The 209320-nt window shown below is 46.4% G+C and overlaps 6 protein-coding genes across 16 annotated transcripts; 4 read left to right on the top strand and 2 right to left on the bottom strand.

The window, feature by feature from the left end:
• Positions 1 to 41673: 41673 nt before the first annotated feature.
• Positions 41674 to 78376, bottom strand: MFSD11 (major facilitator superfamily domain containing 11). 3 transcript variants are annotated; one of them, XM_084647075.1, is made up of 14 exons: positions 78050 to 78376; positions 70229 to 70399; positions 68129 to 68184; positions 67136 to 67243; positions 66584 to 66663; positions 66377 to 66473; positions 65864 to 65922; positions 61399 to 61543; positions 59960 to 60000; positions 58737 to 58802; positions 52649 to 52774; positions 50831 to 51005; positions 49252 to 49387; positions 41674 to 47798 (listed from the first exon to the last, which is right to left on the bottom strand). In XM_084647075.1, exons 1-14 carry the CDS (start codon positions 78074 to 78076, stop codon positions 47634 to 47636), a joined length of 1452 nt encoding a protein of 483 aa, XP_084503201.1. In that variant the 5' UTR covers positions 78077 to 78376; the 3' UTR covers positions 41674 to 47633. The 3 variants fall into 3 exon arrangements, with proteins under 3 accessions (XP_084503201.1, XP_084503199.1, XP_084503200.1); XM_084647073.1 differs by lacking the exon at positions 78050 to 78376 and adding an exon at positions 75146 to 76099; XM_084647074.1 differs by lacking the exon at positions 78050 to 78376 and adding an exon at positions 70761 to 70829.
• A 130-nt stretch (positions 78377 to 78506) lies between these two features.
• On the top strand, positions 78507 to 82021 carry SRSF2 (serine and arginine rich splicing factor 2). Of its 2 annotated transcripts, XR_014713991.1 has the most exons (4): positions 78507 to 79143; positions 79555 to 79865; positions 80957 to 81068; positions 81587 to 82021. XR_014713991.1 is itself a non-coding variant. In XM_084647080.1 (3 exons), exons 1-2 carry the CDS (start codon positions 78782 to 78784, stop codon positions 79856 to 79858), a joined length of 666 nt encoding a protein of 221 aa, XP_084503206.1. In that variant the 5' UTR covers positions 78507 to 78781; the 3' UTR covers positions 79859 to 79865; positions 80957 to 82021. The 2 variants fall into 2 exon arrangements, 1 of the variants encoding a protein (XP_084503206.1); XM_084647080.1 differs by having other exon boundaries at positions 80957 to 82021.
• A 972-nt stretch (positions 82022 to 82993) lies between these two features.
• Positions 82994 to 90516, bottom strand: METTL23 (methyltransferase 23, arginine). Of its 2 annotated transcripts, none has more exons than XM_084647079.1 (5): positions 90400 to 90516; positions 86618 to 86722; positions 85559 to 85796; positions 84101 to 84185; positions 82994 to 83518 (listed from the first exon to the last, which is right to left on the bottom strand). In XM_084647079.1, exons 2-5 carry the CDS (start codon positions 86699 to 86701, stop codon positions 83350 to 83352), a joined length of 576 nt encoding a protein of 191 aa, XP_084503205.1. In that variant the 5' UTR covers positions 86702 to 86722; positions 90400 to 90516; the 3' UTR covers positions 82994 to 83349. The 2 variants fall into 2 exon arrangements, with proteins under 2 accessions (XP_084503205.1, XP_084503204.1); XM_084647078.1 differs by lacking the exon at positions 90400 to 90516 and adding an exon at positions 88514 to 88776.
• A 142-nt stretch (positions 90517 to 90658) lies between these two features.
• On the top strand, positions 90659 to 111011 carry JMJD6 (jumonji domain containing 6, arginine demethylase and lysine hydroxylase). 2 transcript variants are annotated; one of them, XM_084647076.1, is made up of 8 exons: positions 90659 to 90921; positions 93946 to 94334; positions 96245 to 96531; positions 97805 to 97940; positions 99296 to 99434; positions 101190 to 101309; positions 106579 to 106706; positions 108509 to 111011. In XM_084647076.1, exons 1-8 carry the CDS (start codon positions 90793 to 90795, stop codon positions 108543 to 108545), a joined length of 1365 nt encoding a protein of 454 aa, XP_084503202.1. In that variant the 5' UTR covers positions 90659 to 90792; the 3' UTR covers positions 108546 to 111011. The 2 variants fall into 2 exon arrangements, with proteins under 2 accessions (XP_084503202.1, XP_084503203.1); XM_084647077.1 differs by lacking the exon at positions 101190 to 101309.
• Positions 111012 to 119199: 8188 nt separating this feature from the next.
• MXRA7 (matrix remodeling associated 7) lies at positions 119200 to 168613 on the top strand. Of its 6 annotated transcripts, none has more exons than XM_084647236.1 (5): positions 119200 to 120025; positions 142353 to 142413; positions 149393 to 149489; positions 154304 to 154384; positions 163071 to 164849. In XM_084647236.1, exons 1-4 carry the CDS (start codon positions 119525 to 119527, stop codon positions 154335 to 154337), a joined length of 693 nt encoding a protein of 230 aa, XP_084503362.1. In that variant the 5' UTR covers positions 119200 to 119524; the 3' UTR covers positions 154338 to 154384; positions 163071 to 164849. The 6 variants fall into 6 exon arrangements, with proteins under 6 accessions (XP_084503362.1, XP_084503358.1, XP_084503360.1 ...); XM_084647235.1 differs by having other exon boundaries at positions 119211 to 120025; positions 149390 to 149489; XM_084647232.1 differs by lacking the exons at positions 154304 to 154384; positions 163071 to 164849 and adding an exon at positions 168349 to 168613.
• Positions 168614 to 199020: 30407 nt separating this feature from the next.
• Positions 199021 to 200862, top strand: LOC311531209 (uncharacterized protein). The gene is made up of 2 exons (XM_084648412.1): positions 199021 to 199730; positions 200322 to 200862. The coding sequence occupies exons 1-2, from the start codon at positions 199148 to 199150 to the stop codon at positions 200843 to 200845; spliced, it is 1107 nt and encodes a 368-aa protein (XP_084504538.1). The 5' UTR covers positions 199021 to 199147; the 3' UTR covers positions 200846 to 200862.
• Positions 200863 to 209320: the final 8458 nt, after the last annotated feature.

Here is a 209320-nt window from a genome sequence, read left to right as displayed (position 1 = left end):
GGCAGGGGCAGCATCGGAAATGGCTCTCAGAGCCAACCATCAGTCCCTCTGGTGAGCAGCTACTGGAGAAGGATGGGGATCATGGCTGGGTGGATTTGAGGGGTGGGGCTGTTGAGAGGCAGGGTGGTGGGGAGAATGCTACGTGGCCAGGTCCAGGGCCCAAGGGGCAGTTCAGCCTATCTGGGTGTGAACAGGGCCTGCTGATCCCAGAGGAGAAAGTCATGTTAGATGCTGAGGCTGGCTCTGGACATTTACCCTTCTTAGCTCTGGTCTACACTAGGACTTTAGGTCGAATTTAGCAGCGTTAAATCGATGTAAACCTGCACCCATCCACACGATGAAGCCCTTTAGTTCGACTTAAAGGGGTCTTAAAATCGATTTCCGTACTCCACCCCTGACAAGTGGATTAGCGCTTAAATCGGCCTTGCCGGGTCGAATTTGGAGTGCTGTGGACACAATTTGACAGTATTGGCCTCCGGGAGCTATCCCAGAGTGCTCCATTGTGACCGCTCTGGACAGCACTCTCAACTCAGATGCACTGGCCAGGTAGACAGGAAAAGAACTGCGAACTTTTGAATCTCATTTCCTGTTTGGCCAGCGTGGCAAGCTGCAGGTGACCATGCAGAGCTCATCAGCACAGGTGACCATGATGGAGTCCCAGAATCGCAAAAGAGCTCCAGCATGGACCGAACGGGAGGTACGGGATTTGATCACTGTATGGGGAGAGGAATCCGTGCTATCAGAACTCCGTTCCAGTTTTCGAAATGCCAAAACCTTGTCAAAATCTCCCAGGGCATGAAGGACAGAGGCCATAACAGGGATCCGAAGCAGTGCCGCGTGAAACTTAAGGAGCTGAGGCAAGCCTACCAGAAAACTAGAGGGGTGAACAGCCGTTCCGGGTCAGAGCCCCAAACATGCCGCTTCTATGATGAGCTGCATGCCATTTTAGGGGGTTCATTCACCACTACCCCAGCCGTGTTGTTTGAGTCCTTCAATGGAGATGGAGGCAACACGGGAGCAGGTTTTGGGGACAAAGAAGATGATGATGAGGTTGTAGATAGCTCACAGCAAGCAAGCGGAGAAACCGGTTTTCCCGACAGCCAGGAACTGTTTCTCACCCTGGACCTGGAGCCAGTACCCCCCGAACCCACCCAAGGCTGCCTCCTGGACCCGGCAGGCGGAGAAGGGACCTCCAGTGAGTGTACCTTTTAAAATACCATACATGGTTTAAAAGCAAGCATGTGAAAGGATTAATTTGCCCTGGCATTCGCGGCTCTCCTGAATGTACTCCAAAAGCCTTTGCAAAAGGTTTCTGGGGAGGGCAGCCTTATTGCGTCCTTCATGGTAGGACACTTTACCACTCCAGGCCAGTAACACGTACTCGGGAATCATTGTACAACGAAGCATTGCAGTGTATGTTTGCTGGCGTTCAAACAACATCCGTTCTTTATCTCTCTGTGTTATTCTCAGGAGAGTGAGATATCATTCGTGGTCTCCTGGTTGAAATAGGGTGCTTTTCTTCAGGGGACATTCAGAGGAGCCCGTTCCTGCTGAGCTGTTTGCCTGTGGCTGAACAGAAATGTTCCCTGCTGTTAGCCACGGGGAGGTGGGAGGGTTAAGGGGGTAGCCACGCGGTGGGGGGAGGCAAAATGCGACCTTGTAACAAAAGCACATGTGCTATGTATGTAATGTTAACAGCAAGGTTTACCCTGAAAGACTGTAGCCACTGTTTTATAAAATGTGTCTTTTTAAATACCGCTGTCCCTTTTTTTTTCTCCACCAGCTGCATGTCTTTCAATGATCACAGGATCTTCTCCTTCCCAGAGGCTAGTGAAGATTAGAAAGAAAAAAAAACGCACTCGAGATGAAATGTTCTCCGAGCTCATGCTGTCCTCCCACACTGACAGAGCACAGACAAATGCGTGGAGGCAAATAATGTCAGAGTGCAGGAAAGCACAAAATGACCGGGAGGAGAGGTGGCGGGCTGAAGAGAGTAAGTGGCGGGCTGAAGACAGGACTGAAGTTCAAATGTGGCGGCAGCATGATGAGAGGAGGCAGGATTCAGTGCTGAGGCTGCTGGTGGACCAAACCAGTATGCTCCAGTGTATGGCTGAGCTGCAGCAAAGGCAGCTGGAGCACAGACTGCCACTACAGCCCCTGTGTAACCAAACGCCCTCCTCCCCAAGTTCCATAGCCTCCACACCCAGCCGCCCAAGAACGCAGTGGGGGGGCCACTGGCCAACCAGCCACTCCACCACAGAGGATTGCCCAAAAAAAAGAAGGCTGGCATTCAATAAATTTTAAAGTTGTAAACTTTTAAAGTGCTGTGTGGCATTTTCCTTCCCTCCTCCACCACCCCTCCTGGGATACCTTGGTAGTCATCCCCCTATTTGTGTGATGAATGAATAAAGAATGCATGAATGTGAAGCAACAATGACTTTATTGCCTCTGCAAGCAATGATTAAAGGGAGGAGGGGAAGGTGGTTAGCTTGCAGGGAAGTAGAGTGAACCAAGGGGCGGGGGGGTTCATCAAGGAGAAACAAAGAGAACTTTCACACCGTAGCCTTGCCAGTCATGAAACTTGTTTTCAAAGCTTCTCTGATGCGTACCGCACCCTACTGTGCTCTTCTAACCACCCTGGTGTCTGGCTGCGCATAACCAGCAGCCAGGCGATTTGCCTCAATCTCCCACCCCACCATAAACGTCTCCCCCTTACTCTCACAGATATTGTGGAGCACACAGCAAGCAGTAATAACAGTGGGAATATTGGTTTCGCTGAGGTCTAAGCGAGTCAGTAAACTGCGCCAGCGCGCCTTTAAACGTCCAAATGCACATTCTACCACCATTCTGCACTTGCTCAGCCTGTAGTGGAACAGCTCCTGACCACTGTCCAGGCTGCCTGTGTACGGCTTCATGAGCCATGGCATTAAGGGGTAGGCTGGGTCCCCAAGGATACATATAGGCATTTCAACATCCCCAACAGTTATTTTCTGGTCTGGGAATAAAGTCCCTTCCTGCAGCTTTTGAAACAGACCAGAGTTCCTGAAGATGCGAGCGTCATGTACCTTTCCCGGCCATCCCACGTTGATGTTGCTGAATCGTCCCTTGTGATCGACCAGGGCTTGCAGCACTATTGAAAAGTACCCCTTGTGGTTTACGTACTCGGCGGCTTGGTGCTCCGGTGCCAAGATAGGGATATGGGTTCCGTCTATGGCCCCACCACAGTTAGGGAATCCCATTGCAGTAAAGCCATCCACTATGACCTACGCATTTCCCAGGGTCACTGCCCTTGATATCAGCAGATCTTTGATTGCGTGGGCTACTTGCATCACAGCAGCCCCAACAGTAGATTTGCCCACTCCAAATTGATTCCCAACTGACCGGTAGCTGTCTGGCGTTGCAAGCTTCCACAGGGCTATCACCACTCGCTTCTCAACTGTGAGGGCTGCTCTCATCTTGGTATTCATGCGCTTCAGGGCAGGGGAAAGCAAGTCACAAAGTTCCATGAAAGTGCCCTTACGCATGCGAAAGTTTCGCAGCCTTGACTTGACCAGGTCATTCTCTTTAGTCCTGCAGTCAGACCTATTGAACTGTCTTATGGTGAGCAGGCAGGCGATACGGATTGCTAGCATTCATACTGTACCATCTTCTGCTGGGCAGGCAAGAGATGAGGATGGCTAGCAGTCATATTGCACCATCTTCTGCCGAGCAGCCATGAGATGTGGATGGCATGCAGTCCTTCTGCACCGTCTGCTGCCAGCCAAAGATGTAAAAGATAGATGGAGTGGATCAAAACAAGAAATAGTCCAGATTTGTTTTGTACTCATTTGCTTACCCCTCCCCCCGTCCATGCCCTGGACAGCTGTAGCTGTGCCGGCTGAAGTCTGCAGCTTTGATCCGGCCTGACTGCAGAGACAGCCATAGAGCGAGGCCATGAGTGCTGCGTTCGCTCCCGGCTTGGAGGCTGCACAGGCCCCCTCCTTGGTTTTCTCCGCTTTCCTGTGGTTCTAGGACTGAGGAGTATGGTAGCTTCCAGGAAGCCTGAGGGGGCTGGGCTACGGTGACTTTCTCACTCCAGGGGAGGAACACACAGGGGAGGAAGGCTCCTGGAGCATCTTTTTTGATGTTGAAATGTGCAATCTTCAATGCTTTTAGCGCTGGCATTGCCCTTTCATGTGCGATTGGGAAGGATGCTCACCTACTGTGTGCTATAAGCATGAGCCTCTGTCTCCTTGGAAACGGAGCTGCAGTAACTGGCAAGGGGGGGGGTGTTATTTCCCTTTAGAAGACATGTGAAGATGAGTTCTGAGTCCCTCCGTGTTCATCTTCCCGCTTGATATCCCTCAGCAGGCAGACAGAGACCAGGAAGCGCTCCCAGCCTTGATGTGCCAGGCAATGAATGGCACCAGCAGTGAAAATGACTTTTCTTACATGTTTCAGAGTAGCAGCCGTGTTAGTCTGTATACGCAAAAAGAAAAGGAGTACTTGTGGCACCTTAGAGACGAACAAATTTATTTGAGCAAATATATGCTCAAATAAATTTGTTCCTCTCTAAGGTGCCACAAGTACTCCTTTTCTTTTTTCTTACATGGTGGATCCTCAGGGCAAGAGTTTACTGTAGGGACTAGAAATGGGCCCAAACCAAAGAGCTGGATGTGAACAAATATCTCCTGACCATAGGGACTCTCCATTCCAAATCCAAACTTCTCAGACGCCCTTGCAATATGCTAGTAGTCCCTTTCATGACCAGTGAATCTGGGACAGGATTTAAGCAGACGCAGGGTGATGACCTGAGGCAAGACAGAGGTGAGAGGTGAAGCCAGAGGATCAAAAGACTTTGCCTAGGGAAAGCATACAGGGAGAAAAGAAGGGAGCTGAGAACAGAGGCCAGGAAAGGTGGGAGAGGCTAAAAGAGAAGCCACTAAAGGACATGGTGATGGTAGCCAGTAAGACAGGAGGCGAATCCGAAGAGCAAGCTGTGGAAGACGGCATGGAGGAGGAAGGAGGGATTGAATGTCCCAAAGGCAGTGGGAAGATAGTCCCCTATCGTCTGATGGCTTAGGGCAGTGAGCACCCTCCTTGGAAGCTACCAGGGTGACATGAAACCAGTGAACCATGCTGAAGACTGTGAAGTAAAAATGTCACTCCCTATTCTGTTCCTCGTGGGATAATAAAGGCTGATGAAATGCAGCAATATTTTTATGTTAGGATAGTGCAGGGGGATTTGTCACAAGGGCATCCTGCTGCCACCCCAGCTACTGCATGTTAGTAGTACCATTAACATTCATGAAGGCTTTTCCTCTTGATGCAAAGGACTCAACCTGCCAAAAAATAAATGTGTGAGGGCGCCCTTTAAAATGTGTGAGAAGGACATCCAATAAGGGACACGACATTAAAGAGCGGAGAGGAACATTTTTCTATCCTGGGCAGATTTGCCTTTGATCTCCACTTCCTCGTTCAACAGTCCTGACAATTAATTTCCCTTGATAAAAGCTAAATGAGGGGGCAGGTGGGCTTGTGTCTGAAATGAGCAGTGGCTTTCTCAACACAGGATGTGCGGGAGACAGCAGGGGTGAAAGGGTTTCTCAGAGACACAGCATGATCTTCCGACCTGTACCCTGCAATATCTTTCAGGAAACTGCCCCCACTAGCTCTGCCTCTGTTGCCACCACTGTTCTGAAGAGATGGGGTGGGAAGACCCTCCTGCACTGATGCAAGGAAAGAGGCTTTGAATGTACCCAATACGGCCCTGTCCACACTACAACCTTTAAAATCATAGAATCATAGAATAACAGAGTTGGAAGGGACCTCTGGAGGCCATCTAGTCCAACCCCCTGCCCAGAGCAGGACCAATCCCAACTAAATCATCCCAGCCAGGGCTTTGCCAAGCATGACCTTAAAAACTTCTAAGGAAGGGGTTAGCCAAATTGGTAACCAGTTAGTGGCAAGATGGGCGCTAAATGTGGTTGTGTCTGCACATAGCTAATAAATACCCTGCTAGGAACTGTGCCACCTAACCATGACCCCCGTCTGGCAAATCATCAACTTTCAGTGTGGGCTTCAGTCCATCCCTGTTCAGCAAAACACTGGAGCATATGCTAAATTTTAAGCTAGAACTGGTCAGAGAGGTTTTTTTTTTTTTTAAACCGTTTTCCATTGGAAAATGCTGTTTTTGTCTAAGCCAGTTTCTTTCCTGAAATCATATCTATTCTGATGAAATTTCCCACAAAAGTTAAAAAGTTGAAACAAATTTTATTTTGAAATGAAATTGTTCGGAAACAAAATTTTCAGAATGGATTTTTTTTTTTTAAATTTGTTTTGTGGGAAGTTTTGCCAATGTTTAGATTTGTTCTGATTTGGACCAAAAACAAATTCCAAAACATACTGTGAAATGGAAATTCAAGGTTTCAACCAACTCTGCTTGAAACACGTGCTGCCAGTCAGCCCAAAGTTGTGCTTAATGTTTAGTACATGCTTAAGCACTTTGCTGAGTTGAGGTCCGGGCCTAGGCTGGCAAATGGTGGTTGCCTTGAAGCAGATCATAGCCTGGCTTTTTTGCAGTGTGGATGGCATCTACCTATCTTAGAGTTTTACACTGAAGCCCATCACAGTAGTATCTGAACGCCTTCCACATAAAATGCATAGGAGTAGTGAAGCCTCTAGTAGACTTCCTGGAGTCTGTGGCTCTCCTTCCTTCTCGGGGTCAAACCTCTGGGGTGGGCTTTTTGGGGAGGTGGGAGTTTGGTGATAAAAGGGGTGTTGAAACTGTGAGTGTCACTTATGGTGGAAAGACTTTTTCAAAGAGGACTCCCAGGCCTATGTACCTGCCTGTGTGAGCTCTCCTTCCTCACAGTTGTCTGTGCAGTGGGACGTTTCAGGGCACATTGTCCCATCTGCTTGGAGGTATCACTCTTGTGTGCATGTCCTCCGAGCACTCCATCCCCTACTGAAGCATTGCAGTCCAGCGGCCCAGCTTCTCCCAGAATGCACTGATACAAATACAGTGAGGCAGGGATGAATCTACACACACAGTGGCAACGTGTGTGCAGAAAAACTGGGGCACGGGCACAGCTCAGCTGTGTTGGTTGTAACCGAGTCGGAAGAGAGTATCACAACCGAAAAGTGCTTGTAAGCTGAACCAGAGCCTTCGTCCCAGTCCCTCCAGTTTGTCCCTCTGCTAATGACCAGGGTAATTTCACCAGGGTAAATCAACGCAGTCACAATTTACACCAGTGCCACGTGTCTACGCTAAGGGCAGCAAAGCCCAACTGCACCGTGCAGCTATGCCAGTAGCACAGACAAGGCTGGAGGGACCTGACTCCATCAAGTTTTCTCTCTGACAGACTCTGACGCCCCCTCCCTCACCATGTTACGCTGTTTTGTTTGTTTAAAGAATGCCAGGGAAAATTCAACTGAGCCAGGCCATCTCTGCCTGCAGCATGTTTCAGACATTTCAATTACAGAGCCTTCCTCAGAAGGAAGGCCAGAAACCTGAGCTCCTGAGATGCTGCCAGCTAGGAGGACAAAGGCCAGTAGTGCTGCTGTACATGGACACTGTGCCCAGCCCTCATCTATCATTTACAAACCATCTGCACGTGTGCCGAGCTTTGCCTACAAAGAGGAGGGGAGTAGTAGATAACATCCTCCCATCAGTAGGTGTTAACCGAACAGCGTTACTGTAGCATGGCATTGATCAGGAAATGGCTTGTAGCCATGTTTAATGAGCATGTTGTCTACCCAGTGATGAGCTATAGCATTTTGTTTATCCAGAGAAAAGTCACCTCAAGTTGTTTATATGGAGATGGGTCATCACGGCATCTGTGATAGGGTTATTACAGAAGCTGCGGCTTCTAAGGAGATGGATCATTATAGCCTCTGGTTTATAAGGGTATGGGTTATTAATTATAGTGTGTGGTTTGTATAGAGTACAGCTTGCTATATCATCGGTGATTTATAATGACATGGGGCGGAATCCTCACCCCACTGAAATCAGTGGAAGCTTTGTCATTGATTTAAATAGGATCCAGATTTCACTCGTAGTTTATTATTGTGTAACGTCCCCAGATGGGTCACGTATGGGCACTGAACCTGGGACCTCAAAGCGTGGGCCACCTTTGCTTGAGCTGAAGGACCACATCCACTCACAAACTACTACATACTCTAACGACCAGAGAGAGAGACCGAGCCACATAGAGTGCCTGCCCGGTGCGTGGAGTACACTTGTAGCATTCTGATAGGCTATGTCTACACTACGAGCAAGGGGTTTGATTCTCTGCTTGCGCTGAGCTCTACTTGAGCTGGCGTGAGTGTAAACAGCAGAGTAGCCATAGTAGCACGGCGAGGTACAGCAGAGGCTCAGCGGGGCCATGCTGAGCACATACCCACAGCCAGGCCTCTGCCGCCACCACTCCTCGTGCTGCCGCCGCTGCATCCTGCTAGCGTGAGCAGGGGAATCCCACCCCTTGCTGGTAATGTAGACGCAGCCATAGTAGGAAGTTGATAGTCTTTGGAGTATTCTGTTGGTGGGGATTAAAAGCTGATGTAAGGAGCTGCACACAAGAAGTCATTTGCATTGCACCATAACAACAAAACCAATCCCAGGACCATGTTCTTGAGTGCCATCTACTGGCACTTTACCTGGTAACTATTCACATACAGGGTAACCGACCTCTCTTTTTACAGAGCCCTCTTGTAACGGTCACCATTAAAGAGAAACCACAGATTAGCAGCTAGATCAGACAGACTGACGTGGGGTAATCTAGCCCGGGGTTTATATGGTTACCGGCTCTTGTAGCTTGTGGTTGATAACTGTCGGATGTTACTGCGTGTAGTTTATGAGTAAATAATTTGCACACGACACTTCACAAGTGACCGTGGGCGGTGCAGGGCTCAGACTAAACACATGTGTAGTGTAGGCCAGTTCTGTTTTGTGGCACTGTTGTCCTTCTGGATGGCAGAAAACGATGCCTCCACCGTCATTCTGGCCTCTCCTTATTGCGACGTTCCAGCTGCCACTGTACAACTGCCCCTCTAACAGCACAGCAGGGACAGAGTTTCTGTCATGGCCATTGTTAATTTACACCTGTGAATGCCGCCTCCAGGGGGCACTGGGGTCAGCCTCCCTTCTCCCTGTTCCCAGACAAGTCCCCAGCTGTTTGCTGGCATTGTTACCCCAAGAGGGGGCCCTTCATTTAGGGCTGCAATCCAGAGATGTGCTGGGCACACAGGCAACTCCCACAGATGCTCATCAGCTCTCAGGATGTGGGATGTAGCCCTTAAAATCCAGCTCTGTCCAGTCAGAAAGGGCCTGCTCTGGGACTGAGCCTGGCACTGCAGGTCTCTTGCTCTCCGCAGCATTTACTTCATAGTACATAGTTTGTAGGCCTGGTTGAAAATTTTCTAACAGAACAGTTTTCTGTCAGCAAATGCTGAGTCAACTAAACCAAAATGTTTCGCAGGAATGTATCAATTTTGTCAACATTTTGGGCAAAAGATTATCAAAATGTTTCATTTTAATGCAGTTGAAGTGCTTCATTTTGCCCTTTACAATATGATCATCAAAACAATCAAGTTAAAACAGAGGAAAGTTGTTTTGATATTTCCTAAAGAATTTGGGGGGGAGTTTTGACTTTTCGTTCCCATGTGGGACAAAAGGAAATTTCAAACTGTCGGGCTTTCTCACTGAATGGGAATGCTGAGTTCTGGCCAGCTCTGATTTTTGGTGTTAAGGACACGTCTGTTCTTCCTGCTTACTGCTGCCAGGTGCTGAAAGGTGGTTTATTCCTGTGCAGCTTGCTGGAGGTTCTCTCCCACAGAAAAGATGCTTCTGTGGGTTAGCAGCATAGGTGCTGGAACTAGGGATGCTGGGGGAGCTACCGTACCCCCTGGCTTGAAGTGGCTTCCATTACACAAGGTTTACCTTTTGGTTCGATGGCTCTCAGCACTCCCACTATAAAAATGGTTCCAGCATCCTTGGTTAGCAGCACCCACTGCTAAGCAGCCCTGTCACAGATACTGTCTAATGTGACACACACTGATCTGGTTCTACTGAGGCAAGAAAGCATGGCATGGAAGAGAGGCGTGCTCAGATATTTGCTGTATTTGCCCACGCACCCATTGAGAGGATCCAGGCTTTGTCATTTTCACTGCCATCTAATTATCGATCCATAAAGATACTTATTTCTGCCTTTGCAATCCGCTTTCCTTGTGGTCCGGGCAATGGGTGTAGGGTTGCTGCAGGGCTGGCTTTTCTACTGCTTTGCTGGTTGCAGTGTGTTGGGGGTGTTTTTTTGTTGTTGGGGTGGAGGGCTGTTTTCCCACCTGTAAGCGGCACACATGCATGGTGGCGACAGCAGACGCACAGCCATCTTCTAACTATGGTGCGCCGGTCACATGGCTGGGAGCGCTGCTGGCCCAGTACCCAGGTCCTGCTCTGTGTGCTAGGCCTTCAACATGACGAAACAGTGGCAGCTCAGGCTCCTACTCCTCCCAGTGCCAGGGATCAAAAAGCAAGATGGATGAACCTGAGGCTCGCCAGCAGGGAGGGGAAAGGAGAGAGGACTATGGTGGGGGAGGCAGGAGCTCCTGGGAGAGGATGGTACTGGGGCTCCCTCTTGGGCTGAGGTTCTTTGGATGGGATGAGTGTAGAGGCTCATGGGCCAGGGATTTTGAGGCCTGGGTGGGGGAGGTGCCTGAGAGGGGAAAGGAAGTTCAGGCTGTGGGGGCGTGGCTAGACTCTGTTTTTTCTGCGTCTCGGAGATGGCAACCCTAAATGTGGGAGGAGCATCAGAGGTGGTGACTTGACCAAGGTCACCCAGAAGATCAGAGGCAGAGCTAGGAATTGACCCCAGGAGCCTAACTCAGGCTAGTGCCCTAGCCACACTTCACACTAGGTTGGCTAGTGGTTTGATTCCATTGATTTCAGTGGCACTCCTGAAAAGCAGAATCAAGTCAGAGGTGTAGACAGGGCCAAAGTAGGAAAAACACCCCACTCCAACCCCCCAAAAAACTAGGGAAATTTCCCAGAAATTTTTTGTAATGTTTAAGGTTACTCCCTGTAGAAGACAGGTCAGTGGGCATTTGCATACATATTAGACCTGCACAAAGCCCCAGATTCAGCCAAGCACTTACACATGTGTTTAACTTTAAGCATGTAAGAAGTTTATTTGTCTAAGGTATGTCTCTGGCCCCCATCACTGGAGTATCTGAGCGCCTTACGCTCTTTAACATTTATACTCCTCACCCCGGGGAGGGAGGGGTGCAGTAGCAGCTAGAGCTGAGCAAATGATTGACCCTTTGGTGTGGTGGCTGAACTAAAATAAAAAATTTTTCAGACTGAAACTGAAATTTTGGGGGTTTCTCTTGACAAAATGAAAATCAAAAGCAGTCTGTTCACGTCGAATCAGAGCGCTATTTTCTAAATGATGTGTCAAATCAAAACGTTTTGACATTTCCCAAATTTTTGTTTTTCAGGATGTTTTTTTCCAGCTCCCGCAAAATGCATTTTTCAGCAAATTTACTATTTGCTGAAAAAAATCTGCCCACATCTTCTAGTACCCAGTATTACACTGTGGTGGTCAGAGAAACTAAATGACTTTACCAAGATCACACAGGAAGTCTGTGGAAGATCAGGAAATTTAAGCCACGTCTCCTAAATCCGAGGCCAGAACTCCAACCACGGTGAATTCAATGGGATTCAAGCATACACTTAAGTGCTTTGCTGAGCTGGAGCCCAAGCAACCAGAGAGAACTGCAGCAATGAAGAGAAAAACATATGGGAATGGGGAGCCGACTTCAAACTTATAAATGAGCTTTTTCCTTTCTCCAGGACGCTGGCTCCTGTTGAGCCAACCATCAAACCAAAAGGGTTGCATCCAACTGTGGGGCGGGGCAGGGGGGAAACATATCCTATTAAAAATTATAAAAACCACCTTGACAGAGCCTTTTAATGTAATTAAAAACCATATTTACAAGCATGCCAAACGTTTACTAATTTATACAGCCACTTTATTCTGTAAAAATAGAGGTAGTTCAGGCAAATGCCAGTTTTTTAAGAAATAATTTGATAGGAAATGAGTTACTAAATTAAACCATTTTATACCCACCCTTTATTGTGGGGGGGGAGATGTGGGGGGGTGTTTTTGTCATTTTTTCTTTCACTTGTGTTAACTCAGTCATTGCCATTCAGCCCCCTCTTGTCCACTTAGGCTCAGTGGTGATTTCTGTTACAGACCGACTACACCCTGCTTGGGCTCAGCTAGCCAGAGTGCTCCAGCCCGGGTGCCGATCACCTGAATTGCCCAGAAGACGTACCTCTAGAAAGGAGAAACTGGAAGTGTATTACAGTTAGCTGATTTGCCCAAAGTCAGCCAGCCAGTCAGGAGCAGATCTGTGAATGAACCATTTCAGAGTTAGGCTGGGGTAGGGAGCCAACAGGAATTAAACCCAGGTTGGTTCCATAACTACCTGCCAAATGTACCAGGCCTGTCCTGATTTCCCTTGGAACTCAGACTGGGACTGCAGCGCTGGAGTGAAAGGGCCAGCAGAGAAAACCTGCCCACCGAAGCCACATGAGTGTCGCACGTGGCACTCATGGGCACTGGCTGGCCAGCTCATCAAAGAGGGCAAAGATTAAGTGGGCCATGGAGAGGGAACGCTCCCTCCCCGCAAAATGGGCCCTCCTGGTTAGGTCGGAAGCATGGAGCTGGGGTGTCTTGCTGAGGTGACTGTTCTGAAGCGAGAGGAAGTACTTCAGACTCCATGGCTTCCATTCCGACTCCTTGATTTTGTTTAGTGAAAGGAACGTAGGCCCGGCTCACCACCTCCCACAGGAGAGGCTGCATCACCCCCTCTCTGCCTATTCCAACTCCCCCACCTACCCCGCCTTCACTCTGACCACTGAAATGGGCACAAATATATGCAGAGATCAAAATAAGAAATCAGCAGGAGACTGAGCAGCCCCATTTCCTATTCAAGGATCTATTTCCAATAGATGGGGGCCAGCTCCTCAGATGGTGTAAATCAAGGTATCTCTATTGAAATCAGTCTGGCCCTACAACACTAGCCTATTATTCTGCAACAGAACTTACTATGAAAAATAAGTCAACCTACAAATGTCCATTGCTACGGAGTATAAAATAGTTAAAAACACTAGACCCAGCTGCTCAGCTGGTGTAGATCAGCCTAGCTCCATTGCACACACATACCTAAATCTGCAGCATTGTAGAACCTGCTCTTTTGTTAACAGTGAACAGAATCGATCATTCCAGTTCTGTACACACAAATGTGTCCTCCTGCTCCGCCTCATGTCACCCCACAAGGCAACTGAGAGCTCTGATGTGACATAAGGTCCTTATGGACTCCATCCCTCCTGAAATCTTTACTGAACACTTAGGGCCAGATCCCGCAAACACTGGGGAAGAGTGGGGTGTGCGTGTGTGGGGGGGGTCATCCTGTTGAATTCATTTCTCCTCCCTCGGTGGACAAACTCAGCTGCCTCTGGTGCGATCTCACCTCGCAGTGGTGATCAGCACACTGTGCATTCTGCATCTCCCCACTGTTAAGCTTGGCTGCTAGCAGGCTTTCCCTGCACTAGTAGCCCAGGGCATATGTACAATGAGGCTTACAAGTTCTCAAAACCCGCAGGTGGGACCAGACTTCCCAAAGACCTCGCTTGATTTTTGGCATCTCAGTGAAATGGCCAGGTTTTCACAAGCGCTCCGCACGTAGCAGTTTCTGTTCTCATTTGCAGCTGCTGGTGGCTGAGCTCTATTGGAAATCTAACCTGTTGAATGGATAAAATGCAGTGCTGCCAGGCAGCAGCAGCATCTTGCTTGAGACAGCAGATGTGCCACCCGGATCCCAACCCCTCCAAAGTGTGGCAAAATTCCGGTTTAAATTTAAATTTGAATTTAAATCCAAATTTTGCATCTCCCCTTTATACACTGGCTTCCATAGACCATCAAATCAGGGTCTCAGTCTTTATCTTCAAGGCACTCAATGGCCTGGGCTCACAATACTTAGAAGATCGGCTAAAGCTCTGGGATGAAGACCATGGTCAACACCTTCACTCGGGTTCAAAGGAACTTTCTAGAAGAAGGGTAAAGTTCAACTGTGCAGCAGTCAGAACTTTCCTGGGGGATAGTCTGAGACTGTGGCATGAACTCCACCCGGAACGAAGGGCCAGCCCAAGTCACACTAGCTCCATTCCAAGTGTAAGGCACATTTCTTAGACCTCCCCTACTGCCAGGGCCCCACAGCTGAACCCAGACCCAGCTCCTTGCCCTCAGCCGAGTCAGCTAATGAACGTGGCCTCCTGAAAAATCCAGCAGGCACATTCTTAAACCCTTGTCTACTCGGATTGTAAACTCTTCAGAGCCAGCTCTGTCCCTTACTACATCCATGAACAGCACCTAACACAAGGGGCCCTCTAGCCTAATTGGTGGCCCCATTGGTACAGTAATGCAATCAATTAGGATGCACAGTGACTGCAGGGCCAGCATGAGCTGCAAATCTCTGCTTTTGTATGTGCAAAGCCCCTGGACTTTAAGGATTAAAGTGGAAGGATGCTGTGTTCAGAACCGGTTCATAAATCAGCTAATAAAATCCTGCTCTTCCCATCCAGCAGCGGCAGAACTGTTATAAATAAAATGGAATGTAAGCAGTCTACATCTGCCGCCTCCTTCTGCAGATGGCACACAAAGCTACTCCTGGCCAAGGGTGCCTCTTACTCACCCTTCTGTGTGCTAGAGTGTACGGCACTCCATTCTATGTGGGCACATAAACCACCCGGTGCTTGTTTTTCATCCGAGTTTTGTGTAGATGTTTCTCAGCCCACCAGATCCACTGGCACCTTCAAAGGGGAGACGCAGACTTCTCAGCAAGGCCAATAACCCAAGACAGTACGTGTCCTCATTCAAGGGGGAGATGGAGACGGTGAGGAGGAAATGAGGCTCTTGTGCATACCGCTAGCTTATTACCGACTCTTAAGTGTGGCTGGCTTGTCGGGCCTTTGATAGCAGATGGGGAATCTGATTGCATTTGCTGATAATGGATTAAGAGGCTTATCTTTGATCTCAGCTTTCTCCTGGTTAGCCGATTTCCTGAGGGGCTCTGCAGTGAGGTGTTAGATTACATTTATTAAGATTAACTCAATGGGCACGACTTCTGCAAAAGTCCCTTTCTCCTGATGCACGCTTAGGATTGGGGTGGGGCAGGGGTGGGAATTACCCATGTGAATAGAGCCAGAACCCCACATTCTTGGGCACCGTTTAAGGGACATTCTTCACAGTAACTGCTCCCTCCCTACTGAGGATGAGCAGAGCTCTAGGGGGAAATTATCAATCATGTGGTTTTCTTACCAGCCAGTCCCCTGTCTGAATTGCTCAATGTCCTAGAGAACTTTGCCAAGAGTCAGAAGCGCAACCAGAATTTTCCTAGGAGGGGACCCAGGGAGAAGTCTCCTCCCCAGTAGAGCACCTGTCCCTGGATGCCCCGCAGGCATGGCTCGGCTTGGTGCATGGCTTGCTGAGGGCAGACCCAGCCATGGACAGGCTTATGGGTCTGCAGCCAGGGAAGGAAAGTGCTGGGACTTGCTGAGCCCAGGCCGCCACAGCCAGGGCAGGGCACAGCCTGGAGAGTGCAGAGGCAGGCATCATGTGGTACGACAGGCCCTAGCACCCCACTCCCCATGGAAACCCCAGGATCTGGATTGCTACCCCACTCCTTGCTGCTGCCCTGCCCAGGGCAGGAGACTTGGGGAAGTGCTGAGGCCTCCCAGCCCAGCCCACAGCGTCAGGATTCTGGCAGGGACTCCAGCCTGCTACCTTCTGTACAGGTGGCGGGTCCCCAGTCACAGGGCTGCCCTGCACTGTTGTCTCAGGCATGTCTGGGAGGGGAGGCTGCAGCTGCAGGGTCTCCACTCAGAGCCAGACAGGGTGGGGGTGGGGGGTATGTGTCGGGGGGCTGTGCCCCCTGCCTTCTCCCTTCCCGTTGTGCCCCACCAAGAGTATTTGACAGCATTTTCAAACGTAGGTGCCTAAAGTTAGGCAGAGAGGAGCCAAAGTCCTATGTACTTCCAAGGAGACATTGACTTCTAGTGCCTAAAGGCAAGATTTCTAAAACACATTTAGGTGCATAAATCCCATGGGAGTTAGATGCCTAAATACCTTTAAACAGTCTGGCCCAAAGTCGCTTTTGAAAATGGAACTTGGGTGCATAAGTCACTGAGGCGCTTTGGAAACTGTGACCCCTAAATAACAGCTGCTGGCCTTTCTGAGGTGCTGAGCACCCTTGGCTCCCCCTGAAATCAGCGGGGAGCTGCCAGGCGCTCTGCCCCCTGGGAAATCAGCCCAGTGTTCTTTAGGGGCGGAGCTTTAGCCCTCTGAATTTGAAAATGTTGCTCACTGTCTGCAGCAGTGCTCTCTCTAACTCCAGGGGCTTTGTGCCAGACGACCTATCCTAGGACCTAAGCACAGCTCGACGTCTCCAGAGAGCGGTCGCAAAAACAGCAACCATGGGAAATGGTCACGGGCCCCCAGGTGTGTCTCTGCGAATACTCTGCTGTGTGCTCACAAGATGATGCTCTCTTACCATAAGAGGTACCCTTGAATCTACCGCTTTATAGGGAGATGAGACACGCACAGATCAGCCCTTTCAGCCCAGAGGAAGCTGGGAGGAGAAAGAAAACTCAGACTTCAGAGTCTCCCTTATTTTCCTGCTCCAGCAGGAGCACTAATGCATGAACAGGGGTAAATCACCATGGTCAAATCCCTCCTGACATATGACACCCCAAATCTCTCCAGATCTTTCACAATAAGAAGCATATACATTGCTTTAAGCCTTCTTCCCAGCTGCCTCCTTGGTACAGCACCCCCTAGAGGCTCCCACAAACCCTGGGGAAACCATCAGTTCTTAATAACCTTACATCCGGGGAGCAGACAGTTCCTTAAGAATTAAACTTGGTAGTAGAGTTCTCAGCACATCTGTTTACAGCCAGAATATCCCAGTTATAGTCCCTCCAGAGTCCTAAATGCTACCCTGCTAGCATGCTGTGGGTAACCCATGTCAGACTGGAGCAGCTCCCCATAAAGGTGAAAGCTAAACCAGAACAAGAGTCACAGACAGCTGCAACTACATATTAATTATAATTAATACTTTTCTCCAAAGCAGCAATAAGTGCACCATGAGGATTTTAGCAATATCCCCATCTTGCAGATGGGGAAACTGAGGCAGAGAGGGATACAGTGACTCACTTAAGGCTAGAGAGGGAGTCAGGATAAGCACTTGAGAGTTCCAGGCTCAGACCACCAGACCTGTATCTCTTGTGCCACTCAATCACCCTGAAAGTGCTAGCTTTGCTGCTTTTTATTTCAGCCCTGGTTTTAAAAGGTAGCAGTGTCCCTTAGCTATTTACTAAGCATTACAAAAAAGGAGGAGCCAGAAGAGGGGTGGGGAGGAGAGAGAGAAAGTGATGGGTGAGGGAGGAAAGAAGCAGAGGAGGGGGAGGAGTGAGATAGGAAAGCTAGGATGATAAATGTGCAATGAACTTTTGAGTCCAGATGGAGTTTTTAGAGGCACCTCTCAGCAATGCTGTTTTTTGCCGCTAGGGAACTAAACTGCCCTGTTTGTATTTGTGTCTCTCTCAAACCTTCCAAAGGCTTTTGGCACAAACAAAATGGTACAGCTGCCTCAAAGGGCTGTGCAGCTCGTGGGCCAGGTGCTTGTCCTTGGAAACATTGGGCAGGGATTTCGGGCCAGATTCTGTGCTGCGCCTCTCAAGGTGCACTCACTTTTCCCACTGCTCCTTCCCAAGGAAAACAGTCAAGACCTAACAAAAACACAGGTCCCCCCCAATGTGGGTTATAACATCTCTGACTAGCCAGCAATTTCCATCACCTATAGGCTCCCATAGTGACTTTGGGTTTTCTTTGATGATCTACAAATTCCTCTTTCTCTTCATCTGATGAAACAGCACATCTGGAGACTTTAGTTCTGCATAGAAACTGAAATCCTTCCTGAGTGATTACCAGTTGAAGTGTATGTCCATCTTCTGCCTCAATACGGTATGGGGCTAAAATATTTTTATAATTCCTTTTATTTCAGTAACACCTAGAAGCCTCAGCCAGGCACTTCATTGTCCTGAGCACTCAGGAAATGCTTCCCCAAAGATCTTATAATTTAACTAACTAAATAAGTAATTTGTAAGACTCTCTCAGGCCCTCAAGTCTGGTGCCTGTGCTGTATAAATATATACAGTCCCAGGAGGAACCAGCTCTGATTAACATAATATTTATTAAAAGCAATAGCAGAGTTCCGCGGTGCTAGAGTGAATGAATGTTTGATGATGAGTGCTGAATGAATGTTTGATGATGCACCAAGTGTGGGGGCAAATTGGTGTTCCGATTGCTTTGTGCCTCTTCATCCATGTAGCTTGATGGGGCTGTTTTACTTCACTGGCAAATGTTTCCTTCAGTTCCTATCTGCTTTGGCTTTGTACCAGCCCGGGCTTTGCTTTGAGCTTTGCACTCATGATCTGGGAATTGGTCCTGCTTTGAGCAGGGGGTTGGACTAGATGACCTTCTGGGGTCCCTTCCAACCCTGATATTCTATGATTCTATGATCTATCCAGATACTTATAAGGGCCGCATCACCATAATATTCATGATCTCCCTAAAGCCCCCGTGGATCACTTGAACTTGGAGAGGCAGAGTGGCTAATGGATTAGAGCATTGTCTGGGAAGTGAGGAGACCTGGGTTTTGTTCGTTGTTCTGCTGCTGGGTGGCTTCTGGCAAACCATGTCACTGCTCTATGCATCATTTGCAAGATGGAGATGATAAAGATGCTTCCCTCCTTTGTGAAGCGCTTTGATTTCTCCGGATCAAAAGAGCCACACATTATTACTGAACAACGAGGTTATAGTGCCAATGAAGGTGATTCTGATGCCATCACACACCACCATGCAGCTTTGTTCTCAAAGAGTTTTCTCCCCACTGTATATTCTCTGGAGCTGGTTGGGGAAAAAATTGAATTTCAAAACTTTTGGCAAAAACATTCATCAAAATGTCAATTGTTGGTAGGAAAAAGTGACAAACTCCTGAAAATCTCCTTCCTCTGCCCCTCTTAAAATGTCTCTTTCCCACATCCCAACAGGGGGTCTTCACTTTAAACCTGAAGGGCTGAATTACTGCTGTTGCATACAGGTGCAATGTCAAAGATGTCATTAGAGTCGCTCTTGCTTATGGTGACCTTGGCTCAAAGAGGTTAATGATCTCAATGGGAAACTACACTCTGGGTCTAGGACATTCTGTTGGGCCAGGGCTGCTGTCTCTGCATGAGATCCTTCCTCAGAACATCATGACAGGCCTCTCATTGCTTGGGATATTCTGTTCATTTCAAAACTAATTTCCCCACCTCAAATAATTCCCTGCCTATGGAGCCTGGGACTCAGGTACCAAAGCATTTGAAAATTCAGCTATTTTCTGTCTGGAGGGAGGAGGGGGGTTGGAGGGTGGGAAGTGGGGGAAGGTGTTTCCTACTGGTTAAAGCAGGAGACTACAAATCAGGAGTTCTGAGCTCTGTTCTTATCTCTATCACTCCCTCACTTTGTGACTCTGAGCAAGTCATTTAACCTCTCTCTGTCTTTCATCAAGGGACAAAATCCTTCTGCCTCTATTTCCCAACCTGTAGAACAGGGATAGTTGTACAGTAAAACCTCAGAATTACGAACACCAGAGTTACGAACGGACCAGTCAACCACAAACCTCTTTTGGAACTGGAAGTACACAATCAGGCAGCTGAGACCCCCAAAAAAGCAATTATTGTACAGTACTGTGTTAAACGTAAACCACTAAAAAATAAGGGGAAAATTAAAAAAAAAAAATTGACCAGGTAGGGAAATTGTTTCTGTGCTTGCTTCAGTTAAATGAAGATGGTTAAAAGCAGCATTTTCCTTCAGCATAGTAAAGTTTCAAAGTTGTATTAAGTCAATAGTCAGTTGTAAACTTTTGAAAGAACAACCATAACGTTTTATTCACTTATGAATATTTCTGAGTTACGAACCTCTATTCCCGAGGTATTCATAACTCTGAGGTTCTACTGTACCTACCTCCTAGGGGAATTGTGAAGTTTCATTTAATAATAAGTAACTCTTTTATACAAAACTTTTTATCTATAGATCTTAAATCACTTTACAAAGGACAAGGAGGTAAGTATCATTATTCCTATTATATAAGTAGGGAAATTGAGACCCGGAGCAGTGAAGTGACTTGCCCAGTAGGCCAGTGTCAGCTGGGAATAGAACCTGGTCTCTTGAGTTGCAGGTCAATGTTCTATCCACTAGATCGTGCTCCCCTCCCCCCCCCATCAGTGCTTGTACAGTGCTTTGAGATCATCAGATAGCGCTTCTGTGATGGGAACTTTAGCACCATTTGGAGAATTCCAATCTGCCATGTACATCCAGGGCATTGCATTTAGCAGCTTGCAGAGCTAAGCTACTATGAGAAGCAGATAGCTTTATGCCTGTCATGGCATTTCAAAGTGAGCTGTTAAGTCATATGATATGAGCAGCCTTGGGCAGGAATCCAGCCTAGACAAGCTGTCTGGCTGCACCAGGGTATCTCCTGTTAATAAACAGCAATGGCTTGTGGGAAAGGCTTCTTATTAGCACTGGAGACAGAGAGTGGCCGCCATTGTCGGAAACAATGAGAGAGAATGAGGAACGAAAGGACTAGACACGGACATATCTTTGGAGAGTCCCGGAGTCCCTGCATGGGTCTGGGGAGAAGGCTGGGGGGGCTTGGAGATGGCTTAGCCCCTGTCCCCATGGGCACTAATGAAACTAATAAACACAAATACAGTTCCAGCCTGCAGCAAAAGAGGGGAGCTCAGCTGTCTAGCCAGGTGCCTAGCTCAGGGAGCTCAGCTAAGGTAGGGGGCTATGGGGCCTGTGCCATCACCAATCAGATTAGAAGGAGAAAGGGGCATCTCTAGGTCCTCTCATTTTCACTCCAGGGAGCATTTCCCAGGTCGGTAATGCAATTGGCGCTGTCCGTGCCCAGGTGCGTTACGGCAGCTCCTGACTTGGAGAACAGCACAAATCCCACCCAGTGACTCTCCATGCTGGGGGAGAACAGCTGAGTCTCTCAACCTGCTAGAAACTCTCCACCGGGGCCCAGCCCGCATTTGCTGCTGCATGCCAGTGTCTGCATTTGAAGGGTGGATGCAGTGGGGCTGGCGGAGTGGGGCAGAACTGTCTATGTCAGGCGATGGTAGGCATTTTAGGAGCTGACAGGCCAAAGCTAGACAATGTGACGGGGAGGGGGTTTTTCCCGCTGTTTGCCAGAACTTTGGACTCTAGTGATCAGGCCCCCTGAGGCGGACTGTCCAATCACACAAACTCACTGCTAGCCTTGGAACAAAAAGGCAGGCAGAAAGCAGTCCACAGTGATACTCTCCTCACTGCCAGCATGCAGGGAGGGATGGAAAAAGACTGTGAGGCCTACCACATACATCTCAAGCACACAGAGGAGTGTGTTTTATTTCTTGGCGCCTTCCCTTCCCCAGCTGCATGAAAGCTCAGGCTGGGGAGGGACCTTGGCAAGAGCACACTTGGGGAGACGCCCAAGACTCGATTTTGATCAGAATGCTATTGAGGTGAAAAAAAAATCATTCTGTAACATGTGGTGTTCCCTTACCTCTGTGCCTGAAAACATCTGGTTGCAAAGACAGTGTGAAAGTATCTGGTCCCTTCTCTTGGTGCCCCCCAGGAGCCAACAGTGGCTCAGACTGAAATATGGCAGCAGTGGAGTTCCCACCAGCAAAGGGATCAGTGAATGCCATTCCACTGACTCCATAACAGAGTGCCACTAGCCCACACCAGGGCTGTGTCCGGTCCCACATGTCTGATATTTAATCTCGTCTGTCCCCAGGCACTTACACCATGCCCATTATATATTGGCCTTGGTACTTGTTATATAACCTACTGGCCCTAATTGTCTGAAACCCAGATCCTTAGAACTGCATCCACACTAGGTGCCTACTGGGCACATTGCTTGCTCATTGGGGATGTGATTTTTACACTTTATCATCTAAAGATCAGAATTAAAATGTATCCAGCTTCTAACTGTATTTAGAAATATTAAAAAGCGGGCCTGGCTGCTCAGGAATGGACATCTGTGCCCATTAGGGAAGCAGCTTATACCATACATGCAGGTAAAAAATTTGCTGTTGCACATCAATTCACAGGCCAAACCAATTGTGTCTGTCCTGCCTCCATTTCAAACACCAACGTTTCAACCTCCCCTTCATTTCCAGCATCAGGTTTCCATTTGGTACAATGGAATGGGGGCTGTCCTGTGGATTCTCTGTGGGAAAGGCATGGATTTTGGGGTCTTGGGTGAGGGAGATGGGGGTTCTCAGGCCTGGCAAGGAAAAGGGGACTCTTGTGACCCCCAGCCTGTGGAGTCTCAGTTCCTGTGGCCTGTTGGGGATGTAGATTCTCAGCTCCTGTGACCTGTCAGGGATTCTTGGGCTCTGTGGCCACAGATCCTTGGACTCTAATTCCTCTTGGAGATGGGGGTGAATTCTCAGGTTCCGTGGCCAATAAACTGCCATCTTCCCATTACCACAAGCGATTGCCCTGTTCTCCTATCTCCACAGATGGGTGTTCTAATATCTCTGTCATAAGCCCCTAATGCTCCCACCCACAAAAAACAAAACAAAGCAAAAAACACTTGGGGCCAATGAGCATTTGGGAAGAAGAACAATTAACTAGGATATAAGAACGGCCATACTGGGTCAGACCAATTGTCCACCTAGCCCAGTATCCTGTCTTCCAACAGGGACCAGTGCCAGATGCTTCAGAGGGAATGAACAAAGCAGGGTAATTATTGAGCGATCCGTCCCTTGTCACCTAGTCCCAGCATCTGGTAGTCAGAGGTTTAGAGACACCCAGAGCAAGGGGTTGCATCACTGACCCTGTTGGCAATAGTCATTGATGGACCTGTCCTCCACGAGCTTTTCTAATTCTTTTCCGAACCCAGTTATACTTTTGGCCTTCACAACATCTTCTGGCAAACAGTTCCAGAGGCTGGGTGGGTAGGGGTGTGTGTGATGAAATACTTCTTTATTACTTGTGTGATACAGGAGGACCAGGGAGCAGTGGTAGAGTGCTAGAGGGGAAATATATAAGCCCAAGGCTAATTAAGGCATGGTTCCCTGTAGACTAGGAAGGGTGGCTACAGGTTAATTAGAGCACCTGCAGTCAATTAAGGCCCTGTCAGGAACCTAATAAAACCCCCCTGCTTCAGGCAGTCAGGGAGGAAAGAGGACTGGAGCTTGGAGGTGTGCTGCAAGACTTCAAAGATCAGAAGTGAGGGAGACTCCCTCCCCAGTGTCTAAGGATTGAAGGTACCCTACCCTAGGGGGAAGAGGGTAAGAACCTGCAGGAGTTGAGAGGGGCTGGGGCTCAGAGTGAGAGCAAACCCAAACCTCTCCCCTGCTTCCCTCCTCTACCACCTTCCTGGGCCACTAGTGGGGACCTTGGTGGGCAAGGGGTGGCATCTTAGCCTCCCTACCAAGAAAAGTGCAGGATCCACCATACTAACATTGGCCATCTTGTCATTTATTGAGTGCCCTCCATATGCTTGGGGCTGTGTAGTATAGAGAAGAAGGCAAGGTGGCTGCTCAAGAGTGTCTGTATAAAGCTACCATCCACTTGGCTTGTCAGTGGGGTTTGAACCCAGGATGTTCAAAAAGTGTAAGCCTCTACTGATCCCTGCTGGTCTTAAAAATCTATAGATCTATTGCTTGAGCTAACTGGTATTCTCTTCCTTAAATGGGCCAGTAGAGAGAGAGAGACACTGTGCTAGGGTGAGTTTTGCCTGCAAGGATGTGGTGGTTGATCCTTTCTTGGAGCTTGTCTGTATGCGCATGTGGTACTGCTTTAACTATACCAGTACAGTTGGGGTGGTACACCACCCCTAGTGTGAACACTGTTATAGTGGTATAAAAGGTATTGGTATAGCAAGCAGCTCCCAACCAAGATACATACATTTGCAATAACTGCCAAAGGTCATGCAAATCTTGGATTGGACTAGTCAGTCACGTGAGACATTGCAAACCATCTGTCATAGGCTGCAATTCCCACTGTCTTTTGCAGACTAAAGATGCCAATAAAGAAAAATGATGACTTCTGTATGGGAAGAGGAATAAGCTGTACTGGCATAAGGCACCTCTCTAACAGTATATCTGTCCATGCTAGGGGTTGTACTGCAATAACTACGTTGGTTAGAAAATCACACCCTTACCTAGCACAGTTATATCAGTACAAAATCTGTGTATAGACCGGGCCTTAGAAGGTGGGGCTAAACATGAATCTGAATGGGTTTGAGCCCTGAAGGACTCTGAAATCATTTTGTAACAGCCTATTTACTCCTTATGTTGCTGGTCCTTGGGCTGCCACTCAGCTTCCCATTGGGATGTCATGCTTACAGGGCTAGTAGCGTCTCTGCCCCCTTTCTGCTTTCTCTGAGTGCACCCATAGTAGGTTTTGAGCCTCTTCTCCTTACCTGTCTGGGGTGGAATCTCAGACCAAGGCCTGATGGTGCTGCACCATGTACCTGCCATCCTGCAGATCCAATGGCATTTGGGGCATTTGCCTTTCCTGCCCTTTGGGAGCCTGTGACCAGTGAGATTGACTATCCACTTTCTTGAGAAGGTACATTCATTAAGCACTTGGAACAAAATATCAGAGAAAGTGGTTTTACGTTGTAGGAAAGCAGCCTACTCACATATTTAGCCTTCGCTACAAACTATATTAAATGGGCTTTCCTCTAAAGTGAGGGGAACAGCACAGAAAGACATTCTCTCCCGTCAACTCCAAACCTCCTGTCTGTGACAATGTCTCTCAAAATGGCTTCTCCCCAGCGTGGTCCACCCTATTCAAACTGATTTCAGAATCATTAAGCCTGCTTACTCTGGCATTGGCTCTCAATGACCCATCTGTCTCAGGTAGCTGTAATCACTGGTCTTGTGTCTGTATCTCTCCTGTGGGGGGAAGGTGTTGAAACAGCCTGCCTCCCTAACATACCACTCCTCTCATTCTGAGGCAGCTCAACAATCTTTAGCAAGCTCCCCTCCATTCATCACTGGTGTCTTGGCAATGCCCAGGGCTCGCCCTCTGGGCAGCAGCGTAGCATGTCGTCTGTTTGTATTCTGGATGTGTCCTTGCTTCTGCTTTCAAATCCCAGAAGAAGGGGGCGTCTGGCACAGAATTCACAAGTCACCCTGAGCGACAAAGTTTTGCTATTAAAACTGGGATCCAAACTTAAACACCACTTAGCCTTGCCAATCTCCTATGTTGAGGCTTCACCCTGGAGCCTGGCAGGACAGGCTCGTTAATTCAAATGGCTGCAATTATCTCTGTACTACGTAAGAGGGGAGGCTAATGTAACCCAGCAGCTTTATCAACCCTACAGAGTATTAACCTCAGTCAGTGAGGGCTGCCACAAAGAAACACCAAGCTGGGGAGAACAGGACTGTGCCAGTCTCGGCTAATCCCTCCTTACAGACTGCCACTCACAGAGCAGCTGGAACAGAACTTGAATTGGTCTGCGGAAAAGGACCTGGGGTTACAGTGGACGAGAAGCTGGATATGAGTCAGCAGTGTGCCCTTCTTCCCAAGAAGGCCAATGGCATTTTGGGATGTATAGGTAGGGGCATAGCGAGCAGATCGAGGGACGTGATCGTTCCCCTCTATTCGACATTGGTGAGGCCTCATCTGGAGTACTATGTCCAGTTTTGGGCCCCACACTACAAGAAGGATGTGGATAAATTGGAGAGAGTCCAGCGAAGGGCAACAAAAATGATTAGGGGTCTGGAACACATGACTTATGAGGAGAGGCTGAGGGAGCTGGGATTGTTTAGTCTGCAGAAAAGAATGAGGGGGGATTTGATAGCTGCTTTCAACTACCTGAAAGGGGGTTCCAAAGAGGATGGCTCTAGACTGTGCTCAATGGTAGCAGATGACAGAACGAGGAGTAATGGTCTCAAGTTGCAGTGGGGGAGGAGTAGATTGGATATTAGGAAAAACTTTTTCACTAAGAGGGTGGTGAAACACTGGAATGCGTTACCTAGGGAGGTGGTAGAATCTCCTTCCTTAGAGGTTTTTAAGGTCAGGCTTGACAAAGCCCTGGCTGGGATGATTTAACTGGGAATTGGTCCTGCTTCGAGCAGGGGGTTGGACTAGATGACCTTCAGGGGTCCCTTCCAACCCTGATATTCTATGAGTGGTATCAGGATAATTTAGAGGATGAGAAGCACAGCTGTTCATGGAGCATGTTGCATTCTGAGACATTAATTCAAATTGCAGCAGAGTGATTAGATATGGCAAAAGCCACCTCTCTCTTCCTGAGTCCTATGCTCTGAGATGGCACTTTTCATCAGTAGACCTCAAAGCACTTCACAAAGAAGGACTGTATCATCATATGCCTTTTACAGATAGGGAAACTGAGGCACAAAGACGTGACCTGCTCAAGATCACCCAGCAAACTAGTGGCAGAGTGAGGAACAGAATTCAGGTCTCCTATGTGCTATGCACTAGTCCACTCTGCCTCTCCTTGGTATTAAAGGCCCATTCCAAAGGCCACTAAATGAAGACTTTCCATTGACTTCAGTAGGCACAGATGGGAACCAATGCAGAGATTTCCCCTGTTACCTTGGTGCAGGGGTGTCTGACGTGGTTTGTAGAGTTGCTGAGCACTTGAAACTCCCATGGACTGAGTCAGTGGGAGTGGTGGGTGCTTATCCCCCTGAGCACCAGCTCAATAATGAGTGCCCCCTAGCACAGATGCAACAAACAGCAATGCTGCTTTAGGGTATGATCCAAAGCCCGCAGAAATCAATGGGAGCCTTTTCACTGATTGCAGGGGCTTAAAGGAGTGGAAAAAGGCATTGGAGTCTTATGCATTTGCACTGTGGGAAAAGCCACTGGGAGGCAGTAGGTCAGATTCCCCAGATGCTGTTAATGGCTGTAGCTGACTATACACACAATCAAAACAAATAAATAACCATACTGTCCAATTTGTCTGTATTCTCTGCAGAGTTTGTTAGTGGGAACCCAAATATACAAATCAAACTTGCAGCTTCAGCCGTGGGCCTTATCGTCATCTCTCCATTGTACAGCATCACACACACTAACTATCCTTAACTAGTAACAATCATCATTACTAACAACCTATATAAGTATCTGGGAACATACAAATTGCCAGGCTGGATCAGAGCCAAGGTCCATCAAGACCAATATGCTGTCTCAGGCAGTGGCCAGATCCAGACGTCTGAGAGGAAGGGGCAAGAAACTTCATAGTAGGCACATGTGGGACAATCTGCCCTCCATTACAGGTTCCACTGTGGTCTCATAGAGTTAGAGGCTGGGTTTAAACCCTGGAGCACAAGGTTTAATATCCCTTCCAACGTTTTTGTTGTCATTAATTATGATAACTCTGGATATATGGTTGGTTGTTTTCTAAGTTCTGTGCAGGCAGCAGCTAATAACTAACATTCTGTACTTCTTACCACCTCTTGGTGGGGTAGCCCATTTTGGTTGGATGTATTCCTGGAGGTTTCCTCCCATGACACAATCTCTAATTACAGATTAATTTTAAATTCCTGGAGACTCCAGGACAATCCTGGAGGCTTGGCAACCACACCTCTTGGTGCACTGAAAAACTGGCTTACTAAACCAAGTGTAACCTAAGCTCCACACCAATGCCTCTGCAAATAAAGTTGCCAAGGAGGAGAAAAATATCAAATAGAACATGGTTGAGTTCCAGCAAAAGATTTTTTTAAGTTGCATTTCAGGAATATGCTGGTTGATAACCTCCCTGAGTCACAAGGGAGCCTTCTTGTCAGAGCTGACCTGAGTTGGATTTAATTGAAAGTGTGCTGTTGGCAGTGGGAGTGAGATAGTTGAAAGGGCACTTTCATGGCATAGTTTAATACAAAGAGCAGCTAGAAATGACATGCGAGACCTTGTAGTCTTGAATGGGAGGACAGACACTCCAGTGAGTGAAGAGCACCCTCTACAGGCCAATCCAGGTAAAGCAGCCAACGGTGGGAGCCAACATTTTCAAAAAGAAAAGGAGTACTTGTGGCACCTTAGAGACTGACCAATTTATTTGAGCAAAAGCTTCCGATGAAGTGAGCTGTAGCTCACGGAAGCTTATGCTCAAATAAATTGGTTAGTCTCTAAGGTGCCACAAGTCCTCCTTTGCTTTTTTTACAAATACAGACTAACAGGGCTGTTACTCTGAAACATTTTCAAAAGTAATTTTGGAGGCATCAGTTTACCTTGAGACGCGGTGCTGCGTGCCCAGAACTCCAAATGAATAGGAACAGCAAGCGCAAAATGTGCCTGTTAGATTTTATTCAGTTAAATTAAGCCCGAGCCACTATTCAGCAGTCAGCTTTCTAAAACATTGAGCTCTCTTCAGTTTAAAATGCACAAAGGCAACTACCCTATGAACAAACTCTGCAAACAAACCCCCACAGGTGCTGGAACTAGGAGTGCTGCTGCACCCCTGGCTTGAAGCAGCTTCCATCACATAGAGGGTTTTCAGTTTGGTTCAATGGCTCTCAGCACCCTCACTATACAAATTGTTCCAGCGCCCTTGCAAACTCCACGTTCAAGGGGCTCTGTCAGGGCTGCTAGGCCAAAAGTCTGAACTCCAAGCTGTGCTTTAGACTTGGGGACCCAGTTCAGGGTATTTGTCCAGTCTGCATTCCCAAGATACCAGCCCCTCTAATAGCTTCCATGGAGTTGGCAACTTTTTTCTTGGTCCCCCGTCTCCCAGTGTGGAACCCCCTCTCTGAAGAGATCTTGGTTCATTCAGAACCAAATGCAAAACCTCTCTCTCCATACCCTATCTCCACCCCCATCTGCAGTGATAACCCTAATATCCACCAAAAATTACCCATCGCTACCCTGCAGCGAGCCGCAAACCACACAGTGACCTACTGAACCACTCAGCTACCACAGTGATTAGAATGGCATAGATACACAAGTAGACAGGGCACTTGGTACAGGCTTGAACCCTTGCCTTCTGCCTCAGTTTACCACCTTCTACAGTGGATGCAATAACACTGACCTAGTGCCACAAGGGGAAGTAATAAGACTTCACTGTGCTTTCAGTGCCCTGGATAGAAAGTGCTATCTGCATACAGAACACTATTATTGTGAAGCATCATGATCCAGAAGCCTGAGCACGGGGTTAGGCAGCAAGTAGTTGTGAGTTCTAATCCTCATTCTGCTAGCGATCTTGGGAAAGTCACTTCACCTTCTCTCCCAGATTGTCCCAGTCTGTAAAATGGGGTCATATTTCCCTACCTCAGAAGGGTGTTCTGAAGATGAGTCAGCAAATGCCTGTGCACAGTGCTTTGTAGAAAGCACAATAAGCTGTTAGAGCTATATTAACCCTTTAATTCCAATAGAGGAAAACATGTTCATCAGGCACTTCAGTCATTCCCCAGGAAATTATCCCTCTTACTCTTTATGTTTCTAAAAATAGTCAGCGGTTTGCAGGAGAATATTGCATTCCTGGCCACCACACCATACTTTTAGTTGGTTGTAATTTATCTGGCTATGACCAACTTCTTTCTATTTTGACATATTCTAGCTAATCCCATAATGCTCCAACCTTGTCAATTTTTGAAACAGCGTCTAATCTTTCATGGTACACTGTTATCCTCCACTCATGTCAAAATAAGACGAAGAGGAGAGAAAAACCCACCCCAGCACATCCCATGAGTTTAAAAGGTAACAATCATTTTTTACTGCATACAGCCCCTGTCCTGCAACAAGCTCCCTGCAGAGAAACCCTTGTACCCACACAGCGGCCTGCTGAAGAAAAGGGGTTTCAGGCAGGCACAGTGGGCCATACACACACAGAGCTCTTTGGAGAATCAGGTCCTATCTTTGCATTATGCCAAATTGTTTCCACCTGCCATCTCTTTATTTTAATACAGTGCATTAGAATTTAGTAACTGACCTGTTTTAATAGGAAAAATAATCTTCTGCTTTATTATATTTGTGTGCCACTAGCAGAGGCCCCAGTTGTGCTAGGCATTGTACATTCCATATGGATTTTAAATAAGCACGTTTAACCCGCATTTACCTGCCAGACTGGAGTGAGCCCTGAGCTGTTCTGGTCTATTGAGCACAGAATGCTTGCAGCCGCCTGCATCCAGAAATCTCCGATTCAGAGACAGCTGCTCTACTCTCTTCAGGGGAGTGCTCTGGCCATGGAATTGGAGCTGGCCTCGTTCCAGTACTGCACTACGGATGTCGCAAGAGGGGCTTATGTAACAGGTGGGGAGCACTCCTATCTTTGATGAATTTAAATCCATTTTCCTTTACTGCCATGATACTTTTTCATCATATTTGCTGTTTGCCCCAGCTAGTAGTGCTGAACCAAAGGCTTTGCGCCCTCGTGAATCCAAGTTTGTCTTTCCCTTTGATCCTGAAGTGAAGCCAGAATTGGAGATGGGAAAAGCCTGAAAGTTTGGATCAGAACACAGACTTCTTTAGAGCACAGATGAAAGATTTGGGTTTGACCCATGAGAGCAGCTTTGCAAAACTACCCTAGCTATTCATTCATCAGCCCAAGCATCAGAATCGATTTCACCCTGCTGACTGGTGGTGGTGGTCTTTCAACAGTCCTAGCGGCTGATCCACAGAAGAGGCTAATGAGTTTGCTGCAGCTACCAGTTAGGGACCTTAGGGCATGATCCAAAGTCAGGTGGAGTCATGCCATTACCTTCAATGAGCGTTGGACCAGGCCTATAGTCCTTTAGGTCAAGTAGTAGAGACTTGGAAAAGAATGGGATAGAGCAAGCTAGAAGTTTAAGGGTCACCTACAAATAAAACCTAAACACTGAGAGAACCACTGACATAGGAGATGAAGCCCCAGCTAACCAGGCTTCGGCTCAGGCAGCACAGAAGGACTGTCAAAATAAGCTTTTAAAGAAAAATGGTGTTCCACAAAAATGACTGGGCTGGTTTTGGGTTCACTTAAGCCTCCCCTGAGCACATCATCCTGGGTTGTCACAAAGCTGGCCAGATGCGGGACTGTATCAGTTCAGAGAGACTCAGGTAAAATGGAATTTTCTTTGCAACTACGTGTGCGTTTTTCAAATTTCCCTTTTGCACTGTTCCATAAGTGGGGAATTAAAAAGAGGAAAACTAAAACCACTCAGTAGATGGACTTGCCTATTTGTAAATGTTTTTCCAAAGGGCAGTGGCTAACAGATGAGATCCTTGCAACAGGGATAGTTCAAGAAAAACTGGTGTTCCCTGCAAAGCCATCTGATTGGATTCCCAGGCAGCAAGCCCCAGGAGTTTGATTGCCAGTTCCGTTCTTCCCCCGCCCCACCCTTCTGTTCTATACCCACAGCACAGACTAACCTTTTAGGCACAGATCTCATAAGGCAGCAGTTCTCAAACTGTGGGGTCGGGACCCCAAAGTGGGTTGCAGCCCTGTTTTAATGGGGTCACTAGGGCTGGCGTTAGCCTTGCTGGGGGCTGAGGCTGAAGCCCAAACCTCATTGCCCAGGGCCAAAACCTGAGGGTTTCAAGTTATAGGCCCCCTGCCTGGGGCCGAAGCCCTTGGGGATTCAGCTTTGTCCGACCCCCCACCCTGGGCAGTGGGCTTAGGCTTTGGTCCCCCCTCTTGGGGTCATGTAGTAGTTTTTGTTGACAGAGTGTCACAGTACAATGAAGTTTCAGAACCCCTGTCATAAAGTATTCTAGCTTGGCAGATTCCTGCACCTTCCTGAGCCCCACGGACTTCTGTGCAGCAGAAGCCAGGCTGTCTCCCTGTTTGGTGCCTGTGCACCATTCATGATGGCACCAGGGGTGTACACAATGTAGGGGGCTGTGGTAAAACGCTGCCTCAGAGTCAGCAAGGAGAAGTGCACATCTTTTTTTATGCATCCCAGGAAAAGATGGTATGTATGATCCTGTGGTTAAATGTCTCAGAACAATGTAACAGCTGATTAAAATGAAACTTCTATTTAGAATCAAGACTATGTAACAACTAAGATGATGTATCAGCCTAGATTATATCAAGGAAGAGGCGACAGTTTAGGCACTATCCCTTTAGGCAAGAATGGGGTGCAACCTCATGCTCAGGCTGACCCTAAAAACCTCTGACTCCTAGAAGCCAGGAGGAAAGACAGGCATGGATTTCTCCAGAGTTCCCCTATTCTATACACTCCCGGCTGCTTGGAGACCAGATACTGGGCTAGTCGGCCCATTGGTCTGACTTTTCTTATGTTTTTAAGAATATATCGGGAAGCTTTTGCAGACATGTGAAGCCTCCTTGCCTAAATCCCTCGAGTTGCTCAGTGGGTCGATCCAGAGCAGCTCTGCTGCCTATCACTGACATGCTGTAATTCCCCGCGCGCGCCTCCCCCCCAAAAAAAATTTAAGAGCAGGAGTCTACTGGCTAGGAGGGATGTGAGGCATCAAAATAGGAGTGTGTGAAAGGTGCTTGTCTGGCTAGACTGCTGGAAAAAAGCACTCTTTGCACACTACAGCGCTAGCTATAGTAATTGCCCTCTCTCTAGCAAAGTTTGACAGGCAGCTTCACTAATGAGTGGTGTTATATGAAGTGTCTGAGAATTCCGCACCACTTGGGTGAGTTATCTGGGTAGCACATTTGGAACCTCAGGCTTCTATATTGCACCAGTTGAAGCCATCATGTCCTCCCAATACCTATGATGGAGGCTTATTTGTTCACTGCCGACTCTTAAAAGCATTTTATTGTCTTGTAATCTTTTAAATCTGATTTTTCTTTGTATGAAATGAAACTCAGCCTGCAGCCCCCTCAGGGTCATAGATCTAAAATAAAATCACAGTGATACAAGCAAGGAGCCTTAAGGGAGGAGTTAAGGACTAATCGTGCAGAGTGCTGAGTGCCTTGTGAGTGGGACTGAGTGCCCTCAGCTGCCACTGATGTTAATGAGAATAGGGAGCGCTTTCAGCACTGTACAACAAATGCTCAGTACCTTCCAGAATTAGGTTCTCATAAAGTATGATTATTATTATTCACAGGCTTTGCTGGGTTTAACTAGTGCTATTGCTGTTAAACTTCAGTGTGTTCACTCTGCAATAATATACACTGTAATCCAATGGTAACACTTGTATGTTTCAGTTTTACTTCCAGGATTTCGCTCCTGTAGTATTCTTTTAAAACTTTAAACTATGGGATAATTTGTCATTCCCATTGGTGGATTTAATACTGACTGATGTCCTAAGTCCAATGTGATCTAACAAGGTAATGACAAGTGTCAGCTTCCCACCACACACAGGCTGTTGGCTCCAACTACAGATGAGGAATTGCAACTCACTGCTGTTTCACTGTGGGGGAATAGAGACCAATTTTGTTATGCTTCAAGTTTGAGGCACTGACACCCACATAGAGGCAGACACCTGAAAGTTAAACATGAGCAGACTGACGTGTAGTCCCCAGCCTATATTAAATTGGGCCTACTGACATTGTGATACAGTACTTGTTTCTGTCATTTCTTTTTGCTGCTGCTGTTATAAAATGCATACTGTGAAAAGCAGCAGTCTATAAATTCAGGATCAGACAATGTGGAAATTTTATCATGGGGGGGAAAATATTTAAGAGTCCACTGCTATCCTCTTGCTGCTTTTCTCTATCACTCATTCCTGGTTGAGTGGGGAATGTACGTGTGTTTTAAAGAAATAACAGAGCTGCAGCCCACAGTTTCAGAAACTTCAACCCCCAATTCTTAGGTGGGGTCTCAAACTTCTACCATTAAGACAAATGCATTCAGTCCATTGCTGATGAAGCACGTTGCATACATGGGAGGATTCCGTCTATGCTATGTATTCAGAGCACTGTCACATCACAGCCATCAAACTTCCAGGCAGGAAGGCACCCATAAATTCCCTTTGGAGCCCTTCATTTCTTTGTAATTGACTAAAGGGGCAAAAAGGGACCTGTGATGGAAATTGAAAATTGGGCATGTGCCCGTGACATATGAAGAAAGCCTGATATTTCTTCCCCTGGGTGTTTTTTGGGTTGGTTTGCTCTGACTCTTTGGTGACTGGAGACTTAGTGAAGTGAAAGCATCACACAAGAGTGAGAGTTGAGCAACTGAGAGTAAGGGATTTTTAGACACATTGTTTAAAATGCTTTGGGCCAGACATAGCTGACAAGCAGACTGTTCCCAGATCTGTCACTGATTTACTGTGTGACCTTAAGAAAGTCACTTCACTGTTCTGGCCTTGTCTTCACTGGGAAAAGAAGCGTGTTTTTTACCATCTTTTTTTTTTTCCTAGTGTGGATTCACCTATTTTTCCCTCCCACTCTTGGACAGTCTAAATAGACAACAGACCCACGAAGTTCCTACCACAATGGGCCCTGATCTCAGTTGGGGTCTCTCGGTGCTACTGTAATGCCATTCTGTTTATGTACATATGTGGCCAACATCACTATAGCATGAGCACCTCACAATCATTAATGAATTGTATCCTCAGAGGACCTCTGTGAGGTAGGGAACTATCCCCAGCTGTAAAAATGAAGCTCAAAGTACATTGAGCAACTTGGCTCAGATCATAGTCATAGAAGATTAGGGTTGGAAGAGACCTCAGGAGGTCATCTAGTCCAATCCCCTGCTCAAAGCAGGACCAACACCAACTAAATCATCCCAGCCAAGGCTTTGTCAAACCAAGCCTTAAAAAGCTCTAAGGATGGAGATTCCACCACCTCCCTAGGTAATCCATTCCAGTGCTTCACCACCCTCCCAGTGAAATAGTTTTTCCTAATATCCATCCTAGACCTCTCACACTGCAACTTGAGACCATTGCTCCTTGTTCTATCATCTGCCACCACTGAACAGCCTAGCTCCATCCTCTTTGGAACCCATCTTCCGGTAGTTGAAGGTTGCTATCAAATCCCCCCTCACTCCTCTCTTCTGCAGATTAAATAAGCCTAGTTCTCTCAGCCTCTCCTGGTAAGTCATGTGCCCCAGCCGCTAATCATTTTCGTTACCCTCCGCTGGACTCTCTCCAATTTGTCCACATCCTTTCTGTAGTGGGGGGCCCAAAACTGGATGCAATACTCCAGATGTGGCCTCACCAGTGCCAAATAGAGGGGAATAATCACTTCCCTCGATCTGCTGGCAATGCTCCTACTAATGCACCCCAATATGCCGTTGGAACTTCTTGGCAACAAGGGCACACTGTTGACTCATATCCAGCTTCTCGTCCACTGTAATTCCCAGGTCCTTTTTTGCAGAACTGCCACTTAGCCAGTTGGTCCCAGCCTGCAGCAGTGCATGGGATTCTTCCTTCCTAAGTGCATGACTCTGCACTTGTCCTTGTTGAACCTCATCAGATTTCTTTTGGCCCAGTCCTCCCATTTGTCTAGATCACTCTGGACCCTATCCCTACCTTCCAGCATATCTACCTTTCCCCACAGCTTAATGTCATCTGTGAACTTGCTGAGGGTGCAATCCATACCATCATCCAGATCCTTAATGAAGCTGTTGAAAAAAACTGGCCCAGGACTGACCCCTGGGGCACTCCACTTGATACCAGCTGCCAACTAGACATCAAGCCGTGGATTACTACCCATTGAGCCTGACTATCTAGCCAGCTTTCTATCCACCTTATAGTCCACTCATCCAATCCATACTTTTTTAACTTGCTGCAAGAATATGGTGGGAGACCATATCAAAAGCTTTGCTAAAGTCAAGATATATCACATCCACCACTTTCCCCATATCCTCAGAGCTAGTTCTCTCATCATAGAAGGCAATCAGGTTGGTCAGGCATGACTTGCCCTTGGTGAATCCATGTTGACTGTTCCTGATCACTTTCCTCTCCTCCAAGTGCTTCAAAATGGATTCCTTGAGGACCTGCTCTATCATTTTTCCAGGGACTGAGGTGAGGCTGATTGGACTGTAGTTCCCTGGATTCTCCTTCTTCCCTTTTTTAAAGATGGGCACTATATTTGCCTTTTTCCAATCATCCAGGACCTCCCCCAATTGCCACAAGTTTTCAAAGATAATGGCCAATGGCTCTGCAATCACAACAGCCAACTCCCTCAGCACCCTCGGATGCATTAGATCTGGCCCCATGGACTTGTGCATGTCCAGCTTTTCTAAATAGTCCTTAACCTGTTCTTTCACCACTGAAGGCCACTCATACTGCCCAGTGCATCAGTCTGGGAGCTGACCTTGTCTGTGAAGACCGAGGCAAAAAAAGCATTGAGTACTTCTGCATTTTCCACATCATCTGTCACTAGGTTGCCTCCCCCATTCAGTAAGGGTCCCACACTTTCTCTGACCTTCTTCTTGTTGCTAACATCCCTGTAGAAACCCTTCTTGTTACCCTTCACATCCCTTGCTAGCTGCAACTCCAATTGTGCTTTGGCTTTCCTTATTACACCTCTGCATGCTTGAGCAATATTTTTATACTCCTCCCTAGTTATCTGTCCAAGTTTCCACTTCTTTAAGCTTCCTTTTTGTGTTTTAAGCTCGCTGAAGATTTCTCTGTTAAGCCAAGCTGGTCACCTGCCATATTTGCTATTCTTTCTGCACATTGGGATGGTTTCTTCCTGCATCCTCAATAAGACTTCTTTAAAATTATAGCCAGCTCTCCTGGACTCCTTCCCCCCTCATATTAGCCTCCCAAGGGATCCTGCCCATCAGTTCCCTGAGGGAGTCAAAATCTGCTTTTCTGAATTCCAGGGTCCATATTCTGCTACTCTCCTTTCTTCCTTTTATCAGGATCCTGAACTTGACCATTTCATGGTCACTGCTGTCCAGGTTGCCACCCACTTCTTCTTCCCCTACCAATTCTTCCCTGTTTGCGAGCAGCAGGTCAAGAGGAGCATGGCCCCTAGTTGTTTCCTCCAGCACATGCACCAGGAAGTTGTTCCCAACACTCTCCAAAAACTTCCTGGATTGTCTGTGTCCTGCTGTATTGCTCTCCCAGCAGATGTCAGGGTGATTGAAGTCCCCCATGAGAACCATGCCCTGTGATCTAGAAACTTCTGCTAGTTGTCCAAAGAGCCTCATCTACCTCATCCTCCTGGTCTGGTGGTCTGTAGCAGACACCCAGCATGACATCACCCTTGTTGCTCTTGCCTCTAAACTTAACCTGAAGACTCTCAACAGGCTTTTCTCCAGTTTCACATTGAAGCTCTGAGCAATCATACTGCTCTCTTACTTACAGTGCAACTCCTCCACCTTTCCTCCTCCTCCTCCTGTCCTTCCTGAACAGTTTATACCCATCCATGACAGTGCTCCAGTCATGTGAGTTACCCCACCAAGTCTCTGTTATTCCAATCACATCCTAGTTCCTTGGCTATGCCAGAACATCCAATTGTTCCTGCTTGTTTCCCAGGCTTCTTGCGTTCGTGTATGGGCACCTAAGATAATTAGCTGATTGCCCTCATTTCTCAGTATGAATCAGGAGACCTCCCCTGTTGCAACCTCCTTCTTGTTTCCTCCCAGTACCCCACTTACCTCTGGGCTTAAGTCACCATTCCCCGGCGAACCTAGCTTAAAGCCCTCCTCACTATGTTAGCTAGCCTGCCTGCGAAGATGGCTCTTCCCTCTCTTCGTTAGGTGGATCCCATCTCTTCCTAGCAATCCTTCTTCCTGGAACAACATCCTTGGTCAAAGAATCCAAAGCCCTCTCTCCGACATCACCTGCATAACCATGCATTTACCTCCACAATTTGATGGTCCCTACCTGAGCCTTTTCCTTCAACAGGGAGGATGGACAAGAACACAACTTGCACCTCAAACTCCTTTATCCTTCTTCCCAGAGCCATGTAGTCTGCCGTGATCCAGTCAGTCATTCTTGGCAGTATCAGTGGTGCCCATGTGGAGAAGTAGGAAGGGATAGCGGTTCAAGGGCTTAATCAGTCTTGGCAGACACTCCGTCACATCCTGAATTCTAGCTCCAGACAAGCAGCACGCTTCTCGAGTCTCCCAGTCTGGACGGCAGACGGATGATTCCATCCCACTTAGGAAGGAGTCTCGGACCACCACCACCATCTCCTCTTGGGAGTGGTAGTTGTGGAACCCCCATCCCTAGGAGAATGTATCCCATACCTTCCAGTTGTTGGGGTCTCCTTCTGATTCCTTCCCTCAGATAACTCTTCCAAACCATTCTCCACCATAATACCTGTGCAGAGAGCCTGAAAACAGTTTACCTCTATCTGCATTGGAGGTACGTGGCTTCTCCCTTTTCTTCTGGAGATCACATGCTGCCAATTTTCTTCCCCGTTCTGCACTGCCCTCTCTGATTCTTCAGCATGCTGTGCCTGCAGTACCAAACGCTGACTTCTATCCAGAAAGTCTTCATTCTCTCTGAATCAACTCTGAAACAGAGTTGCTACTTGGTTCTCTAGTCCTTAAACCTTCTCTTCCAATATGGAGACCAGCTTGCCCTCCATACAGACGAAGTTGCTTCTATCCTCTGGGAGAAAGAGGAACATGGCACATCCTGTGCAGGTCACAACAGCTGATTGCCCACTATCCATAATGTCTTCCTTCTCAGAGCCTCTTCAGATATCGTATTTACTGCTCACAGAAGCCTGAACGGCAAAAGCACTCTGGGGGAACTCCCCGCAGGCGAACTCCCAGGCAAACCTTTTTGTCTGTCCTCTGTTCGCTGTTCACTTGATTTGCAACTGGCTGCTTTTTTATAAGGCTGCTAGCTTCAAAAGCAGTTGGCCCGGATCAAAGCCTTCCCTCCAATCAACCACTCAAGGCCTACCTGGAGGAAAGCACTCCCAATTCAGTTTTCAAACAAACAACCTCAGGGCCAAACAGTCCTTGCAACTAGCTCCAGTCAAACAAATGGTCACAGCAGAACACAAAGGAAGTCTGTAGCTGAGCCAGAAATGGAACCTATATCTCCCACAGCCCTATCCACTAACCATCCTTCTTCTGTGGCAATCTCCACTGGGACCTGTTGATGCTACTGTGACATGAATAAATAATTCCCACTCTAACTAATTACCACTCCAAAGATAATCAGCCCCTGTTGGCTGAAGTAGCCATACGTGGGCCCAAAGAGCAAAAGCTAGGTCCCCGTGTGACAGTGCAGACAGCCCTATAAGGCCCAGAGCCAGCAATTAAATCTGCTTCTAAAATAGCTGCTTATATTAAAAAGGAGGAAAATCAGTAGATTAGAAACTTCATTCACTGCTACCAGAATACACTTAGGTCCCAGTGAAGCACATTTCTATTGAATGTACATTTGAATGACTTGCCTGTGAGTGTCCCGCCTGCAGTGGGGGGAGAAAACACATTTCAGCTTTCCCTGGTACAATCATTTAGCACTGGAACAGTTAACAGAGCTGTATATCCCATTCCCTCTCCTGCAATCATGAAATAAATAATGTATAACTATGAGGCTCTTTCAAACAGGTTATTTATGTATTTTTTTCTTTAAAAAGATTAATATTAGAAACAAACCCATGTAGGGCAGCCATTACCATAAGATGAATGGCCCTGACAATAAGCAGAGACCATTACACTTGCTGTGCTTGCTTAATTGGAGCTAATGTCAATAAGTGACCTAAACAAATGGCTATTTTCCTTTAATATGACAGAATGAGTAATTTTTCATTTGAGTCACAAACCTTCTTTCTATATTTTTTCCCTCATGCCATAAATGTGAAGTGAGAACTCCAAAATGTCCTGAGACACACATGGCTTTTTGGAAAGAAAACAAATCTGAGTCTATTTTGTTACTTTTTACTTTTTGTAAAGAATTGGAATTAACTGTTTTGAATACAGAGATTCAAGGAAGGAACTTAAATATGAAACAGCAGAACTACTAACTGGTATGTAACCCATTGCTTAAACCAGCATCTTTCCAGATGACTGGAGAGTAACTAATCTACTGCTGATTTTTTTAAAAAGGGCTCCTCAGGTGATTCTGGTAAGCCCAATTTCAGTACCAGGCAAATTGGCTGAAATTATAGTAAAGAACAGAATTATCAGACACACAGATCAACATGAGATGATAAAGGCAGGATATGATGTCTGTGAATGGGCAACAGGGGATGGATCATTGGATGATTACCTGTTCTGTTCATTTCCTCTGATGCACCTGGCATTGGCCATTGTCAGAAGACAGGATACTGGGCTAGATGGACTACTGATCTAATGCAGTTTGGCCTTTATGTTATTATAAAATCATGAATGATGTAGACAAAATGAATGAATAGGGTAGTGTATGTAATTCACATAACACAAGAACTATAGATCACCTAATTAATTTAATAGGCAGCAGATTTTAAATAAACATAAGGTATGTTGATAGAAGAGAGGTCCATTAGTGGCTGTTAGCCAAGATAGTCATGAATACAACGGACGCACACGGCCCAGGTTTCCCTAAACCTCCAAACACCAGAAGCTGGGACTGGATGACAGGGAATGGCTCAACTGTTTATTCCTTCTGCAGCATTTGGCATTGGCCACTGTCAGAAGATAGAACACTAGGCTAGATGGACTTTAGTGTGACCTAGTATGGCTGTTCTTATCTCCTCAGAAATCAGAATATTGAAAGGATCCAATCCTCGCACTAGTAGGAACACACTGAATTTTGTGGATGTGAGATATGCAGCATCCTCAGAGGAAAATGCAGCAGAGCAGCTTCCTCTGTGCTGGTCCTTCTGCATGCAGGTGCTTCCTACCCACACTGCAGTTTTCAGATTTTTGTCCATCTGCCCTCACTCATCATCCACAGTTTTGGCATCTGACAGCCAACTGAATTGTTACTCGAGTTGCTACTTTTCTAGTTTACTAGAACCACCACCTTTCAGTTCTTCATCACCTGAAGAAAACTGTTTGGTCCAAATGGTACATTCTAGCCAACTAGCTATCAGATTGAACAAAAATCTCTCCTCACTTGCGTCTAATCTGACTCTTAAATAGGTTCCAAAGATGGAGCCCATTAAACTGACTGATTTTACAAGAGACAAGGTGGGTGAGATAATCTTTTCTTGGATCAACTTCTGTTGGTGAGAGAGACAAGCTTTCAAGCTTGTCTCTCACCAACAGAAGTTGATCCAAGAAAAGATATTACCTCACCCACTTTGTCTCTCTAATATCCTGAGACCAACAAGGCGCTAGCTACATTGATTTTATAAGGGCATATCATAGGGACATGTGAAAGGAGTTGTGAAGGGAATATCAGAACTTGAGAACTATGTTTATGGGTGGTAGATAAATCCCATGCTATAAAACTGGATGGAACCAAATCTTCCTTTCACTGATTGGGTCTAGTCTTCATAAAATGGGCTTGCAAATGGAGTGAGATGAGAAAACTAATCAGGGAGTGGAAGTCAGATCTGTATTTCCACAGACATCTCAATATTCTACTCTCTCTATGCCATGATGACTAGCACGAAGTGAAATCCTTCCTGACTGAAATGGAGTGCTGGTGTTCCAGGACACATTCATTTTCTAAAGCAAGCCAATATAGTTGATGCAAAGACTTTCCGAGATCAATCAGCCCACATATTTTGACTTAACTTCACAAAGCCTCTGGCATGAGTGCACAGCTTAAAACAGTGACAACAACAATTCCGACAACTTAATAAGCAAATTAGCAAAAATACAGGCCATGATTCACTTTTATTTGTGTGGCTGTAACCACAAAAGAAATATAGTAAGGAGTCTGTTTTTACTCAAAACACTTGCATACGATCAGTGTTTTCATTGTAACAGTCATCACATGGCTCCACTTTCAGTTAATGTGACCTCAATTATAACCAAAGACACCATTTTTAATGTAAAAAAGGCTTAAAACTATTTTAATAAGACTTCTGCATGACATCAAAATGTAAACAAAACAGAAAAGATGGCTTGGAGGAGGGCTTGTCAATACTGAAATAATAATTTAGCAGAACAGAAATTGAATTAATGCCAACAACTAATTCCCTAAACATCCTTTTCATTGAACCCAGACCACCTCTCCCCTCACATGCTCTTTCTGACACACTCTCTCTCTGCTTCCAAATGTCCTTTCCATTGCACTCCTATAGCTCTGAGCATATTTCTTTCACTGCTTGCTCATTAGCACTTTACATAGTGCTATACAGTTTCTAAAGTGACATTAGTTGAGTGTGCTAATGGAAATTGTAAAAAACAGGAGTCTCAGCTACTGAACCAAACAGGTGACGTGTCATTGTGGAGTGTCTTGTAAAACAGAAATCTCTTAGACCTGGTCTACACTAAAAAGAGGTCGACCCAGCTATGCCACTCAGGGGTGTAGATTTTTCACACCTCTGAGCAATGTAGTTAAGCCAAGCTAGCCACCGGTGTACACAGCGCTAGGTTAACAGAAGAATTCTTCCACTGACTTAGCTGCTGCTTGTTGGGGACGTGGATTACCTACACCAATGCAAGGGGTTCTCCCACTGGTGCAGGTAGTGTCTATGCTGAAGCACTACAGCTGCAACACTGCAGCCCGGCCACTTTAGCACTTCTAGTGTGGACTAGCCCTTAAACGTTCCTTACTGTGTTTTCTCTAAAAAAGAAAAGGAGGACTTGTGGCACCTTAGAGGCTAACAAATTTATTTGAGCATAAGCTTTCGTGTGCTACAGCTCACTTCATCGGATGCATCAAATAAATTTGTTAGTCTCTAAGGTGCCACAAGTACTCCTTTTCTTTTTGCGGATACAGACTAACATGGCTGCTACTCTGAAACCTGTGTTTTCTTTGAAATTCTACTAGGGCTGACATTTTACCACCATGTCACCTACAAAAGGTTAGAAGACCTGTTGAAAAATACACTGGAAGCTGGTCTCTGCTACTCCTTCCACCATTGCTAGCACTGGAACAGCTGCAAGAACTCCAGAAGAATCAGCATAGACACAGCCTTATAAGACTCATCTTTGCTAGAAAATTAGGTCATGTTAAACATGATTTTGCATTCATTGTAGAGAGAAAAATCAAGATTAGCATTCTGACAGCTGATCACAGCTAAAGCTATGGTTCGAGCTGGGTATACCCATCTCCATCTGGCATGATGTTAAACAAAATGGTCCCTGTCTATATTGACTGCAAAGTTGTGTTTAACATTGTGCTACTTAACACAACTCTTCAAACATGACCTAATTTTCTAGTGAAGACAAACTCATCGGGTAATTTCTGTGAGAATAGTTCGCAACATTCAAACAGAGTAGTAGCCATGGAGCACTACAACTTTTGGGTCCCGATCTTCAGCTGATAGAAACTGGTATAGCTTCACTGAAGTCAATTGGAGGTTTGCCAATTTATACCAGCTGAGCATTTGGCCCTGGTTTTGTAAAATAAACCACTATGAGAGTTTCCCTTCTCATCCCTACCTACTAGTGTAGATTATACTCAAAATTAAAACCATACAAATTAGAACATATAAATTAGTGAAGAACAAGGAATATAGACATCCAGACTGCAAAACATCTTTCCATACATTTTGCTGTTTTCATAAGAATCTAAACTTTTGAGAACTGCAAAATGAAGAGAAATGTACATATACCCTTATGCTTTTTCTGATGAATATAGGCCTATTTTTTAAAAAAAATCAAGGGGGCGGGGGGTTGCATTCAAAAGTCAGGAATATCAGTTTTTACTTCCTCTTTCTTCCTAAAGGATTTTGCCATTTGTTTAGAGGACTCACAAAGTAACATCACAGGAAGTTGAAACCATTACAGCATTAAGAGTAAAGGGTACAACAAACAAACAAATATATGTCTTTGCAGCTAACCAAGTTCTATTTACAGTTCTGCTTCTGGAGATAATTTTCCCAATATAAACCAATGCACTAGTGATTTTGAAGCATGCAAACCAGACTACAAGAAATTCACAGAAAGCCTGGCCCTGATCAAATTCACATTGAAAAAAATGGAAAGACCACAACTGAATTCAGTGGGCAGTGATTCAAATGCCAAGAGAAATGTGACTTTACCCCATTCATCTCAATTGGCCCTTACTGCCAGTGCTTAGATATGGTGATAGGAGCTTTAGAAATGCTTACAGAGATGGGAGCATAATTAGATGTCAACATTACTAACCTTTTTACTGCTGATCATTGTATCCAAAACAGCTGACTAATGTGCTTTATCCTGTGCAGCTGAATGTATTTTTCATGTCCTGACATTCCACAGGAATAAGTCTGCGAGTTTAGATGTAGTTACATGATTGCCTGGATAATTGAGGGTTTTTTCTACTTTTCTTAAAAATTCAAATTAAAACATGATAAAGAGAGAGACAAGCTTCCAAGCTACACAGAGCTCTTCCTCAGGTCAGGCTCTGTGTATCTCGAAAGCTTGTCTCTTTCACCAACAGAAGTTGGTCCAATAAATAAATAAAAGATATTACTTCACCTACCTTGTGTCTCTAATATCATGGGACCAACAGGGCTACAACAGTAGTGCATATATTTATAGGGTATGCAGTTTTAAAATGTTTGACATTCATAATGTGGCTTGAAGAATTTTGTAAATTTCTTATCAAATTTGGCTCAAAAAAGAAAACTTAGTTCACTTTAATAACCTAATAAGTAATTCTGAGCCTTCCTTGTGTCTTACATTATCTGGTTTTGAGTCAAATCAGATAGAATAGAAAAAGACAAATGCTCTGGATGTTCACAGGTGCTGAGAACCCCCAACTCTAATTGTCAGCAGTGAGAGGTCGGTACTCAGCACCTCTGAAAATCAGATCCAAAATACTTGCTGAAATTGTGAAAATTTAGAGGTGAAAATCTTTCCCTACAGATTTTACTAAAGCACTCTGCATACTTCTGTTATCCCAGATGAACAACACTGCACACAGACATCCATTAATAAAGCACCATTTTTAAAAGCAATCTCATCGTAAGTATTACCTTCTAAAATGAAATTGTATTATTTTTAATGCATTTGCAAGGCACTCATCACCATAAGCACCAATTTGTTCACCCATGTATTACCAAACAGAATGCTCCTTGTGATCTTTTAGCAATTAAAATCTTCTCTCACTGGTGTGTGGAGAACAGACTCCAAGAATAGTATGAAGCTTGATTTTTTTTCTCTCTTCATTAAAGTTCTTTATGCCTTTTGGTACTTTGAAGAAAATATAAAAAAAGAATGCAGTAGGAAAATACCTAATCACTGAAGGATTTCCTAGTGTCTTTACTTTTCCCCCCCTCATGAATGGTATATAAAAAATATTATATTTGAAAAAAGAAAAGGAGTACTTGTGGCATCTTAGAGACTAACAAATTTGTTAATCTCTAAGGTGCCACAAGTACTCCTTTTCTTTTTGCAAATACAGACTACCACAGCTGCTACTTTGAAACCTGTCATTATATTTGAAATTACTGAATAAAAGAAGTGGATGGGAGGCACTAATGTGCAGCCAGCTACATCATATACATTGATTCAATTTGATTCCATGCCCTGAATTTCCCCTTTAGTTTGACTGACAACGTAGAATTGTTATATTAACCCTTTCTCCCCTTTCATTTTCTTCTCCATCTCACTCCCTTTTACACTTTATTCAGTGAAACTCCTGCTGACCAATAAGGTTTCCTTGAGTTTCCCTCACCTATCCTCTTCCCAGCTAAGTATCTGGGGTTTCAATAATTCTCTCACTAACACCTTTCTGACCTCACAGCAGAAACCTGGAATGAACCCAAAGCCAATACCCCTAAATTTGTGTACAGTGCCATTTTACTATGCACAGGCTTGGTTGTGCCTAGGGTGACCAGATGCAATGGACAAAATATCGGGACATAGGGGGGAAGCAAAAAAAAAAAAAAAGTGGCCGGAGCGGCCAAAGCCACAACATCGGGACAAATGGCGTCCCGACCGTGCATCTGTCGGGATGTGGGACAAAGAACTAAAAATCGGGACATCTAGTCACCCTAGTTGTGCCACATGAGGATTTCACGTGATGCACCACTTTGAGACTGGCACGGAGATACAGAAAGACACAGGGTTCCCCTAATTCAATACCAAATTTATCCTCCATGCTCACTAAGTAGTTATGACATAGTATGAGAAACTGAAACATCATTTAATTCTTTCTTAATCATCTTTAAATACAAGAAGTCAACATACCAACTGTGCTCATCAAAAGGTTTGCAGTCTAACAAAGGATGGTACCTCACTAAAAATCGAACTAAGAACGTTTCTAATAAAGTGTTTTAAAAAGTTTCCACCTTGGTGTTCAGATCTATTCTCAATTGCTTCAGATCAATTTGTTTACTAGTCAAAACCTAACTGCCAGCACTGAAAGTTCAACTAGGTAAACAAAATCTAGGTGTGTTGTATCTGCTGCCTACATTATCACCAATTACAGTATAACAATTCTGCATCCAAAATTTAGCTGCCAAGTTTTTTTGATGATGCAGAATAAATTATTGCATGTTCTTCCTATGTTCTATTGAGTGACAAACATATTTTATTAATCAGCTATTCATATATTACTTAGATGATGTACATGGAGCAGATACTGTATGTACAGTAACAAGAGACAATTTTTACAGTCCTCTTTCCCCTCTAACCAGGCTTTAAAGTGGTAAATGGGAAAGCGTGCCCATCACAAGATGCCATTACTAACATGTACATCTAACTAATGTAAGCCCTGATCTTGTAAATACTTGTACACCTGAGTAACTTTAACCATGAGTAATGCCAGTGAACCCAATGTTTGCAGGCTGAGAGCCGTGTCTTTATGACTCCTTGTATAGCATTTCCTGGAGAACATTCTGGCAGCCAACCTAATCTATAGCCTGATCCTGAGAGGTGCTGAGCACTCACAATACCTGTTGATATAAATGGGGATTCAGTTGCTCCACACTTCTCAGGTTCAGGCCCTTAATCATCTTGGACTTTACTTAGCCTTCTGATAAGCTTCAATAAAGAAAATCTTGTCCAAATGTATCTAATATACTTTACATCAGCCCATAATACTTACGATCTCTCTTTTTTTAAAAACTGATCCTAGATAAAATTTTAAGCTATAAAATAGGGTATCAACAATGTTATATACTTAGGAACCAAGGGATGGAGGGGCACAGCATCACAAAATGTTCCCCTTAAAACACCTCTATTGCCACAGAAGTCCATGGGTTAGATTGGCTTCTCGGATATGTAGACATGCTGCAGCACACTGTATCCTCATACACAGAAAGAATTTTTACAAGATAAGAGTCTGCAGAGCTTGGATCTAAGTAAAAATAAAACTATTTGAGAGGAATGAAACTAGAATTTCTATAGTACCTGATCACAAAGAGAGAAATAGGCACTCAGCAAAGGGATGTATCCGAATAAAATTGTTCAATGCACAGATCCCATTTTCCTTCCATTTTCTAATATGTGATTTCTGCACATCAATGTCAATTAAAATAAGAAAGAAAGCCTTTTAATTTTGGCATTTTGTTTTTCTATGTTTCATTATGACTGTTCCTGTCAGTTACACTGAAAGGGCTTTAACAGAGGCTTCCTTCATCCCGGCCTCTCTAATGTGATCTTTTCACCTTCTCAAGTCATTTCAATAAATATGTTTCTGTGCATCTCCTCACATCAGGCTGATGGAACACCTGAATCAAATGCTCCTGTAGTCAGAGCCACGGGCGACAAAAGCTGCTGCTTCCCACTCCACAGTAAAGAAGGAGATTGTTCCAAAGAACCCAACCACTGCCATGATCAGGAGCTGCCACTGAAGAAGAAGGTAGTTGCTGTAGAAAAATGCAATTGCAGCACAGATGGACTGAAAGAAAAAACACAAAACACAAGCTATCACTTCAGGTATGCAGTCTAGCTGTTCTATGTAAAGATTATCATTACTGACATGCATACAGAAAGATATTTAGCCTTTAATTCTCTTAGAAATATACTCCTTTATCAGATATTAAATGTAAAAAGGCTTCACTATATTTATTTTGGTCTGATACACAGAAAATTCAGTTTTAACTTCTGTCATTTAAGTTCACTGGATGAATTGAACACCGCACACAAGGGTGTTTATAGTATCCTATATGCAATTCTCTGTTACTGAAACCACTGTGTCTCATGCACAACACATCCAAGGAATAAGTACAGAATATAAAACAATAACCTGAATAATCTTTTCCCAGTATTACAGCACTTTATTACAGAACCAGAGGCATGCATGTATGACATAACTGCAAATTTCTACCAAGTGTAGCTCTTAAATGCACTCTACCCTTGTTAAGGATTCAACCTACAATACTCATTAGCTCCCAGCTAGATTAAAGAACTTTTATAATTAGGCTGACCCATCATCACGTTAAATACTTAATTATCTTGGATAATGTTATCAAAACAGAATGGTGCATCGGGAAATCACTGGAAATAATAAAGTCCTTACAAACACAGCAGCTGTGATCTAGTGGATTAGGCACATGGCTGGGAGTCAGAACACCTGGGCTCTGTTTATTTCACACAATTTATTGTGTGACCCTGGGCAAATCTTGTCACCTCTTCATGCCTCAGTTTTCTGATCATCACAATCCAGGATCTGGGAAAGCTCAAAACCACAAAGGTTTCCACCTGGGCTTCATGTCTGCTATTTATCAACCCATTCAGAATAGGAGAAAGCAATCATTTATGAGAAGGGCTTCTAATTTAGTCCACAACTGACATAATTATAAATAGTTTCGGGGTGATGGCTTAAGACATGTGAAATGACCATTTCAATTCTTCTTATGCCCAGGTTCCCCTCACCAAGTACTGGGCACAACCGGTAACTCTAAGTGACATGTGGTACAAACTTTAAAAAACTTGGAAACCAACATTTAACCAATACATTTGCTGTTACCTACTACCCAATCTCCAAAGACTTCTTCCAGTAAATAAATATTTAAACCAAAAATCAGAATCTGCATATCTGAACATGCCTTTAGACATTAAAGCAGAACCCACCATTATCGATAGCTCACACTCAAAAACCTGAGAGTGTCTGATTGCTCAATACATTAACACAGCACTTTTATATTGTTCTCCTGAACCAAGGGCTACTACTTTAACCAGTTTTTGCATAAAAGACAGAACAGGCTCCCATCCTTTCTGGGAAGGATAGTATTAAATTTATTGAGCTCACTAAAAAAATCTGCCTTATTTCAGTAGAATACTAATTATTCATATACCCAAAAGACATCTTCACATACACAGTGACTTTGCTATTTGACGCAATATAATACCTGGACAAATTTGAAGACAGCGAAGGCAGGTGCACTGTCTTCTGAATAAAGGAACCCCAAAATACTGAGGAGTTGGGTGTTAAAGCAGCTGTCTCCTAGTCCCAACAGAAAGCTGCATAAAATTGCCAACTCTTTGCTGCAGGGAAAAATGAAACCAACTTTAATAGGGATATTCAGCTACTGGCTAGTGCTAGTACCCATAGAGATTCTCAATATAAACAACCTGTTTTGTCAGACTTGTCTTGGAAATAAAAGTAGAAAATTGAATTCAGGTTTGAATTTTGATGGAAAACTACTGATGTGGGTGGTAGATATATTTCCTTACAGGATTTTTGTACTCTGAAATTCTAAATTTTCTGCCAGTGCTACAGCCAGTCAATCCTACACTGAATTGGAGCTGCTAAAACAACTACCTCACTTTGGGACTCCTCTTCTGTTAATGGGCAAGCATATCTGGATCTTAATGCCTGCAGCCACCAGATATGGAGAGCATGAAAACTGTATGAATATGGGAGGCTTAAAAAGCACCTTTCAAATTGCAGAAAATTTCAGATATAATGCTTAACACAAGTCCATTAATATGTTCACAATTTCTTACGTTGGCAAATTAGCAGTTACTTGTATTTAAACATGGGATTGCTGCCTTCCAACTCATTCTCCTTCATATGTGTGTGTGGAGGAAGCAAGATGGTAGAACAATGTGGGCACAGAAACAGAGTGATCCCTGCAATATCCTGACCACAGAGATTAGAATTCTTCTTGGCCCTTACGGGGGTCATGCATGCACAAGGCAAGAAAGCTTCTGATGCCCACTCCCCAAACTGAGCACCCATGTAATGGACAGGCAGAATCTGGCCACAAGTTAATGGAGTGGACCTGGACAATGAGTATTCAATTGGCTTTAGAAATTGCTGTCATAGTGTGTGGTATAGTTGTGCCCTCTGGTATATTAGAATAACGGAAATCACTGGCATCTACGATAACTAAAGTAATTTCTCAGACCATCAGTAATAATGTTCACAAACAATGCAGTTAATATGAACTGACACCATTCTGACCTGCCATTTAACCGCCTACATTTTGGTATGAATTGCTATAACATCTGAAGCTACTGAGAATGGAGAACTGTGGATGGAAACGTTCTCTAGGATCTTGATCACTAGTCAATGAAAAGAGCTTGAAGCTGTCTTTCCAACAGAAGAACAAGCTGCTTCTTTCCAAGGTTGTTAAAAAGAGGACAGCGATAAACTCTTTTCCACATCCAGCCAGGATAGGACAAGAAGTAATCTGCTTAATCTGCAGCAAGGAAGATTTAAATTAGGTATCAGGAAAAACTTTCTTTTTACTGTATAAGGATAGTCAACCTCTGGAACAGGTTACCAAGGGAGGTTGTGTAATCCTTGTCACTGGAGGTTTTTAAAAACAGGGAAGACTAACACCTGTCAGGGATGGTCATGGTATATTTAATCCTGCCTCAGTGCAGGAGGATGGACTAGAAGACCTCTTAAGGCCCATACCACAGCCTTACATTTCTATGCTTTCAAATTACGCTGATCAAGAGAAACAGAACACTTTGTACCTTGGATTCATATAAGCACTATTATCTGTTCCTTTGAAGGAAGCAATGGGGGCATCATTTGGTATGTTGTAAAAAATTAAATAAAAGGCTAAAAAATGGACCACAATGCCAAGCATCACAACTGGGTTCCTGCCAAAGCGATTATCTTTGTTCACTAAGCCAAAGAATCCTCCACCTATAGGAGGGGAAAAGAATACATAATTATTAGGATTAATGACAAAAAGAAAGAAACATGTTTAAAAAGTTTCCATTTAATTGTATATGTACAGTGTAAAGAAAGAATCCAAACTTCAGATATGGCAGCACATGTTGAAAATGTACATTAGAAATTTATCTATGATAGACCCTGAAGGAGGGACTGGCAGAGCTGAGATCAACCAAATGGTACCTTGGTTCCACGGGGGGAGGGATGCAACTTGACAGGTAACAGAGGTGAGTTCTCTGGGCTGTCAGAGCCATCAGTGAAAGGTGGGCAGGAGCTTTGTGGAACAGTACTGAAAGGGCTAATTGTATTGTTGCAGCTGCTCTGCCAGTACTTACTATCTTCAGAGGGATTGCAATGGTGAAGGACAGTAGGTCTCAAACTGTGAGTCAGGACCCCAATGTGGGTTGTGACACCATTTTAATGGGGTCGCCAGGGTTGGCATTAGACTTGCTGAGCCAGAGCCTGAGCTCTACTGCCCAGGGCCACAGCCCAAGACCTGAGCTGTGGGTGGTGGGGCTCAGGTTACAGCGCCCTGACCTGGGGCTGAAAGCCTTGGGCTTTGGCTTTGGTCCCCCTGCATGGGGTCATGCAGTAATTTTTGTTATCGGAAGGGGGTTGCAGTGCAATGAAGTTTGAGAACCCTTGCTGGAGGGTAATAGTGGTGGATGATACTGTGCTTAGCCTCATTCAGAGCAAGTGCAATTACAACCATGTTGTGAATGCCTGTGTGGATTCAGGGTGTTTCACAAGTTGGGGGATTTCAATGGTGTTAGCTACACCAAAATGCTCTAGTGTAAGCAAAGGGTAGGAGATTTTGATTTAGTCAACTGAGATTTGTATTCAGTCATTTTAATTGAGTACTAAGTTTACCTTTGATATATGTTTAGTCTTTCACCTCTAAGCATACAACCTTAGCTTATTATAAAAAAGAAGGTTTAGACTTAGCAATACAAAAATCGGTTCCAGAGTAGCAGCTGTTAGTCTGTATTTGCAAAAAGAAAAGGAGTACTTGTGGCACCTTAGAGACTAACAAATGTATTTGAGCATAAGCTTTCGTGAGCTACAGCATTCGATGAAGTGAGCTGTAGCTCACGAAAGCTTATGCTCAAATACATTTGTTAGTCTCTAAGGTGCCACAAGTCCTCCTTTTCTTTTTGCCAATACAAAAATGTAAATCAGATGCAGCTAACCATAAAAGCATGATGTACAAATGCTAAAAATTGCCTATTAACACTATAGACTGGATTCACTATTGTTGTCGTCTTACATAGTCATTTATACCAATGCAAAGTGGGTGGAAAATGCTAAGACTCTTATCTGGTAATATTCCACATCCTTCTCTGCATTCAGTTTGTACTAGTGTAAATGATTACATAAGATGCAGCACAATAATGAATCACAGAATCATAGGGTTAGAAGGGACCGCAACGGTCATCTAGTCTAACCCCGCCAAGTATTGTAGCAGATCTTAGTTGTACTTTACTTCTTGCATATGCAACTTTTGCTGCAAGTCTGACATGTGTAGTGCACTGTACATTTGTGTAGAAACAACCTTTTCAATAATCTCAACAACTTCATTTTTTAAACTTAAACTTTAATTTCTTTAGACTCACCTAAAATTTCTCCAACGCCAATAAAAATACCAGAGAGTCCAATAAGACTTTTCTCTTCAGTGCCAAATCTATTCACAGCACCAATACAGGTTCCATATACTCCAGAAAAGAATGTTAATTCCAGACCTTTAAGGAAAGGCAGACAAAAGTTGACAGCTGTAGTATTATGCATTATTTCAGACACCATTATGCAAAAGTTCCTTTTGTCTAACCATTGTCTCTCACAAATACATGGTTAAAAGACGAAGATTGTAGATGCAATCACATTAGTTTAGGAGTATTCCAAGACATATAATTATATGACTTTCATAAGTCAGAATACATAAACTATTTTAGAAAAACCCACACACCATGACATGTGAAGTTAGTGTCATATCTGCACCTGGGGTGAAATTCTGGCTCCATTGAAGTCAATGGAAGAAGTTACATTGACTTCAATGGGAGTAAGATTTTACCATGGGTCTTTGACCTCCCACCACTTAATAAATGTATGACAATATAACCACACACCTATTCTGTATCACTACTTTCAGATATTGTGGAACAATATATAACTGGAAGTTGGTTATAAGATTATACAATGGGGATGTCAAACCTATAGCCCCAGTGACACACCTAGAATGATCATTTAATATTATATTAAGTAGGCCTGCTGCCAGCAGCAGCCAAAACATTGCTTCAGTCATTTACATACACTTCAAAAAAGCACATTACAAAATTTGGAACCCTGTGAGAACCTTAAGACTTGTAGTGGCTTTCACAGAAACAGGTACTGCAACATGGGCTGCACTAATGCTATGTTTCTGAGGTCACTACAACACAGAAAGACATTGGTCATTTCTGGCTAGATCTCGGCTTGGGCAACTCTTTTCTGACTTGTTAAATTCTGCACAAATATTCACCTATACCATGAAGCATCACTGTTGTGGTGACCATATACCACTTTGTTTATTTTGTGTATTATATCCATTCATAATATTTATCGTATACTCTTCATCTTCAAAGCCCTGGCTGGGATGATTTAACTGGGAATTGGTCCTGCTTTGAGCAGGGGGTTGGACTAGATGACCTTCTGGGGTCCCTTCCAACCCTGATATTCTATGATTCTATGATCTTCAAAGTGCTTTACAAAAAATCCCTAATCCTCATAACACCCCTAACATGAAGTAAGTAACCATTATTATCCCCATTTTACAGAGGGAAAAACTAGCCCAAAAATGCTAAGTGACTTACTCAAGGCCACATATCAGTCAGAAGTAGAGTTAATAATAGAGCTTCTGACTACTAGTCTCATGCTCTAACCACTAGACAAACTGCCCTTGGATTGTTAATACTTTCCTACACAAATTTTGTTCGTTTCATAAACTTTATATATTTCACAGCTAAAAAAAATACCTAAGGTGCTCTATAAATAGCTGTGTTTAATTAATACACTTCCCCTAACGTTCTAATAAGATGTGGTATTTTTCATGCCTTGTCCTAACCTGTGATGTACTGTTATTGCGGAATGTTGACCAGCTGCTGTGTTCCATCCCAGAGGTAGGTCTATTTTAGTGATGAGCAATGTGATCCCTATAGACAATATGTATTTCAGTTTTCAAACTGTTTTGGGAATTCTTGCAGATGAAAAGTGCCACAGAATTATTATAAATATCATTTCAGGGAAACAGTCAAATAATCAAGTCTTTAAAGCCTGACTTCAATGCAGGAAAAAATTCTTCTTTTTTTTGGTCCAGTGATGGCATTTGTGAAAAAGAGCCCTTGTCCAAAGACTTATAAAGGAAATGACAGATTCCAGGTTAAGCTCCTAATATGTACTACTACTTTCAATACACTTATAATTAACTAAAACTTAATAAAAGTAAAACTAAACTCTAAGATAAGACCAATGTTTTGCTTGGTACTTCTCTACCCTGGTACTGTCATTAACATGAGGGAAGGTAACATGGCTGAGTCCCAACTAGGGTGACCACAGAACCATGAGTCATGCAATAAGACTTTTCAATATATAGAGTCCATTTTATAAATGTCAACTCTTCCATAGCAAGTATATTTACAACAGTGCAAAGAGATTTGCTTAAACCAACACAAAGCCAGGCCAAAAATGAACTCTTAAGTAAACCTCTTTGGCCTTTGCTACTGCAGAAAATATAGTACACCATATAAAGATCTAGTAATAGTAGGTGATTTTACATGGCATGTGAGCAGTAAAGCCTCACAAAACTTTGAACAGTTTCAATAACAGACCACAACAATTCAGAATCATTATCTGCTTTTGGAGCTCTTACAATGAATTGTACCAAATCCCTTTACAATACAGATGGTAATGGTGAATTTGAGCCACCAGATGGCAGCAACATATTTCAAGCTAGACTAAGTTTCTGACATGGTTACTTTAAGAGCCCAATGCAGCTTGAATTACACAAAACTCCCATTAAGAACAGGAGTACTTGTGGCACCTTAGAGACTAACAAATTTATTTGAGCATAAGCTTTCGTGGGCTACAGCCCACTTCATCGGATGCATAGAATGGAACATATAGTAAGAAAATATATATATACACACAGAGAACATCAAAAAGTGGAGTAAGAGGCTAATTAATTAAGATGAGCTATTATCAGCAGGAGAAAAAAACTTTTGTAGTGATAATCAAGATGGCCCATTTAGACAGTTGATAAGAAGGTGTGAGGATACTTAACATGGGGAAATAAATTCAATATGTGTAATGACCCAGCCACTCCCAGTCTCTATTCAAACCCAAGTTAATGGTATCTAGTTTGAATATTAATTCAAGTTCAGCAGTTTCTCATTGGAGTCTGTTTTTGAAGCTTTTCTGTTGCAAAATTGCCACCTTTAAGTCTGTTACAGAGTGGCCAGAGAGGTTGAAGTGTTCTCCTACCGGTTTTCGAATGTTATGAGTCCTGATGTCAGATTTGTGTCCATTTATGCTTTTGCGTAGAGAAAAAATTCTACGCAAAAGAATAAATGGACACAAATCTGACATCAGGAATCGTAACATTCAAAAACCGGTAGGAGAACACTTCATCCTCTCTGGCCACTCAGTAACAGACTTAAAGGTAGCAATTTTGCAACAGAAAAGCTTCAAAAACAGACTCCAATGAGAAACTGCTGAGCTTGAATTAATATGTTCCATTCTATTGCATCCGATGAAGTGGGCTGTAGCCCACGAAAGCTTATGCTCAAATAAATTTGTTAGTCTCTAAAGTGCCATAAGTACTCCTGTTCCTTTTGCAGATACAGACTAACATGGCTGCTACTCTTGAAACCTGATAAAACTCCCATTGATTTCTTCTATCAACTCAGCACTTTCTACACTAGGGATTAAGCTGACTTATCTACGTTGCTCAGGGGTGTGGACATGTGTCTAGTCAACTGACCACCAACTGGTCTTAAAACAGGGCACCTGTCCTGGCCCCTAGAGGAAGGTGGTCACCAGATGAAAGCTCAACTGTCTGAGAACATGAGAGACAAAGCTCAGAGAATCAGAGACTAGAAGTATATAAAGAGAGAGAGTGAGCAAAAAGTTGCTTGGATAGAGCTATAGGAGACCTGGTAGAGAGAGCTGAGTTCTGCAGAGAGCTGGAACAGAATTGTTGGTGAGACCTGACCTAACTGGGAGCCTCTGATGAGCAGAAGGCTTGGCCAGTGACCCCTATCCAGCCTGGTGAGAAGAAGCTGGGCCTCGAAGCAAGAGGTTGGGCTCTCAGCATGGGTAGGACTTAGGCAGGGAGTCCTGAGGTGTGGAACATAGTGAGGAGCTCTCTTGTGGGCAACCTGACTTGAGGACTGTGGTAAAGTTCATGAGACTGGGCACTCAGATGGACGGCCTGGAGAGTAGAGCAAAAAGGAAATGGGAACACCGTGCCACATTGACTCTCAGGTGGGTGATCTGGAGGCACTGTCCCTGAAGAGAGGACTGGAAAAATTGTTGTATCTTAGTATTTTTACTGTGAGTTTGTCAAGAACAGTTTTGTTGCAAGGGCTTTAGGGGAATTACTGCACTGGTATATATGAACAAATTATGCCCAGAGGCAGGTTTTGTATCAAACACTAAAGGTATATCTGCACTACGGAGACTATACTGGCATGGGTATGCCAGCATAGCCCTGTAGTGTAGATCCAGCCTTCAACAACAGTTTGGGTTTTCCTGTCAGCATAGGAATACCACTTCCCTGAATAAAGTTGGCTATGTCAATGGAAGCCCTCTTCCATCGACATAGCTGTGACTATATTTTGTCAGCATAACTAAGTCAGTAAGGGATGTAGTTTTTTCACACCTGTGACTGACACAGGCATGCAGCTATAACTTTACAGTGTAGACCAAGCCTGAGAGTCTGTCATGGGCAAACAAACAGGAAACTGAGGCAGGTGCAAGGAGAAAGTGGTGTCTCCCAGGGATCTGTACTTGGACCAGTATTATTCAACATATTCATAAATGATCTGGAAAAAGGCATAAACAGTGAGGTGGCAAAATTTGCAGATGATATCAAACTACTCAGGACAATTAAGTCCAAAGCAGACTGCGAAAAGCTACCAAAGGGTCTCACAAAACAGTGTGACTTGGCAACAAAATGGCAGATGAAATTCAATGTTCATAAATGCAAAGTAATGCATTGGAAAACATAACCCCAACTATACATATAAAATGATGGGGTGTAAATTAGCTGTAACCAATCAAGAGAGAGATCTTGGCTTCATATGGATAGTTCTCTGAAAACACTCACTCAATGTTCAGTGGCAGTCAAAAAAGTGAACAGAATGTTAAGAATCATTAAGAAAGGGATAGATAATAAGACAGAAAATATCATATTGCCTCTATATAAATCCATGGTACGCCCACATCTTGAAAACTGTGTGCAGATATGTTCGTCCCATCTCAAAAAAGATATATTGGAATTGGAAAAGGTTCAGAAAAGGACAACAAAAATGACTAGGGGTATGAAACAGCTTCCGTATGAGGAGAAATGAATAAGACCGGGACTTTTCAGCTTGGAAAAGAGACAACTAAGGGGGGATATGATAGAGGTCTATAAAACCATGACTGCTGTAGAGAAAGTAAATAAGGAAGTGTTATTCACTCCTTCTCATAACACAAGAACTAGGGGTCACCAAATGAAATAGGCAGCAGGTTAAAACAAACAAAAGGAAGTATTTCTTCACACAATGCACAGTTAACCTGTGGAACTCTTTGTCAGAGAACGTTCTGAAGGCCAAGACTATAACAGGGTTCAAAAAATTAAATAAATTCATGGAGGACAGGTCCATCAATGGCTGATGGGCAGGCATGGTGCCCCTAGCCTCTGTTTGCCAGAAGCTGGGAATGGGCAACAGGGGATGGATCACTTGATGATTACCTGCTCTGTTCATTCCCTGTGGGGCACTTGGCATTGGCCACTGTCAGAAGACAGGATACTGGGCTAGATGGACCTTGTCCTTTGGTCTGACCCAGTATGGCCATTCTTATGTTTTTATTGTGTAGAGACCTGCCTTAGGAGGGCACTCCACGTGGAGGCTGCCCTACTACAGAGTCAAATCAGTGATTGCAATGTAGGAAGTCTTTGCAACATTTTCCTAATGCACACATGGTTTTAGGACAAGGGCTCTTACAAAAGTCTCCTACACTTCATTGCAAGTCTGATGGAGCTGATATTAAAGACCTCATCTACAAAAATGAGTTTAATTACCATTATTAGACTTTACTGCAGTTTAATTGTGTTCTAACATGATTTAATCTGGCCAGTATGAACAAGGACAAACTGTGTAATAAAGCAGACTCATAAACCATGCCCTAGCCAAGATATAAATTGGCTGACCTTAAACTGGGTTTAACAACTCTTATTAAATCCCATAATTTTGGCAGGGTTGGGTACAAAAAAATTAATCTATAGAAGAGCATTTTTCAGAAACAGAGTACAAAAATACTACAAAATGGTAATAAACTCCAATACATTAAAGTAATATATACTGGGATACAGGAATATGATCCTGATTGAGGGGTACTCATTTAGTGTCCCATAAAATGCCCTGGCACTAGCAAATGATTGTGTCCTTTTGCCTGTTTCATTACCTGTATAAGCTGTTGTAACACTAAGGAGCAAAATCTCTTTGGTGAAGTACAGTTTAATAGATCTCTCTGCAAAGAAAAAATATAAATGAATAAAATTCACTGACATTAAGGGTGCATTTATTTTCTTTTGCTGTTTACCAAAGGCACAAATATGTTAAAGCGATGCAAATCATGTACTGATTTTTTCTCTCTTTGATTAAATAAGGCTGCTACAAAGGGGGCCTTTAACTTAAAAGGCCAATCTGAAAGGGTTTTATTGTGGGGGGGCAGGGTAGAGAGGGAAATCAACCAAATACATTTTCCAGTGACTAAAGGCTGAGTGGTTTTATGTACTGTACTCTTGTAATCTCAATTCAGAATATTTTTATTTTACAGTAATTGAGTTTTTCTAAATGTGTTTGGGCCAAATTCTGCCTTCAGATATCAACAGTTAAGTGCCACTACTTACAAGCTCCAGTGGGAGCTGCACACATGTATCCGAATGAAGAATTTTTATTTTTTAAATTGTTGAACTTTATTGTAAATGTTGATGTAAATTCATACAAAAGGTAACTTATACTTCATCTTGCTCTTTCTTTAATGGGAAACATTTTTACTTTCATAGAGTGGCTTTTCCTTTTTTCCTCCCCTCATCCCCATGATCTCTCCCTCTCACATCCTGTCCTCCCTTTCTAGTGTTAACCCTCTTTTTCACCTCCCTAGACTTGTTTCACTTCTGTCCTGAGACTGTCAAATATCCTTTGCTTCCCTCTCAACTCAGTAACTCGCACAATTGTTCAACAGTCCTCTTTAATCTCCACAGAATGAGATCTTTGCTCTTTCCACTGAGCCTTGAACCAGGAGGTGCCTAGAGCCTTCAAAACACAAATGCAGCCTACTCTTTGCCTCAGTGTCATATCACTTTAAAGCAGGCACCACCACTGAAGACTCTAAAGATCCTGGACTGATCTGGGATATGAAGGATCTGGGCTACATGATACATTGGCTGAATGAAGAACAGAGGAGGGAACTGTGAGGGTTGTTTAGCTGAGTGATAAACAAAGAAGATTAAGTGTCTCAGGATTAAGGAAGGGGAGACTGCAGGTCTATTGCCCTGCATTATTAAAGCCAAATTTCTGTTTAAAATTATTTATATATGGTTGTGTACAAATAGGATCATTTGACAGTTCATAGATCTGTTGTAATATTTTTGAGAAATGGTTCTAAAGTGCAATAATACTTACTAAATGCATCCACTGCCCTCGTCGCTTTGCTTTGGATAGACCTGTGTAAATATTTTCTTAAGATCAGAAAGATGAACCAGAGATAACCATGCTTTTACCATTATGATGGAAAATAGACAAATTCATATTTTTGTTTTCTGTACATTTTCCTGCCCATAATTAGCAATTTCAACACACTATGTTTAATAAAACATTTTTGTGAAATAATCCTCTAGTTGAAAAAGATATCTACCTTTAGTGGGGGTGTATGTCATTCACAGAGTATCCTCTTTTATAGCACTATGTCTCTGGGCTTTGTCTGTATCAGACTTGTTCTCTCCACTACATGTGCTCTCGTCTTTCTAATCATCCTACAGCTGGCTAATAAAATAACTGTATCTGCAAATACTGTTTCAGAGAGACTTTAGTGCTTATAGCTATGCATTTCTAATGTGCACATCAGCATGATACCTAGGTCATTTATGTGTGATCTGCAGCTAAATAATAACTGATAGCTGAACAGATCTCTACATGTTATTAAATCTTTCCAAACAACCCTTGCCTACCACTGTGGCATGATATTTTTTTAAAACTGTTGGCCAGATAATCAGCCTCCATTGCTACTGATACGACAGGCCTTGTTGAGCGGATGCTTTTGAAAATCCAGACCCATACACAAAGCACCTGCCAAAAAGACAAAGTAGTAAGAATTCTAAGCCCTATCTCCACCAGCAAACCAAAATTACAAACCACTTAGCTTCAAATAACTAATAAAGGACAATGGAAGAATTGTTTAAGGTAAGGGGTGTGGATAAAAGGGTTTAGAAACCTACAAAGCTCTTAGAACTACAAAGGCACTTGACTACCAGATACAAATTCTGATAAGAGTGAATCAAGCTTCCTATAATTCTCGGAGAGGCTCTGAAGGTTCTTTCTGTGCTGCTCAATAAGGAAGTCAGCCCTCTCTTGCAGAATTATTGCAGAGACACAAATTGAGAATGTGCTTTTAGAAGGGAAGTAAACAGTCTCATCCCAATCTGACCCCCGGTCTTTTTTTACCTTCATAAACCCCACTCTGTTCTGCTTCTATCCCCAAATCACTTCCATGGTTAGAGACCAATAGTTACTGTTTGGAGATAAGGGCAAGGAAAAATATGAAAGAACATACATACGCTTAATAGTGAGAGGAGGGAGATAAATGAAGTCTCCCCAAAGACCCTTACTCACCAATGAAAAAACACTATTTGTTATGCCCTATCCCATGCTCAAGTGTACCGCCTATGAGGAGAACAAGTAAGGATTGCATCAACTAGGTAATAGCTCCAGGGACTCTCCTATACTTTATTCAAATTCTAGATGCTTTTGGTTCAGAGGGAGAAGCAAATAAGGAGTTTTCCATTATGCACTAGGTACACACGTGCTTGGCTGGGTGGTAATGTGTTATTGCCATAAGCACTTACGAGTTGTCTACAGTGCTTTCATCAGTGGAGGAGACTTCCTCCTCCAGTGTGTTTGACTCCTCTGATTTCCTAATCAGAAAGAACAGAAATGTGCCCACGAGACTGAAGACAGTTAGAGCAATGAAGACAGTCCTGCGATCACTCTCTGTGGAAAATCAAAAAGGTGTCACACACAGGTCTGCATAAAACAATTCAAGTCTAGTAAACTATCTCCACAAATAATGGTGCAGATAGCTAAGAAGTTCCCATGCTAAAGCAAGGTACAGTTTATAAAGAGGTGTATATAATACATATTAATTTCAGTGGTGTTGTCTGACTTACTACCCGTGTGGCAAAGTGTCCCGCATGTTTGGCAAGTTCCTTTGTCATTGCTGATATGCCAATGGAATACTGGCTGATCAAAGAATATCACCACCACTTTTGGCTGTGGCTAAGTGGGGGTAAATAAAAGGGAAGAGAAAGTGCAGAGGCTGTTCAATAACAGTATCCATTATTGCTTGCAGGGCAGAGGCTACATCATCTTCCCTACACTGATTAGAAAAAACTGCCTTCCTCTCCAGCCCCAGGAACTAATGTTACATCATGTGATACTATAAACTGGTAGAGCTATACATTTCAAAAGCTATAGGCTCATGAAACCTCACAATTTGACAGAAGATAACAGTGAGCATCTGGAGGAAAGGTACCTGATGTTCCATGCACCAGTCCCTCTACACTAACCAACTTGCTTGGCACAGTAAACTCTTTTGTGCAGAGGCTTCCCCTATTCATCAGGCAGAAAAATTGCTGAGAAGCAGCTAATCATGAGTTGTCCTGAGACAAACTAACCTTTGGGCTCCCACTTCTCAACCCTAAAGATACTGCCTACACACTCATACTTATTTCTCCAATGGCTTAAAGGTGAACCGAATTTTTTTAAAATACATTTTTAAAAAAAACCTGTGTAAGATTCCAAATCAATAACAATCTGTCTGTGTGTGTGTAGTTTTAAAAATAGTATTTTATGTGCATGTGTAAACAGCTCTTGTGGGAACCTGAAATAAAGTGTGGCAAGGAGGGACTGATGTTCAAATGTAGGAACATTCACCTTCTAATGAAATGGAAGGAGACTCCTAAATTATTTCAACATGCTTCAAGGGACTTTAATTCACTTAAAGTTAAAGGAAAACTTCAGTGTGAGTTCTGCTAAATGCTGTAATCCGAGGTGATTAGCAGGAGCAATATAAATTAGGACTCATAGAATTTCAGATTCCACAGATTTATGTTTTTGGCAGAATTTAAGCTTTCATTTTAATTCTTGGATGTTTGAATTTTTTATTTTTATATGTAGGCTGTGCTACTCAGTCTGCAAAGAGCCTGAATCAATAGTACAGTAACAGAGCTGAGAACTGCTCTTTTCAGCACAAGAGGATGCTAACTGCGAAGTTTGAAATGATCATTTAAAAGTCAACATTTCAAATTGTCTTTAGCAGAAACATCCTCCTAAAATGTTTATCAAATGAGGTTGAAAATTCCATTTATTTGGAAGGATGTCCTACAGGGAAAAGGTTTCATGTTTTAAAGATGTGAATAGTTGAACGGTCTATCAGATATCTGAGTTCTTTTTTAGTACATAATATAGGAAACCCTCCTCCTCACATACACCTTACAGCAGGATCATCAACTCCATTTCATATTACAATTCGTTTTTTTTTCTGGGTTTTCTGACTGATTATATTAAAACACAAGCTTTGTCACAGTTTCCATATAAATCAGTTGGCTTCTTAGGGCATGGCTACATTTGCAGTTGAAGAGCGCTGGGAGTTAAACCAGCCTTCGGAGACCGCAGCAGGGAAAACGCTGTCGAGTGTTTACACTCTCAGCTGGAAGCGCACTGGCGTGGCCACATTAGCAGCTTTTGCAATGCCACAAAGAGCAGTGCATTGTGATAGTTATCCCAGCGTGCAAGTGGCTGCAACATGCTTTTCAAATGCAGGGAGTGGATGGAGTGTGACAGAGAGTGTTTTGTGTGTATGTGGAGGGAGAGAGAGTGGATTTTTGGGGGGTTGAGAGCGTGTCAGCATGCTGTCTTGTAAATTCAGACAGCAGCAGACCTCCCTCCCCCCCCACCCCGCCCCGCCTCTCTCTAACTCACTCAAAACAAGCAGCATTCCTCAGTAATGGTTCCTTTGTCCCGGAGCAGATAAGCAGCCAGCTGTCAGAAACCAAGCTTTGAAAGGGCATATCCGCATTCCTACAGCGAGTTCAAAACAATGACAAGAGTGGCCACTTGAATTAAGGGGATTATGGGACGTTTCCAGAGGTCAACAGAGCGCAGTAATGCAACACCTCGTTCACACTGGTGCCGCAGCGCTCCACCGGGGGCGCAGCAAACGTTATTCCACTCGCCAAGGTGGAGTACCAGCAGCGCTGTAGCCGCGGAGTCAGAGCGCTCTACATGCCTTGCCAGTGTGGACGGGTAGTGACCTAGTGCGCCTGGGGCTCCTTTATTGCGCTGTAACTCACAAGTGTAGCCAAGCCCTGAGTTGACAACCACTACCGATATATATCAGTCCCTGCCTCCACCTTTTCAGAGCAACTCAGGTCCCAGATGTTCTGTATGGAGCCCTACAGCTTTGTCCACCTGTCACTTTCTCCACTGAATATGAGTGCACTTTGCTCCAAGTTCTACTCTGATAGATTTGGAAGGCTCCAGCCACAATATTAATTATAATTCAAACAGGAAATTAACCTTGATTATCTGTATCAAGACAGGGACACTCAGGGTTTGTCTGCACCAGGATATTATTTTGGAAAAGGGAGGATGTGAATTTAAAGTGTAATAGCTATTCCAGAACAGCTCCCCATGTAGACATTCTTATTTCAGAATAAGAGTCTTCACATGGGAAGCTATTATGGAATTCTGCAATAAACTATTGTGATGAAGTGCGACTGTTCTTAATGTTTCCTCTGAATAGTGTGCGGGTGCCTCAGTTTCCCCTATGCAGTTCTTAAGTATCTAGGTGGTGGGATAAGGGTGTATGATCGTTGCAGAGCCCTAGAGGGCAGGTGTGTGCAGGGGTCTGGACATAGAGAATGGCCAACACCCTGTTTCCTGGCAACAGATGGCCGGGCCCTTCCCCCCTGCAAGGTGAGAGCTAAAGGGTTGGAGAACAAAGGAATCCGGTGGCCTCCTGGCCCAGGAAAGGGACAAAGCCCAGAGGAGGAGGGGCTGGAGAGAGTCAGTTGGGGCTGGTTGGGGACATGGAGTGAAGTGCAGACATGGTTGTCTGGCTCACTGTCCCCCAAAATGGAGCCAGCTGAGGGGATCCTGTTCTCTGCACCTACAAGCTCTGTGTTAGACCATGTTCCTGTCTTCTAATAAACCTCTGTTTTACTGGCTCGCTGAGAGTTATGTCTTATTGCGGAGTTGGGGTGCAGGACCCTCTGGCTTCCCCAGGACCCCGCCTGGGCGGACTCGCTGTGGGAAGCGCAAGGAGGGGCAGAGAGGATGCTGAATGCTCCAAGGTCAGACCCAGGAAGATGGAAGCTGTGTGAGCTGTGTGCCCTGCAGACAGTCTGCTCACAGAAAGGAGACTTCCCCAGAGTCCTGACTGGCTTCGTAGGGAGCAGTTCCAGAGCATTGCCCGGGGACTCTGTGACAACTATTCTGATCAATTTCCCTCTGTACACAAGTCCTGAAAGAAGGCAAAGGGAACAGCAGCCAGGAACACTGGAGATATTCACAGCTCTTGTATTACATGGCTTTACATACTAAGGTTATGTCTATACTACGCAGCTTTTTGCGACACGGCTATGGCGCAACAGTCGTGCTGCTAAAAGGTGCACAGTGTAGCCGCTGTTTGTCGGCAGGAGAGCGCTCTCCCACCAACAAATAACTTCCAGCCCCAATGAGCGGCATTAGTGTTGTTGGCAGGAGAGCACTCCTGACTACAAAGCGCTGTTCACACCAGCCTGTGTCGTCGACAAAACTTTTTTCTTTCGGGGGGGGAGGGTGTTTTTAACACCTCTGAACAACAAACGTTTTGTCTTTCAATTGCTAGTGTAGACAAAGCCTAAAACTAAAATACTCCCCAGAAAACAAACACAAATTTTACCTGCTGTTCCCTATGTTTCTAGCTGTCACAACTATGGCTATGTCTACACTAGCACTTTTGTCAGTCGGGATGTGCAAAAAACACCCCGACAAAAGTTTCACAGACAAAAACACCAGTGTGCATCTCCCGCCAACACAGCTATCGCCACTTGGGTTGGGGGTGGCTTAATTATGCCGGTGGGGGAGCTCTCTCCCGCCAGCATAGAGGGACTACACAGGAGACCTTACAGCGGCACAGTGCAGCTGTGCCGCTGTAAGGTCCGTAATGTAGACATAGGCTATGGCTGCTTCCTACTTCATTGTTTTATCCATTTTTTCATACATTATGATACATCAAAGTATTCTACACACAAAGCAAGTAATACAAACCTGATATATGAATTTTCCCACGCCAAGCAAAGTATATATAAAGATTTCCAAAAAACAAGCTGCAAACAAAAGAGGGATAACACAGGAATATAGTATTTATTATGGTAACAAATTATATATAAAAGAATATGGTGTAAATGTTAAAGAGAGAGAGGGTGCCTGTCCTCACACTGTCCAAGTCAAACTGCTAGCCCCATAGAAATGTAAAACAAAATTGAGGATTCACCTTCATAAGGCCAGCTCTACATTTCAAAGGGATCCAAGATATCAGAAATGACATTAACTTTAGTCCATCAGGAGGAAAGACCTGCAGTATATAACTCCTATTTACCATTAAGCAATGCTCAGTATCAGCAACAATTGTCACCTCCAGCTTTTCCTTTCGTTTCATAGTCTGCGGAGCATCACTCTGAAGTATTGGAGACAAAAGTCTCCCTTGCTCTCTCATTGAACAACAACAGCAAGTACAGGGTGCATGTAACCACAGGGAAAGACTTAATAAAGGAAAGTTACCTGGACTGTAAAAGTGCCCAGAAAATTCCACTGTTTCTCCCAATAGTGTTTTCATCTGAATTTATTGTCAGGCAATTTCCCTGTGCAGTCCAAAGTACTGAAATTCAAGCAAAAAAGTTGCTGAGAAAGGAGGAAAAATAGTTTCGAGAGAGAGAGACAAATGTAGTGAAGAAGTACAAGCAGATACACACTAAGTGCAATACTTACCAGCAGCTGCTATCCCAATGAAAACAGAAGCAGTGTAGAAGGACCATGTGAAAGGCTGGATAAAAACCGCAATGTATATGCTAAAATATAACAATGTATTATATTCAAATTGAATGTGCGCAATGTTATGTGATTATGCTTTTTAACAATCAGATTTGTATCTTAGCTTCCTCCAAATCAAGTACTTATTCCTAAACTCATTTTGAAAAGACTCCAAGTCAATAAGATTTGAAACAAAACAGTTTTTATTATCCTAAACATTTAATGCTATTTTTCTAATACAGTCATTAGACTGAGGCCTGATCTTGGGTCTTTACTACAAGGTCAGCCAGGCCTGCCAAAGCTGTGGAAATAACACGGTCACTGTCTCTGGGGGAGGGAGTGCTCTGAAGTGACATTCCAAGTGACTCAAGAGCAACACTAGTATCACTGCAAGAAGCCAAACCCTGCCTTCCTCAACCAGTACAATTTCATGCATGACATGGTACCTTTTGAAGTAAAGGGAGGAAATACATAAGAAACAGAAACTACAGATTTAAATGAATTACTTACCTGTAAAATAGACCACTAACAAACATGGATAACTGAGGTCCCACTACAGCAACCACTGAAGGTGAAATAAGATTTGATGCAGAGAACACCCCATAAATAATGGCCATGCTACACAAATAAATAATAAAGACAAATAAGCATTTCAAATGAAATTCAAGAGTATTGGATAGTGTAGCCAATTTTATTTATTTAAGGACATTTTTCAAATGATTCAAAACTATTACATCAAACATATCGCTAGCCTATGTAACTGCGTGATCTTATTATTTTAGCCTCTCTTTCCCTTCTATTGTTATTTACCCTTGTTTGTTGCACCTTATCTTAAATTAGATTGTAAACTCTTCAGGGCAGCAACCAAGTCTTCCTAAATGATTGCAGAGTCCCAGCACAACAGGCCCCTGATCATGATTAGGGACTTTGGTTGCTATGGCAAAATAATAAACATTAAAAAACTGCAAAAAGAAAAGGAGTACTTGTGGCACCTTAGAGACTAACAAATTTATTTGAGCATAAGCTTTCGTGAGCTGCAGCTCACTTACTGGTTTCCACAGCTCTGATACCCTGATTTTCCTCCTATCTTTCAGAGTGTTCCCTTCCATGTGACTGTTGAAATCTCTCCTGCAAGCTGATCTGCACAGGCAGACCCTGTACAAAGGTCCACACATGCAGATAAGTTTGTAGGATCAACGCCTTAGTTAGCTGCTTTACTTTTCAATAATTTCAGCACAGACTGCATGACCCAAGATAAAAAGCAAAGTACGGCATTGTTTTTCCCTACACAGAAAAAGTGCAAAACATTAATGTGGTTCATTTAAATAGAAAGATATACATGCAAAATTAAGCTGTGTTTAAGTATGATAACATAATTTTGTTTTTAACGTGTGAGTTCAGCAGAACAATACAATCACGTAAGAGCATGTCCCTATAAGATTTCATTAAGACTAGCTATGCCTCTTAAAGTAACAAAAGGACAAAAATATCACTGTAACTTACCTGGTATAGCCACTGCCATGAAAATTTGTGTTGTTTAAATTCGTGATAACGGTTTGCTGTGTAGAGAAAATTATAAATAATAATACAAAAAGTACATTTTATAGTTTTTTTTTAATCTGAAAACTACAGACAGATTAGCATAAGAGAGCAAAGTTAGAACTGATTGTTAATAACACCCAAGGAACTAAAAGTAGTTTAGAAATGGCCGTTAAACCTTGTATAACCTATGTGAGGAAGTAACTATTACACCCATTGTACAGTTAGGGAAACTGAACTGCAACTTGTTCAGATTTAGTGGCAGAGTCAAGGACTGGACATCAAAATTTTGACTTCCATCCCCCTTTTCTAATTACTCTACACTCCCTTCTCTTTTCAAATGAGCAGTACGCAAGCCTTTGAAAACCACATTTATTAATTACAGCCTAAGGCCCTGAACCTCAGAGGTTTTTAGGCTCCCAACTTCTGTTGATTTCAAGAGAAGTTAGGGCACCTAAATACCTTAGAGGGATCTGAGACTAAGCTCCTTTGTGGATCTAGGCCTTCCTTCCTACACTCTCCCTCTGTCAACTGGTTTTCTGGTATGCTGGTTTGGTCCCGGGGCAACTGCAATTTGAACAATGGAACCTAAGTCCTGATTCATTCACTGCCAGGCAATGGATATTTCTTGCAGACACTTTTATTTATGAGAGACAAGATGGGTGAGGTAGTATCTTTTATTGGACAAGCTCTCTCTCATCAACAGAAGTTGGTCCAATAAAAGATATTACCTCACTTACCTTGTCTCTCTCTCTAAGGCTTTGTCTACACTGGACTTTCGTTGGTAAAATTTTTATTGTTCAGGGGTGTGAAAAAAACAATACCACCCCGAACGACAAAACGTTTACCGACTAAAAAGGGCCGGTGTGAACAGTGCTTTATCGGCAGAAGAGCTCTCCTGTCGACAAAGCTACCGCTGCTCATTGGGGGGTGGAAGTTTTTTGTCAGTGGGAGAGCTCTCTCCTGCCAACAAAGAGCGGCTATGCTGTGCATCTTTTAATGTAATATCCTGGGACTAATATGGCTACAACAAAACTGTATACAGCTTTTATTTATAAAAGTTCACCCCACAAAGATGCTTGGGGTGAAGCTGTCCATTTGAAACAATAACTATTATTTTGTGATTCTATAGTGCCTTTAGATCTCAAAGTATTTAACAGACATTAACAAATTAGGCCTCCCAACACCTCTTTAATGTAAAACAGTATGAGCCCCATTTTTACAGAAATGGAAACTGAGACATGGACATGGTCTGTAGCAATCACAAATTGAACCTCTATTTGCAAACTCTCTGTTCTGTGCTTTAACCACAAGATCAGTCTCCTCCACCATAAATTAATCATACAACATGGTAAAGCAACCTTTATACACCTACAAACAGGGAATTCCTCCTGAAAATAAGAAAAGAGAGTCTCTAAATATGGCAAACATAGGTTTATAATAATAAAAGTAATAAAAGGGCAGTCTGCTTCTAAAGATAAATTGAATTATTTTTATGTCCAATTTGCCTGCAGTAAAGGAGAGAGAGACTGGCAGTAAATTATAAAGTGACTTGGCAGTTCTGTCAGTTGTGACAGTATGACCACTCGCCAGATACTGTATTCATACCCCTTCAATCTCCTGTTTGTCATTACACAGAGAAAATGTGAGATTAAGGAAGATTAATTAACCAGGAGAAATTAGGTGACAAAGTTACAAAAAATAGCATCGTGGTCATGTGTTTCACAGCGAAATTATAAAAAAGCTCAGAAACATGACAAGATCCAGTTTAATTCAATTGCTAGACAGATAATTGCCAGAGCAGATATTATTAAGATGAATGTGTTTAATTAACTTAATTTTTTTCTAAGCAACCATGTATTGTCCCATACCATTATTTCATTGCTATACTCTCTTAAAGAAACAGATTACTTAAGTACCTGTGCAAATACTAAATCAAGAGAAACACAAAAAGATAAAATGTAATGCTATCATGCATCTTAGATCCCTAAACAAAATAACCCTTAAAACTGGGGTGTCAGAAAGAAAGGTGAGGATGTGGAGTGTTTTGATATTTGCACTTACCGCAACATTTCCACACGTTTGAAAGGCAGTAAAGATAAACATAAAAGCAATTCCTAAAATAATTATGTTAAAAAGCTTTTTCAATTTAGGAGACATTTTGTTTTTTCTTAGGAAGTTGTCCTCTTCAGTCTGAAGAAGTTCTATTTTCCTTTTAAAGCTCCCTTTTAAGTTCTGTAAAAAAAAAAAAAAAACCACAAGGAAAAAACCCCTCACAAACAGGTTATTTAAAACTAATTGTTAAGTGTTAAAAAGTACTGTATTCACTGGCAAGTCAAGAGGTCTAGTCTCCACTGTAAAGAAAAGAAAATTAAAAAACCAATAATACTGAAAAAAAACCAAGTCAACGGTTTAGTAGGCGTTGTGAAGATTATTTAGATCCTTTCATATGAAGATATGCAGAGTGCAGTATATTATTTCTTCATGACATCCCTTCCCCCTAGAAGTAGTTTCCGACCTGCTGAGTTAGTAAATCAGCTCACTTCCTTGCCACCATTGCTCTGAATAAGATTTTAGTCAAAAGACATTAAATCACCTGACAAAGGAAAGAAAGGACACTCATACACACAAGCCATGTCCATTAATGCTGAACAGGAAATAAGGAATATTTCACAATCCAGGTCAGCTGACTAATCAGGCTAGAACACCCTCATGCACTCTGGGAAATGCAGTTTCAGCATTTCTCCGACTTAAAAAAAGAGTAAATCTAGAATATTACTTAAAATAACAATAGTATGTTTGTGGTTACTGTAAATAATATTCTGTAACCTTTAGACAATAATACTTTGGGCAAGAAACCAAATCTTTCAGAAAGTCTTTTAAGAAAACTGTCACCTACTGCCTTCAGTCACGCAAAGAGCATTCATAAATGAAGACTGAAAAGCTCAGGACGTCCTTTCAACAATACAGCAGAAAAGAAAGGAAAGGAAACATTTCATTGTCACTGACACACATGCACAGTCTCTCTCGCTGTTTCTGTGTGTCACTCATTCACTCTGAAAAGGAAATGAAATAGCTGCCTCTACCATCATTCAATATTTTTCCTTGAAATCCTTCCAACAAAAAACCTGTTTAATTGCTAATATATTTATGTATTGAGTTTTGTAAAAAAAAATTAAAGTAAGTAATCCTCAAGATCAGAAGATCCCTATTTTAAAAAGTGAGTAAAGCAGAAAAAGAAAGTCAGACATCTCATGTTAACTCTACCCCCACTTCCTGCTATTATTATTTAGCACTTGTATTACAAGAGTACCTAGAGGCGCCAATCAGGATTGTGCTAACTGCTGCACAAACACATACAAAGACATAGGGTAAAACTGGCCAAGTTGAAGTCAGTGACAAAACTCCCATGGACTTCACTGAAGTCCAATGGCTTCACCCAGCATTTCTTCCTATCCTGAAAGGCTTATCCACAACCTACCATTCCAACAACAGTCAAAACCACTGTATTACTTATTAAGTATTTTAAAGATTTCTCAGCAATTATTTTGCAAAATTGTACAGCATTTTATTTGAAACTAGAGCTTTCTTGTTACTTATGCTAGTCAATAACACTACTCTTATGAGTATTGACTTGGAATAAGAGCCAGGGCTCAAAGGGGATGCCTGCATGGATCACATTGCAGGAGCAAAGCCTTGGTTATGTACTTGGGAACAGTAGCTCTTTCCCCCCATTTCTACATTATGAACACTTACAACAGGAGATTTCTAAGGGTATGTCTACACTACGAAATTAGGTCGAACTTAAAGAAGTCGATTTTTAAGAAGCGATTTTATACAGTCGATTGTGTGTGTCCCCACTAAGAGCATTAAGTCGGCGGAGTGCATCCACAGTACTGTCGCTAGTGTCAACTTTCAAAGCGTTGCACTGTGGGTAGCTAACCCACAGTTCTCGCAGTCTCCGCTGCCCATTGGAATTCTGGGTGGAGCTCCCAATGCCTGATGGGGCAAAAACATTGTCGTGGATAGTTTTGGATGTTGTCAGTCGCCCCTCCCTCTATGAAAGCAACGACAGACAATCGTTTCGTGCTTCATTTTCGTGCAGACACCATACTCCTGTCAGCAGACGGTGCAGTAGGACTGCTAACTGTCGTCATCATCCACCGCTTCTGCTGCAACTCTGTTCTCCTGCTCTCCTGGTGCCATGAATCCACCTCACAGGTCCTCTCGTCATTCTGTATAAATATCTATTCTTGTGGCATCCGTCATCATCCACCGCTTCCGCTGCAACTCTGCTCTCCTGCTCCCCTGCAGACGACATACCATGGCAAGTATGGAGCCCACTCAGCTCACCGCTGCTGTTGTGAGCATTGTAAACACCTCGTGCATTGTCCTGCAGCATGTGCAGAACCTGCAAAAGCAGTTGAGGAGGCGACGACAGCGCGATCACGATAGTGATGAGGACATGAACACAGACCTCTCTCAAAGCATGGGCCCTGACAATTTGGACATCATGGTGGTAATGGGGCAGGTTCCTGCTATGGAACGCCGATTCTGGGCTCGGGAAACAAGCACAGACTGGTGGGACCTCACAGTGTTGCAGGTCTGCAACGATTCCCAGTGGCTGCAAAACTTTTGCATGCGTAAGGGCACTTTCATGGAACTTTGTGACTTGCTTTCCCCTGCCCTGAAGCGCAAGAATACCAAGATGAGAGCAGCCCTCACAGTTGAGAAGCAAGTGGAGATAGCCTTCTGGAAGCTTGCAATGCCAGACAGCTACCGGTCAGTCGGGAATCAATTTGGAAGGGGTAAATCTACTGTGCGGGCTGCTGTGATCCACGTAGCCAATGCAATCACTGAGCTGCTGCTATCAAGGGTAGTGACTCTGGGAAAAGTGCAGGTCATAGTGGATGGCTTTGCTGCAATGGGGTTCCCTAACTGTGGTGGAGCGATAGACGGAAGGCATATCCCTATCTTGGGACCAGACCACCTTGACAGCCAGTACATAAACCGCAAGGGGTACTTTTCAATGGTGCTGCAAGCACTGGTGGTTCACAAGGGACGTTTCATACACAGGCACCCTGGACAGTGGTAAAAAGCAGTTCAGCTATTGGCTGAGCAAGTGCAGAATGGTGGTAGAATGTGCATTTGGACACTTAAAAGCTCGCTGGCGCAGTTTACTAACTAGGTTAGACCTCAGCAAAAGGGGGTGCGGGGGATGTGAGAAAACCTGGATTTGTGCAGGAAATAGCCCAACTTGATTGTCATGCACATTGTGTAAAGAGTTGTCACTTTGGATGGGCTATCACCAGCAGGAGAGTGAATTTGTGTGGGGGGGTGGAGGGTGAGAAAACCTGGATTTGTGCTGGAAATGGCCCACCTGATGATCACTTTAGATAAGCTATTACCAGCAGGACAGTGGGGTGGGAGGAGGTATTGTTTCATATTCTCTGTGTATATATAAAGTCTGCTGCAGTTTCCACGATATGCATCTGATGAAGTGAGCTGTAGCTCACGAAAGCTTATGCTCTAATAAATTGGTTAGTCTCTAAGGTGCCACAAGTACTCCTTTTCTTTTTGCGAATACAGACTAACACGGCTGTTACTCTGAAACCTGTCAATATTCCCATTGTTATTGCTGCTTGCTGTGTGCTCCACAATATCTGTGAGAGTAAGGGGGAGACGTTTATGGCGAGGTGGGAGGCTGAGGCAAATCACCTGGTGGTCGATTATGCACAGCCAGACACCAGGGTGATTAGAAGAGCACAGCTGGGTGCCCTGCGCAACAGAGAAGCTTTGGAAACCAGTTTCATGACTGGCCAGGCTACGGTGTGACAGTTCTGTTTGTTTCTCCTTGATGAAAACCCGCCCCCTTGGTTGACTCTACTTCCCTGTAAGCCAACTGACCTCCCCACTCTGATCACCACTTTCAGAGGCAATAAAGTCACTATTGTTTCAAAATCATGCATTCTTTATTAATTCATCACACAAATAGGGGGAAAACTCACAAGGTAGCCCGGGAGGGGTGAGTGAGGAGGGAAGCACTGGGTGGGGTGGGGATGAGGGGAGGAGGGAAGGACAAGGCCACACTACAGTTCAAAACTTATTGAATACCAGCCTTCTGTTGCTTGGGCAGTCCTCTGGGGTGGAGTGGCTGGGTGCCTGTAGCCTCCCCACCCGCGTTCTTGGGCGTCTGGGTGAGGAGGATATGGAACTTGGGGAGGAGGGCAGGCGGTTATACAGTGGCTGCAGCGGCAGTTTGTGCTCCTGCTATCTTTCCTGCAGCTCCACCAGACGCCTGAGCATGTCAGTTTGCTCCCCCATTAGGCTCAGCATTGCATCCTGCCTCCTCTCAGCGTGCTCCTCCCTCCTCTCATTGCTTTCATTTAACGCTTTCCTGGACTCTGCCATTGTTTGCCTCCATGCATTCTGCTGAGCTCTTTCAGTGCGGGACGACTGCATGAGCTCTGAGAACATGTCATCGCGAGTGCATTTTTTTTTTTTTGCCTTCTAATCTGTGCTAGCCTCTGGGATGGAGATGATAGGGGGAGCGTAGAAACATTTGCAGCGGCGGGAGGAAAAAAGGGAGAGTAGTATTTTAAAAGATACATTTTAGAGAACAAAGGGAAGACTATTTTACACTGAATCAAGCGATTCACAATACATAGCACATGTGCTTCACCACCACCCCCGCATGTCCCGCCCCCGCGTGGCTACTATCAGGGAAGATCCCTCTTAGCCAAACGCAAACAGCTCAACATGAACGGGCCTCCTGCCACCGCATGGCAAAGGCTTTTAGAGTACCTCCAGGAGAGCTTCATGGAGATGTCCCTGGAGGATTTCCGCTCTATCCCCAGACACGTTAACAGACTTTTCCAGTAGCTATGCTGGCCGCAAATGCTTCCCAAGTCTTTAGGGCAAATTAATCATTAAACATGCTTGCTTTTAAACCCTGTATTATATTTACAAAGGTACACTCACCAGAGGTGCCTTCTCCGGCTTCATGGTTCGGGAGCCCGCCTTGGCAGGGCTGGGAGGGTATTGGCTCAAGGGTGATGAACAGTTCCCGGCTGCCGGGGAGAAGAGATTCTCCGCTTGCTTGCTGTGCGCTATCCTCAACCTCCTCGTCCACAAAATCCTCATCCCTGTTGCGTGAGACTCCCCCCTTGCAGGTGTCCACGGACAGTGGTGGGGTAGTGGTAGGCGCCCCTCCTAGAATTGCATGTAGCTCATCACAGAAGTGCATGTATGGGGCTTTGACCCGGAGCGGCCATATCCATCCTTTGTTTTTTGGTAGGCTTGCCTCAGCTCCATAGCTTTCAGGCGGCACTGCTGTGTCCCTGTTGTAGCATCAGTCCATCGTGCCCTTGGAGATTTTGGCAAATATACTGGCATTTTGTCTTTTAGAACAGAGTTCTGCCTGGACGGATTCTTCTCCCCATACAGTGATCAGATCCAGTACCTCCTGTTCAGCCCATTCTGGAGCTCTTTTGTGATTCTGGGACTCCATGGTCACCTGTGCTGATGAGCTCTGCATGGTCACCTGTGCTGATCAGCTCATTATGCTGGCCAAACTGGAAATGAAATTCAAAAGTTCCCGGGGCTTTTCCTGTCTACCTGGCCAGTGCATCTGAGTTGAAAGTGCTGTCCAGAGCAGTCACAATGGAGCACTCTGGGATAGCTCCCGGAGGCCAGTACTGTCAAATTGCATCCACACTACACCAAATTCGACCCAGCAAGGTCGATTTTAGCACTAAACCCCTCGCCAGGGAGGAGTACAGAAATCGATTTTAAGAGCCCTTTAAGTCAACAAAACAGGCTTCATTGTGTGGACGGGTGCAGGGTTAAATTAACCTAATGCTGCTAAATTCGACCTAAACTCGTAGTGTAGACCAGAGCTAAGAGACATAGGAGGGAGACTCCCTCTACCATTTTGAGGGATTCACTGTAAAGCAGATTTTTAAATCTCTCCTGATATGAAGGATTTTTGTGGTGTGATTCAAAGAGAAATTTTAAATCTCACTGTTCTATGTGAAACGAATAAATAACAAGAAGCAATAAAACAGACATAAAAACAAGAAGTGAGACATTATTTCCTTAATTTAGATTACTCATGCAGGTAATACCTTGCATTAGTAATCTAAATTAAGGAAATTTAAATTAATATTAATATTAATTTAAATTAAGGAGTGGTGCACCACTCGTTAGTGGAGTATGGTCACAGTGCTAGTATGGATAGGCCGATTGTCAGGGCTGGCTCCAGGCACCAACGTTCCAAGCAGGTGCTTGGGGCGGCAGTGTTTCCACAGCGGCGGCAATTCGGCGGCGGCCCCTCTGTCCCGCCAGCCACAGCAGCAATTCGGCGGCAGCTTCTCCCTTTTGCCGTCTGCGGCGGCGGTTTTTTTCACTGCTTGGGACAGCAAAAACTCTAGAGGCGTCCCTGCCAATTGTATCTCCTCTGCACCAATTTGAGCAGGTGTAGACAACAGAAAAGTAACAATTCCAAATCCCAGTCTACCCTAGTACTCCCACTATTGCTACAATCCCACTAGTGGAGCTACACTGTGGCAGTGCAGCAGTGGGAAATCTGAAAAAAAAAATGCTAGCAGTCTTTTGTGCCACTGAAGTGTATATGTGATGTCCTAGCACCTTGGAGTGGAGATGTGGAACCTACTGAGAGGTGATACCCATGCCTTGGGGTCAGGGAGGTTTTTATACGACGCCAGCAGCAACGTGGCAGCATACGTGTGCTTGTGCAGCTTTCATATGGCACCCCAAAATCTTGGCAATGTGCATGTAAGCTTTCACACAACAGCAGCAATACTCTCACAGATCACTTATAAGGGCTTTTCCACAGCAATCCAAGCAATATGATGAGGTATCCTTGGGGAGCTTTCACATGGCCGGAGAGGGTATATACATGCCTGGAGAGTTCACATGGCACTCCCAGCACTATGGAAGTGCATGAATGTTTGCAGCACTTTTAGACACCATGTCCCCAGTAGCGTGGCAATGTTTATATGTGTGAGGAGCTTGTGTGCAGCATTCCCAACCACAGGATGAAAAATGTGTGTAAATGTGAGGCGCTTTCATGTGGCACCCCAAACAAAGTGGCAGGATGTATTTGGGAGGGAGCGCTGCTTTCACAAACTGCCTCCACACTTTGGCAGGAGGAGGGGGTGCCACTTGCCTGGGACACCCCAGCATAATTGCAGGGAGTGTGTGTTTGGCGGGAGAGAGAAAAGGAAGGAGTTTCACACAATGCCCTAACACTACACTTGCAGCACATGGCAGCTTGACATAGGGCTTCATGCTGGCCTTACAACAACAGAGGTGTGCATGGATGTGCTGAGGGCTTCAGGTTGTATCCCCCACACTATGGATTTGGGTGGGGGGGGGGTGTTAAAATGCCATCTTTTGCATCTAGGTGGGCGTGAATGCAGAGTGAAAAGGAAGTGCCTATGTATATGTAGGGACCTTCACAGGCATCTGCTGCACCATGGCAGGACGAGTGGGGGGCTTCATACATGGATCCCATATTGTGGCGATGTAGGTGTGGCGGAGAAATGGGACTTTAATGGGGACTGACCAGCACAACAGCAGCATGTGTGTGTGCCTGTGAGGGGCATAGGACATGGTTCCCATCCCGCATGAGGGGGTGAGCAGGGGCCTACACGGTGCATGGGGGGGAGGGGAAAGTGCCCTCCCCAGTATCTCTGAAGTGAGAGGTTCGTAACTGATCAGTCCAGGATACTGGTGAATGTCATGTGCCCAGCTTGTATCTAACGTTGTTACAGCTCCCTCCCGCCAGTGCCCGTGTTTCTGGCCCTGTCACTCACACATGACACAGCCTGGCTCACACCTTCCCTCCCCCCTCACACCCACCAGCCCTTTCTGCTGATCGTCCGCCATTTTGACTCGTTTCCTTCCTCAACGGCTTCGCCCTGCTTCGCCACGGCAGGCTCCTCCCAGAAATTTCACGTTTAGGGTTTTTTTTTCTCCTTTCTCAAATGGGCGAACATTCACCCTCGATCTTTGTCTCGATTTTCGGGACACATTTCGTTCAAAATTTCCCCGCCTCAGTCAATCCCTTCCGGGGTCACGGCCAGGCCGCCCCAACGGCCACTTTCTCGGATAGCCGAAATATCTATTTAGAGGCGTACCCGCCGCGGATGTTTCGCGGCCGCTTCTGTAAAACGCGCAAAGGGATGAAAAATAATGAACTGAAAATGTCGGTTACGGAGAGGACCCGGCGGTGGCGCGCTCGGACCACCTTCGCTTCCGGGTCAGAAGCGGCCATTTTGTGGCGTTAAGTAGGAGGGCGCGGGCTCCACCTCGCTCATTTGCTAGTAGCGGCGGTAAGAGGCGGGTGGCCGTTGCACTGCCTTTGCCCTTCGCCCTTTTCGACCGTATCTCCACCGGGCCGCCTCCGCGGGCTGGGTGCCCGTTTGTCGCCTCTACGGACTCATCACACGGCCTGTAGCTTTCCACCTTTCTGGCCTAAAGTTCGGGGCCCGCTTCGGTGTCCGTTCCCTAGCGTGAGCGTCCCGACTCTGCTGATCTCTTCGCCAGGTTTCTCCCCTCGGTCCCGCCGCCCCTCGGGGGCCTCTGCCCGCCATGAGCTACGGGCGCCCCCCGCCTGATGTGGAGGGCATGACTTCCCTCAAGGTGGATAACCTGACCTACCGCACGTCTCCAGACACGCTAAGGCGGGTCTTCGAGAAGTACGGGCGGGTGGGGGACGTCTACATCCCCCGGGACCGCTACACCAAGGAGAGCCGCGGCTTTGCCTTCGTCCGCTTCCACGACAAGCGCGATGCCGAGGATGCGATGGACGCCATGGACGGCGCAGTGCTGGACGGCCGGGAGCTCCGCGTCCAGATGGCCCGGTACGGGAGGCCCCCGGACTCACATCACAGCCGACGGGGGCCGCCGCCGCGCCGATACGGAGGTGGCGGCTACGGACGTCGCAGCCGCAGGTGAGAGACCGGCAAGACAGGAGTGTTAGGTGGGGGGAGGGGCTGCTCTCCCGGGGCTATAGAGGACTTGAGAGGCGCAGGGTTGAGGGTGGGAGCTATGGGTTCAGGGGGCAGCGGAGGTGCAGCCTGGGGGAACCAGGGGCCCCTACGTGACGCGCTGGGGGAAGGGTGTTTCCTGGTTGGGAAGGCAGGAGCGGCGCGAAAACGCAGGCTTACAGAAGCACGTGGTGTCCATGGCGGCGGGGAGCGTCTGGGGGCGGATGCCAGGCTCAGCCCCAGCCCGCTTCCTCGGAATAATGGCGTCTTGTAACCGCCGCGGGGGTGGGGGGGACACCTGTTCCACTTCCACCCTGCCCGACCCAACGCCTCACGCCTTTCTCACGTCTAACCGAGTGATTTTTAACGTTCTAGCCCCAGAAGACGCCGCCGTAGCCGATCCAGGAGCAGGAGCCGCTCCAGGTCCCGCAGTCGATCCCGCTACAGTCGGTCCAAGTCCAGATCCCGCACACGCTCCCGATCTCGCTCCACCTCTAAGTCTAGGTCTGCCAGGAGATCCAAATCCAAGTCGTCATCTGTCTCCAGATCCCGATCCAGGTCGAGGTCCAGATCCAGATCTAGAAGCCCCCCACCAGTCTCAAAGAGGGAATCTAAATCCAGATCCAGGTCTAAGAGTCCCCCCAAATCTCCTGAAGAGGAAGGAGCTGTATCCTCTTAGGAAAATGGTAATGTAGTTGGAACTCTATGCAATTTGCATGTTACTTCCTGATAACACTTAAGTGGGGTGTATAGGGGTAGTTCTTACCATATTAACAACCTGAATCAAGTGAATCCTATTGGGACACACTGTTAGCTTTTTGAGCAGACTTTTCAGTTATTTGGCTAGGGAAATAAATTTCTGCAAAGGACATATTTTCATGTTTAGAGATTAATGGTTTGGTTTTAATGAAATATTGTATGAGACGCATCCTATTAATGAAAATGACTATTTCTTGCTGTTTTTTATCCAACATCTGCATTTTCCCCTTTAAAGCTGCGGTCTCCTGTTTGCTAAAAGAATATTGGCCAGTATTGCAGATTTTAACTGATTTGGCTGATCCTCCAGGGACCAGTTTCTGTGGGCGTGTTTTGGAGCAGGTTTGTCTTTAAAAGTTAAAGATACACTATCCTTTTATAATGGAAAATCAGTTCAGTGGTCATTGTACTGACTGGAGGTAAAAAAAAAGTTCTTATAGAAGTGGCAAATGCAATCCAATAAAAATGGAAACTAGTTTTTCCTCAAATGAACTTTAGAGACTAAGGATATACTGGGTGGGGAAAGGATAGTGTGTCTTTAACCCCTCAAACTGTTTGGTCCTGTTTTTAAAATGGAAATGGGCCTAAGATAGCTGTAAGGTTAAATAATTGTATGTTAAAATTAGTGATACTGTATTGAATGCCAGTTGAAAGATAAAATTAAGTCTTTATAAAGTATTACAAAAATGTTAGTATCTTATATGGGCTGAATTCAGGTTAAGTGTATGATTTGCAGCCTGATGCTTGCTCTTCACTAACTCAAAGTTTAAACTAATGTGACTATTAAACGCTTCTTCACTATCACCTTCGAATTTCAAATTTGGCCTTTGACTTAGAGGTAATGTGGTGACAAATGGGGGGTGAGGGGGGCATGTGAAGCACTATACATAATCCTTAATAAAACTTAATTAAATTAGGCAAGGCCAGTTGAATCACAACCAGAAGCATACTTGAAGTCGTCCACGTAATTGGGAAGGTGTATAGTGGAAATGTGGCTGAACTGTACTCTCTTCAAACCTAGATGCATCAGATAAACGAGAAGCCTACATAAAGGACACCTCTGGGGGAAAAGATCCTATGCATCTTCAGTCCACTGGAGAGACCCCAGGCGCAAGCAACCAGCTGTTGAAAAGGTTATTTTGTAACATTTTTGTTTTAACTTTTTACTTGTTTAAGTTGAGCCTCAAATGGCAGACTTTACATTTTATGTGCCATTTTGTTGCTGTTATTCAAATTTCTTGTAATTTAGTGAAGTGAACGACTACCGATTTCATTATTGGCTTGGATATTTGAGGTAAATTTTCATTTTTGTTTATATAGTACCGACTTTTGTTTGAATTTTTAAAAAAAAACAAAACAAAACTGATGGTAACTTAATTTGTTGCCTCAAGTTTCATGTTGAGGAAACATGCAGCCATTACATGCTGAGTAGCTGACTGTCAAGGAAGTGGTCTCAATTTGCCTTCATTCCTTAAATAAAATTCTTCAAAACTGCAAATGTAAACTTCTTGTAAATGCTATTTACTTTGAATTTAAATAGTATTGTCTATTCCAAATTTGTATAAAACTTTTCAGGTGACAATTGATTTTGAAAGGATTGTTTTATCAGACTAAATTCTAATCTCTTCTCTTATGTATTTTTGTGCACTAGGCGCAGTTGTGTAGCAGTTGAGTAATGCTGGTTAGCTGTTAAGGTGGCGTGTTGCAGTGCAGAGTGCTTGGCTGTTTCCTGTTTTCTCCTGATTGCTCCTGTGTAACGATGCCTTGTCGTGCAGAAACAAATGGCTGTCCAGTTAATTAAAATGCCTGACAACTGCACTTCCAGTCACCCGGGCCTTGCATAAAAATAATGGAGCATACAGTGAGCACATCTAGCTGATGATATACACACCTTATTTTTTCCAGAATGGTAAAATCTTACCAACTACATTTATGAACTTGCATATAAGAAATGTAATGTTAAGAGCAAATGTTTCATTCCTTTGTAAGTACTGATTGGTGTATCTTTTGCTTATGACATTATGTACTATAACCACTGTCCCTGTAGTTACTATTAAACATTTTTCTTGGTGTTAACTTTTCTCAATCTAATGTCTGAGTCAGCATTTATTTTAGCCTGTAACAATCTCAATTATATTGTGAATGTTTAAGGTCTCTTCAGTAACTTATTCCTGTCTACTGCTTTTAACTTGTATCAATAGGGAGTGGCTGTTTCAACACTAATTTTAGTATATCATCTTAGTAACAAACATTTCTTTTTGAACAATACAAACCTTAAATAGTGATTGCTTAGGCAAGGTGCCAAGTGGCAGACCTGGTTGCTTGACATCCTGTTTGTTAAAAGAACAAGCAATGAACAACAGTACTTGTTGGATTTGCCTTTGTGCCAGCTTAAAAGTGAAGGTAGCTAATATTGTGAAGTAATAGTATTTTTGAGCTAGACACCACTGGAGTTGTAATTTCAACCTGCAAACGCTACATTAAAAAAATCTGTATCAAAATACTGGTTTAATGCACTTTAGAGATCTTGATTACCTAATCTTCAGACTTAAGAGATGAATATCAGAGGGCTTGTCTATACTTTAAGCACTTTCAAGATTGCATTCACTTTAAACAGAAACAAGGCGCACTTTTTCCAGTATAAACATAAACAATGGAGTTAATTTTGTGTAGATGTGCACTAAAAATTAGTGTCTAATACTAAGATGTCTAAAGTAAATTGTGAGCCCTTAAACTAGAACTTTGTTCCAGGAAAATCTTACTGTTCATGTAATTACATCTTAAATACAGAAAGGACAATGGCATAAAATGAACATTGTTCAGATCCTTAAACTTAAATTGTTTCACTATGTTTAGATCTTAAACTGGAAAACAGGTAAGAAATAACTTTCAGGCTGAACATGTAATAGTCAAGTCCCTAACTAAAACTTTGAAGAAAACCACAACTTGGCCATTTATAAATTCAGCATGGTAAGCTAGAGTATTTAGATGTGACTGTTTTGCTAGAATTTCATAAGTTTGTCTTTCTCCTATTCCTGTGATGCAATTAAAGTAGATGTAAAAATCCTTAATTTTATTCTCTAGGTACAAACAACTTTTTAGAAGAAAGTCACAACCAAACACTCTCAATGTATCATTCATACAATGTAAGATAAGATGAAATAATTGTTAAAATTACTGTAGTAATCCATATACCTGCTTTCCCAAAAATTACACTAAAGCCATTAGGGGTATGATAAATGACTTGATAGCATGGGTCTGTGGAGGAAATGCATTCTGGCTTCTTGATCAAGTGGCATTAATTTCCCCAAACTTATTGACTCAACAGATAGAAATGCTGTTTGTCCAAAACTTGCTTGAAGTGGAGTGCAGTCAGTTTTGAGATACTTTCTTAAATCAGCAACTAGAATAAACTTAAGTATAGCTTGCTCCTGCTAGTGAGATGATCATCATTTCAATGGTATGTCTTCCTGGGAGAGGCGAGCTAGCCAACTGTTCCTTGTCAGCATTAAAAGACCGTAAGGGAACATGAACATTCTTCAGCTTCCATTTGTACAGCAAAGCTTCAATAGACCAGTTAGAACTGAAGGGAAGAAATGGCAGATGTACTGTTTTGATAGAAGTACAATCCTAGTTCAGTGCTTTTTCTATCATTCACCTATAGTGCATGAACAAGTACAGTAACTACAGAAGTGACAAACTTAAAATACAAAAACCTTCTACCCATGTGTTTCTCTTATTCAGTTAAATGGCTTAAGGCCTTTTTTGGGTCAAAACTCTGCCCTTTCCTACATAACTACTGTGACATTGCACTTTGGCATCACTGGCAAAAATCTTGCCATCTATGAATTGATAATGCCTCTAATATCACTTCTGTTGTGATGCCTAGAGGAGGTCAATGTTCAGTATGAAGGCAAGGGAGTTGAGGTAGTTTATATAACTGCAAACTACTAATGTAACAGGCTGTACCTCAATGTTGCTTTGTAAACTTGTGAAAGTTAGGGGGAAAGCTGTCTGAACACAATCTAACAGGAGAGTCCTGAACCTGACTGGAGTATCTAGTATTACTGTAACTTTTAAAGGAGTGTCAAGTTTGGATTACTAATTTTGTTGACTTTAGAGCCTTAAAACAAAATGCAAACAAGTCAATTTCTCCTGAGATTACCTTCGGACCTGATACGTAGTCCAGAACTGAGCATCTGGGTTCCTCTTCATCAAGAAGTACACTGTAGTTATAATATCTTCAAAATCTGCATATAGATTTTAAACAATTTGATCTTCTGGTTATGTGCATGCTGAAATGTGTTGGCAGATTAACTGCACTAATTAGAATACCTTCAGGAAACTACAATTGTCTAAGGAGAGGTATGTTTGGAGAATAGTTCTAGAGTAAGCCTTAGAACAACTGTTTGTTAGTTTAAAGTTAGGAATGATAATTTTCTGTTAGCTATTAACTTAATTTTCATCCCCTTTAATATTTTGATTTTTTTTACCATGGAGTTTTGTTCCCCAAGAACTATTAAAGTCAATTAAGCACCCAGACATGACTTCAAGCATGCATTAATTTGCAGTTGATTAGAGTGTGTTTTCTTGGTGCTGTCACAATTTTTTGCTTCCTCAGAACTCCAGTGTTACTAACTTAGTAACTTTGTCACTAGATTGAGTGACATTTTAGTTTCCCTAGCAAGAAAATAAGTGTCAAATCTAGCAACTTTCACTCTGAATTACAGTGACATTCAGAGAAAGTCACCAACATCTATAGTCAGTCATTCACAAGTAGCTCAATAGTGTTGTTAAAATCCCTTTCAGATTCTTCTTACTACATTCTGTTGCACACCAAGTCACTGTCATGGCCCAGTTGAGCATATCCTTAGAAGAAATCCTATTCCAGGGCTTGGAATGTGGGGTGGGATGAGACAGGGCCTTGTGCCTCCAGGAATGAAGCCCTTACTACAGGATCACAGGTGGAGCTGTCTTGTTTTTAGTTGCCCTTTACTCCTTTCCCTGGCTTGGGGTTAGTTGCCCAGCTGTTTCCAGAAATGGGGGAAAGGCATTTGGCTAGTGGATTAGTTTTTAAATCTATTTTCTTGGCTCGCGATAGCACCAAGGTCAGGTGAATGCCCTCTTCCCCCTGGTTCTGGCTGCTCACCTGGATACCAAGAGGACTAACCTGTGGCTCAAATCCAAGCTGTCAATAAAGGGAGGCTCAGCTGAAATTAACTAACCCTAGCCAGCCTGGACTGCAGTGTACAGAGTGCCCTTCCCAAAGAGCTGAGGGCACATACCTGCTGATGACAGAATACTGTTGGCAGTTGCTCCAGGTGTGCAGAGTGTAATAAGAGCATGGAATGGATTTTATCAACACTATTGAGCCACTTGTGAATTATTGTGACTATACTCACATACATACATATATAAATTGTTACTCTCAATTTTGTTCAGTGACATTTTTGAGTACTTAAAACAGCTACATCTAGCAACTTCAGGGTTTGGCTGGTGACTTCCTGCTATGTGGAGTTGGTGACACTGCCATGACTAAATTAAATACTACTGTCACTTAACTTTCTAGAGCTTACTGTTATACATTTAAGACCCTTTTATTTGTTTATGAATAGTCACTAACCTTCTGGTTCAAAAAATACATCAGAGGCTAGAATAATGTCTACTTCAGGCAGAGAGAGCAGATTGGGAGATATTTGGCCCCATGTGAGTCCTAGAATGTGTACCCCTAGAAGGTTATTTATCCGACAGCTTCGCTCACAGTTCTTCAAGCACTGAGGCAGCTCTTCAGTATCTGACAGTATAACTTCAGCCCCACATTTAGCAGCTACTATACCAGGTAGGCTCATGCCTGCTCCAATCTAAATAAAATAAAAGACTTTAATCTCATTCATAAATTATATTTAATGCAAAGGATAACTGAAGGATGGGGGAGTATATTCTGTATCTTGTCTCAAGCTGTTTAATTATGCCATTCTTTAGTTGAATTCATGGTAACTTTAAAACTACATGTTCACCTCTGAACTGCCCTCCTCAGAAGAATAAGACATTTGTAATTGATCTGTAGCAGCAGTGGTACACCACAGATACACATTTAAGAATGTCATGTATCTTACCTCTTTCTGTTCTTGTAAATATAGTGAACTGGATGAAATCCTACCTGCTGAAACATGTTATTCACAAAGCTAAATCCTGAAGTTCATAGATGAGTAAAACTTATATTTAACAGGAAGCCCTTTCAATGGCTCATAACTGCTGCTTCCATAAATCAGCCTGCAAAAGTCTCTGCTTTAATTTTGGTTTTACTTTATCACTCCTTTGAGTATTTTGGAATTTTTCTAATGTTTGACCAAAAGAACTTGCAAACTGCTTCATGAATCTCCAGCCACAAAAAAAGTTATCACAGTAATTATTTTTACATAAATTGGATCAGAGATTACACCATTTTAAGACACATGGGCAGAACAGAAAATAAGAAAAACCAAAAAGCAGATCACTAAGGAGGATCATCTAGAATTATGATAATACTGAAGCAGAAATAGGAAAAAAGCATCCTGCCGCTGACCTAAATAAAAAAGGAAATCAAAACTAAAACTGAGAGTTAAGACACAGTAACCCTGAGCCTACTAATTTTTTTAAAGGTAAGTTTGTATGATCAAAAATCTTTCAAGACTACTTTTACCTCCAAAATTCTCTTGCCAGGTAGCATTCTTCTGTGAAACCATAGGTACTGAGCAAGAACCACAGCACAGGGCCAAACATACATGCCATATTGGGAATCCAGGACCTGAAACAATAAGACCCTTCTATGATCTTTGGCAGCACCACAAAACACTTTGAAAGAGGCAGAAAAATATTACATACGTGCATTTTTACTCTAGTCCTGCTTTAGTCACTCATTTTGAGCCTCATCCTGAGCTATCCCTACTTCAATTGACCTGTTATTTTCTGCTCATATGTATTTGCAAACAAATTGCACATCTCTACAACTAAGTAAGCTATTTTGCATATGGCTAGAGCTTTCCCACTTGATTAGCTAAGGCTCTTGCCTCACACTCCTTCTGGTTAACTTTTCTAGATCAGTAAAGATTTAAGTATGCAGTCTTGTGCTTTATCAGTACAAATTTGAAATACATCAAGCAATGACACTTCTGTCATCTTGCTTTGGGATATTATTCCACAATCTAATGGTCTGGTTCTGGAATCTTCACTCAGTTAAGTAGTCCTATTGCAGCAAAAGAGCATAGGCAGGCACACATTAGTAAGGAATTCAGGATCAAAGGGAATCTGTTACATTTTTTTTCCTGAAATTTAGCCTAGAATTACTTTTTCTTGATTTCATCCCATTTTTCTGTGGTGAAAGATCTCTCCTGTAGTCTTTATTCAGGCAAAACTCCTCTTAAAGTCAATTTGTGCCTAGATCTGGTGATTCAGTGCATTTTAGACCCAATTATGTCTATATCAGTTCTTCACAATTTAAAGAAAATGAAGACCCTCTGTGTCTACACAGTCGAAATAAATGAATTTACAAATGATTGGGATTGAATAATGGTTTTAGCCTAATTATTACATGGCCCTGAGGAATCTATACAGGTGAGAACAAACAGGTTACATGGTGCATTTCAGCAACAGCTAAATTTGACTGAGTTGTAGAGATAGGGCCTAAGGCACTTATTGTCAGAAAGGCAGGTCACTTGCAGGGCTTCTAAAAAAGTGAGTACTAAATAGGTTTTTTGTTTTCTTAATGCATTCTCACAAATAACATTTTTTTAAAAAGTATTTTCAACCAATTCAAATTATGCAATAGTTAGAAACCTCAGATGTGAACTATTTGTACAAATTTAATGAATGTAGAAATTCAAAAATAAAACCACTATTTGATCATTACATTCCATAGATTCCATAGTTACTACTTCATCTTTAAGCATCCAGCACAGTAGAATAGTAAATTCTGTGCTAGAACTACACCTGCACTTATGAGCCAAACAATTTGTAAAATTTACTTTCAACTTTCCTAGAATGTCCCATCCCCATCCCCCACTTTATTTTTTCTAGTAATGCCCAGAGGCCCCAGTCTAGGCTGGAGCCTCCTTATGCTAAGGGCATACAGTGATTTCTGCTATACAAAAAGAAAAGGAGTACTTGTGGCACCTTAGAGACTAACCAATTTATTTGAGCATGAGCTTTCGTGAGCTACAGCTCACTTCATCGGATGCTCACGAAAGCTCATGCTCAAATAAATTGGTTAGTCTCTAAGGTGCCACAAGTCCTCCTTCTCTTTTTGCGAATACAGACTAACACGGCTGTTACTCTGAAACCTGTCATTCTGCTATACAGAAGCATATTGTGAGTCTGAATTTATTGGACTGGATAAGCACAAAGGGATACAAAGAAATCCAGGGAAAGAATACAAAATCTATGCCTTTTCGTTGTTCTAAAAAAAAAAAAAAATCCTGCCCCTCTTTTCCATTCCCACATGGTTCAGCGTTCCTCCTGGCCTCTGTGCCCCCGATCAGGGGAGGCAGGAAATCAGGCTTCACAACGAACTGAAGGGCTACAGGTGTAAATGTATCAGCACCTCAGGAATCAGCACCACCAACTCTGGCCTCGACTCTTCTCTTTCTCGCTTGTCCTGCTCTTCCGCAAACCTGTACTCCTTGATATGGAACCGCGGGCCCTCCTCGCACATTGCAACCACTCCTCCCGCCAGGCGGCTGCTGCCGCAATAACGCACGCACTTCTTTCTTCCCCTGTGCTGACTTCACCCATCATCTGACTGACACCATAACAGACCAATCACAGGCAGGAACGTTTAAGGCAGAGTCTTGTCAAGATCCAACCACCATTAGCTGGCTGAGGGGGGGGGGTTCCTGAGACCCGGGAAGATAAAATGGCACAAAGGTCCGGCCCCTTCCTTCTTTTAATCCCTTCCCACAGTCTCCTAGCTCCTCCCCAGCAGCGGCGCACGTGCTCTGAGTCGGCTGCTGCAGCGTGACTCTGAAGTTAGGGTGACCAACAGCAAGTATGACGAATTGGGATTTTTTTGGGGAAGGGGGTGTAGTTGCTCATATAAGACAAAGCCTTTAATATTGGGTGATGATCCCGATAACATCCGGAGGTCTGATCACCCTGTGCCTTGCAGGAGAATAAAGCACAGTAAATTTCTGGGCTATTATCCAGGCCCACACCACCCCCGCCTTCCCTTAGGAAAACAGCAAATATTTAAATGGCAGTGGGCATTTGAAGTCCAAATCCTGTACTCCCACTCCAGACTAAACCTTCTGAGTTTTGATCCTGCTCCCTTTGAAGTCAATAGAAGATTTGCAGGCATACGGAATGCAGGATTTGACCCATAGATTATTGCATAATTGTGGTCCTGATTTTTTCTAGGCACCCTAGAGAGGTAGAATGAGCTATTAGTGTATGATGATCTCTTCTCTAACCAAATACTTGCCCTGAAGAGTTTACTGTCTCAGTTTGTGGGAAGTTACAATAATTAAGGAGTTTGATCCTGTGACAATCATGTGAGAAGTCTTTTACTCCAATAAGCAAATCTGCAGGATCAAGCCTTAAATTAGGTTTAAGAAATGGTCGCTCAAGCTGAAGGTCATGGCCACCTTCCCTTTCTTCATGAGTAGGTGAGAGAGAGAACCTGGAAATTTTTTCTCTTGTAACATGGGATCACAAAATAGGAAAGCTTGAAAACTGCTGATCTTAGTGGAATCATATGGAAGACAGAAAGCCTTTTCTTGCTGTCATTAAAACTCATGCTGATTTCAGTGGGAGTTTTGCCAATGCAGTGTTTTAACACTGTACAATTTTGCCCTAAATTTCCATCTCTTGAAATTTATGTTAAATGGAACTCTGTCTGGAATTCCCTCCTGCAACCCATGATCTCAAGATCTACCCTGGTTTCCATCATTCCATCGTTTTTAGAAGTCTGTTTCCAAAAACCCAGTGTTTTTGGAGCTTTGCACAAATCAATATTGTTCTTATGGGGATGATGGCTTGTTGAAAAAGTTTGGGTTTCTTTACAATGTTTCTGTCTGTGTTGTGTCATTGAACCAATGAAAACAATACAATAGAGACAAACTCAGAGGAACAGTTGTTACAAAAGGTAAAAGCTAATCTGTCACTGTGGTGATTCCACTGGCTACAGACCCCCCCCCCCCATTTTAACCCTGCAGAGCCCCATGATAAGCTGAGTCACCTGAGCTCCCCTAGGAGCCAGAGGGAAGGGATTGAGAGTGCTGCTCTGTACATTTAAGTGTCTGAAAAGTCAAGGGGCTGGGAGTGAGTGGAAGTGGAGGAGGATGGAGAGAAGAAGGGAAGGACATCAGGGAGAGCACAGAGAAAGTGGAGCGCGGGGGAACCCGGAGAAGAGAAGCACAAGAAAGGAGGATGGGTGAAGGAGGGAGCTACCCTGCTCAGCCCTAGCTGCCTCTCTTCTTGTCCCCTCCCTACCTCTGACGTTTCCTTCCCAAGATGGCGGCAAAGACCCCACCTCTCCGGGTCCAGCACGGCCAATCATTGCTGGGGATGGGCAGGGGCGCGTGGCGGAAGACACGGCAATGACCAATAGGATCGCGCCGCGGCGCTCGTGGGCGGGGCTCCGGTCTGGCTGAGGTCGAGGTAGCGGCAGGGGTGAAATTTCTCGAAGCCTCCAGGCCGCAGGTTTGGCGGAGTCCCGGGCGGCCCTGGGCCCTGGCCAGGAACGGAGCCGGCGACGGGGCCGGGATTCCCTAGCGGTGCCGGCGGCAGCAGCAGCGGGTCCTGGGGCCTGGAGCGGAGGAGGCGGCTGTCGGGGCCCGTCCGGGAGCGGAGGAGGCGGCGGGCCCCGGCCCCGGGTCGCCGAGCATGAACCACAAGAGCAAGAAGCGGATCCGGGAGGCGAAGCGCAGCGCCCGGCCCGAGCTGAAGGACTCGCTGGACTGGACCCGGCACAACTACTGCGAGACCTTCCCGCTGAGCCCGGCGGCCTGCACGGTGCGGACCGGGCTGGGGGGAGCCCGGGGGTCGGCTCCTGCCAGACCCGAGCCTGGGGAGGTGCACGTGGGGGCCGGCCGGGAGGGGGCGCCCAGTCCCAGAGCTGAGCTCCTCCAAAAGGGGGAGGGGGGGGCGGACGCCCAGTCCCAGAGCTGAGCTCCTCCAAAAGGGGGAGGGGGGGGCGGACGCCCAGTCCCAGAGCTGAGCTCCTCCAAAAGGGGGAGGGGGGGGCGGACGCCCAGTCCCAGAGCTGAGCTCCTCCAAAAGGGGGAGGGGGGGGGGCGGACGCCCAGTCCCAGAGCTGAGCTCCTCCAAAAGGGGGAGGGGGGGGGCGGACGCCCAGTCCCAGAGCTGAGCTCCTCCAAAAGGGGGAGGGGGGGGGGCGGACGCCCAGTCCCAGAGCTGAGCTCCTCCAAAAGGGGGAGGGGGGGGGGCGGACGCCCAGTCCCAGAGCTGAGCTCCTCCAAAAGGGGGAGGGGGGGGGCGGACGCCCAGTCCCAGAGCTGAGCTCCTCCAAAAGGGGGAGGGGGGGGGCGAACGCCCAGTCCCAGAGCTGAGCTCCTCCAAAAGGGGGAGGGGGGGGGGCGAACGCCCAGTCCCAGAGCTGAGCTCCTCCAAAAGGGGGAGGGGGGGGGCGGACGCCCAGTCCCAGAGCTGAGCTCCTCCAAAAGGGGGAGGGGGGGGGCGGACGCCCAGTCCCAGAGCTGAGCTCCTCCAAAATTGGGAGAGGGGGGGGCGGACGCCCAGTCCCAGAGCTGAGCTCCTCCAAAAGGGGGAGAGGGGGGGGCGGACGCCCAGTCCCAGAGCTGAGCTCCTCCAAAAGGGGGAGGGGGGGGGCGGACGCCCAGTCCCAGAGCTGAGCTCCTCCAAAAGGGGGAGGGGGGGGGGCGGACGCCCAGTCCCAGAGCTGAGCTCCTCCAAAAGGGGGAGGGGGGGGGCGGACGCCCAGTCCCAGAGCTGAGCTCCTCCAAAAGGGGGAGGGGGGGGCGGACGCCCAGTCCCAGAGCTGAGCTCTTCCAAAGCGGGGGGGGGGGGGGGGCTTTACGGTGCAGCCTGGCCCGGGGGTGTTGATTCCTTGGCAATGAGATCTCCAGGCTAAACTCGGATCTTGGGGTTAAGAGCCTAGGTCTCTGGTAAAGGAACGGTGGAGCGCCCGCCCCCCCCCCCCCCCAGATGCCCCAGGAAGAAGCACCTAGCAAGGGGCTTGGTGTGTCCCCAGAGCAACCATCCAAGGTGTGTGTGGGAACTCGCAAAGGGGAAGATGGGAGACCCCCCCCCGGTCCCCTTTAACTGCCCCACATATGAAGAGGAGTGGGGGAGGGGACAGGTGGCTCTGTGGTTCCCTAGAGCAGGGGTTCTCAAACTGGGAGTTGGGACCCCTCAGGGGGTTGTGAGGTTATTACATGGAGGGTCATGAGCTGTCAGCCTCTACCCCAAATCCCGCTTTGCCTCCAGCATTTATAATGGTGTTAAATATATAAAAAAGTGTTTTTAATATATAAGGTTGGGGGGGGGGGTCTCACTCAGCGGCTTGCTATGTGAAAGGGGTCACCGGTAAAAAAAAGTTTGAGAGCCACTGACCTGGAGGCAGGAGGTTGTACTGGGAGAGCAGCGCAGTGCTGTCGGACTGGTGGTCTAGTACCGTGAAGCCAGCAAATTATTCACAGCTAGAGGTACAGCTGGTACTTTGCAGGCAGCTAAGAAATTGCCAGTGCCTGGCCCAAAGAGCTTTAGTCTAAATTGGGCATCGTTCAAACTGTGGGAGAGCAGTGGACTGGCCAGATCATGGCAGAGGGTTGGCATGCATCGCGTTGCCTTCTTACAAGAAGTAGCTGCCTCCTTACTTGAGAGAGGGAGAGAGCGCCTCCTGCTGCTCTTCAGTGAGTGTGACTCCTAGAATTCAGGGGTGGAGCTCTCCCCTTCCCAGAAGCTCCTCAAGCACGTTTTTGATGCTGGAGTATGAGTGGGGGGAGGGGGCAGGAACTGTAGATAATGGGCAATATGTGGGCTTAAAGGAAAGGAAAATGCTTGGAAATGGAAAAAAGCTATTGTCATTTGGTTAACTGCCCTAGTGCTGCATGATTGTTGCTCCTACAATATTTAACTAGGTGACTTGAAAGGAGAGTCTGGGAGATGCATAGAAACGTCTGAGGAAGACAGGATGGGGGAATTGGAGGATGAATAATAAAAAACAAAATAATAAAAACAGGATTGTTGACAAGGGACCTGGGAAAACCTGTTTTCTATAGTGGTGTGTATTTTTACTTAACGCAGGCATGCCTACTGAATTCAAAGGTAGCTTCTAAATCCCTTCCCCATGGTATCAGGGGGAGGAAAAAATAAATTCTCACATCACAAATAGCAGAGTAAAATGCTGTGCAAGGGGAACTGTTTGCCAGGCTGCAGGCTGTGGATTTCCTTACCTCTAGTGCATCTTGCATCACCTCTACAGTGAAGAGCATTAAGCAAAATTTAAATATGCTCATATATCTTGTGATAGTGATGTGTGTAGGAGCAGGGACAGAGGCTTATTACATTTGGGAGCTGACAGTGCAGTATTGTGCAGGCGAAGCCTAAAATGGCATGCAGTCTGTGTAATGTCTCCATATCCTCTAGATTTGAATGCAAGTGTATCCTCTAGATTTGCCCATGTAAGTGTAGGCCAGACCTAAGTTGCATCTGGTAAATTTACAAGTTAGATTGACATAGTTACAGCACTCAGGGGTGTGACGAATTCACATCTCAGAGTGCTGTAGCTATGCCAACTTAACCTCTGTGAAGATGCAACTAGGTCAATGGAAGAATGCTTCCATCAACCTAGCTACTGCTGCTTGGGGTGTTGGACTACCTACAGCAATGGAAAAAACCTGTTCTGTCACTGTAGGAAGTGTTTACACTATGGTACTACAGCTATAGTGTAGAAATAATTTTAGGCACCGACCTTTAGAAACTTGGCCTGTGGTGATGAAGACAGTTTGTGGTGCATTGCAGTTCTTTTTTCCCAACTGTTCTCTGATTTTACAGGATAATGTGGAAAGGGCAGATGCACTCCACTTATCGGTGGAAGAATTTGTTGAGCGGTATGAAAAGCCTTATAAGCCTGTAGTCCTGTTGAATGCTCAGATGGGCTGGTCTGCCCAAGAGAAGTGGACTCTAGAACGCCTGAAACGCAAGTACAGGAACCAGAAGTTCAAGTGTGGTGAGGACAATGATGGGTACTCTGTGAAGATGAAGATGAAATATTACATAGAGTATATGGAGAACACACGTGATGACAGCCCCCTTTACATCTTCGACAGCAGCTACGGAGAGCACCCTAAGCGTAGGAAACTTCTGGAAGACTACAAAGTGCCCACGTTCTTCACTGATGATCTATTCCAATATGCAGGAGAGAAGCGCAGACCACCTTATAGGTACAGTATCCATGGGGTGGCGATGAGATGGGGATTCCAGTTTCTTCTGTCAGTTGCTCATGAGCAAACTAAATTTACTTTGATTATAAATATCTCAAGATTATCATGCAAATACAGAACAGAGAGGAGAAAACTCAGAATAAGGACTCCTGAGTTCTGTTAAGAGCTCTTGGTACAGACTTGCTTTGTGACTTTAGACAAGTTGCTCTGTGCCTCAGTTTCCTCATCTGTAAAATGAAAATAATGCCTACCCCAGAGCCATGTTGTGTGGCTATAAAGTGCCTTTGAATTTTCAAATTGTTACTGGGGTCAAGTTTACTATTAGTCTTCAATGAGACTTTGGTTGTGCTTAAGCCCAGACCTGCTAAAGCAAGCAGTATTTTAGGTCATGTCTAGATTAGGGCTAAAACTCTACAGCAACAGTGCTGTTGTAGCTCTTCAATGTAGACAGTATCTGTCTGCAGAGGTAATCCACCCTCCCCTGAGAGGCAGTAGGTAGGTTGATGGAAGAATTCTTCCATCAATCTAATGCTGTCTACACCAGGGGTTCGGTCAGCATAACTGTGTCTCAGGGTTGGGGATGTAAGTTTCCAATGTAGACCAGTCCTAGGAAGGTGTCAGGTTTAGGTTAGACTTAGCTAGTTCATGTTAGCTCCATATTTCATATAAGCTCTGCCTCTGAAAAGTCAATGGGCTTCTACACTAGAGTTTTTACCTTAACTGTCTATCAATTAACTGTAATTGTCTCAAAGTAGCAAAGTCTTTCCGAAAGCTGATTTAGATGCTCCACACACATTTGGACTGGCCTGCAGTACAAAGTTAACATCGATCCAACTATGTAGCTCAGAGATGTGAACAATTCTTGTGTGGGGCTTTTTGCCATTTCCAGCACTGTCATCTGGTGAGCTGTAGCTCATGAAAGCTTATGCTCAAATAAATTTGTTAGTCTCTAAGGTGCCGCAAGTACTCCTTTTCTTTTTGCTAGTCATAATTGATGATCTCAAAGCATCTTATTGAAATAGTCCTCACAATTCCCTTGTTTGAGTGCTGAATTCATAATCTCTCTTCTGCCCACACAGGAAGTAGAAACCTGCATTTATTTCCTTCTCTTGTGGACATCTAGTAATGATTAACCACACTTAAGATATCAGTATCTAGTATGATAACATTCTTATGTACATTTTCATATACTGTCCCAGACCAATTGAGATCACTAAGGATGGGTGTAACTTTAAACCTTCGAAGCAGTAGTTCTCTGCATGGAGAAAAATGACTTGCACACTTGCATATCTTCCCAATGAGGCTATTGGGGAATTAACTATGACCAGGTAAATGATGCAGTAGTGAATAGAAAGTCAAAAGTGAACAGTATGTGGGTGATGGGAGCTGTCTTAACTTCATCTTCTTATCCCTTACCTGAAGATGGTTTTTTTTTGTTCCTCATTGGAACAAGAATTGTAGAACAATACATCTATAGATGCTACTCACAACCAAGAAAAAGCTTAGAAAAACACAATTACCATTTTATACACCAGGTGGTTTATGCCCTTAAAATAGATATAATCCTAATCTACTGAGAAACAGTTTCTGGTTTCTAAACTATTTTTATTGTAATATAAACAAACCCTTGCTCCAAGAAACTAAGAAAACAATTGCCATTATTTGTATAGGTCCTAGGCAAAAAATGTTATGCACCTTTTGCTGCAGTATTAAACTAACAATCCCTATAGTCAATGCTTTGCTGCAAACTCTGCTTCGGGTGCACAAAGAAATATATAGAGAGCCATGTTAATTTCAGGCTGTGGTAGAAATGGAAGGGAAACATGCTTGCTTAATGGAAAGGAAAGTTCATAGAAGAAAGTAATTATCTCTTGTAATGCACCTGGATGTTTTTTTTCCCCCATGTGCAGATGGTTTGTAATGGGCCCACCTCGGTCAGGAACAGGAATTCATATTGACCCTCTGGGAACCAGTGCTTGGAATGCCTTAGTCCACGGACATAAGCGTTGGTGCCTCTTCCCTACCAGCACTCCCAGAGAGTTGATCAAAGTGACGCGGGAAGAAGGAGGGAACCAGCAGGATGAGGCGATCACTTGGTTCAGTATCATATACCCTAGGACACAGCTCCCCACCTGGCCCGCTGAATTCAAACCTCTGGAAATTGTGCAAAAACCAGGCGAGACCGTCTTTGTGCCAGGTATGTGTGGCTGTCTCCAATGGAAATTTGTAGTAGTATGGGAGAACACATATTTAGATGTATCCTTGTTGAAAAAGTATACACACTTGTCCTCCATTTTCCAAAACTGTACATTGTTTCAAACCATTTTTGTGTTGCTCTTTGAATATCCAAAACATAAATGCGAAGTATGTTCCCCTGTTACAGGGGACTGATGGCATAACAAGCAGGACATGAGACACACAACATGCAGTGTGTTTGGGAAAGTGATCCTGAACTAAACTATACAGTGAGGAAGTAATCAAAGCATGAAAGAATAGAGGCCTTTGAAGACAAATAACTTTCTCTTATTCTCTGTTTTCTTGGGGTTACTGACAGTGTAACAAATGACAGGGGGTGTGAGGAAAGAGTTGTGGAAAGATGCAGACAGATCCCATCCATCTTAGTTTTTCCACAACTTTAATTTCAAATGAAAGATTATGCCGTAGCTTCTAAAAGTGTCTCTATTAAAAGGGCATAGCATTTCTATTAATACTGCACTGAGTCAAAGGATTACAGCTTTCCAATAGGGGCTTATGTACAGGGGGAAATTCTGGAATAAGAGAGCTAGGTAAAAAGCCTGCAGGCAGTCTTCTGTATTTGGTCGTCATATGGGGAAGATGTCGGAGTGTGAGTGAAGGGACCCCCTAGTATGAAGGTTTGACAATCAGGGTTCAGAAACTCAAAAGAAGAACCGAAGGTTTAAATCCCTAAAATGAGCGGTTGAACCAACTGATTGTATACTGTATTATTGTACTATAAAAGTATGTCAGTACAGCCTTTTATGGAGGCTTATAGTGTTCTGAACTTGATTGTCATGAGATGTGTACAACTGTGGTTATGACTTTATAATATACACACAAATTCATAACCACAGAAAGGTCTTAATATACATACAACCCCACCTCTTAATATGGGCTCCATTAGCTATTGTTGATTCTAGCTGCAGAGGAAGGATATTTCAGTGGTTAGGGCCCTTGCCTGGGACTTGGGAGAATCAAGTTCAGTTCCCTGCTTTGCCACAGACATCATGTGTGACTTTAGGTAAGCCACTTAGTCTCTTGGTGCATCAGTTTTCCATCTGTAAAATAACAGCACTGGGGTGTTGAGGGAAAATGTGTTAAAGGCTGCGAGGTGCTCAGATACTGTGGCGATAGGGGCCATATTAAGTATCTTAGATAGATGTATCTACAGTACTTTAGGTAAACGATATAAAAAGTGTATTTAAAAGTTGCTCTTGCATTGCATTTTGTAGGTGGCTGGTGGCACGTAGTTCTCAATCTCGATACAACCATTGCCATCACACAGAACTTTGCCAGCTGTACCAACTTCCCTGTGGTATGGCACAAGACAGTAAGAGGGAGGCCGAAATTATCAAGGAAGTGGTACAGGTAACGGTGCAGTAAATTCTGTTCCTATTTCTGATTTCCAGGTAGTTGAAGGGATAGTCCAAACACTTCTTTCAAAGCGAGACATGCAGCTGGAATAACACTAACAGTAAATACTCACATGTGACTTTCTTGGGGGAAAAACACATTGTGTCATTTTAAAGACATGTTTTCTAAACTATGGCCTGCTTTTTAGAGCAACTTTTCTTGGCTCCCTCCCCTATGAGTTGGTAGCTTAGCCTTGCTGTTTGGGGAAGGATCTGATCTGGATTTCACCTCTCATGGAGCTGACTTGATGCGTTCAAGTGATATGCATGAAACTCAGACGATGCAATCTGAAAATTCTTTGCCAAGCATGATAAAATGTAGAGGCAGTAGGTTGGTAAACTAATGCCCTAAGTCAGGGATTCCCAAAGTGTGGTTCATGTTCCACGGGTGCTGCATGTGTTTGATGTTCCATCAGTTACTTCACGGTTTTTTTAAGAAGGTGGTACGTGATCCAATGTACTGGGAGTTGCTGCCCTAAGCATTTAAGGGGAATGTAGTACTGGTGAAAGGATTTACGTTAGCGGGCGTAGAGATGGGAGTTCTGTTGTTTGCCTTGAAGATTGAAGTCTGCTATCCCCTGGAAGGGATGCATCTTTTCCCCTGATCTGAAGAGATTACTACTATGGTGAGAGTATCTTCTTCTCCCTTTCCATTCACTCTCTGGCTCTGCAGAGACCACCACCAATGAGGCTAATTGTGATGTGGTTCTTGTGACATGGACGCTGCTCTAGTGGGAGGAGCTGAGATTCTGCTAACTAGCCATCAGGTAGCAACAACTTTAGATCACTGTTGAGGTGACTCATGTTTATCCATTTAATCTAGAAGTGAAAGGTTTCATATGTCTTACTGATCTCTAGAGCTGTCTAGTGGCCCGAGCTAGCATCTTATGGAAACCTTTAAATTAAAGGTATTTTTCTCACCCAGTAACCTCTGAATATAAGCACAGTTTACTTCTAACTACTTTAAGAATAATTTTAAAAAAGCAACTCCGTTACCACTGCTAATTCTATCCTCCCTTCTGGAGGACCTTATTGATATCAAAACCTTGTTAATGTCCTCTACTCTGATATTCTGTGTTAGAATATTAAATTGAGGTAAAATAACTATGGAAACTATATAAAAAGCCATCAAAGCTAGAGTGCAGGAAGTTGCACAATGTTAGGTGATGCACCTTACTAGCGAATCATTGTCTGTTGCTTTTTTACTAATGTGGCAATGGACAGATTTTGTGGAGTATGCTAGTGTAAATTAAAACATTCTTTTGTTTCTCATTATGTGTTCTAAATGCGAATCATGGTGGTTGTGTTTAGGATCCTAAAACAAGAGCATCCTGAGCTGGCAGTGTTGGCTGATTCAGTTGATCTACAAGAATCAACAGGTATTGCTTCTGATAGTTCCAGTGATTCCTCCAGTTCCTCCAGCTCCAGCTCCTCAGACTCTGATTCAGAGGTAAGGATTTGCCACTGCAAATGACCCTTAGCCTATGACTACGCTACCCTTTTCAACCAGTTGCCACGGAGTGTGGGGGAGTCTGGGCCCTGCACCCCTGTTCCTGGGATTCACCGTGACTCTCAGCCAGCCAGTAAAGCGGAAGGTTTGTTGGACAATAGGAACACAGTCTAAAACACAGCTCGTGGGTACAACCAGGACCCCTCAGTCAAGTCCTTCTGGGGGGCAGGGAGCTTAGACCCCAGCCCTGGGGTTCCCTGCGTTCCACCACCCAGCACCAAACTGAAACCAACACCACCCCACCCCCACCCCGCGCGCGCGCAGCAGGCTCTCTCCTGCAGCCTTTGTCCAGTTTCCCGAGCAGAGGTGTTGCTTCCCCCTCCTGGCTCAGGTTATAGGCTCTCAGGTCTCCCATCCCCAGTGAAACTCTCCTGCCACATTCGCAGGTCAACACTCCATCCTTCCTGCTACGTCACATCTCTCCCCTCTTCGAGACTGAACTGAGCGGGGTCACTCTGACCAGTGACCTGGGGAAGTTCAGGGCCCCCTCTCTGGGACAACGCATCTGCTATCATGTTGGCACTTCCCTTCACATGGACCATGTCCATGTCATAATCCTGCAGGAGCAGGCTCCACCTCAGGAGTTCGGCGTTGGCTCCTTTCATCTGGTGCAGCCAGGTCAGGGGAGCGTGGTCGATGTACACGGTGAAGTGTTGCCCAAAGAGATATGGCTCTAGTTTCTTGAGGCCCACACCATGTCCAAGCATTCCTTCTCCATGGCCGCGTAGTGTTGCTCCCAGGGTAGCAACTTCTTGCTCAGGTACACGATGGGGTGTCTCTTCCCCCTTTTCATCCTCCTGCATTAACACCGCCCCCAGTCCCGTGTCTGAGGTGTCAGTGAACGCCATAAAGGGCTTGTCAAAGTCTGGGTTTGCCAGAACTGGGCCACTGACTAGAGCCTCCTTCAGCGCCCAGAAAGCCTCCTGGCACTGCTCAGTCCACACCACCTTGTCTGGCTTCCCCTTCTTGCACAGCTCGGTGATGGGGGTGGCTATGGTGCTAAAGCAGGGCACAAACCTTCGATAGTATCCTGCCAACCCAATAAAGGCTTGGGACCTGCTTTTTGGTGTGGGGAGCGGGCGAGTCTCTGATCACCTCCACCTTAGCTGGTTCCAGCATTAGGTGGCCGCTACCCACCCGATGGCCCAGGTAAGATACTTCAGCCATCCCCACCTTGCACTTCTCAGCTTTTATGATCAGCCCAGCCTCCTGGAGTTGGTCCAGCACTTGTCTAACCTGGGACACATGGTGCTCCCAGGTCTGGCTAAAGACACAGATGTCATCAATATATGCCACAGCAAAACTCTCCATCCCCTTCAGTAGCTGATCCACCAGGCGCTGGAAGGTGGCCGGCGCTCCCTTGAGGCCGAAAGGCAGGGTCAGGAACTCATAGAGCCCCAGAGGGGTGATAAAGGCTGATTTCAGCCGGGTATCTGCATCCAGCGGCACTTGCCAGTATCCCTTTGTAAGATCCATGGTGGTAAGGTATCGAGCTCCTCCCAATTTGTCTAGGAGCTCGTCAGGCCTGGACATGGGGTAGGCATCAGATACAGTGATGGCATTGAGCTTCCGATAGTCCACACAGAACCAGATCAACCTGTCCTTTTTGGGGACCAGCACCACTGGCGAGGCCCAAGGGCTGGCAGATGGCTGGATCACCCCCAAAGCCAGCATGTCCCTGACCTCTCTTTCCAGGTCCTGAGCAGTTTTCCCTGTGACTCGGAAGGGGGAGCATCTTATCGGCGGGTGCGATCCTGTCTGCACCTGGTGGACCGTCAGATTAGTGCGTCCAGGCTGGTTGGAAAACAGCTGTCGGTACGGATGCAGCACCCCCCTGATCTCAGCTTGCTGGGCAGGAGTTAGTTGATCCGAGAGAGGAATTGTTTCCAGCGGTGAACCAGCTCTGGTCCCAGGAAATAGATCTACTAACGGGTCATCACCCTGCTCCTCCCAATGTCCGCACACGGCCAAAACCACATTCCCCCTGGGATAATATGTGTACCCAGTTAGACAGCTCCACCACATAGTTTACCTCATTTAGCTGCTTGATAACCTTGAAAGGGCCTTCCCAGGCGGCCTGTAGTTTATTCTTTCTCACAGGGATGAGAACCATCACCTGATCCCCGGTGGCGTAGGCACGGGCCGGTGGCGTAGGCACGGGCCCATGCCGTGCAGTCATACCACCTGCTGCTTCTGGGCTCTGGCCAGATTCTCCCTGGCCAGGCCCATGAGTTCAGCAAGTCTCTCTCGGAAGATCAGGACGTACTCTACCACTGACTCTCCATTGGGAGTGGTCTTCCCCTCCCATTCGTCTCTCATCAGGTCCAGGGGGCCCCTTACCCTCCTTCCATATAACAGTTTGAAAGGCGAAAATCCGATAGACTCCTGGGGTACCTCCCTGAACGCGAACAGCAGGTGAGGTAAGTACTTGTCCCAATCCTGCGGGTGCTGGTTCATAAAGGTTTTCAACATCATCTTTAGCGTCCCATTGAACCTCTCCACCAGCCCATTGGACTGGGGGTGATAAGCTGAGGCCCAGTTGTGCCAGACCCCACATTTCTCCCACAAGCACTGGAGCACGGCCGACATGAAGTTGGATCCTTGGTCTGTCAAGACTTCCTTGGGGAACCCCACTCGGCTGAAAATGGTCAGGAGCGCATCTGCCACGGTGTCTGCTTCAATGGAAGCTAAGGGCACTGCCTCGGGGTAGCGGGTGGCAAAATCTACCACCACCAGAATGTATTTCTTCCCCGACCGGGTCGTCTTGCTGAGAGGTTCCACTGTGTCCATGGCCACCTTCTGGAAAAGCTCCTCTATGATGGGCAAAGGTCTCAAAGGCGCTTTCCCCTTGTCCCAGGCCTTCCCCACCCTCTGACAGGGGTCGCAGGATCGGCAATACTGTCGGACAGTGGTAAAGACCCCAGGCCAGTAAAAGTTCTGTAGCAACCTCTGCCGGGTGCGCTGGATTCCCTGGTGCCCTGAGAGGGGGATGTCATGGGCCAGGTACAGTAGCTTGCGGCGATACTTCTGGGGGACCACCAGCTGCCTCCTGATCCCACAGGACTCCACTTCCCCTGGGGGAGCCCATTCTCAGTACAGGAACCTCTCCTGGCAACCTCTCCTCATGGTCCATACCACAATGAGGTCGGCCAGGTCCCTGAGCTTCCGCAAGGAGGGATCTTTCTGCACCTCGGCCTGGAACTCAGCGGCTGGGGAACGGATGGGGACCGGTTCCCTCTCGCTGGCCAGGTCTGAGGCTATAGCCTCTCTGAGCCATGCCCCTCTGTGCTTCCTCCCCATTAGTGTAGGGTCCTGCGCCTCCGGTGTGGTACCCTCCCCAAGGTCGGGCCGCAGTGCCCCTCGCCAGCTCTCACTACAGATCACAACCAGGGCATTCTGGGGGTTGCTTGGCCAGTCCTCTAGGTCCCTCCCCCCATCAAAACCTCAGTGGGCAAATGGTGGTGCACCGCCACGTCCTTGGGGCCCTCCTTGGCCCCGCATTTCAGGTGTACCCTTGCCATGGGCACCTTGAATGGGGTCCCGCCCACCCCTGTCAGGGTCAGGTAGGTATTGGGCACCACTCGATCTGGGGCCACCACCTCAGGCCAGGCCATTGCCAGTATCCATTGACCTTCCTCCCATCCACCTCCAGGGGAACAAGGCCCTCTCTCCAGAGGGACAGCCCCTCGCCCACCCTGTAAACTGGGAACCCTGAGTCCAGAGCATCCAGCACTCTGGAGGAGCTGGCCTGGGGTACTCTTCCCTCCTGAGCAGGTGGAAGCTGGCAGCCCCCCTTGCCTGGGCCATCTGCCCCTCGTCCAGCTGGGTCCCTACCCAGTTAACCCTGTGTAGGTTGGGTCTGCTCAGTCTGTCCCTGAGCCTGGAGCACTGGGTCCATACGTTGGCCACAGTGATAGCAGCTCATGTCACGTTGGTCCCCTCGAGCAGGTCGGATGGTCCTGACGCCATGCATTCCCCTTGGGAGGGGGTTCTCCATGTTTCCCCACTGGGAGGTCCCATGGTGACTCTCTCTCTACATTGTGGGGGGCCTGTTCTTTTGGGACTCCTCCCTGCTACCCCCGACCGACTGTTCACAAACTCGTCGGCCAGCTGCCCTGCATGCTGTGGGTTCTCTAGCTTTTTGTCCACCAACCATAGCCTCAGGTCGGAAGGGCACTGTTCATATGTACAGTTAGGTCAAGCAGGTCCCCTTTAGCTTGGGCCCCAGCTGTCCACTTGCGGACATATCCCTGCATTCGGTTGACCAGTTGTAGGTATGTGACCTCAGGCGTTTTACACTGACTCCGGAACCTTTTCCAGTAAATCTCGGGGGTCAGCCCAAACTCACAGAGCAGGGCCTTTTTGAACAGTTCGTAGTCCCCTGCATCTTCCCCTTTCATTTGGCTGTACACCTCCACGGATTTGGGGCCCAGTAAGGGGGTGAAAAACTGGAGTCTGTCTGCAGGGTCAACCCTGTGCATCTAGCAGGCATTGTCAAAGGCCGTCAGGAAGCTATCTATGTCCTCCCGCTCCTTACGCTGGGCCAGGAAGCACTTATTAAAGCTCCTTGCAGTCTTGGGTCCCCCCTCACTCACCTCAGCCGGGGCCCCACTACTCCTCAGTCTGGCCAGCTCCAGCTCATGCTGTCTCTGCTTCTCTTCATGCTGCCTCTGTTTCTCCTTCTCCTCCCGCTCCTGCTGACGCTGCTTTTCATGATCCTCCAGCTCCCTCATTTTCATCTCCCTCTCCCATTCCAGTCGCCTCTGCTCCAGGGATGAGGAGCTCCGCCGGGAGGATCCCCTGCTGGCTGCTGGGGTGAGGGTGCCCTCAGTATTCACTGGGCTTCCCATAACCCCTCCCCTAGGCATAGGTAGGAAGGGTCTCGGGAGGTCCTCGGCAGCAGTCTGACCCCTCTCAGCCTGGTCAGGCCCCAGGGCCCACGCTGCATCCACCGGGCGGCTTCCCTCAGGGACAAGGATTGAGTCATCCAAGTGATCCTTCTCCTCCAACTGGGCAATCAGCTGTTCCTTGGTGGACCTCCCAATGTGCAGCCCCCTCTGCCTGCACAGCTCCACCAGGTCACTCTTAAGGCGTTTAGCATACATCTCCCTGCTGGCCACTCGCAGGCCTGTGCAGCTTTCCACGGGTTCCAGGAAGAACTCGTAGGGTGCCAGTCCTTCTTGAGGTCACCATCTCTTTGCCAGGGTCAAGCTGCAGACTCCTCCACCCCTGGGACCGCTCGCTGCAATCCACCAGGGGACCCTGTTACTGCAAAAGTCCTTCTCTCTGGTCACACGCTCCCAGGGGTTAACCACCCCCTGAAACCGTCCCTCTCTGAATCTTCAGCATGCCTGGTCCCCGTCAATCCCCCTTCGTTTTACTCTTCCCCAGGCACTTACTGCAGGAAGCGCCATTCACGGGGTGCAGTACATCCCACTTCTGCCACCAGTTGTCACGGAGGGTGGGGGAGTCCGGGCCCTGCACCCCTGTTCCTGGGATTCACGGTGACTCTCAGCCAGCCGGTAAAGCGGAAGGTTTATTTGACAATAGGAACACAGGCTAAAACAAAGCTCATGGGTACAACCAGGACTCCTCAGTCAAGTCCTTCTGGAGGGGCAGGGAGCTTAGACCCCAGCCCTGGGGTTCCCTGCGTTCCAGCACCAAACTCAAACCAAACCAAACCCTCTCCTGCAGCCTTTGTCCAGTTTCCCGGGCAGAGGTGTTACCTCCCCCTCCTGGCTCAGGTTACAGGATCTCAGGTCTCCTATCCCCAGTGGATATCCCCTGCCATGTTCCCAGGTCAACACTCCCTCCTCCCTGCTGCATCACACCAGTTGTCGAAGGAGTCATGTCTGTTTCTTTTCTAAAAATACATACCATCTCCCTGACTCACAACTCTCAAGTGGGTTTGAAGATAACTGTTGAATAAATGTTAGACTCCAAAGTTAAATCCGAAATTGCAGAGGAAGCTAATAGTGTGCAAGTATAAAGCAAAGAACTGGACCAGTGGGGATCTTGGTGAAAGCTTTAGTCTTCTGTGAGGGGTGGTCCACTCCTCTTGCCAAAACAAACTTGGCTATGAGATGTTCCTGATTCTCGGGACCACAGACTCTTTATGCTTTTATGCTTAATGTACTTTGTGCTGCTGCTTTCACCATCTTCCAATGGCTTCACTGGCTTCCCATTTGTTTTGGCATCCAGCTCCTTGCAGATCATCTTCCTTGCTTTTAAGTTGCACAGATGTACTCCTAACTTCTTTGAGACCTTGTCACTCCCATGAATAGGGACTCGTGTAGGCCCTGCCACCTCTCTCCGGCCAGACAGTGTCACGTTCTGACACCTGGAAACATTCTTTTCATTTTCTCTCCCATCCTTCAAACTTTCTTCTTTTGCCACTCAGTAGCTATATCTATTAACTTACTCTTATTAAATGTCATAACTAATTCTCTCAGGTGTTCAGAGGAAACTGAATGAGAGATTCTCGTCCAAAAATCCTTACTGGGAGGGAGGGTGAGTTTGAGTTCCCACCAACCTTTACAGCCTTTGAGAAAATTTGACTAGTTTAGTACTTGCACAGCACCTTTCACCTGAGGTTCTTTATTGACTTTACAAATATGTATCTAGCCTTAAACAAACAAGTAAAACTATCCTTATTTTATAAATGGGGAACAAGGCCACAGATTTAGGGCCAAGATTTTTTTTTCAAATGTGACTAATGATTTTGGTTGCCCAACTTGAGAGACACCTTAAGTGACTTGACGTCTCAGAAAGTTCTGAGCACTCAGTCTGAAAATCAGGGGCTTTTGGGTGCCTGATTGGAATACCTGAAAATCTTACCCGAAGTGTATTGCAGTGAGTTGCAGGGCAAGGAACTGATCTGGAAGTCCTAGTTCTTAGTCCCTTACTCTAAACATGCTCTCGTGGACAGGAATTTTGATGCTTCAGGGAAGAATATGCACGATAACTTCTCTGGTGACTGTACTAGCACAGGTGTGGTTCGCTGTCAGATCTTCTGAGTAATAACTGAAGGTTTGTATTTCCCTATATCGATTAGTTCTGTCATTTTGTCTTTCTCTGTATTTAGTGTGATTCTGGCTCTGAGACCGAAGGGATGATGCATCGGCGGAAAAAGAGGAGGACTTGCAGCATGATGGGTAATGGTGACACTACCTCTCAAGATGACTGTGTGAGCAAAGAGCGCAGCTCCTCCAGGTGACCAGATGTGACAGCTCTTTCTTTTTTCCAAACAAAAGACATTTTAATGCAGAGATGGTAGGGTTAGGTTAGGCTGTTCCATCGTGCATGGGATGGGGGGGAGGATGAGGGGACTATCTAGATTGTGAAACAGCTTGCCACTGGTGATATCCTCTCTCCTCTCCCTCCTTCCCCAATTCTAATTACATTGGCCTGCTCCAAACAGGAACCTAAGATCTTCTCTTTAAAAAAGAAAGTACCAAGGAGAAATTTTACATTATTTAATAAACAGTTTTTTATAACTTTTTTCTAATCATTTTTTAATATAGAAGGAATGCTCCAATTGCTGGGGGTGGCCTTGGGAGTAGCGTGGCATTTTGTGGGGAAAGTGGAATGTCCGATTCTGTGCTACTGAGGAGCATAATTGTGTGGTAAATTGGTAAAGGGAGGAATAACCAGCGTAGAACAAGTCTTGATCACCTGATTGTCCAAACTGAAAAGCTTCAAGCAACTACCTACTTAGTTTTTCCTACTTCACTGTTGCCTGGACTACTTCAGTTCTGCGTACTATTCTGTTTTTGTAAGGATTAACAGATTATAAATTTCATTCTAAGGCCTTGTTGCTTTAACACTTTTAAAAAAAAGAAAGAAAGGGGAAAAAAAAAAAAGGAGCTGTGCCCCCAAGACTGAGATCTTAGCTGATTTGTGGAGGGGGACACTTTAAATAAATGACAACAGAATTCACTTGGTGTGAATTTATTGGGACATGGTCCTTTCTCCCATCCATGGACTCTAACGTAAGGAGGATCGGAAAGTGTTAGGCATTTGGGAGATATTTACTACTAAGAAGCTGTGGCAAAATGCTGGATTTAGAAACCATCCTGCTTCTGAGCAGTTGTCGCTGATTCCCTTGGGTAGAAGGTACAAGCTAACCACACTAAAGTGCTGCTTGTGCCAACCCTCTCACATTCATTTATGCATCCTCTAATTCATCACAGACCTTGGGTTGCTCTGAATCTGTCTTTTGGTTGTAATCTCTGTGATGAATTAACAGAAAGATGCACATAGTACTGACCCAGCTGAAGGAGCCTCGCTTCCGAGACGCAAGTGTAATGTGCCCGTGTAGGCCCCTGTCTGCTCATTTAGTGTATATATGGCTATCTAACTTTAAGGGATACAGCACTCAACTTCTCTAGTCTTTGAATAGAGTCAAAACACCAAACTATCCTTAAACGTTTAGAGTTAACTGAACAAGCATCTTATTTCCCAGCTGAGGTTCTAATCCCCTCTTATGATACTGTCCATTTCAGTTCTAGCAGCCAGTTCTGACTTCAGGCTGAGAATGAGCAGCAGAAGCTAATGAACACAGATCCTGGTTTCCTAATCTCTTAGAAATGCAAGCTATATTGCAGAGCTCCATCCTTTCTGCATTTTTTCAGCCTCCTGCGGTGAAAACATTCATTTTAATATTTGGTATATATTACAAAAGACTAATAAGTTAGCACCTTGTCCAAGAGCCCCTCTCTGTTTCCCAGATGTCTCTTCCAGGCCTTTCTGTGTTGCAGTTCATGATTTGCTTGTTACCTCTGCCAACTCCTTAGATGACATTGTAGTGCTGGCTGGGGTTTCTGCTGCAGTTGTGTTGAGGAATACCATCAATATAAGCAGAATTGTTTCTAAGCCTTGTCAAACACCTCGGCAGCTTTATTTTAAAAAAAAAAAAAATGTAGTCCTTTTCTTTGGCAGCATCCTGCTGTCTTGCATTGTGATACTGGAGGAAAGGTTATCGTCATGACAGGCAGTTGTACTTTTTTTGACAGGATTAGGGAATCTTGCGGAAGCCGCACTCACCCCTGAGAGATAACAAGAACCGTCTAGAGGCAGCTGCCACTCGAAGCTCCGTTAGCAGCCAGCTTTGTTCTACCCCTCTCAGCTCCTATCTACTCTTATGATCCTTCTCAAGTCTTCATTGCTACTTTGATCCAAACTCCTATCTTCCACCATGTGCTGACTAAAGATGACTCCTTGCTAACTATTGGGGAGAATTCCCAAGTCTAAATGACTGTGCAATGCTTAGTGCCCTTCTGTACCCCCAAAAAAGTGCACTATATGATCAGAAAATAACCCAGCTCTGGGCAAGGACATGCCATGTGTCTTACAGTTCATGAAGTTGGCAAGGAAAGCAGTCTGATACCTGTTTTAAAACCAGCAGCTACATCCAGAAACCTACCGTGCTTTGACGTTGTCATACATTTACATGTACTGCACGTGTTGAAACTAGGAGAGGATCTCAGCACCTTTGCTCTACACAAACATCCAGTGTATATTGTACCAGAGTGCTGGAAGGGAGACTAACTCTGTTATGTACTCTGAACACCGAGGTGACTTCAAATGACTAGAAATGGCTATCTGTGAGAAGCATCTTTTGTGGTCATATTAATCTGTGTACGCTCTGACTAAATCCAAATAGTCTAAGATGTGACACCTTAACCAGCAATGATCATACGTACTTCTGCTTGGTACCTGCCATATTAAGTATAAAAGAGATGAACTGGCACTTGGGTGTAGTATTGGGACTTGAGGGAACAAGAGATGAGTGGCTTCTTGTATAGTAGAAGCCACTGAAAGTCACCATCTATCAGCAGTTACCCATGAACCTTAGGTGTAGGGGGAAAACTACATAACTGAATTACAGACTTCATTCAGCCCCAGAAAGCAGCTGTCTCTTTGAGATCATGTGTTTAGGAGCTGAGCAGCACTTGCTCTGGAATCTGTAAAAGAGTACAGGAGGGGTGAGTATTTTGTCTTAAACATTTTAAAATAACACGTGATGCTTGGGTTCACACACCTGCAGTGGTATTGTGCCAAGATAAACTCTCATCCCCAAGCAATCTACTAGGATGGTTGATATTAATTTACCAGGGCCCGTGCGTTAAAGCTTTCCTATAGCCTGCTCCCAGCCAGAGGGAGGCTGTGCTTGTGGGGGAGCGGGAATAACATCTTTCGCTGATACAAAGAACACCGCACCCAAGAGCCAGCTACTTGGGCTGTTTCTCTTTGCACCCTCATTTCAGTTTTGCTGTTTGGGAGGGGGGAACTGAAAACAGAGGGGCAGTGCACTCTCTCTCATATAAGCTGCAATGCCTAGGCATTAGTGCAGAGGTCTTCAGTAATGGGGCACGCCCTCTGGGGGGGGGTGCAGTGGGGGCCCAGACCAACCCTCACAGGGGGTGTGGAGGGAGTGCTGCCCTGCTCCTGGTCTGTGCCTGGGGATCTCCTGGCTGCCAGCCCTGTGCCCGGGGATACGCTCCCAGACACAGCTGCTGGCCCCACATCCGGGGTCCTGGCTGCCCGCCCAGCAGTGGCTGAAGGGGGCATGAGGTAAAAAGTTTGGGAATCACTGCACTAGTGGCTGAATTAAAATGCAGATTGGCAACCTTAACTGTGAATTTTCTGTATACAGTGTATTAAGTAGATCTCCTGAATGTTGGTTTTTAACTTGTCCTTTACTATTTGTGTTCCCTCTCTCGTCTCAGGATATGACTCAGTCTGTTGTAAAAGCGAGCCCTACTTATTTTGGTTCATCAGCAGTACAGACCTTTGTTTCCAAGTCTCCTTTGTGCCAGTCACTTTTATGTAGCAGAGAAGTGGGAGGGAGTTTGGAGGTGTGAGGCAGGTGGCTCATCAGTGCATCCCTAAGCAGGGAATCCAAGGGGTGCATTTGTGGCAATGGAACACAAATACGCAGACTTCTCTTCAAAACTGCTGCAGTCTTTCCTGCAGGGGGACCCTTCCTTAAGGCTGCTTAGATCTAAAGACGGTTTTGTGTGAAAATATCCAGATTCCCTGGCCAAGGATGCCTGTAGTCTGCCTAGCTCAGGGGGTACATTGGCAGCTTGCCCAGAGCCTGCATGCTGCACATTATCTTCATAAAATGGAGCAGGCTGCAGCTGCTATCACTTAGAACAAGATAGGGGGCTGCGGTGGCTACAGGAGTAGAGTATCCCCCTCCTAATGGCAAGGGTTAACCTGGATTATAAAGCTCTCAGGGCTGCGGTTTCGGCCATTGCCTGGCTCTGAGGTGGCTAGCCGTTGCCTTCATCAGCATGGTTACAGCTGTGCCTCATCTTATTATTTTACTGTATGAAAGAAGTCTGGGCCTGAGCACTTGAAATCTGTTGTGGGGAAACTAACCTGCCTCCCACTGCCAAGAAAGCTGCTCCTTTTCTAGCAATAGCAGTCTGATGCTCCAGAGGGCAGAGCACTTCTCCATGCCTATGAACGTATCAGTGGTGTGACAATAAAGCTGTCGTTTAAAATGGACACAGTCTCCTCGTATTGAATGGTCTATAAGGTAACATTTGAAACTAGCAATAGGAAAGGTAATGTCAGCAACTGTAAGATGACTTCCACAAAGCCATCTCTTGCCTCACCTGAGAAGCAATGGCTCTGTTCAGGCAGTCTGGTACAAGGGCTGGGATTCTGAACTAGAGCTGCTCGAATGTTCTTCATCGGAACAGGTTGACTTTGCATAGAGGTATACTGGGTTTCATGAAAACTTTGTTGGGAAGTTTCCTCAAGTCTAGGGTGGAATTTTTACTCAAAACCAGAGAGACAGACCCAGAATAGCCAAGGCACTCACCTGAGATGCAGTAGACCCAGATTTAAATCCCTGCTATGCCTGATAATAGGGACTTAAACCTGGGTCTGCTACATCTCAGGTAAGTGCCCTAATCACATGCCTATAGCACCAGGCACTAATCTGCTGAATATTTTATGATTTATACAAAGTGGAATAGCTTCAGCAGCAGAGCGAAAGGGACTGACTAGCCTGCTGGAATGTGAACCTCAGCATTTTTTGTGAAACAGAATTCTTGTTTTCCAGCCAACCTTACTCAGGACTGCTGGGTTGTGTTCTTAGGTCCACCACTTTCATGCTGTGTGACTTTGGCCAAATAGCTTAACCTCTCTCTGTGTTTGGTGTCCTAGCTATAAAATGGCAATAATACATACCTTGCAGGGGCGTTGTGAGGCTACTTTGAATTAATGGTTGTAAAACACTTTGATTCTTCTGCAAAAGATGTTACAAATGACTGACTCTGGTTAAGCCCCTATTAAGCAGGCTAGACACTTCTTTCTAAACTGTCACTAGGTCCTCCCACTAACAAGTGCTACAGTCACAAAGGTTCAATGCTTCTGGGCACCTGCTCAGCGATAACTTCAAAAGTACCCAATTCAAAACCAATTCACCCTACGTGAACTGTGCCAAATGTAGGGGTAGGTTTCATTGAGCTCTGAGACGAAAATGTATTGGTGCCTAAACTTGCTGAATTAAGATCCCAGGTTTGCTACTGCATGTCAGCTTTGCTGTCCTCTCTTCTGAGATAGGGCACTGCTTTTCTAGCCCTGTTTAGGAGCTGGTCTGAATCAGTTGTATCCCAAGTTCACCTCTTCCCTTGTTACAGGTTAAAGGGACTGACTGGTGAAATCTTGTCAGAAATATAACTACAGTTCATAGGATGCATGTTTCTTTGAAGATACCTGCTCCATACACATAGGGCAGGGGGAGCCTGTGGCTTCATAGAAGCTAGTAGTGGCTTCCCTTCCTCCTTTCTCTAACTGTGGTCAGATTAATGCCAACTTCTTCTCCCAGCTGCTTACTAGAGAGATGTCCACCTCTGGTAAGATTAATCTAGAGGTCCTTTTCCTTTTGGGTGGCACTGTGAAACCTCTGTGCAAGCTGGACTCCCAGAGACAGTGCTGTGTGTTCTTCTTGGGAGGGGGGCAATGGAGCCTGCTGATTCATTCCACAGTTACAAGCCCTATCATTGCCACTAACTTCTCTTATCCGTCCTGCCGGGCAGAGCTGTGATGCTCTGAATTGTTTTGTCTGGATGATGATTGTGTTGCTTTTTATTTTAAATAAAATGATTATTTTGCATTACTCTATTTGTCAGTTATTATTTTTCATCTAGCGATCTGGAAAAACTACATATGTGTAGCAGGTGCCTTTGTCATCTGCCGTGCTATAGCAGCAGACAGATTAGTTACAGTAGTAGTTAAGAGGAGCCTCCATCATTGTAGCATGGGGGGGAAGTGTCAGTCTCATTGTTTATCTCACAGTATCCCTGTCTCAGTCATAGCCCTGTGCTGCATGTTTGTATCAGATGAGGCCAGTACACACTTTGGAAGCTTGTGCCACCATGGAAAGCTACTAGGGACATGATGGTGGCCGGGAGAGGGACCCCCATATCTAATATTCATTGTCAGACTGCAATCGGTGGGAGGGAGGGGGACAAATAAGTGAATTGCTGGAAATTTGCTTCCTGCTGCATGGCTCTCTTGTCACAAGCCAGCAGTGGACTTGATCTTGTGAGTAGATGGGGTTGCGTTGAAGCCAATAGAGCTGACACATGCAGTGTAGAGGATCACCAGGAAAGGGTTAAATTCAAAGTGCAGTGCAGTGATTTGCCCCTCTCCACTTCTTGTTAAGTGCTTTGGTTTTTCTTCTGGTGAATTTATGAGTTAGCCTTCCTGGAGGACACTGGACTATTCTAGTTGTCACTGGCAGAGACTAGATGGGACTCACCTATACGTTAAACCTGCCTATATACATGTGTACATGTATTGGAACTTATCACAGGGTTTGTTGTAAGTTTTATTACGGGCCTTTTAGGAAACCAGATTCCTAGGGTCGACAAGTTAGCACGAAGCATGTGTCAGCAGGGAGGGAGAGAAAGCCCTGCGGAATCTAAGAAACATATTTTAAAAATATTCCAGAAATTGTGGAAAGAAAAAGATCTGAAGGGGAAATGAATTTGTGGCCAGGCCGGACAAGAATGTTACTGACTTATGCCTCAGCCTAGGTCCATTCCTTTCAAGTTTGCGCCTCTCCCTGCCGAGAATTGATTTGAAAAACAAACTTTATTACTTTTCCCTCTGTGGAGCTCTTGCAATGCAAGAGATGCACAATTGCTCTCTCTTCCCTTGCCTGCTGGAAAACTGGCTGGAACTAAACAGTGAACCAACAGCAGCCACATTGTTAAACTAATCCAGCCCCCAACACATGTCCTTCGGGAGAGTTAACATCTTGATGGAGATGGAGCCATCGAAATGCTAACATTGTTAAGGCTGCAGTTTGGATTAATGCTGAGCTGCAGAAGTATTTTTGCAAGGGCTGTCCTGCTTTTCATCCCTAGAATTCCCATGATATAGGCGTTCATATATGTCCCCAAATTTAGGCTGTCTGCTGTTGTAGCCTAGAAGGACTGCTATGGCCTTGCTCTATTCTTCCTCAGATTTCTTTGATTCTTTTACTGCAATTGCACCATGGCTCCTCCCTCTAGCACAGAGGATGGGCACATTGATCCTCTGTTTAATTGCTGCTAATGAGCTGCTCAAGGAGCTTACATCAGTTAGAATGTAAAGCTGTAATTATGTGACAGCATTGAAGGCCTGCCTAGCTCTGCCATCTTTCCCCTCTTAGCCTCAATTAGAGGCACACTTGCCAAATAAGGTAAAAATGGCCCCCTCCTTACAGGGTCTTATGTAAAGTGAATGTCATGGACCTCAGAAAGAGGGTTAGAAACAATGATGTTTCACAGTGAATCTCGAATGCAGCATGTGCAGTATCCTCACAACAGTATGCTAGAACGGCGTGTTCCCACACAGCTGCTTAGCAAGGGCCACCTAACCAGCACTAAATACAATGTGGCTGCCATGGTTGGGTTGGGCAAATCCCTGTTGTTAAAAAAAAAAAAAAAGGTGCACAACAGGCCCTTCCATGCAGGGATCTCATAGTGCTTTACAAGGCACCACCCATATCGCACAGCTGCACCTGGTTTGTAGATTTTGGATAAGGGCAAACTGAGGCACGTCTGGCCAGTGTTTTCCATGGACCTTGTGAGTTTGGGGTACCCAACATGAGACTCCTGGGGCCTGATTTTCAGTGAAGCTGGACTCTCATAACTCCAGCTGATGTCAATAGAAGCCATGGGTGCTTAGTAGCTCTGAGAATCAGGGGTGCAGGTTGACTACTCAAAAATGAAGGCACCCAGAGTTGGTGGACATTTGAAGTGGTGGCTTGGGTGTCTTGCCTAAGTTTATACAGTGAGTTGGTGAAGTCAGCACAGAATCTGCTGTGAGCAGAGACCGATGATAGGGTGGTTAAAACAGCAGCCGCACTAGTGCTCCCACCATTGCCAGTGGAGATGCTCTGGCGCAAGAACAGAGTAGGGGAATTTCAAAAGCACCTCTGGGTGGACCCAACCTAGGGCCTTTTCTTTGGCAATAGATGGGGCTAGATTCTTCTCAGTGCTTGTTACAGAAAGCATGATGGGCCCCTCAATTATAAGTCAGTTTGGCCTTCCCTTTGGGGACAGGATCAATCTATTAATTTATTTAAAATTGTGCAGCAAATAACTGTAGTTCAGGACCCTGTGCTAGCAAAACTACTATGTTGGAAGATCATGTTGTTATAACTGTGTGTGACTGGAGCTGCCATCTGTCCTCGTTAGAAAACAAGTGCTAGAACCCTCTCCGCATCAGCCATGCATATTCACTCAGAGTTGGGGGTGGGGACAACTGTCCACTGCCATTGCATACATCATCCCGGACCCAGACTATTTTCAACCTCTGAGGAAAGGAGCGGTTGCTGGTGGGGAGGGGCTGTGGTTGACACCTAGGTCATTACTACAAAGGCCTCCTCTGAAGCTGTCCATCTGCTTCCAGGAGGCCACATCAACCCTCATGCGCCGTTATCTGTAAGGTAGGAAACTAACATGGCCCTGTTGGACTGATGAGATAAATTTACCTCTTGTCAGACCTGTGCATGCTACTATTGCAGGCAGCCTTGTTAACAATAATGGTGTTGAAGCATGGCGTTTGCTAGCAGTTTCCTTGGCTAGCAGGATAGCACTCCCATCCATGCAGGAAAGATTTTCAAGCATGACCCAAAACACCCCAATCTGGCAGTTTTGAGAATATAGAGCCCTTAGTAGGGTTGTTGCTAGCACAGTTTTCATCCCATGTGGGCAGTAATGCAGCTGATGTATTGAGCCAGGATTATACCTGAATAGAGCAGGATCTTGTCTCGCTAGAGCGAGATGAAACTCTCCCAGGTTGCTTTAGCTCTACTGTGAATGGGTGTGTCCCTTCTGTGCCAGAGGCTCCTGAGCGGACAAGTAGATCTAATTCCTCTGCCCACTAACTGAATATATAGAGTTGGGAAACTAGGAGCAGGTCACATTCTTAAGTACCTCAACTGGATTTTCTGTCCCTGGGGAAATGCCCTTTGTTAAATCATCTCCTTTTGGCTTTTCTCTTCCTTTTTTGTTAGTTAAAATCTCCAGCTTTTTTCAGCCCCTCTGATTGGATCCATCTACAGATAGTTGGCAGAGATGGCTCCTCTTAGTCTGATGATCACTATGCTTTTACAAAGCCACTGTCTGCCTTTCTGTGTAGGCTAGCCCTTTTCCATGGATTATTTCATACCCCTGTTGACAGTTGACTGTCTGATGTAGAGCCAACCTTTTCCCAGTAGAGGGCAACATGCTCTTCAAAGATGACTCACAAATACACCAGCTTTCTCAAAAGCTAGCCCTACCCATTGAAAAAGGGCTGTACCCATTAACAAACAGTATTTTACCCCCCTTTTTAATCTTAGTGAGTGGAGTGCTGGGTGATGTATGTCCCCAGAGCATTAAACACCATCACAGTTAGCAATACCTGATCCCCTTGGCGCTGGCAATGGCAACAGAGAGGCCAAAAATTGAATGGACACACACACGGTGGAGGGTAAGACAGGGTTGATTGACCAACTGTATTGCACCCTTGGCAATCCATGCTGCCAAGCCTGGCAAGGGCCCTACTGAGTCTTTTTACATCGTGGGCAGGAGCAGAGCTAGAGCAGAGCAACAATCAACAGGGAAGGGAACCTGAATAGCTAATTTGGCAGATAATGTGAAGATCAGCCATGTTCAGCAAGCTGAGTGTTTCCAGCCTGTGTTCCTGCTATGTGAATTCGTGGCCTCCTGTCCCTTAGTCTGCTGCAGTCAGACAAGAGCCAGGGGCATTAATCCTGCTGCTGGCTTGGAATCCCCCCTCTTCTTGGTCTCCAAAGGCACGGGAAGGTCTCCCCCAATGGCTGTCCTCCTTTGAGATCCAGGAAAGGAGGTCCCTATGAGCCCAGACCTTCAGGGAGGCCAGTGGAGGAAGCAGCTGGCTTACACAAGCTTGGCTTTTCAGGGATCTAGAGCACCTTGAGCTTAAGGGGCAGAATTTATATGAGGAGGAGATGATGGAGCTTGGTAGACTGCCCTGCCTGCCTCTCTGCTCCCCTCTCCCCCAGACTTCCCCAATACATGCTGGACTGGGAGCAGGTCTACCTGGCAGGTGCAAAAAAAGATGCACAATGAGCCAGCATCCACCTGCCCCTCGAGAACAATAGAAAAGAGGGGAGGGCCACCAGCTATCCTCAGCAAATGGGTAAATGTGTATGGTGTATTCAGGGCCCATTGTGGGAGACTGTTATTCGGAGGTGGAGGAAAATTATATTCAGGAGACCAAAGGGCATCTGAAGAGTGGAGGGAGAGCAAGGTCTAGTGATTAGAGCCAGAGGCTGGACTCAGGAGATCTGAGCTCTGTTGCTGCTCTTCCACTGACTCACTGGGTGACATTTTCAAAGACATCCCAGCATTATTGGATGCCAAACTTCCAAGACCTCTGGCTGGTTTTTCAGAGGTGTTGAGTCCCTACAGATCCCACAGACATTAGCTGGAGTTAAGGGTGCACAAAATCTCTGAAAATCAGGTTCCAGGTGTCTACAGTCAGGCACCTGAAAACTGAGGCTCTCACATCAGAGGTTGCTATGGAACAATTTGGCCTGAACTGCTCTGTGCCTCAGTTTCCCCTTCTGTAAAATAGGAACAATGTCCCTGGATCACCTGGGGGTTGTGAAGCTCAGCTCATTTGTAGTGATGTGAGATCCTGGGATGCAAGGTGCTAACTGAGGCATGACCTGTGCCTAGGAATATCAGCCAGAGCCGAAGAGTGGGGAATTTGCCATGCCCTAATAATCATATTCCATTCAGTGCCAAAAAGGGAGCTGAGAGAAGCCAGGCTATCAGCCTGACAAGGCCCACCTGGGGAATAATGAGCCATTATAACAGGAGACAGTTTGAGAAAGAGGTAGCCTTCACCAGCTATAGCACACAAGGACAACCGAGATGACAGAGGATTCTTTCTATGGCATACCACATTCTTTTTCCATTACCTCTATTTAATGAGTCAAAATTTCTGATGCCCATAACATTACCAGTCTCAAGAGTGGAGGGGAGAGTTAACAAAAAATGTGTTTGACCGAGTAGCTGTAAATCATTCATTATTGTTTGGGTTGAGCTGTAGTGGGGCTATGATGATCTCCCGCGAAACCTAAAGCTGCACAGAGAAGAAGATTAAGTGCTGTGGTTGTTTGTTACTAAGAATACAGTTATCCATAGGCTAAAGAGCTCCTGCTTGATAGGATTACCCAGAGCAGCAAGAATCAGCTCCAGTCCATTTCCCCCTTCCTTGGGATTTAATTTGGATTGAGGAGAGGGGGCTATTTTTTAGTCAATCAATAAACTGCCCACTCACCTATGCAACCACGGAAGGTTTGCTGGGGCAGAATTGGGAGCCAGATTCCTGTGTCTGCTCCACTGTGGCAACAGTAATTAGCACTCATAGAACACCTTCTATTTTCAAAGTGCTTTGCATACCTTTACTGAGCCTCCCACAGGCAGGGAATGCTGGATGGCAGACTTCAAGACCTGACAAATCACCCAGTCCAAGCTGTGTCCAATGCAGGATTGATCCTCATGAAGCATTTGGCCCAGTCTAGTTTTTAAATCTGCCATGCAATGTCCCATCACTCCCTTTGGGAGACCCATTCCACAGCCTAAGTATAACTAACCCCATCTGACAGATGGGAGTAATACAGACATCTAATTTTCCTTGCTAGTCCTTTTTATCCATGCAAAGGGCGGCCTGGCCAGTCCACAAGCAAGGGCTTCCTGTCAATTCCAGCATGGAGGGGGGGAGGAAGAGGAGGCACTCTGGAACTCTGGCTTCCTCTTACCTCCAGATCCACCTTTCCCAAGAGCAGCCCTTCCATTACTGAACAAAGGGATAATAAGGTGTAAACTATTCACTACAAGGTCCCCCTATCCTGCAGTCAGATCCAAGTCAGTAGATGCCCAGGCACTGAAATTGATTGGGCTCCAGGGGAGGCTCTGAGTGCCAGGTGCCCTACAGAGGAGGACGAGGGCGCTGCCTCAACACTGCTACAGACACTAGGCTAAACAAGGCTCATTTAAATTAATATCTCGATGAGTCCCCAGAACTTTCTGGAAAGAGCCTTTTGGACCCAGCCCGCTTCTCGCAGAGCTGACCATTTCCATCAGGCTAGCTTGCTCATTCCCAACATCACCCACCCCTTTCCTAGGGGAGTGGAAACCCGGTTCTCAGTGCTCTGGGGGGGCTGGACCCGGGCTGAGAACACGCTGAAGGAGAAAGGGGGAGAGAGAGAGAAAACCTGCTAACTTGGGCTGCCTGCGCGGTGGGAAGGCAGCGGAGGGCAGGGCCCTGGGAAGTGACGCTGCTGCTGGGTATGTTGTGAAACCCTATCCAGCTTTAGCAGAGCCGGGATTTCGCTCACAGCTGCGGGTAGATTGCGCTGCCCCTTGAAATTAACCAGAGCTGGTCAGTTGTTCCCAGGCAGCAGCCGCGCAGGGGAGCCAGACCAAAAAAAAAAACAAGCAACGCCCTTGGGTCCATTGCAAATCGGCTCCTGCCCAGAGATGGATGTGGCCGTGGATCTGTACCTGGCGGTCCCGCTGCTGTTCACGGTCCTGGCTGTGATCCTGGCTTCGGTCTTTGTGAAGCTGAGAGCGGCTGACGGGGACAAAGCTGCCGAGCCAGCCAAGGGGGAAGGGTCCCAGGGCAAGGAGGCAGGGGCCAGCGCGGCAGCCGAGCCGGGGGAGGAAAGGAAGGATGGCGAGGGGGAAGGGAAGGAGGGAGACGCGCTGAAGGAGGAGGGGATCCCGAGTGGGGAGAAGGGCGAGGAAGGAGCGAAGGACGAGGGGAGAAGGATCCTGGTGGAGGAGATTGGGGCTGAAGAGGGGAAGGCGAAGAGAGCCGCGGAGAACGAAGAGCCGCGGCCCGAGGAGGAGGCGGTGGGGGTGGCAGCAAGGACTGCAAAAGCGGACCAGCAGGGTCACCCTCAGGAGATGAACGTCCCCCGCCAGGCTGCTGAGGCGGCGGAGGAAGAAGAAGAAGAGGAGGAGGAGGAGGAGAGCAAGGTAGGAGCGGGGAGCTTGTCTTTCTTGTACGACTTTGGGAAGTTGGGTTGGATCCTGCTGCCTGGCCCTGTGGGGGTAGGTGCTGGAATTGGGGGAGCTGCAGCACCCCCTGGCTTGGTGCCCGTTATACGGGGGGACAGTCGGGTTCCGTGGCTCTCGGCACCTCCCCCCGTACGCGTTGGGCCAGCAGCCCTGCCTGTGGGAATGGCGTGTGTGCAGCTCCCCACCTAGAAGTTGTGTGGCTGTTGCCTGTGTGTGTGTGTGACAGCAGCAGCAAATGCTGGGGTTGGCCCGAAACCTGGTGTCTGTCCTGACCCCCTGGCAGGCCAGGCACACCCATACAGTGCTGTGCGCAGGGCCTGTGCGGATCTCACGCACTTGGCCCAGAAATGCCTCTAGCCAGCCAGTTTTGTTTTTCTTTGTGGCCTCCAGCTCATCCCACCCTGCCCCAAACCTCAGATCTGTTTGATCTCTCTCCTTCCCACCTCTTCTGATCTAATGGGGTATGACAGGCTGGTTGCTTCTGGGAGCGTGGGGGGGCGGGGGGGATGCTGCTTCGTGCTGCTCCACTGAAATATTGATTTCGGATTTTAACTCGCAGCCCTTCCCCCGGACCCCCGTCCCTACTGCTTCATCGGTATGCATCCGATGAAGTGAGCTGTAGCTCACGAAAGCTCATGCTCAAATAAATTGGTTAGTCTCTAAGGTGCCACAAGTACTCCTTTTCTTTTTGCGAATACAGACTAACACGGCTGTTACTCTGAAATCTAAAAAAATAGATTCTGAAAATTGAATGCAAGCCAGATGAATCTTTGCTTGAGCTGACCTGAGGCTGCAAATCTGGCTGGTGAAGCTCCTTCCTCTCTATCACTGGCCTCACTAATCCAGATAAGGAGAAAGGGTTCAGAGGGTTCTCCCCCCCAGTCTCCTTTTTGCACCCTCTATCTAGATGTCTCTGGTACAGGCTGGCTTCTTGCGGCCCTGCATATATGGGGGATGAGCCCTTGTGAGGTGGTCTCCAGTGCCCCTCCTTCCCCATGCCAAGGAAGGAGAGATTTGAACGCCCTGTCCTGCAGTCTCGGCATGAGACGGCTCCCAGAGTCTAGACTCGGTGTCCAGTAGCCCTGAAAAGTGCCCTGGGTATCCGCAGTGTGTGCGGCAGTCACCCAGTGGCGTGCAGCAAAAGTAAATCCTCCCACCGCACCAGATCTTGGCTGTTTAACAAATAAATGAGCAATCCAAGGTGGGTGAAGAGCTCATGCTTCATTGCTATCCCTCCTCCAGCACAGCCAGGACTCCAGGGGGCCAGTCGCCAACGGATGGTAAACTGGGCCTGCTGCTTTTCTCACACTCCTTTAAACATGAATTGCCTGAACCTGCTGAATTGCAGTTACCAAAAGCTTTCCCCTAGGGTTTGCCTGGTGGTTATTTTCAAAGGCACTTTGCATCTGTGGGTCATTGGGTGAGTAGCTTAAAGGTGGCTTTAAAAAAAAAAAAAAAAAGTATGTGTTGGGGGAGGGGGGCGATGTCTATTTAAAAGCCACACTCCAGACAGGATGCTCCAGTGGAGAGAGCACAGGCCTGGGGGCCAGAGATGCGTAGTTATGTTGTTGTTGTTAGTTTTACTTTTAAAATGTCCTGGCCATGGTACAATAGACACAACAGAGCCAGCCCCTGCCCTGGAGAATTTACAATTCTTGGCTCACTATGTGACCTTGGCCAAGTCACTCTGTTCCTTCATTTCCCTACCTGTAAAGTGTGGTTAAGGCTTCGTAATGTGCTAGATGATTTGCCAAGCCCTATTAATTAGTATGGAAAGAAGACTGAAGCAGGCTTGGTGACTTTGGCACACGGATGCAGGCCTATATTTTAACCATGCTCTTCCTGATCTGTAACGTCTCTGTAGTGGGGCCTGGGCAGCATCCATGCTCAACTTTACTTAGCTTCTCACTTCCAGAGGTGCTGAGCTCTCACAACGCCTGAGTTCAGTGGGACTTATGCATGGGCAGCACCTCTGAAAATCGAGCTACTCTAGCTTGGTCATGTTGTTCCTTAGGACCTCTTTATCTCTTGTCCCACTGAGGATTGTCCGTATCATTGGTCTCATAATGGGAGTACTTTGCCTCTGGAATAAAGAGGATGATACCTGGAGACATAAGTTGGGAAGATACTAGCCCTGATGGGAGCTGGCCTGTTCACTAGTCTTGCTGTTGAAAAGCTTATTAGCCAGGTTTCTCTGCGCTCCTCAGCCAGCTGCAGGGTCCGGTATGTGTCCCAGCTTTTCTGGCTAGAAACGGGCAGCATCCTGTTGAAGTTGCTGTCTTTATAGATTTCAGAGTGGTAGCTGTGTTAGTCTGTATCAGCAGAAAGAACGAGGAGTCCTTGTGGAGCCTTAGAGACTAATACATTTGTTGGTCTTTAAGGTGCCACAAGTACTCCTCGTTCTTTCTGACTTTATAGAGGGTTCCCATCCGCATTCTTGGCTTCCCTCCAGGCTTATGGCTGCTGCATGGCTTTTGTTTGAAGGTCTCTTCATCCTCTCTCTCATACATAGTCCCTATTTCAGAGCTTTGCTAACCAAAGCAGCTCGGATCCTTTTAAACTAACCTCTGTTGGGGTTGGATGCTCATGCTCAAACCAGTAACTTGATCAGGGTGACCGTTATCATGCACCTTGGCTTGCACCATCCCCCAGCTTGCTCAGAGTTCACTCCAGAACCTGGCTGGGTTTGGTCAGTGGGTGGAGAAGCTAGTCAGGACGTTTCCAGAGGTACTGATAGGAGCCTGCCGGTTTTACTCACAAGGAGAGTGATTGCAGCTGAAGGCGTCTCTTCATTGCTCAGCGATGAGGCTGGGCAAATGAGATGAGACCCCTGCCCACAGTGAAGGTGTCTCAGCCAGCTTGTCTGATCTCCTTCCCCAGTTGGCTTGTTGTCTCCACAGTTCTGTCTGGGCTCCACAGGCTTGTTGGCAGACTGCAGTTAGTTTCTCTGCCTCTCTCCCCAACCCCATCTTAAAACATGGGTTGTGTCCCCAAATCTTGTTTAACCCCTTCAGTACCTTGCACTGTTGAAGGTTAGGAGTCTGTAGGGTGGCATGGCTGTCTCCTTGTAAAGTATGTCTGGAGCAAAGCATACTTGTGTATGTGTCAGATACAGGAGAGACCATAAAGCACAGGGCATTTGTGGGTGGACTAGGATTGTGGTTCTCCACGTTTTTTCATTAGTGGACCCCTTAAAAAATTTTTGAATGGAGGTGCCGACCCCTTTGGAAATATTAGACATAGTCTGCAGACCCCTAGGGGTCCATGGACCACAAGTTGAGAACCACTGGACTAGGGTCCGGTGATGTATAAACCGGAGATGTCTCCCATAGAAACTGGCCTCTGATGTGCTCTAGAAGGAGAGGCGTGTGTAGATGAGATGTGGAGAGTCTGTTTCGAACAGCAGTTGCTGCAGAGGAGAAGGCTCCTGCGCCACCGTTGTTGAGCTTGTGGGAGAGGATAGAGCAGGCTGATGCTAGATGAGTGCTGGGGTGGGGGAGGAGAGCATGAGAAGGGCCATGAAGCAGGCAGAATGCAATGGAGGGCTGGACCTGAAGCGATTTTAGGCAGCCAGGGAGGTGGCCGATAGGAGTGATTCCACCTTGCTTGCCTGCAGGCAGGCAGCTTGCTGTGCTGCTTGAAGGCTGGTGCACTTAGCTCCCCAAAAGAGCCCATCTTGATGACTAATCAGTTAGAGGAGCACAGCTGGGACACTGACCCTGCCTGGCACTTAACCAGGGCATGGACTCACTGCAGCGCTTCCTTTGACAAAACAGGGTGAGGGAAACTGCTCTGTGCCACCAGGAACCCTGCCCTAGGCCAGCCCTGACTGCCCCCAAGAGCAGAGCCCAGTTCTGTGGCTTGCAAACTCCCAAGGGAAACAAACTTGGGGCAATAGCTTGGTTCCCTGCTGTGCCCCTTTCTCCTCTCCCTGCCCACCCTGCTCCCTGACAAGCACGCTCCTGGGCTACGCCTCCTTCCCTCCATCACCCTCTTTCCCCTCCTAAACCCCCAGGTTCCCAAAGTGAGTTAAAATAGGTCTTCTCTGCCATGCAAGGCATTTTATTTTTCCCCTGAGAAGAATGACTTCATTCAGGTCACGCTCCAAACAGCCTCTCTCTGGTGGACCTAAGCCTGTGGATGGAGAGGGTGGGAGGGGGACATTTTTTGGTGCTGAGTGAGTGAGTGTGGGAGAGAGAGAGAGAGATCTAGCTTGTGCTAGGACTCCTCTGAGTAGGGCGTTTAGTTTTACAACAAGTGCACTAGCTAAACAATTTGATTCAGGACAGTAGAGCGGAGGGAAGATGATGTGCCGTCCCAAAGGGGAGTGGGTGTGCATGTGTAGGGAAGGGGTGGCAGGGACTTAATACCAAACCGCTAATGCCCCATCGCTGTACTTCTTGGCAGCTGCTCACCTAGACGGAGAGGCATCTTTCTCTGGCTACTGTAAAAACGACAGGGTCTCTGTCTTGGGGGAAGGTATTTAGCTCTCCCCACGCCCCCTCTCTCAGAGGAATTTTCAGAACATGCCAAATACCCCAAGGCTGGGGTGTGACTTTGCCAGCGACTGGCCTCATGCTGATTCTCCCATCAGCAGACTGTCTGGAGTGTGAGAGCTCTCCCTGTCCTTGGGCTGATAACCTCCCTCCGCACCCCTGGAGGAGAGGGGCCGAGAGAGCAGTTCTTGGTTGTGTTTGTTGTTACAGAATGTGTTTGGGGCAGCACTAGGCAATCATGTACCCCATAACCTCTGCGTATGCTAGAGGCTTTTAGTAGATGCGAAAGGTGCCCCAGGAATGGGCAGGGGGACGAGAGAGGTAGAATGGAGCTGAGCTAAGCTGGTGCTATCCAGACAGCACCAAGGTTAGACTCGGGGGTATGGAGCTGTCTCTGTCCCTCAGTAGATTCTAGATTCAGGTCCAACATCCTAGCTGCAGCCATCTTCTAGGCAACTTCTGGGGCTGGTACAAATATGTCCTGTTCAATGGGTCTAATCTAATCTGGAAAACTGCAGTCCCCCAAATGACTCCGCACACAAGATTCCCAGACGCAGTCGGCTGGGCTGTCTGTTCCGTAGCAATGGCAGGGGTTTGCTATACGGGCTGAGAGCTTTATAAATGAATCAATACATCAGACTGGGGGGGCGGGGGGTGTTCTGCAGTGCCAGCGTGGGTTTCTTCCCTTCCTCAGCAGATGTACTGCCTCGGAGTGGTCTGATTTCACTGCAGCCATTAACCAATCAACCAGAACATTGAGGGAGAAATGCTTTTCTGAGCAAGCAGCACTGGTGTGTCTTAATCTTTTGTGCTGACTGGCTGGGGTCATGAATTCTGCTGTCTCCGATTATTTTCCCTAGTATATGCTCATGGCAGGCTGACCTTTCCCTTAGCACTGCCAACCAGCAGTGTCTGTGTAACTTTCTCTGCTCCTCTTCCTCCGACAGCTTCCAAGTTGTACGCAGCGGTGGTGTAGCCTTGTTGGCCCCAGGATAATAGAGAGACAAGGTGGGTGTGGCAGTATATCTTTTACTGGAAGAAGCTGGTCCAGTAAAAGAGATTACCTCACCCACTTTCTCTTGCTTCAGAGTCTGTTACTCTTCAGTGTACCGAGATGATGTATGGTCTCTTGGCTAGAGCAGTGGAACTGGGCACCAGGACTCCTGGGTTCTGTGCCTGCCTCTGCTGCTTGTTTGCTTACTGTGTGAACTTGTGGAAGCCCCTTAGGAGTTCTATGCCTCCATTTCCCCTTTTGTGATATGACTGCAATACAGCACCCCCATGGGGTGGGGCCTAAGGCTTAGCTAATGTCTGTAAAGTGCTTTGATATCATATGAAGGGTATGACAAAGATCTTTTCTCCCTCCCCCAAAGGATACCAAGTCTGCCTGGCTTGTATTTCTTTCACTTGTTTTGATCTACATAGTCTAGTAGGATGGAATGTGGTGACCCCTCTTCTACGGGATGAGGGGCGAACACACAGCATGGGCTCTCCTGACCTCTGCTCTTGCTGGCCCTGACGCAGGGTGAGTCGGTGCAGAGGCCAGGTGGCCAGAGAAGCTTGCATCTTAGTGCCTTACCACCGGGTGAGCCGACTTGGGCTGTTTCAGAAGCAGTTCAAGCTTCCCAGCTGCTTGTCATGCTGCAAAGCCTTGACGTGGAAGCAGTTTTAAATGGGATCTAGCGCCTGGCCAATAACTGTCATGGGTCAGACAAGAGGGGAGCTGCCTCCTAGCGAAGAGTAGATGAGACAAGGCCCGGGGTAGCTTATTGCTAACAACAGGCCACGCTCATCCTTTCCACACAAATGCCCCTTACAGACACCATCTTGGTTAATGCTAGTGGAAAGGAACAGACATTCAAAAGGTATTAGGGCTTTACAGGGCACTCTCCAGCCCTAGATCTCAAAGTGCTTTGGAAAGAAGGGTTGGGGAGAGGTATTCCTATCCCACAGAAAGCTGGGTAAGAGGTGCAGTGACTAGCTCAGTGGCAGATCTGGGAACAGAACCCAGGTTCCCTGACAACCAAACCGGGGCCCTTGCTACCGGACACCCCTTGCCTGTGAGAATCTCCCTCTCCTTCTAATGACTTGAAGTTAATTACAGAGTTTGTCCATGTGTTGTTTCGAAAGTGAGCTCAGTGTCCGAGCGCTCCCTGATGTTGCCTTCTCCAGGTGCTTCCAGCTGCGGGTGTGAAAACGTCCAGGCTCTGGCCCAGCTTCCTTGGGATGATCCTAACAGAGAAGCTGAGGCCAGCACTGAGTGAACAAAAGGGATCAGATCCTCGCCAGCAGGGCAGATAACTGCTCCAGGTGGTTTTATCATTTTGGCTGTCACAATCTGCTTTGCTGGCAGGATCCTGAGAACTGGGACGTATTGGAAGTGAGGGAGCAAAATGGCTCTGTTCTAAAGCAGATTCTTACAAGCTGCCCCGTCCTGTAAGGTGCTGAACATTCTCGACTCCTACTGAGGTCAATGGCAATGTGCAGTACTCGGCACTTTTCAGGATTCGGCCCCAGGTGAATAGAATGCTCAGCACTCCCCTAGCACCTTTGTGGAAGGATCTCAAAGCATGTTATGAACATATTCATTTTTGCAACCAACCTGTGAAACAGGTAAGGATTCAGACTCATTTCACAGATGGGGACACCAAAGACTGAGGTGAAGTGACTTGCCTGAGCTCACAAAGCAAGTGAGCGGCACAGCCAGGGAAGAGAACCCTGGAGTCCTGACTTCTTTAATCACCAGTAACATTTCCCCCTTCCTTTGATTAAAAACTGATCCTGCCAAAGTACTTGATTTTTGATTGGTGTCTAATCGTCTGCTCTCGGATAAACACCCCCTGGTCATGCTGTCAGCTCCATTAACACAAGATGAGTTTATATCATGAGTTCTTTCTGAGTGTGAGAACCAGACCAAGCCATCTTTGAAATTGACCAGTCTGGTTCCTGTGAGAAACTTAATCTGAAAATCCCAATTCTATTCTTATTACAGTACCAGGCACTGTACAAAACACCTACAAAGAGAGAGTTCCTGCCCTGGAGAGCTCATAATCCAAATAGACAAAGGGTGGGAGGGGAAACAGAGGCTGAGACAGGAAGTCAGTTGCCCAATTTCACCCAGCAGGTCTGGTGGCAAAGATGGGAATAAAGCCCAGGTCTCCTGACTCCCAATCCAGTGCCCTAGTCACTAGGGAATGCTCCTCCCCTGCTGTCTGTTCTAAGGAAAGCCTCAGGGCTGTTGTCCGAGGTGAGAGAGAAATGTTACAAAGCCCTGGTCCTCCCAGAAAAACTGCCCTTTTCAATTTTCCTGTGTGAGCAGCCCTGGTAACAAAAACCAAAATAGGGAAGAGGTGTGGGTGTGGGGGAGACAGACAACCCTGGCAGAACAGCCTTTTAAAGGGGTTGTTTTCCATGAAGCAGCAGAGAGGGTGTCTGAATGTCTCTGGGTAGGAGCCATCACAGGACAGAGATCTCCTGCGGTTACAGATATGGGGAAGGTAAACAATCTCCTTTCCTGGGTACCTCTGGGTGAGGGTGGGCTCAGTGATCTCCAGCCCACCCAGTGCTTTATCCACAGCCCACTGAAGTCAAGGGGAGGTTTTTTCCAGTGACTTCAGTGGGCTTTGGATCAAGCCCGTCCTGTAGAGGGTTAACCACCAGGTCCAAGCGCCTTGCACTAGAAACCGCCTGTCGGCCCGAGCAAACAATGGCACTAAGACTGCAGAGCAGTGATCAGCCTTGGGCTTCTTGCAGGGAGCCCAGGCTGTGAGAGGGCAGGCCACGTGGAAGGTGAACTGTGCTAAGACAATGCTGGCCTTCTTCTCCAGATAAACTGATACTTCCCCTGCCACGTCAGCGGGCCTCCCACCTGGGGTATCACTTTGCAGGCAGACAAGGCCCTAATTTATGGCTGGGGGCGGATATTAGCTGAGCTGCTCTGATGGCCCTACTGTGTGGGTGGCTGGGAGGCCGTGACGGTTACCCCTGGCATCAGCTGAGCATGGGGTAGCTCTTGTGAATAGCCACTTGGGAAGCTAAGACCAGGATTTGAACAGGGCAAAGGGAGAGAGGTGGAGAGAAACTGTAAGGAGGGAGCAGAGTTTCAGTGTGATGGGGAAATCTAGCTGCTGCTGGGTTCAAGCCTCAGTCCTGCATGCTGATCTGTGCCCTATGTGGAGCCCCTCAGTTCAGCCTGCAGGATTGGGGCCGAAGTCACAGCAGCTTTGCAAGATCGGCATGGAAACTATCCGCTCAGGCACAAAATGCACTTGTCCAGATGCTACCACAAGAATAGTGAAAGCACTAAAGAGATTTTGTCTGCCTGTGAAAATCCCTTCCCCTGTGAAGTGAGGTTTTGCAAGGCCTTCTCCCCCACCCCATAGCGTGCATCATGCCAGCATCTTTATTACTATGTGCATGCTCTGATCCACAATGCATTGCAATGTTTCATGCGAATCCAAAGAAAATAAAAACTGCAAAGTACTTATCCAAGGGCTCTGGATACCTCTGACCTCTGGTGTGTTTAAAAATATGATTGTCCTGCTACAGACAGAGATTAACCCAGGAGCCTCCCCCGCACTGGGAAGTAACCAATTCATCCCATAAATACCAGCTCTTGCCATGCTTCTCCCTTCCCCAGTATCTGTGGGGATGAGATCTTCCCTTGTCATAATGTCTCATGAGACAGGCTTTAAGTGGCTATCAGCAGCTCTTTTGGGATAGATTTGGGTTCGTCGAATGCTGCTGCAGGAGTGTGGTGTCTGCCCTTCCATCCCATGCTCCTGATTCTGCCTGGCCTGGTATGGGCTGCTTATGAAAACTACGTTCAGCCTTTTCCTGTAGGATTCCAAATCAGAAGTTTGGGACACAAGCGGGACCTGAATGTTATCTCCCCTTTGTATGTGTCTATCACTTTCTCTTTCTCATGTCCCTGTCTTCCCCCAAATCTGGGGTGTGTTTCTGAGGAGGTGCCAGTTCTGGGGACTCTAGAGCTGTTACTGTGTTGTTCACTGTAGCCACTTTGAACTTCCTGGAGGTAGCTGTGGGGGTAAAACTCTGATCCTCCTGCTCTAAGAAGCACAGGCCCAGTCTGCTGAGGCTAAAGGAAAATCTTCATTAGCAGTATAGGGTCTATGATGCCCCGTCAGACCGTTCTGATTCCATCCAGTAGAGGGCAGTGGTTCACAGACACTAGCCAGTTCATGAGACTACTGTATAACTACTCCACTGGGCCAGGGTGTATAACTACTCCCCTCCCCTCCCCAATTCAATTTTGTTGCTAGCCACTTGCTAAGCTTTTAAATCCAGGTTGGCCATAGCAATTGCGGATTTCCCTGGAAGAGGAGGATATACTTTGCACTTACAGCCCCTTTCATCCAAAAATCATTGAGTGCTTTTAAATCAGTGGGTGAGGTTTATCCCAGCTTTACAGGTGGGGAAACTGAGGCACATCAAGGTGCCGTGACTTGCCCACGGTCACACAGTGGGGGACTAGAACCCGCTGACTCCCTGCCCTCTAACTGCTAGAGTCCTGACCGGTTAGTCCTGCCCTCTAACCGCTAGAGACACAGCCTCCTTTGGTTTCTTAAACACAGTTGGGAGGTGTTAGGGCCGGCCGCCCAACCTGTGACTACACTGACTTAGCGAACTGCAGGGCGAATGTAGCCAGGGGCCTGGTGCTGACAGACACAAGACATCCCAAGGAGACAGAGGAGTCTGATTGCGACGCAGCCCTTCTGTCACAGCTCACAAGGGAGATCGGAGACCTCGGGCAGGGAGGGGAATAAATAACTTGAGATTCGCGCAGCCAGAAATCTGACTGTAAAGGAGCTGCCTGGGCTTGGTGCTGCCTTGGCGATAATTCCCCATCTGGGATGCTGCAGGGGTCTCAGGTGCAGCCGGCAGGGCATGTGACTAGCTCCTGAGAGCCCTGTTCCCCAGGGTTCCCAGTCTGCCCTAAGGGAACGGTGTGTGCAGAGAGTTCAGTGCTAAAAAACGAGACAAGCCTAAGAAGTGCCTTCTGTGCTGAGCCATGGAGTCTCTCCTGGGTGGACCTGCCCCTTTGGCCAGTTCAGGATGCACCTTCGCCGCGAGCACAAGCCCCTTGGCTGGCAGGCTGCAGCGGCTCAGTGGCAGTAACCGGCAGGCGGGGACGGGAGAGGCTGAGCCAGTTGTCCTGGAGAAAAAGGCTCTCAAAGGCAGGGAAATGTGTCGTGGACACATGGCACAGGGGAGAAGGGGAGATTGCTGGTGGTGTTGCTAGCTGAGCTGGGGAGCAGGGCAGGAGAGGTCAGCTGGGCCAGTGGTTTAAGCAAGTGGTTTACAAAGCAGATTGGCTACAGCCCTATCTGGGCTTTATCTAGACTAGCATTTTAGTCCTGGTGCTGCCCCACCTGTGTGAGCAGGGGGGGCTAGGACAGACCAGCTGCTGGGGTTTAGCCCCCCTGTCCAGAGCTGGTCTGCATGACCCCAGGGTTAAAATGCCGGCAGCTGGTCTACACTAGCACTCCCAACGTTCCTACCAGCAGTATGACAGTCCCAGGGGAAAGTGCTAACACAGATAAGGCCTTAGGGGGGCATGGAGGCTATTGAGGATTGGGGGTGCAAAGGAACAACAATCCATCCGGGCAGTTGGACTCTCCCTAGGAAAGTTTTATTAAACCTAGTAGCCAGCGGGTAGGTGGGAGGTGGGCTAGGTCACCCAGCCATGGAGGGATTTGCTCTTCAGAGAGGGTCAAGCCCGCTAAAGGCAGGGAGGTTCTCGCCAGCTTTCAAGTCTAAATCTCAGAGAGGCAGCACAATGAGCGCCTGGCTTACCCAGGCTGCTGCGGGAAGGACTCGCAGGATGGGGAGGCCACTGGCAGGGCTCTTCCACCACAGGAATGTCTGTAACAGGGAAGCAAAAATAGATCAATTCAAAACCATCCTGGCTTAGAGCTCAACCCCCAACATGGCTCCTGCCTCCTTCCCAAAGGTATTTGTTGGCACCCTAAGCCCCACTTCATTGCCCTTCCTTTGAGCACTTGGGCAAGGGGAAGGGGTGACTGAACTGAGGATTAACTCCTCAGTCGCCAGCGGCCAGCCAGTGCCTCTGCCCCCTGTCTCTCACCCACAGCGGAACCGAATGTGGCTCACAAGATGGTCTAGGTCCCCAGGTCTGGCCCAAGGTCTGGGCTTCACACAGCTCTGGTCTCGTGATCCTAGAAATGAGAGGCGGAAAAGAGACATCCAGTCATAGTGTCGACCACCGCTATGTACGGCCCAGCCCAACTCTCCGCCCTCCATTACCTCAGGATCTAGCCACAGCAAAGTGCTGTCTTGGCCGAAGGGAATGGCCGGTGCAGCAGGAGAACTGGCTGACCTTGCCCTTCTGACTCCCTGGTGGCCCTCGACTCCATCTCATGCCACCACAGCTGTGAATAGCTTTGGCAGACAGGGGAGCTATCTGCACTGCTGCTTCCCCCTCTGAAATAATTGACAGCTCCCCCGGGCCAGGTTTGGAAAGTGCCAGGCTCAAGAACGCTGCCCTGTCCAAAACAGCCCCTCAGCCCCTGGCCCGAGAGGCCCTGCTCCCCTCAAACGCTCAAATTCACCCACTCTCCAGCCATGTCCGGGATTTCCACTTCGAAGAGCCAAGCTGCAGCCGGCAACGTGTTTCATTGCATGGAGTCCTGGAGTCCTCGTGCTTTCGTCTGCTGGAACCAGGCGACTATTTGGCTGGGCCCTGCCTGGGGAGAGGCCTGCGGTGCTGGGTCTCCATCCCAGGGGTGCGAGCTAGGGTTGGTACCTTTCTCCCACCTGCTCCCAACCGGAGGGCAGCTTTGCCCGGTCCCTTCACCCTCTAATGCACATGATTGCCTTACCCGAAAGCACATCCCCCACCCCGTGTCTTCCCCCTCTTCTCCGTACATACGCCTAACACAGGAGCTGTTTGAGTGTCCTGGTTGAGTGTCCTTGAGTTTGGGGGGGAGGGATAGCTCAGTGGTTTGAGCATTGGCCTGCTAAACCCAGGGTTGTGAGTTCAATCCTTGAGGGGGCCATTTAGGGATCTGGGGCAAAAATTGGGGATTGGTCCTGCTTTGAGCAGGGGGTTGGGCTAGATGATCTTCTGAGGTCCCTTCCAGCCCTGATATTCTATGATTCTATGATTCTATGAGATGGGATGTGGGGCGGAGTGGCTGGGTCACTTGCAAATCGGGATGTGAAACGGGTCCAGGGCACTGAGGACCTGCCTCTCCTCATTCTGTCCTCTACCCTCATCCCCTCAGAAACTCCCCCGCCATGACCTCTCCACCGCCACACCAGCCTTTTCACCCAGCCGATGGAGACATGTATATTTTTGCCTGGCAGGGCACAATTGGGCTGGGCAAGGCAGAATTTGATGCCTCCCTATGGGCTAGAAGGGAAGAATATTGCCCCATAGCCCCAGTGGGGTTCCCTGCCCGAGGCAGCTGCCCACTTGCTTCTGCAGCTGTTTCTTGGTGCATGGGAGAACTGGAACTCCCCGGCTACATGGGCTTGGGACGGGGGCAGCGCTGAGCTGGTGATGGGGAAGGGGTGGAGGGGGCATTTATACACTGAATTGCAGCCAGGCCTGAGGTGGCTCGCATGGCATGTCCTTTCTTGGCCCCTCAGAGCCTCACTGGCCAGGATTATTTCATGGGGGAGCAAGGAGGTTTTATGCTGTAACAGCTGCTTTCCTAGATGCACAAATGAGGCTGAGTGGTGTGATTTGGGTCAGAGGGGATGTTCTGTGTGGTGACCATCTGCTCGGCCAAACTCTGCAGAGAAGAAGTCCCTTCTTTCCCCCTTTTCTTTCGGCTCTTCTTTTTTATTCCCTCTCCTCTCTGCCCCTTTCTTTCTCACTCTTGCAATGTCTTGCATCAGGCTTGGATCAGAAAGTGCAGCCATAAATGGCAATGTGTTACTCACGTCTGCGTGGGGCCTGGGTAGTTATTCCAAAGCACACGCTTTCCCTCCCCTCTCCTGGAGGCTGGCTACTCGCTCCTCCCTCCTCCTGCCAGGGTAAGAGACACGCTGTTCTGCCCCAGCCACTCTGGGGAAACTGAAGCTTCGCCTCCCAACAACGAAGGGCAGCTAGACGCACCAGCCCACTTGGCCAGATTTCGGTTGCCCCCTTTGCTAAAGGGAGGGGAGACTTGGGCTTGAGGGAGCTCCTCGCAGGGAGGGTTTGGGCTGCACAGAGGAAATGGGAAGAGGTGAGGTAATGGCTTGCATTGTCCAGCATTGAGTTTAAAAACAGATTATGATATGACTTTGCCAATGGGTGGGGGGTGAAGTGAGGGGACAGACTTGTATAGCAGAGAGTGAGCTGGGCCTCCCTCCTGACAGTCTCTTTTTCTGATCCTTCCCATTTCCTCTCTCTCTCACTTCCTGGTCCAGGGGTTAGGACTTTGAGTGGGCTAATCATTAACAGTTGGGTGCATTCAAAGCACTCTACAGGTATTAAGTCAGTCTCACCAGGAGTGGGAGGTGGGTAGATCGCTATTGTTATCCTGATTTTACAGGTAGGGAAACTGAGGCAGGAGGTGGTGTGACTTGTCTATCTTAAGGTTTTACACTACCACCTATCATGTATCCTGACTGTCTTCCACATCAGATCAATAGCAAAGTCCCTAGCAGACTTCAAGGCCCCAGACTGGCAGAGCCAGGACTAGAACGCAGGACAGCCTAGCTACCACCTCTGGACCATCCTGCCTGTTCTTAATTCAGTTAAAGGCCAAGCTCTTAACTTTTTTCAGCATTGCAGCATTCTTGGGATTTGATTGCAAATCTCATAATAATTGGTGTTTTTCTTAAAGCCCCAGCTGCTGGAGTCATGTGAATACATGAGAAGCTCAGCTGTTATTTAAAAAATTCCAGGAAAGGAAGTTTCAAGCTCGGATGACCTAAGTTCATCCTAAAGGTTCAAACACCAGAAGGCAAATAACAAATAATTTTGGTTATTTTTATTATTATTTGTAAATCTCATGATTTTTAAGCCAACCTTGTGGTTTTGGGGGTGCCTGATTGAGAGTATTTTTCACGTTTGGGGTTGGCAAGACTGCCTTTGGAAGCATGCTATGCTACCCTTTTGTTTTTGGAGGGTTGTGTTGGAAAGTGGCCTTGTTTTGCGGTGATGCTGGGAGTCAGGATGCTGGGTTTTGTTCCCAGCTGGAAAGCTGACACTCTGTGACCTCAGGTGGGTGACTTAACCTCTCTGTGCCTGTCTCCTGGGGTGTCGTCATAACTCCCACCCCTCCCATGTGTGCTGTGAGGTGTGACTGTCTGCAAAGTGTTCAGAGACTCTGAAAGAGAAGGCATTTCACTGCAGTGTTTTTGCTTGAAGGCACCAGCAGGGGAGGTGCTGTAGAATGGGCCAGGTATGGCAGAGGTAGCAGGAGCAGGCAGGGGTCACTGAGGGCTGCATCGGCCAGGGTGGCTGAACTATGTCTTTGGCACTGGGCAGCTGCTGCATAATGAGGTCTGTCGTTAAGCCTGCAGTGACGTGATCTTTGTCTGTTACAGCAGCTGGCCCGAACTGCATGTGTAACTGTCCTCCAGATGCTCCCAGATAATTATCGCTGTGTCCTGCCTCCCTAAGGCAAGCAGGACTTTTCACTGCGGGGAGGTGTCCTCCCTAGGAGCCTGTGCTTGTTGATGCAGCCAGCGAATTGTGGGGAGAGGAGAGGCCAGGAGAGCACAGGGTTTATGGGCTCACCTAGCCAGGGTGCTTCGGATTCTGCTGCCAGCTGATGCGTCCCCTTCTCCCAACTCTAATGCTCCCTTTGCTTGGAGGGGCAGCTTGCCCTGATGTCCCTAAAATGTCTCCCTGCACCTCCCCCTGGCCGCTTTCCAACTGGGCAGAGCTCAGGGCCCAGCTTTGCGCAGAGCCTGGGCTGGCTGGGCTGTCTGCCTGCCGGAGCTGCTGCAGTTGGTTAGGCTTCCGCAGGTCCTGGAGCCTCAGTCACACTCAGGGCTCGGCTGGGGTTAAAAACCAAACCCCGTCTGCATCTGCAGTGTCCAGGCCGGGCAGCCGCCCGCTCTGAAAGCAGGGTGAAGCCCCGTCCCTCTATTTCACACTTTGGGAAGTGAATGGGGTCTGGAGTGAACCCTTTTCATGAGCTGATTATTCTACACTGGGATTCAGGAGCTCTCGGTTCAGTTCCTGGCAGGTTAAAAGCTCAGTGTCAAGAGCTGCACAAAGGAAGCCAAAGCTGCTGTTGGAGCATAACAACAACCAGTTTCATTCGTCCTGCAAAAACCCAGGAGCTGTGCCAGATATTATAGTGCACCATCTGCTGGTCCCTTCTCTGTCCGCTAACTATTTACATCCCTATGGACGTGGAGCAGTCCTGTAATGTCTCTGACTCCCTGCGTGACCTTGGGCAAGTCACTTAGCCACTCTGTGCCTCAATTCCCCACCTGTATAGGGGGATCATAATCCTCCCTTTCTTCCACCCTGTGGTCTTGTCCATTTAGATTGTAAGCACTTTGGGGCAGCAAGGAAGGGCACCAAACCCACCAGCTACTCCCACTTTCGCCTCACTAACCCCCCCCCCGCCCTATCTACTGGCTTTGTTCCCCTGCCCTGAAGGCCTCCATGCACTCCCCATACCCTCCTGGGGCAGTAGGAGTGTCCTCAGGCCTCTGTCACTGAGTCCCATCTGTCATGGAGCTCCCCTCTCCACTGTGGGGCTACAAGCTGCACTTCCCGAGCCCCTTCAGCTGCCAGTATCCCCCTCTCCCTGCCTCCCATCTTGTCACAGGGGCTACACAGTGCGAAGGGGAGAGCTGTTGCTCCGGTGGCTTGAGATGCTCTCCCCCGGTATTCCCCCCCACCCCTAGCTGGGGACTGTAGCTCTCACTCGGCATGTTGGCATGTCTCCTCAGAGGCAGGGAGTGCTCATACGAAACTCCCTGAGAGAGGCGTGGGGAGGGCGGATGGGGACACATCCCCGTTATCCCCTCCCATCCCAACGCTGACACCTTTGTGAGCCTCTCTTCTAGCCAGCAGCTGGGAGGGTGCTGCAGGTCTTCGCCTGGTCCTGCCTGTTGTGAAGCAAATTGGACACAGTGGCTCTGTATCCCTTCCCCTGTGTTAGCATCGGCTCTCTGCTAGGTGCAGTACTGTCAAAGTCAGGGAGAAGAGTTTGTGGCGTGAAGGGTTGGCGGGGCAGGTAGGAAATAGGGCTGGGCAGGATTTAAACAAATGGCTGCGCAGCTCCGCTTCCGAAGCTGGCAGGGCTCTCAGCAAACAGGCAGCACTGAGCTCTGTACCAGGCTGGGCATGTTGGCAGGTGGCTGAAGGGCTGCAAAGACCCTCTGGAATGAGCAGCTGTCCAGGGGAGGCGAGTCTGTCACACAGACCCTGCAAGTGCTGACTGGGTAAGAGGCTGCATGCCTCTCCTCTCCAAACTCCTCCTGCAGCCTGCTAGCCAAGACTCAGTGCACTGGCATCTAGGGGAGCGGTTCTTATCACCCTGCCAGGAAATCTAGACAGGCCAAGCCTTGGAACAGCCGTGATGCCTTTGCCTTAGGTATACTTCCAGCTGCTTTCGTGGGCCCTTAGGAGCCAGTCCTTTTAGCTTGGACCCGCCTTTGTTCATGCCGTTGAAAAACTCTTGACTGTAGGTTCATTTGGCTCCTTGCATTACCTGGGTCCAAATTCTGGCTTGGGTCACAAGTGAATCAAGCTTTTTAGGTCTCAGCTTGGTATTCACCAATGAAACAGAGACGACGCATGATTGTTGATGGGGAGGTGGGGGGCACAATTTCAAGGTTCTGATGGTATGTAGCAGGGTTCAGGGCAGGGCATACAAACCCTGGCAGAAATCTGGAGGGGTGAGGGGACATGTGACCCCACATGCCTCCTCCCCCACGTGTTGCCTCTGAGCTTGAAGGTCAGTCTGTGCTCAGGAGAGGCCCAGAAATGGAGCAGTGGGGTGGGCGGGTGGATCTGCAAGTCCGTTATGGGGTTTACCTGTCTAATACAAAGGCTGGTAACTCCAAGGGTTGGTTAGTTAGACGTGCCCACGGGCTCTCTCTGCCATGGGCTCGCTTTATTGGGGTTTGCCACAACAGTCCAGATGCTGCAGCATCTCTCGCGCTTTTGTGATCAGGCCTGTGTGTATCCAAATAAGAGTCCACGACGACAGCTTTAGAAATGGGCAGAGGCAATCCCAAGAGGGGTGGGAGTGTGGGATTGCCCTCCCCTTAGGGCTCTTCTGAAAAGTCCATTCGAGCACAGTGAACCAAGTTCTGGGTGGGCCCGGGCCTGGCGGCAGGGTTGCTGCTGGGGCTGCCTGTGAACCATGGTAACTGCGCTGACATGAGAGAGCCATGCTACCCGAGTCATGTATTGTTCCAAGCTAATGCCAGCTGCAGAGGGGCAAAGCCCACGTGGTTGGGTGATTAAAAGCTGGGAGGTTCTTGGCTGCACAGAGATGCCAACTACTTCATAAAGAGGAGCGAGGCTTCGGGGTATAGAGTCACTGCTTATAGACTGCACACAGGCCAATGGCTCTGCTATCCGGCAGAGGTCTCTTCCCCACGTTAATGAGTTGGCAAGTAATGCAAAGCACCAAGGCCCTTGAACTGGGTCACAGATCTAGCTATGGAAGTGGGTTAAGAAGCCTGTCCTGTCAATCCGAAGTGCACCCAGGAGTCCAAGGGTAGCGGATTTGCTGTCAGAGGCGCAGAGTAATTTCCGAAGCACAGTGGTGGCCATGAAAACCGTCAGGCCACATCCTCGGCTGCTGTAAGCTACCGTAGCTCTCCTGACTCCCATGGAGCTGCACCCGCTGAGGAGCTGAGTTAATGTTTGCTTCCTGGCTGGCTGCCCTCTACCTGGGGTGGGTAAGGGCTTGTCTACACGGGGAAACTTATGGGCATAACCATTCCCATGTGGGCGCTGCATTCCAAACAGTGGGGTGCCGTCTATGTACGCAACACCTGCACTATGTGCCCATGTAAGCCCTGAATATGTCTTCCTGACCAGCTGTGCTCACAGGATGATTCCATCTGGGCCCTGAACATGCACAGAGGATGTCATTTTGGGATCCTCCATGCAGCATGACCTCACAGGCCCTGTACATGTGCAGTCATGCCTTGAATGCAAGTGTAGAATTGCATGTGTTAGTAAAAATGCCCTGGCATGTTCCAGAGTCCAAAAATAATTCTTTATTCCGGAATAATCACTCCACTGCCCACAGTCTGTATTTATTCTGGAGTTGCCCCTGTGAAAGTGCGGGGATCTTGGAGATAGGAGGGGGGGCTGGCTCAGCTAAGGTGTGTAGTGAGTGGTAGGGAATCAAGAGTGGGCGTGTAAAGGTTGAAATGGACAAAATGAGTAGCCAGGATAAGACCCTGGGGGGTAGACTAGAGGACCCTTGTAGTCCCTTCTAACCCTCCCCATGTACAGCACCATGCACTTCCCAGGTCTGGGGTTTCCTGATGCTGACAGATGGGAGCTCTCACTTCTGTCTCAACGCAGTTCACGCAGGATAACGTTGCACCCCAGCATGCAGAGAGGGAGGGATGGGGCTGTGCTCAGATGGGTATTACCCTCTTCCTAATGGGAGCCTGAGTTGGTCTGCTGCCGGCTCTAAGGATGCTGGGCTGGATTCAAAAACTCTCATTGTTCCCTGCTGTAGATAATTCTTCACCTGTACTGGAGCTGAGAAATTCTTCTGCATGAGGAGTTATGGGACTACAGACTCTGGCGGGACCCAGAGCCTCAGGATGTCCTGCTGGGCTTGGTGGGACCCACAGCTCCTGGTTGAGAGGATTTTCCACACTGTTGGTGCCCTCCTGTGCAATGCAGGCCAGGGGGAGCTCCCAAGGACTACCTGGAAATCTGACCACTGAGCCTGCTTCTCTCCCCACCTACTATCCCTTCCCAAAAATATGCCCATCTGCACACAGGCATGGGGAGCTCCTCCTAGGCACCTCTGCAGCTTCATTGCTAACTGAGAGAGTGTGACTTTGCGAAGGAACTGCTCCCAGGAGTCCCAGGGCAGTGCTAGCCAGCTGGCTTATGCCAGTGCCAGCCTAAGGCTCAGCACCTGAGCCGAGTTGCCCTCCCGGCAATGCTGCTGACATTCTTTCCACCACTGTTCATAAAAGAAAGGGCTCTGTGGGCTCCCCCATCCATCGCTCCGCCCCCAACCATGCTGGCCTGGGAAGAGATGAATGGAGAGTGAAAGGGAGCTTCCATTTTTGGAAGTGTGGACCAAAATAGCTGTGGTAGAATGTGTGAGAGATGATGGGCGTGTGGGCTGTCCGCGACCCAGGGACCGGAGGTGCAAGAGGAGCCCAAATGGCCGTGAATAATGCTCATTCCCCGCTGATGACATAACGTGCCCGGTCCTGGGCTCTGGGCTACAACCCAAATTCCTGATGTTTATTATAAAACTGTGCTGAGAAACTCCACTGGCCTGTTCTGCAAGGGGGCAGCTCCTGTCCTGCCTTTCATCTCTGCATTGCTGACTGAGTTCACCTGCACAACGCCTGCCCGTGACTCAGCGAGTCGGCCCTCCCAGCCATCTTGGTTCTCCTTGTCTCCTCTCCCATGTGGCTTCTCAACCCCCTTCCTCCCTAACTGAGCATGGCAGCTTCTCCTGGCTCTTTCTGCTCGCACACAGACCCAGCCCCTGCCCTGTGCACCCCCAGCAAGCTGGGGCAGCTGTGAAGGAGCGATCGTTTTGACTCAAACGTGGGAAGCCAGACGAGCCGGGGTGGAGGCAGGAGCCAGGACTGCGCACCCTCTGGATTCTGACAAACTGCGAGTCTCCTTGCCGGTACTGGGGAGACAGAGAGAGAACACTCTGCCTGCTGCCTTTCTGATGTGCATTGCAGAATCTGAGTACTAGACTCGTGTGTGTGTGTGTTGGAGAGAGGATGGGAGACACTCTGGAGGCATCACTATGATTTTGGAGGAAGAAGACTGTAGTTTTCTTCTCCCTTTTTCCAGCCCATCCTCCATGGAGAGTATCCTGATCAAAGTCCGGGGCAGTTTTCTTCCCCATGCCCCCACCCCAATAACCGTGGCCCCTTACAGCCCTCTCTGAGGTGCCACGGATTTTGGATCCTGCCCCATGGTAAATTTTAAAAAATGAGATGCTGCTTGTTCATTATTCCGTTTTGCGGTTTAGTTGTTAGCCCTGGGCTGGCCTGTAGGACCGAGAGGCTGGGCTTGTTTCGCGCCGTGGGCCAAGGATGGAGCTGGCCTGTAGGACCGAGAGGCTGGGCTCATTTCGCGCCGTGGGCCAAGGATGGAGCTGGCCTGTAGGACCGAGAGGCTGGGCTCATTTCGCGCCGTGGGCCAAGGATGGAGCTGGCAGTGCTCCTACCCCTGCAGATTGTTAGAGTTGCCAGACTCTTCCCTTTACAAGACTCTGGGTTCCGTTGCTTACGTCTTTACCAAAGTTTAATAGTTTGGGCTGAAGTATGTTCTAGCACCCACATGTGTTGGAGCAGGGTCTTGAAAGGCAGGGAGGCGGCCTTTGTATCAGGGATGTGCCTTTTGACATACCTGTGAAAATTGCCTGCATTTGGTCAAGTAATAAGCTTTTGAAAACTCGCAATTTGCTAATGCTCTATCAAGTCTCTGCTATGCCTTGCAGCTTAATTCCCAGAAGAGTCCATCCTCGCTGAAAAGGCACCAACCTGGCATTGAGGAGGACTTTCCCTGCCGTTGCAATTCCTGACTTCTGGGCCTTGCTGGATCTAGATCAGGCATAGGAAATTAGAGGATGCTTCTACATAACATCATGTGGAGGAGGAAGCTGATTGAATCAAATGCAGAGTGGATAAGAGCCAGACCTGGGAGACACAGGGGGGACTGGAAGCTAATGGAGGGGCAGCTGATGGAGGGGAACGAGACGGAAACTGGGAGTTGGGTGAAGACTGGGAGGAAATGAGGGTGGCTGGCCAAAGACATTGGGACTGGAAGCCAAGGAGGGAAATGGGCGAGGGGGCTGAGATTAGACTAGGGGAGACTGGGACTGGGAACTAGTGGAGTGGAAAGAAGAAGGTTGTGGGTGGGGAAGAGCTCACAAGAAGCCAGGGTCTGACTTGCAAAAGCGTGAGTATGCTCAACTGCACCTGAAAGCACTAGGAGCGGTGCCTGAATATGCCAAGTACTGTGAGAAAACAGGTGATGGCTCATCTCACGGGAGTGCCACAAAGATAAACAAACGTTTGTGGAGCACTCGGATACTGTAGTGCCCTAGAAAATCAATAATTCTCCCTTCAGATCAGGATTTGAATTGTGTGCTGTAAATAAGACGTAGGGCCACGCATGGAATAATGAAGAGAAAATACTGAATAGCGGATCATTAAATGAGCACTGTCCGTCCTGGGCAACAAATAGGGCAGGGGTCCTGTGGAAAATACAGCATGTGACAACATAATTAAAGACTGTATCATAATGTATGTGCACAAGGGGGGGGGGGCAAATTAAGGATGCACAGGCAACCATAATGTTCTTTTACTGTAGTGTGTGTGTAATATATAATCTTATTAATAAAAACTAGCTCTTTTCATCCATAGATCTCTATGCAGGTTAGTATCATTACCCCTATTTTAGATGGGGAAACTGAATCACAGAGGGGAAATGATTTGCCCAAGGCTCACCCAGCAGCCAAATGGCAGAGCCAGAAATTGAACCCAAGTCTGCCATGTCCCAGTCCATTGTCTGATTCACCGAACCATGCCGCCTCGGGGAGCTCCGTTTGCTCCACACACTGTTCTCCCCTCTGAACTGCTCTGCTCTTCATTCTCTCCAGGAGGAAGATCAAGCCTGGGAAAAAGAGAGACTGGTGGTGAAGGAACCAGAGCTGGACGATGGTAAGTGCTGGCGATGCAGCAGCTGGTGGGAGAGAGGACGTAGATAGTGCCACCTTGCCAAGGGCCAGCTTGGGTCTGAGCTGGAAGCTCCTGAATACTGAGAGTGAAATTTCCCTCTTCTAGAGTTCTAGGCAAAATGGGAGACAAGGCCAGTGTGTCCAGGGTCATGAAACACAAGGAGGAAAAACTGTATAAAACCCCTCAACGCACGTTGCGGGGCCTTTTTTCATACTCCATAAAGAAATAATCTGCCGCTGCCCCCTGAAAAAATAGAGTGGCAGGTGACACCCCCTTTTCTCCTCCCCCATACAGATCACCTTTCAGTTTGTGGGGTGTGTTTCCTTCCACCCATAGGTGCTGGAACTAGGGGTGCTGCGGGTGCTGCCATACCCGCGTCTTGAAGTGGTTTCCATGATATACAGGATTTACAGTTTGTTTCAGTGGCTCTCAGCACCCCACTGTACGCATTGTTCCAGTGCCCCTGCTTCCACCAGACCCACATTGTGTGCAAACACACTCAGTGTTTCAGTAACACAAGGGGCATCTAACTTTAAGTGTGCACAGTACAATCAGACCATGGGAGTGGTGGGGGGCGTTCGGCAGGCTGACAAATCTCTGTTCTTGGAACTTTGGCAATGATAATGCCCCAGTGGCAGAATCCAGGAGAGTTGTGGGCTAGACAGTGTGGTGGGAGGGCGGGGACAGAGGACTTAATAGAAAGCACAGACCTGGGGTAACATGAAACAAATGGCAACCTCACCAGTTGAGGGGACCACCACAGAACTCTGCCATTGAGATCAGAACCCAATCAATTTACACCTTCGTCATCTTAAAAACTCTGTCCCAGCAAGAATGAGGCTTGAGGTCTCTGTCCCTTTAAATTCCCAGCTGGCAGAGAGAGTGGAAAGAGAAGGGAGGGCTGCAGGAATGCAATGGCCTGGGCATTCTTCGCCCTGCTCATTGTGTGCCAGGCACAGAGTCTGGGGTGGGAGGGCCTGTTCTAGGACAATGCTGGGGGACCAGGGCAAGGCTGTCACTTGCTATAAATATAGCCCCTGGTCAGCAAGGCCTGGAAGCTGCTCAGCTGCAAGCCTCTGGGGGGAAGGCTGGGGATTAGCTCCCCTCAGCAGCTGACAGCTTCCTCTTCCTCCTGATTATTGAGCTGTTAATTCGCTGGGTTGGGCTAGAGTCAGCGGAGCACAAAGAACAGATAGCATCACTGGCATTTGTCATTGCGGCGGCAGCCTGGCAGGCCCTGGGTGGGGGTGGGTGGGGAGGGGGAGGGGACCAGGATGAGCCATGCTGCTACTGGGTTCCACACTGCAGAGAGGATGGAGAGCTGAGGACAGGCCAGCAATGTATGAATGCAGCTGCCCCCTCCCGGGGCTCAATCCTTTTAAGACTGCGTGTGGCACACCAGCTCGACGGCGGCTCTCGTGGGTTCCTCTCACCTCCCTTCTCCTTATATTGGTTTCACCCCAGCAGCTCCCTCCACATCCTGATGACAGATGTGCTGCGCCTTTCGCTTCCAGCTGTTGGCATAACACGAGAACAAAGCCTGGCAAAAAGCTCCTTGAAGGCACCAGGGATCTCCAGAGGGTTTAGCTAGAGCTGTGTTTAACTGATTCGTCAATGACTTTATTAGAAAATGATGAATTGATTAATTGGGACAACAACACAGGAACCTTGCTCATAACTCTTCCCCCCTCTCCCCTACCCCAAACTAGATGATGGCAGGCAAGTGTGTGTGTGTTGACCAGGAGACTGTCCCACAGCAGCACCACGGTCAATGTGATGGCTTATAGCCTCCATCCTGGTGGGGGCCGGGGTGGTAAGAATCCCTCCTCCCTGTCCCACTTCCTTGCTAGCCTTTGCAGCCCCCGTCACAATCCCTCTGGCGCAGGAGGCTTATGACAGATGCTAATCCTTGCAATGCACCTTCAAGGCAGGGAGCCGCTATCACCGTTTCGTAGAGAGGGGAGTGTGTGGGACAGAGCCTGGCACTGTGAGCTGGCCTGACTTGCCCCAGGGGAACACAACCAGTGGGTGGCGGAGCTGTGATTAGAACTCAGGTGTCCTGACTCCCAGTCTAGGGCACATGCCACTCAACTGTGTTGCCTTTTATCCTGACAAATTCCCTTCATCTCCTGTAGACCTTCAGTTCTACTGTCTGAAATGCAGCTGCCTCTGGGGTGGGAGAGGGCACACAGCAGGCCACACAAGGGATGGGGAGGGGAGTCTGGGCCCAGGATCCTGTGGCAAACTGCAGCTGCTCTTGCAACCAGTCTGTTGTTCAAAACTGTAAGAGAGCCACCAGTCTCTCAGGAGGAGGTCAGCCTGGGCTAATGACGCTGGGATTTGGAACCTGTGCTACCAAGGAGTCAGAGCTATGGCAAACCCATGCTTGGAGTGGGGCTGAATTAGGAGTCCCTCTATTGGCCATTTGCCCCCCACTTTCACTGGCTAGTGGGGTCAGTGTTGAGGGGCTCATGGCTCTTCCCTATCTTCTCACACCTGGAAAAAGCACCCCCTCCTCCTGCTCTGGGTTGTCTGCGCTGCCCCAGTCCCTGCAGCACAAGGCTCCGTGCATGGTGCCTGCTACAGGCCGCCTGCATGGCAGTACCTGCCACATTAGCAAAAGGCGGCCACACCGGCTTGTTTTGCTAAATGAGGGCCTTCACGATGATGTGCCCCCGGCCAGCATTACGGTAAAGGATCAAGGCTCCAGCCTTTTCCAAGCTGTTAAAATTCTCTTGCTCAGTTCTCCTCCTTTCTGTCTTCAAGAGCCTTGGGCCAACATTAACAAAGCGCTTAGGCCACAGTTTTCCGCGCTAAATTCCTCAGGCTCAGTTGCAAAGCTCAGCCACGGAAACTGATCGGAATCTCACTAAGCTGCCCATCTCCAGCCTCTGCATTTCCCTTCCCAAACTGCTGTTTGCCCGGGCACTCACTTGCCCGGGCTTGGGTTCTTCAGTGTCGGTGACATTGTCGTTGTCGTCGTCATTGTTTTATTAGAAGAAAAGAAAAAACAGAACCTGAACACTTTTCTCTCTTCTGTTTTTTTCCTCCCCCTGACTCCTTGTTCAGTGGTAAAAGGGAAAAAGGAAGTGAGATGGGTAACCCCATTCTGCGTGCCTGAATTCCTCTAGCAGTTTGAAATTAGGGTGACCAGATGTCCCAGTTTTATAGGGACAGTCCCAATATTTGGGACTTTGTTTTATATAGGTGCCAATTACCCCCCACCCTGTCCCGATTTTTCACCCTTGCTATCTGGTCACCCTATTTGAAATAGATGCTATGATCTTCAGTTCCTGCCCTAACCTGTATTGCTGGGTGCTGTTAAAGTGTTACTATGTCCCATCCCTGAAGTGGCTGCATTTCCGGGTAAGGTTAAGTGTTCCCTTTTCCACTACTGGGATGGGGAGGCAGAGGGAGTTGTGACGCTTAACTAACCATCCTGTCCTTGGATAAATGGTACTGTAGACATGCAGGCTGCAATTCATTCCCTTTTAAAGGAATGTTCTAAATAATTCAGGCATTTTAATGGGCTGGATAAGATGATGACTCAGTCTGGCCAGTGGGGATACTAAGCCATGTGTGCGCATCTAGTATAACCACAAGGATCTCGGATTGTCAGCCAGCTACCTTTTTATTTCTTTAATGCATTTTCTATTTACGCACTTATATGGCCTCCATTGCAGTAGTGTCTGAGCACCTCACAGTTATCACATCTTCTGTGAGGTGGGAAAGTATTATTGTCCCCATTTTACACATGGGGAAACTGAGGCACGGTGCGATTAAGTGATTTACCCAAGAACACGCAGGAAGTCTGTGGCAGAGCCAGGAATAGAATTCAGGTCTCTCTAAATACTAGTTGAATGGCCTAAACACAAGACACCATTCTTCTTTTCTTTCAACAAGCAAAGTTGTACAGAAACCTCTGGGGAGCTGGCAGGTTCCTGGAGCTAGAGCCAAGGTGTCTAGGAGAGTAAGAAGCACTGGGTGTGGAGAGGTAGATTTGAATTAGGATTCTTTTCTTTTTACCAAATGACAGCCAGTAAGAAAATACCCTGCAAACCCAGCGTCTTGGAAACCTGCCGACATTGGCGGGGGAAATACACAAGACAAATATCTTTTTTTAAAACTCACCTCACGGCTGTTCTATTTAAGTAGGTCATTTTATACTCATAAATATTTTGCAGTTCCTGGGAAAAATCATGCCTAGAATTTTCAATGTATTTCCTGACACTTATCTCCAATCTGAAGAGAAAGAGAGCCCTTGAGCACTGAAAACTTCCAGTTCTTTCCTTCAAAACCTACAAGCACAGGTTGGCAGGCAGATGGGCGAATGGCTATTCCCCTTCCACTCAATTTCTAGAGTCCCTTCTTCACTCTGATCTGAACAGCCCCTGTTCGGGGAGGGAAAACCGGCTTGGTTTTCTATCAAGTAAAAGATGTTAAGAATAAAGATTTGTGATGTGAAGGGCACCGATAAAGCCTGATTCTCCTTTCACATACCTTAGTGAAACTCCACTGACTTCAGAGAAATGACTCCTGATTTACACCAGTGCAAGTAAGAGGAGACTCAGGCCTGATATCTCCCCGAGCAACAACCAGTTAAAGGCATGTTTCAACGGCACTTTTAAGGCTCGTTTTTAGTGCCTGGTTAACTGAGCCTAATCTCTGTTTGCTTCCAGTTGATCAGGCTTGTTTGCCTGCCAGTGCTGAGTTTTTTCCATTGAGGGAAATGAGTCTTTACGGAGCTGCGTTTTCTGGGCTGTGGAGCGAGGGCACTGTGACAGGCTTAGGTTTGCTGAGCTGTTGGGCAATGGGTGTAGCTTTTCACAAGAGGCCAGACAGCGGCCTTTGTTTTCACTCCAGTGCTACGGCTAAATGATTAGCCCTTGATTCGGAATCTTCCCCAGTGGAAAACTGACCAGGATCAGCGTGAGGCTTGTTGACACGCTGAGGTGCAGCAACTGGGGAGTGAAATGTGAAATATTTGTGGAGGTGGTGGATGAGGAGAAGTTCTGACTGGGAACCTCTGTTTCCTGTTAAGTCTGCAGTTTTAACAGGTTTGTACCAGTAAACATCGGTTCACACTAAAACCTGGATGCATGCTCTGTGGGATATTTTTTTACCCTAGCAATGACTGTCATGTAATAAACATGACACCTGGGTTCTATTCCTGGCTCTGCCTGTGTGGCCGTGGGTGAGACAAGGTTGGTGATCACCTCACCCACCATGTCTCCCTAATATTCTGGGACTCACATGACTACACAACACTGCAAGCGGCCTTCGGCAAGTCATTTCACATCTCGGTTTCCCCACCTGTAAATTGAGGCTTGTACTTGCCTGCCCCATGGGTATTCTGAGGCCTGGAAAGTGTTTGGAGCTCAGCTGTGGACAGAAAAGCAATGTGGTGGCAGTTTTTGACCTCTGTTTTTCCAGACCTTGAGCTTGGGAAGTAGGAGAAAATAGCTTGATCAGGCAAAGACAAGAGGATTAGCAAACAAAGGCTGGATCCTTCCAAGGTTCAAAAGTTCTCTCTTTCTCGCACTAGCTAGGGCAGGTACAAGGGATATTTACAACACCTCTGGTCTGTATCCTTCTCCTGTGCCGGAAGGAGCCATGCTAGAGTATCTGGCAGGAGGCAACATGGCCCTATGGTCCCTGGAGCGTTGACTTTATCTCAACACAGCCGCTAGACGTTTTATTTATTTTTTTATAAAGCCAACAAATATGCACGAGCCCTGGCCCTCCTGGGATACATTTTGGGCTGACTTTGTGCAGGAAGATGACCCTGAGGAGTGGGTAAAAATAAACAAAGAGCTTGAGCAAAATCTGCTTGGAGAAGCTAAAGCTCTGGCTCCTCATCTGTGAGCTACAGAGTTTTAATTAGCAAAGAGATGTGATCTAGGGGCTTGGGCAGAGGAGAGAATGCCTGCAACAGAGCAGTGGTTTTCAACCTTTTTTCATTTGCAGACCCCTAAATATTTCAAATATAGGTGCGGACCCCTTTGGAAATTTTAGACAGTCTGTGGACCCCGGGGTTGAAAACACTGCGTTCTCCCAAAGGGATGCGACCCAAACTGGGTAATAAAGAGGATCCTTTTCCCGTTGTGTCTATCCATTGGCAGGACTTCATGACCACTGCAATCACAGCTGTTGATCGGGTCAAGAATGCTTTGGACCATCTCTGTTTGCAGCCCAGGAATTTGCCACATGGTGTCTCCCTTTCCCAAAGCCATTTCTCAAGCTTTCTTGCAATGCTCCTGGCTGCTGGAATGTTGTGATTTCGAAGCCCGGGGCATGGCCAGGGTGACTGGATCATCGTGATTTTGAATAGATTATGTGTTACATGCCCAGTGTGCTTACAGCATGGTCTCCTGAGCGATTATTCACAAACCCAAAGCATGAGCATGGGGGTCCTAGCTCCTGGGGAAGGGGGGAAAGGAATGTCCAGACAGAAATAGAGATGAATTCTGCAGGCTACGGTTACCATCCTCCTGCTAAGCCCAATGAGTCTCCAGAGCTCTGACTCCAGGGGAGAGAAATAGCCCAACAAGTTCCCTATGCGGTAGAATTTAGTTGTATCTCATTTCAAAGGGGATAGGTCACTAACGTTGGACCACAGATTGTTGCCAACTCCAGGTGAGTCGGGCAGACTCAGTGACGCCAACAGCATTAGATGGTTGTGATGTTAGTCAGCTGTAGGCAGGACTCTAACCCTCTCCCTGAATGACCAGGCCAGGGTCTTGTTAAAGGTACTGTTCGGCTTCCACTGGCATCACATAACTTTGTTGAAGATTTTCGTGCCTCCAGTCGGTGTTTAGCTGTCAAATGTGCTTCCAGGGTGGCGCCTCTCCCACTCTAGGGTGCAACAGGAGGAGCGCAAGGGATCCATCCATCCCATTGGCCGCCTGCCAGAACTCACCAGGGTCTCCTTTCTCACACAACTGCTCTCTCTCTCCAGCAGCGGACGAGCAGATCTCCTTTAAATACAGCCCCGGAAAGCTGAGGGGGAACCAGTATAAGACAATGATGACCAAAGAAGAACTCGAGGAGGAGCAAAGGTACGTTGAGCTTCCTCTTACTTTGGACAAAAGGCCACCTTGCGGCCATCCTCTTGCAGCACGGTGTCGATTTTAACCCCCTCCTCCATGAGTAGCAGCGGGAGCTGTGGTGTGAATGTCTGGCCAGTGCTTTTGGTCTGGACCTGTCCCTTTAAGAGAGGTTGGAGAGCTGTTAGAAGCAACCTGGATTTGGAATGTGGGGAGACCATGACACTGGGTTCCCTTGTATCTGCTCAAGCTCCTTCTGTAGATACTTTGGGTCAGATCCTCAAAAGCATTAGGTGCCTAACTCCCACGGAAATCAATGGGAGTTAGGTGCCTAAATGCCTTTTGAAGATCTGGGCCTTAGAGGCAGATCCTCAACTTGTGTAAATTGGCACAGCTCCACTGAAATCAAGGGCAGGAACCTCATCTGGGGTAAATCAGCATAGCTCCACTGCCTTTATCAGAGCCATGTTGATTTAGTCCTGCTGAGGCTTTGGCCCCATCTTCCTTTCTACATCACTTACCTGGTGTGTTTTCATGGAAGGTCTCAGAAATGAGAGTTTTCAGAGATTGACTAAAACCCAGAGATGCTGGGACCCAGAAGTTAATGTAGGGCTTTAGTATTATTTTCCATTAATACAATAAGATTGTGCCCTGCAGCCTGAATGTAAAGGGATGATGATAACCATTCAAGTCATTGTAAAATTTATATGAGATAATCCTATGGTACAACCTGGAGAGGGCAGGGGAGAACAGAGAACCTGACATTCAGAAGTGCTGAGCACTCACAAAATCAAATGAGGTCATTGGGAAGCACAGGTACTCAGCAGCTATGAAACCCAGGTCCCAGATGGCCTAGTGGCTCTTTCCCACCTCTGATTTCTGTGGATCAAGTTCACAGTTGCTTGCTGAGAAGGCCTGAAGTTTGCTGCTCCTCTAGAATTCTACGTGGGGTGCTTTCCAAGGCTCTTTACGCCCCAGGGCTTGCCACGTTTTCATAAAATGAACTTGGCAGATTGAGTTGCCATCTTGCAATCTGATAAAGCCCAGACTAAGCCCCCACGCCAAACCGCAGCCTGTGCATAAAACCCCATTTTGAATGAACCGCTGTTCTCAGCTCAGTGACTACGAGCAATGGCACCAATTCAGATATTTCTTAGGTGGGGCAAATTCCATTTCCTCCTCACCCCCAGCAGGGACCCTGTTCCAGTCCCTGCTCATCCCATCCCATCCCTCCCTGCCTCGTTCCTTCTCCCCCCACAGAGACCCTGGGTTTCCCGCAGCTGGGGAGTCTCCTCTCTTTCTTACCTACTCAGTGCATGAGCTGGTGCTGCCAGACGTCAAGCTCTCAGTGACTCCCCTGCACTCCGCGAAACAGGAAGAGACTTCCTGTGAGCCACGTTGCAACACCATTTAGCTGATCCCCCGTGTGTCTGTACGGAGGGGTAGCTAGGCCAAATTTGAGTGGCGTCGCAACCCCATGCGCCAGGTCGCAAAGCCTCTCGTGGGTCAGATTTCAGTGGCACTGTGACCATGCAGCTGAAGCAACGCTCCATACTGCTCCCGCACAGCTGTATGATTTAGTACCAAAAAACCACCGCTCAAAAGCGGTCAGGCCACTGCAGCTTAAGAAATTTTGAGCGAGTGCAAAAACCTTGGCGATGGGGGCATTCCCACCCCCTCCCAGCCAGTCCCTCCTAGGTGCCACTAGCTACCAGCGAACTAGTGTGTACATTGCTGTACAGTCACTAACTCTATGGGGCTTCTCTGCTGAGACTGCATTCTATTAACTGGGGTATGTTCTTAACAATTGCCTCCAGACAGTGTCTAGAGTGATAACTACCGGTACTGTACCCTGCTACCCACCCAACTTCTGCAGTTCCCTTTCGTTCAGGCCAGAGGGGAAGGTTTGCCTTACCTCCAAACAACAGAGCCCAGATTTTCTCCCTACATAACACAGCATATTCTGGGGTTTTTACCCATTGCCTTTTCAGAACAGTAATGAAAATTGCGTCGCTGATGAATTCTCAAAGGCTGCCTAAGGGACTCTTGTCTCTTAAGCTGTTCATTCCTATTCAGATGACTATCTCCACTGTGAGAACACACACACACGTCTCTATAAGCTGTCTGATGGACTGAATTTTCTTGGGACAGTTACAGTGGAGCAGAGTTTTCCAGGCCCAGTGTTTTGGGTCAATGCCATGGGTGGCAGGTATGATAAAAAAGCCTATGGTAGATCTATAGTTACTAAAGACTTGAGTGAAGTGAAGGAAGTTTATACCCTTGTCACTGCATCTCAGACTTAGCTGTTAGGCAAATTTAGCTTCAAGGCCTTGGTGATTCCTCCTGTCCAGGGTTGGGGATAATGCTGGTTTTCTAGCTTACTAACTGCCAGGATAGTGGGTTAGGCAGCTCTCTTCCATTGCTAATGGGTTGGCCTTTGTGATGCGGCAAGTGGGGTTCAAACTGTTGTCTTTTCACTTTAAAGTCTACTTCCCCTATGGTACAACGAAGGAAATATCCACCTCTGCTTCTGTAGTGGAAGCCCTGGAGCCTGATTCTCCATTGCCCTGCAACTTGGGTAATCACATACGTTACTGCAGAGTGGGTGTAAAAAGCTGCTAAATCGGAAGGGTAACATTGTACACCTGCTCTGTACTGGTGTAACTGCCCGCACAGGATGTGAGGCAAGGGAGACGCAAGCCCTCTGTTTTATCCCACAGCCTTGTGTGCTGGGGCATAGGAGAGCCATGGTCTGATGAGGACCTGTTGAAAGCAAATTGGGAACTTGTAACATAGGCAGTCTATGAGAGGATCCAGCCCAGGACATGTGTGTCATAAGCCAGGTTCCCCTGGTCTTGGGAGATATAACAGAAAGCTAATGAATTATAGATTGCTGCCATCTTGATCCTGGCAAAGCTGAGCCAGAACCGACAGTCTTATGGGATTTTCCCCTCAGGAACCCTCTGAGGCTGTCTTCTCATCATCCTTTCAGTGCCAAGCAGTGAGAGAGGGGCCTCGCTGGCTTTGAGGAGGTAAAGGAGCAGTGAATGACTTGCTGTGTTCCTAGTCTCCTAGAAAACTGACATGTCCGCCTCGTAAAATGCACCTTTGGGATGAGATGGGCCCAGTTCAGCTGGTGATGTGTTTCTCTGGGATTGAGGGCTGTAATCTTAGGGGAAGAAGTGCAGGATAAACTCCTGATTGCTGGGCTATGTGCAGAGAAGCCTAGCAAAATCAAACTCCTGCCCAAACAAGAAAAAAATACTCACTAGGATTCCCGTTGACTGCCCTGAAGTTAGGTTCCCATGAGTGAGCCTTGCTTTCCCCTGGCTGTGTACCCTTTCCAGCTCACTGTGTGGAGATCACCTTTAACTGTTACTTTGCACTGGAGTTAGAAACTTTCAGGTTACCTTGCAGCCCGATGGCAAAGGCATTTTACCCACATCCTTCTTACCGGCACATTGGAAAAGTGCTGTAGTCAGAAGAGTGACTTTCCATATAGGTGACACTGTGGGGTTCTGTATTTAGTTTTGCTCCAGTTCAAACTTGCTCCATTTATAACTCAGCAGAGAATTTCCCCTCCCCCTGTGCCCCAGAAGCTTCAAACTTCCCTGGGGATCTGAGAGTCATGCTGGGCTCTTTCTCTCTCTTACCCATCATCAGTTGTAAAGAATCTGGAACAAAACTTTGTTGCTAGTTTTGTTACTGATCCATGAGGCAGAACAGGCTCCAGCTAGCTCTGCTGTATCTGTGGTGACCCTGTATTGGTGACAGCAGTAAAAACTTGATTTGCGTTTCCCCTTTCTTTATATTTCTATCCGGACCAAACTCTCCACTCGCTAACATGTAGCAAGTTGGCCATGTCTGGTAGCTTCATCCCACCATTTCCACTCAGACAGAGCCCTTATGGACAAGTCCTGTAGAACTGAAAGTGAATGACACCAATAGGGTTCTATAGAAATTACTCTTGGAACACCTATTGAACCGAAAGACTGTCCTACTCTACAAGTGTTTAAACCAGCCTCTATCGTACTGTGTGCTCTAGCTCAACCAGAAGTTATGGGCTGAATGCAGGCATTGTTGTTTGAAGTTATGGCCTGGAGTTCCTGTTCTGCCAGACGTAAGACGAGGTGATCATAATGATCCCTTCTGACCTTAGAATCTGTGGGCTGAAATCCTAGGACACTGAAGTCAATAGAAGTTTGACCCTTGTCTTCATCAGGGCCAGGATTTCACCCCGTGAAATTAATCCTGGAGAAAGGTTGATTCTACAAGATGGCTTCCTCATCAGGTGCATTGACACACAGGATCCATCCCCTATTTCCATTTAATTCCTTTTTCCTGTGAGGTACCGTCACACCTGAAACCTGTCGAGAACACACCTGGAGTTGGCTCTTCCACTTGGGGGTTCTTTTCAAAGTTCTGCTCGGCGTTCCATGTGAAGGGGCATTGGCCGACTGCTGAATTTCTCCTAACGGCTCCTTTATTTTCTTGTCAATGTTCCATGTTTCTGTGTGTTTGTCAGAAGCTTGTGTTTTGTTTCTGGTTTCTTGTCTTCTGGATCTCGGCTGTGGCGTCAGCAACTTTTCATTTCAGGCTTCACAGCTTCCTCTTCTCTAGCTGCTATATTGGGGCAGAGCTGCCCACAGGTAAGATGCTAAGCAGATCAGTTGAGAGTAGCAGTGCAGCTCAGCCGCCTCCTTCGTCCTGCCTCATACCCCTTTACATCCTCCCCCCCTCTCCTCTCCCCACCGCCCCGCTGCCAGGCACCTCCTGACAATACTGCTGTTTTGATATGACCCAGGTTTGCTGCGTTTATATTGCAGGATTGAACTGACCTCTGACCTCACATCCCTGTAGCAAGTACCTTAGGTCCTCGGCCACAAACATTCTTGCAAATCTTTTTGGTAAGGAGATGATGTTTCTTAGAAGTAGTGGTACCACCTGATAACCTCTGCTAGTATGTTTTGTTTTGTTTTTGTTTTTAAATGAAGTAACCATGTCTGTCCCACCTCCCTCACCCCCCCACTCCCTCCTCATAACAAATTAATAAATCTACTCTCCTCTGTGCCCCCATCTCATTTTCCATCAGCAGCACAAACTGATCTAGAGAAACGGGATATACAGACCTTTGCCTCCTCTAGCTATGGCTTGATCTGGCCTGTACTGAGCAGCTGTGACCTCTGCAGTAAAAGCCACTTGTGCTCAGCATCTCTTAGGCTCTGTCTGTCACGCTTGTGTGCTCGGCCTTTGAAACTTGGAAGTTAGGCCCCTAAATCCACTTTAGCCCCCCAAGTTTGAAAACTAGGGTCACAGCCTGGATGACGGAGCCATCGCAAGTTGTGCCTTAGGTTGTGCCGGCTAAAGTCGCCCAGAAAGGCGTTTTGGTTGTTTATCTGATAGCATCTCTTGTCTGTGCCTGGAGGAGTTGTCAGCCCCATGCAGGAAAGGGGAAGGGAATGCAGCAGAAAGGGTTATTTAATAGAAAGCCATTTCTGCTTCATGCCACCCCGCATTGCCTCAAAACTGCAGATATTTTTGCACCACTTTGCTTGATCCAAATTGAGGATTTATCCCTAAATCTGCCCTAAATGCCCTGATATGGGGAGGAGTATATAATGTACTAGCTGCTGCAATTTCCTGTCTCTGATCATTTCAGTCTTAAAAATAGAGGCACTTCTCAGAAAAACAGAAGGAGGTGACCAGACTGGTGAATGTTTTGGCTAAACGTGGTTTACCAGATTCTGTTTCTTAAGTCTTGTCTTCTGCACTAGTGATTTGCCCCAGTTCTGGCCATCAGTTGCCAGCCATAAGTGTAGCTGCCCCAATGCAAACCACTGGTGCAAACAGGCTAATCCACAATTTTCACTGGTGTGGTTTACCCCGGTTTCATGCTGTACCCGTGCAAATCACTGCTTGTAATGGTTTAACCTGGCTCCATGAGGTGCTGGCACAGGTGCAGCTGTCCTGGTGGCTGGGCCAAAAGGGGGTACAGGCAGTGCTCTTAAATGCAACTACAGTGACTGAGATACACTGACTATTTTTAAAGTAGCCTTTGTCAGCTGCTTCCCAAACTTTGCTCCAAGTCCAAAAAGAATTTTTTGCAACTGGGCAGGAAGATGATCAGGACTTCACCCAACTCTGTAAACTTCTGCAGGGCTGGCAGACCGGTGTTTTTAAAGAGGAATAATTCCTTTTGGTCAGTTAATCCTTTTGTGACCTCTTGGCCCAGAGCCTGGTCCTTGTAAAGTGCTTGGCAAAACTAGTGTGGACGTTAGTGGGACACAGGAGTCAGCCCCCACAGGAGTCTGTGCCTTTCTTAACACGCCTCCCTTCCCAGATTCATTGGCTGACCTGGGCTGGAGAAAGGAGAGAGCAAGTGTGTTTGACTCAGCATGAGTGTTTGTGGGAGGGTCTCTTCTCCCTCCTCCACCCCTCATTCCAGGGGCTTAGGAGAAGGTGAACATAGCCAGAAGTCCCCTGTAGGGTCTCTAATCCTAGGGGGGAAACAGGGTCATCCCTGTGAGTTGGAGAGAGAAAGGGTGGCAGCTGTATTTTCAGCATAATCACCTTTCACTGGTGGGTGTCAACTCAAACATCATAGATGCTTCTAATTCTTGCGTGGGCTGCAGGCATAGAAAGGGGCAACCCATAACACTCCAGACATTCTTGGCTGCAACTTTAGGATGTCAGCTAAGCCCAGCTTGTATTAATGTCAGAATGGGTTGGGGGAAGATGTTCGCCCCCAGATTTGCCCAAGGGTGAGGTTGGTCAGGAAGGAGAAGTGGAACCCTGATCCTGAGCGTGCGAATTCCTCCCCATCCTTCGAGCTTCAGGGGTTATTTTTCCAGCAAAGCCATAATATGCCTGGAGTAGGAGCGCCCTCTACAGGGCAAAGTGAACCCTTTTGATTTGGATCCGGACTTCAAACCCACAAGTAGGACAAACTCATTGGGAGGCAAGATTCCTTAGTATGTGAGTTTGCTACTTAGTGGGAGCCACTGGAATTAGGGACTAAACGATCCACTAGACTGTAGCTTCTCTATCCCACCCTGCATATTTCATGTGCGTTGTGCAGCCAAATCTGCAATTGCTTTGAGAAATCCCTGCCTTGCTCAAGGCTGGGGAAGCTGCAGAAAGATGCCAGGGGGAGGGGATTGTCCCAACTGGGGGAAGTGGACTCATTATCCAACCAACCAGTTGAACTCTTCGCGGGGAAATTCTTTCCCTCCTTCTGAATGTCCCCCTCCCCTCCACTCTCCTGCCAAGTTCTTAGTAGAAATGAGCTGAGGGGGTGATACTTGGATCTGGTTTAGGCTTAGGCTAGGGTTCAAGGCTAAACTGGAGTCCAGCCCCAGGGGAGTTATAATATATTATGAGCTGATCTCATGAGATTTCCATTCTCTTGGGCCTCAATTTAGAACTGGAAAATTGGCCCCTTTCCACTTTGGGTCTTGCCTGAATCTGAAGTTCTTGAAATTCAAAGGGACGGGGTGGGAGAGCTGGTTTTCCAGTCTGCGCTCACCCCTAGTTAAGGATGGGGAGAAGAGACCCTGCCGTGATGTAGCATCACGACATGAACCTAGGATCGAAACGGGGGTACAGCTGGACATATAGAGGGAAGGTGGTGGTTTTAAACTGGAGAGCAATGGTGGCGACTCCTCCAGAACAGACAAGGGCTGCAAGGGGCTGGTTGACGCTCTGACAGTCTATTCGCTGGATATATTTCGAACTCGTCCATTACTGTTTCCCCCAAGGGTGCACAGGGGGTGGGGCTGTAGCTGGACAGGTCTCCATTAGCATTCCCAGCTCCTGGGCTCTCCTACCATGTTCATCGCATGCTCCCCTCTGCTTGCTCATCAGTGCATTCTGCTTGCTTTCTCCTTTGTGTAGCATGGGGATGGGGTGGGCATTTTCCCTTCCTCCTTCATCTCTTCCCCTTTGCTGCTTGCTTTCTCCCTGGCCCCTTCTTTGGCAGCTGTGCTTTCCTGTCCAGCATGGCGCTTCTTTTGGATGAGAGAGGCTGGTAAGTTTTTTTGTTGCTGTTCCTTTTTTGCTTTTCATCTTCTGCAGCATGATAGGTGTCCTGGGGCGAGGGACAAGCAGTGAGGAGAAGGGGTTGGCACCTGCTGTTTTATTTAGGTCAGAATGATGGCCCTGTCTAGCAGCAGAGAGCATTATAGGCAATGCAATGCATATTGCCATTCAGCCAAAAAAAAGTCCAACGCCAAGAAATGTTTTCCCCTCCCTACCACATCTCTGATAGGAGTCCTGTGTTTCTCCGGTGGGTCTATGTTGGGCCCACACTGCAGTTGGGGCTAACCTGTCCCCAGGCATAGCTGCAGAAGTGCCAACCCTCCCCTCCCCTTTTCTGGCCAAATATTTACCTCTTCCCACTGAGTCCCTACCAAAAAGGTCTTCTAATCGAAAAGAGTTAAGCTCTGGCCCATTTATTGTTTTCCAATATAGCCACTAATCTCACTGCAGCCTTAACTATGATCTGGAGCCACACACGATGCTTCCATAACCGAGAGCCAACAGCATAATGGAAAAATCCCCGTTTCCCTCCCCACGCTTAATACTCAGACTTAAACTTTTCTGGGGCAGGGGATCACACAGTCCTCTTGGAAGAAAGCCGCCCCCTCTCCCCTGTTTGGTAGAACACCCTCTACAAATGGGGTGCTGCACGTAAAAAAATCATAAGAGTCACATATAGAAAATATTGCCCGTGTCCTGTGTGTGGCAACGGGGGAGCTTTGAGAGCTCCTGCCAGCTTTTTCCATAGGTTTCGAGTCTCTTCTCTTTCACTGTGTTGGGCTGAGAATATGGGTCCCGCTTTGAGCTGCTGGATTCTTTTCCTGTCTCTGCTCAGCTCCCCAATTCTCGTCTGGCTCATGGCTGCTTCTCTGTGTCTCCCCGGTCCATTATTCATGACCTGTCTTCATCAGCTTCTGCTTTGCTTAGTCCTGTGTTCCCATGGGCAGCTTGCCATTCTCCATCTCCTAACTCACTGGGAGTCTCAAACCTCTGGCACACCTGCATTCTCCCATAGCAGGGAGCAGCGGGTGCCTGTAGAGGAACTTGGGCTGAATGCCCAGACAATGCATAAGTTACAAGCCAATAAGTAGGTGTAAAGCCAAAACCTGGTGTAATTTATATGCCAAGGGGCCAGAAGTACCCATAAGTCTGCCTTTTGCTCCACTTTACTCATCACTTTGGAGTCTGGCCCTTTGGGCAGGATTTTCAGGAGCTGAAGGGACGTAGGCCTGGTCTACACTAGAAAAGTCAGTCGGTTTAACTCTGTCAGTCAAGGGTGTGAAAAATCCACACTCCTGAGCAATGTAGTTAAGCCAACCTGAACCCCGGTATAGAAGGCGCTAGGTCAACAGAAGATTTCTTCCATCAAGCTATCTACCACCTCTCGGGGAGGTGGATTACCTACACCAACCAGAGAATTCCTGCCGTCGGCGTACGAAGCGTCTACACTGAAGCTCTGCAGCTGTGCCGCGGTAGCATTTTCAGTGTAGACAAGCCCCAGGAGCACAAGTCCTACTGAAAGTCAATGGGGCTTGTGGTCCTAAATCATGTAAACTCTTTTCAAAATACCACTTGCCTAGTGTCCCTGTGAAATGATGGATAGGGTGGGTACTTCTGGAGGTCACTTTGTGTATTTAGCCTTTTGACTTCTTGTTAACTCCATGCTGCAGGAGGCATTTGGATTCCCATTGATTAAAGCTTGTTCCATAGCCCTTTACCTTCCCTCTTCGTCTCTCTTTCTAAGTGTCAGCGGTCTCTAATGTTTTCTCTATGCTGAAGCAGTCTCTCCATGCCTCACCCACTGGCAGAAGCAGCCAGAGAACTCAGGTTCGATGCCCCCTTCCTCATACTCAACATAACCTCAGAGGGCTGTGGTGAATCAAGGAGAACAGTTAAGGTCCCAGCCATGGGAGGCAGTTTGATATACTGGGCACCCCTTGTGAGCCGGACCCTGTACCAAGTTTAAGATGGTAATTAAAAAGGGGCTCAGTACCTGCAAGGGATGGTATGGAGGAAAGGTGGCGGTGGGAACATCCCTCACAGGAAGAACTGGGAGGCTAAAGGTGGGCTGGGATGCTGAGAGAAACTCTTCCACCCAATGCCCTGGTCTACCCAGTTCCGGTGGCCCTTCCTCATTGACATCCCATCAGGATCAAGCGTGTTTTCACTCTGGACTGGGAGGGGGTTGGCCCTTCATGGAGCCAGCCAAGCTTCTGCTTCTCCTTTCTGGATTTCATAGACACCAGAGGCTGAGCAGCTGGTGCTCCGGGCAAAGTCAACGCTTCTGAAAATCGGGGCCTAAGTTAATCAGCTGCCACCGTATGCAGCCTGCAAAGGCATTCCTATCTCCTTCAGTAAGCAAACGGAACCTGCGCTGGGAGCTACACCATATCCCCTGAAAGTCTGGGTCTGCACCTCAATGTTTAGCAAGGGTTAATCCAAGTGCTTAATAGCTGGCCCATCTGGTGTGTTTTTCATGTGTCTGAAGGACAACTTAGCTGACCTCACAGTGCCACATCCCTGTCCCCTTCAGCCAGTGCATGGAAAGTGCCTTCCCCTTTGCTCTGTCAGCACTGCTTAGGCTATCCCGCTCTCCCCGGAGGCTGGTAGTCAGTCCCATTTGGATGAGGAAACAGAGCCACAGAAAGCCTAAAGGACTCTTCCCAAAGTCCGAGAGGAAGCTTCAGGTTTCAACTAAACCCCGATGTGTTCATGATGGAGGGTGGAGGAGGGAGGCATTTGAAATGGAAAAGGAAGGAAAGGGACTCGGGAGCTTTTGGCTCCAGTCCCACTGGCCAGTTGCTAGATGGTGCTTCTCCCCTGATTCTGTGTCCTCCATGGGTAAGCTGTGGTGCCACCATTTCCACCCCACCTAGTCTAACGCCTGGACTGTAGGAACTCCTCCAGCGGGTGCATAGTATGGAGTCCTGTTACCTCACATTGACTGGAGTAACTTCTACACCCTTCCTACTGCACCCCTGCTGTGCCACATCAGCTGTGGGAAGGGGCGGCACCGGAGACTCTGCTCTACCTGTGAAGAGGGAGGTCCGTGACCAGAAGTCTTGATTTCCTTCACTTAGAGGGGACCAAAGAGCAGGGCCGGAGCACTCCATAGAGTTCTAACGGCCTGGCCTGCACCTGCCCCCATCTCTCCTCGGGAGGTGCCACCCACGGAGATGGCATGTCCCCGCCTGACGGGATTCTGCTGGGATCAAGGTGGAGCATGGCCTTCTGGGACCTGCAGCATCCAAACCTCCCCTCGTGCTAGGTGAAGGTGCCTCTGCTATACCAGCTGGGCGCAGTTCTGGGCGAGTTACCAATCTGGCCCTTGGGCAGGGAGCATTTGGACAATCCCTGTCCCTGCTGAAGGGATGGGCCTCCCTGTAAAGAAGGAGCCTAAACTGAGCCTTTAGCACCATGTGAATTCATATGCAATCGGGTTAATAGCATTTGGCATAGAGAGGATTTTTAGCCTTAGATGAAAGTGTGGAGTGAGGAGTGTGGACCTCCATTAGCGACTCTCTTGAGGAGACACTCAAGCTTTGATGCCAGGCCCAGACAGTATGTGGCAGTCTGACTCTCCCCTTCCCAGCTTGTTTGGGGATGAAGGGTAGGAAGGGAGGGGGCTGGAATAGAAGACATATCAACCTGGCTGCTTTTTGAAAGAGATGTTTTGTGCTTTAATCATCTAACAGCTGCAGTGGCCCGGGTCCTAGGTGGAGAGGTCTGCTAAGAGACTCCCACAATGCATACAGCCATGGGCCAGTCCAGAACAGGGAGTCTGGCTTCCACCTGTCCATGGAAACACAGGGCAAGGTTCTCATTTACATTACGGTCCCTTTACCCCATGCTGGCACCTTAAAGAAGGTGTAAATGTGATTTGCTCCTACTTTAAAGCACCAGAGTGGTGTAAAGGGGCTAGTGTAACTGGGGATCTGGGCCATATGGTTTGCCCTACCAGATCACAATAATATCCCATCTTATCAGCCACTGCCAGAGGTAGGATTCCAGACACCTGAGGCTTTGGATAAAGGGGAACCCCCCATCCCAGGATCCTCCCAACCCAGACACTCACAAATTGATACACTTAGCCAGATGGACAATGCTGTACCTTTCTGGCCGTAGAGAGGAAAATCGTTCCTTGCCCCTACAGCAATCAGCTTATTCCCCGAATTATGGAATCTGATTCTCCTTCTCTTCCCAACCATGGCAGGGTAATAATGACCTGACCCCCACCCCCCTCACTCCCCCTGCACAGTGAATCCTCCAGAGCGATTATCCCCTCTGAAGTATTTCCTTTATTCTAAACTGGGCAGCTGCTAAGCTTGCTTGTACACAGCCCGGTAGTAGAGAAGCTTGACTGATGCTCAGTGTGCATCTCCAGTCTGGATCTAGCCCATAAACTAGGCTCACTTACCTGTTGGGAGGTGAGGGTATTTTGCACGGAGGGACTGTACCCCTGCCTGATGCTGAAGACACTACTACGTTATAGGTGTGGAGATCTACTTCAACTGAAATTAGGAGCAGAAATATGCCAAATGGGACTTAGTCTATGAAAGAAGTGGGCATGCAGCTGAAGAGTTGAGGCATGTTTGGGCTTGCCTTCCTACCCTTGGAGGTTATCCCTGCCTGCTCTGAGAGGCATCCTATAAAAAGTATGAACAGTAGTCTAGAGACAAAGCTTAGCCTTTCCACGAATGGAGAATTCCTAATGGTTAGAGCCAGAGAGCAGTGACAGAACTACTGTGTTCTAGCCCTGGCTCTGGCAATGACTTGATATGAGACCTTGGAAAAGTCATTTAGCCTCTCTGCACCTCAGTCTGTCCATCTAGAATATTAGTCCAAAGCATCTTCCCTACCTCCTTGGCAGGTGCTGAGCTTCACCACTCCCAAAGCAATCCGAGATCCTCCAATGAAAAGCAGAGTAGTCGTGTTTATGGATTGACACCCCCGCCCCCCCCCCCAGGGCCTGCCATGTGACTATGTCCTGTTTAATACAAAAGGGACAGGCAGCACTAGAGCAATAGGTATTTTTTCTGGAGGAAGATTTTAGAAAGAACAGTCTTTGTCTTTGCATGCTCAAGCCTGCTGCCGATAGCATGAGACTGTTAGCGAAGCAGTCACGTGTTCACCCCAGGGCTTACCTCCCCCCGCTGGCTTAGCGTGTGCTGAGGAGTATTGAGCCAGGCAGGTAATCCAGGTGCTCTGGACTGCTCTGGGTCCACTCAGAACAGGAGCTGCCACAGCACCCAATTTGTAGGTCAGAAGGGTCTGAATTGTACTGGGTACCAATCAAGAGGGCATGCAGTCATTTTTTTGGCTTACTCTGTTGTTTGGGTTTAGACTATCTTGCTGCAATTGATGAAGCAAAAAGCCTCTTACTTTGAGGCACTACAGTCTGCAAATGGCTCTTTGTGAATCAGAAACTTTCTTTGCCTCCCCCTCCAGCACCAAGTCCTTTTCCCTTGCTCGTTACAAAAATAATTAACAAACCAAACTCAAAAGGTGAAATGACTGAAATGAATTCTCTTCTTTTCTCCTTGTTTCTCTTTGCAGAACTGAAGACTATATGAAGTTATCCCTAACCTCCTCCTAAAGGCTTTTCCCTTGGCATCTTAAAGGCTTGAGAGAAATACCAAAACCAACCAAACACACAAACAAAAGAAAAAAACAATAAACCCTCAAAACTCGGGACTTTCTCCTTGGCTGAAGTTGGGTTCTTCAAAATAACTCCTTGTGGTATCAAGGTTAAGGAGAATCTCTTGCTTGGGTCCCTGGATGCGACCAGGCTAGAGCCATGACTGGAATTGTGTTTGGGGGTTCAAGACCTAATATGGGACTGAGACCCCCCAAACAGAACCCAGAGTGAACACCAAAAATTCAGTAAGTCTACTGAGTTGTGTTAATCACACTCTGTCTGCCCTACCCTGAAATCTGTATTGTTCCTTTAGAGGAAATGGGCAAAAGCCAGATGTTATCTTAGATCTACCCAGATGTTGTACCCGAGTATCCAAGCCATTTCCTCCAGGGACCAAACTCATCCTTTAGCTTTGAAAATTACAGCTGGAGATTTAAAACATTGTTTAGCATTGGGAGGGGGGCGGGGTTTGACAGACTATCGCTGGACTGACTTAATCTTGCTCTGTAATCATTTCAGCAGAGAGCTGATCCTTTAGTTTAGGTAGAGGGCAGATCTGAGAAGTGAGATTGGTTTGTCTTGTAGCTCTACTGTTTGTGGTGACTTCCCGTTGAGGAGCCCAAGCTTTGTTAACGATTGGTAGTGCCTGGATTTACTTTTCCCTGCTCCAGTTCCCAAGAGGGAGAGGGTGGAGGAGGTAGCCCTGAAATTGAGGGCTCCCTCTGGATTATGATGAGTTTCTGGGGGTGCCAACAGCGTTTCCCGTTCCCTTCTCCACACCACCTTACTGTTCTAATACCCCTTTCTCTTTCCCATACCCTTTTGTCACTGTTGCTGGCCTGCCTGCTTTGCCCGAGGTTCAGCTCCTCTTCTGAGCCTTGTCATACACAGGAGATGAGCTCTGCTGGGCATCAGCACCCGCTCAATTGAGATCTAACTTCAAATAGGGTCGGGTTGATTTGCTGGAAGTCCTTCCATGGGAAGAGGGTTTTGAGTCCTCTGGTGATATCACTTCCTGTCCTGCAGCATTACAGCATAGTTGGAATCTGTCCTCCAAGTTTCCCTTCATTTTTGTGGAAAGGCCGCCTCTTAGCTAAAGCTTCAAGCATATAAAAAACCAGGCTGCTTTGTTTTATTCCTACACAGACAATACTTGAAACTATTTACTCGGTCGTTCTTTGCCGCGCCTGGGTTTGGAGAATGTTTGTCTGTAAAAAGGGCTCATTTCACAAACAGCCGGAGGCTTCAGCTTTAAGGAAGCTGCCCCTTCCAAGCCGGTAACTGCTAGCACATTAAATGGATTGCTTATGAATCCTAGACACACAAGGCCGCTCTGCTTCAAGGTACCCAATGTGACTGGCCATTCTGTCTCCAATTCGTGCTGGCTGGCAGATTTGACGTTCCAAGCATGTGACTATGCAAAGAATGCCTTATATACAGATATGTTTAAGTTATATGGCAAAATGTACATCAAGCAAGCAAAGTCTATAGCTGAGCCCAGATTTTGCAAGTGGCAGCGAGTTAAGCTATTTCTTTAACAACAACAAAAAGGCTGTCTGGGTATTTTTTTACTTTTTTTTTTTTTTTTTTTTTTTTCATCTGAAGGTGGCTCTTATACACAGGACTGTAATTCTAGTGGCTTGAAACTGTAAATTGCCTTTGTTCAGTTCAATAAATCTTTGAATAGTTTATTTGGATGGGCATTGTGTTGTTTATACCTTTTGCTTTTTTTCCCTCCTTCTCTCTTCCACAGAACTTCTCTAGTGATGATTTATAGCATTACATCTGCATCCCATATCTTTCACTGCTTTTGCTGCACTAGCAGGGAATTCTTATTCACGTGAAAATACCCAATAAGGACTTGGTGTCACACAGAATGTGGAGGAAGACACTGTCCTTGCTGCAGCGAAATAATCATGGTGCTTTTACAGGGTGTTACTGCTGTGGAAAGCAACAGAGAAATTGTAAAGTCTTACTCAGCAGATTTGCTTCCTATACGTGCCCAGAGTCAGGACTTTAGTGACAGAGGGCCAGACTGTGATGTCACTCTGTGAATAAGGATATCTTACTCCACAACTAGTTCCATTGACTTCAGTGGGAGCAGAGTTCAGCCAACACTGTTAAAAATCTCACCCTGAAACCTTTTGATTTTACTTCTGTTGGAGCCAGGCAGAGTCAGTGAAGCTGGGAGAGATGAGCTGGACTCTGTTTTTGCTCCTGCACCATCTGTAGTATTCGTGAAGTTCCAATTGCAGAATCTTTGGCCAAGATTTTCAAATGTGACAAGGTTATTTTGGGAGCCTCCATTTTTGGGTAGCCAAAACCCTGTACAGAGACCTCATTTTCAGAAGGTGAGTCCTCAGCACTTTCTGAAAATCAGGTCCATTTGCAGGGTCTCAAGTGAGGTGCCTCCAATCATTAATTACTTCTGAAAATCTTGAGTTGAAATTTTCAAAGAGCTAAGGGAATAAGGAGCAGAACTACCATTGATTTTCAACAAGAGTTCAGCTGTTTTGAAAATCCCAGCCTTAGCCTATTTTGTCAGTGATGAGTGAAAGCCAAGTGCATTGATACCGGGTAAAAACAAAAACAAACAAAAAAACACATTGAGACTTTTCTGTGACCATACTAGAAAAGAAGTATAGGTCACTGAAAGTTGCAATTGTGTTTAGACTTTTTCACAATCTATTAAGCTGCTTGGGAACAATAAGGAAAAGAACCAGAACTAATTTTTGTTCCCAGCTGGAGTAAACTTCAACGGTGCCTGTGTAAGGAGAAGAACACATACTGAATTTCTCCAGACTAGATAGGAGATATGCCCCCCTGGAATCCAATGAAGTTCTGAAATAAAATATGAGGATCTGTAACTGCTGTGTCTCCCTTCCTTTTTCATATTCTGAAAAGGTCAGTTTAATGCATTCTCTTGTAAGTGAGAAAAGTATATGAGAGACAATGGGATTCTTGAGGGTTATAGACTTGAGATTCCATTGGTTCAGCAGGGGTATAAAGACTGCTCCAAGCCAAGGCTGTACAGAGAAGATTTCATTTCATAACAAAAGATCCTAGCTCATTAACAGAATATATATAGTCTTTAAATGCTACAGCCACATGCATTTTGATTGTAGAACAAAGTAACTGGCACAATAGCTGCTTCTGTTTGCTAAGCTCTGCTTTTTCAGAATTCTGTTTCCCCCACAATGTTGATAGCACCAAAGTTAAAGCAGGGTGGGAAATGCAGCTCACTTGTCACCACTTCTGATTGGTATTATTAATGTTTATCAGTAGGTGTAAGGAACATGCACAACCCTTCCAGTTCCAGGTTGTGCTTCCCAGATTGAAAGCTCTTCTGTTCACCTGTGACGATGGCTCATCTACCATTGATTTTGGTTTTTAATGCAAAATTCCCAGTGGGATTGCTGTTGATGGACCAATGCTCTGCTCTGTTGTTTCCCCCACAAATTGAAACTGCTTCTGTCTTCTCTAGAGAGAGATGGGGGGTGAGGTAATATTTTTTTATTGGTGAAAAAAACAAGCTTTTGAGCTACACAGAGCTTTTCAGGTCTTTTGTCTGCTCTAGACATTTATACCACTCTCATCGCCACAACTTCTAAGCAGCTTCCCGCTTAAGTTTTACGCAGCCATATTCCTAAAACTGTGATTTCACTACCAAAAAAGGTGTATTTCTACATCAAAGTAACTAACTCAAGATACCTATTTTGAGGTAAAATCCTAGTGGAGACAAAACACAGGTAATTTTTAACTCTTTGTATCTAGTTGAGGTTAACCCCAGGTTGGGGGGTGGGGGTTATAGGATCAACCTCATCTAGCTATATGGACTTGTCTCCCCTAGGATTTTACGTTGATATCGCTATCTTGATGTAAAACCACAGCTTTTAGTGCAGTGAAGACATAGCTTAACACCAGCTGAGTTCTGATCGTCCATCTTCCTGTGCTTGTGAGATTGCCACTTGCAATATCTGCTTCCCAGCACAACCTCCAGAGACTCATTCCATGGTGGTATCGTCACCATGGAGTGAAACAAAATTCTGATGCTTTCATTTGTTAGCGAAAACTCTTGCTGCACACTCTCCCGTTGTCTGTCTCAGCTGCGGCAAAAGAGTCCCTAGAGTTTATTACCAGGGCAGGGTGCCAGAATATCTGGGAGGTAAGGAAGAGACTTGTGAGGATAGGTTTGGCCACTGGAATGAGAATCTACTACTATAGACAGGAGGGCTGGCTGTGCCAGAAGCAGAGAATCCTGGGAAGGTGGGTTTTGGGACCGCAGAGACGGAAGGCCAATCCTCCACCCACTGTCAGCAGCCTGCACCAGGGACCAGTGGTGCTGGGGGCGTTTGAATCTGTGTGGACAGCACCAGCTCTGCATTTCTGACCTGCTGTGGGTCAACAGACTCTGTTCTCATGTGGGATAGAAGGGCAGTAAGAGCTTTGAGGTTTATATAATAGCAAAGCCTTGTTCCGCCCTTGTTACAGTCATAACACCACGGCTCCTTTAGTTCTCATAATCTGAGGCAGGAGAGCCAAGGACTGCATGTAATAGGTGGGGAACTCGCTGCACTCTCAGGGAGACTTGCAGTGAGACCACATCAGTCCTGTAACCAATCCCAGCTAGTAACAAAACGGAACCCTCTCCTCCTTCCCCTTAAAAAAAATTAGGGGTAGTTATAACAGAATATGTCCATGTGCTAGGTTCAGGGCCAACTCCTGATGCCCATTACTCAACACTGGGGAAAAAACCTAGTAAACCCCAACGCAAGAATGACTTCTCTCTCTGATCACTCATTTCCCAGTAGCAGACTAACGGCTTGTGTACACTTGAAAGTTAATTTGGATTAAGGTAATATTTAAAGTGCAATAACAATTCTAGAATAACTCCATGTGTAGACACTCTTATTTCAGAATAGAAGAGTGTCTGTAGACAAGCCCTAAGAAAGCTCAAAATAAGGGGGTATGTCTGGGAATAAAGCTGGTTACTTTAAAGAGTTGGATTGTGTGTGTGTGAGTGTGTGTTTGAGGAGTGGGTATTAAGGGTCAAATTCTGCTCATTTTATATGCACAGATTTGCTGAAGTCAACAGGACTCGTAAGGTGAGCGTCATGTGTCATTTGACTCCATCATTGCTGATCACAGTGCCTCTTGAAGGGTGGCTATTTCTCTTTTTACTTTTCTTCTTGACAGGGTTCAGAGAGAGCAGCTGACTGCCATCTTCAGGCTCATGAAGGAAAACAGTGAGACATTTGGAGAGATGACGGAAGGAGACATGAAGGAGCAGCTTAAACTTTATGACATGTAGGCTCACAGCCATTACAGTCTATGGCCTGCCAGCTGCCTCAGCCCTTATCATATGAGACACTGGAGACTAGTGCTATAAAACTGTCACTAAATGCATAATCAGTTTCATTTTTTGGATGGTTTGTAAAAATGAATAGGCCTCTTTCAAATATTTCAAAGACTTGTAATTTCTATCTTTACTGGTTTTCCTAAAGGAGCTATTGCTGTATTTTCATCTCATGCAGAGATATTTCAACTCTTTCTGACCAGTTAGTAAGAGCCAGACCATACAGCATGGTGAAATCTGTAACTGTATTCTGAGTATGCTTTGTAAGTATGTATTTCTTCACTCTGATCCTCCATCATCTTGGTGTCTGAAGGAATCAGAGTAAAGTAAAACAGCAGCGGCTGCACACTCTAATGTGGATAAAATGGGAGGTTACCCCTTTAGGGTATATCTGCACTGCAGCTGAGAGTGTGTTTCCCAGTGTTCATAGACAGACACACACAGGAGCTTGAGCCATTGTGGTACAGGAAGCAGCTTGGGCTAGCCACACAAGTACAATCATGTTCAACCCCCTGTGTACATACTCGGGCAGCTAGACGGAGCCGCTGCCCAGGCCACCACAGCCACGCTGCTATTCTTGGTGCACTGGTTCAAGCAGAGCTAGCACGTGTCTGTTTTCCCACGGTGGAGAATATGCTCCCAAATGCAGCATATACGGTCAGTCAGGATCATGCCTATCGATTATTCAGACAGTATAGGGCTGATGTCAGATGATTCATTAAAGTTTTTTGGCTGGAAACCAGTGATTCTGAAGGAGGATAAAGCTGCCAGGCACAGTATGTGAATAACTTCTGTAAGTGCATTTTTGCTGTCACCCAGACCAACTATCTGCTTATGGGCATAGTCTGCATCTATAATCACCATCGAAACCTACGTGGAACAGAATGTTCAGTCAAACTATGTTTCATGCAAATAACTTTTCCATTTCAGTTTGGGAAATTTCATTCCCCCCACCCCCAATTTTGCTTCTCCATAAAAGTATGGGGCAACTGCTGTTTTTCTCATTGCATTATGCAGCAGCAGAAAATGCCACTTCCATTGGAATTTTTGAGTGGAAGCAAGACAGTGGCCATCTTTGAAAATGATCTTTGGACAGAGGCAAGAGGATGGGAAGCACAGTGAGAAACTGATTTACATCTATGTCATAGTCCTTTGTGAAACAGAGGGTATGTCTACACTATGGAATAAGGTCGAATTTATAGAAGTCATTTTTTTAGAAATCGGTTTTATATATTCGAGTGTGTGTGTCCCCACAGAAAATACTCTAAGTGCAGTAACTCGGCAGAGTGCTTCCACAGTACCGAGGCTAGCGTCGACTTCCGGAGCGTTGCACTGTGGGTAGCTATCCCACAGTTCCCGCAGTCTCCGCTGCCCATTAGAATTCTGGGTTGAGATCCCAATGCCTAATGGGGCTAAAACATTGTCGCGGGTGGTTCTGGATACATATCGTCAGGCCCCCCTTCCCTCCCTCCCTCCGTGAAAGCAAGGGCAGACAATCGTTTCGCGCCTTTTTTCCTGAGTTACCTGTGCAGACGCCATACCACGGCAAGCATGGAGCCCGCTCAGGTAACCGTCACCGTATGTCTCCTGGGTGCTCGCAGACGCGGTATGGCATTGCTACACAGTAGCAGCAACCCATTGCCTTCTGGCAGCAGACGGTGCAGTACGACTGGTAGCCGTCCTCGTCGTGTCCGAGGTGCTCCTGGCCACATCGGCTGGGAGCGCCTGGGCAGACATGGGCGCAGGGACTAAATTTGGAGTGACTTGACCAGATCATTCTCTTTAGTCCTGCAGTCAGTCCTATTGAACCGTCTTTTGGTGAGCAGGCAGGCGATACGGATTGCTAGCAGTCGTACTGTACCATCTTCTGCCGGGCAGGCAAGAGATGAGGATGGCTAGCAGTCGTATTGTACCATCTTCTGCCAGGCAGGCAAGAGATGAGGATGGCTAGCAGTCGTACTGTACCATCTTCTGCCGAGCAGCCATGAGATGTGGATGGCATGCAGTCCTTCTGCACCGTCTGCTGCCAGCCAAAGATGTAAAAGATAGATGGAGTGGATCAAAACAAGAAATAGACCAGATTTGTTTTGTACTCATTTGCTTCCCCCCTTCCCCTGTCTAGGGGACTCATTCCTCTAGGTCACACTGCAGTCACTCACAGAGAAGGTGCAGCGACGTAAATCTAGCCATGTATCAATCAGAGGCCAGGCTAACCTCCTTGTTCCAATAAGAACAATAACTTAGGTGCACCATTTCTTATTGGAACCCTCCGTGAAGTCCTGCCTGAAATACTCCTTGATGTAAAGCCACCCCCTTTGTTGATTTTAGCTCCCTGAAGCCAACCCTGTAAGCCGTGTCGTCAGTCGCCCCTCCCTCCGTCAGAGCAACGGCAGACAATCGTTCCGCGCCTTTTTTCTGTGCGGACGCCATACCAAGGCAAGCATGGAGGCCGCTCAGCTCACTTTGGCAATTAGGAGCACATTAAACACCACACGCATTATCCAGCAGTATATGCAGCACCAGAACCTGACAGAAAGATACCGGGCGAGGAGGCGACATCAGCGCGGTCACGTGAGTGATCAGGACATGGACACAGATTTCTCTGAAAGCATGGGCCCTGACAATGCATGCATCATGGTGCTAATGGGGCAGGGTCATGCTGTGGAACGCCGATTCTGGGCTCGGGAAACAAGCACAGACTGGTGGGACCGCATAGTGTTGCAGGTCTGGGACGATTCCCAGTGGCTGCGAAACTTTCGCATGCGTAAGGGCACTTTCATGGAACCTTGTGACTTGCTTTCCCCTGCCCTGAAGCACATGAATACCAAGATGAGAGCAGCCCTCACAGTTGAGAAGCGAGTGGCGATAGCCCTGTGGAAGCTTGCAACGCCAGACAGCTACCGGTCAGTTGGGAATCAATTTGGAGTGGGCAAATCTACTGTTGGGGCTGCTGTGATGCAAGTAGCCCACGCAATCAAAGATCTGCTGATATCAGAGGTAGTGACCCTGGGAAATGTGCAGGTCATAGTGGATGGCTTTGCTGCAATGGGATTCCCTAACTGTGGTGGGGCCATAGACGGAACCCATATCCCTATCTTGGCACCGGAGCACCAAGCCGCCGAGTACATAAACCGCAAGGGGTACTTTTCGATAGTGCTGCAAGCTCTGGTGGATCACAAGGGACGTTTCACCAACATCAACGTGGGATGGCCGGGAAAGGTACATGACGCTCGCATCTTCAGGAACTCTGGTCTGTTTCAAAAGCTGCAGGAAGGGACTTTCTTCCCAGACCAGAAAATAACTGTTGGGGATGTTGAAATGCCTATATGTATCCTTGGGGACGCAGCCTACCCCTTAATGCCATGGCTCATGAAGCCGTACACAGGCAGCCTGGACAGTAGTCAGGAGCTGTTCAGTTACAGGCTGAGCAAGTGCAGAATGGTGGTAGAATGTGCATTTGGACGTTTAAAGGCGCGCTGGCGCAGTTTACTGACTCGCTTAGACCTCAGCGAAACCAATATTCCCACTGTTATTACTGCTTGCTGTGTGCTCCACAATATCTGTGAGAGTAAGGGGGAGACATTTATGGCAGGGTGGGAGGTTGAGGCAAATCGCCTGGCTGCTGGTTACGCGCAGCCAGACACCAGGGTGGTTAGAAGAGCACAGGAGGGCGCGGTACGCATCAGAGAAGCTTTGAAAACCAGTTTCATGACTGGCCAGGCTACGGTGTGAAAGTTCTGTTTGTTTCTCCTTGATGAAACCCCCCGCCCCTTGGTTCACTCTACTTCCCTGTAAGCTAACCACCCTTCCCTCCTCCCTTCGATCACCGCTTGCAGAGGCAATAAAGTCATTGTTGCTTCACATTCATGCATTCTTTATTCATTCATCACACAAATAGGGGGATGACTACCAAGGTAGCCCAGGAGGGGTGGTGGAGGAGGGAAGGAAAATGCCACACAGCACTTTAAAAGTTTACAACTTTAAAATTTATTGAATGCCAGCCTTCTTTTTTTTGGGCAATCCTCTGTGGCGGAGTGGCTGGTTGTTCGGTGGCCCCCCCACCGTGTTCTTGGGCGTCTGGGTGTGGAGGCTACGGAACTTGGGGAGGAGGGTGGTTGGTTACACAGGGGCTGTAGTGGCAGTCTGTGCTCCAGCTGCCTTTGTTGCAGCTCAACCATACACTGGAGCATACTGGTTTGGTCCTCCAGCAGCCTCAGCATTGAATCCTGCCTCCTCTCATCACGCTGCCGCCACATTTGAGCTTCAGCCCTGTCTTCAGCCCGCCATTTACTCTCTTCAGCCCGCCACTTACTCTCTTCAGCCCGCCATCTCTCCTCCAGGTCATTTTGTGCTTTCCTGCACTCTGACATTATTTGCCTCCACGCATTCGTCTGTGCTCTGTCAGTGTGGGAGGACAGCATTTCATCGGAGAACATTTCATCTCGAGTGCGTTTTTTTTTCTTTCTAATCTTCACTAGCCTCTGGGAAGGAGAAGATCCTGTGATCATTGAAACACATGCAGCTGGTGGAGAAAAAAAAAGGGACAGCAGTATTTAAAAAGACACATTTTATAAAACAGTGGCTACACTCTTTCAGGGTAACTTTGCTGTTAACATTACATACATAGCACATGTGCTTTTGTTACAAGGTCGCATTTTGCCTCCCCCCACCGCGTGGCTACCCCCTCAACACTCCCCCTTCCCCGTGGCTAACAGCGGGGAACATTTCTGTTTAGCCACAGGCAAACAGCCCAGCAGGAACAGGCTCCTCTGAGTGTCCCCTGAAGAAAAGCACTCTATTTCAACCAGGTGACCATGAATTATATCTCACTCTCCTGAGGATAACACAGAGAGATAAAGAACGGATGTTGTTTGAACGCCAGCAAACATACACTGCAATGCTTTGTTGTACAATGATTCCCGAGTACGTGTTACTGGCCTGGAGTGGTAAAGTGTCCTACCATGAAGGACGCAATAAGGCTGCCCTCCCCAGAAACCTTTTGCAAAGGCTTTGGGAGTACATCCAGGAGAGCCATGAATGCCAGGGCAAAGTAATCCTTTCACATGCTTGCTTTTAAACCATGTATACTATTTTAAAAGGTACACTCACCGGAGGTCCCTTCTCCGACCGCCGCGTCCAGGAGGCAGCCTTGGGTGGGTTCGGGGGGTACTGGCTCCAGGTCCAGGGTGAGAAACAGTTCCTGGCTATCGAGAAAACCGGTTTCTCCGCTTGCTTGCTGTGAGCTATCTACAACCTCCTCCTCATCACCATCATCGTCCCCAAAACCTGCTTCCGTGTTGCCTCCATCTCCATTGAAGGGGTCAAACAACACGGCTGGGGTAGTGGTGGCTGAACCCCCTAAAATGGCATGCAGCTCATCATAGAAGCGGCATATTTGGGGCTCTGACCCGGAGCGGCCGTTCGCCTCTCTGGTTTTCTGGTAGGCTTGCCTCAGCTCCTTCAGTTTCACGCGGCACTGCTTCGGTTCCCTGTTATGGCCTCTGTCCTTCATGCCCTGGGAGATTTTGACAAAGGTTTTGGCATTTCAAAAACTTGAACGGAGTTCTGATAGCACGGATTCCTCTCCCCATACAGCGATCAGATCCCGTACCTCCCATTCGCTCCATGCTGGAGCTCTTTTGCGATTCTGGGACTCCATCACGGTCACCTCTGCTGATGAGCTCTGCATGGTCACCTGCAGCTTGCCACGCTGGCCAAACAGGAAATGAGATTCAAAAGTTCGCGGTTCTTTTCCTGTCTACCTGGCCAGTGCATCTGAGTTGAGAGTGCTGTCCAGAGCGGTCACAATGGAGCACTCTGGAATAGCTCCCGGAGGCCAATACCGTCAAATTGTGTCCACAGTACCCCAAATTCGAGCCGGCAAGGCCGATTTAAGCGCTAATCCACTTGTCAGGCGTGGAGTAAGGAAATCAATTTTAAGAGCCCTTTAAGTCGAAATAAAAGGCTTCATCGTGTGGACGGGTGCAGGTTTACATCGATTTAATGCTGCTAAATTCGACCTAAAGTCCTAGTGTAGACCAGGGCAGAGTGAGGGACAGCAGGTTTTAGATATAGTTAAGGTAGGTTGTAGTTGTAGGTAGAGGATGGGAGTCAGGTCAGGTGATGTAGCTGATGGTGGAGGAGAAAGGGCAGAATGTCCAAAGTTTGGAAATACTATTCCTTGGATGAAAAATGGGCTTGTAATGTAATGTTTAATGTGGATCCTAGCCATGGTCCTGGGTCCCATGAAAGGAACAGCGCACGCTTCAAGAACACGTATAAAATGGGGTATTCAGTCCTGCTGCTGGCTGCCCAGCCATGCTCTGCCAAGAAAGGAGAGCCACCAACATCAATGGCAGCAGGCAGGAACACCTGTTGCAGATTGTAAGCTCTTTGGGGAAGAAACTGTCTTTGTTCTGTGTTTGTGCAGCCCCTAGCACAATGGGGCCTGGTCCAGGATTAGAGCTCCTGAGCGCTATCATGATACAAATAATAATTAATAAAGGGGCATCAGCATCAAGAGGTGCTGAATTAAACAGCTCTCTCACACTCTGGTTGCCAATCCCATTGTTTATTAAATAAATAGCCAAATCGAATGCATTGGTACTTGGATTAGGAATCTGTTCCAGTTTCTCGAATCCTTTAAGGGCATGTCCCTTCCTCCTCCACACCCTACCCTTCCAAAACAAGTCAAGATGGTTCCTGATGATCCTCTTGAGTGCATAGATTCTGCCTATCAGGTGGCCTGAAGAAATACCACATAACTTCAACCAAGTAACAAAACCCACTAGTAAATACACTGCCAAAAGATGCAGTGAAATTATTAAGAGGAATTACCATGCCCAACTTGGATTAAATTTTCCTTGATGCAGAATGTTTGTGGGTAACTCCATTTCATGGAAGCGCTGTGAATTCACAAAAAAGGGCATGTTTCAAATGTGTTTTATTTCATGATAAGTATTTTGAACAGCTCTTGCCAGACGTTGGCACTTTTAGTTCACCAAGAAAATTGCAGTGCATTCCATATATTTGGTATGCACCAGTTTCTCTCTTCTTTTATGAAATCTTTTAAAACCTTGACATCAGGAGACATTTTCTAGTGCCCACATATCTATTCAGGGGACACCATCACAGGGCCTAATAACATCAGCCACACTATCAGAGGCTCGTATACCTGCACATCCACCAATGTGATATATGCCATCATGTGCCAGCAATGCCCCTCTGCCATGTACATTGGTCAAACTGGACAGTCTCTACGTAAAAGAATAAATGGACACAAATCGGATGTCAAGAATTATAACATTCATAAACCAGTCGGAGAACACTTCAATCTCTCTGGTCACGCAATCACAGACATGAAGGTCGCTATCTTAAAACAAAAAAACTTCAAATCCAGACTCCAGCGAGAAACTGCTGAATTGGAATTCATTTGCAAATTGGATACTATTAATTTAGGCTTAAATAGAGACTGGGAGTGGCTAAGTCATTATGCAAGGTAGCCTATTTCCTCTTGTTTTTTCCTACCCTCCCCCCCCCAGATGTTCTGGTTTAACTTGGATTTAAACTTGGAGAGTGGTCAGTTTGGATGAGCTATTACCAGCAGGAGAGTGAGTTTGTGTGTGTATGGGGGTGGGGGGGATGTGAGAAAACCTGGATTTGTGCTGGAAATGGCCCACCTTAATTATGCACATTGTAGGGAGAATGGTCACTTTGGATGAGCTATTACCAGCAGGATAGTGAGTTTGTGTGTGTGGTTTTTGGGAGGGGGGTGAGGGGGTGAGAGAACCTGGATTTGTGCAGGAAATGGCCCAACTTTATTATCATGCACATTGTGTAAAGAGTTGTCACTTTGGATGGGCTATCACCAGCAGGAGAGTGAATTTGTGGGGGGGGGGGGGGTGGAGGGTGAGAAAACCTGGATTTGTGCTGGAAATGGCCCACCTGATGATCACTTTAGATAAGCTATTACCAGCAGGACAGTGGGGTGGGAGGAGGTATTTTTTCATATTCTCTGTGTATAAATAAAGTCTGCTGCAGTTTCCACGGCATGCATCCGATGAAGTGAGCTGTAGCTCACGAAAGCTCATGCTCAAATAAATTGGTTAGTCTCTAAGGTGCCACAAGTACTCCTTTTCTTTCTAGTTTATGACACTGTTGATGTCACCCAACATCCATTTAACAACTTCCAGCCCCGCCCCATTCTGAGGAATAATCGCTTGAAAAACTAAGATTTCTTTACATTAGCCCTTTAGGTTGGAGAAACCATCTCACTAGCAGAACACTTCTTCACCATGTATATTCCATGACACAATTACATATAACTTTTAAAAAAATCTTACTTTCTAATTTTTTTCACTTGGGTGGAGGACTTGCTTGCAGGCATATTTACTAAGAGATCATGCTGGCTTTACCATGAAATCATGGTTAATTTGACTTACATGTCTGAAAATCCTGTAGTTTCAGGATTATTCCTTTGGCTTTTTAAATTTTTTTCCTTTACATTTGGGCTGCTTCTACACAGGCGGAGTTCTGAAAATCTCCTAACAATACGCTATCACTGATGACAGCAATGGTAGAAGCACCAGTGTAGACCATCTGCTGGCATTTTAACCCCTGTCCTGTCCAACCCTGTTTAGAGGTATGTGACATGGGTGGTTAAAATTTCGGCAGTGGTTGTGTAATGATGAAAGATTCTCAGAAATTTGCCAGAGCTGACAAGACCCAATGTAAAAAGAAATTAAGCCAATTATACTACGATCTTCCTGAGCTACGCTAAGAGCATAATAGTTAAAGGGATTGTGAGATTAGAACCCTCTGCCGGTTTAATGTTCAGTTTCTTAACATGTGGGGAAAACAGTGTACTTTCTTAGAAAGCTTTAATAAAGATAAGCCTTTTGTACATCTATCTGATATTAGTTTGTCTTGTAGAAGAGAAACACAAAGTCATTTTGTGTGCAAGAATTTGAAGGTACAAAAACTTTGGGGAAATTCCCTTCTTTAATAAACTGCCTACAAGTTTCCTCTCCACTTCTGATCCATCAAAAAGGGCGTGTTTACACTGGTCAATTTACCAGCATTACTATACCAGTATAATTATAGTACTATAGTTACACTGTATATTTCCCCATGTAGACACTCTTATTAGGAATACCAGTAGCCTTTTTCTCCTAAAATAAATCTAAAAAGAGGCCACTGTTATTCTGAATAAGTGTCCTCACAGGGAGCTAGACTGGTATAAATATAGCAGTATAATTATACCAGTATAGTAATGCTGGTAAATTTTCCTGTTTGGCAAGCCCTGAAATCCAGAGATGGGAGTTCAAGGAATGGCAAGTCCCACTTGACAGGTTGCGGATTCAATATTACAGATTTTTTCTTTTTAAATCTACAGGCCACCTTTAATTTGGATATTACTGTTGAAATGTATCTGTGTAGGGTATGACAAGTTAAACGGCACTTTTAATTTAAATTTTAAAAGCACCAAGATTCCACTATAGCAACCACTTTGAAGCGTGTGCCCCAATTCTTTTTTAGCTCATTAAAAAAAATTATATGGTTTTTTCAGCTCCTGTGCTGATGTTGATAAGGAGTTTTCAGCAAGGAAAAAACTGATTAGCTGATCTCATTTTATACTGAGACTGTATAAACTCTTTGCATCAGGAACCCTCCTTTGGTTATGTTTGTACAGCACCTAGCACACTGGGAAGCTGATCCACAGCTGAGGCTCCTAGGCCCTGCCACTATATAAACGATGAATGACAATAACAGGTAGGGGAAACAACTGATTGTACACAGGGCGATGGCAAACACACAGACTAAACATGCAGGCTGCTTAAGCGCCGCAGCGAGACCCTGCCATGGGAATCCCCAGCTAAGACCCCATTTGGCTGCCATGGGAACAGACTCCCTGGTCTGTCATCATGGCAACCCCGCCTAAGATCCTGAGTTGCTGCCATGGTAACCCCGACCTGCGAGGCCCCGGGGCGCCCCAACATCACACAGGCTGTGGGAAGATGCCGTCGGGGGCAGGTATGCACGGTGGGAGGACCGAAGGCACTCTGAGCGATCCCAGGGAGTGACAGGCTCCCCTTTCCCAACGCAGTTGTAACTTTGGCTTGAACTGTCCCTGGCAGGATTCCGTAGTCAACCTGCGCAGCAGGACAACGACTCAACTAGAACAGCCCCTAAATCCAATACAGCGCATGCGTGTTCGCAGAGCCGCCCCGGACAGGGAAAATATGTCTTGCCTCCGGAAGCGGCTGCGAGAACCGTTACGCGCCGCGCGCGAGCCGTCTACAACGCCTAACGCGCGCTCTGCGCATGCGCCTACTCGGGGCTGGCGACTGATGCTCGTGCTTTGCGCATGCGTAACATCTGGATGGTTCCCCGATATTATCGCTCTAAACTTCATAGTTGCCATGTGGGGGCCCAAGAAATGGCCGGATGGAAGCGGCCGATGTCGCCCCGCGCGTTGTGCGCATGTGCAGTGTCAAGATGGTGGGGCTGGGTACGGGTAAGTGGCGGCTGTGTAAATCCAAGCCAGGTCATTAGGCGGCTGGCGCGGCCCCGCCCGGCGGCTAGTTCTCACCCTTCTCTCAGATTTCAGCGACTGGCAGCTGAGGCGGCGGCGGCGGCAGCAGCGTCAAGGTAACCGGGTCTGGCGCCTGCCCCGCGGGGCCCGCTGTCCCCCCCGCCCGGGCCCCGTTCCAGGGCCGGTGCCCGCAGCCCTGGCAAGTCGCTCGCAGGAAGAGAGCGGCCGGCAGCGGGGATGGCGGCCGCGGCCAGGGACGGCAGCCGCCCCCAAGGCGAAAGCAGCCGGTGGGAGCGCGGCATCGGGCCCTACGGCTAAGGCGGCTGGAGCGGCAGACCCCCAAGATGGCTGGGGGGGGGCAGGGAGCGCGGCGGGCTCTGCACTGACGGCGGCCTCAGGCGGGAGCGCGGCGGCGGCGGCCTCAGGCCCCTCGGTGAAGATGGCCTGCGGGAGCGTGACAGTGGCAGCGGCGGCAACCTCAGGCCCCATGGCGAAGGTGGCTGGTGGGAGCGGGACCCTGGTAGCCCCGGGCCCCATGGCAAAGGTAGACGCTGGGAGGGGGGTGGTGGTGGGCTTGGGTCCTGTGGCAAGGAGGCTGACTGGAGCACAGCAGAGACGACAATGAAGGTGGCTGGTGGGACGTTGACGGTGGCGACGACAGCAGCAACCTAAGGCGAAGGCGGCCGGTGGGAGCACAAAGAGAGAAGGAGGACTTGTGGCACCTTAGAGACTAACCAATTTATTTGAGCATAAGCTTTCTACTCCTTTTCTTTTTGCGAATACAGACTAACACGGCTGTTACTCTGAAACCTGTCATTATGGTGGGAGCACAGCGACCTCAGGCCCTGTGGCCATGTCCGTGGCCTCAAGCTCCGAAGCAACGGGTCCCACGGCGAAGGTGGCCAATGAGATCATTCAGTCTCCCTCTTTTGGGTCACGGGCGGCCACCCCACTGCCAAGACAACGGTGGGACATCTGTATCTACAGTGGAGCCCAACAGCAGCAGCACGTTGGCCTTCAAGGGTTCTGTGGTTTCAATGGCAGCCACAAAGAGGCACAACAGCAACATCCCTGTGTGTGGGACTCCGGAAGCCAAGCTCCTCAAATTGCCCTGGTCTGATGACAACAATAGTCCAGCCCTTTTGGAAGCCTTCAAGGCTGTGGTAGCAGCTGGTGGGAGTGGCTGGCTGGACCCAGTGGCAGTGGCTGCAGTGAAAACAGAACTGGAAGTGGACTGTTCCTCTGAGGAGGACCTAGGAAGCGGAAGCAGAGACACAAGTGGCAAGAGCAGTGAGCCACAACAACTCACCTGGACCCCCACCTTACTTGTGACGGAACGCAAGAGAAAGAAGAAGCCCATTAGCCAGGAACGCACAACCTTAGTGAACCTTGTACCATCCATTGATAGGATAAAGGAACCTAAGCCCAACCCCCTGGGATCTGAGGAACAAGCAGAGGCCTACAATATGGAGCCCATGTTGTCATTTTTCCCACCAGAGTCCCCTATTAGAAGCATGGTACTAGGTGAGTGGAGTGGGAGGGCTTCAGCCTACGGAGTCGTATAATGCACTCCGCGGCCACACAAGATGTAGAGACTGTGGGTTCCAGGGAATGATGCTTTATCTTTAGAAGTAGTCTAAAGATCATTTGTGTGTGTTTTTTTTTTTTCCCTGCTTCTTTATGATGTATGGAAGAAAAACCCTAAAGAGATTGATATACATATGATGGTGCAGGAGAAGTAGAAATGAGTCTATGATTTTCTGTAGATCCCTGTCACCCCTAGAAGATGATGGGTGACTGGAAAAAATTAGGAATAGGACATTTGAGAAGCCAGGCTACCTCTTCTCAGTTAATTATGGTTTCTGTTGTTTTTTTTTATTTTTTATTCAGACTGTTTAATATTTCTTGTTTTTGTTAACACTTCTATTTTCTCCTAATAGATTCTCAGAATTTTGAGTTAAATAAATCTTAAATTATGGACTGAGGGAACTGAAGTTCACATCTGAGGCTTCCAAGGAATCCTCCAACAAAAGCAGGGAATACCTGGCACACTGCCGACTCTTCCTGCCCCCTTCCCACTGCTACCCCTTCCCCATCTTCACATTGGCGCTTCGGTCTTCCTCTGTTCTTCTTTGGTAGTGACACTTCTTTTTTGCTTACATGACTGGGGTACTTCGCAGCCTCTAATGTCACTGTGGTATTACCACCGTAACAGTGAATGAGTGGCAGGGAAGATGTTGATCTGTAAGCAGTAACTAAATAACAGAAAATCTTAGTCAGTTTGGATTTGGAGGTGCAGGAAATGTAAACTTCTAACTGTCAAAAGAAGTCATGCTATGAGCTGAAGGTTACTTGTATGCAGTGTCGTTGTAGTGGTTTCAATCCCAGGATGTTAGAGAGAGAGTCTCACCAACAGAAGTTGATCTAATAAAAGATGTTACCTCACCCACCTTGCATCTCTGGAGATTACTTGACTTTCAGTGAATGGAGGAATGGCAAGGAACTGTAGCAGAGAGTGCACTGCAGCTGATTCAGAATGAAAAGGTGGAGGTCGAGTGAGACAAGCAAAGAAATCTAATGTCCTGTGGATTCTAACTTCAACCAGTTTTCCAGTTTCAGTCGTTTTGAATTCTAATCATGTCCTCCAACGTGCATGCAACCCCTCCCAGCATGGTGTCAACTGCAGATTTTATAAGCATGTTCTCCACAGCATTATCCATATTATTAATGAAAATCGTGAATAGTGACCAGACCCAGGACTAACCCCTGTGGGACCCCACTAGATTCATCCCTACCAGTTTGACAGCAAACCATTGATAACTACTCTTTTTGAGTATGGTCTTTCAATCAGTTGTATACTCACCTGATAGTAATTTAATCTAGACCACATTTACCTGTTTTGCTTATGAGAATGTCATGTGGGTCTGTGTCAAAAGCCTTACTAAAAATCAAGGTATATCATGTCTAATGCTTCCCCTCATCCACTAGGCCAGTAACCCTGTCAAAGAAGGAAATTAGGTTGGTTTGGCATGATTTGCTGTTTCTTATAACCCTGCTATCTTCTAGGTGCTTACAAATTGATTGGTGGTTAATTTGTTCCAGTATCTTTCCATACATCCAAGTTAGGCTAACTGGTCTATAATTCCTTGGGTCCTCTTTGTTCCCCTTTTTGAAGATAAGTACTATTTTTGCCCTTCTCCAGTCTTTGAGTTATTCACCCAGTATCCATGAATTCTCAAAGATCTTTGCTTATGGTTATGAGGTTGCTTCAGCTATTTCCATAAGTACCATAGGATGAATTTCATCAGGACCTAGCAACTTGAATACATCTAACTTATCTAAATGTTCTTTAACATGTTCTTCCCTATTTTGGCTTGCGTTCCTTCCCCTTTGTTAATATTGTGACCAGATACTCACACTATTAACCTTTTCAGTGAAGACTGAAGTGAAATAGGCATTAAACACTCAGCCTTCTTGATGTAGTCAGTTATTCGCTCTGCTTCCCTTTTGAGTAGAGGACCTGCACTTCCTTTTGTCTTTCTCTTGCTCTTCATGATTAATCCTGTGTTAACACTAAGAAGTACATAGGGCTTACAAGTATCATATATCCCACTCTCATTTGAGTTTAGCTTCCATCTAGTGTCTGACTAGTAACAGGACACTGATTCTGTAACCTGCTCTGCAATAGAGGTTTTGACAAAACTGGCTTCCTCACCATCAGTTGCTCTGCAATCTGTCCTCAAATAACACATTAATTTCTGGCTATACTCAAGGACTCTACCTTCCAGCACACTACTGGCTTGGATGCTGACTTGCAAACAAGTCATCTTACCATTTCGTAGTCCCATTTCAAATTTACCCATTTACCTACCTCAAGGGGTATGTTAAAGATATTAAGTGCCCAGTAGCTAGGGATTATATATATATTTTGTACTTCTATAAAGAACACATAACTAGTGGAAATTTTCTCATGAGGATCCAGTGAGAAACTTTTTCTTGTTTTGAGATCATTTATATGAACAGCGATCAAAGAGCTGACTGTTGAAATGCCATCTAATTCTTTCCCTATGTTTGTGTTAAGCCTACAAGTCATCGCTTAGAGGGATCAGAATAACGCTGTTGATGATACACTGGCAAAAACACGTGTATATTTTGTTTATTAAGTGGCTTATACCGAGAGGTCATCAGACTGGGAATGGCAGTAACTCCACGACTTCCTATCTTTGCAGGGGAGTCTGGAACGGGGGCAAAAGGGGGTTAGAATACCATAAGCTTAATTGCCAGAAATGGGCAAGAAGAAAAGTTGTCCATTACCTGTGCATCTTTTGGAAGACGTGAGGTGGAAAATCTGGGGTGGTCTTGGAGGTTTACAGAGCACCTCTCTAAGGCAAGGCTGTAATAATACCAGAATCTCCCAAGAGTGGAGAAATTGGCTGATGACCTCTTTCAATTGGCAATACATAGTTGTTGAGCATTTTTGTAGGAGGAACGTATTTGTAGTGTGAACAACACTGTACCCTTTTGTACATTAATAAAGTTATGACTTTTGTGTTCTCTTCAAAGCTGTGATATATTTGTATGCCTTGGTGAAGTGCCTACCAGTGTTTAGCTTTCTGCAGAATAGCAGAACCTTGCATGCATTTTGCTTTGCATTGCAACCCGAAAGTTAACATGAAGGGGAGAGCTGTTCCCATTGTGGGGGACTTTTAAGTAAAATTCATTACTACTTCATTAAAGATTATAAACAACATACACTGGCATTCCTGTGATTTTCAGGTAGGACTGACGCATGCTTACAAATTTTTTTTTTCACCCCTATTTGGTTTCTGTAATGGCACTGGCACAATGCCACTCTTGATGTCTGTCAGCGACACTCAGAAATGAAAATGTAATTAAAATTTAATTTGTCAGACAACTTAATTTTTCTTAGTATGAAGTGAAACGTCAGAGTAGTGCTGAGTAAAACTTTTAATATAGCAATTAGAGTGCCAGTCTTTTCCCTATGCCTGTGCCTGGTAGCTCTGTGAATAAGGCTTTATAGGCCTAAATGTCAGTGCTCCAGAGTGATTAATATTGTAGTGAAAGCAATTACACGGTATTTCTTTGTAAATGCTGTGGTAACTTTTCACTTATTAGCTTGTACCAGCCTCTGTTTTTGATCTAGTCTTGGCTAGAACTTGCATGTGGTACTGAGCTACTACAATCATTTTGATATACATACCTAGAAAAATGGGATTCTCAAGGAGTTAACCCTTTGTTTCTCTGCTCCTTTTTCAAACCAGCATGATCAGACCATTCCCCTTAAAGGGTAGATCATTTGTAATAAATACTAATGAATGATGCTCTGGCTGTCAGGTGGCATTAACAAATTATTTTATTATATTGTTGCCTTCTCTTTTGTCCCTCCCCAAAGGCCAAGCAGAGAATTTAAAATAAGAAATTGAGGGCAGTGTGATACTTGTCTCACTCTACACTGATATAAACGCCATTTACTTTAATGGAGCTACTCCTGACTTGCACAGATTTGAAAGGGCAGTCAGGCCTTAGAGATGCTGTTAGGTCATGTAGTTTGACCTTCTGCTGTGTCTAGGTGACAGTTCTGACATCTCAATAACATAATTGATCCTCTAGCACAGGGAACAAAGGCCAGTGGTGGCTTCAACTTTCCAGCTCTGGTCTCTGCCCATGGTTACATTGTCATTGGTTTGGGTGTATTTAACCTTTTAAATGGAACTTTCAAATGCAATGTATTTCCATTCTGAATGTTTAACGGAAGACTGATTCCCTAGAAGTATTAGCTACATACAAAACATATGTGGGGAAAAGGACAGTGTTACTGAATTAGGCCAGAATTTTCAAACTGGATGCCTAAATTTAAGTTCCTAAATAAGAGGCTTGCCCCCACTTTTTTGCTGTTGTAGAGCACTGAATCTTGTAAAATTACCTATATTAATGAACTTCTATGGAGTTAATATAATTAGCCTTTGGTAAGATGCAGTAAGTGTGTTACAGCCTCATAAGAAGAGGTAAGAAGTGGTATGCAAATACAATTTAATTCTTTTGGTTTATACAGAGTCAAATAACAAGTTTGTGTTACTCTTATGAATTGCTGTATTCTTTTCTATTTATGAACAAGTCTTTGTCATCTTATCTGGTAAGATGCACTTTCCCATGGATATATAGCATAAATTTTTTGTTGAATGCTTGCATTTACTTGGGAAAGTCTAGAATATAGTTTTGAATGTCTAATAATACTTAAACTTACATGGAGCTTTTTATCTGTAGGTTTCAAAGTACTTTGCGGAGATGGGTAAGTATCAATAATATATAGAGAAAAGAAAACCGGAACATCATTATTAGTGCATATATGTGTGTATTCTGTATGTATCACTTCTGTTTGATTGTTGCTGACAATTTAATAGCTTGATCTTCAAAGACAATATGCAAAGAAATATATCCAGATATTTGGCTTTGTTGCTATAGTCTATTTTCCTGGAAACTACATAGGGAATCCAAGTTGTCCCATAGTCCTTGTCTATGCAACAGTTACTTGTAGGATACTGAATATGGGTATGCCATGCCCTTGGTGATGACCTGTGACATTATCCAGGGTACAATCTGGACAGATGGACAGCTGTGTCCCCTCAGATCTCCAGCCTGGGGTGTCTTTTACGCTGCTGTTCCTGCCATGAGCATAGAGAAATGGAGGAGAGAGGTAATTTGTGGTGTGTGTGTGTTTTCTCTATTCTTGTACCTTTCTCCCCTCCTTGAAGATCATCTCCAGCTGGGATTCAGGGGGCAGCCAGTCTGTTTACATGGGAACTCCCAGCTGTTTTCCATTTCATGTAAATTTCTCACACCTTTCTTCCTGCCAAAGAATGGTCACTTAACTAGGTGATAATCTACTTGACTTTGTTGACTTAAGCTACCTGGCTTAGTTGCTGGTTTGTCTTTTGTTTCTGAGGAACTGGTTTGTGCCTGCTTTTCTAAACTTGCAAAAAGAAAAGGAGTACTTGTGGCACCTTAGAGACTAACCAATTTATTTGAGCATGAGCTTTCGTGAGCTACAGCTCACTTCATCGGATGCATACTGTGGAAACTGCAGAAGACATTATATACACAGAGACCATGAAACAATACCTCCTCCCACCCCACTCTCCTGCTGGTAATAGCTTATCTAAAGTGATCATCAAGTTGGGCCATTTCCAGCACAAATCCAGGTTTTCTCACCCTCCGCCTCCCCCCCCCCCACACACAAACTCACTCTCCTGCTGGTAATAGCTCATCCAAAGTGACCACTCTCCTTACAATGTGCATGATAATCAAGGTGGGCCATTTCCAGCATAAATCCAAGTTTAACCCCCCCGACGTTCTGGTTAAACTTGGATTTATGCTGGAAATGGCCTGTTGTACTTAATGTGTAAGATGGAGAACTTTTAATGCAGGGCTTTCAAATGAAGATGGTTTTGATGAGGACTAAGTTCACAGCCAGGGGCTGCAGACATCTTAAATCTGCTCCTGTTTGCCGAGCTGTGGAGTGCATGGGTTTCGTTTTGTACAAAAGTATCCAATGTGAAGGTGTGATCTTCATGCTGTGGCTCATGTAAGCTACTTAACTTTTAGTCTTGCGTTTGTAGTTCTAGGTACAGTAATTATGCGTCTGTGCTAGGGGGTCAAAGTAAGGCACTCTTTGGGGCATTGTCTGGGTAATTTTCTGAATATAATCCATTTCAGTGAAGAGATGCAGTAGTACTCTGCTGGCATTTGGCCTTAAAGAAAGCAGGAGCCCTTGTAGATGTAGCCATGTGGCTTTCTTTCAGTCCTAGACTCGCATTTGAGTGCTCCACATGGGTTTCTTCCCGTAGGCCACACCTCTTTGTTTCCTACCTGCTGCCTTCCCTCCCACACTCTCTCATTGTGGCTATCTGCATTTAATGCAAAAGGAATGGTGGATGGTATTTTGAATAACTTCCACTAATATGTTCCTCAGAATTAATCAAAGGCAGCAGTTCTCACTAAGATACAACAAGCTAAAACAATGAGGAGTTCCTAGGCCAACCCATTTTGGAGTTATGGTGAGCTAAAATTAGTTCAAGAAGTCAGATCACTTTTTTTATTATTATTATTATTTATTATTAAAACAACAAGGAGTCTGGTGGCACCGGACAGACTAACAGATTTATTTGAGCATAAGCTTTCGTGGATAAAAACCTCACTTATTCAGATGCAACATATCTCCTAAACACCATATCCAATTTTACTCCTATTTTCCAGGGTCCTAAGAGCACAATCTGTAAAAATTTGCAAAAGCAGCACTTGTTTTTCCCCAATATTAAGAGATTATTATCGGTGCCAAAGACTCATGCATTGACAAGGCAGAAGGAATGCACCAGGATTGAAAGAACAAAAAACCTTTTTGGATTCTGCAATGTTAAGGTTATAAAATTATCTGTCTAGTTTTTTTAGAAGATTGCTGATCACTGCGAGGTTTGAACAGGGCAGTCCTTGGAAAAATATTAGGACTGCTGTTTATCTTTTCAGAGTAGCAGCCATGTTAGTCTGTATCTGCAAAAAGAAAAGGAGTACTTGTGGCACCTTAGAGACTAACAAATTTATTTGAGCATAAGCTTTCGTCCGATGAAGTGAGCTGTAGTTCACGAAAGCTTATGCTCAAATAAATTTGTTAGTCTCTAAGGTGCCTCAAGTCCTCCTTTTCTGTTTATCTTTAGTTTTTTATCAACTATCTGGATTTAGTTTCTTGCCTCAAAGATAAGACTTATATGCATTATGACTGATTTTGTGGATATGATCTCTTCTGTAAGTCCTCTTTCAATGTCAAATGGAGGAGCCAAGTTATTAGCTCATGGGGACATGCACGTTTCCAGACTACACTTGTGGAAACAACACTGGGTAATAATAATCTACAACGTTCAAGGTAAGTCCAAAAGATAAAAATGAAGCATTCCTATTTATAGGAATGCTTTTTTTTTTTCCTGGCAGATGTCATGTATCCCAAACTGTGAATCCAAGCGTGTTCCCCAGAAAGTGAGTGCTAAGGTTGTGGGTTGAGCTGAACATATAATGTAAGGCAGAATTTGGGTAAAAATGTCAGGTGCAGAGAAAACGGAGATTAAATTGTGACAATTATTATGAAGTTGGCACAGCAGAAATTCAGGATGATTCTGAGAACTAGAATGTCAGTAAAGAGGAGACTAATCTGTACAGGAGAAGGTGGGAGGGTACCACCAAGTTATCAAGTGTGATGAAAGGAATTGTTTGAGTATAGATAATGCAAGGGATGATTAACAGAACTGTGGGCATTTACTACAGACATTCAGAACAGGAAGACAGCAAGACCTAAGAATTCATGAGATATCTCAACTGCCCAGATATCTGTTGGGTATCAAGCAACAGCAAAAGATTCCGAGTTCTGCAGGGCAAAGCTAAGGTGCAGAACGTAGAGGTTTTCTACCAGGTGAGAAGCAATCTGAACCCTGTTTCTTATTGAGAGGCAGGTGCTGCTTGAGATCATAAGATTGATGGGGAAGAAGACACAACACAATGGAACATAGGTTAGAAATACAGAAAATTAATGTCACTTGAACACCAGCAATTTTATTATTTGCATTAGAGTAGTGCCTAACAGAGTCCCCAACTCAGATTGGATTCCCATTGTACTATACACTAAAGGGAAAAGCTTTCAACCGAACTTAAGTCCCAAAAGAGACAGGCTCCTAGGAGCTGAAGTCTCAATGGAAATCAGTGGGACTTGAGCATAGTCACTTGCACTTTAAAAATTTGACCCTGTACAAACACATAGTAAATAATAACTTGTATCCCAAAGAACTTAGTCTAGCTAAATATCCTTGAGGAGCAACGATTAAAATATATGCAGAGAAAAACAGGAATGTTGAAAGAGGCTTGGAAGTGGTGATGGGCATCACTTCAGATAAGAGGTTTTTCTAATGTTGCACCAAAAAAAAAAAAAAAAAAAAAGCCAGTGCAATTTGGGCTGCATATACAAACACACATCAAGAAGCAGAAGGTAACATTCTCTTACACATCTCCAGTGCAGCTGCACCTGGAAGTGGCCCTTTCACTTTTAGACAGCTCAGAACCAGCAAGCTGGTTGGAGTTCAGAGAAGATACAATACAAATGATTAGAGTGCGAGAGGGTGTGACTTAAATTAAAAGGTAAGTGTGTCTAGCTTTTACAAATGACAGCTAAGGGGGAGGTGACGTGAGTTAACAATTGTTTGAGATGAGTTTATGTAGTGAGGTGCATAAGGATAGAACTATGCAGTTGAGAGGGAAACTTGCAGAATTGTAGGAAAAAAATCTGGATTGTGAGACACTTTTGGATTATGGATAGTTTTGTAAGGGAAGAGGTGGAAGCACTAGTACTTAAGAATAGGCCAGGCAAAGCACTGCAATATGTAGAGAATAATCAGAAATTGGCAAGAAGACTGCTGGGATATTCTAATGGGTCTTTTCCACCTTTACCTTCTATGCATTGATGTGTTTAGGGAGATAAACTTGCTTTTGTTTACTGTAGTCCAAAATGAGATGTACTCAATCTTGTCTTCTGCACTTGGTTTTTGTATCCAGCCCCCTGTGCAAAATAGTCATGATGACACAAGTTTAACCTCTGAGAACTTTATAGTCTATCACAAAATGAAGCCTGTTAAATAACAAACTTGTCTCAATAAAATCTAGTGGAAACTTAATGTTCATATCCACTATAGACTTAACATAGTAACTTTGTGAAAGCTGTTAATTAAGAAGCCTAATATTTACAGGGCCTCATTTCAGAGGTGCTGAGGGTCCACAACACCAATGGAAGTTGTGGGTGCTTGGCGTTTCCAAAAACCAGGTGTATGCTGACTTAGAAATATTAAATGCTTCCATTGAAAAACAGTCCTCTTCTGGACTCCCCGTTCTTAAGACTATACCCAGGACTGTATCTTACATTTTAGTGCCCAGAACAATGGGGTCCAACTTGGTTGTGGCTTTTAAGCATTACCATAATGTGAGAAGGATGGGTGAGAAGGATGGGTGCACACTAGAGACCATTCCAAGCTGAAAAATCTGGGAATAAGTATCCACAACTATGGGGCATTGCTTTTCCAACAGGTAAAATGGAATCCTGTCCTTTCCATGTGCTTTTCTCCCCACAGTAGTAGATTGGGAAGGCTGTGGTTGAACCGTTCTGTGGGTATGAAGGAAATGGAAGTGTCATGTGTTTCAGATTTTGAATGCTCCCAGTCATTGGCACTTGTCAACTGCCAAACTGTACTGAAAATGACAAAAAAAAAAACTAATAAAAGATAAATATCTTGTATAGTCTTGTGTCTCTTCCTTATTTCCATCTCCAAAGAGGCCGGTAAACATAAAACAATCTGCATTTTCTCTTGGCAGCAGCCTGTTGACTTTATTGGCCATGACTGTGGTTTTTATATGATAGACCAAATTACGGGGGGCATTAGGAAGGGGAAGATGTGAAGAAGCCAATCACCTTCTCTTGTGGGGAAAGGGAACCCATAGGATCTCACTGCAGCCCCAAAACTGGCAGCGCTGACTGTGGGAGTGGGACATGTATCAGGAATACATGTTGATTTAACTCATGACCGTGGTAGCTTCTGTTTGCGAAATGCCTGTGGAGCCCTAGCTGTAAAATAAATCTCCTTGTTAAAAGGCAATTCATGCATACGTGACTTGGAAAAGGATGGAAATAGGTAACGCAAATGGACTTTCCAGCAGGCAGTGAAATCTAGCTAGGTGCTCTCCTACCTTTTGTCACAGCTCAGCTGCGTTATCCTTTGAATTGAACCTTGCCAGCAACCGTAGAGAAATCAGAAACAATCCAAACAATGCACTGGTAATAACTTAGTAGTCCACTGGATGGTACTGTCACTGTGTGCATGCTTCACTATTCTAATTCTGAAGGTTCCTGTGCAGTTCAAAACAAAGATTATTTCAAGTCTTTTATTTCAAAGAGGTAAAATGGGAGGGGGGGAAGAGAGAAGTGTGTGCAAATCGTTTCTATTTCAAATGTAGCTCACACCCTCCAACCCCACATGTTTTGTGATCTGCCTCTTAACCAAAATTCCTCAGAGCCTCTTGGCTGGACTCTGATTAGTATAGATGAAAATGGCTAGTGCCCTAACCAGCTGCCCTCATCATCCTCATACAATTCCAGCCTTTGAGTGATTACGCAGCAACATGTCCAGTTGGGGTTTTCTTGGTGTGTTTTGTTTTTTTTGTTTTAAATTAAGCTACTTGCAGATATTATTGTGCCTAAGAAGAAAGTAATGTGGTGTAGCTCAAGGTTAACATGGAAGCTTTTCCCTCAAATGTGAGCATTGCTGAGCTTTTGTGTATGTTTGCAGGATCAGTAAGGTGCAGTAAGTTAGCCCAGAATCCTCCTAGAAAAGCTTGCTATGCATTATATTATTTCCTGTTTTGCAGAGGGAACCTTGCTTAGCCAGAGCCCAACAGTTGAGTTTTGTTTGTTTTTCCCCCTGTGGGGTCAGACAGCCTCACTCATGTGTGAAGTTAGGGGATCTGAAGATTGGTACTTGTGACTTGTTCTAATGTCCTGGTAAAATCCTGTTAATGTGACTTAATTCACTTCTGTCTTACTAAAAATGGGGAAAGACTAGCTCATAGAGCACTCTTTCTCTGGACAGATCCTAAAGTATTTTAGTTGGGTGCTTGTATCTGCAACTTGGAAGGTGGAACTATTTAGCAGTGCACAGCAATGCTATCGTGACTTCTAGGAAAGGATGCAAAAAAAATAGTGTCCAGATGCAACTGTAGTGTGAGCTATTTCTGCTTCTCTAGTCCTAACTATTTCCCAGTTGCTGGAACTGGGCTGTTGATGATTAGCCAAACTGAAATTTGGTCAGGATGTTAGTTTAAAAGAAAGATGCTCTGAGTCTGTGATGACCAGAAGTGACACAGGCCTTGGTTAAACAGCACATCCTAAAGATGGTGGTACTTGTAGCATAGTTTCTTCCGCCAGCATGCTAGAGCAGGGGTGGCCAACCTGTGGCTCCGGAGCCACATGCGGCTCTTCAGAAGTTAATATGCAGCTCCTTGTATAGGCACCAACCCCCCCAGGGCTTGAGCCACAGGTGCCAACGTTCCAGTGTGCCAGGGGGTGCTCACTGCTCAACCCCTGGCTCTGCCACAGGCCCTCCCCCCAGCCCACCCCTTCCTGCCCCCTCCCCATAGCCTGCAATGCCCTCACTCTTCCTCCCCATCCCAGCCTCTTTCATGCCATGAAACAGCTGATAGGGAGGGAGGGGGAAGTGCTGATCGGCGGGGCTGCCCGTGGGTGGGAGGCCCTAAGAGCGGGGGTGGGGCTGATGACGTATCACTGTGGCTCTTTGGCAATGTACATTGGTAAATTCTGGTTCCTTCTCAGGCTCAGGTTGGCCACCCCTGTGCTAGAGCATTGATTCTGTACTGACTCAAGGCGGAGTGCTACATACTGCATCACCAGCACTCTTCTCTCAGCATGTTGGGTTTTTCTTCAAGGTCTCCCCTGCCAATATCAGCCAGACCTGACTCTAGTTTATGAAGTCAGACGAAATAGTGAGTAGGTATGGCTGCAACAGATAACAGGAGGTGTAAAGGTTGCATCTGTCCAGGATTTGACGATAGATTGCTACAAATAGGGGTTGGTGTTGAGAGGTTGCTGCCTTTTTTTATGTGGGGTAGTTCCTTACTCCAGGGACTTCAATGGGAGTACTGGGGAATAAGGCCCTATTCAAGATAGAAAAAGGGATCAGAATCTGTTCTGCTTCAGTCTCTCACCTTGTGCATATTCCTTTCAGACTCAATGGAAGAGTTCCATCCTGGGATGTCTTAACACATGAATTCTAACTTTCTGACTGTATCACCTAAGCCAGAATCACCTGTAGCTGACAAATGTGTATTGAAAACTTAAATAAATCCTTCCTTTCATGTCAACAGGGTCTTTTTTTTTTTCTTTTTAAATGTGGCCTTTCAAATGGGAATAAATCTGGTGCTCCTGTATGATATAGTACTTTCAGCTACAGCCAGTTCTAGCAAAGAGGGAAATGTCACAACCCAGCAGTGCACGGTGACAGGTATACCTTTCAGAGAGGGAATTGATGGATTTATTATGAAGATGAATGATGGAGGAGATGTTACAGGTACAGGAGAGAGCAGGACTGCCTGTGAATTCTGAATGCGCATGTGTTTTTGCAGTTGCTCATGAGTAATGGAATGACTGGTGGGGCTAGTTTAAAGACGTAATCTCTGCTCAGACAAGACTGTTTTCTGCAAGGTGGGTGTGGGTTCTGGAAGCTGCTGAGATGTGCTCGCTGTGGTGGCAAAATAGCTATGCGCTTGGTTCTCTCCACAGCAGATCTTTGGGTTGCTGCTAGCCATGGTTGGTTATGCTTACTCAGAATATCTCCACACCACCACCACCGCTCCCTTTGTTGGATCATATTAAAGAAGTTCTCTATTAAAATCACAAATGAGTTTGATTCCCCATAGTTTAAATTCCAGGGTATTACTAATTAAGAGGTCTCTTGGTTTCTGGTACTGTTTCTCTCCCTCTATATGTGAAACTTGCAAGCTGCTAATTGTGTTCTCAAAGCAATTCACAGAGAGAGAGACTCAAAGCAATACTCTAACAACAGAAACAGCACCCAGAGACTCCCCGCCCTTTTGTTGTATTAACAATTGTGATTAAAATAGAGATAGAGGATGGATGTGGATGGATGCTTGGTGTGGATAATAACTGAATGATCAGGGAGGTGCCAGCCTAAGAAACCAGTGTCCATCAGCTGAAGAAGGCGTCAAGTGGAAATAACCAGAAATAACCCCCCCCCCCCCCCCAGGAGGGCAGACTGGAATCCACCCAACAGCCTCAAGAATGGGAGAACCAAAGAACAAGATAACATCTTGGAGCCGTCAGGAATGTGCTATCTGCTGATTGATTCAGCAACAGCATGAAGCAGCAATTCCCATAGACTGGCATAGGAAGAAATTCCTATAAAAATAGACTCTAAAAAGTGAGAACTTTGGGGGTCTGATTCTGCAAACCAACTTCCAGGAGCATCAGATGAGCATCTGACAAGGCCCTGCTCCCTCCTCATGTCCAGGCCACCTGGCCAGTGGCTTGGCATGAGCAACTCTAAGGCTGGTAACTATGATAACAACCTTGCAGAACCTGTGTGTGTGTGTGTGTGTGTATGAATGAATGTGTGAATAAATAGGAGATTGAATGGAATGTTATAACTATAACTAACTGCTTACTATGATTCTTTCTGTAGTCACAATAAATGTGGTATTTTGCCTTTTTCCCTTTAATAAGATCCTGCTGGTTTTTATTTTATTGGTATAACACCTTGCACTTGGAAACAGTTGTCAGTTGGCTTTGTTGTTTTCTGGCATGATGTGGTGATGTGATCCTGTTGAGTGTAGTGCACAGATGTGATGCTCTGCTTAATAGTAACAGAGTGAGCCATGGAGATCTGAGAAATATCTACATGGAGTAGAGCTGGTTGAACATTTTTTTTGGCCTTCGACTGAACATTCTGACAAAATGTCTGGGGTGGGGGGGGGGGCAGGAAGGAAGGAGTCAATGAGAAAGGGAGATTTTTGGTAGAAAATGTTGACTTTTTTTGTAAAAAAACTCCAAATATTTTGACTCAAAATAGTGGTGCCTCATAGGAGTTGTAGTTGGATGCCTTATCCTCCTATTTGTAGTCATAAGGTAAGAAGCAACCTTTGTGATCATCTAGTCTGACCTCCTGTATAAAACAGCCTATGGGTCCTCCCTGAATTAATTCCTGTTCTCCAATATGGGCTTAGGTTCTTTGGCTGGACTACGTCTCCCATGATGCACCATGGTTGGGGCTTCTATGATGCAGCCCCTCCTCCGCACAAAGAGGGCAGGAAAGTGGTGCATCATGGAAGATGTACTCTAACCAGGGAGCTTAGCCCATAGAGAAGAATGGGAACATAAACTACAACTTCTATGGGATGCAGTGGTGCCATTTTGAATCAAATTATTTTGCTTCTTGGGTATTTAGTATTGTGATGAGCTATTTAAGTATTCTGCAGAAATCAGACCCTTTTGAAAAAATTTCATTTTGTTGAAAACCCAACCTTCCCTTAAAACAGTTTCAACAGAATATTTTCAGCCAGTCCTAACACACAGTTCTCATTTTTTTTCTGACTTGGCTGCTGGGCATAGTTCCCAAGCATCTGAGGGGTTTTTGGAGTTCTCAAGGCTGTTTCCACAATCTCAAAGTAAGGCCCCACAGATCTAGAACCTAGACCCATAGAGCTACCAGACAGCTGGCAACTCCAAGCTGCCATCCAGCAGCAGCTGTAACCAACTTGCACTCCACTTCCAATGACCTACTGTGGACACAGACCATGGGAAGTACCGCCTCAGAGGTTTGAGAGACAGCAGCCCCGTCATTCCTGATCAGCTCCCTGCTTTATATAAACCCCAGGGGCATTCCAGGAAGTGTCCAGGCAACAGCGCAGATCTTCTATAGCTTCTGCTTCTTGCTCTTAAATTCCTGATTTGACTTTGGCTTGATTTGGACTTCACCACCTGACTCAGACTCTGACCTTTGGTATTGACCCTGGCCTGGACCTGACTACAAACTCCTCGGCTACACCCTGCCTCAGGTTTGCTCCTGGTCTGTCCCTTGGCCTTGATTTGTCCTTGTTGGGATCCTGATACTCAGTTTTTGTTAGTGTCTCAATGGAAGGTACCACTGTTGTGATAGTGGTGTTGAATAGAAGAACAGAGGAAGGCTGAAAACAAGACTGTTTTGAAAGTTTGGGCCCAGCTCTTGTCTAAGTTCATTAAATGTGGTGGTTGTAGTCCTGATTTAAAAAAAAAAATCTTCTCCACCCGTCTTCCCTGTTAGTTACTTATTTTTAAAACAACTCAGTGAGGAAACCATCTGGTTGTAGATGTAGCTGAGAAGACTAGCGGGTCTACTGCAGTGGCGGGGCATGGCAAAACATTTGCTGTGCTACAACCTTTTGCTTCTGGGCCATGCAGTCTGGACCTCAGAGAAATTCCCATGTTGGAGACTCCATTGTTTGAAAGTTAGAAATGTTGCATCTACCCTGAACACAGAGGGTGAGTACCTAAGGGTCCTGGTTCAGAGTTGTACTTTACAGAAAAAAGATGGCTAGTGCTTTCTCAGTAAAATTTCCCATCAGTGGTGCTGTACTAGATGGGAGGGCTTGTGGGGCCAGGGCTTTGGGTGGCCACCAGCATGGTGAGCACTGTGCCATCTCGCACTGCTCAGAGATTGTCTACACAATGTGATAAGCTGGTGGCTGCTGGTATCTTTATCTGCACTAGTGCTCTCACTGTTGCTGCCACCAAAAGTGTGGCCCCAGCAATAGTAATGTTGGGAAATTGCAAAAGGAAAGAAGTCTAGTGTAGACATAACTCCACATAGAGTGGACATGAGCCTGTGGCAGAAAGGGGCAATACTCTCTACTTTCCTGAAGAGGACTGAGCTTGAGGGTGGCACCCAAGCAAAGGACTCCCTGAATAAGTTGCTGTTTTCTGGTAGATACCTCATAGTGAGGATCTTGCTGTGGGGAAGAGCACCATGGTCTGCTCTAGGGTGGGCTCCGCACAATAGGGATGGAGAAAGGGTGAGTACTACCCAGTACTCTGCTGAGGGCTTTTTTGGAGGCTCCAGTGCTCAGCAAGTCATCCCTCTTATTTGCACAGGGAGTTACTGTACCTGTAATACCTCACATGTCAGACTGAAAACTCATAAATAGTTGTAGTGAAACCACCTGCAGGCTGCATGCCAGCTTTCTCATTAAACTTCCTGAGAAAGAACCCATTCAGGTCACTGTTCTAGATAAACATATTGAGACAAGTCCTGGCCTCTGCTGCTATCAGGGGTCCTGAAAGGCTACAGTGGAAGTAGCATAATTCTGCTACACAGGTGTTCTTCCTGTCCCCCTATAGGGGGAGGAGTAGAGGGCAGGATCAGGACCACGCAGATCCACCAGCCATTCTCCCTTCTGGGCCAAAGGATAGCCATACTTGGGAGGAGCAAGGGGTGTGTGTGACAGCTTCAACCCCACTTCTAGGATGCCACCTGATGTATTGAGGTTTCACTGAGCCCCTCCTGATTCCCTCTCCCTGTTTTGCTGAATTAGGCTCTCCAGCCTCTTGGAGCAGGCCACACCCAGCTACAGATACAGACTGAAGTCAGCTCTGTGTGAGAGGATTCACCCAGCACTCACATGCACACCCACTTTGGGGAATAAACCCAAACTAATACTGTCATGTGCTGTATAGAAAGATCTGTACAGTGCAAGCTCATAAAAATTTGCCCTCTCCCTCCCTCACTATGAAAAGAGAGATGCACAACTTCTTCTCTCCCCTGTCCCCCAGCTAGAGATTGTACAAACTGGGTTTAATAATAAACAAAAATGTATTAAGTGATTATAAGGGATAGCAAACAGAACAAAGCAGATTACTGAGCAAATAAAACAAAACATGCATAATAAGCTTAAGATCTTATCTGGAACCCCCGTCCCAGCCTTAAAAAGGATTTACCTAAAGCGAGAAACGTTTGTTTGATCCCCCTCCCCCTACAGAGGAAAAATACCAGTCAGCAGTGGCCAAGGTGGTATTTTGTATCTGGTGATCTTGCAGTGTCAAAGCAACTATGAAACCAGGTTTATTTGCAATGTCCACAGGAAGGCACTCCAAGCAGATGGGAGATCCACATCTCCAAAGACTCATTGTCTCTATCTGGTGGCCCAATGGATTAAGGCTGATTGCGTACTGTCTGGTGGGCACTTCTCCAAGTACACACACAGTTGTAATTGTTTATAATCAATATTCCCTAACTTCAGATACAAAAATGATACATGCATACAAATTGGATAATCACATTCAGTAAATCATAACCTTTCCAATGATACTTTACAAGACCCATTTTGCATAAAATATATCTTAGGCCATATTCATATCATAATCATATATCTATGAAGAATATGGGGTGTAATGTCACGGGGATAGAGAAAGAATTGTGGCAGGGGGAGGGATTCATCCCCCAAGAAACTTGCCAACACATGGCTGGGATATGAATGCTGGGAAATGTGACCAAGATTTCACCCATTAGTGCAAATCTCCTTTCCCATCTCCCTCCACTAAATACATAAATAAAAATAGCACACATCCCAAATAATAAAAGCTCTACCTTAATGCAATAAAGTTGACTATTTGGTTACGCAAGAGTTGGGACATTCAGCAACAAACATTCCCCTAATGTCCTTAACTCTGCCCCCTCGTGTGCATGGATTGCTATGCAGCCTTTGATCACAAAATACACAAAGGTAGTACTACAAACAGTTGCATATGTGCATTTAGAGAAAAGGGTGATTTAGAGACAAAAGCACACCCTTGAGGTTACTTAAACAGTAGTGCTGGAAAGTATGTTATTAAAAGTCAAGTTCAAGTGCAGTTGTGGTCAGGAAAGGGACAATGAAAATGGCACATTCTCATTCACCAGCTCTGCTCCCTGCATGTGTCATTTCCACATGCTGATTTTAATGACTAACTGCTTTTTATTGCTGTTAGCCCTGAAGAACCAACCTGGCCCTCTGGGGTAGGAGCAGGACCCTAGTCTGACTGATGCATCAGCCCTAGAACTGTGAATTGAGTTTCCACTGCGGGCAGGGTAGCACAGGTGTAACTGAGCCCTGGTCTACACTAGGACTTTAGGTCGAATTTAGCAGCATTAAATCGATGTAAACCTGCACCCGTCCACACGATGAAGCCCTTTATTTCGACTTAAAGGGCTCTTAAAATCGATTTCCTTACTCCACCCCTGACAAGTGAATTAGCGCTTAAATCGGCCTTGCCGGCTCGAATTTGGGGTACTGTGGACACAATTCGATGGTATTGGCCTCCGGGAGCTATCCCAGAGTGCTCCATTATGACCGCTCTGGACAGCACTCTCAACTCAGATGCACTGGCCAGGTAGACAGGAAAAGAACCATGACCTTTTGAATCTCATTTCCTGTTTGGCCAGCGTGGCAAGCTGCAGGTGACCATGCAGAGCTCATCAGCAGAGGTGACCATGATGGAGTTCCAGAATCGCAAAAGAGCTCCAGCATGGACCGAACAGGAGGTACGGGATCTGATCGCTGTATGCGGAGAGGAATCCGTGCTACCAGAACTCCGTTCCAGTTTTCGAAATGCCAAAACCTTTGTGAAAATCTCCCAGGGCATGAAGGACAGAGGCCATAATAGGGACCCGAAGCAATGCCGTGTGAAACTGAAGGAGCTGAGGCAAGCCTACCAGAAAACCAGAGAGGCGAACGGCCGCTCCGGGTCAGAGCCCCAAATATGCTGCTTCTATGATGAGCTGCATGCCATTTTAGGGGGTTCAGCCACCACTACCCCAGCTGTGTTGTTTGACTCCTTCAATGGAGATGGAGGCAATACGGAAGCAGGTTTTGGGGACGAAGAAGATGAGGAGGAGGAGGAGGTTGTAGATAGCTCACAGCAAGCAAGCAGAAAAACCGGTTTTCTCGACAGCCAGGAACTGTTTCTCACCCTGGACCTGGAGCCAGTACCCCCTGAACCCACCCAAGGCTGCTTCCTGGACCCGGCAGGCAGAGAAGGGACCTCCGGTGAGTGTACCTTTTAAAATAGTATACATGGTTTAAAAGCAAGCATGTGAAAGGATTACTTTGCCCTGGCATTTGCGGTTCTCCTAGATGTAGTCCTAAAACCTTTGCAAAAGGTTTCTGGGGAGGGCAGCCTTATTGCGTCCTTCATGGTAGGACACTTTACCACTCCAGGCCAGTAACACGTACTCGGGAATCATTGTAGAACAAAGCATTGCAGTGTATGTTTGCTGGCGTTCAAACAACATCCGTTCTTTATCTCTCTGTGTTATCCTCAGGAGAGTGAGATATAATTCATGGTCACCTGGTTGAAATAGAGTGCTTTTCTTCAGGGGACACTCAGAGGAGCCTGTTCCTGCTGTGCTGTTTGCCTGTGGCTAAACAGAAATGTTCCCCGCTGTTAGCCACAGGGAGGGAGGAGGGTTGAGGGGGGTAGCCACGCGGTGGGGGGGAGGCAAAATGCGACCTTGTAACGAAAGCACATGTGCTATGTATGTAATGTTAACAGCAAGGTTTACCCTGAAAGAGTGTAGCCACTGTTTTATAAAATGTGTCTTTTTAAATACCGCTGTCCCTTTTTTTTTTCTCCACCAGCTGCATGTGTTTCAATGATCACAGGATCTTCTCCTTCCCAGAGGCTAGTGAAGCTTAGAAAGAAAAAAAAAAAACGCACTCGAGATGAAATGTTCTCCAAGCTCATGCTGTCCTCCAACACTGACAGAGCACAGACGAATGCGTGGAGGCAAATAATGTCAGAGTGCAGGAAAGCACAAAATGACCGGGAGGAGAGTTGGCTGGCTGAAGAGAGTAAGTGGAGGGCTGAAGACAGGGCTGAAGCTCAAATGTGGCGGCAGCGTGATGAGAGGAGGCAGGATTCAATGCTGAGGCTGCTGGAGGACCAAACCAGTATGCTCCAGTGTATGGTTGAGCTGCAGCAAAGGCAGCTGGAGCACAGACTGCCACTACAGCCCCTGTGTAACCAACCACCCTCCTCCCCAAGTTCCATAGCCTCCACACCCAGACGCCCAAGAACGCGGTGGGGGGGCCACCGAACAACCAGCCACTCCGCCACAGAGGATTGCCCAAAAAAAAGAAGGCTGGCATTCAATAAATTTTAAAGTTGTAAACTTTTAAAGTGCTGTGTGGCATTTTCCTTCCCTCCTCCCCCACCTCTCCTGGGCTACCTTGATAGTCATCCCCCTATTTGTGTGATGAATGAATAAAGAATGCATGAATGTGAAGCAACAATGACTTTATTGCCTCTGCAAGTGGTGATCGAAGGGAGGAGGGGAGGGTGGTTAGCTTACAGGGAAGTAGAGTGACCAAGGGGCAGGGGGTTTTCATCAAGGAGAAACAAACAGAACTTTCACACCGTAGCCTGGCCAGTCATGAAACTGGTTTTCAGAGCTTCTCTGATGCGTACCACGCCCTCCTGTGCTCTTCTAACCGCCCTGGTGTCTGGCTGCGAGTAACCAGCAGCCAGGCGATTTGCCTCAACCTCCCACCCCGCCATAAACGTCTCCCCCTTACTCTCACAGATATTGTGGAGCACACAGCAAGCAGTAATAACAGTGGGAATATTGGTTTCGCTGAGGTCTAAGCGAGTCAGTAAACTGCGCCAGCGCGCCTTTAAACATCCAAATGCACATTCTACCACCATTCTGCACTTGCTCAGCCTGTAGTTGAACAGCTCCTGACTACTGTCCAGGCTGCCTGTGTACGGCTTCATGAGCCATGGCATTAAGGGGTAGGCTGGGTCCCCAAGGATACATATAGGCATTTCAACATCCCCAACAGTTATTTTCTGGTCTGGGAATAAAGTCCCTTCCTGCAGCTTTTGAAACAGACCAGAGTTCCTGAAGATGCGAGCGTCATGTACCTTTCCCGGCCATCCCACGTTGATGTTGGTGAAACGTCCCTTGTGATCCACCAGAGCTTGCAACACTATTGAAAAGTACCCTTGCTATTTATGTACTCGGCGGCTTGGTGCTCCGGTGCCAAGATAGGGATATGGGTTCCGTCTATGGCCCCACCACAGTTAGGGAATCCCATTGCAGCAAAGCCATCCAATATGACCTGCACATTTCCCAGGGTCACTACCCTTGATATCAGCAGATCTTTGATTGCGTGGGCTACTTGCATCACAGCAGCCCCAACAGTAGATTTGCCCACTCCAAATTGATTCCCAACTGACCGGTAGCTGTCTGGCGTTGCAAGCTTCCACAGGGCTATCGCCACTCGCTTCTCAACTGTGAGGGCTTCTCTCATCTTGGTATTCATGTGCCTCAGGGCAGGGGAAAGCAAGTCACAAAGTTCCATGAAAGTACCCTTACGCATGCGAAAGTTTCGCAGCCACTGGGAATCGTCCCAGACCTGCAACACTATGCGGTCCCACCAGTCTGTGCTTGTTTCCCGAGCCCAGAATCGGCGTTCCACAGCATGAACCTGCCCCATTAGCACCATGATGCATGTATTGTCAGGGCCCATGCTTTCAGAGAAATCTGTGTCCATGTCCTGATCACTCACGTGACTGCGCTGACGTCGCCTCCTCGCCCGGTATCGCTCTGCCAGATTCTTGTGCTGCATATACTGCTGGATAATGCGTGTGGTGTTTAAAGTGCTCCTAATTGCCAAAGTGAGCTGAGCGGCCTCCATGCTTCCCTTGGTATGGCATCCGCACAGAAAAAAGGCGCGGAACGATTGTCTGCCGTTGCTCTGACGGAGGGAGGGGCAACTGACGACACGGCTTACAGGGTTTTCTTCAGGGAGCTAAAATCAACAAAGGGGGTGGCTTTACATCAAGGAGTATTTCAGGCAGGACTTCACGGAGGGTTCCAATAAGAAATGGTGCACCTAAGTTATTGTTCTTATTGGAACAAGGAGGTTAGCCTGGCCTCTGATTGATACATGGCTAGATTTACCTCGCTGCACCTTCTCTGTGAGTGACTGCAGTGTGACCTAGAGGAATGAGTCCCCTAGTCAGGAGAGGGGGGGAAGCAAATGAGTACAAAACCAATCTGGTCTATTTCTTGTTTTGATCCACTCCATCTATCTTTTACATCTTTGGCTGGCAGCAGATGGTGCAGAAGGACTGCATGCCATCCACATCTCATGGCTGCTCAGCAGAAGATGGTACAGTACGACTGCTAGCCATCCTCATCTCTTGCCTGCCCGGCAGAAGATGGTACAATACAACTGCTAGCCATCCTCATCTCTTGCCTGCCCGGCAGAAGATGGTACAGTACGACTGCTAGCAATCCGTATCGCCTGCCTGCTCACCATAAGACGGTTCAATAGGACTGACTGCAGGACTAAAGAGAATGACCTGGTCAAGTCACTTCAAATTTAGTCCCTGCGCCCATGTCTGCCCAGGCGCTCGCAGCCGACGTGGCCAGGAGCACCTCGGACATGACGAAGACGGCTACCAGTCATACTGCACCGTCTGCTGCCAGAAGGCAATGGGTTGCTGCTACTGTGTAGCAATGCCGCACCGCGTCTGCCAGCACCCAGGAGACATATGGTGATGGTTACCTGAGCAGGCTCCATGCTTGCCGTGGTATGGCGTCTGCACAGGTAACTCAGGAAAAAAGGCGCGAAATGATTGTCTGCCCTTGCTTTCACGGAGGGAGGGAGGGAAGGGGGGCCTGACGATATGTATCCAGAATCACCCGCGACAATGTTTTAGCCCCATCAGGCATTGGGATCTCAACCCAGAATTCCAATGGGCAGCGGAGACTGCGGGAACTGCGGGATAGCTACCCACAGTGCAACGCTCCGGAAGTCGACGCTAGCCTCGGTACTGTGGAAGCACTCCGCCGAGTTAATACACTTAATGCACTTAGAGCATTTTCTGTGGGGACACACACACGCGAATATATAAAACTGATTACTAAAAAACCGACTTCTATAAATTCGACCTTATTCCGCAGTGTAGACATACCCTGAGGGCAGAATTTGGCCTGCGGGAGTTGGTGACAATGCACAAGGCAAAGAGCCCAGCTTGAGTCTGCCATTCTAGTTGGAGTTTGCAGAGCTGGAGATTAGAATAAACATCATTTTACTTGTAAGCTGAACCCATTTAGGTTAGAGGCACTGCTACACAATAAACGTGGAGCCCCAGAATGCCATTTTTGAGGCATTTTCAGAGCAGAGATGCACTTTAAGAACATCTGCAGTGTACAGAGTGCCACCTATAGTAGGTAGGGCTAAGAGGCTTTTTATTTAATGGTGCTTTATTTTGTAAAAGTAAACCAATAATTCCTCAATAAATAAACTGAAAGACTTAGGTATTGACAGGAGGCACTCTGCAGGAGGCATCAGCAGCTGGCAGGACTGGACTTTTTCTGCAGGAGCAGTGTTACAATGTAGTTGAAGTGCATATGCAAGAAAGAAGACCGGATCCCTCTTCAACTCCAAAGCTGCTTCCTTTGGTCTTCAAGTGTGGATGTCCTAAGTAGAGAGAAAGGGACAAATCAAATGGGACACATCCTTTCTCCTCTTCTAGTCCTTTCTCTTCTTCAAGAATCATTCCAGCTGAGATTCAGGAGACAGGAAGTCTGTGTGGATGGGAACCCCTAGCTGTTTTTTTGTGAAGATGTAGCTTTTCACCCACATCCTCTTTCCTTTCAAAGAATGGCCACTTAACCAGGTGATGTTCCATTTGATTTTGCTGACACCTGGCTGAGGCGTTGGCTAGCCTTTTGTCTCTGCAGAACTGGTCTATGTCTGCTTCTCTGTAGACTCAGAACATGTCTAGTAATACTGTACAGGGAAATCATATACCTTTACATGCAATGTCATCACACACATTTTATCAGGATAATAATGATCAGCAAGTTATGTGTTTTTGATACCTCACAAGACATACTTTATACTTTATACTTTTGATACCTCACAAGGCATACTTTATACAAAATGTATCATAGCCCTGTAAAAGGGTACAGAGTGTCACAAGAGGTTAACTAGGGTAACATGGTTGTCATACAGGGGATGAGAGATATCTGATGGAATCTGTGGCAAGAGAGAGCATCACACAGCAAAAATTAATCAGAAGCTGAATTCATTCTGAACCTGACTCTGTGAGGATGTTCCCCATTGGTCTCTGGTGTAACTCCACTGAAGTTGGTGGAGTCACATCAGGGATGAATTTGGCCCTGGGAGTTTAATGACTATATTTCACAACTGAAGCTGTATTTTGTATTTAATCATTAAGGCCCCTATGCTGGATTGCATTGTGGCTGGGTGGGGATGGAGCCACACTGAGCACAGGTGCCGTAGTCTGCCCACATATCACACTGTGTGGAATCGAGATCTAAGTCGACTCTTGGGGGACTGATGAATAATTAGGAGAGTGTCTCACCTGAGAGAATATACCGTAAGTCATTCTTTTAAAAAGCAAATGAATGGTTCTTCGGGTTCAAGTCGCCTCTCCATGGGCAGGCTGGGAGGTGGGAATGTTAAATGCCTGTGCACTGCATGGCAGGGAATCAATGGAATAAAGATCTGCTTGTCAGTGCTATTCCAAGGCTCTTTGTGTTAGACCTTTACATGGTTAGGAGTTGTCATAAATATAAAGGGAAGGGTAAACCCCTTTGAAATCCCTCCTGGCCAGGGGAAAGCTCCTCTCACCTGTAAAGGGTTAAGAAGCTAAAGGTAACCTCGCTGGCACCTGACCAAAATGACCAATGAGGAGACAAGATACTTTCAAAAGCTGGGAGGAGGGAGAGAAACAAAGGGTCTGTGTCTGTCTGTATGCTGGTTTCTGCCAGGGATAGACCAGGAATGGAGCCTTAGAACTTTTAGTAAGTAATCTAGCTAGGTATGTGTTAGATTATGATTTCTTTAAATGGCTGAGAAAAGAATTGTGCTGAATAGAATAACTATTTCTGTCTGTGTATCTTTTTTGTAACTTAAGGTTTTGCCTAGAGGGGTTCTCTATGTTTTGGAATCTAATTACCCTGTAAGATATCTACCATCCTGATTTTACAGGGGGGATTTCTTTATTTCTATTTACTTCTATTTTTTATTAAAAGTCTTTTTGTAAAAAACTGAATGCTTTTTCATTGTTCTCAGATCCAAGGGTTTGGGTCTGTGGTCACCTATGCAAATTGGTGAGGCTTTTTATCCAACATTTCCCAGGGAAGGGGGGGTGCAAGTGTTGGGAGGATTGTTCATTGTTCTTAAGATCCAAGGGTCTGGGTCTGTAGTCACCTAGGCAAATTGGTGAGGCTTTTTACCAAACCTTGTCCAGGAAGTGGGGTGCAAGGTTTTGGGAAGTATTTTGGGGGGAAGGATGTGTCCAAACAGCTCTTCCCCAGTAACCAGTATTAGTTTGGTGGTGGTAGCGGCCAGTCCAAGGACAACGGGTGGAATATTTTGTACCTTGGGGAAGTTTTGACCTAAGCTGGTAAAGATAAGCTTAGGAGGTTTTTCATGCAGGTCCCCACATCTGTACCCTAGAGTTCAGAGTGGGGGAGGAACCTTGACAGGAGTATTATGATAACACAACAAGCTTTCATGCTGATTCTAGTTTTCTAGAGGTACTATGCACTTGGAACTCAGAGTGGAGTCAATGGAGCTGAGGGATGGGTAACAGCCCTCTGGATCAATCCCATTTTGAGCAATTTTTATAGGCAAAGAGTTACTACTGTGTAAATGGAGAGCTGTGACTAGGTTGACTTGTGCATGAGTTTGAAAGGAGCAATGTGTGACACTACACCCCATCTGCTTCATGGAAATATTGTTAGAACATGATTATAGCCTAAGATCTATTTATGCAAGATGGGTCTTGTGAGATATCATTAGAAAGGTCCGTGACACAATGGACCTGATTTTCTATTTCCTTGCAGCTGCTAGGGTCATTAACACCAGTGCAAATACACAAGATTCTCTGGCCAAGACATTGAAAGGACTGTGCAAGCCAAGTGCAACAAGTGAGAGTTGCAAACTCTGGTAATTCCTGTTTATAACAGCAAAGCATCTTGTTTGCATATGAAAATTGGGTGGCTGCATGCCCAAATGAGTAAAAGTGTGGGAAATTACCTGATCTGGGCACACAAAAATGGGAGGAGAAGGGGATTGCACAGCTCAATAATTACACAGAGTTTTTGTCATTTTAGTGTCTTAGAAAAGTGTTGGAGATGCCTTGATAAAGCATGGCGGTGCAGTGTTGTTCTCCTAAAGTTTGTGAGATATGTTAGGCGCGCCACATATTCGGCAGTACAGCCATGAAACCTGGATTAACTGCAGTGTTGCGCCAGGGAGGGCCGCTTGTTAAAATGCCCCTGTGAAAATGTAAACAGCTTTGGAATGATTTCCTTAACTCGGGAGGAGTTCACCACTCCCCCTTTCCAAACTGCTAAATCACCCCTGCCAGAGATGATAGTTCTCCATGTGGCTCAACAGTCCAAAGAGCAGATGGTTTTATCTTTGGAAGATAATGGCCCCAGCCCATTGTATCAAGTCTCAGATACTCCTCCTCCATTTTGAATTCACAGGGTGAATACTGTTGTCTTAGCTACACATCCATATATCCTTCAGGACCAGGATACAACCACTCCCAGGAAGAGGCAGTTGTAACCAGCTTGCTGACTTTGCTTTTTGGCCATTGCTAGGAGGAAGTATTTTTGTTATAATGGTAAAACAAATCCCTTCCCCCAGCCCCTCACCCTCTAAACTGTTGCTATCACTGGGGCCCGACAGGGAGAAATTCTTTCAGTCTTTCTACCTTGGCATGTTTGCACAGGGGACCCACCAAAATCTGACACTTCACAACACAAATGTGCCAAGCTGGATCCGGCCATTCAGGGACCTGGACTTTCATGGCTTTAACATGCCCAACGGGGTGATTTATGGGAGTGCTAGCACCATCTAGACCTTTTCACTTCTGCCGTAGGCCACCCAGATTCGAATCCAGCCGTGGCCTAACTCAGTTGTGATCACAAGCTGTTGTTCAGCGGCGGCCTCTATGAAATGGAGAGGTGGACGTTCAACACAATCCCCAGTGGGACAGAAGCCCGTCGCTCAAACCCCAGTCCCACAGCTGGACCTACTGAATTAGCAGTCTGACTGGTAGGCCCAGCGGGGGAGGCTGGGGGAAGCTTGCATTGCCACCACTGAAACTGTGCCTGCTCTCGAGAGGAAGAGAAAGTTTCCACCTCCAGGCCTGTTAATGTGGCACTTTACCCAAGTACTAAATTCACTTTAACAATCAAATTTCTGATGCCTTATAAGGGATTTAACTTTGGACTTGCTTATGAGTCATTTTGGATCATGTTTAAAACTATGGCCTGGGTTATAAAGAGGTCAGACCTATGGCCTTGGCATCTATGTATCTAGTGATTGAGCTTTGGGGGGCAAGGATGGTCTCTTACTATGTGTCTGTTTAGTGTTTGGCACAACAGGGGCCTGATCGTGGTTGGCTCTTCCAAGCACTAGTGTAATAATATAGACATCACTAGAACTGACCAAACCCACAGCTAGGTGCTGTTCTGAAAAATAGTCTCTTAAGTGTAGCTATGGTTAACCTCGTCATTCACACGAGCTTTTATTTGCTCCTGTTTTTGCCTGAAACAGATTGAAAGGGGGTATTTATTTTACATCAACCATCAAGAAACATTGGCAAAGCAAGTTTGAACAATAGGTGTTTGCCCACGGACCGGCCAAGCCCACAGAATCCTCACAAGGCTGCTACAGTGTTGGCATGGAAAAAACAAAAACCAAAAAACCAACACCCAGCCTTCTGTTCTGGCAGAGAAAGCTCAGCATGCAGAATTTATTACCATCCCTGCATGCTGGGACAGGGGGTGTGCACCTACCGGCCAGGGATATCTAAGGAGTCACACGGCCTGCTTGTTCATTGTGCAGTACACCTGTAGCAGGGAAGGGGAACAGCTCCAGTCCTGCCTAAAGCGAGGCCATGCGATCTCTCCGGAGGAGATTTGTGAAGGTGCCCCGGTTGATCTTCTGGCCCATTTTTGTGACAGTCTTTCTGTTCCTCGTTGTCTCTTTTAGCTCCTTCTTCGGCTTTTCAGAAAAATGTCTTCACAGGTAAGAGATCCAGCTCCTTCTAAGACAAACTATCCAGGTAGTGTACTCTCTCCAATCTCTCTAGCTCTAAGTGTGAAATCTTTTATATACTGACAGGTTTCAGAGTAGCAGCCATGTTAGTCTGTATTCACAAAAAGAAAAGGAGTACTTGTGACACCTTAGAGACTAACAAATTTATTAGAGCATAAGCTTTCGTGAGCTACAGCTCTTGCATCCGATGAAGTGAGCTGTAGCTCACAAAAGCTTATGCTCTAATAAATTTGTTAGTCTCTAAGGTGCCACAAGTACTCCTTTTCTTTTATATACTTATGTGTGTGTGTGTACACACCCAAAACCTTGTGCTAGAAAGCAAGATCTGAGTAATATCGGTACAAGAAAGATGGTACATTATGTATATCATCATGTCTTTTGACTATAGATATCTAAATATTAAATTAAAACATTATTTATATAAAAAATACTGCAGATATTCCATTAATACAATTGTTATTTATGCATAAAATATATTTAATGTTTTCTAAAACCTCTAATTCAGGACTTGTCTA

The sequence above is a fragment of the Lepidochelys olivacea genome, assembly GCF_965140295.1.
Source record: "Lepidochelys olivacea isolate rLepOli2 genome assembly, chromosome: 14".
NCBI classification, from domain to species: Eukaryota; Metazoa; Chordata; order Testudines; family Cheloniidae; genus Lepidochelys; species Lepidochelys olivacea.
This window is presented reverse-complemented; position numbering and strand designations above follow the sequence as displayed.

Excerpts from the sequence above, each read along its gene's own strand:
- JMJD6 (XM_084647076.1), top strand. The coding sequence starts at position 90,793 with ATGAACCACAAGAGCAAGAAGCGGATCCGGGAGGCGAAGCGCAGCGCC. Across the intron at positions 90,922-93,945 it reads TGAGCCCGGCGGCCTGCACG|GATAATGTGGAAAGGGCAGA; the intron begins GTGCGGACCGGG and ends CTGATTTTACAG. Across the intron at positions 97,941-99,295 it reads TTATCAAGGAAGTGGTACAG|GATCCTAAAACAAGAGCATC; the intron begins GTAACGGTGCAG and ends GGTTGTGTTTAG.
- METTL23 (XM_084647078.1), bottom strand. The coding sequence starts at position 88,624 with ATGTGCGAGGAGGGCCCGCGGTTCCATATCAAGGAGTACAGGTTTGCG. Across the intron at positions 84,186-85,558 it reads TGTATTTTTTGAACCAGAAG|ATTTTGAAGATATTATAACT; the intron begins GTTAGTGACTAT and ends ATCTATATGCAG. Across the intron at positions 83,519-84,100 it reads ACTACGTATCAGGTCCGAAG|TTCTAACTGGTCTATTGAAG; the intron begins GTAATCTCAGGA and ends TCTTCCCTTCAG.
- SRSF2 (XM_084647080.1), top strand. The coding sequence starts at position 78,782 with ATGAGCTACGGGCGCCCCCCGCCTGATGTGGAGGGCATGACTTCCCTC. Across the intron at positions 79,144-79,554 it reads TACGGACGTCGCAGCCGCAG|CCCCAGAAGACGCCGCCGTA; the intron begins GTGAGAGACCGG and ends TTAACGTTCTAG.
- MXRA7 (XM_084647231.1), top strand. The coding sequence starts at position 119,525 with ATGGATGTGGCCGTGGATCTGTACCTGGCGGTCCCGCTGCTGTTCACG. Across the intron at positions 120,026-142,352 it reads AGGAGGAGGAGGAGAGCAAG|GAGGAAGATCAAGCCTGGGA; the intron begins GTAGGAGCGGGG and ends CATTCTCTCCAG. Across the intron at positions 149,490-168,348 it reads GAACTCGAGGAGGAGCAAAG|GGTTCAGAGAGAGCAGCTGA; the intron begins GTACGTTGAGCT and ends TCTTCTTGACAG.
- MFSD11 (XM_084647073.1), bottom strand. The coding sequence starts at position 75,307 with ATGAGGATTTTGTGGACGAGGAGGTTGAGGATAGCGCACAGCAAGCAA. Across the intron at positions 68,185-70,228 it reads AAACGTGTGGAAATGTTGCG|CAAACCGTTATCACGAATTT; the intron begins GTAAGTGCAAAT and ends TTCTCTACACAG. Across the intron at positions 52,775-58,736 it reads TGTTACAACAGCTTATACAG|GTCTGGAATTAACATTCTTT; the intron begins GTAATGAAACAG and ends CTTTCCTTAAAG.
- LOC311531209 (XM_084648412.1), top strand. The coding sequence starts at position 199,148 with ATGCAGAGCTCATCAGCAGAGGTGACCATGATGGAGTTCCAGAATCGC. Across the intron at positions 199,731-200,321 it reads AGGCAGAGAAGGGACCTCCG|CTGCATGTGTTTCAATGATC; the intron begins GTGAGTGTACCT and ends TTTCTCCACCAG.